The 287,445-nt window shown below is 48.4% G+C and overlaps 2 protein-coding genes, 1 long non-coding RNA gene and 1 pseudogene across 6 annotated transcripts; 3 read left to right on the top strand and 1 right to left on the bottom strand.

Moving 5' to 3' along the window:
- Positions 1–119,734: 119,734 nt before the first annotated feature.
- On the bottom strand, positions 119,735–190,774 carry LOC144138596 (uncharacterized). 2 transcript variants are annotated; one of them, XM_077670971.1, is made up of 6 exons: positions 190,475–190,774; positions 138,656–138,786; positions 131,788–131,953; positions 125,348–125,414; positions 121,136–121,383; positions 119,735–119,969 (listed from the first exon to the last, which is right to left on the bottom strand). In XM_077670971.1, exons 3-6 carry the CDS (start codon positions 131,935–131,937, stop codon positions 119,955–119,957), a joined length of 480 nt encoding a protein of 159 aa, XP_077527097.1. In that variant the 5' UTR covers positions 131,938–131,953; positions 138,656–138,786; positions 190,475–190,774; the 3' UTR covers positions 119,735–119,954. The 2 variants fall into 2 exon arrangements, with proteins under 2 accessions (XP_077527097.1, XP_077527106.1); XM_077670980.1 differs by lacking the exon at positions 138,656–138,786.
- On the top strand, positions 164,332–174,448 carry LOC144155449 (uncharacterized; annotated as a pseudogene).
- LOC144166939 (uncharacterized) lies at positions 183,422–187,684 on the top strand. The gene is made up of 3 exons (XR_013321792.1): positions 183,422–183,523; positions 184,034–184,093; positions 187,283–187,684. It is a non-coding gene; the product is annotated as an uncharacterized LOC144166939 (long non-coding RNA).
- Positions 190,775–190,782: 8 nt separating the features above from the next.
- LOC144138581 (peptidyl-prolyl cis-trans isomerase-like 3) lies at positions 190,783–276,568 on the top strand. 3 transcript variants are annotated; one of them, XM_077670949.1, is made up of 8 exons: positions 190,783–190,872; positions 190,970–191,044; positions 193,146–193,239; positions 196,607–196,674; positions 210,400–210,518; positions 219,882–220,004; positions 266,390–266,423; positions 269,206–276,561. In XM_077670949.1, the coding sequence occupies exons 1-8, from the start codon at positions 190,870–190,872 to the stop codon at positions 269,218–269,220; spliced, it is 531 nt and encodes a 176-aa protein (XP_077527075.1). In that variant the 5' UTR covers positions 190,783–190,869; the 3' UTR covers positions 269,221–276,561. The 3 variants fall into 3 exon arrangements, with proteins under 3 accessions (XP_077527075.1, XP_077527067.1, XP_077527084.1); XM_077670941.1 differs by having other exon boundaries at positions 266,390–276,566; XM_077670958.1 differs by having other exon boundaries at positions 190,842–190,913; positions 266,390–276,568.
- The last annotated feature ends 10,877 nt before the right edge of the window (positions 276,569–287,445 follow it).

The following is a 287,445-nucleotide window of genomic DNA, read 5'->3' as shown; positions in this document are numbered from 1 at the left end:
ACATATTGACAAACCAATTATCTGGAAAGTGCGTAGCACGCAACTACCACACACGAATTGGGGGGGGGGGGGGTGTCTAGTATACAGAAGAAAGGTACAGAACCAAGACTGACCGGTGAGTGAAATATTTGTTGCTTATGTACATCTTACCCAGTGGAGAACCAAAGAAAAAATACTTGGACCGTAGGAGTACTGCGAAAGTAAAGATCGTTTAGTTTCCATCCTCTAGTAAATTATGATGTAGGCGAACTGGTTTGCGTCCTTTAAATTACTACATGCAAACCAGAGAAGTGTTGAACTCGTGCGGAAAGTTTTTAGGGTTACTGATTTGCAACAACTTATACTGTATCGGGAGGAACAAGGTCTATTAATTCAAGCAAGCTGCCGTTTTTACCCCTTAATTTAGATTACGAAACCTTTTTGTTAACTGCGGTATCACGTTAGATCACAGTATATCCAGGGCAGAATTTTACAGTCCTCAACTCGCCCCTGAAACTGCCACAGTCGTGTTCATTGTACATCGGCCCTAGTGTGTGCGGGCATTGATCTTGTACACGGCTGTACGTGGGCGAGGGTAAAATCAACTCGCGAGTAAGACACCTCCTTCTTTGTATGCAGCGGCATGGCGCGAGCTGCGCCAGTTAGGCATCGCCACGAATATGTTATGCACCTTAAACGACCGACAGAAGTGCGCAATACCTCTCTTCGTTCAGCTAAAAAGTACAACGAATTGAAAACAGCGGTCTACGTGACGAGAATACGAAGAGGAAGCGCTGCCGCCGTACCGTCACGAGAAGAAACAACCCCGCATTTTCTGTGTCCTGCCGACGCCACTTTCCTTTCGTGAATAGGAAAGTCGCCGCCGAGTTTTTTCTTTTTTTCAGTTTTGTGAAAGTCTACTGGGGATACGCAGAAATAATTTACAAAATGGAAGGTTGCACAAATACTGAACTCTGTAATGAGGAGTTTCACAAGGTAAGCGACGCTCGTAGATATGGCCGGTTTCGATGAGCCAGGTCCTCGGTTACACAATTATCAAAGTTTCAGCGTGACATTTTTCTTGCGTTGGTCGGGATGTTTGCAATCCCGACGACGCTCCATCCACTCCCGTGCACAATATTTATTTTCTATGGAAATTCCTTCTAGTTCCGGGAAAATTCACTAATCTTCAGTGTGACATGGGTGCCTATACTACCTAGCCATACCGGTGCTAGAATACGGCCGAACAGTATGGTTTCCGCACACAGCAACTGACACTAACGTGAGAGCCTTCCAATTTGATTATAACAAGTATAATCGCCCTGAATCGCCATCTCGGTTATCTGCAGCCTTAACACAATATCAGAGCGACACTGATAAAGGTCATTTTCCTGTTACTAAGTAACAATAGGAAGCCCGCCACTTCTAAATATATCGACATTAAGGAATCAAGATTGACACGGCAGAAAGGCACTAACTTTGATTCAGTCTTCTTGCCCCAATGACACCTGCAAACTGGTTTTTTCTCTTTTAAGTGCGAATGCACTTTATAAGCGACCCCAAACCATCCACCGCCGGCGGCGGCGGCGGCGGCGTCCGCAGTGCTCCTCTATATTTAAAAAAGAAACAGCATCCGGCGCCAGGTTTCGATCCGAGGACTTTGCGGCCGCAGCGCGACGCTCTACCGACCAAGCCACTGACGCGACGGTGATATCAGTGTTAGTGACGCGCCTTATATCTTTAACGCATTCAAACTAAGTCGTCAGCGGCGTGCGTTGGCGACTCAGCGGCGTTATAGCGGCTTGATAACTGCGTGGTGTACACGTGATACTACAAACCCGATGGAAGAGATGGAAGAGAAGGCGGCGAGGCGGTGGGCTGCGGGGGCCGAGCGCAAGCGCCGCAAGCGGGCCGACAACCGTGCTTTCGCACTTTCACATTCTCCCCCTCGGGGAAATGCGGGGGAATTTTTTTTCTCTTGCAATATGAGAGTGCCGTAAATCAGACCACTCAATTCCAAAGATGGAGGGAAACTGTAACTTCGCATCGACGGTCGAGATTGAGGCCTCCTAACAGGATAATTAATACTATAGCTTCTCAAACGGCGCTGTAAAAAATACGTTCGACCAGTAGCTCGTGCATGCCTGAACATTAGGGGAAGAGTGCGCCCAATCTTATTTATTTGTATCATACAGTGTGCACAATTTCATTGTGCTATCGTTAGTTAAGCTATCGTTACATGCATTCCTTAAGGTTAAGCTTCTTCTCATTCTAGTTACCTCGTTCAGGGTCGATCACCGGTTTCATTTACGAGGGCGTAGAGGCCGGTATAAGACACGAAGGGCAGCCATCAATCTCTTTGCTTAGAATGATGCTGCTTCAAGAGGCAGCATAGCCACATGTCGCCGCGGGCGATCGATACCTCTCGTTTAAAAAGCATTCCCCTTGCATTCGAAAACTCTTCTGTAAAAATACCACAATTAAGCTCCCATTCTATTCCTTTCCGTACTGTCCCCATTCTATTCCGGGGTGGTGACAGGGCGGAGTAAGTATGGAGTCGTCCCAAATGCGGACTGCTTATTCTGCAACACCGCTATCAGGCGTGCGGCTTTTTACACGTGAAATTCGCGATTTAATCTGGGTAAAGAGCATGACGACAGCCGAATGTTCTTTTCGGTTTTTCTTCTGCCGTGTCTAAAATCGAAAGTCCACGCCGACACAAAAACGCGGGGAACGTGTTTGGAGATCTAAAGGTTGAGCTTCAAAGCCTATTAATGAGTAAAGGCTTCCACGACCGCGATCTCATCATTAAAATGCTCTCCATTCATTAGTGGCCGCCCTTATTGTGGCAGGAAAATAATTTTGTAGGTATGTGCGGACCAGGGCAACAGGAGATACGTCTAGTAGACTCCAAAATTGGGGTAAATGTCTCTGATGGGTTTGCATCAAAAGTTCCGGTGTGTTTTCAGCCAGTCAAAGGACGTCACGCAAGCGGATACGTCCGGACATTTGAAGTACAGCCAGGCAATATTCTCGTGAAAGTTCTACGATGTATGCGGCCTTCGCTTGCATGTAACCCCTGTGGTGATTAATAGGCCATACTGAAGGCCTCCAGTTTGGTCGTCGATTTTCAACACGCTCGACGATTTTCAACAACTGCCTCAAAATGCGAGCTTTTTCTGCCTAAAGCCTTGGAAAATGTTTAAACAGACCATGTTCATAAATTCGGCCCCAAAACTGACGCTAAATATTATAAGGCCGGCTAGAAAACTGCCTTTAAATACTACTTGCGGCCGATAACTCTTACTTTCAGTGTCTTCAAAGTTTGTTTTTCCATCCTAAACAGGCTGGTAGCTCCCTTCATTAGGACCCGATCATCCTCAATGAGCACAGATCGGTCGCAAGCAGCTCAACGACCACGAACACCGTTGGCTCTATCGACCATACGTCGACATCCAAAAAAAAGTCTATCTCGACGTGATTTACCGTGACGTCAGTTACGCATGCCTGAAGTTTGCCACGCTATGGTAATTCCAAATCTGACAGACGGCGTTCCTCAATCGCTTATTACAAAAGTGAAGGACTACTTTTCTGGTGCTTCAATGCTGGTTCTCATCTGTCGTTTACAGATTTTAAAAAATAATAGTCCTTGTCAGCTGTGTTCGTACAACAACATGCGTGCGAGTTTTTTCGATTGATTTCTGTCGGAATGTGCGGAAGCTTGGCATAGAGGTTCGAAATTTTCGTTGGCAATCTTAGACAAAACGTAAATAGGAATTTCTAGTGGTTCGCCGTGCAACAAATCAAGCGCCAACTCAGCAAATAATGTTTGTTCAAACACTACTAGCAACATCTCTACGATAAGGCGCTCGCGATTTGCATGTAACAATTTTAAGTCCTAGCATTAAACATTTTTAACACGTAACCCTTTGGGACTGCAGGGCCCTCCTATATACAGGAAGAAAGAAGAGGAAGTTAGAGCCGTCATCTTGGCAATCCCACTAGCGGAACTATCAAATAGAAGCGTAACATCATTACAGACTCTCAGAGAGCATTAGACTGTTGGCTGCACGCAGAATACCTAAACGCTTTGGTAAGATATTGCCATACACTGTGAAGAAACTTAACGACGTCAACAGGACACCCGGGCACAATGGTTTGAAGAGATCGAGGCAACGGCGAAGAGGCACGCGAACTCATACACCGTGCTCCTTGCAACCGCGACTACTGCAGTCCCCTCCCCCCAAATTTTAAAAATGTCTCGTAATTGTACGCCTAGGACCACGATCTTCCCCCTGCTACAAGGGGGTCTCCATGCCAAAAATTGGTGAACTCGGTGGAGGATAAGCCAACACAAGTTTCTCAAAATAGATGTTGGTGAAGATGTTGGGTGGGAGCATGATACATTAACTTAAAACTGTTCTAAATTCCGGGAAACATCCATCTTTTCAACGCAACCTAAGCATGTACAGGCGTATACTCATGGGCGAACAACTCAAACATTACATATTCCACTTCCATTGAAACATCGGAGGTAGCTGTAAGGTCCACTCATGAGGTCAGTGTCCAGGCGCCCCGGCCTCGCGTGTTATAGGATAGATCACCGCCATCCGGTCTAACTGCACAGCATTGCCGACACTACGCCGTGGTCGTCGTCAATTCGCTGCGGCGCGTTCGGGAGACAGCTTGTCTGGATGCCGAGAATGCCGCGGGGATAATCCCCTTTACGAAGGCAGACGGCACCGCCAAGTTCCCAGTATTGTGTGCGTAGCTAACAATGAAGGGGTAATTGTCGTCATCTGACCACGCGACAGCGGCAGCTTTTCCGCGAGGTCCCTTTGTCGCGTGTCACGGTGGGAGCGGCTGCTTTTCGGTAGCCGCCGCTTTTGCTCCCGACGTGCTTGCTCACCCGCGCACAGGCCTTTGACCCAAAGGTGGTGGCGCCTATTTGAATATTCGGAAAATGGCTGAGTGACAGCTGTCTACGTGAATTTGGGCCCTCCCTTAAGCGTGCACTAAAGCTAGAGGGGCGTTCCCGAGAGAGAGTAATACCGAGGTGTTAAAAGGCCGAACTTGGCCGTTAAACAGCGTTCTCGTCTGAGCTCTCAGCTGGGCGGTTCCCGGTGAGACAAGGAGTCTCGACCGCTGAAGCTAGGCTGGGATTTGTGAGCCCCTAAGCAAGAGATAGACTCGAGGATCGCGTCGTAAGTTTAGGGTACAGCTGTGTTCCGGGCAACTACACGGGTCCTGCGGCGCGAACAGAGTCCCGGCCGTCGTTTCTCGAGCGGTTTGTGTACGCTCCGAGCATAGCAGAGTTAAACGAAGTTAGAGGAGCTCGAGTGGCTTGTACGCACTTAGAGCTATCGTCTAACTGCATTTTGAACTCTTTCCGTTTTGTTACTCATGTATACAGTTACTCTAATGTAAATAATTGTATATTAGCTCTTCATTTCCCTCAATCGAATACAAACACCTCGAGTTCGTCAATTCGGCCGCCCTATCCGAGAACTTCAACACCATCTCCCTGCGGGACTCCTGCAAAATCAACCGGAGCCCGGGCGATTGCGTTCCTGATCAGCACCGGACTTCAGGAAAATGAACATCAACAACCTTTACTGCAGCTTTGACCAGCTCGTTACCTCAAGTTCAGCGCTATTTAGTTAGGAGGACAAGGGAAGGAGGTGCTACACCTATGGACCTATATTTCGAATTCCACCTTTGAGCTCTCTCTTTCTTCGCAAAAAAAAAAAGCAAAACCGTCCAATCTGGCACAGATATTAGATAATAAACACTTCGAAGCAATGAAACTGCCACCTTTTCGGTGAACTGACCAACTCCTTGCAGCCGCAACTTTTCACGCTCACATCTCAAGCCACCGAAGCGCAGAGGGCCCAGCCTCTCCTCGGCCGCGGCGATTGCTGCCTTACTGCCCTTGCTGCCAGTCTCTGTCTCTTTGCTCACCTTTAGTGCTCACGAAGCATACATCGTAAGTGCAGCAATTCCGTTCCAAAACTCTCCCTGGAAGTCGAAGTAACGTTTTCGCGTCGTACATCTTAAGACCCAAACGTAGATGTCATCTCCAACTTATTTTTATGATTTGTTTCATGGCAAAGTGTTATGTAAATAGTGGTATAAAGCGTTCTCTTCCTCTCATCGTATCAACCACATCTTGAACTCGTCGATTCGCGCCCATCTTCGATAACTTCCCCATCGCCCTTCTGAGCCCCGTGTCAAAACAACCGGTGCCTGGACCATTGCGTTACTGAACGCGACCGCACCTGGGCTACGGACCTACTACTTGGATCCACTTCGCTACTTCCTATGTTTGACACACAATTATAAGTTTCGTGCTCTGGCGCTCGCTGCAAAAGGCGCCCAATTTTTGTGTTCCGTCATGTTGCATTGGTTCCTACATATAAATGAGCGTAGCTCTCGCTGCCAGCGACAGAAAACGTAACTTCACATGGTACTGGCACCGCAGCATCTGTAATGACGACGACGTGTTTTTCGCTTCGTGCACTTGACCCCGCAGTCTATATCGATGGAAGGTTCGTATGTGTTCGTGTCCACTGGCTAGGATGCGTCGATGTGCGCTTAGGGCATGATACCCATGTTACGGATCGGGTCGTACGGGCTGCTCGAGCTGCGTGTTTTGGCTAAAACACTTTATTTTGCGAACGGAAAATACGTCCTTTTGCATTGATGCGGTGTATCTACGTGCGCGGTGTACGTGGGCAGTGTCCGCGCATAGTCGTCGACTAATTATTGGCGGAAAATTCCGTGGCTATTTTGACTTGAGCAACCCTCACATTTTACATTCTGTTCGTTAGCTCACTTGTCGTTGTGCATGGCACGTTTGCGGAGCTTACGCGCCCAGGTCTTCGAAGTATTTCGCGTGTTTTGTAACACGCAGATTGTCCTCAACGTGCGCGTTCTTGTTTTCTTCTGACTACGAGGGAATACAGAAGCACACCGGCGGATAGTACGACCCTGCGGGTGTTGCTCACGTTGTGTAAACTGGTTAATGCGGTTGGCGTTTATGGTGATCTGATAACGTAGTTGTGTCGCAAGGTAAGCGCACGTGCGTTTCAGTTGGGGAAATTCCGCGCACGCGTGTCCAAGCGAACAGCACCTTCTTGCATGTTTGTGTTTGGACAAAACAGCAGGGTGGTGGCTAATTTTGCACAAAGTTGCGACACTGCCTGGTGAAAAGAAAGTTGCGGAGGCATCTACGTTTGTATCCTAAGATGTCAGGCGCGATAGCGATACTTCGACTCTCACGGAGCGTGTTCGAACGCAGCTGCTGCATTTGCGATCTATGCTTCACGAGCACGAAAGGTTATCGAAAGGAGAAAGACCGGCAACGAGGGCATTTAATCACCGTGTCCCAAGAAAGCCAAAGCCTCTGTGCGCTTGTGTAGCCTAAAATGTGAGCGTGCAAGGTTGCATATGTGAGTTGTTGGTCAGTTTGAGCGAGGAGGAGTCAGTGTCAGTGTATAAAAACGTTTATTCTGTGTGATTTCAAGGGCTGGACAATTTTGCTTTTTTCAAAGAGAGCGAGAGGGAAGATCTTTGTTCAGCCTTGGTTTCTGGGGCCATTGAGTCGGCCCGATCAAGAGGCATCCTGGACTAGGGACGCTTCACCACCACCCTTTTCCCTTTCCCTTTTGCTCCAATAAACGTTTTCTACTTGATGATGATGATGATGATGATGGTTGGTGTTTCATGGCGCAAGGCCGAGGGCAAAGAGCGCCAGAAAAGAAGTTACATAATGAAGCGAAGTGATTACCACAAAAAGGTAGGTATAAAAACATGTAAATGGGAAATAGTAAAATCAATTAAAGGTAATGGTGATGGCTGGTGTATAGGGCCAGATTTGATTATGCGCGATATGAGATAAGGTTTAAAAACCTCACATCTGACAAATAATCAAACACACGTTTCATAGAAACACTGGCATCGTCACCTAGAAACAGCGATGGATGTAGTGGGATATGTTGTCTGTAGAGTTCTCTGAAGTGTTTGTGTCGTGTTGTGTGAAGTGCCTTGCATGTTATTAGTATGTGGACTACGGATAGGCCCTCCCCGCACCTGCTACACAGGGGTCTTGGAGATCCCGTGAGCAGGTGGGAATGTGTCGCATGCGTGTGGCCTATCCATAATCGAGCCAGGGTAACTTCGTTGTGTTTGTTGTATCAGTGGTGTATGCTCCCAAGAGTGGCTTTATAATGTGTAGTTTGTTGTCAGCCTGTTGATTCCAGTGCGCTTGCCATGTTGTGCGAAGGTGTTGTCTGATGTGTGATTTGAGGTCGGTGTAGGGTATTGTTATGTCAACAGTAGTTGTAAGAGCAGCAGCGGCCGCCATTCGGTCTGCGGTCTCATTACCTGGAATTCCAGAGTGCCCTGGCACCCAGCACACGGTCACCTCAAGGTTTAACGCATGCACAGACATAAGAGTACTAATGAGAGCATTGACCACATGGTTTTTAGACTTCTGTGAGGATAATGTACGCACAACACTTAAAGAATCAGTATAAATTACAGATTTCAGAATTTGACTTAGAACAATATGTTGAACTACAAGAAGTATGCCATAGGCCTCTGCCGTAAAGATACTTGTATTTCTATTCATAGTTCTACAGACATTAAAGGTGCCACCATGCGCAGCACAGGAAACAGTTGTGGCAGTTTTTGAAGCATCAGTGTAAAATTCAGCACACTTATATTTGTGCTGCAAGGACAAGAAATGTTGCACGATCGCGCTTCTAGGCACTCTGTTTTTCTCGACACTTATAAAAGATACATCACATGATATCGGGCGAAGCTGCCACGGTACTAGAAGTTCAGTAGCGGAGGTTTTGATGGTGTCTGAGAACATGACATCAAGTTGCGACGCTTCTTCTCTTACTCTGAAAGTGAAGGGAGCAGAGACTGATGGACGATTAGTAAGAAGTTGGGATATGGATGAATCATAAAAAACTGATGTAGAAGGATGGTGAGGCATTGATGAGATTTTAAAAGCATAAAGCAGGTCTGTGTAGGCTCGCTGACATTCTAGGCTCCATTTGTTGCACTCTACATACAGACTTTCGACTGGACTGGTCCGAAAGGCACCACATGACAAGCGGAGCCCTAGATGAAGCACAGGGTCCAGCATTCTGAGGGATGTTTTAGTGGCTGACCCATAGACAACGCTACCATAGTCCAGTCGTGAGCCTATCAAGCTGGTAAAAACACGTAAAAGAAGTTGTTTGTCAGCACTAAAAGAAATGTGCGACAGAACCTTCAGGATAGTCATTGTTTTTAAGCATTTATGTTTTAGTTGTTTTATGTGTGGGATAAATGTGAGCTTTTCGTCAAAGATTATACCTAAAAACTTGTGTTCTTTCTTGACAGGAATCGAGACACCATTGAGATGAATGTCTGGATCCGGCCGGATGCCACGCCTCTTGGAAAACAAGACACAAGTGCACTTCCCTGGATTAAATTTAAAACCGTTGCTGTCTGCCCAACCAGCTAGCTTGTTAACACCAAGCTGGACTTGGCGCTCGCAGACAGACAGGTTACAACACTTAAAGGACTACATAAATGGAGCAGGAAATCGATGGTGGTAGCGCCTTCCGAAGAGAATTCATTGTTACGATAAACAAAGTGCAACTCAAAACTCCACCTTGTGGCACGCCGTTTTCCTGCACATGAACCCTAGAAAGTGCAGTTCCAACTCGCACGCGAAACGTTCTTTCAGACAGGTAACTGGCAAGCGTGTTCATCATGTTACCCGACATGCCAAAGGACTTCAAGTCGCTAAGGATGCCGTACCGCCAAGCAGTATCGTACGCCTTTTCAAGATCAAAGAAGACTGTCATACAGTACTACTCGTGGAGGAAAGCATCTTTGATATAAGACTCTAACGCAACGAGTTGATCGTTGGTAGATCGCCCCGCCCTGAAGCCCGCCTGGCAGCTCTCGAGAAGACCATTGTACTCTAAGAAGTACACAAGTCTCCTGTTTATCATCTTCTCGAAGAGCTTACACAGGCAGCTTGTCAGGGCAATGGGGCGATAACTGGCAGGAGAGGAAGGGTCCTTCCCTTCCTTTAGGACAGCCACTACTATGGCCTCCCTCCAAGAGCGTGGAATGTGCCCCGAAAGCCATATTTTATTGTATAGGTGTAAGAGTGTTTCAAGAGTGTCTGGGTGTAAGTGCTGTATCATGGTGTATGTAATCTTATCTTCGCCTGGAGCTGAAGGTTTGCACGTGCTCAGGGCAGCCCTCAACTCATAGAGAGTGAATTCAGAGTTGTAAGAAGTTGTTGATTTGTCTTTGTCGTGTAAGGGCTTTTTTTGCAGATGTTTTGTGTTTCATGAAAGTGTTTGTGTAGTGTGCTGAACTAGACACGTGTTCGAAGTGTTGTGCAAGTGTGTTAGCCTGGTCTTCCAGTGTGTCCACTGTTGTGCTAACCAGGGGCAGGCTGTGTGTCTCTTGTCCTTTGAGCTTGCGTATACGTGTCCAGACTTTGTGTGTCTGTGTATGAATTAATGGATGTCAAGAAGGTGTGCCAACTCTCTCGTTTTGCCTCACGGTGCACACGTTTCCCAAACGCCTTGGCCCGTTTGAACAAAATAAGGTTACCCGACGTGGGGTACCGACGAAGGATACCCCACGCCTTGTTCTGGGCCTCGCGCGCCCGCCTGCAGTCCTCATTCCACCACGGCCTCCTCTGGTTGCGCGGGGCACCAGAGGCGTGGGGAATGTACTTTTCGGCGGCGTCGCGGATGTGCGCCGTGAGGAGTTGGGTGGCTTCTTCAACGTGTAGGTGTCCTATGGATGTGTGGTGTAGTTGCGATGTCTCTGTAAATGTGTTCCAGTTAGCTCGTGCTTCATTGAACCTATTATGGGAAGATGAACTGCTTGGGCCTTTACCTATATATGTTAGTGAAGTGGGGAAGTGGTCACTGCCATATGGGTCAGTGCCCACTCCCCACTCAAGACATGGAAAGAGAATTGCCGAACCAATAGCCACGTCAGGATTTGAGTATGTATTGTGTCCTATGTTATGGTATGTAGGCTGTTTCTTGTTGAAAAGGCATGCTCCAGAGGATGTTAAAAACTTCTCTATCAGGCGACCTCGGGCATCCGTGCGAGAAGAGCCCCAAAGAGAATTGTGTGCATTGAAGTCGCCGGTTAAGATGTACGGTTCAGGAAGCTGGTCGACCAGCGCCTCAAAGTCACAGCTCAGAAGTGCAAGATCAGGAGAGATGTAGATGGAGCATACCGTTATCAACCTATTAAAAATTATTGTGCCGACGGCTACAGCCTCAAGGACGGTGTTCAAGGTGACAGGGTGGCATGCTAAGGATTTGCGGGCAATTATGGCCACACCGCCAGAAGAGTGTGTGCAGCCATCCCTGTCTTTCCTGTATACCAGGTAACTATTCAAGAAATTTGTGTGTTTGGAATTCAGATGTGTTTCCTGGACACACATTAAACTTGGCTGGTTGGCATGCAGAATGTGATGCACGTCGTCAAGATTATTCAGAAGGCCTCTGCAGTTCCATTGAACTATGTTTTCTCTTCCCATTATGATGTGTTAGAGCTACTGGAGAGTGATTATTTATGTAGGGTCTTTCGGGGCTTGGACTCTTGGAAGGGGTTTTCTGGCCTTCTCTACTGACCTGGACGTCGCAGCCCGTTCCTTCCGTTGCGATGAAAGCCGGAAGGGCTCGACGTCCATGTCGTCATCTGATGGCAAGGGGGTGCCCAGCGGACTGGGCCCCCTTGACGTGGTACCCTTTCGGGCGTTCTTTGCCTGCGCTGCCAGTGCCGAAGGCGTGGGGAGCACGACAGATGGCACAGGCAGTGAGGCGGGGGAGGGGGTCGCTGCGACTGCCTCCATCTCCTCCGTGCCCTTGCGTGTGCTTTGGGCCGGTGGAGAGGAAGCAGTGGATGCAGCGGCATCCCCAACAGACGTTGTTGCCACCACAGCCGCTGCTGGGTGAGCGAGCAGTGCAGAGGCTGGTTGGGCTGCCTGAGGCAACCCTGGGGGGGGGGGGGCGTGGGCGGGACCAAGTCCGACTCGCGGTACTGGGTCCCCGCCGAAACCAGACGCCGCTCCGCCCCCCGGCGAGCCGCGTCGGCGTACCTCCCCAGGGGGAAAAAGGCGAACCTCTTCCGCGCCTCTGGGAAGGTGATGTTTTCTGTCACTTTTAGATGGATTATTTTCTTTTCCACTTGGAATTTCTCACACTTCCTGGAGTAGGCCACATGAGGGCCCCTGCAGTTTGCACATGTGAGGTTGTCAGAATTGCAAGTGTCAGTGGGGTGGTCCTGCGCTGCACATTTCGCACAGGTTGTTTTGCCCAGGCAAGAGGTTGTGCTGTGCCCGCACCGCTGGCACTTAAAGCAGCGGCGCGGGTGCGGTATGTACGGGCGAATAGAGCATCGGATGTAGCCTGCATTTATATATTGCGGAAGTGTCGAACGGTCGAAGGTCAGGATAGTGTGTTTGGTGGGGATTATCCTATCGTCCCTGCGCATCGTGATGCGGCGCACAGCTGTGACGCGCTGGGCCTTTAACCCTTCAAGAAGGTCGGAATCTGTTTCTGTAAGGAGATCCGACTCTGAAATCACACCCTGGGAGCTGTTCAGGTTCCGGTGGGGCGTGATCTTGATGTCCAGATCATGGATGCGAGTTTGGGCAAGAAGTGTGCGGGATTGTTTTTCATTGTTGAGTTCGACAAGGATTTCTCCTGTCCTGAGCTTTTTGGCTTCATACTTTTCACCTAATGTGCTTTGCAGAAATTTCGAGACAAGGAATACCGACAGTGAAGCGACGGGTCTCGTTGGGTCAGCTGACTCGATCACAAGAAAATGAGAATAGTTATTCATGTTTGTTGAAAGGACAGTTGTTGACAGAGGTGGGAATGAAACTTCGGTGCGGCCCCTTTTCGGGGGCCGATCACGTCTGGGGGGGGGGGGTTTAGAAAATGCCATATAACATAGTATAGAAGCAGGGGACGGGGGTACTTTCTTCTTTGACTTTACCCTGATGGTCAAAGAGGTCCCGGAGCTCCCTGCCTGGTGAACAGACAGGGAGCCCATCCGCCGGAGCTTGACCTGGGCTCCGACGGCCACCGTTCGTGGTTTCTAAGCCTCCACCTATAAACACATCGCCACGGTTGGATCCAGCTTATGTTTGGGGGCTCGGGGTCCGCGGTATTGCCAGTACCGTCACCAAGATTGCTCAAGGGGCCCCGTGCGGGGCGTTTTCTACTTAGCAAAATGGGGTAGAGAGATGGCAGGAAGCTCAAAGGTGGAACCTGAGGTATTGTACGGCAGCAGATGCAGCAGCTTCTCCCCTTCCCGCGAAATAAAAGGCGCCAGACACATTGCAGATGGAAATGATCAGTCCCAAAGAGTGATACCAGTGGTGGTTCCTTTCCTCGATCAGTTTTCGCATCGCCTCAAAAAGCTGGAAGGAAAATGCGGAGTGCCCCGGTTGTGTTTTCGGCTCCCCTCAAGTTGGCGAAAATATGGCCCAAAGTAAACAGCGAAATGAAAAGACCTGAGTTCTCGAAGAAGCACGCCACGCGCTTTGTGCCATGCAGTGCTGGTGAGGTTTATCGCATTCTGCTGGCCTGCCGTAAACGTTACATTGGCCAGACGGGGCGACGCATGAATGACAGACTTAGAGAGCATCGCTCAGCAGTATTCGCTCTAATGGGAAGGGGGCACTTGGCCGACCACTGCCGTAGATGCAAATGCACTCCAGCATTAAAAAATACAGGTATTGCACAGGTCACGCACCCAACGCGAACGTGAAATCTACGAGGCATATTGTATTGAATAAGAAGGCGACGCGTGTATCAGCACCCCTTCTGTGGCATTGTCCACTAAAGAAGTGAGGTTCTTTGAGCAAACATTAACCCACACACATGTTGATAAATAAGCGTCCCTTTTCTCTCTCCCTTTTTTTTTGGCGCGTGCGCCATTGGCATAGTGTGTATGTGTATTTTGTAATAAATTCAGTTGATGTCTAGCGTTCGTCCTGTGATTTTCTTACTCTTGGATGGATTGTAGGGTTTAACGCGCCGACGCAACGCAGGCGATGAGGCGCGCCGTAGTGGAGGGCTCCGGATTAATTTTGACCACCTGGGGATCTTTATCGTGCGCCGAAATCTCGTACACACGGGCGTTTTTGCTTTTCGCCTCCATCAGAAAAGCGGCCGCCGCAGCCGGGAATCGAACCCGCGACCTCGTGCTCAGCAGCGCAACGCCTTAGCCACTGAGCCACCGCGGCGGGTATTTTCTTACTCTTGTGGTCCGTCTTTGCACTAGTCAAATGTACCCAGTTTCTTCCCTTGACTTCTCAATCAGCTCGCGCTGATCTTGAGGTAACGAGTTGGTCAAATAGGCATACCATGCCTCGAAGAAGTGGAATATGTTATGTTTGAATTGTTCTCTCCTGGCTACCCTTGATGTTCCCCTCTTTTAGCAGCGTTCTAAGTTAATGTCTGATGTTCCCACCGAAATCCTGAACGCACAGGGATTTTCAGAAAACTGTGTTCGTTTTTCATCCACAGAGTTTGTGATTCTACAGCACTCAGACCTCGTTTAACCGAGGGAAAGGTTTATCTTACCAGGCATGGGATGATGATTCATTCTTAACGTTTTTGGAAGAGGGCAATCTGGTAGTCGTGATAAAAAGGAGCACGGTAGGCGAGTTCGTGCGCCTCTTGCATAGTGCATCGTTCGCTTACAGACCATTGGATCCGGCTGTCCAGGTAACGTTAACTGTCTGCATTATGGATAGGAATATATTACTCAAGCGCTTGGTATTCTGCCCCCAGAAAACTGAGTAACGTCCTTTGTGAGTCTGTAATGACGTTACGCTTCTATTTGATACTTCCGCTATTCGGATTGCCGAGAGGATGGCTCCAACTTCCTCTTCTTTCTTCTTGTATGTTAGAGGGTCATGCAGTCACAGATTGCCAGAGTAGTCAACTACGACAATTGGGGCATAGAGTTATCGCACATCCCGCAGTCTGTGTATTCTGTGGTATCATGATATTGAAACTTTTCCGAATGAACTTGAGCCTGCCAAACCGCCTCTTCTTGTGTAGGATTGCGTCGATACTTTTGGTAGAGGACAGTTTTTATGCGGGACGTCTCTGGATCGGTGCCATGTCTATCATGGCGTGCAGTGGTTTCCTTTCAAAGGGGCGGGGGCATGCCTGTCTTTTCTTTACAGTTTGGGGGTGCCTGTTTTCAAAGGGGGTATGATGACCCCTCCCAATTTTGTTTTTACATCCGCTTTCTTGTTGCTAGGAGAGTAGTTTCTAGGATACCTTCAAATACGTTAGGAAGACACAACTTGAGGGCCTATTCATCGTTATTATCACCGACATCCTATTCATGACGACTGCAGCGTGAAGGCCTCTCCCATTGACCTTCACCCGCTCCTGTCGTGCGCTTCCAGAGTCCATTCTTTGTTCCGAATATTGTTATTTCATCCCTCCATCGAGTAAATCGCCTTCCCCTTCTTCTAGACCCGTCTATTCATGTTCATTCTTTTAAGCTGGTGGTCCACCTTTTGTTAGTTCACCTCACGGTCAAAATTGCGAGGTTCAGAACTTCCTTATATGCTGTCGTAATAATGGTGTTTCGTTCACTTTCTTTGGTGCAGGTAAAATTTGGGGTACGGCAGGCTTTGCAATACACTCGTCGGGATCAGTGGTTGAATGAGTCATATCGTTTCTTTTCTCTTTTTCTTGCTCTTCTCTTGGTTGGACGTTTTGATTGATTGATTGATTGATTGATTGATTGATTGATTGATTGATTGATTGATTGATTGATTGATTGATTGTAGGGCTTCACGCGCCGACGCAACGCAGGCGATGAGGCGCGCTGTAGTGGAGGGCTCCGGGTTAATTTTGACCACCTGGGGATTCTTAACGTGCGCCGAAATCTCGTACACACGGGCGTTTTTCCTTTTCGCCTCCATCAGAAAAGCGGCCGCCGTGGCCGGGAATCCAACCCGCGTCCTTGGCGAGAAATATAGACGGCGAAAGATCAACCGACGAACGCTGGGAAAAGTGTCCTCGAAGGTCGAGCGATGCTTGGCTCCGCCTATACGCGGCCGGGCGAAGGTCGTTCCGGGCCCCTCGCTCCGGAGTTCTTTTGCTTGGTATTTTTCTTGCGAACGCCAACGGACCAAGCTCAAGCATAAACTTCTCCGCTGTTAAAACAGCGTATTCCCCACACAAGTTGCCATCGCTGGTTAGCAGCACAACGCCTTAGCCACTGAGCCACCGCGGCGGGCTGGTTGGACGTTTCGGGTTTGAGCAATAATTGGTTAAAGATGTTCTGTTTTGGCGATTGTGAGTTGGAAACTACCCGCTCGTCTAGAACCCCGCCGAGCATTCTTAGATGGCTGATCTCTTGGCGGATATTCGTACCTATTTTAGGGTGATTTTTAGCTTGGCGCGTGGCGCCATCTGTCGCTTGCCAAACCGAGTTTGCAGCGGAGACATAACCATGAGAATATTCAAAAGTATTTTGAAAACTAATGTGATTAGACGCTAGATAGTGCGCTTTATTTTAGCTACTTTCGGATTATAATATTGATTTCTGAGAGACTGGCGTTAATCCTTGGTCCCCTGTTTTAGTTAGGTCACCCACTGTTGGTGCCGGAATAAGTACCGTCGGAAAACACACCGCGGTGGCTCAGTGGGTAAGGCGTTGCGCTGCTGAGCTCTAAGACGCTGGTTCAATTCTCGGCCGCGGCGACCGTTTATCTGACAGTAGCAGAAAACAAAAGCGCGAGTCAGTACGTGGAGATTTCGGCACACGTTAAAGATGCTAAAGTCAAAATTCTTCCGGGGATCTACACTACGGCATGCGTCGTAGCCCACGAGTAGCTTCGGGGCATGAATTACCGGAAATTTATTTTTGATCCTCTGGTGGAAACACGCTTTGGTGTGGTGACTAAGTTGCGGGCACGGCTGGACACCGTGTCTGCCGAGCATATGCTACCACCGACTGGGCATAGCGCGAACTTCATTGCGCAGGCGCAATGAAATTTGTTTTTTCTTTCGCGTGTCCTTTCTTTCCTATCCGACGTTGTATCATTGTCCTACTTTCCAAAGTTCTGTTGCCGTAGCGCACATTACAGGTTCAGCAGAGCCCTCGACTATTGCTGCTTCAGTCGTAGCGTCCGGGTGGCCGCGGTGACGTATTTCCGTGGAAGCCTGATGAGCACGGCTGATAGCGGATGGCTAGGAGCCACGGGGGAATGAAAAAATGAGCCTAATAACGCTCTCGCGTTGATACTTCCCTATCCGAAAAGGAAGCGCGCTGGCGGCCAGCGACCAGCGCGCGCCTGATTTCCGGACCAGCACACGCGTTTTCCAGCGGCGCTGTCTGCTGAAAAACGCGTGCGCTGCCCGCTGGAAAACACTTGTGCTGACGCTGTTTTTCGCGTGTGCTGGCGCTGTTCTTCGCGTGCGCTGGAGCAGTTTTTTGCGTGTGCTGGCACTGTTTTTCTCGTGCGCTGGCGCTGCTTTGCGCGTGCGCTGCCGCTGGATTATGCTCCAGCAGGATATTTTGGAAATTTACATTCCCTTACATCGCCTCTTCATATCTCTACACAGGACATCTCTATGTTGCCAACTCTCGCGCGTTGATATGGAACTGTATTGTTCATGCACACAGGCTTCATTTTTATCATATCCATCGCAGCAGACGTATTCGAAGATCCCTTGCTGTGAGGCTGTCTTCACGACCATGCAGGATCCCAAAACCGGAGCCCATAAACCGCGTAGAGCTGTTGCTGCTTGCGATGTACGTTACTCCAGGCACGTCCCTTGTCTTCCTTTACCCCCAAGTTGCCATTGGCACCTAAAAAGAAAAACAAAACAAAACAAGGCAAAAATGAGATGTAGCTTTCTAGAAATACTGCAGGTGAAGAAAATTCAAGTGGTTACTTGCTATTTATGCCTGTAGATAGCACCACAAAAATGGTTTAGAAAAATGGCGCAATGTCTGAAGCTGGTGTTCAACGCATGCAATAATGGAAACCTGTGTGCCCTGATTCACTGTTAACGTGGAACGTTCCGAGGGTATTTGTTGAGCATTGCGTGCAGCTGAAGACCTAAAAAATGGAAAGGTCCATTAACCCTGATGTCCACTGGCCAACAGGTTGTTGGCCAAAGATCTCCAATAATGGCCTTCAGCCAATGTGTCCATTGTTTGTTTACCAACATGTTTGTTGGCCAATGATGTCGCTTGACCAACAAACCTTTGAAGCCCATCAGCCAACAGTCTGTATTAGCACGCTCTCACCCCGACTCGAAACTGTGCTAGCATGAACTCATCGCCATGAAATGGGCCGCATGAGCTCACCCAGCCAAAGCAGACGATGCCGTGCATGATCCGATTGCCTTTCAAGAAGAGCGCAGGTTGACATCCGGATCTGTCGCTTCATCACAGAGATACACCACATGAGCTATCGCTGTTCTTAGCTTGTACCCAAGTATAAAGTGTTTCACTGCAGCTATGAGATAGACGCATCACCACACTCACATATTGCCTTTATAGTTAGCTCTTTGAATGACACCCTATGGCCGTTAAGTACAAATTTACATTTATATTGCTAAAGAAAGCACCTGCTACAGCAGCAGGTAACATTGTAATGACGAAATTTCAAAAACGTTTGGTGTACCACCTCATAATTGTCTTGTAGAATCACGTGTGTTCATGACTGTGACTTGCTAAGGTGAAATTTCTTACTAACTGAGAGTTCAACATTACAGCAGGATTTCTAAATATTGCGTTGAACAAGCATAGTTTAGGCAAACAAGGATGAAGCAAACTGTCCTTTTCCATTTCATGACTGCAACCAGTGTCTTTTTACGTGACAGAGTGAAGGTGCTTGCATATCTTTATGTTCAATGCAGCGCAAGCAACCAAAAAATCATGCCTCCCATACGCAGAACACTCAATGTGGCTGATGTGCTGCATTTTGCCCCTTCCGTGGCATTCACAAGCATGGAACAGCATTTTTTTCTCCCACCTGCTGGAGCATTTAGGAGTTCTCGTCAAGGTTCATTTAGGTAAGCCTTCACATTCAATTTTAATTTTGAAAAAAACTTTGGTCGCATAGAAGAAAAGGCTATACAGCGGCAGTCTTTGAATTCTGTCTTGGGTCATGGCCAAAGCCGCAACTTCAGCCCGTCAATGGGCTGGAGCATTGTCAAAGGTGAAGACGGCTTCACCGTTGGGGTCATGTTCTAGGGCTCGCTGCAATGATTCTTCAAGGAATTCGTCGAAGACGGGCCAGTGTACCTCGCCGGTGATACTCCAGTGAATGACGCTGCTGGCCAATATTAAGAGCAGGATGTTCGTTTCCTCTTCGGTGTCCGTCACAAGTTTTACAGCTGGAGCACCCCTCTTCGCTCGGGCAAAACAAAACTTAATGTGCATCACACATTAAAATTGGTCTCATTAATGTAGTAGCATTACATCATCGTTCCCACCTTCAGCAAGAATTCTGCGAACTCACGGCGCTTCACTGTGACCAACTTCAGCGAACTGCCATGGCTGTCAAACAAGGGGTCAATGCAGGAGGAACTAATCTCAAGGCCTAGCATGGCTTTGTTGAGAGCAGACCGCATCGAAGCATGAAATATGGGTGGTTGTCAACAATTTCAGTCAGCACTTGCATGACAGCCACATCGAAAATCTGTTCAACAATAACGCTTTTTGGCGGTGCTGCGGTTCGTTGCTGCAAGAAATGTAGCCGTCTTGACGTTTATGCCAAGCATCTCGGGGAGAAGCTTCAAGCCGCCACCGCACCAATACACGTCAAGGATTCGGGCTGGGTTGACATTTGAAACGGAGTTATACTTCTCTCCACCAGGAGCTTTTTCAATGTTCCACGAAAACGTTTTTTAAATCCATTATCTATAAAATATCTGATGCGTAGAGAATACAGACATTCACTAACATGCAGCAACCAGAAGAGCTTTTAGTCGGTGCCTTGCATCTAAATCGTCTGCTCGCGTAACATTACAAAGTGAAGTTCCTTTGGTAAAACACAATTCTTAAATGCCTTTGTTATTGAGTTTTGAATCAATGTTTTTTCGCAGTGTTAGCTGTTGTTTTCTGATACTGGTCGAGAAAAAAGACAAAGTCAAAGCAAAGCACTTTGAGTAGGAAGAATCGCTGCAGACACCATCGTGCCCTTATGGTATGTATGTAGGCACATCTGTTATCACTGCAAACACCCAATAAAGTACTCGAAATATCCTTCAAGCAAAGCGCACTACAATATTGAGGGAGGGACACGGACACAGCGCTGCGTGCGCGTCCCTCGCTCGGTCCTGTTGTAGTGCGCTGTGTTTCAAGAATGTCAAAGTACCAACTAGATTATCAATCTACATTCTTCTACTCTAAATAACCGCTCAGTATTTCCCCCTTTTATTTGTGCTGGTTTTATGACTGCGCACCGCGGGCTTCCGCTTCTTCAGCGCTAAGTTTCTAGGCCTGCCACAAAAACAAGCTTGTTGTCAATGCACTCATTGGATATGAAATCTATCTTCTTGCCGGCGAATACAGCTGACCTTGGGGATGTCCTCAACGACGAGCTTGCACATGGTGCAACTCAAGATCACGCGCTGCTTGAAGTTTTTGAAGCAAATGGCATTACAGCTACAACTGCCGGCATTAAAATTCCTCACTTCAGGAATTCAAGCTTCAAATTCAGAAATAATGGGAAGGGCGAGTATAATGGGGATACACTTAGGCTGACCCCTGATATTTTTAATGCTCCCCCAGCGAGCTGGAATCGCACGTTCTTTGGTAGACCGTCAAGCTTGAGTTGCTGCCGAAGTGGCCGCCTACAAGGGCACTAGGGAAGGAGGAGATGGAGGAATAAATGTTTATTCCACGAGCGCTGGAGCTGCTGTTAGGGCACCAGCCCGGTGGGGGGCGGCCCTAGTACGGGATGCCTAGGGAGCCTACATGCGCCGCGCCTTCGTCGTTTAGGGTGGCGACAGCAGAGTCCAAGGTTTCCTAACGGTGGCTGTGGCGGCCGCCAAACTTGACGGGCCGCCATATTGTGCCCCTAGTGCCCGCCCGACCTAGGGAGCCGGCATGCGCCGCGCCTACGGAGGCGCGAAACAGGCTATCTGTAGCACGACCTGCTTCGAAACGATCGTGCGTGGTTAGTGGTTATCGCCAAGCAGCTTTCCAGAAACTTGCTGCTGCTGGGCACAGTTGAGATCGTGGGATCATTCGTTTAATGCGGCATTCACGTCCTTGGTAAAAACTTGCCCGTGCCTCCTTTAGAGGCACTAGCTGTGCGTAGAAGCGCGCGACTGTATACACGATTTTTCGTGCCTGGAGCTTCATGTGGCGCATAGCCGGTGTATCTTGTTTTAGGGGCGAAGCTCCTAAATCCATGAATCTGTCCATCCCTTGTGTCTCGTTGTACGTCACCGCCGCATGCTTTCGGAGATGTCGCAAAGTGGGCTGCGTTACACGCGCAAGAACCGGCTGCAACCGGCAGCGCAAACTCGGCACCGGGAGCGCGAGCTTGTCTGTGTTCGCCAACGGAGGCGCGAGCGCACGTGCACTGCGAGGGGGAGATCACGCAAGAGATCACGCCACGAACGCAGGCAGTCGTTCTCGGAGATCGAACGAGACGCAAGGACCTTTGCTCGTTTCCTCTCGTCTTGTTCGGGCACAAGTTCGCCCTAAATAAAAGTTCTTTCTTTACCGTTGTGTCCCATCCTACGTGAAAAATTGTGGTGGAGGTGCGGGGTAGTCCTCGATGGCGCGGGGTCTTTCACCAGGTCTGGGCCTGGGAGCATTGACTCCGAAAATAAAAGTTGATTTGTACAATGTACGCACACAGTATTACGTCTTTCTTAATGATGTAATGGGCGAACTTTCATGGGAGAGTTACGGTTACCGATGATCTCCCCCTCTCGAGCTTCGCCCCACTTATCATCATTCATTCCGTGGATATGGCGTGATTTTTTTCACATGCAGGATCGTGCTACGGTGCAATTATTTTCGCAGGTCAGTTCGGTGGCAAGCAGGAAATATATCTCAAAATTATCTACTAATACATAAGCATTCTTCCGCCGCTTGTTGCACCAACGTTTCATTTCCTTGGTGGCCTCAGATTTTTCAGTCCATCTTGTCGGTGCTGCTCGAAACTTGAATCTTCAAAATGTGCCTAGAAGAAAAAAGTCAATCTTAACAACAATATTTGAAAACCACATAATGCACTTGAATTACTCGCTCGCGAGGCAGAATGCTTGTTCTCGCCCGTTTTTTTACCTTTTGGAATGGAAATTGATTATGCCCTCTAACTATGCAGTACGGGAATTTTTATGGGACGGTTCGCCACAGAAATCTTTGCAGACTTTAGTGACCCCTCATACGCAGTTTGGCAGTGTTGCAAGAAAGAATCAATCATATATTCCACCCCCGTGCGGAATATAAGCACAAGCAACGCAGGGGACAATGTTTTGGCCGACCCGATGAATATTCAGCACACGGCAGCTTCAAAGTCGATTGCCGAACGCAGTTGAGTGATGAGAACATACTCTAAATTGCAGCGCGTTCAAAGATTGCGCAGTCGCCCAGCGATCGCTTTTGTCGCTTGGTATGGGATCGCCACCAGGTGGCCGACCGATGTGGGCGTGCTTCGCATCAGCTCTGCTAAGCACCGCTCGAAAGACTCGCCAACGGCCTCCAGAGCCACAAAACGTACACCAGCCGATAGACCTCGTCAACGCCATTACCGGGACACCAAATTTCCATCAGGCAAGCCCCTACATTTTATTGTACGACTCTGAGAGAATTCGAAGCGGCGACCGCCACGCTAGCCGTAAATGTAGGGTTAGCCGTGGTGACGGGGTGGCTTCCTCGGCAAGCTCGCTACATCGCTTCAGCTCGCCCACACCGACGCCACCGCAGCGACCGGTGCTGCGTTCGCAAGCCTGTTGGCGCGCGTTCACAGCAGCCTTGCCCTCCCGACCATGGCATCCACGGCGATGACCGTTGAAGTTGAAGGCACCGAAATACCCCCGGAATCGTACAACCCCTGCAAATGGACCCTTATACGAAGACGCCAGCAAGCCCACCAAGCGACGCCGGGGACCGGCCCCTCGCCTTCTTCTAGCCCGGTACATCAAAGCAACACCCGTGGGAAAACAAGACACGCCCGCAAACTACCGCCCCTAACTCCACTCCCGGAAACGGATATTAAAGTGGTTCTCCGACCTCGTGGAGGTCTTAATATCTCTGAGACCTCCGCGCTAACCATCGCCACCGCCATTCAACAACAAGCTGGCTTGGACATGAATGACACGGACCAGCTGCGACTTCACAAAAAAGCCAACTTCATGGTCATCAGCACCCCGTCTGAGGAGAGAGCAACACGGTACGCAGCCCTCCAAAGTCTTCAGCTGGGTGACTCCACCTACCCCTTGGCCACACACGTTCCGGCCCCATCAAACACATCCTCAGGTATCGTCTTTGAACTCCACACCCAAGAGACGTCCGAAAAGATCACAGAACAACTGATCCATTACAACCCCCACCTCAAGGTGCTAGATGCACGCCGCATGGGAACCACCTATTTTGTTCAGATCTTGTTCGATGGGCCCAGGGTACCGTACTGGGTCAGGTACAGAAGGACGACCCACCGATGCAAGCCACTGCGCCGGAAAGTGGAAACTTGTGCCCTGTGCTGGAGCGCGGGACACAGGCAGGATGTCTGCCCGCAGCGAAACCCCCCAAACCGATGCCCAACGTGCGGTACTCCTGACGCCACTGAGACACACGCATGTGCTCCCAAATGCATTGTCTGCGATGGAGCACACGTCACGGGCTCTCTGGGCTGTCCTCGACGTTTTCGTCCAAGACCCAAACCAACGTATGCACAGATGTTGCAACGGCAAACCCCGAAGAACCAACACCAGAAAGATCAACCCTCCTCGAGTCACCCTCAACATGCCAGGATCCCCGGGAACACCCATCGACAGCGCTCTCCGCCGAATCAACACCGCACCCAAACCAACCCTCAGGTGCAGCCAGAACCATCCATCTTAGAACCACGCTCCCACCTCTCCGCCTCAAACGGACCTATGATGCATCAACCAGGACCCTCTCGCCAGCCAGACAACCTCTCACAGGTGAGCGGCCCAAGGGCATTCAATCCAGTGGTCACTCAACAACCCCCCATCCCATCAGCAACCGCCTCCCAACTTCCCCCTGCTGTACTGCAAGAAATGCAGGCCATGCGCGCCGAGCTCACGGCAATGAGAGCTGAAAATGCCTCCCTACGTCAAACCCTGGCCCAACTTCGCACTCCCCAGCCCAATGCAGAACCCCTCCAAAGCGAAAGGCCCAATCGCCCCCTGAGCACGCTGCAAATACGACTCCCTGGGAAGAGAGGCTCACGCGTCTCGAGCAGCTTCATATAGAGCAAGCTCAACTTATCCAAAACCTCTTGCAGAGCCAAGCAACAATGCAATCTCACATGGAATCCATAAAACAAGAGGTGTTCATGCACTTCCGTGCAACAGCTGCACAGACGAATGCCCCTCCTCCTCCCACTGCTGCTACTTTTGACATAACTGATAATGGCTCGCCTTAAAGGGGTTTTGGTTTGGCAGTGGAACTGTCGTGGTTTCGGCAGAAAGAGAGCCCCCCTGGAATGCCTCCTCGAGTCCCAAAATGAACAACCCCACATTATCACCATACAAGACCCCGCCGGTCCAGTAAAGTGTCGTGGGTATACCACTTATCAACATACCAACGACACAGCCATTCTTGTACAGCGCAACATCTCAGCACAACGGGACAGCCTTGCTGACAGCCCTATCCCTCACGACTTCTTAACTATCTTCCCCGCCAACAGCACTCAACCACCAATTTACATACTCAACATCTACAGTAAACCCTCCGAACATCACCACAACTTCAAACCCCTCTTTTTAGCCGCCAAAGCCCATGCTGCGCAGCACCCCCTCATTATTACTGGGGACTTCAATGCTCCCCACACGGCCTGGGCCTATCCACGCGATACTAAGAAAGGAAGGCACCTCTGGGAGCTCCTCCAAACTCAGCATTTCACTCTAGAGACACCTCCTGATCAGCCAACACGAGAAGGAAATAGTGTCCAAAGAGACACTACACCGGACCTCACGATCACCTATCACACAGGGCCAACCACCTGGCAGCGTCTAGACCATACACTGGGCAGCGATCACCGCATTATACAGTTGCAATCTTCAAACCAGCCCCCTAACCCCCCGCGCAAACTCCAAACTCATATAACCGATTGAGCTGCCCTCCGGGAATTTCGTACCTCTGCTAACTCCAATGACCCAACACTTACACCCCTAGCACAGTGGACGCAACAACTTCTCCACGATGTCCACACGCACCAACATCCCCTAGACCCAGCCATACCATCTCCCCATGTAGACGCCAGACTACACCACATGTGGGAAGCTCTTGGCAGCCTTAAACGTCGCTGGCGTAAGCAACGTTTTAACAGGCGGCTCAAAACCCGCATTGCCCACCTTGTAAAGGCCACAGAAACCCACTCCCAAACACTAGTTCAGGCAGCATGGGACACTGTATGCGACAACATTCGAAACGGCCTCAGCATGAAGCGCACGTGGGCTCTCCTAAGACACCTGGTGGATCCCACTACTTCTCGAACTGTCCAATCTAATCGTGTAACGCAACTAGCCCGCCAATTAACCGACTCCAATCACACCTGGCCCCATGCACTAACCCAGCAGTACGTCCCAGTAGGCTTATCTGAGCCACTGCCTCAATACACCGGCCCCCCTAACGAACCCCTTGATCTACCAATCCTTGAAGCGGAAGTCAGAGCAGTTCTACATGACCTCCGACTGCAGTCAGCTCCCGGTGGTGACCGCATTACCAATAAAATGCTCCGTAATTTAGATGATCCTTCAATAAAATATCTCACCAATCTGTTTAACGCTTACTGGGAAGCAGGCAGCCTCCCCCCCGAGTTTACTCACGCAGAGGTCACTCTCATCCCTAAACCAGGGAAACCCCTCTCCCACATTAACCTTCGGCCTATATCGCTAACTTCCTGCTTGGGAAAACTAATGGAGCGAATAGTACTTGCCCGGCTCAATAGCTACATTGAGGACAAGCAGTTCCTTTCCCCACACATGTATGGATTCCGTGCAGGCCTTGCGGCTAATGACGTACACCTGCGCCTGTACACGGATCTCCTCCAGCAACCGCCCAAACACGACTATTCGGCCATCTTAGCCCTAGACTTACAAAAAGCATTTGATCAGGTAACTCATCAAGCCATACTTCGAGGCCTTGCCAGCATAGCTCCCGGGGATCGTACATATAATTATGTAAAGGCATACCTCTAAAATCGCAGGGCACGCTACAAATTCAGTGACCTCCAATCCCCCACCTACCAACTCCCGTCCATCGGCACTCCACAAGGTTCAGTCCTCTCCCCCCTCCTCTTTAATCTCGCTGTCGGGATCCCATCTTCCCCCATCCTGGACAATATCCCTCGGCTATGGTATAGTATGTACGCTGATGACATCACCCTTTGGGTAACTGGGGGCAGCGACGCGGATATAGAAGCAAAACTTCAAGCAGGAGTCTCAGCGGTACAACAGGCAGCCCAGGAAGCAGGTTTAACGTGCTCGCCATCAAAATCCGAACTCCTCATGCTATCCCCACACGCCACCACCCCTAAAACAGCACCCAGCGTGCATGTATATCTGGATAATGCTCGTATACCAACTGTGAATCGCATAAAAATACTCGGCCTAGTCATCCAGTCCAATCGCCGAAACACATCGGTCCTACACACCCTTTCCTCACACGTAACCCAAATCATAGGCCTCCTGAGGCGCGTAACTGCTAGGGGCCACGGCCCAACGGAGAAGGACCGCTGCCGATTTATCCAGGCATTTCAACTGAGCCGCATTACCTACTCCCTCCCATATCTGTCCCTTTCTACCACGGAGGTCACCAAAGTAGATGGACTCATCCGTAAGGCGTACAGGGCTGCTCTCGGCTTGCCTCGATCCTCACGCATCCACTGCCAAACTATGGGCCACCGGCACCTACAACTCCCTGGGCGAATTAATCGAAGCGCATCGTACGGGTCAGATACATCGCCTGGCTAAACACCCGCCTGGCCAACTCTTACTTAAGAAGGCACAAATACATACTCCTCTTACATCAACCCCCACGGCTCGCATTCCACCCGATTATAGAGATAACATCACAATCCGGCCACTCCCCCGTAATATGAACCCTATTCATCATACTGCCCGACGAGCTGCTCGTGCGCGTGCCCTCGTTTCCACTTTCCCCCCCTCGCCAAACACCTTCTACGTAGACGCTGCAGCACACAGGCACAAGCCGGCCTTCACTGTGGCTGTCGTCTCCTCGCCGACTACTACTCCTCTGACGTCTCTCACTATTCCCACCACAACCCCACATGTTGCGGAAGAGGTGGCCATAGCCCTGGCTCTCGCACACCGGCCTCCCCTGATCTAATATTATCTGATTCAAAAACGGCCATCAAAAATTTTGCTAGCGGTTGTATCTCCACGCTAGCCTGCAAAATTCTGCTCCAAAATTCAGCCCCCCAGCATCCCACGGAGCTCCTCTGGTTACCGGCACACACGGGACTAGACGGCGCGGAGTGGGCTCATAAGGCGGCACGAGCACTCGTCACCCGTGCGCCTGACGCGACCACTTCCCGTCAAGGAGTTTACTCCGCCAGGGACTCCCTCACCACTTACAGGGAGGTTACAGATTACTACCGCCTCTCCCGCAACACGTTGCCCCCGGCTCACCCATCTCTAACCCCCTCGGAGGAACGGCTGTGGCGCCTCCTCCAAACGGAATCGCTCCCCAACCGAGCCCTCCTTCATCACATTTATCCATCCGCCTACCCCTCTCCCTTCTGCCCACATTGTGGCGCTAAATCTACAGTGCAACACCACATGTGGGCCTGCCCCTCTGACCCCCCACCCCACCATAACTTCCCCTGACCTCTGGACGGAGGCCCTGGGCCGCTCGGACGAGGACTCCCAGCGCCCACTGGTCACCCGAGCACAAACCGTGGTGGCGGCCCCTTAGGCCAGTGGCGTCAATAAAAGTTTTTATCTCTCTCTCGCTTGGTATCAGCCAATTTCTGTCGCAGTGACGAGAATCGCGCCTTTCCTGTCGCAAGTGTGAACGCTCCGGGCCTTTCGGGGATGTTTTGAACATTCACGTTTCATGCATGGGTAATCCGGCATAATCGAGCCACCCAAACAATCCACTTGCGCGCACGCTGCATTCGCACGCTAAATTGGCGCTCGGCTACGTGCAGCCGTCGGTGAAAGCAATCAAAACAGGCCATGGCCTGCGCTACCGGCGCGCAACGGCGCTACGGCGACGGAGGAGACGTTGAGGACACGACGACGCTCGCTGAAAGCGTTGCAGGTGGAGAGCATCTAAATATTAGGATATAGCTGCAAGTACGCGTGCAAAAAAGATGAACCGAGGTGCAATACTCACAGCGCAAACACGAGAAGCAGCAGTGGGCTCCCAGGGGTCCCTTTTCACTTGAACGAGCCAGCGCTTTCTTCGGTTCGGGCTGGCCGGGAAGCGGAACATCCGTGTGCCTTTTCTGCAATGGTTCGTACATTGCGGAACGCAACAGCCGGGCATTTTTGGTACTCATACAACTCCCAACACGTTCACCGAGCTGGCATGGTAATGAAAAGCTTCCCGTGGTCAACAAAAGTCACCGCGAGTCACAGGCGGCAAAGACGCAGCCCTACGCACACGGCGGCAGTGAACCGACTGGGGAACAACACGGTGCCGTATCGGCCCCGTTGCTATGGCAACGTGTGCTGGCAACGCTGCCCGACGGCGGAAGGCGGCACGAGCTGTGTCAAAGAGTGGCACCACCCTAAACGACGAAGGCGCGGCGCATGTAGGCTCCTTAGGGCTGCCCTGGCCTTGGCTGGCAGTCCAGGCCCTCTTCACCAGTATGCGCTGGGTCCTAGAGTCCAGACTTTTCAGGCAGGGCACCCACTGCTCGTAAGAGGGGGAAGGGTTGGGGGGTAGGCCTGGGGTTTGTCCTCACTCCCATACTTAGTGGTATAGGGTGCCTGGCAAGGGGCAGAAATTACAGGTGGCCGGGTATATGGTGGAGTAGATGGCGGAAAGAAGGATGCGATGAGGATAGGAGTTGGTTTGTATTCTTCTTAGGCTGGTGGCTTCTTGTCTCAATAAGTGGGGATGTGGAGCCGGGAATATTCTTCTGCTTTGGCGATAGTGGGCCAGAATATCTCCATATTTTACGAGATGTTTTGTTTTGGGAGCAGCAGGCGATGCTCGTCCCTCCTAGATAATGGCCCGGTGTACGTGCGCGCGGGCAGCGGCATGGGCCGCCTCATTACCGGCACGGGATGTGTGTCCGGTTACCCAGACGATTTCTACTTTGGGTAGCTGACCCTTGGTTTCGAGGATGCGGAGGGCTGTTTTGGAGATGCGTCCCCGTATATAGCTGCGGCACGCTGCTTGCGAATCCATAAGCACTGTGATTGCGTCCTCGCTAGTCGTTGCGACTAGAGCAATAGCCACTTCATCTGCGGTTTCCGTCTGCGTTGTACGGACGGTGAGGCAGGTCATTTCTCGCCCTGTTGAATTGGTGACGCATACCACGTGGGCTGGCCGCTGAAAATAAGGAAACGCGTCAGTGTACCTTGTAGTCGGGTTTCGCCAATACTTTGTGTCCTTGAACCTGGCTCGTGCGATTCGGCTAGCTTGATTGTAAATTGGGTGCATGTGGCGTGGTAGTGGCGCTACCCTGATGTTTTGTCGAATAAGTAGGGGAATCCTAACCTTGTGGTCTTGTATTGGCGGCGTTGTATAGTGCAATCTTCTTAGGGTCCCGCGTCCTTTTGGCGTTAATGTGAGGCGTTCTATTTGAGAGGTATGATGGGCTTCCTCTGCAATCCAAGCTTAAGCAACTTCTTTGTCGATGTCTTGCAGGGCAATCTTATAGGCTAGGCTTGGCGGATAAAATTATTCAATCTTGCCTTCTCATTCTTTTTGTGAGCCAAGTACGGCACACCGTAAGCCATCCAGCTGACTAGTATTGCCTGCACCATGCGCAAGGTGTCCGACTCTTGCAATCCAAATCGGCGATTTGATACGCGGTGGATTAAGTGAGCCAATTGACTGAGCGTCGTTGGTAGTGGGGCTATGGTGTGGAGGCCTGATCCATTTTGGGCGATTGTAAGTCCAAAATGCGCAGATGGGATACCTTTGAGACTGGTTTGCCTGCTATGTGTATTTCCGGATCCGGGATGCACCGCTTCCTTCGTTCAGCCTTCCCACTACTGAGAGCAAGGAGTGCTGACTTTTGTGGTGCGCATTTGAGACCTCTAGCCCGCGGATAAAGATGCGCCTCTTCTATGGATGTTTTCATAGCATCTTGCTGCTCACCTATGGATTCTGTGTGGGTCTAGAGGGTGAGGTCATCTGAGTAGAGTGCGTGCCGGAGATGCGGGATGTCTTCCAGAAGAGGGGGAAGGTCCTTCATCGCTATGTTGAAAAGAAGCGGCGATATCACAGATCCTTGAGGGGTGCCCCTGGGTATTGTCCTGAATGTCGTCGAGCGAAGGTGACCGATTCCTATAGTTGCTGTGCGTCTGGTTAGGAAGCCTGCGACGTAGTCGTACATTCGTTGCCCACAGTTGATAGAAATTAGTCCTTGAAGGATGTCTTAGTGGCTGATATTATCAAAGGCGCCCTTGATGTCCATGGTCAGGATGCACCTCTTGTGTGTATTAGAAAACCGGTCAATTATCTCTTCCTTCAACTGCAAAAGGATGTCTTGTGTGGACAAGTGGGGGCGGAACCCGTACATGGTGTTGGGGAAGTGCCCATTATCTTCAATGTAGAGGGAGAGGCGATTTTGAACCATATGTTCTAGTACTTTTCCAACACAACAAGTGAGGGAAACAGGTCGCAGGTTAGCAGGGGTTAGCGGTTTTCCAGGTTTGGGTATCAAGGTAATATCTGCATGCTTCCACTGAGGAGGGATATTGCCGGTTGTCCAATGTTCATTAATGTAGTCGAGAAGGGTCTCTAACGCTGCGGCATCCAGATTTCGAAGCAACTTATGTTTGGAATCTTGTCTTTCTCTGGCGTAGTATTTCTCGTTAAACCTCGTACCGCTGCTTCAATTTCCACTAGGGTGAAAGGGCTGTCCATTTCAGGGTTTGGAGCACCGGTGTACGGCTAAAGAGGGAACGGGATCGGATTAGTTACTTCTTGCCATGGTTTCTTGATTTCCTCGAGGAGATCTCCTTCCGTGCCGTCGTAGTGGTGGATAAGACGTTTTAGTTGATGGGCGGTGGCTGATTTACTTTCCTTAGTTTCCATTAGGGATCGAAGGAGATGCCACATGCGTCGGGTGCCGAGTGTGCTTTGCAGTTTCGTGTAGAGAAATCAGATCAATTTTCTTCGCTAAGTTTACATGCGTAGTCTGCTGCTTCTTGCGTTAGTAGAGCTATTCTGAGCCGTAATTTTTTATTTGTTCTACGAGTTTTCGATCGTTTTGTTAGCCCTCGTCGGGCCTCCCAAAGGTGCAGTAGGTGGGAATCTACGGCGGGACAATCGTGGGTGAGCGGCAGTTCTTTAGTTTGCTTTTTTGCAGCTTCCAACATTTCTTCTGTCCACTTTTCAATGTCATCAAAGGGGTTCATTGGAGCTGTTTCTCGGAATTTTGGCTAATCGGTGACGCGGGCAGTACCTATTCTCTGTGGTGGGGTTTTGTGATGCAGAAGTTGCAGTTGAATGACATAATGGTCACTGCCGAGTGTTTCTTCTAGGCATTCCAAGATGATATCTTTAATGCCGTATGTTAGAGCAAGGTCAGGGGAAGTGTCTCTGGAGACACTATTCCCCATTCTCGTAGAAGTGTCGGTTGCGTTGCATAAATGCAGATTGTTGTTCAGGATGGCGTCAAGGAGTTGCTGGCCCTTTTTGTTATCACGCTGATAGCCCCAGGTGATGTGATGGGCATTGAAATCACCGACAATAATCAAAGCGTGTCCTTTCGTTCGTTGCTTCGCGATTTTAAAGACGCGATCGATGTCTCCGAGCGATGATGATGGCTTGCTGTAAAGGTTGAGAATAAACAGGCTGGTTTGCGTCTTCTTGTTGGGAATTAGCTCAACAAAAGTGTAGTCCATTGTAGTAGGGAAGGTGTGTGCCTGCGCTGTTTCACTTGCACGGAATAGGGTTGCCGTCTTCAAATTTGTCTCTGCAGAGTACGTGTTGTATCCCATCAGCGTTACTTTTTCGGTGCCTATTTCTTGGAGAGCGATTACTGTGGGCGTATGTAATGATGAAAAATGAGATAAGGAATTTCGCTTGCTTCTATACGATCGGCAATTCCACTGCCAAATCACTGTTGGTTTCATAGGGGAGCTTTTAGAGTTCCCCGCTTTCACATGGTTCGAAATCGTCGTCGGATGCTATTGTGCTAGGCGGGTTGCTGGGGCCTGGGGTCTTTTGTTTCCTACGATTCTTCCTCCTCATAGTTTCATTAGCTTCCTGTCGTTTTTCTATAGCAGTTATGCGACTTTACATTTGTTGTCCAATCTCGGATAAGTTTTTCTAGCCTTCCGATATCCGACGGTGTGGGTGGCACGCAAGGTTGCTGCATTACTGCTGAAGCAGGAGTAACTTGTGATGCGCTCTCTGTCGGTGCCGGCGTGATTTTTTTTGCAGATGAGTTAGCAGTTCTTCTATGCGGCGCTCGAGCTGTTCTGTGCGGGCTGCCTGGACTTCTAACTGTTTTCTGAGTTGCGCATTTTCTTGCTCTAATTGTTTTATGCGGGGGCTGTTGTCAGGCGCAGGGATTTTCAGTGAAGGCAATGGGGGGAAGTCTTGTGGGGCGACAAATTCGGGTACTACGACTAAAGGCCAGCTTACTTGTTGCGACGAGTGGTACTGGCGACGAGCGTTGTCCTGAACTTGGGTTGGAGGCGGCGGATGGGCGGCAGCAGCTGGTTGTTGGGGCTGTCGTTGGTAGGTTACCGTGGTCCTGGCTAGGTGTTCGCGGACATGCAGAAATGGCGGTGTCGGGTGAAGCTTCTTGCGGCACTCTTTGCTTGCCGTGAGATGTGCGAGGCCACATAGTTTGCACTTTGTGGTCCATGTGTGCTTGACCGAAGCGTCCCGCTCGTGACATTGGGCACAGACGGTCACCTCCGGTGTCAGGCATACATCCCGCCGGTGACCGATGTCGCCGCACACCGTACAACACTGTATGGAACGTCGGTAAGGCCTTCAGCGATTGTGAAGTCCGTGTGCTCTGATGAAAAACGGCACATGCGGGCCCTCGAAAGTCACTACTGCTGATGTTCACTGGCCAAATATTCTGGCCTGCACTATCCGTGGTCCTGACGATGCAAGTATGTAGGGCAGTTGTTCGGTGGTCGTTCCAGGGTTTAGTCCGCGGATCACACCCCGCACCGTACCCGGAAAACGTTTTAAATACGGCTGGAGATTGTATGTGGCGGCACACAGAATGATGGACGTGACCTTGCATAGCGCGACGGCACACTCCTCGTTGGAGTTCTGGTGACAATGAGGTTTTGGATAGCTTGCACTTGCACGGTTACCTGTTGGTTAAATGCTCTCTCTGGTATTTTGCTTGCCAGCTGTACCTCCGCCGTGATTTGGCGGTCGCTCCAGGATGCGAGGCGTAGCCCGTCTCGTGGTCGATAGATGACTTCAGATTCTGGGAGTGAGATTCTGGGAGTCTCGGGGAAAGCGGAACTCGAGAAGTCTTACTTGGTGCTTGTTCCATGATCGCTGAGTAGTCCTGCTGCTTCACTTGGCGTCGTTTGGCTAGCATTTCCTGCCACGGTCCGGGACTGGGGATAGTTCGTCCGCTAAGTTCGTCGTACTCTATTGTGGTGTCATGATGTTTTGGCTCCGTCATCGGTGAAATTGATCGCATGCCGGCTGTGCCAGCACGCCAGCTGCGGCCCCAGCCGTCGTGGCGCAAGGCCTGTGAGCGGGGTAACCCCAGTCTGCAGATGGTGATTCCCCGCTACTGGATGGTCTGATGTCGCTGAGACTTGTATGAAACTGTAGGGCGTGCCTTTAGAAAGCTGTTTGTACTGATCACAATGGCAAAAAACACGCCGAAAACGCAAAAAATGACCTTCAAGGCAAGAGCTCATACGAGCCCATGCTCACTGTGGTTCTGTCCTTTTTGGGGGCTGCCGAGGGGCGCGTAGAAGGTCTTGATGGACACTGCAAAATTCGACATTCTGGACGTGTTTTTGCGCGAAGAGCTTGGTAGTAAATCAATTCAGAAGCAATGTGATGTACGAGTTGCTTATACGAATCCTGCGAATCAAGTTTTCGCGTGGTTTCAACATAAAGGAACCTGACCCTCAAATGTGCCTAGCGGACAGTTAAGGAGAATATGCCAAAATTTGCCTCGCCGGGACACTATCCACTCTAGACAATTTTATGTGCACGCGAACTCACAGGACTTTATTTCTAACAGTCTATCTCAACACCCAAATCTTGAGCCCTTTATTTTGCTATAAGGTCTGTTTGAAAAGTGATGATACATTTTGCTTGCAATATCTGTAATGCCTAATTTGCCGTGCACATGTTGTGCCACGGGAAATGTGAGGGCACCTTTTCGCTTATTCGATTTCTGTTGTGGCGCTTTGTAATGGCTGCCCAAAGGTAACCGTGAACTTGCAGAGGGCCTACGTGTTGTGGATCCGTTCTTTTGACGCAGTTTATCCGGAGCGCAGCGAGGCGACACATACAACTTTAATTCAAGCTTTGCCTTCCAATTCCAGCTGCGTACCGCTCTTACCCGGTAACAGTGTAACCGGTACTGTCATTTACGGTAACAGCGGCGCGGAGCCGCTGTTACCCGTAAATAACAACCCTTCTCCGTGGCTTTGTTTTTCAAATTATATTCTGCTAGAAGTATTTTTCTTTTTGGGACTAGTGCAACGTAAATTCCTCTAGTGTTATGCATGAGCCCTTTTTGTGGTCAACCGTCCCTGCAATTTCAGGCTTCGTCAGTGGCGACAAAATCTGTCAATAATTCATGCTTTTCTGCATGTATTGTGAACTTTGTTGTTGTTTTGGCAAGGGCAATTGCTGTCACGTTTCCATTCGTCAGAAAACAGTAGATGAGCAGGATTTATTTTTTTCCACAATATCGCAAAGAGGGCCCCGTACCCTGGCCGGATTGAGTGCTTTTGTTTTTCTGTATTGTGAATGAGCCTAATACACAAGGCCTCCAATCATACCAAAAGGCTTAAAGGGCCCCTGAGATGGGTTTTTTGCGGGGGTCGATGGTATCGGAGCGCAACGGCTATTTCTTGAATTAATCGTGACGTAATAGTGCGCTTTTGATTTAATCAATTTTTCACGAGCGTAAAAACATCAGAAAGCTACAAAAAACATCTTTTGTGTGTGTGTGCGTTTACACAGTCGCACATATTTTTTTTATACCGGAGTGTAAAGCACTTGCACACCGGGCCAAACCGGGCTTGACGCTCCTCCGTTCTCGGCGGAAGGATACAGTGAGCGCGGGAGCAACGACGCTCGCAGCGTGATCGCTCAGCGCTCCGTGTTTGGTGTAAGAGTTTCATCAGTTTTCTTTGCATTTGTTTTTTGGATGCTGTACCCGAGAGGATTCTTTGCACCATCTGTGTTTCGAGCGTAGCCTCGACGTTGTTTCAGTTACGAGGTTGTAACGAACGGCGCGCCCAGGGAGCGCCGCGCCGACGACGAAGGCGGGAGCTCCTCACGCAGCGCTTGGACGACGCCGGGCACTGCTCGTGATCACGAGGCGCACGCTCAAGTTCGCTCAAGCGGGCTGAATAAATCAGTTCAAGTCCAAACGCTGTCGCAGCTGATTCTCTGCGCCGGTCGCGACAAAGGGAAGAGCATGCGCATCCCATAACGACAACTCCTGCCAAAGAGTTTCATTTCATTGCTTCCCATCAAGTCATGATCGCAGGAAAGTGTGGTTTGGTACGCCCGCCCTTCTGAATGAACCGTGTTGCCTAGTGTCCTTAGACATAGCCTGCTTTATACTTTATGCCTTAGCGCGCTTTACCGTTTACCATGTTAATTGAAGCAAGAGTAGCCGTTTGCCGCTGAAAATGAAAGGATCGCACTCTGCGGTTTCTTCATTCCGGCTTACCATCTAGGGTGCCTGGATGTTCCTCCTCGAGGAACATACAGGCACCCTATTACCGGCTGCAAAGTAGCGACATCTAGTAAATTCGTCTCAAAGCAAATGACACAAAAGTTGTCGTCCAGAACTGTTCGCTTACGCTTGAAATTGCTTGAATCTTGGACGCTTTAGATTAAACTCTCACAATACAATAATTTTCTTTCAAAAGAGCTGTATACTTCTGCTGTACAGCTTAAAAAATAGAAAACATGACGTTGACGCCGCCATCTAATGGGAACAATTAGCACCAAGTATTGCATTAACCAGAATTCACGCCTCCGCTAAATGTTTCGATATAAATGGAGTAAGATATATTGTAAGGATTCCGCAGTTACCTATATTACCGTGCCCAACATGATTCCAAAAGCATAAAAGAGCTATGCTATTTCATAAGCGCATCTGAACCATTGGAAGCGTGGGAGGCTGAAGTAGGGGCGGAGATTTTGCTCGCTCTTCTGAAAAAAAAAAGTCAATAATCGTACTCCTGATCATCATTTAGCAAGAATGTAATAAACATCAACTAAGATTGCTTGTATGAAGCGCCGAGCGCAGTGCATTTGCTCTGCTGTAAAGTTCCGAAAGAACACCCACCCAAAGTACAGTGATATCCAGTTAAAAAATACGAGATGGGCAAACTTTCGGGTCAGGTGCGAAAAACTACGAAAGGTGGCCAAACAAAACTCCGGAGATATCAAGAAAAAATTCCAGACGGGCGAACTTTCGGGTCAAGCGCGGAAAGGACGAATAATTAAGTGGCCACCTCTACACATGAAGACAGTTGATTGGGATTTATTGTTCACTCGTCGGGGCTAAAGCCATCGATTTTACGGCGTGGGCGCGTCTTTCAGTAAATTGAATATTTCACCCGTAAAAGGAGGTGGGCGATGTTTCGGGGGAGGGCGTACTTTGGAAACTTTACGGTAATCTAATCAAGACGCGAGCGTACATTTCGCCGGCGCAGGGGGCTCGCTACTACAGTCGCTAAAAATTCTAGCCTAGAAATTCTAGCAAGTTACAGTTCACAGAAACTCTCGCGCATGCAACGTCGACTTCCGCAATCACCAGTACCTCCTGCTCAAAGTCCGTAAGGACTGAAAAGGTAGCGTTAAAAAAAAGGGCGTCGTCGTCTCATGTGCGACCCACTCGCTGAAGTAACCATGGTAACGACGACGCTGTAAACCAACGCGGGTAGAACCGCCGCCGTCAAAAATCGCGGACATTCCGGCGGCCAACCAAGAAATGAGTGCTTCGCCTCGGACGAGGTCCGACTATTACGTCATCGCAAGCTGCCGAGCCAACAAATAGTTCTGTCTCGTCGGGGTAATAACTTTTGTTAGCGTGAGCTTACTATTTGTTAGCGTGAGCTTACTATTTTGTTAGCGTGAGCTTACTTACTATGCTTACTATTTTTGGAGTTGCTTCTACAAGAACTATAGAGTTGATTTCTGACACAAACAAAAACACTTTGAAATCCATCTCAGGGCCCCTTTAAAGGAAATTTTTCTTGAAATAGCTGCCTAGTGAACAACCCTCCATGACTTTCTCAGGTGTCGAGTTCCTTTGCTTTCCCGTTCAACTTTTTAGGACCTTCCTACCCAATGCGAAGTTTCTTCCCCATATGTCACTACAGGAAGAACGCACTGGTTATATACCAGCTTTTTCGGTGACAGAAAAAGCTTGCTATTCAGGATATCAAAATCTCTACCACAGGCAGCCCACCCCATGCTTATTGTACGGGTGGTTTTCTTTCTATGATTGGAATCTGCACTTACGAGTGGCCAAGATAGACATAATCGCTTACTGTTCGTCGATTTCGTTAGCTACCTTGCAGTTGGGTTCCTTGGTATATTTATTGAACTTAAACTTTGATTTCGTAGTGCTTATCTTTAGTTGTGCAACCAAACTTTTTGAGCACAATTATTCAAGCATGCTTTGCAATTTACGACTTGCTTGTCTTAACAAGACACTGTCGTCTGCAAAGCGGAGGTGGCTCAGATATTACCCATTTATTCGTACGCCTGTTTTACTCCACTTAAACGGACCCTGCAACACTTTTTTCAACGTTTTTTTGAAATCTTAAATGCTTGCAGAACATAGTCACCCAACACACCCAGTACTTAGATTAGGGGGCCACCAAGTACCTCAGCTAAAAAATTACTGCTCTATGCCCATCAGATGACTTGTAAACTCGCTCAAAACATTTTTCTCTCTTTCCCGGTCTTGGCGTTCTTCGACCGCTCGAATTACGTCACTGAGGCAATGTAGCGGCTGTTGGCCGGTTGTCCGTCAATTGCAGCAATGAAAGCTTTTCGATAGCAACTGTGAAGAAAAACCACAAAATAGAAGGCGTATCTGGTGCGACGAGCAAATCACGCAGTGCCGCTCCGTGCTGGCGATAATTGTAGCTTTCGCAGAGGTTTCAGACACGAAGGAAAGAGTGAAAGCGCTTACCGAAAGTGTTGCAGGGTCCTTTTAGGCTTTCTGAACACACCGTCTGGGCAGGCTATAAATTAATTCGGAGATAATGCGTCCCCTTTCCGGACGGCACCCTTTCGCATAGAAAACTTGTGACTTTTCTGATGGAACAGTGTAGTTCCAGACCAGTGCATCCAGCAGAGCATATACTGCTGACGTATTCAAGGAGGTGACAGCTTTCACGCCATGGATGGTGACGCCGCGAATTTCATTCAACTTGGTCAATTGCGCAGGTCGAGTCAATAGCTCAGCTTTACTCGTGCTCTTTCCGAGAGTCGCTAGAATGAGCTACATAATTGCATTTTCATTTTATTTGTGTCGCTAGCATTCCGACTGCACGCCTCCGTGTGTCAAAAAAAGTATCTTTCTGCTTGCAGCATTTGCAGCGACAGCAGGATTTCTCGTCTCTTACCATCGTATTATATATGCATGCACTAAGTCACCGCGTATATGACAAAATAGACTGCCACCGCAGGAAAAAACAACCCATTCCCTACCAGGAACAGGTGTGCACGCGCAGCTGGTCCAGCCCTGTGAAACCGTAAACCAATCCCTTCTGAATTCCTTGTAAAACCAAATGCCCAACCTCTTCAGCGGCCGCCGTTGCCGTTTCGCCTGGCTTTCCAAATGCCGAAGCTCAGGATTAGCTCGCCGAGCACATGCATGTTCATTGGACTGCCCCCGTTTTCGTTCTTTCAGGGCTGCCTGATCTTCGGCTGCCTGATCGATTGAACGCCCTTTTAGCTGCCGCGCTTCTCTCAACTTTCTTTAGGGAAGGATAGTAAATTTTCCTAATCTGCTGCAACTCTATAATGCGAGTGATGTGCTTTTCGGAGCATTTCAATGTCGTCAGAAATGTCATCTACGCTGCCAAAGGTACGAGACCCGTGCGCCTACCAACGAGTAATGTGCCGGAACCCGCACCATACAAAAAGGCTCGACACTAATTGCGAGGGTAGGAATCAAAGCCACGCTGGTACGCCACGCATGCGGCAGGGCCCTTGCAAAAGCGCCGCACACGGAAACGGAGCGATTATCTCAGCCTGAGAAACGGTAATTGCGGTGCACTGTGAATGTTAGAATTACAAATTCTCAATTGCCGCATGAAAACTCGGAAGGAACCTTCACCGGTAAAGGTGACATTGGTAAGCCGAAAAAGCGCGTGAAGTACGAAGCATCTCATATTCCAGAGGAACTCCAGTCCGTGCCACCGCCAATGCAAGAAAGAGAAAGAACTTTTTTTTGAGTAACCCGACAGTTTCCCCGAGGATCGGCGGCCGAGTCCAGAGGGGATCCGACGGCGGCGCCTGGTCAGCACACAAATCTAAGCGAGCAGTGCTACTCCAAAGGTGCCAGCAAAACAGTGAACCCGTGAAGCCAGGACATGGAGGAAAAAGTTTGTTCTTCCTCCATGAGCCAGGCAAAACGGTCGGCGGCCATGTTGCCAAGCACATATAGGGCACTGAGCTGGCAGAGACGCCGAAGCGCTTTCGTGTTTTTTTTTTTTTTTTTTGCTTTATATGAGTGAAAATCATAGCTGAGTTGGGTTTGTCGTTAAGTATATTTGAGGGCGGCCTCAATTCTGCCTTACGCGTAAACCGTTGGCGTAAAATATGATTCGAGCAGCCAGTTAGCGTTTGCATCTCTTATAGCGAATTCCATTGGGAGAATGGGAGAACAGGAGCAGTGCCGTCGCGCAGTGAGGAGTAGGGTGCAGAACACTTGGGAGCACGCAGGAGCAGGGCCACTGCACCTGCCATTGGAATGCGGCCCGCACCCGGAGAGCAGGTTGGAGAGTGAAAATCGACCTCGGAAAACACGTTCCCGAACCGACTTTCATGGCTTGTGTCGCCGAGATTGGCATGCACGATAGCGTTTATCAGGTTAATTAAATAAAGGCGATCCGTCTACATCACTTGTAGTAGTAGCAATATGGGGCCCGTCTGCAAGATCGACGAGTGAGTAACAGGCGGTACCAGTACGCAAGCCTCTCAACTATACAAAAAACAAGTAACAGCCAGCCGAATGTATGGAGGGCTTCGTTAAAAAGGCTATATTTTGCACATACGCGCCGTCTCTCGGCGTGGAATAGAGGTTAAAGTTCCGTCTTCTTGTTGTTGGAGTCGCTGGTTCGAATCTCAACGGGGCTATTCGGGTTTTTTTTCTTTTTTTTTTCTGCCTCCAGCGTTTTTGAGAACTGAGAACGAATATTGCAGTATAAGAAACGCCCCCGCCCCATGCAGAATCGTTAAATGACGTACAACTCAAGTGTTAAGCTCCTTCAATGGGTCCGTTTACTGAACCGCACCGTTGATTCTGGGCATGGAGGTCACTGAGGGCAACCCAGCGGCGACGCGGCGGCGCGCGCCGTGTCGTCGCTACATGTAGCTCAGCCCGACGAACATATGGCGTCCTGCCGCGGGAGATTTCCCGCCGCGTGAACTTCGTCGTGAAAGTTCGCTCCACGTATTCCGGCCTTTAAGCATCCCAGCAATCTCTGCGGGAAAGCATGTGTGAGCAATGCCGGGCAAAGCGCGTGTGGCGGTAGGAAGCACTCGCAGGCTCGTAGGGCTCGCTGCCCATTCCGCAAAGTTGCAAATGCATGATGGATACCGCTGCGCTCTCCGGGCCGCGCTCGCCAAGCAGCGAGAGCAAAACACACACGCACACACACACACACACACACACACACACACACACACACACACACACACACACACACACACACACACACTCCCGACTGCTCTCGGAGCAGCGAAAGTGATCTCGCTCTACAACTGGATGACAGTGCTCCTACTCCTGTTCGACCACTGAAACACGCCAGTTCAGGGAGAGCACTTTCAGAGTGCTTTCGAGAGCTCCTGCTCTCCCAATGGAATTCGCTATTAATGTGATGAGAGCCATCGCCACTGGAAAATGACTAGTGCAGGGCTGAAGACACCACCCCTGCCTTGATTTCAATAAACGTTTATTCCGTGCTTCTAAGGCGGCCTCGCACCGAGACGGCTAAGGTAGGTTACCTGTCTGATCGGGAAAAACCGAGCACCGCACACCTCACGCTCGCCGTCCGCCGCCGAAGCGCGTGCGACGTGTGTTGGGCAAAGAAAGTCACCCCTAAATAGCGTTAAACGCTGCATGCAGTCAGTTTTCCCCATGGAGGAAAGTATTCTTTCCACTGCGGCTTTGCCGCTTCAAGTGAAGCAAAAGACCAAAAGTCCGGGTAGCGAGCATGGAAGAACACGCACGCCTGCATCGAGGTCTCGACACCAGAAGTGCAACGTCCGAAGGAGCGACAATGCATATTGCCACCCGCTCGCGTTCCCTGGCTCACTTAGGCTGCGAGTGTCAACAAGTTAGTCAGACACTTCTGTAGTATTAAATGCCAATCCCAGAGCAGATCTCCGGGAGATCTACTCTGGCAGAGATCTGCTTGTGCAGATCTCTGCCAAGCAGCCCACCTGCGTCCAACCCATACGCCTTCCGAAGAAATTACATTTGTGTTCCTGAAATATAACTAGTGCAAGAACAATGCTACGTAAGAGCGAGTTGGAGTTCCACGTACGCGACTTTGAGCGGAGCTCACCGAGAGTGAGTTTAAGCGCCGCTCGAACTCGGAAAAGGGTACTGTCGCGCGGAGCACCCGTCGTGCGGGCTCGCATAGGTTTGATTTTGGGTTTGAGCTTCGTTGGCGCTCCGTGTAAGTATTGCCTCGGTGCTCGATTACGCCGTGTATTCAACTTCGTGCGTTTCTTTTCGAGTTAGATTCCAGTCATGAAGCTTTATGCTATGTTGCACTCATGCATTAGCAGCGCTCCGGCAGTTTCGTCCCAACAGCAACCTACGCCATGCTTCCACACGCCTTGTTGCTTCCACATGCTTGTTCCAACACATTGAATTTGTTTTGGGGCAAGAATTGCATTGCGTCTGTAGGTTCAGAATATTCCCCTTATTTTTTATGTGTGGGGCTTTGGAATTTGTTGGCGCAAATCGTAATTGGCCTCATCATGGGTTCAGCGGTCTGGATTCCTGTCCTGCAGCGTTTTACAGCGTTTTGGCAAGGCGCTCTGGTCATTTCCATCATTGAGTTCCGCGAGTTTGTGCGAAGCTCCGCAATGCAAATCGCTCGCTTGCGTCACATACGAGCGTCATAGCCGCGCGACTTTCACTTCATTCCGTAACTCTTTCCGGCGCTTTGGCATGCGTATTGCGCACTGGCTTCGCGTGTCGGTGTTATTTCTTCGGCGTTGATCATCGCTCCGCTGCTACGTGGGTAGCTTGCCAAAGTGCATTGCTGGCTCGCGTTCCGTACCGATGACGTACAGGGGTTATTAAAAGAAATACGAACAACGGAGCACACGGCCTCCGAAGCATGTTGCGCCGCCTGGTTGCACTGTCAGTAAACTGCGCGCATGCGTAGTTCTTTAAGAGCGTTTGAGAGTGTGGCCTACTGTTAGGGGAAATGCTTGATAAAGAACCGACGACGGTTATTTATTTTGAGGCTTCTTTATATGCTCTGTCGCCACTGAGCATCCTGCTATCTACTACATTCGGGAGCCAAGCGCGCAGCAGGCAGTTTGCGGCCAGCATGATGCCCCTCAACAATGACCCTGCTCAGGGCGGCGCAGCGTGAAAAGACGCCCCAAAATAAACGACCGGCGTCGCTTCTTGATCAAGCATTTCCCATAAATGTATAGGCCACACTCTCAAAAAAAGTGCGCATGCGCGCAGTTTACTGACTTTGCAGCCAGACGCTGCAGCATGCGTCGGAGGCTGTGCGCTCGATGTTCGTATTTCTTTTAATCCCCCCTGTCCATTCGGCGCCGAACATCGCGGTTCTGCTGCTATTTGAGGCGCCTTGTTACGAACTTTGTGGGACAGCGGTACACGTTCATCGCTATAGGTTGCTTCAGTGCCCTTGGGTATCGCTTTGCGTGCCTTTGGCCACACGCCTAATCCCTTAACCGCGATTTGTATACGCCGCTTACGATGGAGCATTATTCGCAGGTATCGTGCGAGTGTGTGGTATTTCTCCCGGCGTAGATGTTTCTTCCACTGCTATAGCCACTGTACGAAATGAACGTTCCTCGCTTGATTCGCGTATCTGTGACATCTTGGCATCCCAGATTTCCTTCACGGGCATTGGGCAGTGTTTCGCCAGGAGTGTAGCTGGCAAGATTTGTGCACGGATGGCGTTGTTTCTGTATCTTATATTATTGGCCCGGTACTGCCGGTTGTACCTGGCGCATGGAGGAAGGAAAACGTTAAAAAGAATGCCTCCGGGCAAATAATGCACGCAGATCACATGGCGCCTAATTCCGAAACACCTTGTGCCCGTGTGGGGTAATTTGTTAAAGGACACGTTTACACGTTTACTTTTTGAGACTTATTAAATTAGGTTAAAGCAATTTTGCAGTGTAAAAATATGAATGGTCATTTTTTAAAATGATCATTTTTTCTCTCTATCCTGGTCTTGGTGTTCTTAGACCACTCCAACTATTTAGTTTCCTGAGTATAGCGGTGATTGGCCGGCTTTCCTTCTGTTGCAGCAATGAACGCATTCGATACCAACTTTAAAAGGAAAGCTACAAAAGCAAAGCCGAAACGGAAGGCGTAACTGCTGCGACGAGCAAATCACGCAGTGCCGCTCCGTGCTGGCGATAACTATTGCTTTCGCAGTGCTCCATGACGCGAATAAAAGAGCGAAACAAGTGTTGCAGAGTCTCTTCAGATAGATAGCTGGGTCATTCCATGCCAAATATCCCAGCCGTAAAATCGACCATCACGGATTCGATTGATTGATTGATTGTAGGGTTTAACGCGCCGACGCAACGCAGGCGATGAGGCGCGCCGTAGTGGAGAGCTCCGGATTAATTTTGACCACCTGGGGATCTTTAACGTGCGCCGAAATCTCGTACACACGGGCGTTTTTGCTTTTCGCCTCCATCAGAAAAGCGGCCGCCGCGGCCGGGAATCGAACCCGCGACCTCGTGCTCAGCAGCGCAACGCCTTAGCCACTGAGCCACCGCGGCGGGTCATCGCAGATTTGCTCAGTAAAAATTGTGGGTCATCCTCGCATGGCGCACAATGCTCCCTGAAAGTGTTCTTGTCCAAAAAAAATTGTTCTTTTTTTAGCGGCCATTTTACATCCAGGGTTTGAAGCAAACTTATGTCTGTGAAAAAATTCATGAAAACGTAACTTCTCTTACAATGGCCACCATTTTTTGTGAACATCATTTTGAGGCCCTGGGCTGCTTTATGCCGCATTTTCAAAATATTTTTCCTTTTCTTTACTGTGATTACGTCATTCAGAAAATACAGGATGTCGAGCATTTTCAAACATTTCTATCAAATACGAGCACATTCTCTCAGCCAATGGAGCAGTTGTGCCTGTATCTCAGCATTGTGGAAAATTGGTGAAAACTATATTTACACTGAAAAAAGGTGAAATGTGCGAGAAAACGTTTGTCAAACTTGGAAAAATCTGCTTTCTGGCCCATATTTACCTTGAAATTGCGCATTGTTGTGCTCGTGGTAAAAATATCAAATACAAGCCATTCACTAGTACAAATGATCGCAGTTTATTTCAGAAAGTTTAATCAGAACAGTTTTTGTTTTAGCAGAGAAAAAAAATTTTCAATTTGTACAGCGACACTACTTCACTCTGTTGTTCCACAGAGCGTCTTCTCTGCAGAAAATGTCTGTGTAACACATCAACCCACACACGAACCACTCGATTAAGCAGGACAGCCGACTAAGCGCATTGAGCCATGTAATTTCGACATCTAAATCTCCCACCAGCACAACCGGCATTTCATCGGTAGCGGCATGAAGCCTAGCTCTGCGTGAACGTCCCCCTTTCTGCACCGGCAAACCGCGCACGCATAAACCGGTAGCCGGTGATGGCGCATAATTAGGCATGAAAAGAAAGACACCGGCGAAAATCTTGCCCGGGAGGCCTTCCAAGCTAAAAAAAGAAATATGGGCTCACGCCGTCGTTCAAACTGGGCAAGTTTCTATTCGACCGGGATGGATTCGCACCTACTCAGCAAAGTGGAATTTCAGCTCAAACGGCGATGGCGACTTTCGGTAGTTTTATGGGGCAGCCCTTTGGCAGCTGTTAACTGGGCTTCGCGGGAGCGGCGTCTGTTTATGTCCGCGTAACCGAGTAAGCGAACGCAACAGCGACGAAAGAAAACGGAGAGGAGCGTCTAGCGAAGGGTGAGATGGAATACGACACGTGCGACTACGGCGCATCTCTCTCACTGCCTTTCCCTCATATATGTCGCATGCGTTACCACCAAGGAGCGCCCCCCCCCCCCCCCCGCACCCCCCTGACACTTTCCCGAGACGCTGTTACATTCTCCGCTAATCTAAACCGCGTCACATTTGCGCGGGAGGTTCAAACACGATTTGCAACAACGCACTCGCTGCTCCCTTCTGCGGGGCTAATCGGAGCCACGTGACATTTGCACGGGAGGTTCAAACACGATTCGCAACATCCTGGCTGGCGGCAGCGGCACGCTGCGAGGTAGCAGAAGAGTATCCCACGCCGCCGGACGTTCGTTGATCATGCGAACACGTTCTAAGACGCAGCAAAACTTCGCGGTGACCGAAAAGACTGCAGCTCGCGCTGCGCACAAATTTCATTTAGGGAGTATAGTGATCTTCAGTGTATTTTTTACGCCCATTCGTGCTTATGTTTATTTTTCGCAATCATCTGGTAACCGCACTACCACCGTTAGCTGCCTACTGCGCAACTTGCCAAAGGGGCACTGGCGGAGGCGAGGGGAAAAATAGTTGTGAAAGAGGTATCAGCGGTGGCGAGGAGGAGCTCCGGAGCGGCGCCGAGTAAATCGATGACACCGGGGGGTTAGACATATACTGCTTTGCCGTAAAATGCGGCATAGAGCAGCCCAGGGCCTCAACATGATGTTCACAAAAAATGGTCGCCATTGTAAGAGAAGTTACTTTTTCATGAATTTTTTTCACAGACGTAAGTTTGCTTTAAGCCCTGGAGGTAAAAGGGCCGCTAGAAAAAGAACACATTGTTTTTTGGACAAGAACACTTTCAGGGAGCACTGTGGGACATGCGAGGATGACCCGCAATTTTTACTGAGCAAATCCGTGATGGTTGATTTTACGGCTTGGACGTTTGGCATTGAATGACCCAGTTGTTTTGCTAAACACTATCGATCTTACTCGCGCGCAACGCTATGGCGTCAGCGAACGGTGCATAAGTAGTCGGCGGTATACCTTCAGGGTGCTGTGCACTATTTTTGCACTTGATGTACAAAAAAGAGTTCCTGCGTTTCTGCACTCGCCACTTTCCATAGAGGCGCTTTCCCGTGGTAGCCGGGTGAACTTGCCAAGCGTTGTAGTCCCACACAAGGGCCGATCGCCAGGCGGGGAGTCTCTTGTACCTATTTTACCGGTATGTGCTCGGCGCCGCGAAGGCGCACGAATGCACATGGTGCCTTCCACAGCCACGGTGGACGCTGAACTCACAACCGCCTGTTGAAGGACATGCCGGCAAACTCTTTCACACCCGGCAATGGCGAAACGCGGCATGATGGCCTGGGGCCCCGCCAGATGGACAAGGGTCAGGGGCCCCTCGCAAGGGTAAAGGCAGCTTTCCAGACGTGGATAACCCTTTCAAGGGTACGCACTCGACCAGGGACACCTGTACCCATTAAAGAAACCAGCGGGTGCCCGGCAGTACGCGGATTCGATCCTGGTACATCCCCCGCATACGAGGCCAGTGCTGTACCAGCTGAGCTATCGCTGCGGTCGAATGCATCCGAGGTTGCAAAAAAAAGTTTTGTAACACTTATTAAATCTAAGCAATCTAATTTCTTTGAGAGCTGGCCCTTTTAGTTGACGCTATTAGCTAGCGCTGTTAGTGTATATATGTGTATGTGTACGTATATATGTGTGTATTTATTATTACTAAAAACAGCGCAGGGACGAGGACGGAAGAAGTGACAAACTAGAGCGCTCCAGTTTGTCACTTCTTCCGTCCTCGTCCCTGCGCTGTTTTAGTGTGAATAATGTGTACCCAACTAGCCCAACGTCAAGCCTTATTGTCACGTAGGCGACGCAGTTGTCTTGAAGGAAAAACAAGTTTATTAAAGCGAACTTCTGCTCCTCTAACAACTCAAAAAATACCTGGGCGCAAAGCAGCAGTCAACAAAGTGACGTGCGCAGGCGAGTGCCGGTAATGGTATGCCACGGCGCCTGGTCTGCGAGTATTTATCTGTCGGGGCGGCTGTTTCTCGAACCTTCGAATTACAATGAGAACACTGTAGATAAATGAAGACTATTCTCGGCTAGTGGCGTTAGGGCGACTCCCAATCAAATGAGATAATCCATGCTGCATAAGAAACAAAACAATGGAACATGCGCTCCACTCGGAACACAGATAACACAGCCCGACGCAGCGGGCCGGTAAAGGCAAAAACATAAACAAATACAACGCATGGTTCCGGCATTACCCCCCCCCCCCCACCGTCGGAGGTTGTAGCGTATCCACCAGCTGCTTGTCCGTTGTGCGAACTCGAGCGAGCTGGCGGGCCTCCTCCGCACGCTGAAGGTATCCCTGGATGTCGGCATTGAGGTCGTCGTCTTCTACGTGAGGTAGCATAGCGTCAAGCATTGTAGTCGGCCGTCTTCCGTAGACAAGCTCGAACGGTGTCATCTGTGTAGTTTATTGAATAGCCGTGTCTGTTTGCAATAGCCGTGACTGAATCTGTTTCAATGAAGAAGTTCAGACCACGGACATACTCCTCAAAATGAAGCACAGCGCAGCATGCGGCCAAAACCTCCTCCTGAGTCTGACTGTAGCGACTTACCGTTGGCGTGATCGACCGCAATGCAAAGGAGACTGGTCGACGCTCCCCAGAAGGTTGCTCCTGTAGCAGGACGGCACCAAGACCGAAGGAGCTGGCATCCGCTGATACTATCGCCTTGTATGCTGTGTTGTACCGAGCCATGCATATGTCAGAGCAGAGCATTTTCTTGTGCTTGGCAAAGGCAGGCTGTTGAGCGTGACCCCAAGTCCACTCAGACTCCTTCCTCAGCAATGCTCGTATCGGTGCCATGGTTTCTTATACACGAGGCAGAAAGCGTCTGATGTGGTTGACAAAGCCCAGGAGGCGACGAACACCTGACACGTCTTGTGGTGCTGGCATGTCTTTTATGGCTGCTACCTTGTCTGGATCAGGAGAGAGGCCCTCTGTACCTACAATGACATCGAGGAACTTGACGCTGCTGGTTCCGAAGGTGCACTTGTCGCGGTTGAGCGTGACCCGCGTTCGTTACTGCGAGTAAGAATTGCAAGCGACGGTCGTGCTCAGCGCGTGTCTTGCCGAAGACGAGAATATTGTAAATCCTGTTCACCACCCCCGTTTGGCTTTCCAGGATCCTGGACACCTGTTGCTGGAAGTACACCGGAGCTGTCGCGATCCCAAATGAAAGCCTGAGGAAACAGTAACGACCAAACGTGGTTATGGACTGGTGAATTTCTGTGATTCGGGCGACAGCCTGACCTGGTGAAAGCCCGACGTGGCGCCCAACTTGGAGAACACTGTGGCCGCCCCCAACAGGACATGGCATTTCTCAACTGCGGGTAATATGTGGCATTCCCTTGTTGGGGCAGGTTAGATCAACGCAAAACCTGTAGCCACCCGAAGCCTTCAGGACCGCGACCATTCCAGCGCACCAGGGTGTAGGTGTGTCACCGCGACGAATCGCCCCGTCCCGTTCTAGCTTGTCCAACTCCGCCTTGATCGGACCCCGAAGGTGCAGCGTCAGGCGTCTGGGTACGCTTAACGAGAACGGAGTCGCATCTGGTATGAGGCGGATAGTGTAGGCCTCGGGAAGAGTTCCAAGTCCTTGAAAAAGGTCTGGGTAGAGCCGTAGCTTACCGCAGGGTTTTGGAGCCTCATAAACATGGTCTAAATACTTGCAGACGCTCAGGGCTTGAATGGCCGGAAAAACAAGCAGAGGAATCGTATCTGCGCCCAGTACATGCAGCTGCTGTTTGACCGACTTGCCATGCCACGTCAAAGTAGCCTTATACAGGCGGGGACTTAATCTTCCAGACCACGGGAGCGCGTGGCAAAAGCCACCGATGCGTACTCTGGAGGCATGGCGCTGTTGCCGAGAACAGCGCGGCGCGCATGCGCGTCCCTTTTTACTCGCAGGCACGCTGACTTTTTCGCTTCCTGCAGCGGTGCTGTGAGGGTCACTGAAGCACTATGGAGCGACGCTTCTGTAGCATTTCTTTTATCCCGATGGAACATTTGCGGCCTATTATGACGATCGCGCCGGCTTTGGTGCAAGTGCTCGTCGAGTCCTGACCAATGTTTACGCGGATTGTTTGGTTAGGTATTTTGCTGTTTGTGCTTTATCGTGTGTACACGCTGAGCCTACCGGCTTGCGAACGGCGTCGTCAAATGAACCGTGTATGAAGTACAATCACAGGGTGCTCTTGCGCTATCGACAACGAAATGCCAGCTAGATGAATCATGAACCTTATTCAGTTTGTTTATTATGTATATGTATACCACTCAACCACTGAACTTGTTTTCAGCTCGCTTTCCGCTGCCGATAAAGTAGGAAATTTTCGAATGTATTAAAAGAAATTATCTCGGCTTTGTTTTTCGCTGTCTATTTCCTTACTTAAAAATGATCCAAAGACACACTCATTTAATTATCTGTTCGCTCTGCACGCCAGCATTCGTCAACATGGCATATCGGGTTCCAATAGCAGAACGTCCTAAAATTATTCGCTACTTTTGGAAGGCATTCCTCAAAGGTAAATTTGCGGGCTTACTAATAGGTCGAGTGATGCTGTTCCCCAGCAGTTCATGCCTACAGGGATTAAGAAGGCCGGCTTGCAGATGACCAGCACAGCTGAAGGACAAGGTCCAAAACAGAAGAGAAGGACAAGGTGATTGTTACTGCTGTGGTTGAAGGCCTTCTACTTAGGGCCAAATAAATTCGGGAGGCTCTATGCGAATAATCTGACGGCGTTCTTCGATGGGAACCCGCGGCGCCATTTTGACAAATACCGAAGGCCACAGCGAACAGAAAATGTATAGGAGTATATTTCTTTGGAACATTTCAAGCGAGGATGCAATAAAAAAAATTTGCTTTTACAAACCTTGCAAAATGACTACTTATGCGGCAGTGGAAGGCGTGCTGAAAGATAAGTTCAGTGGTCAAGTAGCTTACAAAATAAAGACTATGAATAAGCGCTCGCAGTTCATCACGCAGGCATTTCGTTGTAGATAGCACGGCACCATGAGATTCTGCTTCATACACGCTTCATTCGGTGACGCCGTTCGGAAGCCTCTGTAGTCTCGAAATGTATAGACCATAAGCACAAAAAAAAAAAAAAACATTCCGCGTAAGCATTTATCGGGATGCGAGCAGCGTTTGCGCCAAATTCGGCGCAATCGTCACATTAGGCCGCAAATGTGTCATCGTGATGAAAGAAATGCTACAAAGGCGGCGCTCTTCGGTGCTTCAGTGTAGGGTGCCTCGATGCCAGCACCGCCGTACGCGTGAATCAAGGCACCCTACTTCAGTGACTATCGCAGTACCGCTGCAGGAAGCGAGAAAATCAGCGCGCCTGCGAATAAAAAGGGACGCGCATGCGCGCCGCCAGGCCTCCAGAGTGCGCATCCGGGGCTTTTGCCACGCGCACGACGGGCGGGGCACTCCGTCAGCGGGTGCGATGCGCGCAGGCAGGGGCCCGGCCTATCGCCGGCGCTAGCTTCCCTTTCTGCACTCGCGTAGCGTCGACGGCGAGCAAAGGCGATTCTTCCGAGTTCCGATTTTTAAAGCAAAGCTTTTTACCTCTACCCCCCAAGGGTTCTTTCGCGACCGTTGGTGTCACCAGAAAACTCCAGCGAACAAAAAAAAGAATTTACTGGCACCGCCGGGAATCGAACCTGGAACTAATAGACTAACAAAGCGAGAGCCCGTCGTCTTACCGATTTAGCTATACGAGCTTTTTTTTTTTTTTCTTTATTGCCTGCTTTGGCACATACAGAACACAGACATTCATTCACAGACAGCCGTCAACCTGACTTTGGTTGACGTCATGTGTTTAAAAGTCCCTTAGGTGTACCAACGATTCCATGTCTGCAAGACATTCGGGCGGATTCGACACATATTTTTGATTTTCCACGTATTCACTCATTGCCTCTCTAAAATACTGTCTCGCGCTTCGCGCATCGATGTCAGAGTACCTTGCGGCCATTCTTGCTTTCCAAATAGAGCTCAATCCAACAAGCATGATCAGGTCGTAAGGCATACCATCCTCGTTTTCAACAGGCAAGTACCGTATGCCTTGGGCATCCACAGGCAGATCCTTTTTCAGAGTTCGTTGGAGCACATCCCACAGGAACACAGCATCCCAACAATCGATGAATACATGCTCAATAGTTTCAGCTTTTTTGCATATGTTACAGTCAATTCCCCATGGAACGAACAAGTTTTTTTCTGCCATCCACGTCTTAACAGAGAGGGTTCCAGTATGCAGTTTGAAGAAAAAAGTCTTTACGCTAGGGGGTACCTGCATACGCTTAACTCTTTTAAGCACATCTTTACTCCTACCTACTCTATAAATCAACCGGTACATTGGTTCAGGGAGGACTACATCACACACGTCTTTATACAACTTTTTCCTATTTACTTGACACAAGTATTCCCAAGAAAATCGAACAGCCAAGAAACGGCATGACAGTACAACTTCTCTCATAAAACCATGCAGGCCGCCAGGTATAACATTGGACGTGACTATAATATCCGGTAACGCTCTACCCAAGCGCAATTGACAGATAGTTCTTAACGTTGGGTCCTTAACATCGCGGAGAAACAAGAAACGGTTTACAATTTGACGTACAAACAAGTGTGCTAGTCCCAAACCTCCGTCCCTGACCCTACGAAACAGGTTTGTCCGGCTTGTCCGTTCCCAGTTTGACCCCCATATAAACACAGCGAATACACGATGCAGTCTTTGAACATTTGCTCGGGAACAGTGAAGAACCTGAAGGACATACCACAGTCTGTTTACAAAAAATAAGTTGCACACAGTCGTTCTTGAAAATATTGATAAGCTCCACCCTTTCCACTTTTCTGCCCTTCCTTTTATTACTTCGGCTTCCTTCCTCCAATACGGATCGCTGTCTTTATAAAATTCCAAAGGCACACCTAAGTACTTTGCCGGTGTGCTGACCCAATTCATGTTAGCGAAGATGCTAGGGGTTGATGGCCAATTTCCATGCCAGAACCCCAGGCATTTTTTCCAGTTTACGGCACTCCCATTCGCCGCACAGGATCGTTTGACGATTTCCACTACCGCATTGATGCTTTCGACATCTGAACAAAAAACAGCAATATCGTCCGCATAAGCTAAGAGTTTAACTTCTGCCCCATGCAGCCGAAATCCGTGTACGCTGTCGCTGCGTATAATACTTAAACAAAGTGATTCAATGTATAAACAAAAAAGTAACGGGCTAAGTGGGCATCCCTGGCGTACAGAGCGCTGTACTTCTATGCTTTCTCCCACAGCCTTATTTACTATTAACCGCGTCTTGCAACACCTGTACGTCATGGCCACACCTTCCCGAATAACAGAGCCAACATTCACATAGTCTAAAATGCACAGCAATATTTCATGGGGAACTCTGTCGAATGCTTTTTCTAAGTCTAGTTGAAGCATCGCTACGTTGGTTCCTGTTGCATCGCAGCATTCCAACACACAACGGGCTGTGTGGATATTCGTGGAGATTGTGCGTCCCCTAATACCACACGTTTGGTGTGGTCCCACAAGTTCTGTCATTACTGTTTGGAGCCTTTTAGCTAGTATCTTCATGAATATTTTATAGTCAACATTGGTTAAACTGATTGGCCTATATGATGTGGACTGACGCAGCATTGCGGGGTCCTCGGTTTTAGGAATAAGAACTGTGTGTGAAACGGCAAAAGACGTTGGCACAACATTAATATCGTAAGCCTCATTATACACATCTGTCAAAATTGGCGCTAATTCATTTCTTAAGGCCTTGTAAAAGGCTGCACTGAGGCCGTCAGGCCCAGGTGACTTTCCAGGGTTGAGATCTTTAATTGCATTCGTAACCTCCTCTATTGAAATTGGGAGTTCTAACAGTTCTTTTGTTTCATCCCTAAGTCTGGGCAAAAGATGAAGGTAATCATTTTTGAAGCGCTCAACATCAACTGGGCTATATGCGAACAATTTTTTGTAGTGTTGGAGAAAGCAGTTTTCTATTTCGTATTTATCACTTGTAACAACCCCTTGCCATTCCACTTCAGGAATGTGATTTCGACGCGCATGCCACTTTTCCGTGCCAAGCGCTCTCTTTGTCGGCGCTTCATCGGCGATAATTCTTTCGGCTCTTGCCCGTACCATCGCTCCGCGATAGCGCTCAGTCTCGAGTGCATCTAGCTTCTGTTTCACTGTTCGTATCTCGGCCGTGAACTCGCCTGGCATTCGGCACTCTTCCCGCGTTAATTTTTCTAGATTCTCGCGCAAAATAGTTTCTTTCTTTCTCTCCTCTCTTTTTATTGCTACCGATCGTTCTATCGCGTCGATTTTAGTTTGCTCTTTGAACATTTCCCATTTCACACCGGGCCTTATTTTGTTGTCAGCGTTATGTTTTTCTATACGCATCATTAAGTTGCTACTGAACACTTCATCCTCTAATAATTTAGAATTCATCTTCCACAGATCCCAATTAAATTTTTTGTCTTGCTTGTTCGAACCTTTTATCGAAAATACGACCAGACAATGGTCACTAAACGTGACCGGCCGCACACAATAATCCTGACACAACGGCACCAAATCGAGCGTGACGTACGCTCTGTCTAGTCTGGCATGACTGGCAGCCTGAAAATGCGTAAATGTGACCGCTCGCCCACCCTCGAGACACTCGGCAACGTCTTCTAACGCAAAGTCATTTACTATATCCCCAAGTGCTAAAGTGCTTGCGTCTCTGTAGGCTGTGGTGCTTGTTTTATCACCGGCGGCTAGCACGCAATTAAAATCCCCTAGCACGATGAGTACCTTGTCGCTGTCACAGTACTGGCGCATGCCCTCAAAGAATGTTTTTCTTTCGTTTACCGTGTTCGGCGCGTACACGCATATAATCCTCCATTCCAAACCCGACAGCGAGAAATCGCAAACCACAAGCCTCCCTGAATGGCAAGTCTCCACCTCATTGACCTGAACACCCACACTTTGGCGCACAAACAACACACAGCCCGCTGACACTCCGACTGCGCGGCTTACAACAGCATTGTATTGCGTCGTAAAGCGGCGCACCATACTGTCCGTCTGCTCCTCACCATCGACCTTAGTTTCTTGAACCGCCAATACGTCAAGGTCAAGTTCATTAGCGAGGCGGTATAGCTGGTTTTGCTTCTTTTTTGTGCTTAGCCCTCGCACGTTTAAAGTGGCAATTCGCAATGTTCTAATTAGCTTCGTGGTCGATTAGTGAAGAGAAGGCGACAGCGTGGCGCTTACCATTGCATTGCAGCGCGCCGTTCGTGCGACGGTACAGGGAGTCAAGTCCGTCGATTTCCGTTCACACTTCTTTCGGGAGGAACGCTTGGAGCAGGACGCAACAAAGACCGCCGTAAAGCAGGCGTCTTTGTGGGCGGCTCAGCGGCCACGCTGTCACCTGCTGCGGTGCTTCCGTCGCTCATTACGTCGTCGAGCGCACGCTTCACAACCACAGGGCTCGCGTTCCCGTCGTCGGCGCCTTCGCCGTCGGTGTTGGTGAGCGTCACCTCAGTTGGTTCGTCAGCTGCTCCCTGGTCTTCATCCATACTGTCACTGTCGGTGGAAAGAACCGGTGAAAGAGACTGCGTCGCGTCCCGAGGACGAGGTTCCTCGGGCAACGCGGCTGCCGCCGCGTCTGGCGACGCTGCCTTTGTCTCGCCCGGGTTGTTGTCCTTGACGCGCGTTCCCCCGGCAGTTTCCTCGGCTTCGGTCTCGTCCATCATGAGTTCCGCAATATCTTCGCCACTTGCCGGTGCGGCCACCTTCGCGTAGGTGCGAACACAGTTACCTTCTTCGTGGCCGAACTGACGACACAGCGCACACCTCGGCACCCTGCACTGGCGTCGCACGTGGCCCTTTTGCTGACACCGCAAGCATTGCGGCGCCCTTCCAGGCACCACCACCCCACACGAAGAGAGGGAAGACAGGTGGTGACTCACTAAGTACATCTACGGGTTTACCTCCTTCGTTCTCGCTGAATGCCACGTGAAAGCGTCACGCGACCACTCATGCCCGTCTAGCGGCCCTGTGCGCACCTTGCTCATGTGCTAAGAGTTACAAAAATTAAAGGAAGCTCACACCAATGCATGGCATCTCATTTCTAGTACGCCAATGTGCTAAAGCCTGTGGCCTCCAGTGTTTACGTAAAAAATCACAGCTCCTTGTCGTCCACCCTCACGCGAAATCAAGGAATACATTCAAATACTCCTTGATGGCCAGACCATCACTCCAAGCCCCAGCATCAAGATCCTGGGACTACATCTCGAGGCTGACACCAAGAGGGACGTCTCCTTGCATCGCCTCAAAAACAGCATTAATCAAATCATACACATGATCAGGCGACTTGTCACCAAGAAGCGAGGTCTAAAGGAATCCGGTACCTTTCGATTAATTGAAAATTTTGTCCTCTCGAGAGTCACTTGCGTCAACCCCATGCCTTCTTCTCGACAAGGAAGACATAGAGAGGCCTTATATAATGATTAGAAAGGCGGTCGAGCAGGCCATTGGTCTTCTCATGAGTGCGTCCACACAGAGGCTGCTTAGCACGGGACTCCACAACACGGTGGAAGAGCTGATAGAAGGCCATCTTTCAAACCAGAAGGTCCGACTCAGAACTGCGGTGGGTAACCGCATGCTTCACCAGATTGGCTGGGCAGCCCAGAATGTCACTCCGCTTGACGTACTCCCAGACTCTTGGCGACTAAAATTAAAAATGCTCCCTTTGCTTAGGAATATGAACCCCTCACATGACGAGGGTCACCGAAAAGCACGGGCTCAAGCGCTAAACACCGCCCTCGGTGGGGATCACGCAGTTTTTTACACAGACGCCTGCAAATATATAGGGTAGCAATACGCCATCATCGTGGCTACCTCCAGAACCAACCTCCTTGCGTGTACCTCGCTAAGGACCCAAGAAATGACGGCAGCAGAAGAGGCAGCCATCACTTTGGCTCTCACTCAACCAGGGGTTCGGAGCGTAGTCACCGATTTCCAGCAAGCCTACTGGAATTACCAGTCGGGTTGGGTGTCCTGACCTGCACTGCGCGTGCTAAAAAACCCCTCCCCAAATGGTTACATTCAGCTCATCTGGACACCCCCTCACGGTTCAATGGAGGGCAACAAATACGCCCACCCAACAAGCCTGCGCTTTTACCTCCCGTGCTATGGAGCTGCACGAGGACAGTCTCCCACTTGTCACGTTCAGGGAGATAGCCCAGCATTATCGCCTTCTGAGACAGACCGTACCTTCGCCTTACCGTGACCTTTCCAAAGAACAACAAACTATCCTACGACTCATGCAATCGGGGCTCCTTCCCACAGCCTACGGCTCTTCACTTAATGCATCCGAATCGCTACGACGCTGAATGTAATTTTTTCTCAGAAGTAGGAACACTCCGCCCCGTAATCGGGGTGTGCGACTTTAGCCCTAAGCACCCTCCTCTCTTTCTGTCAACTACCCAACAAGAGCAATGGGAGGTGCTGCTGTCCAGCCCCTCTCTACCTACCCAACTTCAGCGGGTGGACATAACACAGGCCGCGCGAAGTGCATATGGGCCCCACAGAAGAAGGAATCACTCCCCAGGGCTGCACTCTGGGCCGTTCAGAAATTTGAACAGAAGTATTTCTTCCTCCTCCACCTCCTTCTGTGCCGCAGATCTCGTCGCCTCCCTCCGCGGCGCAGGGACGGTGAAGTCAGATCGTCTAACACCGGGTTGGAGCATACTTTAATTTTATAAAAAAAGTTTCCACTCTTGTGCTACACCAATACAATTCAACCAAACAGCGTTCATGCATCGTGAATTGATTTCACCTTACCAAGAATATCTCTTTGAAGTAATAAATGGTGTGGCTAAGTGCATTTTCTCTCTGCTTTTACTATTTGTGGAGCGATGTGAGTAAATTAAAGTGACGTCGCATGGGTAATCGTTATGGGTGCCGTTTACAGCTTTGCTTTCCAACCACATTCACGGGGTGGATTGGCGCGATTTTTTACGTTCGTTATCTGCGTCTTCGTGCTGACCCGCATGAGTCAAGGCCTCCTGCAACTTAGGGCTCCGGAATAGCTGATCCGATAGCTTGCGGTCGAGCAACCCACCTACGAAGCGATCCCGAACGAGCCTATCTTCAACAGCAGGCGATGCGTAGTTGCAGGGGTTACCATGGTACGAAGCGCGGCTAAAAAAAGCATCGGCGGTCTCATCCGGTTGCTGTGTCCGCCGGTGGAAGCGAGCAGGCTCGTACAATTCGTGGACGAGGTGGACGAAAGGGTCGGTGAAGGCCTTCGTGACAGCCGACAAGTCCTTGGCATCGGCTTCTGACAGCGTTGTCGACGCAAGAACCGTTCTTGCTTGCGGCCCCATGCAGTAAAGCATGGACCGCGTTTTCACTTCCCGCTCCGCTGTAAGCAATTCCCGTTGAATAGCTGAAGTCCTCAAATTGCAGCAGCCACGCCGGCCAGGTACTTGGACTGTCGAAGTCGAACGGCGTCGGTGGGCGTAGCGCAGCCCCGAGCGTGGAATAAGCGGCGTCAGAGGCGGCGGCGGGGGTTGATTGATTGAAAATATCTTTATTCAAAAGAAAAGAGAAAGGAGGGAGGAAAGAAGGTGGCTATCCCAATTCCGGGATTCCACTGGCCTCCATCGCCGCTATGGCTCTCTCTACCAGCCATCGCTGGCAGGCAGGGTCATCGCTGCGCAGGGTGGCCTCCCCCTGCTCCCTTGACGTGTTTGTGAGTGGGTGTACTGTTGGTGTGTACTGGCATGCCCACACTGTGTGGTACGCGTCCACCCTCTCCCGGCAGTGCGGGCAAAAAGGTGAATATAACGTGGGGTACCAGCAGTGTAGTCTAGCCAGTGTGGGCAATGTGTCTGTAATCTCCTGAGACTGTGCTCTTCTTCTTTAGTGAGGGTTTTGTCCGGTGGTGGAAATGTTCTTCTGTTGAGTCTCAATGTGCTCAAATATTCGGTGAAGGTTACGCTCACCATGTTTAAGGACGGGGCTTGGTACAAGAGGGCCGGGATAAGAAGACCTCGGGCTGTGGCATCGGTGGCCTCATTCCCCTTGTGACCCGTGTGTCCTGGCGTCCATATAATGAGCACATTTTCCGGTGGGCGTTTACGCAGAATTTGGTGGGTGATTTTGAAGACATTGCCCTGTATAAAGTTTCTGCAGGCCTCTTGCGAATCAGGTAAAATTATTGCCCTGGGGTTGTAAGCGATAGCTAGGGCGATGGCTGCTTCTTCCCCCTGGGTGGCGATTTTTGTCTTTAGGGTAGCCGAATTAACAACTCTTCTATCCGGCGTCGTAACTGCCGCTACCATCTTGCCCTTTTGAGGTCCGGCGGCGTCCACGTATAAGGTGTTCCGGTTGCTGTCCCATAGCCCCAGGTACTCGGTCCTGGCTCTCCTGCTCTCAGCGTTATGTACACTCTTAGTCAATTCCTGGTTATACGATCCGCATGCAGGCGGGCCGCCGCATCAATTTAAAGCCATCTTATAAAGCGGCAGTTCAGGCGGCCTCGAGCACAAGCGGCCCGCAAAACACGCGGCCCACCGAACACGCGGCCCGGCGTTTAAGCGGCCATATTGAGGGCCGCCTAGCTAGAGGGCCACCTAAATCCTGGGCCATGTGTTCGGCGGGCCGCTAGCCGTAATTTTTCTACCGTAGCCGTAATTTTTCTATTAGCCCGTTATGCTAATATATTCCCGCTTACGAGCGGCCCCCAAATCATACGGCCCTCAAATAATCTGCCTTGTTGCTTTTCATCAAAAAAAAAAAAGAAAAACAATCAATGCACTCAGCCAGGATCGGTTCTATCCGTTTTTTTTTCGTCCGCATTGACAGGCCAACGCCAGCACCCCGTGGTGAATGCTCTAATATACGCTACGTTATACAAGACACACAAAGTACTCATAAGCACATTCACGTAACCCTACGGGGAATCGAACCTGGGTCTACTACAACACATCAAGGGGCGATCAAGAGGCGGACATCATAACCACTGCACCAAGACCCACGGGCTGCTGGGTAGTGCAAGCGTGGGCTTATAAGTATTCTGCATGCTGTTGCGCGTCAAGCATGAGTCTTAAATAACACATTCGGCGGCTGGTGGCTTTCTTTAGACCACCGTTTTTTAATCGCTCTACCAAAGTGGCATAATACTTATGGTTTGCGGGAATTTAAGTACACTGGTAGGAGCGGAAACCTTTTGTCATGCTGTGTGCCCGTTCCAACAGTATGATGCGCCGTGCGGGGATTTATTCAATCGATGCAAACGGAATTGATAGCAGGTATTCTGCCTGGTTACCGAAAGTATTCTTGGCCATTGGTGGAAAGTGTCCCATATGACAATGCTTGCAAATAACTAACACGTAAGGCGCACTGTTGTACTGCAAATAAGAGCTGTCTCGTCACGAGTGGCAATTATACCAAGCATGAAATGGTGTACTAAATTTTTTCTGCTCGTCGTAGCTCTTCTGATGGTGCGGTTACATGCTTTGACCTTTGTTTTTGTAATAGGGGTGCGGTAGTAAAATACGCATCTGGTAATGTAATGAAGCAATATTAAATCACCCACTCTACCTAACATTGTGTCGCGACGCCTGCAGAATTGCTGCGTCGACGCCCAGGTAAAGAGCCGTTGGGAGGCCATATACTGCGTTTTCTTTTATGGATCGTGAGCACACAACAAATATCTTAGCGTTTTCTCGCGCAGGCCAGATAAGCGCCCGGCCGTGTAACTTGTAACGCCCTGCATTTCCAGACAAATGCTGGTTTCACGGAAGTTTCACCTTTATTCATTATAATATCGCAAATGAAGATCATTGGTCAAACAAAATTTTGAGAAACTAAAAATTAGGAAAAATATAAAACAATGACGAAAAATGGCGACCGTATAACGATTTGCATTTCCACAATAATGCAGATTTAGCTGAAATTACGCTTTTAATAGTTATCATAGCGTAGATGGAGATAATTGGTCGAACAGAATTATGAAAAACTAAAGAACAAGGACAGTAAAAAATACGGAAATGCTGAGCCTTGTTACGCCCTTCATTTACAAAAAATGCAGATTTGGCGCAAGTAAGTGATTGATAGGGTAAATGGAGATAATTGGACGGACCGGGCTTTGAAAAACCAATAAAATTGGCTCTAACAGACTTACACTCAAGAGAAGCGGCATAAAAATGCGGCACATTAGCAGACAATTCTCGGAATTCGTGCAATTTTTTTAAGTGGCCTCGTTTCATTCGCGCTTCCGTTATTAACGAGTTATATTATTGTACGCCAAAGCGCAAGGTCGCGGTTCAGCATTTTCAATACTTTCAAGGCAGTTCACCAAAACCATAGCACTTGGGGATGAACGCACCCTAGAGCATCGAAAGTTTAGGCCGTATAAAACAATGCCACAAATAAATGGGTTGCAATGGCTGCAATTTCCCTAAATCATTTTTAATTTGTGCCCTTCTGGAACATCTTCATGACCTGTTTTTATGCAATGAGGTTTTACCTTCATAATCTCAGTATATTGCAACCTGATTTATCAGGCCTCAATGCGCATACCACGAAAAAAAAACTCCCTTTATTTATAATGCCATGTTACAAGCAAAGCTGTAAAGCAAGTATCTGTATACCTAAAACCTATCCGGATCTTGAACTGATAGTTTATACTCATACAAGCTTGGGACACGAACAGAGAACTGAGTTGGGTAGGTAAATGTTAAGTATTTTGTCATTCTCGAATTCATGAGCATGCACAAGTGTGAGATGAAAATTACAAAATGACACCATGTCGAAGTAGCGATGTTTTCTTTTTATTTGATATCCAAAATACAAATATGAACACAAACGACTTATACTGAAATAACAAATACAAATATTAGCAGATTGCCCTTATGGAACACACAAATGAAAATATTTTTGTGCAAGAGCAAATAACGGCCTGTCAAGATAAAATTATTGTTTTTATTTATAGAATTTTCAGCAGCTTGCTGTTTACAAAACAGGGAGGAAACTCGTCTTTTTGGCAGGCTACGGACTGTATAACGCCCAACGTTTGGCCTAAAGCTGACGGGTATCTCATGTCCTTCATGCAATATAATACAAAACAAATAAAAATTACATTCTCTGGGCTTCAATTATGGTCCAGGTACACCACTTCCGATGATGTAGATGGCCTTTGTAGAATCGCCCCAAGCAATCTTTGGGCCGGGAGCTGCTGCTTCTGGAATTTCGCACCACTGGAATCGAAACAGCGTTGTAAACATCTCAAAAACGTTGAGTCACGGGTAGCAATTTGTTGTGTTGGCACTGCGTGAAGAAACGGCAGGTGAATAAGTGACCAGGTACAAAAGGGTGGCGTTATTTATCGGTGGTAAAACAGTATAGCCTGAAGGGGCGCAGCAGAAGTATTACCAACGCGTTAGCAGATATGCGAAAATATAAATCAGGTAAGTGCATCGCTGTAGTTTAGGCAATTATTTCTTTCTTACTGCTTGTAGATTCAAACGCACTCCAAAAGGACGTTTTCTTCATATACATAGGAAGGCCGAGCGCTTTTTCAGTGCAAAGGCGTGCGAGAAAACGTTGCCATAATTTTATATGACGGAGACACGTCAATTGCACGTCGAAAAGAAAGTCTGTTCGCTGTTACATACGGAGGGTAATGTGCCCTAGTTTATTTTTATGAAACAATTGCCACCAATAGTATGGCGCAAAACATTTTATTGAAGATGGAAGAAAATTGCTAGCAATATCTTTTGATACAGCATAGGTAAACTGCGCGCACCGAGCAACAGCCAGCTCATCTGTAACAACATTAGAAGCCACAACTTCGAGCGACCTCCACGCCGGCGACGCGCCGCGTGTGCGCTGCCAATGCTATCATGTTTCTGCAAACAGCGAGTTGACACTCCAGACCGACGACAGCTGTGGCGAACACAACAAGATCGGTGCTGGTGTTACTCATACATGTTGCTTCATGTGAAAACTTTACCACTTAAACGCACCGTAATGAACTTTACAAATCGCCGCAGAAGCCAGACTACTCAACGCGCCAGAAAAGTCACGAGCCGAAACGATGACGCGAAAACCTAGTTATAAAAAAACGTTACATAACTTTTTGCTACGCCTACCGAAAATGGCAAGCAGTGGTCATGGAATATTGGAAAATACAAAATTCAAACTGGGTTTTATGTGCCTTGACCTGGACAATGAAACGCATGGAAAAATGCAATTTCTTTACGACACCACGGTACTCTTTACGGCAACGGAAGTGCATCACATGTGCAAGCGTTTTCATTTTTCGCCTGGATCCCAAAACGGCCGTCGCACAGGGAAACCAAGTCATCTCTATAAAGCCCTTCAAATTTACCGTACGGCCCCGGGTATCGGAGAACGGTTTTGGCGCGGGCTTCTTACGACGACGAAAAAGGCATAATTTCATGGCCTTTACTAATTGTCTGCAAACACCTATTTTTTACAGTCTGCGCCCCCCACCCCTCGGAAAAAAAAAACAAGAAGTCCAGGGATCTATCCTTTCGTGTTCAACCGGGCTATGGCCGCAATACACACACGAGCCGGCTTGAAATGTCGTCGTTGTTCGGCTTGCGTGACCGGTGGCCCTAATATTCCCATCGCATTTGCAGTTGTTTCCACTGTTGCACGAACCTCGAAGCACACATTCGATGTCAGCGGAAGCGAACGTGGTCAAGGAAGTGTGAACGCTCGGAACTAAGTATGAACTACACAGAGCAGGAGTCAAAGCGCGGGACCCCAACTTGCTCCGCGGTCAAATTCCTCGCACGTGCGCGATAGAGACAAATCTCCGTACGACAACTCGCCGCGCGCGAACTTTTTTCCACTCCTACTGCGCATGTGCGCGCGAGACATTTTTGAAGGTTTTTCGGCTTTCGCCGCGTCGTCGGGCGCGCGTCGTCGGCCACCGCAAAAGTAGCTCGTGGGCGATTGTGTGAGGAGGAATACGCGCATGCGCCGCAAGCCACACATATCGCTCGGAGCTTCACGATTGCCCCCCTTTTTTATTTTATTTCCGGCGTCAGGCTGTCTGCTAGTTTATAGCCGTGACACTGGCCGTTGGCGCAGCATATAAGCGTGATGCAACCACCTGAGGTTTTGTCACGGAAAAGAAACCTGTCAGGGCCTCTTATACCACGGTATTGAGACTGCCCACCGCATACAACTAGGACGCCATCCGGGACGCGACTAAGAGTGTATGGGATGCATATGCCTAGGTATTCGACTGATGGTAATTTTTGCTCTCATGTCTGGAGCAAGATCTTCTAGCGGCTCTGGATTCCCGCCGGGCGTGGCGATACGTAACTGCTCCAATAGCCACTTTTCATTGGATGTTTGGTTTAACCGCTTAATTTGGGCTATCTTCTGAGCTTCCCACAGTTCTTCCACTGTGTTATGTGCACCGAGCTCTAGAAGTCTGATGGTAGATGTCGAGTTTGGAATCCCCAGGGCCGTCTTGTATGCTATTCTAATTTGATTGCTTAGTTTTTATACCTTGCCCTTGGTGAGTCGGTGGTACGCCGTCCCATAGATGATACGCGATACAATAAAAGCTTGTACTAGCCGTGCAGCCTCCCGTTTACCAAGTCCGTGGCGTTTATTCCTAATTCTTCTTATCATCCTGAGGACTTTTTCTGTTGCTGCCCCGAGTTTTTTTAGTGTAGCCCCATTTTCTGTGCCTTGTGGAATGTGCTGTCCCAGTATTTTGATACAGTTGGGTCGAGCGACCAGCTCGCCATTGATATGAACTTCGATGTGATCGCTTGGTCCTCTTCTGGGGTTCTTCAAGATCAGTAGAGCAGACTTCTCCGGAGCGCATCGCAGACCCCTGCTTTTAGCGTAGGCATCAACTACATCGGCGGCCCTCTGCAAGCTCTCCTTCACTTCTGCGTCGCTCCCTGTTCTGCACCATACCATGATATCGTCTGCATATATGGCGTGACGAATCCCGGGAACGCTGTCTAGTGCAGTGGGGAGGTCTCTCATCGCCAGGTTGAAGAGAAGGGGTGAGAGAACCGCTCCTTGCCGAGTACCCCTGAAACCAAGAGTTATCGGCTCCGATTTGATGTTCCCCAGGGATATGGTAGCTTGTCGCTTTATGAGAAAGCTTCTGATGTAACGGTAAGTCTTCTGCCCGCATCCAATGTCCGTTAGTACCTTGAGTATACTGCTGTGAAGCACATTATCAAACGCTCCCATTAAGTCGAGAGCTAGCCTGGGCCCTCGTTGGCTTCTCCAGGAGATCCTGGTACAACCATCGTTCGTGGCAAAGAGCGACGGATTAGTCGCGGCGCGATCCAACTTCTGGACACCAAGTTTCGGGGCGTACATACTTCCATAAGCACGCGCCCGGCTAACCACGAACACGCGACGCCGGGTAACGGGCCACTGACCCTATTCGCCCCGAGCGCGCACACAGTCGGCCCCTGGCGGTGGCGGGACGAATTGCTCCTAGTGTGGATGGCGCTCTCGGGTCGTCTGCTTGACCACGTTGCGCGCGGCGCAAGACGCGTGCTGTACTCTACAAAACAACCAACATGTGTACTCGTTTGACAGCAAGCAATGACATAGTTACCTCTGCTTGCGCATTTCCTCTAGAAACGCAATAATCAGCGGCCGTTGCGGGTTAATGTGCTGGTTTATTTCCACGAAACATCTTCGCCGTGGTCACCGCTTGTGTGTGAAACGTTTTATAAACATTGCTTCCGCACATTGCACTTTTCGTATTGTTGAGTGCAGCCGTCTGCCGTTTCGGGAACGTTGAAGGGTGCTTTTTGAAGGTGGCGTGGTGATTATTTAAAGGGTAAAATTTTAGTACGCGAAACGGGTAAGAAGCGACAAGACCTGTGCATGCCCGTGCATTTGCCACACCCTTCTAAAATTACGCTGCTTCCTTATAGAAAGAAGAAACAAACAAAAACAATTACACTGCCCACGACCTGCGCGCTATCGCCCATACATTACCAAGGACGTATTTTACACCCGAAAGCGCCTGTGTGATCGTGTTCTTCCCGTACTTTTTCTAAAACAAATACCATTTTTGGACAGTCGTTGTTTATACTGAGTTGCTAATTTTACGTATTATTTAAAATACGTTTCTATGGATGCGCAAGAGTATTTAGGGGGGACTTCGCGGTAAAATTAAGCAGTTGTGAGTTTGCGACTGTCATGTGGCATTTCGTGTGTCATTTTCATTAAACATTTTCAAATCCCGACATCAACCACCTTGTCCAGAAATGTGCCTCGGTCAGCATAACTAAATGCCTAATATGGTCACGTCTTAACCTCTTAAGGTGGACCTGAGTTTGAAGAAAGAGGAAAAATCGCGTAATATAATGCACGTTGTTGCCCACATTGTGAGGGGTGTGTGCCATGGCTCGCTGTTTTTTTTCCCCCCACAATGCTTGCTTTGAATACAATTTTAAAAAAGGCGAGCCACAATTCCTGGACAATCTCGCACCAAAGGGCGGTTAATCAGTTTTGAAAATACGTGTTGAAGTAATGATTTTTCACCGCTACAGAACACGACGCCTTGCGTACTTTCGATTGTAAGTAATACTGAAAACCAACGTTTGGCTTTTCGCGTTACATGCGTTCTCTTCTCGCTGCTCTTGCAACGTTGGCAGACCCCCCCCCCCCCCCTCCCGAAAAAAAAAAACGAATCCTTGCATTTTTTTAACCAATCCTCAAGAATTAAATGCCAAGACAAAGCCGATGTTCAGTTTACAATACAAAGTAGTTACCGGGAACCCATTGCGCTGATTCGCAACGAGCAATAAAAAAGAAACGTTTTACTACATCTGCAACAGCGCAACTTTATTTGCCATCTTTAGGGTTCGTAAGCGACCTTATACGCAAGAATGCAAACACATCTCGCTGTTGCAGGCACCTGTTAGATTTTAAAATTAACGCAGGCACCTGTTAGACTTTAAAGGTACGCAAATGGTCAACAGAGCAGCCGTAACAGAAAATTTGTGCTCACTGTGAGGTCCCAGAAGCTTGGTTTGCACACTGTAAACCTTCTTGTCACTTTGCGAAAACCTAGCTAAACATAAGATGTTGCGTGTACTGCGTGCGTTGACAATTCAATTCGCAGGTTCATTTGGGACGAAAGCCGTAAATAAGTGATCCGACACCGTTATTCATCAAACCTTCCTTCAGAGTCGCTGAAATTTCATTTAAAAAGACCCGTTAGAGCGGTTACATTTATATCTCTGCGCTGATCAAAATTCAGTAATTTTATGTTACTTTTAGAACACACAAAAATATCGTAAGCTCTTAGAGAGAATGTCGGGGCAGGTAGGTGGTGTTACCATTTCAGGGCATCCCAGAAATGCAAGAATGCGCCATGCTACCAGTGAAAACGATTGAGATTGCCGTTGTAAACTGAATTTCAGAGATCGAGGCTTCATGATTTGTTTCTGCTTATGCTTTTATTGAAGGCTCAAAGCCATAGTCTGGAAAGATCGAGCTTGCGACGAGCCACGGCGTACAAGTTCATCGTCCCTATTACGGCCATTCTGAGATTCCCGATGGGTAGTCGCTTTTTTGGCATAGTAATGAAAACTTACTGCCGCTTCCATGCTATACATTGAACGTTGAGGAATCGAACTACAGCATACTACTCTTGTTTGCGCCTTTCGTGCGCACATACGACGGGAAAAAGGCACAAAGCGCGCCCACAGTGTGCATTCTTACGGGCCGCTCAGCGGAGCATCCACACTAGCAGCGCGACGCTGTCGCCACCTACATGCCGATCTCCCGGCGAATAGGCTTTCTTAACGCGATAGCGTTATTAGGCTCATTTTGCGATTTCCCCCTGCCTGCTAGCCGTCCGCTATCAGCCCAGGTCATCAAGCGTCCACGGAAATACGTCACCGCTGCCACCCGGACGCCACACAACTGAGGCAGCAAGATTCGAGGGCTCCGCCGAATTCTACTTTGCCGCAATGCAACTCAAGTTTGGAAAGGAGGGCAATGATACAACGCCGGATACGAAAGAAAAGACACGCGTTTTCAGCACGTGCCGCACCTGCGCGTTGAAGGTTTTTCTATGCCGATTCGGTGGTAGCTTGCTCGGCACAATCGCCAGCTGGGCCGGCAACTTACGTCATCACACCAAAGCGCGTTTGCACCAGAAGATCAAAAAATACATTACGCTAATTCATCCGCCAATGCTACACGTGGGATACGAGGCGCGCCGTAGTGAAAGTGTCCGTTTAGACCAACTGACGAACTCAAACGTGCGCTGTAAATGGCGCCTTTGTGAAAACTGGCACCGCGGCCGGGATTCGAACCCGCCTACGTGGGCTCAGCAGCGCAACGCCTTACCACTAAGCCACCGCGGCGTGTTTTCTACCGGATCTTATGCCGGCACCAATTATTGCGTGACGTAACTGAAACAGGGGGTAAAGGAATAACTCCAGTCTCTCAGGCATCAAGCAAGGCATATATTATAACCAGAAAAGAAGTAAAATAAAGCCCACTGTATAGAATCTAATAACATAAGTTTTCAAAATACTTTGCAATATTCTTGTGGTTCTGCCTCCGCTGCAAGCTCGGTTTGGCGAACGACAGATGGCGCCATGCGGCCGAGTTAAAAATCACCCTGGAAACAAGTATGGATGTCCTCCAGTTAAGAGAACAGTCACGTAAGAATGCTCAACGGGGCTCTGAAGACAAGCGGCAGTGCGAGACTCACAACCCCCCTCCCCCCCAAAAAAAAATTCCCTCGCACTTCCCGAGGGGGAGAGTGTGTAAGTGCGAATGCACGGTTGTTGATTGCGCGATTACGGTGGATATCGTGATCTTGGAGTGGAGAGGAGGCGCCCAACACCCGCAGTCACTGAGCGGAGAGAGGAGGAGGAGAGTAGCGCCCGCCGTTACGGCGAGGGCTACACGAGCGCCCTCACGCGTCGGAATGCCGAGCGCCCGCTACGCGAGCGAGAGCTCTCCCGCCCGAAGTGGAGAGGAGGCGCCCAACACCCGCAGTCACTGAGCGGAGAGAGGAGGAGGAGAGTAACGCGCGCCCATCTCCCCCCGTTGCTAGGGAAGACGAGGAGGAAGACGAGGAGCGCGCGCACCCGCAGCTGTTGCTATGCGGACTACGGCGGCGGACGATTCAGGCTCGCTTAAGAAGTGCATTCGCACTTAAAAATCTTTAACCAGTTATCCAATCTTCAACGAATCTTTAACCCGCAAACAAAATGCCCAACAAAGAGAAAAGCAAGAAAAAGAGAAGAAGAAGCGATAAGGCTCGTGCAGCTTCTGATAATGAGCCGAATATTGCAGACCCTACGGTACCCCAAATTTATCCGTACCAAAGTAAGTGATAGAAACAGTATCATCAGGACAGCATATGAGCACTCCTCAACCTCGAAGTTTGGACCGTAAGACAAGATAACAACGACTGGCCCACCAGGGTAGCAGAATGGCCATGCATAGACAGGTTTCGAAGAAGGGGAAGTCTAGAGTAGGGAAGTCCATAGGGATAAAATAACAATATTCAAGGCGAGGAAGGTACTCGGAAAGCCCAGGACAGGAGCGGTTGAAGGTGAATGGGAGGGACCCACACCCTGCAGTCTTCCTAAATAGGATGTTAGTGATAATGACGATGAATATGTCCTCAACTTGTGTCTTCCTAATGCATTTCAAGAAATCGGAGAAACCACTCTACGAACATCAAGACAGCGGATGGAGAAGCAAGGCCCCGTGTAGAAGACAGGCACCCCCCCCCCCCCCCCCCGCCATTTCCAAAGAAATTACTGCACACCAGGATAAACCTGCCACCAATCCAGCGACTACGCGTTAAAACTCTCCTGTACCAAAACTGTGGGCCCAATAGTACATAGGAAGAGGCGATATGGCAGGATGAAGTTCATTTGGGGAAAGTTTCAAAATCATGAGGCCGCAGCATACACCGACTCCAGGATGTACGAAAGCACGAGGCTGCATTTGTCGTTGTTGACTACTCTGGAAATCTTTGTGACTGCATGACCCTCCAATATAGAGGAAGAAAGAAGTGGAAGTTGGAGCCATCCTCTTGGCAGTCCAAATAGCGGAAGTATCAAATGAAAGCATAACATTATTACACACTCTCGAAGGACATTACTGTTTTCTGCTGGCATAATTCCTAAGCACTTCGGTAAGATATTCCCATCCACAATGCAAAAAGTCAACATCACCTGGGCTGGAAGTGAACGACGCACTGACCAAAAGGCAGACGAACTTACGTACCGTGCTCCTTGCGACCACGACTACCACACTGCCCTCCTCGAAAATGTTAAAAACGAATCCCCATCCTATGCCTGGTACCGTGATGGTTCGCCCTTGCACAACGATGTCGCAATGGAGAAGACCCGCACACTCTGTGGACGAAAATCCAACACAAGTATCTGAAGATTTATGTGCGTTAATGTGTGAGGTAGAAACATCATACGTTAACTCAAAACTCCGCTAAAATCGGAGTGTACGTTTTTACCTAACATCGATTTTGAAGCTTTTCTTTTTGTATCTTTTTTAAAGACGATAGTCTTTCTTGGGCTCCTTAAACCCAGAAATTTTGGTCTGTCTGTATGTCGGTATGTCTGTATGTCTGTCCGTCTGTCTGTCTGTGACTCGATTCAGCCACCCGGCCAAAGCAAAACAATGCCTGCCCATTAGTATTATATAGTCACAGCTAAATCTACCCGTCTATGTCCGGTGTAAGGTTCATACTTGTCGACATTGTTGAAGAAGAACAAGACATTACGCAAATATGAGACAGCAAATCAATACAGAAGTGATATTTGCAGTGTTCCTTTATAAAAAAAAATCAAACATGCTTGCTTTTGCGAAATTAAATACTTCATCAACTGCAGAAAAAGAATTCACTTCGCCGTCGCCTACTGTCGCCCGCGCCACTATAGCTTCTTGCGCCATTTTAAGAAATCAACCGGCAACAGTTACACAAGGTTCCACTAGATAGGTTCCACGTTCTGCTTGCAACGCACGTGGAGTAGGGAAACGCGGTTCTATAAACGTTGAAGTAGGGCGCCTCGATTAACGCGCGTCTCCGCCGTACAGCAGCGTTCGCATCGAGACACCCGGTTTGGGGCAGTGGAACGCGGGAAATTTAAAATGATTTAAGCAAACCTTTGGCGTCTTTGCCTTGGGAGGAGCGCGACGCAAGAGGAACAACATGAGAGGTGAGCGGCAAAGCGAAGGGAGGCATTTACTTCGGAATAGCCGATAAAGACTATCGTCTTTTTGGCTCTTGGACTATCTACTTAACTAATACCACGCACCTACTCCAAATCGGCCTCCACAATTGCCTGTCAACTTCTAGAAGCACAATAAGTCTGCAAGCTCGGTCACGTCTCCCTCACCTCCACTGGCCGCACCATCTTGACACATCGGGTGGGGTCGTTCCGTTCCTACTTCATTGTACGTACCACAACGCATGTCCCCCCAAATCCGCAACCCCATCAGTCTCACCTATTCCGCGCCATATGCACCCTGCTTAGAACGTTGGTCGAAGACACGCACGCATTCGTCTCCTAGAGAAACGGTACTCGAACAACCCCGACACCCGATACACGGACGTCGCAACCTACTCGCACCGAAAAGTCCATTCAATGGTTGTCCTGAATTCTCAAGGCTCCATCCTGACATCCGCCACCGTCACGGATACCCACAACACTATCGTCGAAGAAACAGCCATAGATCTCGCCGTCCCCACAGTCCTATGTAACCATTCTTACTGACCCGCAGCAGGGGGGGAAATCTTACTGCCGGCCTGCACGTGCCCCCCCCCCCCCCTGCCGGCGGACTGGGCTGTGTCGGTCGGTTTCGGCTGTCCTGCTTTGGTCCGCCGCAACGGCAGGAGTCAGTGGTGTGCCAGGCCCACTGTAGTGGGTATTCAAAGCCCATGGGAGCTTGAGCAACTCCCAGGCACTCTGAGTGCAAGTGCCTTCCAAGAACACCGATGCGTGATGCGGACGCAGGCCCGGACAGCCTGGGTGGCTACCGAGGTTGGTGCTTGGAATGGTAATTCGATCAAAATTTGCGGTCGCAAATTTCTGTGGATCAACTATGATTCTCTTTGGCCGGAGGCGGTAACGCGCTCCTGTAATCCAGTGTGGGTGGAGGCCGGGCGGTCAATGTTGCGAAGTGCAACTGCACCAAGCGGTACAGTTTGTGTTATAGTGGCGCACGGTTGCTGAAGCAATGTGAGCGCTACATATATATATATGAGGCCGGGGGAGTGGCGAGCCCCTGTAACCGCAGCTAGGAAGGGTCCTATAAACACAAACCGATCTGCTCGCCGAGGGAGGTGACGAGCCCTTGTAACCCAAGTCATAGGGGTACATGCGGTACAGTTCGTTTTATCGTGCCATGCTGAAGCATGGGTACACACAGTGAGGCCGGGGGTGTAGCGAACCTCTGTAACCGGAGCATGGAAGGGGCCTTTAATGCGAACTGGTCAGCTGACCGAGGGAACTTGATGAGCCCTTGTAGCCTTCAGTCTTGGGGGCGAGAGTGCAGAGCCACTGGGAGTTCCTCAGAGGATCCCTTGTATCCCGAAAGATGGTATTTGTGGAGCAACTATGACTCTCTTGGCTAGGGGAAGTAGCGAGCCCCTGTAATCCAGTGTGGCAGGAGGCCAAAGGCTGGGGGTGGCAACGCGCCCCTGTAATCCAGCGTGAGAGGAAGCCAGCGGGTCAATGTTGCGACGTAATTACTGCGCTCAAGCGGTACAGTTCGCACGTAGTGTTGGCGTACCATTGCTGAAGCAATGGGTAGACCACTACCGAGCCGGGGGCGTGCACACCCCTGTAACCATAGCTTGGGGCTCGTTCTGTTGAACTTGCGAACTGGTCTGCAGGCCGGGGGTTGTGACAAACCCTTGTAACCTAATGTCATAGGGGTCAGAGCGTGGAAGCACGGTAATTCCACGGGACCTCCTCGAGGAATCGGGGAGGCTGCACAATCCCTGCCCAGGGAGCGTGCAAAACGGCCGCCACTGCGGAGGTTCCTGGTCAACTGGAATCAGGTCCTACGCGGAGGTCGGGCGGTCGGATGTCAACCCGGCACTTGGCAATGCGATTGAAGCAGGAAAGCGTGTGGAGATCGATCAACTGTGACTTTCTTTGGCCGGGGGAAGTAACGCACCCCTGTAATCCAGCGTGGGAGGACGCCGCTGAGTCAAGTTGCGAAAGTAGCAAGTGCCGCAAGCGTACAGTCGTTTGTATTGGGAATACCGATTAAATTCGGGAAACCATTACGGGCCGGGGGACTGGCGACCCTTGTAACCGCAAGCCTTGGCGGGGCCAGCGACCTGATCGCAATAAGTCGGGGGGAGTGACATACCCCTGTAACCAAATGTCATGGGGGCCAGATGTTGTACAGTCCGTATGAGACCGGGGGGGGGGGGGGGGGTCGCGCCCCCCCGTAACCTTGCTGCGAGGGGCCTATAGACTGATCTTCTCTGGCTGCCACGGGACGTGCTACCACGAGCTACTTGGTGTTCCGCACGGGGAAAACGAGGAAAGGTGAGGTTAGTACACCGACCGGGGAAACTCTCCTGGCTTAGTAACGGCTAGCAGGCCCGGATCGATCTCCTCTGCCAGATGCAAGGCAATGCCAAGAGACTCTTGTTCCTATGAGCGACAGAGTAGGCAAAGAGGAGAACATAAGAATAGGTCCTTATATGCTGAGCGGACCTTGCGAACGGGCCGTTGAGGCACCGTTCGCATACAAACTTCCGGTGTCCGGAGACCGTGAAAAGCAGGTGCTGCAAGTACCCCTGTTTAGTGGAAAGCTTCACTGGTGATTCGTGAGTACCTGGTGCGGGACAGTTGATCGAGGACGTTAGTACGCATCGGCCGCAGAGCTGGGGGTCGGGGGGGGGGGGGGGGGCCGACCGTCGCCACTAAATAGGGTACTTCCTGTCTCCGACAGTTGGGGCCCATTTATCGGACCCTATGGGTGAGCGGTAACCCGTGGCAGGGACCGCATATTTGGCAATTGGCACTGTCTGATGCCCTCGCTGAGCAATCAGTCTTGGAAGAGAGTCAGGCAAAAGGATTGGAGCAAAATTGCTTCCCTCATTCCCACCCTTTTTCCCATAACCCATCCCGATGTCCAAGTTCCCGTTCCCAGCAACCCACCCTATCCGGCTTTTTCCTAGGGGGGACAAGAGGGGTCCCCCCGGGCTCGTCCCCCTGGCGGTGGGTCGCAAGAAAGCCTTTTCTCGTTAATTTCTCTCCACCTTCGGGTGGACAAAATTCTCTTTGCCGGTTGGCCCTTTTTTGTATGTTGCAATTGGGTATAACCGGTTGTACTACGGTGGTACCGGGGAGCTATTGAAAGCTCCATTTACTCGATGACCCGCAGCAAGATTGCCGGAACTTTCTGACGAGATGAATTTCACGTTCCGCCCTGAAGCTTCTCCAGAAAACCAAGACCCTGCCCCACATCTAAATCGTGTGGACCCCAGAGAAAGAGAAAGAGAGAAAGCACTTTATTAGATGAAAGCAGAGAGGTTTGCCGGCATGTTCCCGCCTACGTGCTACACAGCGGGGATGAGGAGAGAGTAAAGGCCCCAAAAGAAGTTGGGAGGAACAGGGACGGCGAAAAAGTAAGGGCAAAAAAAGTGAACACGAAGCTTTGCGTGGGTGGCTTCAAAGTCCACATGATCTCACAGGTGAGGATATGACGTTCTAAACTGACTCTGCAACGCCGATTTCGAGAAAATAATCAAATAAGGCTCATGCCTCACTCCCAGGGAACGAGACGGCTCACGCCGGTGCCCGCGATAGCCTGCTTGGGGCATTCCGATGGGGGGCGGGCGACTTGGGGTCACTCCTCTCCAACCTTCCCATTCACAGTCGGTACATCGATATACTGCGCCACTACTGTCAGCGCCGCAGCCATTACCCACCCCCTCACCCTTCCCTCAACACTTGCGACGCCCGACTATGGCGCAGATGCAAACATTTGCAAACACCCATGTCCTTCATCACAGATTCCTCACTACGTGCACTTAGAACTGCCCAACCTGCTATACTCTCAATACGACGTGCCATCTTGTGTGGGCATGCACCGACCACCCAAACCGCCTTTCTCCCCCCACACCGGAGCAGTGGGAGTGCGGCTGACCAGCTTTCAGCTCGAGAATCAGAAACACCTCATCTCCCGGGCAAGAGCAGCAGCGATCGCTCACGGCCCACCTTTATTTCGTTTTATTTTTGTCGGCTGAATAAAGTTTACTCCTCAATCTCCTCCTTTTCCTCCTCTCCGCTATCTTTTTACAAGTAATTTCACTTAAGAGATTGCGTGAGTGCCCCCTGAAGCCATTTTTGTTAGGTTACCGGCTCTGCCAGTAAAGTACATTGTTTACAGGGCAACAACACAACATAGTTCGCCCCAAGTGGACGTCAAACATTATCCTGGTGAGCATGCCTACGCAAGACGCTGCCAACGAGCTTAGAAACCTGGAGAGCCTATGCGTTGGATGCAAGAAGTATGACGTCGTGTCGTACGTCGCTTACTCAGAGCAGAGGTCAAGGGAGTCGTGCATGGCTTGGAGCCAGGTACCTCCTCGGCAGAATTATTAGCAGGACTGAGAGTGAGAACCCTGGATACCAAAATCGTTTTTGCACGCATGCTTGGGAAATCTACGACCGCTCTCATCACCTTCGAGAGAAATGCAGTGCCGAGGGCGGTGTATTTCTATGGCGGTGAGATGACGTGCTACTTGTATAAAGCTACCAGACTGGTTTGTCAAATATGTAGAAAGACCGGACATCGAGCGGACGTATGCCCCGAACCAGACATCAAAATTTGCGCACGCTACGGAGAAGAACGCCCCAACGAAGACCACAGCTGCTCGCCACGCTGCGCGTTGTGTAAAAGGGACATCTTACTGGCGCAAAAGAGTGCGAGCTGAAATTCAGAAACCCAAGAATACCCCCGGGCAACAGGAGCAAGCCTGCCAACCAACAGAAGCAACCCAGGTGGTTCTACGACGAATGGCCCGAACTCCAAGGACGCCAAATGCAAGAGGAAACACAACCAGCTGACCGCACCCCCCAAGCGAGGAAGGAGGATATCATATAGAAGAAGATAAGCAAGGAAGTTGTCAAACGGGTGAGCTGGACAGGTGTAGCCTCCCAGGACCTCAGGCAGTCTCTCCGAAAATCAATTCAAAATGATGAAATAACCCAACTGGAGAAACTCATCCTAGACATCAAGGCAGAAAATCCTATGCTAAGAGAGAAACTAGAAAAATACCAACGCGCACAACATAACACAGACTCTACCGCTACAGGCTTTCAGAATCCCAGAGAACAGCCCAGTGCAGACACGCCAATGTGGCAACGACTTCAAGATTTTAGAAACGAAATGAGAGCCGAAATCAGAAGTTTGATAGCGGAAATGGTAGTCTCCAGGACAAGCCCCCAAAAAAATCTAGCAAGAGGAAACTATCGAACACACAGGCTAGTAAGACCGTCAAGCACATCATAATGCAGGAAAATGCAAACATGACTACGGAGGAATCGCAAAGCGACGACGATATAGTCGAAGTGTACGGCACTAACCATGACGCCTAAATTCAAAAACACGCAAGAACAATTAGTGATATGGCAGTAGAACTGTAGGAGCATTAACAAGAAAACTAATCTCCTGGAAGCCTACATAGACAAGAAGGACGTCAAGCCCGGCATTGTGTGTATTCAAGAGGCAGGATTTAAGAGGCAGGATTTAAGAGGTTACAATAGAATTGATACATCTAAAGATACCAGGGTGTCTACGTACGCTAAAAAAGACATAACATGGATAGATACGATCTTTCTATGAAATCCCCATCTGCCGTGCTCGTCGAAGTAATACCCTATGCTAAGGAAATGTAACAACTTCTTTGTTCTCAACGTATACAGCCCACCGTCCAGCAACAAGGAGAACTTCTAACCGCTTTTTAGAGAAACAATGAATATAGTCGCAAATAATAACGTAATCCTTCTCGGGGATATGAACGCCCCGGAGAAAGAATGGAATTATAACTTTCACTCTGCCAAAGGAAAAAATCTTGTCAATACAATGGAGGCACGTAACCGGCACACGATAAACGACGCATACTTCCCCACTAGAACGGGTAACAACCGCAGTGTGGATACGTGCCCCGACCTAAGAATAGTTCCCGACATTGATGGCCTCACCACCTGTCTTAATACTAAAGAAAATCTCGGAAGCGATCATGACATCATCGAAGTGAAGACATGCTCAGACAACTACAGAAGAAGGCACAGAAAACAAAAGATGACAGAATGGAACGCTTTTCGCGAAAAGCTAGGGGCCCTCGATAACATAGAAGAAATAGGCGCCTGGTCCGGCGACATCAAGGAAGCATTTAATAAAGCAACCAAAGAGTACGGACAGGATAACGTATACTCGTGCGTTGACAGCTAGCTGATCAATCTGTGGGACAAAAAACAGAAACTGTTCAAACGATGGAAGAAGAAAAGACAGAATAAGAAGCTCAAGCTTCGAATCAGAAACTTAGACAAACGGGCCAGAGATCATGCCACCAAGCTCGCAAACCAAAACTGGAACGATTTTTGCGAATCGCTTAAAGGCACCCTGAACACCTCCAAAACAAGGGCATGTTGAACCCCGAAACAAGAAGAAAACAGACGAGTCACCAACTCAACAAAGTGGCTCGCAACTTCAAAGGTACTAACGACGATTTGATTTTGGCTACTAAAGAACGATTTGAACTGGACCGAAACATCCCACCGGTACGCAGGACCTATCAAGGTAGCCCCATGACTTACTTGATAGCGAAATCTCCAAGGAAGAGCTACAACAGGCTATATTGACCAGCAATAAGAAAGCGCACCCGGTGCGGATGGAATAACAAACAATATGCTAAGAAACTTAATCGATGCTCAGATGGAGGCCCTGGCCAAATACATGAACGATTTGTGGCTCGAAGATCGACTACCCCCTCAATGGAAACACTCAACGATAACAACTATACCCAAGCCGGGGAAATCCCTTGAAATAAAAAATCTAAGACCAATCTCTCTCACCTCGTGTATCGGCAAAATCTACGAAATAATAATTACGACAAGACTTCAAAAGTACATAAAAGAACAACAACTTTTTCCGGACTGCATGATCGGTTTCAGGCAAGTACTGTCCACCCAAGACGCCTTTGTACAGTTAAAACACGTTATTATGGACAACGATAACGACAAAGATCAAATCATCCTCGCACTGGACCTCAAAGGCGCCTTCGACAATGTATCGCACGATTCTATCCTTAAAGCCGCCGAGGAGACACAATGCGGGGAAAGAACATACAATTTCATCAGAAACTTCCTATCAGACAGAACAGCAACAATCGGCATAGGCAACACTCGATCCGACCCCTTTAAGGCACCAAACAGAGGCACGCCCCAGGGATCAATTATCTCGCCTCTTCTGTTCAATTTAACACTGATGAAAATTACTAAGCAACTGGAAGAACGGGACGAAATTGGAAAAGTCATATATGCCGACGACATTACTATCTGGACGAAAAGCGGAACTTTAGAATCTAAATTAGATCTGCTGCAGGATGTTACTGATTGATTGGTTGTGGGGTTTAACGCGCGAACGCAACGGAGGCAATGGGGCGCGCCGTAGTGGAGGACTCCGAATTAATTTCGACCACCTCGGGATCTTTAACGTGCGCCGAAATCTCGTACACACGGGCGTTTTTGCTTTTAGCCTCCATCAGAAAAGTGGCCGCCGCGGCCGGGAATCGAACCCGCGACCTCGTGCTCAGTAGCGTAACGCCTTAGCCACTGAGCCACCGCGGCGGGTACAGGATGTTATCAACGACCCCCAAGATCCCATCATAAAAAAAGGCTTAAAATGCGCCCCTGAAAAGTCTGAACTCATCAGGCTAAGACCTACGAGAAACAACATCACTCCAGGCAGCATTATACTGGATGAACAGAACATCCCTTTCCGCCCCGCAATAAGAATTTAAGGAAGACAATAAAGCCACAAATTAAAGAAGGCAATAAAGCCACAAATACTCTCAGCAAGCTTGGCAAGACGGCTCAACAGCTGGCCAGAGTAGTAAGAAGGATTACAAGAGCTAGGAAGGGCATAAGAGAGGAGGACACCCTCAGCCTTCTTCAAGCCCTCGTAATGAGCCGCATTGCATATAGCCTCCCCTTCCACCGGATGGATCACAAACAAGAGGAAAGGGACGATGCAATAATAAGAACAGCTCACAAGACCGCTGTAGGCCTACCAATTTACACATCCAACGAAAAATTCCTGAAGCTCGGCGTACACAACACCTTCAGAGAAATCAAGAACACGCTAGTAGATGCCCAGAAAGAACGCCTCCTCAAAACCAGAACGGGCAGAGAAATTCTCAGAAGATCTGGACAGGAGGTTCATGCAGCCTTCATTAATAGGATGGTCGATTTAACACCCGCTCAAAGACAGTGTATCCAGACCTCTCCAATACCCAAGAAAATGGGCCCCACTCACAATAAGGGCAGAAGATTGGCAAGAACTCGCTAAATTCGAAAAACATATTAGGACAATCCAAACGCAATCTACACCGATGCGGCCGTAAACAAGCAAGGCAATGCATCAGCCGTAGCTACTAACGAACATGGGAAGGTGCTGGATTTCATTATTACCAAACAACTAAATATTCAAGAAGCAGAAACTGCTGCCGTCATACTAGCAATCAGATGGGATGAATTCAAGAATAAGACTCAATAATTATCACTGACTCGACTAGGGCCATAAGGAACTTCATCTGTGGCATCGTCCCGAGGAGTGCTGAAAGACGTCTTCCAAAAATTCTAAAACAGAATCACACACTTGTCTGGACTCCCACCCACCAGGAGCTAGAGGGTAACCAGGCGGCCGATTCTCATGCGAGGACTACCCTACACTGCAGAGACCCGGAACATTCGTACGCCCTCCCTGCTTACTGTCAAGGCACAGACAAATTACATCCTATAGGCTTCATCGAAGATCAATGCCTACGCCACACCCCAGCCTAACTTCTGAAGAAGCGAAAAATCTTAGAAAAATACAGACGAACACCGACTTACATAAGTCCAGACTATCACTTATGTTCCAAGAAAAGTATAATGAGGACTGCAAGAAATGTCACCAGAAGGCCGATTTATTTCATACAGTCTGGAATTGCCCAATTACTTAGGACAAAAATAGCTGCCAAACCTCATTAGAGTCCTCAGAGGAAGCTCTGTCCATCTCGGACCCTGCTCAGCAGCTTGCGTCGCTTAGTAGGGCCAGGGATGGCGAAATAGCTTCTGGGGTCCTGGAATTTGGATCCCACCCTTCTCCACCTTTCCCTCACCCCTATTCACAAAATAAAGTTTACTACTACTACTACTACTACTACTACTACTACTACTACTACTACTACTACTACTACTGGGTAGACGAGACGATGATGATAATGACTACGATGTCTCAGTGACTTTGATAGGTGCAGCGATTTTAACCTCCTTGCGTGTATCCAGGGATGGCAACGAACCTTGGGGAAGAGGTACGGCACACCAGTTGGATCTGATAGCTGAAAGTTTAAGTTGGGCATAGGGTTTCTTATCGTCTTTTTTTTTTCACCCGATAAATTTTAAACCAACCCTGAGCGGGCGTACACCTGCTGCGTATACATATTTCCTTCTACGGCTACCAGCAGGCGGGGCATTGCGACTGTCAGGTGGCACAAGCATCTCGCTTTCTCAGACTATCGCGTGGCGAGCTAAGGTTACTTCCGGACGTCAGCGATCATCTACGCCGAATACAGCGCAACTGTGTAGTAAAACGTACGACCCGGAAAACCTGCAAATAAAACATTCAGTTGCAAATTCCGTGTTGCATCATATTTCTTTGTGAGCACACCAGCACAAAATGAAAATCGCAAAACTTCAAAGACAAATATTGGCACACGTCAAAGCAGAGCCAGTCCGCTCTCAAATAAACTTCTCCATCCTTAAGAATGCGTCTAGTAGCCAGAAAAGTGGGATTCAAAGAAGCCGTGCTGTGCAGTCGTATGAGACAGAACCAGACGTATGCTTTCCATCCGAAAGCGGTGGAAAGCCCCGAGTCCAGTGTCGGCGTCTGTAGCAGCAGAGCGGCTGTTTAAAATGGCTAGCAGCGCATTTCATTTAGAATGGAAGTAAAGTAAGTGAACTTTCAAAAGCAAAATTATGGTCATTCGGACCTATGGGCATGAAAGGAACAACCCCAGTGAATGCATGTCAATCCTGAATCCTGGAGTTCCCCACGGCTGCACAGCTCTATGGGCCTCGTACGCTCGTATGATGGCGCCACTGATGATGATGATGATGATTAGTGGCTTTCCCTTTGAATCGGGGCGTCGGTTGTCAGCAATCGACTTGCCTGTTTTATTACGTTTACATGCCCTACTCCCAGGTTAACCTATAGATTTGCTTCCTCCCTCCCATTTCTCCCTCTTTTCTGTTTTAAACTCCTCGCCCCCACCCCCCTTTTTTCTCCCCTCGCTGTTCTAAATTCTCGTCCGCATGATTACTCAACCTGCGTACCCATCCCTTCCCTGCTTTTCCTCCACCACCACTCCAGTCGCCTCTTCGCCACCTCTATGGCCTTGAAGTTGAGGTTCCCCCTCGCCCCAAATCCCAAAGCCTCCGCCAGCGTCGTTTCCCCCTCACCCCACGGTGGCCGTATCTCTGTGCAGCTCCTGACAATATGTTCTATAGTTTCTCGATCACTGCCGCAGCATGCACACGTTTCATCCTGCTGCCTGTAGCTACCCGTGTATGCCCGGGTTCTCAGGCACCCTGCCCGTGCCTCGAAGAGCAACGCACTGCCTCTCGTATTGCCATAGAATCCCTCCTTCTTAATTTCCCGTTTCTCTGTCCTATAAGTCTCCAGGGTTTTTTTCGCTTCCATTCTCTCTGCCCACTTCGTCGTCTCTGCTGCCTTTACCTGCTTTTTAACTGTTGTGTAAACCCCGCTTTCCCCTACCGACTTTCCGTACCGCTTGGTCAGCTGTCTGGTCCTCCGTCTCCACCGCGTGTCCACGCTCCTCAAATACAGGTACTTAAACACCCTCGCGGCCCATCTTTCGTCCTCCATGTCACGAAGTCGCTCCTCAAACTTTATCTTGCTCTGCGCCTCCCTCGCCTCGAAAGACGACCAGCCCATATCCCCTTGTACCGCTTCATTTGTAGTTTTACTGTGGGCCCCTAGGGCCAATCTGCCTACCGCCCTCTGATTTACTTCCAGGCCCGCTTGGGTCTCTGACTTCATGCACAGAACCGAATTAGCGAAAGTTAATCCTGGTACCATGACCCCTTTCCAGACTCCCCTTACCACCTCGTATTTGCTGTATCCCCAGAGGGCTCTATGCTTCATTATAGCCGCGTTCCGTCTTCCTTTCGTCTTAAGGTGAGCCTCATGCGCCTGCGTGTAATCTTCGCTGTTGTTCAGCCATACTCCTAAATATTTATACTCTTTCACCAATGGTATTTCTACTTGCTGCACTGATACTGTTTTGTGCTCCTCGCCGTCATTAAAGACCATGATCCCCGATTTTTCTCTGCTAAAGGATAGCCCTAGGTGCGTCGCTTCTTCACCGCATATATCCATCAAGCCCTGCATACTTATCCGGTTGTCCGCCATCAACAATATGTCGTCTGCATACATTAGTCCCGGAACCCGTTGTTCCACCACCTGCCCGTTTTTCATGTAGGATAAGTCGAACCCCATCGTGCTGACTTCTAGCTTCCTTTCTAACCCCGTCATGTAGATCATGAACAGCAGCGGAGAGAGAGGACATCCTTGTTTCAGACCCTTGTATGTGTATACAGGCCTATTGTATGTTACCCCCTCCCACACTATTTGCACTTGGTTCTCCCGGTATAGCTCCCTGAGTAAGCTAATGAATTCTGCCCCAACTCCCTCGTCCTCCAGGATACTCCAAAGCCGCTCCCTGTCTACATTATCATAAGCCGCTTTAATGTCCAGAAAGGCTAACCACAAAGGTCGGTTTTGCATTTTCGCCACCTCTATGCATTGGCTTACCACGAATAAGTTGTCGTCTAGTCTTCTGTCCTTTCGAAACCCATTTTGAAGCTCCCCTAATATCCTATTTTCTTCCACCCACTGCTCTAGTTCGAACTTCACTGCCTGCATTGCTAACCTGTACAGCACTGACGTGACGGTTACTGGCCTATACGAGCTTGGGTTTGTCCTGACTCCTTTGCCCTTGTACACTAAGTTCATCCTGCTCATTTGCCACGCGGCTGGTATTGCCTTTTCTTCTATCCTTGTTCTGATGGCTTGCAGTAGCTTTCCCTTGCTCTTTGGTCCTAACTGGTTAATCAACTCCATCGGTATCCCATCCGTGCCTGCCGCAGTATTCTTGGGGACCTTTTCCTCTGCTCTTTTCCATTTCAGCTTGTCCCCATCTATCTCCAGACCTTTCGGCCTACCCGCCGCGACATCTCTGTGTCGCTGCGGGGCCTCTTCATCCACCTTACCGAACTTCTCCGTGATGATTTTGTGCAGGTATGCTAATGCTTCCTCTCCCTTGAGCATCTGTCCCTGCTCGTTTTCTATAGTACCGCCTTCTGTGGGACTCGTACGTTTCCCTAATGCCTGCACATGGTTCCAAAACCTTCTCGGCGCGTCTCTACCCCTTCCTCGTATTTGCGTTACCCATCGCTCGCTGTCCCCCTTTATTTTCGCCTGCACTAATTGCTGCACTTCCTGTTTCATTTGCTTATACTGCTCCCATTTTAGGTCCACCTCCTCCTGATGTCTCCCCATCCTCTTGGCCTGCCTGTGCTCTCTAGACGCCTGTTTACGCCTCTCTATCGCCGCCTTTATTTCTTTGTTCCACCAGCTTTTGGGTGTTTTTTTTCCTCTCCATCGGTTGGACCCCTCTGCCTTGACTATTTTTTCCTGCATAGTCTTGATGAGCCTGTCATATTCCCACTCTTCTCCAGGATTTCTTTCTATGTCAGCCTCAATGCTTTTGGCTATATCCGCAATTTGTTTGCTGTTTAACTTTGTGCGCTGCTCCGGTCGACCCGTTTTTTCGCCCCCCAGTTTCCCAAAACTCAGGTTTATGCGCTTGTGGTCACTGCCCAGACTGTGGCCCCCTTCCTCATCTATGGTCATGCCATCCAACCATTCATAAAGTCCCTCTGAAATAAGGCAGTAGTCAATACTCGACTGTCTCCTACCACACTCCCACGTTATTTGACCCTCGCATTTTTGTTCCCTATTTACTATGATCAGCTTCTGGTACTCACACATATCTAGCATTAGATTTCCGTTGAAGTCGGTGTACCCGTCTAGATCTTCAATGTGGGCGTTCATGTCCCCTACCAATAGTACCTCCCCAGAACGCTTCAAATCTTCGATGTCCTTTTTCAGACACGCCACCAGTTTTTCGTTTTGTTCTTTGCTATCCTTACCCGTCCACAGGTAAGACACCCCTAAAGCCATCTCTCTACCCTCCACTATCCCTTTCATCCACACATGTTCTTTACAGTCTTCTTTCACTCTCTTCCAATTAGTCCCCTGCCGTACCAGCATACCTACTCCTCCGCCTTTTCTCAATCCAGCCGTCCTGTTACAACCTTCCCATACATACTCTCCGATTACCGGAGGTTCCTCCAAGTCCCTCAGGTGCGTCTCGGTCACAGCGTATACCTGGATATCTTCCTCTTCTAGCTGCTTAGTAATCTCCATCCACTTCTCTCTTTTCCTGCCACCCTGCATGTTTATGTACGCGATATTCAGTTTTCCCCCTCTCTTCTTTACACGCCGTCGTCGTCCCTTTCGTTTGTCTGCACCGATCTGCACCGGCCCCGCTATCTCCCTTTGCTCCTTGCATTTGTCTACGCCATCTTCGCAAAGGCCTGTGGGCCCCCTAAAAAAGCCACAGTTCGCGCCGCGTGTCGTCTTCCGATGGCTGCTCCCACCTGCCCGCTGAAATGCACTCCGTCACGCTGGAACGCCCTTTGCCGGCCCATCCATCGGACATCCCTGTTGATGTCTACGACAGCGAAACTCAGCTCCTTGCCCAGCTCCCGTATGTCTCGGTTTACCGCCACAACTTCCCTTTCCACATGTACCCCTCTCCCAATTATCTCTGGTACTGTGCTCACGACGACCTGCACATGTGGGCACAGCTCCCGAAGTTCCTTCACCCCCTTTTCTAGCTGCTTGCGCACTCCCGCACCCCTTCCCTGCAGAACGTCATTGGTTCCTCCTGCGATAATCACTAGGTTCTGCCCCTGCATATTTTCCCACATTTTATCCTTTGCTTTTTCTAACACTACCCTGACCGTCTGCCCCGGGAACACGCCAACCTGCACTCTCTCGTCCTCTCTCACCCGGCCTCTAATCTCCATTTCTGAGTACCGCATGTTGGAGTCCCCCGCCACTATCACCATGCGCCTTTCTTCCTTTTCCTGGCTGCCCCCCGGCGCGGCCACCTGCTCCGGCACCGGCTGAGTCAGCGCCAGTCCGGGATCGTCTTCCGGCGTGGCGTCTTTGTTCTCCTCCTTTCCCTTCTCGGGATCAAGCACTGCCGACGCATCTGCCTGGTGACCTGCTTCATCCTTTGTTTGGATGTCACCCTTCGTCGCCATTTTGACCTCCATTTGCGCCAACCTCGCTTCGAGTGCCTTCTTCTGCTCTTTTTCATCCTTCAACTCCTCCTGTAGCTCGCCTACCTGAACTCTGAGCTGCTCCTTTTCTTCCTCGAGCCGGTCGAGGCGCGACGCTAGCACACACACTCTGCACATGAAGTCCTGTCCTTCCGCGTCCTCGACCGACTCGAATCTCGTCTCCTCGAGCGGGTATTCGTGCTCGCATCCCGTGCACATCACACCCGGCTTCTTCCTCTGAGGCATGGTACTGTCCGTCCAAGGCGTGCCCAACTCTGGCTTACTTCAGTGCCGCGTTCTCGCGCGCTCCCTTCCAATCTAAAAGTAAGCCGCAACGTGCGATTCTCTCCTACAGCATCAATTCTTCTTTCACGAATTACCAACGCTTACAAACCGCCACGTGCAACAACCGCGCGACACCTCTGGTTCGGTCACTTCCCTACGCTAACTACCGGCCCTTTCAACTAGTCTAACCTACATCTCTCTCTAAAACATGGTCACTCTAAAAAAGGAATAATAAATTTGAAACACTTATCCGTTTTCGTCGTCGATGCCTCCGCCGCGCTCTGTACGTCCGCACACCTCGACAGCTCGAACTCGACGAGCTGTCGAGCTCGAACTCGACAGCTCGAACTCGAACTCGACACACTGATGGGCTGTGTTCAGCGCCATCTTGCGGACAACGGAGGCATAACTTCTGAAGTCCGTGAGCAGACGGCGTCCGGAGCATAGTATTCCGCGCAGTACGATTACTAGCGAGAGAAAGAAGAAATAACCACTATTCTGTTGCCATGCGATACGAACAGCCAAACGGTACTTTATTAAACAGAATATGGTTTGCAAAGGCGACAGGAAAGCGATTCATAACACAAAAACCAGTTTTATACAAGCGCCGGATTGTCTCCGCGCAGCGAGAGGTCACACGGCCATTTCGCAACGGCTTCTACAGAACACCAGTAGCGCCGCCCAAAAAAGAGATACAAATAAAAAGACGAAAATCCGCGATCTTACGAAGAGAACGAGAGGAGTGCAGGAGTGTGCGTCTGTGTGCGCGTCACCTCCCGGGAGCGATAATGTATGTGTGAGGGAAGGTGCGATCGCTCCACCAATGGAAAAACTTTTGTAGGGCCGCCGGCCCCCGAGGAGCATGAAATAACGGCGTAACGTCCCAACTCCGCCGGCAACACCTTGGTTGCTTTGGTCGCTTTGGTGGATTTGATTTATTCAGTTTTAGACCAGAACTGCTGGGTTAGAACTGCTGGCATAACCAAGCAGTTGACGGACAGCTTATTGTGAAAAGACCGACGACGCGACTTCATGGTGCTTGCAGAAGCGAATTTATACACTTCACTGTGCCTTGTATGTGCGTGTCAGGAAGTGATTTGATGTATTGTGTGTGTGAAATTGCGGCGAAAGGTTCGTGTGTATATTGCTACACCAAGGATATGCGGCTTCAAGAGCCCGAAGATTCAGGTTTGTAGAGGCAGATATTTGAAAATGCAGCTGCTTGGGTAAACTCTACCTCAAACTGCTGAAACTACGATGAGTTCGTTGGATGGGCTCAGAAAAACATCGCAATGCTTTTTAAAGTGCTTTCATGGGTTTATAAACGCGTACTTAACATGTGAATACTTTTGGACGTATATGCGCGAGACGAAGCTTTCATGAAAGCCTCTGAACGTTTATTTACCTTGCTGTTTATCGCTCGACATAGACACGGGCACAGATATGGTAGTTTGCACAACAGGAGCTTTAATTGTGCACAAATGGTTCCTCTGCCGATGAAAATATAAGACCATTTGGAATAATGGAAATGGTTTCAAGCTGACAGAGTTGTACGTGATGTTTGTGTAACTACATGTCAGCGTTAATAGCCCCCCTTGCACTCGTTTTTCACCGACTGCCGCAGAAACGCAAACTACAAGTTGTACAGGAACATTTGTTTGAGGTATTTGAGAGACATTTCAAAAAAAGTGTAGATGCGAGTCTCCGAATTGTGGCTGGTGTGTGTCCATCTGTTTACTGTTGTGTCGCTGTGTAGCGTAAGCATTTACGTTTTTGTTTTCATTTTAAAGCTTTATATTTTGCTGGTAAGAATACGTACAACTGAAGCATGCATATCCGTTGGATGTTCCATGTATTTTCTGACGCGTGCACAGATTATACTGACAGAAAAGGCTATTTGAGGCGCTACAGAAATGAGCACTCGTTCTGTTTTGTTGGATACACGGCATTTTTTCGCAGCAGTCTTACGCCAAGTAGCGTGCACATACGCAAATGCACCTATGGATCAGTTCTTTTTATTTCTTTTCGGGTACTATGTGCTTTGTGCACGTCGGCGTCGCAGGCAGCTGATCCGTGTACTGTCGTCTGCTTTTATTCGAGAAGGGGCGCTTTCCAAATTATTTCAGCTTCTATTCCCGCACAACTCACCAGCGGAGTATTTCTATTAATATAACAATTGTGAATTGAATTAAACGTGGTAATAGTTGCATAGTAATTTTCTGGTTGTTGTTCAAATTGAGCCCCGTAGCGAACTGCTCTTTGTTTATTTTGCTCTTCGGAAAAAATTCCGCCGCCGATCCCAGGTGGCGCCCCATGTTTACTTGAAACTGCAGTGCTCGAGGCCCATAGCTAAATAAAGGTAGACTCAGCGGATACGTTGGCGTTGTCGCCTAAGACAGGAGGAAAGGGGGGGAGGGGGGGGCAGGGACGCCTACAACCGCTACGAGCAGCTCGACGTTCGAGTTTGACGCTGCTTCGCACATCGTAAGGCTCAACATGCAAGTAACCACAGGTTAAGGCTGCATAATGTATAAGCGCAACAACATAGGCACTCATATGAATTGGCAAGTGAGGATGCGAGCTGATGTCAGAAGTTCACGGTTGTTTCAAAACTTCCCATTTGTCTGCAACGTAACTTACCCAACCACCACCCTCAAATACCTATTCAAAGGGCTTCAACAATGACAGCTATTCTGAGAACCTCGTGGCTGATTCACTAACTCCTAGTTGACTTCGACGTGAACGCAACCCACAAGAATTCTCACATGCCTAATGATGAGTTTGGAAAATGGTGACAGCCGCTACCGTCAGAGGTTCACGGCCTATTCGGGAATTCCAATTGGCTGCGACGTCAACGTGCAATAATGGCGCCGCATTCACAACTACATACCACAAGCTGTGTGCAGCACTGTGGAGGTACATGGTTGTCAACAGTCCTCCCTCTGAGGGCGCCTAACTCACAGCGAAGGAAAGCGACAGTAGGCGCCGGGGCCTTGCGGTTCCACCTGCGGAGAGGTATAGACTGAAAGGTCCTTTCGAATCCCCCATCACGGTGAGTTAGGCGCCCTCAGTGGGCGCTGTATTGACAACAATGTAGCCTCCACAGGGCTGCTTGCAGCTTGTGGTATGAACTATAGTAAGATCTTCGGTGTTCTCGCAGTTTTTTACCTGAGTTACTCCGCCACCAAGGCGGATATATTAGAAAGCAGGCGTTGGGGGACTGCGTGGCATACGCGCGCTAAAATATTTGTTTGGCGTGGCGCAAAAATCACACGCTGCAAGTCAGGATATACACTTTATTTATTGGAAAGCACACGATTAAATTAAATCTTCTGCGTCGTCCTCATGACGCGTCCCGAAAGAACAGCGCCCAGGCGTGAACTCTGGCCGCTGTCGCAGGGTCAGGGCGCGTCCTACGTCCTCGCCGCAATGAACGAACAGCGGTCGCCCTGGCTGTACCGCAAGACCGCCAGCCTGATCACCTCTGTTGGCCTGGGACTCCTGCAAGGGCTGCTTTCACAGCTGCAGGTGCGGCTGCTTGATGGACGGTCGGCAGCTGTGGAGAGATAGGCGGCTTCTTAGAGCACAGCAACGACATTAAACCGTTCTCCTCGCCTTGTTGGGGGCGGCGGTATACGAACCTTCGTCTGCGAGAAAGCTACAACAATAGAAATCGGCCTCCGTGCGGATGAGCACGCTCGCTAGTGCCCTGGAGCGTTTGATTTTTTTGCCGCCTGGCAACTAACGTCAGACCCGCCGCGGGTGTTTCTGGTCTGCCGCAGTCCAGTGGTGAGTGAGGCAGCGAGTTGCAAGTGGCGATCCCTTCGGCAGGGACAGTGCGGCGAGTGTAGCCATGCCGAAACCTATACGTACTGTTCGCCGTTTTCAATTTCACTTGGTAAATTTGGCGCACTTTTTTCGCAGCTCATTTCGGACGCATATTTTCGGTTCCTATCGGTGAATGTGTATTAAGCTAAACATGTCTGGTTTTTTTTTTTTTTTTTGGGGGGGGGGGGGGGGGGGATATGCATTCCCGCTTTCAGCATTGCTGCTCACATAAAATCGCATAAAATAGCGGGCATAAAAAACACGTTTGGTCAACAAGCTGGAACACGAATGAAGAAATGCGCACACAGAAACACAAGAACAAGAGATTCATACATTGAGTTCGCCCACAAACCGTACATTTAGCTTCCAATCAAGTCAAAGTGACTTTATTGTGTTTAAAATCTACAAACATGCGTCCGCAGATATTTTCTTCGTTATTACGCACCCTTTCCTTTCTGCAATTACCTCAAAGTTAGAGGATGCCTTTCAACATTTACACTAAAAAGGGGAGGGGAAGACGCAAAATGCTACGGCACCTAATGTAGCAAATCCATCAACTCCTGTGGACAAAAGGCAACCCGTACCCCGAATTCGAGCATACCGAACGGCAGATATTCCCACATGCAGGGCTGGCGGCAAGACTTGAGTCGTACTGTCACTTACGGAAAGCTTGAGTTATTTCTCGAATATGGAGAAACAGGTCCTGCACACTGAACGAGAATCCTTTCCATGCAACGGTGTACCCAACCTGAAACATAGCTCATAGATGACCAATGACCCCCTCCCTTACTCTTCGTGTGCACCCGGTGGTTAAATAAACCGAAGTTTTTTTTTATCTTAGACCTGAATTCAGCGCAAGAACTTCCACAAACTTCCATCTCTTTTTTCTTCAGTGTAAACCGAAGGCGCTGAACCTAATTCGTGGCCTCCGCTATTAGCTCCGTCGCCGCCGCGCCGTTGCAATGGCGTGCCGCCGCCTGATCGGGGAGCCCATGTCTAATTAAGGTTTCCTTTAAGCCGCCCGCTTCTATTCTTCGGCTTGGGTCTCACCTACCAAATCGGCCCCTCTCGTCCGCTGCGTGAGAGGGAAAGTCGATGGACAGAGTGCAGAAATGTGTCTCTCAATATTGCGTCGAAACAACCGCGGCCTAAGGAATCTCTGCCTAGAGACCCAGAGGGAGCCAAGAACATCGTTCCCCATAAACAGTTCTGCTGTGAAGAATGACACCCAGAATAAGCAGCTTTTGCAGCTACCATAACTAATGCCCTCACGCGTTCTGCGGTTGACGTGTTCTTTTAAAAGGCATATATCTTTGTGATGCAGAGGAGCACGGAGGGAGGGGAGATGGTAGGACATTAGTAAGAGGGAAAAAAGGCGGAGAAATGATGCGAAAGAGGAGAAAGCAATAGGATAAGCATGGGGGACGAGAAATAGAAGAAGAGGTGGGAGAGCATAGGGATGGGGAGAAGAGCTTTGGTTGGATATCAGGGGGGGGGGGGGATGAGAATAATAGGGGAGGTCTAAACCCTGCCGTTCTTCAAAGTTACTGCCAACGAAGCAAACAAATACGTGGCATTTTATTGTCGCAGTATCAATTTTGTACCGGTGCTTTTACAAGCGGGAATTATATTTTATAACTGTGGCCTGGAACCTTGCGTTATTTCTGCTAAGCAATGTCAAGCACGCGCCGTGACCGGTGCCAGGTTTCAAAGATGCATTGTGCGTGACACAACCCGTACTTGAGTACTTGAGTATTGGCTACTATCGCGAGCTTGAGTGCTGCTCGAGTATTTGCTACTGCCGCAAGCTTGAGTACTTGCAACAACCACCACGATCTGCGCCAGTGGCGGCTCCAGGCGGGCTCCCGCCCGACACCTTCAACGCTCACCGCAGCGGCGAGAAATGGACAAAATGGAGAAGTCGCAGCTACAAATGAAGAAAAGCGTTACTATATCCGGAGTGTTAAACCCGGTTGGGCGAAGAGCAGCGAGACGGGAGCCCGCCTTTCCGAACAGCTGCTGCTGCTGCTTCTTTCTATTTCACTACCTCTTCCCTTACACGGAGGTTTCCTATGTGCGCATTAATCTATGCTCGAGCCGGGCACTATCGACGTTGGATTATGGGACCTGACTATATCAAAGAACAGTGGCGTAGACTTCTTATTTTTCTGGGGGGGGGGGGGGGGGGCAGACCTGGAGTGCGCCTCGAAGCGGCTAAGGAAGGGGGAAGGAAGCGGTGGGGAGGTCCCAATGAGATGACCCGTCATCACCCCGCTACAAAGAGGCTACCACTAATCATTATCATCATCATCATAAGGGGCACCTGCAGCAGTGAGGGCCTTTTACATTGTGTCGGCTAACTACGAGGTGTCCCCAAATAAGACGTGCCGCAAATCTATGAACCGTGAACTTCAGCGGTTTGACGCATCCAGTAGAAATTTCTTTGCATACGTGTTTTACTGGTCACATTTATTCAAAAATATTGCATGACTGAACCATCAGCACAAAAGAACGAGTCGATTTGTTTTTCTTTTAATGGGCAGTTCGGGGGTAAAAAGAAAGGGACACAACAGGGGCGCTACGGGCTGCTATGTTCATTTCCTTTAAGAGCCCCCGAAACGGGTCTGACTTTGACCACTCATTTTTGTATCCGTGCGTGTGTTGTGCCAGAGCGCCCGACACAATTTCGCTGCACCTGGCGACGTGCCCATGGCGGGGTTGATTCGCGCCTAGGTCAAACCGCCCGCGTCAGACGTGCCGCGACTTGGCGGGAAAGGCGCCGCCGAGTCTGCTCTCCCTTTCCCACCACGACGGCTGGACCAAATCATGCCTGGGACGAACTAATCCCTGCAGACACGCAGCAAGTAGCGCCTGGAGACACCGCCGCAGAGTCGCCTTCCCTTTCTCGGTCGTGGCGGCTCGGCTGACGCAATCGCTTCGCCTCCATTCACCAGATTCATAATGCGGCCAGTGATAGCTCCGGCTGGAGGCATTGGAACTGCACGCCGCTGCAACCGAACCCTGGGGGTATAAAACCAGCCCGGAAGCAGCGGTGGTGCGGCGGCATCTCATCGAAGGCCCTGAGTTCAGAAGTGCTATCGCGCTCGTCTTAGCCATGTAAAGCTCCTGCTACCTTTGTATATATTGTATATAAATGCTGCTTCAAATAACCGTCAGCTCGGCTACTTCGTCGCTATGGTCTGCGCCGCGTCGATAGCGGACTGGGCAGGGCAACGTCGCAACAGTAGTGACTGAGCTGGGATGGCCCAGTCCCAACAGTGTATGTGTATGTATTTTGGAGGCTTCGAGCGAGTATCGCTCGCAGTCGATGGCCGCAGTGCACCCAGTTGCTGCCGGTGCTTGGCAGCCGTTACAGCACTGTCCAACTGCTCTGGCATGCTTTGTGACCTCGAAAACAAAGTTTGCAAACAGGCTTTTCTGAGGCGTGATAGCTTGCACTGACGTCACTGTATTCCCGTGTTGGTGCATTGGTTGCACAGTGGAAATCTGCAGCTCTTGGTTCGAGAAGCGCTGATGAAGCTGAGAGCTATCGATAAAAAAAAATCGCGCCAATCCACCCCGTGAATGTGGTTGGAAAGCAAAGCTGTAAACGGCACCCATAACGATTATCCATGTGACGTCACTTAAATTCACTCACATCGCTCTACAAATAGAAAAATTAGAGAGAAGTGAAATGCACTTAACCATACCATTTATAACTTCAAAGAGATATTCTTGCTATGGTTAAATCAATGCATGATGCATGAACGGTGTTTGGTTGAGTTGTATTGGTGTAGCACAAGAGTGGAAACTTTTTTTATAAAATTGAAGTAAGCTCCAACCCGATGTTAGACGATCTGACTTCTCCGTCTCTGCGCCGCGGACGGAGGCGACGAGATTTGCGGCAGAGAAGGAGGAGGAGGAAGAAATACTTTTCAGATTTCTGAACGGCCCAGAGTGCAGCCCTGGGGAATGATTCATTCTTCTGTGGGGCTCATCTGCAGTCCGCACGGCCTGAGTTCTGTGACTACTGTCAACCCTCTGAAGCTGGGTAGGTAGAGAGGGCCTGGACAGCAGCATCTCCCATTGCTCTTGTTGGGTAGTTGACGGAAAGAGAGAAGGGTGCTCACGGCTGAAGTCGCACACCCCGATTACGGGGCGGAGTGTTCCTACTTCTGAGCAAAATATACATTCAGCGTCGTAGCGATTAGGATGCATTAAGGGAAGACGCGTAGGCTGTTGGAAGGATCCCGGATTGTATGAGCCGTAAGGTAGTTTGTTGTTTTTTGGAAAGGTCAGGGTAAGGCGAAGGTAGGGTCTGTATCAGATGGCGATAATGCTTGGTTATCTCCCTGAACGTGACAAGCGGATGACTGTCCTTGTGCAGCTCATAGCACGGGAGGTAAAAGCGCAGGCTTGTTGGGTGGGTGTATTTCTTGCCCTCCATTGAAGGGTGTGTGTGTGTGGGGGGGGGGGGTGTACAGATGAGCTGAATGGAACCATTTGGGGAGTAGTTTTTTAGCACGCGCAGTGCAGGTCAGGACACCCAACCCGACTGGTAATTCCAGAAGACTTGCTGGGAATCGGTGACTACCCTCCGAACCCCTAGTTGTGTGAGAGCCAAGGTGATGGCTGCCTCTTCTGCTGCCGCCATTTCTTGGGTCCTGAGCGAGGTAACGCAAGGAGGTTAGTTCTGGAGGTACCCACGATGATGGAGTATTGCTGCCCACGATGTTTGGAGGCGTCTGTGTAGATAACTGCATGATCCCCACCGAGGGTGGTGTTTAGCGCTTGAGCCCGTGCTTTTCGGTGACCCTCGTCATGTGAGGGGTTCATATTTCTAAGCAAAGGGAGCATCTTTAGTTTTAGTCGCCACGAGTCTGGGAGTACGTCAAGCAGAGTGACATTCTGGGCTGCCGAGCCAATCTGGTGATGCATGTGGTTACCCACCGCAGTTCTGAGTCGGACCTTCTGGTTAGAAAGATGGCCTTCTATCAGCTCTTTCACCGTGTTGTGGAGCCCCGTGCCAAGCAGCTTCTGTGTGGACGCATTCATGAGAAGACCAATCCCCTGCTCGACCGCCTTTCTAACCATTATATAAAGCATCTCTATGTCTTCCTTGTCAAGAAGAAGACAGGGTGTTGACGTAAGTGGCTATTGAGAGGACAAAAGCTACAATTAATCGAAAGATACCGGATTCCTTTAGGCCTCGCTTCTTGGTGGCAACTCGCCTGATCATGTGTATTATTTGATTAATGCTGTTTTTAGGTGCTGCAATGAGTCGTCACTCTTGGTGTTATCCTCGAGATGTAGGTCCAGGATCTTGATGCTGGGGCTTGGAGTGATGGCCTGGCCATCAAGGAGTGTTTGAATGTATTCCTTGATTTGGCGTGAGGGCGGACGACAAGAAGCTGTGATTTTTTACGAGAAAACCGGAGGCCACAGGCTTTAGCCCATTGGCGTACTAGAAGTGAGATGCCATGCATTGGTGTGAGCTTCCTTTAATTTTTGTAACTCTTAGCACATGAGCAATGTGCGCACCAGGCCGCTAGACGGGCGTGAGTGGTCGCGTGACGCTTTCACGTGGCATTCAGCGAGAACGCAGGGGTAAACCCGTAGATGTGCTTGGTGAGTACACCACCTTTCCTCCCCAGATGAGCTGTCCAGATGAGCTGAATGGTACCGTTTGAGGAGTGGTTTTTTAGCACGCGCAGTGCAGATCAGGACACCCAACCAGACTAGTAATTCCAGTAGGCTTGTTGAGAATCGGTGACTACCCTCCGAACCCCTTGTTGAGTGGGAGCTAGGGTGATGGCGGCCTCTTCTGCTGCCGTCATTTCGTGGGTCCTAAGTGAGGTACACGCAAGGAGGTTAGTTCTGGAGGTAGCCACGATGATGGCGTATTGCTGCCCTCGATGTTTGGAGGTGTCTGTGTAGATAACTGCATGATCCCCACCGAGGGTGGTGTTTAGCGCTTGAGCCCGTGCCTTTCGGTGACCCTCTTTATGTGAGGGGTTCATATTTTTAAGCAAAGGGACCAACTTTAGTTTTAGTCGCCAAGAGTCTGGAGTACGTCAAGCGCAGTGACATTCTGGCCTGCCCAGCCAATCTGGTGAAGCATGTGGTTACCCACCGCAGTTCTGTGTCGGACCTTCTGGTTAGAAAGATGGCCTTCTATTAGCTCTTCTACCGTGTTGTGGAGCCCCTGTGCTAAGCAGCCTCTGTGTGGACGCACTCATGAGGAGACCGATGGCCTGCTCAACCGCCTTTCTGATCATTGTATAAAGCATCTCTATGTCTTCCTTGTTCAGAAGAAGACAGGGGGTTGACACAAGTGACTCTCGAGAGGACGAAATCTTCAATTAATCGAAAGGTACCGGATTCCGTTAGGCCTCGCTTCTTGGTGGCAACTCGCCTGATCATGTGTATGATTTGATCAATGCTGTTTTTGAGGCGCTGCAAGGAGACGTCACTCTTGGTCTTAGCCTCGAGATGTAGGCCCGAGATCTTGATGCTGGGGCTTGGAGTGATGGCCTGACCATCAAGGAGCATTGGAATGTATTCCTTGATTTGGCGTGAGGGCGGACGACAATGAGCTGTGATTTTTTACGTGAACACTGGAGGCCACAGGCTTTAGTACATTGGCGTACTAGAAGTGAGATGCCATACAATGGTGTGAGCTTCCTTTAATTTTTGTAACTCTTACCACATGAGCAAGGTGCGCACATGGCCGCTAAACGGGCGTGAGTGGTCGCGTGACGCTTTCACGTGGCATTCAGCGAGAACGCCGGTGGTAAACTCGTAGATGTGCTTGGTGGGTACACCACCTGTCTTCCCGTCTTCACGTGGGCTTGTAGCTAAATCGGTAAGACAATGGGCTCTCGCTTTGTTAGTTCATTAGTTCCAGGTTCGATTCCCGGCGGTGCCAGCAGATTCTTTTATTTGTTCTCCGGAGTTTTCTGGTGACACCAACGGTCGCGGAAGAACCCTTGTGGGGTAGAGGTAAAAAGCTTTGCTTTAAAAGGGCCAGTTTTCATATTTCAAAGGGCTCCGTATTTTCATAAGTCGGTTTGTACTGGCAATGTTTTGCTAGCAATGCAGTTTTGTTTAGTGGTGAAGCCCACCCTAAAGAGATCTGTGAAAGCTTGGTTTTTGTAGGCGCGCTTTTCTACATTGTGGCTTGCACAGTGAAGCATGGCCATCCACGAAGAGAGTATGATAATTGCCCCACTTTACCCTTTATTCCACCGCCACCGCCACTTCGACAACCCGTGTATGCTCCTGGCCAGGCGTGGCAATCTCTTACCTCTTACGTTGCGCAATGCCGTGGTCTCTGCGCCGGTTACCTGTGTGGCGCACTAGAGCCCACGCCGTAATTCGCACGGCCGCTCTATAATATAACTTCATTGTCTATAACCACCAGTCCTGTGTGTCTTTGTCTGTGACGTCGAGACCGCGTCACTCTCCTTATACTTAAACATAGCAAATCACCAATATAGCTAAACCCAAACATAGCAAATTCAATCAGACTGCCAGCTTCGCTGGACTTCCCGCTTCACAGGGTGAAAGCGAAGCTTGCTATTTCTCATTGATTCGTCCGTTAGCACCGAAAACGCACTGCAGGAAAGCCAACGTTCTCTGTCAATGATGGTGGTTGTGGAAGCGCCTCAAGGAAAAAAGCTGTGATCAGAATGTCACCTGGGTCCCTCGCGTTGTTATGCCGACGTCTATAGAGGCCGGGCAGCTGGACGGGTGGCGCCACCACTCGGCGCTCCGCTAGTTACTGGAAAGAGCCGGTGCATTGGACTACGCAGCCTCGCGTTGTTCTTGCCCTGCTTGCTTCGGAGCTTTGAATGTTTTGGTGGTGTTCTGAGCGGATATGTGCGGTGAAACGAAGTCTAGAACGATGTGTTGGGTTCTTAGAAGCAAAATGGCTACGTAAACTTGTCGGACGCTCCTAAATTTCTGTATGGGCTGCAATGACATCAGCGCTTTTTTTCAGCGATCTACGCTTGGCACCACCCGATGTGAGTATGAATAAAACTACTGTTAGTAGTATTATTCATTTCTTAAATACACTAACGGCTACGTAAACGTACTGGACGATTCTAAGGTTGGGAATGGGCTACATTGACATGAGCGCTTTTTGCAGCGCTCTGCGCCTGGCTCCACGCGATCTGAGTAGGAATAAAACTATTAATATTCTACCACTTCAAATTATCTTCTCTGGTTTCAATGACTATAATTTCCACGCCAGCCTTAACGATGGGATACCTCGATACGTGTCCTTTGAAGAGAAAGGCACTTACGTACGAGATCGATTACCGTGTGACCGTAGAAACATCGCAGCAGTTTACATCTTCTTTCTGTAAACGTGAGATTTGTGCCTTCGATTTTGGTGCGTGACAGTGAATGCATGGGAGCTTGAGACCCTAAGTGGAACTCCCGCGTTTGTAATGGTCATTTTATCAGGAGCCAAAGTTATTCAACCACCCAACACCCGAAGCTATATACAAATCATCCCCCCTCCGCTTCCAATTTTACCACCTGCGTAGAATAAAGGCTGGCACCGATAGTCAAAAGTTTCGCAGTGTTAACGTCAGCGTGTGGTTTTAATACTTAAGTATTCTTTGGCGAGTACCTAAAAATTGTGTAACGCCTTGTGAAGAAACCACAAACGCGCGTAGTTGCCTCAAACGGGGGTGCATCAGCCCGAGTCCTCCAGCACAGACGCATCTGCGACACGCTTGGAAGCAGTTAGGATTTCGAGAAAAGTGCATAGAAGTGCAAAATCAAACAGCAAAATCATCCAGCCCTCTATCTAACGACGAGGATAGTCGAAAGCCAAGCTTTCTTTATGCAAAATAGAATGGGAAAGGGTCAAAGTCAAAGACGCTGCGATCAAATGATCAAACTGCGTGCCGTTCAAATTCAAAGCTAAACTAGTCAAAGTTTAAATCCAGAAGGCAACCAAGGGAACCCACACGAGAAACCTTTGCGATAAACTATCATCGCGTCGTTAGACGGAGGAGTGCATGATTTTTCAAGCGTAGGTGGCAGCTTGTATATAAACCTCGACCGCAGCATTCAGCTGTGAAACGGAGGGCAGATTTTTGGCTCTCTCTTGTAACTCGTCCCTCACCTACTCAAGAATTGTTTTTTGAAAAATCATTCACCAACTACCCAGCAACTAAGTCTTGTAAAGCAATGCTTTTCGACGACAAGCAATAACGTTCTACTATCATGTGGTATTCATTGTGTAAGCGATTTCCGATGACTGTTGTAAGCGTATTTCTGTAAAATTAAACGTTGCTACCGACATTATTGAGGGTACGGAGCGTCGTTCATCACAATTTCTGTTTTTGGTATAAATATTACAAGGCACCCCCAACTTTGTCTTTCGCTTGTGCCCGACGCCGTTTCATCATCAACTGCCAAAAGCCAGCGCCGCAGAATTCCTGAATCGGTTGCACACACGGGCTTTGTAGGAGCATTTAGCTGCAATATATTAGTCGATACGCCAAACTGCATGCAGGCATGAAACTCTACACGAAGGAACGGATTTGCACTTCCAGCTTGACTTCCAGCTCGGCGCATTGAGCGTCGTCTGCTATTTGTAATTACTGAGTATGGGCGTAAATCCCACGAATGGCATGCCTCGTAAAGGTCGCCTCTGCTTTCAAGATTTAGCAATCTGCAAAACGTCCTTGTGATTACCTACGCTTTGCAAGCAGCCCCGCAACAGAACGACAGAAAGCCAAGCACAACTACCCTGCCGTGACCGCACCGGCATTCCATCGACGAGCGCTTCGCCACGGGCGGCGCTGTTCGCTGAAGCGACGGTGGTGCCATACAACAGCCGCCCGGTCCTTATACGACGGCGCACTGAAACACAGCCAAGCAAATCGGATTGGGAGAGGGGCGCATGGACGCGTAAAATTCGGCAGAAAAAGCATATACCCCTTTGTCTAACGACGACGATGCTTGAAGGCGAAGTCTCCTTCGCGCGAAATCAAATGGCGAAGGGTCAAAGGCAATGCCGCTGCGATCAAAAGTCCAACTGCATGCGAGTCGAAGTCAAAGCTCAACGAGTCAAAGTTCAAATCGTCTGCGAGCCAAAGTCCAAACTCAGACGACAACCAAGGAATTCCTCACGAGAAAGCTTTGCGTTCAACCGTCGCCGTTCTTAGACGGAGGGATGCATGATTTGCTTCTCCCTAGATGTTCAGAAATTCGTCACCGTTAGATGAATCAGTGCGTGTAACTCAAATAACGGAATGCGTACCCGTAAGAAGAGGTACGAGGCGAAAGCCCCGTCGAGGATAAAGTGCTCGATCGATGAACACGAATGCGTCCATCCTGAACCATGGCCCTCCACGACACCCATCAGGCAGAAGGAGTCTTGCCCCGCACGAGGGCCTGGATGCAGAGGGTGGTGAGCAGGCTCACTTCCAGGGGTAGCGTGTGGCACATCAGCTGGTCGTGCACCCAGCTCTCCACGTACTCTTTGCTCTTGCGGATGAAGTCGGGGATGACCTGTGGGAAGAGAAGGGCGGCGTGGGAACGTTGGCCAGTTCCATGACGCATGTTCCTGGGAAATATACTAGGTCACCGCCTGGGGCAGTACCTACCTTGGCGAGGGCGTTGCCCCACCACCGTCTGTTCACCGTATTGGGATTAAAAGCGTGTGAATAGTGAAAATGCAGCTTGAATCCAATTCACATGGAGTATTAACAAGCTACCGAAAATATTCAAATCTGTGCAGTAGAATGTTGACGACCAAATTGAATAGCCTTTCTCAGGAAAAAAAAATGCGAAACCAAAAATGTCTTCATACTTTCACACTGAAAGATTTCAAATATAAGAGTTCAACTCATTTCAACCAGGTATCTGTTTAAAATCTAAGTATCACCTGCCGCAATGGGCATTACGTGGATTGTCTAAAAAAATATGGACCCAGAATAATAGTGCGCACCAAAGAAATTCAATTTGTTTTAGAGCTACCAGGTTACGCCCACAAATACTAAGCGCAGGCTGCTCTAGATGCCGATATTTGAAGTTAGGCATCATTACGCGAAAGCATTATATGATTCGGTACATTTAAAATGTCTTTCCAGCAATGCATTTGTGTTTACAGCTGAAATCGACTTTAAAGAGATCGGTGCAAGCTTGGTCCTTGTAAGCTGGCTTTTCCACATTCAGTGCTGCACAGGGAAGTAAGCTAGCAGGTTGCGCCCACAAATACTAAGCGCAAGTTGCTAGAGGCACCGATATATGAAGTTAGGCATCATTATGCGAAAGCATTAGTTAATTCGGTACGTCGAAATTGTGTTCCCAGCAATCCGTTTGTGTAAGCGGTGAAGCTTTATGCAAAAGCATTGGTTAATTTGGAAAACAGAAAATCCGCTCCCCCACCCCCCCTGACAAACAGACGGTGCACAAAATGTCGGACGATGTGTGTAAGAAACAGAGAACTGGTTTTACTTCAGCCTGGAGTACGTTATTGCTGGAACCTAACTGACCAACCTAACGGTTCCATGGAGCCCGTTACAAACGCTTGCGCCACCAACTCCAATGTTTTGACATTTTGGTTGCGTTCTATAGCGCTACAGTTACGACCCTACCAGTGGCAAGTGGGTTCCCGTCGTTCCCCGTTCTCTTTAATAAAAATTGGCCGCGTATCTGCTACTTTCGTTGCAAATGCCGTTAAAAGACGATAGTCTTTATCGGCTTTTGCGAAGTAAATGCCTCCCTTTGCTTTCCCGCTCACCTCTCATGTTGTTCCTCTTGCGTCGCGCTCCTCCCAAAGTAAAGACGCCAAATGTTTGCTTAATCATTTTAAATTTCCCGCGTTCCACTGCTCCAAACCGGGTGTCTCGATGCGAACGCTCCCGTACGGCGAAGACGCGCGTTAATCGAGGCGCCCCACTTCAACGTTTATAGGACCGCGTTTCCCCACTCCACGTGCGTTGCAAGCAGAACGTGGAACCTATCTAGTGGAACCTTGCGTAACTGTTGCCGGTTGATTTCTTAAAATGGCGCCAGAAGCTATAGTGGCGCGGGCGACAGCAGGCGACGGCGGAGTGAATTCTTTTTCTGCAGTTGATGAAGTATTTAATTTTGCAAAAGTCAAGCATGTTTGATTTTTTATAAAGGAACACTGCAAATATCACTTCTGTATTGATTTGTTGTCTCATAGCGTAATGTATTGTTGTTCTTCAACAATGTTGACAAGTATGAACATTACAGCGGACATAGACGGGTAGATTTAGCTGTGACTGTATAAGACTATTGCGCAGACATTGTTTTGCTTTGGCCGGGTGGCCGAATCGAGTCATAGACAGACAGACGAACAGACAGACAGACAGACATAGATTTTAATGAGGCTCCAAAAAGGATTGTAAAATATACTGCCTCTGCCGGTACCACTTGCGTATAACCAGCCTTTGCAATTGTGAAATAAATGAATAGGCCAAACGGCAAGAGAGGTTTGAACCACCCGAAGGTGGAAATAAAATAAAGTGGAAAAATACTACTAAGCGACACCACAGCCAGGAGAGTGGGCCCGGGGAGACTCCCCTGATCTCCCCTGGGAACTAGCAGGAAGGGTTGGGATGAGGGAAAGAGAAATGGGAGAAGGGAAGGGGTTATGGGAAATAGAAAGGGATCGGGGACAGCGGTCTTTTGTTCTGATCCTTGATGTCCGACTCCTTTTCAGGACTGAGTTGACTCAGAGAGGGCATCAGACAGTGCCAATATTGCCAATCTTGCGGCCCCTCCACGGGGTAACCGCTACCTTTTGGGCTTGTGAGCTTTGCCCCGACCATCGGAGACAGGAAAGTCAGCCTAGCTGGGGGCTGGAAGCGTAGGTCCTCCCAAACCCCCGGATCTGCTGCCGGAGTTTACTCATGGTACACGGTCGATGGTCCTGAGAAGCAACTCTGCACTCTCGCCCCTACGACTTCAGGTCACGGCGGCTTGTCCAAGGCCGTCGGCTTAGCGCCCAACGGCCCCTGTTGCAATTGTTGGTTACAGGAGTTGCAATCCTCCCGGCCTCTGGCAGCTGTACCACTTCGCCCCTGAGACATTAGGTTACAAGGGTTCGTCAGTCCCTCGGCCAGCGACCAGTCCGCAGTTGGGCACCATATCGCTTTGTAGGTTACAGAGGTTGCGCAGCCCCCGGCCTCTGCTTACGGACTGTACGGTTGAATGCAGTATTTGCTGATGGTAACATTGAACTCCTGGCCTCCTCTCACGCTGGATTACAGGGGCGCGTTACTGCCCCCGGCCGTTGGGTCGTAATGGGGGAATTGGGTCGTCCCCGAGCCAACAGGAGTCATAGTTACCAGGACCGCCCATTGCTGGGACTGGTATAACTTTGCGCTCTCGCCCCGAGACTTCAGGTTACGAGGGGTCATCCATTTCCCTTGGCGTGACACACCGGCCCGCACATAGGCCCCCTCATGCGTTGTGGGTTACAGGAGTTGCGGCGCTCCCAGCCTCACATACAGACTGTACCGCCCGCCCCTGAGACTGCGGTTACAAGGGACCGTCTATCCCTCGGCCAGTGACCGGTTCGCATTTAGGCCCCCTCTCGCATTGTGGGTTACAGGGTTCGCTGCGCCCCAGCCTGTAGACGAACTGTACACGTGAGCGCAATAGTTAGCAACGTTGACCTTCTGGCCTCCTCCCACGTTGGATTACAGGGGCGCGTTACCACCCCCGGGCTTGGCTTCCTCTCACGCTGAATTACGGGGGCTCGTTACTTCCCCTAGCCAGAGAGAGTCATAGTTGATCGACGTGACCACTTTCACCCCCAACTGCTTCACCAAGAGAGTGTTTAGTACGCAGCCACCAACCCTTGCAAAGGACCTGATTCTCGTTGACCAGGAACCTCCGTGGCGGCAGCTAGGAGCACGATCCCCGTGCTGAAAGTGCGGTGCCCTCGAATTTCAGAGGACTCTTTCCTGCGGAACTCCCCGTCCTCCTGCGCTCTCGCCCCCAAGACGGGTTACAAGGGCCACAACCCACGGCCTGCAGACCAGTTTGCTTCAAGGCCCCTTCCAAGCACCGGTTACAGAGGTTCGCAACACCCCCGGCCCCATGCTGGTATACCCCTTGCTTCAGCAATGGTGCGCCCAGCATTGACGAACTGTACTGCTTGAACGCAGTCGGAGCTTCGCAACATAGGCCCCCGGGCCTCCTCCCACGCTGGATGACAGGGGCGCGTTACCACCCCCAGCCTTTGGCCTCCTCCCACACTGGATTACGGGGGCTCGCTACTTCCCCTAGCCAAAGAGAGTCCTAGTTGATCCGCAGGAATTTCAACCGCGAAATTTTTCCGAATTACCATTCACACAGACAGACCAAAATTTCTGGGTTTAAGTAGCCCAAGAAAGACTATCGTCTTTAAAAATGGCTGCGGCTTAGCTCGCCAAGGCCGGTTATGCAAGCGGAAGCAGCCGAAGCACTGTTGCAGGCTGAGTGATATGGCTAGTCGAACGTAGCGTACTGCGAGCACTCCCTACCATCGTTTCGTCAGTTTCCGAAGTCGTCGTAAGAGTCGAGGGCAAGGCGTCTATTGCAAGGATGAAGTCTAGGGCAAGGCCTCCCACAATAACACTGTACATTAAACACTCTAAACCTGATAATCTGCCCTTACCAAGATAGTAGCCAGAAATATTTGCAGTTTTCTGCTCGTGACAGAGCGGGACTATGTAAGAAAAGATGGCGTGCGTCGGTCTTTAATATTAGAGAGACTTAGCACTCGTCTTTTCCGCTTGTACCGTGTTGACCGGGATCTGACTGCGCCTGCGTGCGCGGGCACGGCGAGCAGGAAACACCCCACCGCAATGAATATGCGGGCATGGCGAGGGCCGGCCCGCGGAACTAATCCACCCTACCGCAACGAACACACAAGTGCCCAGTCGGGTCCCGGTCAGCACGGTACACAAGGAAGACACGGAGCATACGTAGTGCTAAGACTCTATTATGCCGCTAACGGACGCGGCGCAGTAACATTTAACGACCCGGGCATATTCGCGCATATTCACGCCCTTGATACGTTACAATAAAGCGTGATGATCATCATCATAACCACCGTCATCAACAGCTTATTCAGGTCCACTGCAGGACGAAGGCCTCTCCCACTGACCTTCAACCGCTCCTGTCCTGCGCTGCTGGAGTCCATGGTTTGCCCCCGAATTTCTTTATTTCATCCCTCCATCGGGTTAAAATGGCCTTCCCCTGCTCCTAGGCCATCTTGTGGTATCCACTATGTTAATGTTATTGTCCACCGGTTATCGGTTCGTCTCACGACATGGCTGAGCCCAAGTCCATTTCTTTTTCTTTACTTGCACTACGATATCATCTACTCGAGTTTGTTCCCTGATCCAGGCAGCTCGTTTCCTGTCTCTAAGTGTTACTCCTATCATTATTCGTTCCACGACCTGTTAGGCTTACCTACGTTGGCTTTCTAGTTGTTCAATAGGGTGTCAAGACTCAGCTCCGTATTTCGTCACCGGCAGCATGCACTGGTTGTATATTTTTCTTTTAAGTGCTAGAGGTAGCTTACTTTTCATTATTTGGGAGTGGTTGCCCAATGCCCTCCAACTTATACCTACTCTGCGGCGGATTTCCCTCTCGTGGTTGGGGTCAACACTAACCATCTGCACGAGGTAGTTATATTCTTTTATTCTTCTGGAGTGTTATTTTCCAAGCTGAAGAACGCCCTTTTGCAATACTTATCCCTCATTACTTTAGGGTTATTCATATTTATTTTTAACCACACAACCATGCTTTCTGATTGTAGTTCCTGAAGCATTTTTGGAAGGTGTTCTACAGTCTCATTCAGCAAGACTGTGTTGTCCGCAAACCTCAAATGGTTCAAGTATTCTCAGTTTATCCTTAATCCTGTGTTTTCCCAGTAAAGCTTTCAGAATACGTACCCTTCCAGACATGCTGTGAATAGGTTTGGCAGGATGGTACCTCCCTGTCGTACTCCCTTGCGAATCAGAAATGTTTCATTTTTCTTGCGAAGTGTTAGCCTGCCGGTACATCCTTTATATATGTCGTCTAAAAGTTTTATGTACCTAGGTCTTTTCTATTCCCTGGTTTTTAATGCTTTTAGCATGGGTGGAGTGGGTACTGAGTCAAACGCTTTCTCATAGTTTATTAATGCCATGACAAGGGGTTTAATGTATTCTGCGGATTTTTATATCACTTGATTAATGACATGGAAGTGATCCATGGTTGAGTATCCTTTTCTAAACCCAGCTGCTCTCTGTTGTGAATCCAGGCTGTTGCCTATGCGGTTAACTTTGGTAAACAGCATGTAAACAACTGATAGTAAGCTTGTGGGTCTGTAAATCTTAAGGTCCTTGGTATCTCCCTTTTTGTGACTCAGAAGAATGTTTACGTTTTTCCAGGCTATGAACACTTTCTGAAAACATGGCGGAAATAGTGCAGCAAGCTTTTCCAGTACAATATCTCCGCCCTTCTTCAAAAGCTCCTTGATTATGCCGTCGTGCCCAGTAGCTCTTCCTCTTTCCATGCCCTTGAGAGAACTTTCTATTTCCCTTTTTATTCACCAGGGGGAAATCGCGAGTTGAGCTTGTACTTACAAGTTTCCCCCTGGGGTAACGTCACTCGCATACAGTCTGGTGTACAATCGTTCTGCAACCTTTATTATCTTGTCCATGTACGTGATGCTACCCTGCCCATATGTGAGCACGTACATTCTGTCTTAACTTATGGCAGCTTCCTCTTAGTTGCTTTTAAGCTTCCTCCCATTTGCAGCGTTTCCCGATTCCAGCCATGTTATATACACGATTGCCATTTTTTTACTTCTGTTAATCAATTTAGACAGCGCTGCTTACTCAATTTGATCTACCGTACTTTACCTTTTCTGTTCTTACGTTTAGTAATTAGTTCCTTCTTTTTGAGTTCGCTTCCACTTTGTTCCTTACATGCTGCTGCCCCAACAGCTGCTGCTAATTCGGTGATTGCCGTTCGTCGGTTGTCATGTAGACTGTCTACACTATACTTGTTCTCCCCGTTTAGAAGCGCAAATTTGTTTTGAAGAGTTATTTTAACCTTCTCCGTCCTGGCTCTGAGTGATTCCATGCTGGGTTTCTTACTTTTCATGAGCTTCCTTCTTTCTCTTTTGAGATTCATCCCTACCTTGCATCTAACCATCCTATTATCGCTGCTCCCAGTCTTCATTAGCACCTCTACGTCCTGCCCAATACGTGGGTTTCCACTTAAAATAAAGTCAATTTAGTATTTTGTTGCATCATCGGGACATATTAATGTCAATTTCCTGTTCGTTCGTATGTAGAAGAGTGTGTTCATCAACGGCAGGTTATTCCTCTCAGCAAACCCCAGCGGTGTATGTCCTCGACTGTTGGCATTGTCTATTCCAATGTCTCCTACGGACCTCTCTCCCTTTTGCTTCTTACCGACTTTTGCGTCAAAGTCCCCCATCACAGTAGTGAACTGTGTTGTTCCCTTCATTGCTCATTTCACGTCCTCGTAGAAATTGCCCACGGCTTCATCATCGTAGCCAGTTGTTGGCGCATAGGGACGTACAATCTTTAACCTTTACCGCTTGTTTAGCTTGATTCTTCCACGTTCCCTGCTATTTCTCTGTGAGTTAAGAATCCAACGCCGTGTTGTTTCTTCTGTGGGAGACCTCCATAGCACAAAATATGCCCGCTAGTCAGTTGCATGGAGCTCTCTCCTGTTCTAACCTCGCTTAACCCTATGATATCCCACCTAATGTCCGAGCTTTTCTCTAGAACTACAGCTAAGCTTTCAACTCTAGACAGGGTTCGCGCGTTGAACGTTGCCGGGGTCAAGTTTAAAAGGCGGCCTGTCCGGACCCAGAGATTCTTAGCACCTCTATCGCTGGCCTGGCCGCCGCCGTGGACGGGTGCTCTACAGCTGCAGGGGACTGAGAACCGAAATTTGCATTGACAAGTCATAGGAGGCGTCGGCCAACTACTACACCAGGGTGGCCAGATCCTGTTCTGGTGAGGAGTGCTGTTTGTGTACCAAAAAGCCTTGCCAAGTTGGTTTAACCTATCTGGTTTGGCCTCTCAGGTATCCGGGATTATGGTTACTTTCGCAGCCGGCAGCCCTCTATACCTGCATCGATTGGGATCAGAGAGCGGTACGAAGAGAGAAGAAAGAGTAGAGAGAGAGAGAGGCATCCCGCATATGACGTCCCGCACAGAGGCAGTAAGACTGCTCCAGTACTTATTTGGCTATCTTTTTTATACGCGTGGTTCCCAGGGAATAAGCGGAGGCCATGGCTTACCTAGAAGAGATCCGCTGACGCCTGGCGGAAAACCGAGCCACTTCTATGCCAATAAAATGCTAAGCAAACGATTCAGACGCGTCCTGCGTATGACTGCGTGTGACGTTGAGTATGACATTGCGTATGACGTTGCGTATGACGTTGCACATTCGACATATCAATAAATGCACAAGGCATAACCACACATGAGGTAATGCGAGGCTGTGTTGTCCGGTGTGCATTGCACAGACTGCTGGCGCCGTTTCTCACGCGAACGGTGCGCATCCCGCCGCTCTCAATGCGTCTAGGAGGGGCGGTAATCGAACCTGCTTTGACGTATACCCTTACGGCGCAACTGGGCCGGTGTGAACGAGAAACTGCGCGTTCTAACGAACATCCGAAAAATAAATAAACGTTTGTGAAACCACCGACTTCTTATCAGTTAGGGTAACATTTGCTTAGTGTCCAATACATTTCGGCAGTTGACTTCACGCCATTATTCCGCCCTATGCCCTAGCTGACTTTTTTTTCGACAAATGTCTACTGTAAATATAAAAGGCACAGGGTAGGACCGACAGAGGGGATACAACCCGAACCATTTTGATACAGATAGGCAGGGGCCGCGAAACGATGCCACTGGGGAGAACTCACCTTGAGGAAGGCGTGGAACCTGGGCCGCTACTGGTCGCACTGGGTCATGGTGTCCTTGGCGCTTTCGAAGGAGTTGACGAAGGGCGGGTAGGTGCGGGCGAAGGGCTCGCAATGTGAAAGCACGGCCTAGCCCACCGAGTGCTCCTTGGACCAGGCGTGCAGCAGGCCCTACAGCTGCTGCTGCAGGCTCCGGTGCACCTCGTAGATGGCCGGCAGGTGGCCGAAGATCAGCCGCCCATCGGTAGAGTCCAGCAGGGGCTCCCCCGGTACACTGCCGGGGTCCTCCAGTAAAGAAGCGTTCTAGAATTACATTTTGTGATATTCAGTTGCGACATGCTCACATTTTCAATCACCTGCTGGAAAGCCTGCACCGCTGCACGTTTTCAGCCGGGAAAAGGGAAAAGATGCCACTGGGGAGAACGCACCTTGAGGAAGGCGTGGAAACTGGGCCACTGCTGGTCGCACTGGGCCATGGTGTCCGTGGCGCTTTCGAAGGAGTTGACGAAGGGCGGGTAGGTGCGGGCGAAGGGCTCGCAATGTGAAAGCACGGCCTAGCCCACCGAGTGCTCCTCGGACCAGGCGTGCAGCAGGCCCTACAGCTGCTGCTGCAGGCTCCGGTGCACCTCGTAGATGGCCGGCAGGTGGCCGAAGATCAGCCGCCCATCGGTAGAGTCCAGCAGGGGCTCCCCTGGTACACTGCCGGGGTCCTCCAGTAAAGAAGCGTTCTAGAATTACATTTTGTGATATTCAGTTGCGACATGCTCACATTTTCAATCACCTGCTGGAAAGCCTGCACCGCTGCGCGTTTTCAGCCGGGAAAAGGGAAAAGATGCCACTGGGGAGAACGCACCTTGAGGAAGGCGTGGAACCTGGGCCACTGCTGGTCGCACTGGGCCATGGTGTCCGTGGCGCTTTCGAAGGAGTTGACGAAGGGCGGGTAGGTGCGGGCGAAGGGCTCGCAATGTGAAAGCACGGCCTAGCCCACCGAGTGCTCCTCGGACCAGGCGTGCAGCAGGCCCTACAGCTGCTGCTGCAGGCTCCGGTGCACCTCGTAGATGGCCGGCAGGTGGCCGAAGATCAGCCGCCCATCGGTAGAGTCCAGCAGGGGCTCCCCCGGTACACTGCCGGGGTCCTCCAGTAAAGAAGCGTTCTAGAATTACATTTTGTGATATTCAGTTGCGACATGCTCACATTTTCAATCACCTGCTGGAAAGCCTGCACCGCTGCGCGTTTTCAGCCGGGAAAAGGGAAAAGATGCCACTGGGGAGAACGCACCTTGAGGAAGGCGTGGAACCTGGGCCACTGCTGGTCGCACTGGGCCATGGTGTCCGTGGCGCTTTCGAAGGAGTTGACGAAGGGCGGGTAGGTGCGGGCGAAGGGCTCGCAATGTGAAAGCACGGCCTAGCCCACCGAGTGCTCCTCGGACCAGGCGTGCAGCAGGCCCTACAGCTGCTGCTGCAGGCTCCGGTGCACCTCGTAGATGGCCGGCAGGTGGCCGAAGATCAGCCGCCCATCGGTAGAGTCCAGCAGGGGCTCCCCCGGTACACTGCCGGGGTCCTCCAGTAAAGAAGCGTTCTAGAATTACATTTTGTGATATTCAGTTGCGACATGCTCACATTTTCAATCACCTGCTGGAAAGCCTGCACCGCTGCGCGTTTTCAGCCGGGAAAAGGGAAAAGATGCCACTGGGGAGAACGCACCTTGAGGAAGGCGTGGAACCTGGGCCACTGCTGGTCGCACTGGGCCATGGTGTCCGTGGCGCTTTCGAAGGAGTTCACGAAGGGCGGGTAGGTGCGGGCGAAGGGCTCGCAATGTGAAAGCACGGCCTAGCCCACCGAGTGCTCCTCGGACCAGGCGTGCAGCAGGCCCTACAGCTGCTGCTGCAGGCTCCGGTGCACCTCGTAGATGGCCGGCAGGTGGCCGAAGATCAGCCGCCCATCGGTAGAGTCCAGCAGGGGCTCCCCCGGTACACTGCCGGGGTCCTCCAGTAAAGAAGCGTTCTAGAATTACATTTTGTGATATTCAGTTGCGACATGCTCACATTTTCAATCACCTGCTGGAAAGCCTGCACCGCTGCGCGTTTTCAGCCGGGAAAAGGGAAAAGATGCCACTGGGGAGAACGCACCTTGAGGAAGGCGTGGAACCTGGGCCACTGCTGGTCGCACTGGGCCATGGTGTCCGTGGCGCTTTCGAAGGAGTTGACGAAGGGCGGGTAGGTGCGGGCGAAGGGCTCGCAATGTGAAAGCACGGCCTAGCCCACCGAGTGCTCCTCGGACCAGGCGTGCAGCAGGCCCTACAGCTGCTGCTGCAGGCTCCGGTGCACCTCGTAGATGGCCGGCAGGTGGCCGAAGATCAGCCGCCCATCGGTAGAGTCCAGCAGGGGCTCCCCCGGTACACTGCCGGGGTCCTCCAGAGGGGGCCTTGAAAATAGTAAGTGTTGCAAAATTATTTTCTGTAATAATCAGTTGCGAGATGCTGATATTTCGAATAACCTGCTGGAAAGGCTGCACCCTGCGTATTTTCAACTGGGAAAAGCAACGGTCGAGCACCCCGGCAAAAATAGACCGCTGCATCGAGGGAGATTCTGCTTCAGTTTGCGTCACCGAGGCAAACGCCGTTTCTGTGGCACTCTTCCTCTCAAATGGCCTTCTGGGCGCCCATGCATTGGAGGTAATAGACGGAATGGGAATATGTGCGACTTCTTTCTGAAAATTTTTGGCAGGAGTCAGACAGACACGAGAGGGCAGGAAGAGAATGAGCTTTGTTGTTGAACCTTCCAATGTACCTTGTTTTCGCACCACATTTTCTGAAGTTACGGGCGCCAAAGCACAGAAAGAATTGCATGATGAAATTCCAGGAACTGCGGCAGTGATGTATAACCTTTGCTACTGCTGAACAATCCCCACTGCTCCCTGTTTGGACAAGAGCTGGGTGTTTTTACTTAACGATGTAACTAAAGCCACACCCGCTGGTCGGGCAATGATTTATTTCAAGAAAAACATGCTCTCAGGACTTTGGAGGAAGTGAAAAGAACTTGACAAAAACTTAGAGAACCCCGATATGAAAAGAAGCTTGAAGGGCTGGATGAAGATGACGAAGAAGTGAAGCAGAGTAAGCAATGTGCGAAGGGAGCAGGAAAACTAGGAGCGGGTTGGACGCTGAATTCTTGGTAATTGTTTTGGTTCTACGTAAATTTCATGCCTCACTTGTGTCCTTAGTTATAATTTCGGATTCGCTTTCATTGTGCTTAGCTCTTACTGCCCCTCAATATACCCCTCTCCAACGCACGTTCAAATCGCTCCTTCCAGCTCATCTGATTAAAATCGACCTTCTTCGGGCGCCTGGACAAACGGGGATCTCTTCAAATGAAACCGCTGACCCTAGCAAGAATAGCGCTATCTGGGCCCGTCGTAGATGTCATTCCACCAACAACTTTTATCACTAGTGCTAGGTATCGCAGGATCATAAAGCTACAAAGACAGCAGGAATCTGTTTTATTGTCCGTGAGAGATTTTTGCCACCTTCAGTTCTCCTGGAAATCCGAATGGAACCCTTGGCGCAGCCTAGAGGTCATAACGGCTATAGAGGTCATAAGTTCCCCAGCTAAACAAGTACCTTCACTGGTCTCGTCTGGCTCTTACACCTCCGTGTAGTTACTGCAATGATGAATCCGCCGACCATTACCTACTATCCTGTCGACGTTTTACTAGACTCAGGTACGAGCTCCTTGAGATGCTGTTGCGCAGCCTTGGGATTGCCATGTCAGTGCCCGTATTTCTTTAATTCAGGGCTACTGAAACGGGGTTCGGCCATCGGGATGTTTGCTCTGCCCTCCTAACCTTAACTAAAGTACTAAGCGATTCTCATTAAAAAATCCGTTATTTACTCTCGCTTTGAATTTTTCAGTTATTCTTTTTCCTAATTGATCAATCCAAAGTGCTTTTCAACTATGTAAATTATCTTAAACAGTACCCCGTAATTCGGCCAGAAACTTTTTTTCCTCTGCAACCTCTCATGTTTGCCCAATCCCTTGATTGGGTATGCGCGATTCCCGAAGGAACAACAACAACAACAACAACAGAGCGGTCGGTGTTTGAGATGACCTGGAAGGGCGGCACTCCCGGTATGGGAATCTCGCAAGGCACCGGCGGCCCTGCCCCGCTGGCCCCTTTGAGCAGCTCTCACGGGCGCACCCAAGCACCAGCGGCTTTGCCCCGCTAGCCCCACCACCACCTCTCACGCACATGCCCTCGGGCTCGACCGCCAGCGACCCTGCCAAACGACAGCCGCAACGATCCGGTAGCGTTGCAGCAAGACTTAGATTCCGGTAAGACAGTGGCATATAGTATACGAATGCCGATAGGGCACTAGGACATTGGTATTATCAGGACGGACTGTACATTCGAGGATTTTGTTATATTTTTCCCCGCTACTATTAGCTCTGTTTTATATTTTTTATACCTTTAACGTATGCTACAATAAAGTTGTTTTTTTTTTCTTTTCAAACGGTTGCAGCGCAGAACAAGGAGGACGAAGGAAGAATGTAATACGACGAGCGTTGTCCTGTTTCGTTCTTTCTTCATCCTTGTTGCTCTGCGCTGCAAACGTTTATCATGTTTGATGTTGACGTGCCTCTGAGGTTCATCCGTGATACATGACAGGTGCACTCCTCCCGAGAACAGAAAAATAACACATAGATAGCGCAACATTGTGGGTATTTTGAAGAAAACGAAATAAAGGTTAATCTCAAATGTGACAAAAGGCGCGGTACAGGCCGACTTACCCGCCCGTGTGGCATGGCAGCAGGCTTGGTAGGTGGGGCAGGAAAGGCAAATGTCGCCTCTGCCACAACTGCTGCCGTGGGTGAACTGGAACCCAAGGCGCCATCCGATGCGCTGCGAGGAGATTCCTCGTCACCGGCTGCTGCACGGTAGCCAAAAACCGGGTGCTGGCCCCTGGAGACGTCAAACGAACGTCGTCTTGGGTGTACCGGGGAGGTAGAAGCCGTCAGGAAGCTGTCCTCTCCTCCCGTCTCGGATGAACGTGGGTGCGGGTCCCTGACTTTGCACGCAGTTGTAAGGTCCGGCGAACTAGCAGCAGCGGCCGCATCGGCTTCGGCAGGTTTTCCAGCCTGGGCCACGATGAAGCTGAAACGCCCGTGCGAAGAAGTCATAAATGCAGTGGCCTCACTGCAGTGGCCCCCGACCTCCACCCTTCCAGCGTTCTACGACGCTGCTGACTCAAACTTTTTTCGCGCTTCCAGAGGTAGAAATTGTCGAAAATTCTATTTCATTATTTTATCTTTTTTGTTCTATTTTTGAAGTAAAACTTCCAAAGTTACGAACCACGGAGCCTATAGTTTTTTCTGCCTACGCAGTCCAGAGGAGTAGTTGCGAAGGGAGCCTAACATTGAACCAGTTAGGCTAATTAAAGACATGCGGTTTGACGCCCTGGAACCACGCTTCACAGAGAGGACCACGCTTCACAACTAAAGCACACCGCAGGGGTATTACACTACGGCATCACAGCCCAAGGCGCTTCATACAAAACTCAGTTATTAAAAGGCGGTCATCAGTGCGTGGCACCGAGCGCATAAAATGACTAATAGAAGGCCTTTGAAGCTTGTTTATTTCATAAAATTCAAATTCGTAATAATCAATAAACGATGGCAAACTAGTCCTCATAATCCTTACAAAATCGAAAAGTTGGCGGTGAAGGAACGAAGAAAGGTAGCGGTTCTTAAATCCCCACCCGAGCACTCAGAAAGTGCGATCAAGCTTCTGCTTGCAAGTTTCAGCATAAAAAATAGGTAGCGCCTGCAGTTTCTGTAGCACGCTTAATGAACACTAACAAAAAAAAGCACGAATAAAAGCCCACGACCGTCGCATGAAGGACTTATGCGATGAAAGCCCGAGTAGTGTACGCCGTACGACAGGCAGCACAGTGGTTAGCGCGGAATTGGGGCTCTCGCTCACCGCTCCCTGTAGTATCCAAGGCGGAGGGCCTTGAAGGTTTGCGTTGCCGGTAACCACTCCCGATTCTGGAACTGAATGAGATGATACGAGGGCGCGTCGTCTTGGAGAGCCGTCTATGCGGAAACGACCGCGAAGAGAAGGGCCACAGGTTCAACTTAAGCCTACACAGCCAGCTCCGGCGGTCTTGGGAATTGTGGCTCGCCCCGCAATAGCACGAGAACGCGAGATGCCCGTGCCACAAGGTGGTTGCAACGCACGGCACGCTGACAAGCACCGAGAGTCGAAGATAATATCAGAACTAGAGGTATTCCAGCTGAAAAGAGGCGTATATTTTAACGTGGGACAAAAATGCGATAACGAATGTCAAACCCATCTTTACATTTAATCTGCCAGCTTCAGACTGACAGTAGTAGACGTTTCACCCGTGGTAAATTCCCCTGTTGAATGTATCAATGGAGTCGTCGACATCATCATCAAGCCGTCTCTCGCCGCCTGTGTTGACAATCATGGGCTCGTTTGTAGTTGTTGTTGTTGTTGTTGTAGTAGTAGTAGTAGTAGTAGTAGTAGTAGTAGTAAGTGGTTGTGGTGGTAAAAGTAGCGGTAGTAGCAGATGAACTTAATTTTAGAAAATAGGGGGAGTGTGATCCGCTTATCACTGGGCCGAAGTAACTGGGCATGGGCAGAAGGCGCCAAAGAGGCGTGGCGGCATCTTTTACTGCGTTTTCAATTTCTGTGTTGCACGGGGGCATGTAAGTACCCAGCTGCCTGAATTTAATTTTTTTATTTACCCTCATTGCATTACATTGCTTATTTCTTTTTTATTTCACGGGCTTATGAGACATTTATGAAATTTTTCCTGCTTCACAGAAACGCTATCACACTAACAGACGAAGTAACCGCTAAACGAAGCACACCCCCTTCAAAATTTTGCTTCTTGGATCGTGTTGTCAAAACTCCACGATTTCATTTTGGATGAGACAATTTTTGGGACCAAACAAAAAATTATTAGCCCTATCCACGATGTCAAGGAGAACAACTAGCGAAACTGTTTCGCCCACGACGCATGGCTAAACAGAATTTCGAACACAGGTGCAAACTCATTTATTGTGAACAAGTGGTGGCAAGTAAATAGATCTTGGGGTAATGAAAGAGCCGTATTAGCGGCCCACTCTCATACAATTGTTCTTGAAAAAGTTTTGATAAAAGAAATGTAACATCTCCAGCAAGGTTGATCGAGCACATGAAAAAAAAAAAGAAACATTCCACTCTCTGAAGGCGCATGACGAGCGAAGCTGGGTGACTCAGAATTTTTTTTTATTGCGATAGTATGCCCGTTGGCATAAATACTACGTCACAGGTATAGATTAACCCCCGTTTCGCGAAGAAACGCAAGAAAGGACCGATGATGGGGTCCCCAAATCCACCGATGAAGGTCAGGTGGTCTGCCAGGGTGGAGGCCTGTGCCTCGGAGGTGTCTTGTTCTCGCCGCTTCCAATGAAGGGCAAGTCCATAGCAAATGTTCAGTGTCCGCGTCTACGGCAGGAGCCGTGCAAAAGGGGCAGTTCTGTGCGAACGGGGCATGGTAACGTGGTGGCCACTCCCGGGTAACAGCGGGAGAGAGGGCTACACCAACACGAAGTCTTCGCAGCAAGACCTCCTCCCAGCGAGCGAGTCTGCTAGGGAGGTCCGTTCCACACGGTGGAATTAGAGCTCGTGTGGCGCGAAGAAGATCGTCTTTCCTTTGGGGAAACTGTTCTGGGGTGTCTAGTGGCAGTAATGGCAATGGTCGTGGAGAACAAAGGTACGAATTCTTGATGGAAGTGGTACTGCGTCTATACGTTTCTTGACGCCATCCAGTCTTAGTAGAGGGTCTGGAATTTGGCGGTGGACGGTCCCTTTCGTAGTGGAGACTCGGCACGGCACCTTTAAGCAGACAGACAGTCGTTGCTCGTCCGACACATTTTGAAATTTCTGACGTCATCGGCGTAGGGATAGGTGACCGACAGACATGCCCTTTTTTTCTTTTTAGTAAGGAAATTAAGCAAACGGGTGCATTTAAAAACGTTTATTAGAGAGTAAAAAAGTAGGGGGAAGGGGAGCATAGGTGGAACCCGAGGTAACGGGCTCCAGATGCAACGTCTCCCGCCTTCGCCCTTTCGACCGGCGAGCGCTTATCATGAAGGATCGAGCTGGCCAAGGCCGCCTCCCATGTCGGTAAACATGCTCAACGGCGACGCCACTCACGGCAGGACCTCGCTTCTTCATTTTTGATCCCCTTAAGGGTTTTTCTTTTCTTTTTTTCCATTTCACAGCAGCCCCCCCAGGGGCAATTTAAGTGAAATAAAGACGTGAAACAACAGGAACGGAGGGCGCAAAAACACTCCGCACGCAAGCGCTTGGACGACGAAGAGGAGAGTGCGGTGCAAGCGTATGGGGCTTAATGGGGCTCGCCCAGCGGCAGGGCTTTGAGAAATCCTGCTTATATACCTGTGAGTCTGCTGATCCGGACAATGGTGGGTGTTGACAAATTATGCACTCAAAATGCATGCCCAAGTGATGCGACGTATACGTCTTTGCATAGAATGAAGCGGTTTTCGCCAAATAGGAGCTGACTTTTTGCTCACGTTTGCGTGCCCGAAAAATAAACGGGACCGTAGCCATAAGCATCATCGCTGCAAAATGCATAAAACCCTAGCCATAAAAACATTGTTTTTATGACACACGCCCAGCCTCATCGCTTGATGACACACGCACGGTCTCAGCATAAAGAAGACGTGCATCGCTGGCCGAGTCAGTATCAAAACGCAGCACGTTATTACGTGATGAGCATGAACCGTGAGGTGTAAAATCTGTGATATGCAAATATAAAGTGATCCGGCCCAGCGATTTGCAAGTTTCGTAACACAATCTTGGTGAGTTGACGTGGTGGGGTTGGGTTTAGGTTTTATACAATATTTTTGTTTCTTTTGTTCGCATTTGCTTTTCGGCGTCTTTGCCTTACAGAGCTCTGAGCAACCGCTGAGCAGTTCCCTTTCATTTCAATCCAATTCCGTCATTCCCTCGTCTTCCTCTTCCTACTTCTCTTTCCCCTCCAACCTCGTTCTCCCTCCCTCGTGGCGCTCTGGAATGGCGCGGTTATTTCGAATATCGCTCACCTTCGCCTTCTATCACTTCGCTATGTGGTTGCTGCTACATTCCGGTTATCGTCAATACCACCTCTTAAATTAGGTAGAGATCGTTTCAGAATAATTGATATGTAGCATTTACTGAAAGCAGTTTTGTGAATAATACATGTTTGCACAGGAGAGTCAAGAAATGCTCCTCCTAGCGAACTACCTACCGAGAAGACTATGTGTGCGCGCTAAACATCTCATAGCTGTACCCCAAGTTTTTTACACGAAAATTTAACAGATTTTCAAGGATTGTACAGGTGTCCATAGGCCTCTCGCTGTAGTCTTGTATTGTATTTCTTTCTCGTTGCCCTTCACTCGCTCCACTAGGGCGTCACTGCCCAAGGCCTTGCAACTCCAAGCAAATCATGAGAGTGTAGTTCAGCATTGGCATGTCCTACAACGACCCCACGGCAGCAAAGCTTTTGTAGGCTTTTATAGGGGAATGTATTTATGGGAAAGTTCATATAGCTCGGCATTTATAAAGGAAAGACTGCTGCGATAAATTTGCGCCACTAATAAATAACCAAAACCGCTTAAAATTTTAAATAAATTCTGCGTTTTGGAGGGAAAAAAGCACGCGCGAAGCATTTGTGGATTTTCCATACGCTGCCAAATTGAGCGGGCCCTCATGGATGTATTTAGACATTATTGCTGCGCCAGCGGACTATTTTCTTGCTTTTAATTAAAAATGACAAAAGTGTTATTTCGAGTGCCGTAATCTGAATTACGGGGGAAAGAAGCAAAAGAAATAATGAGAAAATTGCGTCGAGCGCAGGCGTTCCCCAGAGAACTCCTGTTGCAGCAAGTGCCTGGCGTTTTCTTTTTAGCTTTATATCATGAAATAAAGAAACAACACTATTTAGGGCAATAAATATAGATTAATTTTACAAACAATACTTTTGAAACCAACTGGTAAGCAGCGTTCGCCAGGGGAGCTACTTACAACAGGAGTTCCTAGCAGAAATTTTCATCGCAAAAGGGACCCCCCTCATCTGCCTCGAACGACACACCTCTCTCTTCTAGTGCACTGTAACCCGGTGGTCCCTGGGCAGGCAACTCGAACAACGGCGCTTTGTTGCCATAATTGGGCGCGTCCTTTCCAAGCGTCTTAAAGGCAGTCACGCTCCCCAAAATGTCATTGTTGCGGCGATCACGGAGGGGGGGTGGCAATGCGCGCATCTTCCCAGCGAGCGCCTTTTATCTCCCCGTCTCCCCCCCCCCCTCCTCCCCCCCTCGCCGGTATGACCCATGGCGTGAGCATCCCTACAACACCCACCCACAATTCTCACATACCGAAACAGTCACCAAAAGCTTACGGCCGCAACCATCCGCAGAAGCTTACGATGACCGTAGTCGTCAGAAGCATAAAACCGAAGAACCAATTCTTATTTGACTGTGAAGACTATTCCCAATGGCATCAACACCCATATACACACTCGAAGAAGCCCACTACATCATTGCATTGGGCATTGACGCTATCGCATCACGAGAAAGGCTCTGGTGACCTCTGACTTTTTCGTTATTACGTACCCCGCCACTGCGATGGTTGGATCGGCAGGAATAAAGTTGACCTCTAGGAACTTCGGATCATACTTACTGTGAATTTTCTTTTTGTGCGCGCTAGGCAAACTTCACACTCTGTGGTAAGGTTTTACACCTCTTTAATTGGAAGTAGGGGGTGGAAAAAAAAACTTCGTAAGTCGTCTTTATGACGAATCATAGCCGCACAGAACCGCGGCAAGGAGGCTTCGCCGCTGCCGACTTCGAAGGTGCAGGACGTCCTGTAGACGAATGTGCGAACGGCCGCCGTCCTCACTGGGCCCAAAGAATTAAGGCCGGCCTGGTCGCCTCAGTTGCTGTGCGGACACTGTAGGCACTCAACGTAGCTGCAGGCAGCCGTGCTAGGTGGACGGCAGCTGCACAGAGAAGATGAGATGTTGGTTATGCCCTTGTACGGGAAAATTTATGTACGCCCAGACTGTTGGTTTAACATTACACTGGAGCAGTCGTCCGACGGCAGGTACGAATGTCGCTCGCCGAATGATGACATCGGTAATGAGTGCATGCGTTAAATTTCCATGCCGCAATTCTCAAACAGATAACACCTAAATACAAACTGGAATGCAAGTGGTTATCGATGAAGTACGTCCAACCCGTCTTGACTGCTGACCTACCAAATCTGAAATTCTATTGGGAACTGCGAAAGGTAGCACTACATCTCTTCCCCATTTACAAAGGGTCATTGGCGACATCACTGTCCCGGTGCTGAATATCATATGGGTAGTACGTCTTGTAATCAACCGTAACAGGGCTAACGCTCAGCATACCTTGCAACTCATTTCGAATGTGAATCAGATCGGCCTAATTCGACGCATAACCACCGGGTCCAAGGAGCTTAAGTAGGATGAAAGAGGGCGACTGGTGCTAGCTTTTGGCATCAGCCGCATTCAATAATCCCTCCCCTGCCTCCTGCTCACTCTAAGTGAACTTTAATCGTCTCATTAGGAAAGTCTGCAAGGCCACACTGCACGTCCCCGCCGCGTGTACTTCCACTGCCCGACTTGATAGCTCGGTGTTCACAACCACTTACAAAGTGGTGATGGCCCATTGCATAGCCCAGCTCCAATGGCTTTCGGCCACTTCTAGTGGGCGGCACATTCTGGGCAGACCAGGCTCACGAGCTCAACTAATCACCGATTAGAAGCTTAAAATTCCCCACAATATTCACGCTAATATCCTAGTTCGCCTCCCTGGCACGCTATACATCCCACTTCAATATCCAACCAATCCAAGTGTTAGAGGCACGAATTTTTGGGACCACCTCCGCAACTTGAGGTCACTAAACGGGGTTGTCTCCCTAAGGGAATTCAACGAGGACGTGCAAAAATGATTCACGGTGCGCATAACGCTGATGGCGCTTGGAGCTTTTTTAAATACAAACCGCATACTACGTCGCCCTCGAAAAAGAGAAAAAGTACTATCCGATAGCTGAAACTTCATCATGCAGGCTTTTGTCGGTGGCCATGCACAGGGTATACCTTGGAGGAAGTGGTGCGCAGGACTCAAGTGACGTAATACTGACCTGTTTTAACTCGTGCGAAGCCTGGGGCGCGTCGAGGCGAAGAGCCCGGCTGAAGAACTCGTTGAAGTTTGCGTCAGCGCCATGGTGTCCCACAGCACTGTGAAAGTTCGACGCGTTTCCAAAGGGGTACAAGTCGGTACAACGCCTTGGTTGGGTGGGGTGGTGAGTCGGACCACCTCCAGGGGCACCGTGCAACCCACCAGCCGTTGAGGCCGCACCGTGCTCTTGCTGGAGAAGTTGGTAATCATCTGAGGGGAAAAGGAGACACTCGCCACGTCCATGACACTTGCTCGTGGAAATTAAACACGGCGATCACTTGTAGCAGCAAAAACAAAAAAACGAGTTTCGGCACCACGTTGTGTGGTGAGAACAGGTGTGGTAAAGTAAAGCTTGAATGAAATGGATTTCAATTACTGCCAAAATGTATTGAAAATATTTAATTATACTACAAGAAGAGACATTGTAGTATAATTCTGAAAAATAAATCCAAACTTAAAAATATCGGTGAGCTTGAATTTTTCTCTCAAGAGCTGCCAGAAATGACCGTATTTGTATTCCTTTTCATTCACAGCATTTTCGTGAAGTTGAAGTATTACGCGCCACAGTGGGTTTGTAAAATTCACAAAGTGAGTTAGCTTAAACAAGCAGGTTACACCCAGTCACAAAAAGCCGAAGTTCTTACAGGTAGCAATGTTTGAAGCTCAGCATTATTGGTAAAAATAAATATTCTGAATTGAATTTTCGAATTTAATTTCTGCAATACCCATTTTAGTTTGAAAGTTCCATATTCGGACGTGCCTACGTGCAATAAATGTAGCTGACCAGGCGGACACTGCAGTGGGCCAAACACTGCAGACGCAGCGCGCAGTGCGTCGCATCACTAATGACTGAGGAACTATAAAAAAAATTTAGGCCTCTGCATTAAATAAGAACCTGGCAGCCTGTGATAAAATAACGCCGTGAGCCCCTTAGAGATGCGAACGCTTAAGTTCGCAGCGCCAACACAAGCAGATTGGGGGGAACTGGGGGGGAATTGGGGGGAAACAAATGGGGGACACGGAAACAGTATTCTACACATGCGCACCAGTGCAAGTTCGCATGTCCTACGGTGGCGGATGAGAGTAGCTAATAATGCCATCTACCACATTTACTCCACACTCCAGCTCTTGTGCAAGAACATAACGCAAAAAACGAGACACAAAAAAAGTCATGTCCACAAGCGCTAACACCTGTTTATTTAATAAGAAAAGATCAGATATACAGCCAGAAAGGCTTGCCCTATAAGCTAGAGCAGGGTAAAAATGAAAACGTAGAAACAACAAAAAAATGAAGGAAGCTTACACTAAAGCGTAAGACTGGAAGGTAGCGAAGCTGTACGCAACCTTCACGACCATCACTACGGCTTAAGTCCACAATTGCAGCCACCGGTTTGCTTCTTCTTTCCTGCCGCAACCACCTTTATTCCATCATTGTTGCCATAAGTGTGAGATTCCTTCATTTTTTTTTTTTAAGTGATAATCATTGGACATCACCTTAGAGGGAGGGGGGGGGAAGTGTTGCCATGATTACGGCGAACGCTGGAGTTTGTTTTTTTGTTTCTTGGCCATTCTCCCAAAGTGGGTATGCTTGTCTTGACAAACGTCCACCGGGGACGCTGGGCAGTTGCCGCGAGGCACGCACACATTGGCGCTCGGCATTTTGGTCGCCCCAATCATGGCCAATCTCCCTAAGTGGGTGTGCTTGGCTGGACAAATGTGCGGAAGGTACGCTGGGTGGTCGCCGCGAGGAACACACACACCGGCGCTCGCATTTTCTTGGTTTTTTTAACTGCCGGGCGGTCGCCGCAAGGCACGCGCTCACGTACGCCTTGCGTTTTCTTGGTATTTTTATCTGCGGACACTAAACTCTACTGATTTGCTAAACAGCTTCGCTGTTAAAAACTAAAGCTGACAGATGTGGTTGTAAACATTGCGAAGAATTCTATCTGACTAAGTAGGCAAATTCTTTTTCAAACAGGGCCACTCAAGATGTGCTCACACCTGAGGTGCCTTAACTCTGAATGGCGAACGCTTCGCCAAGTTCACACAACATTTAAAGTGTAGTGCATACTTGCACTTCTTTATGTGGAGAGCGGTATTCATGGAGTTGGCGTGCTCTTGTAATCGATCCTTGACTCAGCGCCATATCTGGCCAACTTATGACTTGCCACAGGACAGGGCATGCCGATGGTTTCGTCACACTTCACATATATAAAGTTAGCGTGATTTGCCGTCTACGTCTGCGCAGAGCCCTCCAAGTTTGTTGGGAACAGTAGCAGTACAGTAGCTGCATACCCGAGCGTCCCACCATCTTTGTAAACCGATGATTGACCCTGGTATTGATAGCGGGGTCCATGAAGGACTCTGATGATAGGCGTCACAGCGTTTCTCTCGCAGCTTTTTTGCGAGGTTTCCCACGTTGCAGTTTCTGAACTCACTGCAGTTTTAATGCATTTATGAAGCGACACTCAGGCCGATTGCCTGACTTCTCGTTGCGGCTGTAATACGCAGTAGACTTAAGCAACATATTTGGTTGCATAAACTCCCAAGCCAAAAATGAATGACGAAAACGTGTACCTTTTTAACATCAGTCAACGTTTTTCAGGCACAGATTTTTCTCACTAGATTGACAAAAGCGTGTCGAGGAATATGAATTCATATGCAGTAAACCCTCCTTCAGATGAACTCGATTAAGACGAATTTCATGGTTAAGACGAACAACCGATTTGCTCTTGCGTAACGTGCACAATGCAAAAAACGTCTGCTTGTCACAAATTTCTGATAATACGAGCAAATTTTCACGGTCCCTTCGAGATCCTTTCAACCGCAGTTTATTCTGTGTAGCAAGTACAGCTCAACCAGGTTGGACAGGTTAACAATTAGACCTGAGCTTCAACGCTATAAAGAGTAAAGGGCTGCTCCGTTTACGGAGCTGGAAAAATAACCCTGGCCAAGCACTTGCGAGAAAACACAAACAATACCATTATCATAACATTTTTTATGACCAAATAATTACTGGATGGCCTATTTTAATCCTCAAAACACCTAATCAGAGACATCTAAGCGTTCCTTGTAATGGCTGTCATTCAATGTACGTCCTGAGACACATCAGTGTTCCGGGCGAAATTTCGGAACAGACGGTGGCGTAGGGCTAACCTCTAGGACGCATTTGTCTTACCAAAGTAAATTTTAGCTTTACTTGTATCCACTGGCCTAGTCTCAATTTGTGTACCCGAAGGAGCACTTAAACTATTTTGGGGTTTAATATCACTCATCTGCAAGCAACAAAATGTATAACGAATTATATCCGTATGTCCCTACTTACTGCTCCCCGCCAAACGGCCATCTGATTAACTGACGTAGTTTCCTTTCGGAACTTAGTGGCAGGTTAAAAAGCTAACCTATCAACAGTGCCCGATTGCGCGACGCGTGTGTACCATCCAAAGTTTTGCTGCTGGAGGAGTTTACTACACTGCAAAAGCTTTGTTATTGGCCTACACCGGATTAAATCTTTCACACGTTCATACCTGTAAAGTGACACATAACTTCGCTGAAATGAAATCAGTCACCGACAGAGAGGCACTTCATTAGGTAGGTTGAAAACACTCACTACTACTACCCAGTTTATGCAGTAATCATCATCATCGTCGTCGTCGTCGTCAGCCTATCTACGCCCACTGCAGGGCAAATGACTCTCCCATGGATCTCCAATTATTCCGGTCCTGCGCTAACTGCGACGAATTTATCCCCGCAAACTTCTTGATCTCATCTGCCCATCTAACTTTCTGCCGCCCCCTGCCAAGCTTGCCTTCTCTAGGGATCCACTCTGTTACCCTTAATGATCAACGGTTATCTTGCCTTCGCATTACATGCCCTGACCATGTCCATTTCTTCTTAATTTCTACTAATATGTCTTTACCACGCGTTTGTTCCCCGGCCCACTCCGCTCTCTTCTTATACAATAATACACAGCTATTAATAGAAAAATCTAGCTGTGGCTAGGCACCTGATTGGCAATAAGAAAGACGAGAGAGATGCAATAAGGAACAGAACAGGGGCGATGCTGATTGGTTAGCATGCGTGAATAAAGCATTGAGGTGTCTTCGTTCCCCCTCCTCTCTCGGATAATAACGATCCACCAATGGTGTGACGCGTGCCGCTCTCGCACTCTCACCTTGAAACTGCGCAGCTACAGAGTACCGTTGCCACGCCTTGGCGCCTGGTCCCAAGATGGGGTGCAGCTGCAAGAGGTTTGAGAGAAAAGCATGCATGGCCTGCCTCGTGGAGATGGTGCAGTGTCTCTTAGGGAGAAAGGCCCACCATTAGGATTAATGCACCGGCCCGTGTCTTGTCCCGCCAGCTCAAGGGCATTAGGAAGCCACGTCACTTCCCTGTTATTTGCCAGGCCGAAAACCGCAGAAAGCTGCACGTTGCCAGGGGTTACACAAAGCGGCTTGACTAAAGCAGACGCATTCCCAGATGCAAGCAAGGATGCCACCTCCTTGAATGCATCCAAGGTTCGTGCAGGCTCCTTTCCGTGGGCTGCATGGGCCTCTGCTTGTTTGACTAGAGTCTGTTCACCTTGGAGCCTAGATTCATAAACTTGGGTGCTGTTGAGCCCGAGAAGAAGTAACAGCTAGGCTAAAAACGGAATGCATATTCTCAGAAAAAAAAAAACGGAAAGTAGTTTAGCTTCATCCTCATCGATAAAAATCGAAAACATTCGTTCAAAAAAATTATAGCACGTCCACTTCTTGCAAAATTGGCGGATAACTATAATGAGTTGTGTACGTTGACTTACACGCATAATTTCTTTACAATAAATTCTAAGTTAATTCTCATGTAATTCCTTTCGGGACAGTTCCGAGAAAACAGTAGTTACAGCTGTTTTCTTCAATTATTAAGCTCCTTCCGTAGATGGCTACTTATTAGAGAGTTTTAGAAGCCCGTCTGTTCCATCGTGCACGTAGTTACCTTGTTGACCGGGACTCGTCGGAGCACTTGCGCATTCGTCGCGGAAGGGGGATTAGTTCCGCGGGCCGGCCTTCACCATGTCCGCACATTCGTCACGGTGGGGTGCGCCTCCTCGCCCTTCTTTTTCGCCCTTCCGCGTGCGCAGGCGCAGTCGGGTCCCGGTAAACACGGTAGCTATGTACGCGACGGAACAGACGGACTGCTAAAACTCTCTATTGACAACAGACGGCGTGTTTACAACATCACTGTGAATTAACTATGTACAAGTAACTGGAAGTCGGCGCAATGGTAGAGCCGTCTTGGCGGACAATATCGGTATATTTTTTCCAACATGCCTGTACTAAAGTGAGAGCTACAGTACATTTTACACAAGCGCTGGGGAGAACGCAAGCTGTTCGTTGCCGACGCGAGCTGATATAGGCGCACGCAATTTTGGACAGAACCTAACGCAAGACAGAAGAAAGTACACCGGGTTTAAAAACAAAAAGGCGGACCCCACTTGCAGGTGGGAATCAATGTAGAGCGAATCAGTGACGAGTGTGTCGAGAAATACGAGACGTAGCGATAAACGCTCGTTGTCGATTCCCTTGGCGAACACTGCACCCGGTTAATCGCGCCGACAGTTCTTGCAGCGGGCGGTGGTGGGCGAGTACGGTGACAGCTAAGAGGAAGCACGTCCCAGACCGGTAACCACCCGCTTGTCGGTTTTCGGAGGTCGACAGTAAAGTCTCCGGTAACAATCGCTGGCTGTTGCCGCTGACTGTGGTAACCACGAATCACAGACCCTGGTGCGTACCGAGCGAAGCGCGAGGTGACGCGAAGCCTTTAATTTGGGTTTGCGTTTATGCCGGACTAAGTTCAAGGGCGGCCAAACCGTTGTGCACTTCCGCAACGCCCCACCGTCACCGAGAATTAGCTCAGCCAGTCTTTCAGTGCCGGCAACATCTTAACTGCGCCGACTGCGAGATGTGTGGCAGTTTCTTGAAACGCTGTGGCCGCGGCGGCTGGAGTCTGCGATGGTACTAATGCCGATTATATTTAGCGATTTCCCCTTTGTAATAGGGTGGCGTTGCGCAGTGACATTAGTTGCGACGCGGCTGCCTGTTTAGCTCACCTTCAAAATTAAAGTTAAGAAAGGTTTACCCTTTATGGCACTTCAGTGCTGCATATAGGCTGATATTGTTCGGATCCCTTCCTGGCTCCTCATCCGCCTTTTCCTACCAACTTTGTAACTTCCTTTTAGCAACCTCTACTGCTTTCACTTTTCCGTTAAGCTTCCGCAAGCGCGATGCCTTCCTCACTGAGGACCAGTCGGATACCGTTACAATATGTCGCATCATTTCGAGTTCCCTTTCGCAACCTCCGCACGATTCTTCCTGTACCTGCTCGCGGTTAAGCGTCTTTGTTTACAAGGAACCCACCCGGGCTTCAAAAAGAAATTCAATCTTCTTAGAATCTTGCTTCCTAATTCTGTAGATACCTGACGCTTCCATCCTTTTCTCCCACTTCGTTGTCTCCTATTCGCTCACTCTGTTTTTCAGTGTCTTACGCATTTCCCCTGTGCTTCCACGTTTCATATACTTCGTCCTAAGCCTCCTGGTTCTTGTTCTCTACTGTGGATACACGCTTTTCATGTAACAACGCCGTATCGCTTTGGGCGCCCATCTCTGGTCACCAGTGTTTTAAAGCCGTAATCGGAAAAATAGTTTGCTCTGCCCGCCTCTCTCTTCAAGGGAGGCCCATTCATAGTATCCCTGCGCTGCCTCATTAGTTGTTTGACTGTGGACTCCTAACTTTACTCGAGTTACCGGCCTTTGGTTGCTTCTAGACCTGATAGAAACTGATCTGACACACACTGCGTTTGAAAAAGTGACGGTCGGTACCATTACACTATTCCAGATTCCGCTAACTACTTTGCACTTTTTGCGCCCCCAAGTGCTCCGAGTTTCATTATACAGGTGTTTGTTTTTACTTTCATTCTTGAAGGAGTACTGATACGAAATTTTTGTGTTACGTTTTTTTCGCTGTTGTAGGTGGTACCAGCCCAGAAATCATAGAATGGCACTTTAGATGGTTGACAGCAGCGTAAATAATTTTTTTGCGGCCTCGTTTCTTCGTGTCACTTTCGGTTTCGCGAAACGAACACCGAGGCCCCCGCTATGACAGGACGGCACTCTTTACGTTACGGTTCTCGTTGCACCACGGCTGGTCTGGACACGTGCGCCCAGGCGGCATGACGTCACCCTCAAAACTGACGTGTACACAAGACGGACCAGCGTACGCCCACAGCAGCCAGCGTCTTGGTTACGTTGCGGAAGCCCTGACGTCGAGTTGGGGGAGAGGCGCATGGCGCGGCCACCAACGCGTCATGCTCACACCGATGTCGAAAGGATGTCCGGTCGGAGCATTCTGCGGTGTGCAAATACTAAAATTGATTCAAAATATGTTATACTAAACGGTTCCTCCTGAAACTTCTTGGGAGATGTCTCCATACACAAAGGAAGCTTTTCAAATAGTTACGTAAGCTTTGAAATTGCGTGTCATTACTCCTTTAAATGCTCCTCGTGCGTTTTTAGATAGGCATGACATTTTTAAATCCACATGCGCATATATTTGTATTTCGTTAACTGCTGTATTGTTGGTTGTTGAACATATACCGATTTATTACTGGCATCATTAAAAACAAGAACTCCTGATATTTCTGGGCTGGATTCCACTCGCAAATCAGTGGCTTCTTCCTCGCACATGTCCGTGAGCTGTTACAGACTATGTTCGTTATAGACTATGTCATCCGCATACATCAGTCCCGGGATATGTTGTTTCACTTCCTGTCCGTTGCGGATATACCATAGATTCAAGTGTATTTTACCAGTCCTCATTCTTTCGTTCTAAGCTTTCGTTCATAACGCGATACCTCAGGCACCTAAAATTACTAGGGGCATTAGCGAAACCAAGAATCTAGCTCCATTTGGCGGTGTTGTACAAAACCTGCGTCGGAGGAACACGACAACAGAAGCAGCAGCGCCAGGACAGCCAGGAGGAGACAAAAAAATATTCTCCACTCTAAAACCCCGAAACTGACGGTGTACAATCGGAACATGCGGACAAACGCATTCTATAAGCTCGCCTAGCCAACGCATTTACCCATTTACGCATTGTTCAGGTAGTTTCCGGCGCTTAGCTGCGTTGTGCACTGGACCTTTTCACAGCGAAACTTCGAATCCCCAGTAAACCCCGGGGGAAAGAGAGGGCGCGTTTCAGGGCTTTTTTTTTTTTTAAAGACGAATGTCTTTCTCGGGCTACTCAAGGGCCAAAAATTCGGTCTGTCTCTAGCTCTGCAAGCGAGTAAAGCTGGTGACATGCCTTATGCTTGTGAACATGGTTCTACAGAAGGAAAACTCTAAGCATATTTGAGGCAAGAAATCATCACATATATGAGAGTAACTAGCGCTGTTTCAATTAAAAATATACGCGGAATCGGTTAAATATAGCAAATAAAGCAGCGCGTTAAAATGGTGTTGCAGAGAAGGGAGTAAAAAGCAAATACTAAAACAAAAGAAATTGGCTCCCACAGTTTCGGAAACGACGGAGGCAAGAACCAACAGATTGCGTGAGGGCAGTCACAAAGCGGCAAAGTTGAATTGAGCAAATCCACACTGCTCTCATCACAGGAGGACTGCAAGGGAACACGAAGAGCGGGAGGTGCGGGAAGGGGGTGGAGAGTGTTACGAGTGACGCAGTAAAGGAAGGCTGTCGTGACGTAGTTGGAGGGTCAATCCACGCCAAACGTCCCAGAGAGTTTGCTCGAGCATCTCCGATTACACTATGAAAATTCATGGCAGATCACTTCCTCACACTATTAATTCTCCTTGCCGATTTTCGCGGGAAAACTTTTTTCTGTCTTTTACAGCCATTTCAAAACTGCGACGGGGACGAATACTTACATTGAGAAAAATATTCCAAGAATATTGTACGGATCACAGCGAAATTATTCCAGGTGATAGAAAACGAAGCGCTCTTCCTTTATATGATGCATTTACAGTTGCTAATGTGTTTCAAAATGGGCTTTGCGGGGAAGCAAAGTGGCGTTTCTGAGCAATTTTTACTCATTTTTTCCGGCTATTGAAATTCTTGCAGAGACAAAGCAGCTGCATACTGTGTTATATTGTTGACGGTAAGTGCGGAAAAAAAATATAATGATAGCTTGGAAACAGGTAGTTTCAGCGTGATAAAGATATGAACTTCGAAAAATTTGCGAAATTGTCCATGTTCAGACGCTCATCGCGCTGTGGGCCGTCCGTGTAAAAATACAGGCTTAGGCTCATGTGATAGGGTGTACAAAGGGAATTTATTTCAGAAAGTTTAATCGGAGTTCTTTTTGTTTTAAGCAAGAAAATATTTTTTTTTTTATATTGAGCACCCACCCCGGCCCCAGACGGCGGGGCGTAAGTCCGCTTCACTGCAACGACGCTTCCTGCGCTGCAGCGGAGAGGTGGGGCGTCAGAGCAGGTAGATCCATCGCATGTTTCGTAGATTTCTTGCAATGCTGCCGGTTGGTAAATGTGACTCTACATGCATTCTCAGGCTTTCCGCGGTGCCGGAAACGAATGGTATTGTTAGTCTTTCGTAGTTCTTTCACTTCTTTGAATTACGAGCGTAAGGATAACTTGCTTTGGTATACTTTTTTTGCAAACGATCTACGACTTGGCTGCACGCTTCGGAGCGACAGGCGCGCGAAGTTATACGGATTAGAAGCAAGGACGGGGTTCTTGGCGCACCTAACAAAAAGCAAGACTCCCAATCAGCGAAGAAGCGAAAACAGTACGCAGCTGCTTTGTCTCTGCAAGAATTTCAATAGCCGGAAAAAATGAGTAAAAATTGCTCGGAAACGCCACTTTGCTTCCCCGCAAAGCCCATTTTGAAACACATTAACAACTGTAAATGCATCATATAAAGGAAGAGCGCTTCGTTTTCTATCACCTGGAATAATTTCACTGCGATCCGTTCATTATGTTAGGTATTTTTTTTTCTCAACGTAGGTTTTCGTCCCCGCCGCGGTTTTGAAATGGCTGCAAAAGACAGCAAAATTTTTTCCCGCAAAAATCGGCTAGGAGAATTAATAGTGCGAGGAAGTGATAAACCACGAATTTTTATGGTGTAATCGGAGATGGTCGCGCGACCTCTCTGGAACGCTTGGCGTGGAATGACCCTGGAACGAACCTCCGTCCCTTTCCTCCGGCGCTTGCTTCCTTGTCTACACGGGCGCCCTGATGCGTCCTCGCCGATGTACCGGACAGGGAACTTACCCTTGCCCTGAGAACGCCTATTGCGGCTAAGGCGGGTCGCGCATTTGCAAAGAAGGAAAACGCCAGCAGTGCACTTGTATGCTTCCTCATCCGTAATAGGGAGCCCGCATGAGGGCTCCGCTAAGCAGCTCAACTAACCTGCATTCAAAGTCCCTAGTTTAGCTGCTGACTGCTTCGTGCCCGAGCAGGAGAGAAACGTTTCGGTTTACTATGCGAGCAATTTCTTCCCGCTGTCAGCCACTTTCTCCTGTTGCCTGCGCGTGTGTAACACAGAGCGTGCACGTTCTCTCCAGTCCAAGGCAAGAGAGAATGCCTAACGCGCCCTCCAGCTTACCTGGTGCTGCTGTTGGAGGTAGTCGATTTGGGCCTGACGCCGCTGCAGCGAGCCCTTCGGCGGCTGGGCTGCCTGCTGTTCTTGCGAGTCACCTTGACGAAGCCCGAAGGTCGCCGGATCATCTTTCCAGGTAGGGTTTTCCCAGCTCATGATGACAGCGAATCACCTGCGCGTGCATTAGCAAGAGATGGACATCAAGTTTACACAGTGTTATAAAATACGAGGTTGCGATCAAATCGCACAGTGTCCATGCATTCCACTACTCCTTCGCCCACTGCCTCGCTGTCGCCCTTTTCGCAATACGCATCAGTGCTGTGCTCAATGCGGCGAACTTGGTCACCGTCAAGACATCTGCCCCGATCCCCACAGGAGCATTTTGCTCGCAGCGCGACGCCCCCAACCCCGCTCCCACCCATGACTGTATGCCGTGCTGCAAACTCTGTGGGCTTACCCACACTACCGCCAGCAAAGAGTGAAAAAGCAAGTTGAAGCCATCACCCCCACCTGCTTTCCCAAACGTCGTCCCCCAACCCCTACCTACACCCACGGCGTATAGCCGCCGCTTTTCACCCCCCCTTCAGAGGCATGTGTTGTATTCGCCGCCTCGCGCTTGCTCGCTCGCGCGCCGGCTTTTGACTCGAAGGTGGTGGCGCCTATTTGAAAAATCCGAAGATAGCTGAGTGACAGCTGGCTACGTGAATTCCGGACCTCCCTTACGCGTGTACGAAAGGTAGAGGGGCGTTCCCAAGAGGGAGTAATAACGAGGTGTTATAAAGTCGAACTTGGCGTTAGAAATCGTTCTTGTCGGAGCTCTCAGCTGGGCAGTTCCCGGCGAGACAACGAGTCTCGACCGCTAAAGCTTGTTTGGGATTTGTGAGCCCCCTCAGCGAGAGGTAGACTTTAGGATCGCGTCGGAAGTTTAGGGTGCAGCTCTGTACCGGGCAACTAGACGGGTCCTGCGGCGAAAACAGAGCCCCGGCCGTTGTTTCTCGAGCGGTTTGTGTACGCTCCGAGGATAGGAGAGTTAGACGGAGCTGGAAAGCTCGAGTGACTTGTGCACACTTGGAGCTATACGCCTCGAGCGCTGCCTGTAGGGGCGCCACTGAAATCCCCCTAGCGGCCCGTTTCGAAAGCAGTCGCGGGAGTCGCCGGCTCGCTCACCCCTGTGTCCGTTGCTTTTGCGGCACGTTCGAGACTGATATTTTCCGTTTGTATGCGTTGGAAATACGCATTTATGTGGAGCAGCCACTCTGTTCGCAAATGTGGTGTATTTACGAAAGTGTAAATGTTTCTGACGCGATCTTAATGTGGTACATTCGGTCCGCATAAGCGCCAGGTGAGTCACAAGCCGGCGTCACGAAACCGGCATATATGCATAGAGATTATTGCAATTCCACTGCCCTGAAATTTACTAACAGTACCCCCGTAAGCAGCGTTCGTTCAGATGCTCATGCTACGGCTATACACTGCGATGTAAATCGGTTTCGTGTGCTTTCATAATCTAGCGGAGCACTCATTACTGACAGCCCGCCAGTTACGCTTCATATCTCGAATATTGATCACTACCCTGAACAAGCCAAGGTGGCATAAATTCCATGGATATTCAACGCAATAAGTACGATAGATAATGCAAAATTACATGTGGGAGTCAGCCCAAAGAATTTACGGCTGGGTCGTCTTGTCGCGAGGTGAGCGTGAGCTCTCCCAAACAGTCATCGGATACATATATCCTCCGCTTATATCCGCGGCCGTGACTAAACGCTTCTCATTATATGACACAGGGAGCCTGCAGAATTTAGCACAAAAGTGAAATCAGAGGGCCTTATCAGATACCACACTCTTCCAACGACACATTTTATCGCTTGTGAACTGCATGCTTCCTTACTGTATGCTTCAAAAAAAAAAAAAAATCTGTCCGCCGAGTGATCAGCTGTCAAAGTCGAAAAACAAAATAAAGGTGAGCGCGCAGCCTGTGCGTGATTACTAAAACGGTCATTTCATGATTTCGCTCTGCATTTGTACCCAACGATAGTTATGCGGCTTCCTCCTCCACCTCCCTTCCTTGGAAAATATCAGTGCATTTCGCATCTAGTTGGTCTAGTGAGTTCAACCTTGCTTGTAAGACGAACGTCTCTGGGATTACCAAAACTACACTGTTTTTTTTTTCATTCCAGCACGAGCTATTACATTGCTTCCGGACTTGGCAGACCATTAATTTTTCCGTGGTTTCATTACTCTCCTTGGTCTATGCTATCAGGCGGGAGTGGGCACATATTTAACGACCCACAGACTTGGAATATACTTAACATGTTCGCGTGGTCTCTATTTCTATAAAATGCACAAGTTATTGTCAGGTATTAGGTAATCACCTCTCCTAATAATATTTTTCTACGACGTGTACATTCAAAACAAGGCCGAATTCGTTGTCCGCGCAGCAAAACGAAACCAACCTCTCATTGTGCCAGTATTAGGTCTAAAGGAGGCGTCAATAGAATTAACTTGCGCCTGAAATATTCGGAGGTGACAGTGGTGATATGCCGCTGCCGTCGCCGACGCCCGTAAGAGCGGCGCAGAAGCGCGCAGTACCGCGTCCCCGGTTAGCTCTTGTTGGCGTTCGAGCACTCTAATCAGGACGAAGCTGTTTTTGAAGTGCCCTAAACGTACTATTTGCTTACAGACATCACCATAACCAGATACTGAGGGCGCTAAAGGCAAAAAGAAGAGAAAGAGAACCGAAACACTGCATAAGCCGCTATCAGCTGCGCAGCGGAGATCCCGTAAGCGCCGCGGAGAAGTGGCGGCAGGCAGCGCAGCGATCGCGAAGCTCGAGGCGTATAGCGTCTAACTGAAGTTTGAAGTTTTTTTCTTTTATTACTCATGTACCCAGTTATCCTCTACTGTAAATAGCTGTATATAAACTCTTAGTTTACCTTCATCAACTACAAACGCCTCGACTTCGTCAATTCGGTCACCATCTCCGAGAACTTCAACACCATCGCCCTGGGAGCCTCCTGCCAAATCAACCGGAGCCCTAGCGATTGGGTTCCTGATCGGCACCGGACTTCGGGGAAACGAACATCGATAATCTTTACTGCGTGGAAATGATAAAACACAGAACCAGGATTTGTCTTAATAAATATAATAGCGGAAATATTTCACTCAAAAGAGATCTCTTTATCCGTGAAAATGCGAGTCGACAGGCTTCACCACAGCGCAGCTGAATCAGCAGTTCTTCAATCAAAGGATGCCAGTGGCGGGGGCCAACGTAAGCTTAGAAGCGAAAAAAACTTGGGATGAGTTGTGAGATTACGAACTCAAAGCATAACAACGAGTACTGCCTGATGTCACAGTACCGTTCCCATTTTACAGAAAAATTGCGAGCCTGTCCTCGTGACTCGTCAAACTTTACTAAGGGAGCCACGATTGGTCATTCCGGTGCACTGCGGCAGAGCTGATCCCACCAAAATTTGCGGCTGTGCTTTTAAAAACGATAGTCTTATGGGCTGTCTGTCACTACACGCAACCGCCCGGCTAGAAAACATTTGAAAAAATCTGTGCCCTTCAATTCGGTGAAGATGGATGACCTGCGAAGCTGGACGCGGTCGACGGAGTGCACGAAACAAACCACGTTTGTTAGTAGTTTTCGATTGAGCATACTTCCCAGCGATTCAGCTGAATGAAACATGGAAGGACTCGAGCTTTATTCTAGCGAACTAAACGCGGGCTGGCTGATAGCCTCCCGCGTTGTAGGCATCTCACTGTCTGTGTAACACACAACCCAATCTTCTCGACCAGTGAAGACACCATACAGGTCGCACTCGGCTGTTTGACGTTCACGTTTAAGCCTCCTGCCAGCGTATGGAACATGTCATTAGCGAGGGCATGAAACCTATAGACCATTCCAACGGGGGTGCCGCCATCTTGCGTGCGCAGCGCCCTCTAGTAGCTGGCCGATTTGCTGGCTTCGGCGTTTGCCCCGCGGCGTATTGGCGCCAGCTGCGTCTCGGCGAAGTTTTCGTTGTAGCGCGTTGTACGTCCGCTTCCGTAATATATTTTAAGAGAAAAAGCTGTTGCATAGGACCTATTTAAGTGATCTGGCGTAAATTGGCGGATTTTTGGGCCGCGGGGGAGCTGAAATTCGCCTCGAGGAAGCGTGCTCCACGGTGGGTAAACGACGCCGTGTTGAACATATATCTGCAATATTTCGTCAATTTTTTTTTTGCTTGTGTGTGTGCTTAGGATCGCGTATAGAGGGTATTTTGATCGTTTTGCTGCATAAACGGATGTTTGCAAAAAAACGATCTCGATATGCTCGGCGCCCATGGGCAGTAAGCAGAAGCGCGTGTCAGTGTAACAGACTGCTGGTTTCAAACCCCTTGTGTGTGTATTACAGGTTGTTTGGGGGGAACTTAGTAAGGATTTGGCACAATATATAGTTTGTACTAAACCTTATCAGTATATCAACACCTCACCCTCAGCCACCACTGTCGCCAACTATAAACAAAACTTCCTCTCTCTAGAATTCCAAGCTGCTCTGCAGAAGAATTTAGCCGTGCAACTAATGCACAACATCAATAAAATAAACAAAACGGCTCCCGGAGAGCGTTTTATAAGGAGTTATTAGCGTCCCCCTTTCTGCAGCCAGACAAGCGTTCGCTTTTGCGTTGCTTAGTTTTATGTTGCCGACAAAGGGGCATCCCAATTTTGGCAGCAGACTGAACTCTTGGCTGGAGTGAGTGAGCGAACAACTTTATTTTGCCCTAGTCGGGGACAGGGGAAGAAGGGGGGCGGAATCCTCTTCGTAGATCCCCCCCCCCCCCTTCTCAGATTGGCTGGAGAAAAGTACATCCTAGGGATGTAGTAGTCACTGTGAAAATCGTAAAGGCCAGCTCACGTAATACTTCAAGCTGGGTAGGACGCAATGTGACTGCAGCAACGGTGGAGATGGAACTAATACCACCCGCGGCGCAGGCAAGTTTCAGTGACCCATTTCAGTTTGGAAAGAATGTACGTATAAAGGCAGAAAACCACCGTTATTTTCTATTCACGTGCGGCTAGGTGCCAACCGCAACAAGCTTCTGAGCACATCTACTAAGATGGTGGCTGTAATCTGAAGAGATATTAGAGTTGACTAGCTTTATTTACTTTACCCTTCTTCTCTACCCCATTGTGACGTCAACCTGTGGCAAAGAATTCTGATGTCCCAGGCACAGACACCATTACATTTTCCTCGAATTTCTGCCACTACTCCGAAGTCGGTGTACAGAAAGAGTTCAGCAGAACAAAATTTCCAAATACATTGTGTGCTTTAAAGAGCGCAACTCACAAGCTACCAGTCTGGCTCGTTTATTAGCAACATTTCATAAAACAATGCGTAAATTAGTGGCAAACTCGCCCGCGCGATGCCTACAGGCTACAAAACGCAGTCAAGGCAAAGGAGCGACCTCGAGCGGCCGCGCCAGGCGCGCCGTGATCGACCATTTTATCGCCGTGCACAGTACAGAGAGGGGGAAAGGCGACCCGCGCTCCGCGACCGCTGAGTACGAGGGTACCTCCTCGCCCGATCACTGGCTTGCCTCCTCTATCTCCCTCCACTCCCCGCACGTGCGCGAATAAACCGGCAATCGCTTATGTGCGCGTGCTTCAACATGAATGACACCGGCAAATAAGGCAAACAACAGTTCTGGAAGAGGGGTAGGCGGTGGCGAAAAGAAACTCCGGATCGGCGCCGAGTGAAGCGGCTTCACCGGAATGAAAACTGGTGTTTTTACTGCTTAGCAGTAAAAACACTTGAACCCAAGGTGTTTAAAAGTGTGGTGATGACAAGCGAGTCCTCCGCTGGCTTGCCATTGCCACTTGCCGGTGCCCTCACCATCTCCCGACGCTGCGTCGCCTCTTCTCACAGCCCTCGTCTCAATCTGCGGTTACCTCGCCTAGCGCGCGATCCCGGGCTCCCACTCCGTGGCTTACACCCTTTCCTGGCGCACGATCGCCCACTCACGTTCCCCGGCTCGCGCCTACCTACACCTTATTTCGGGCCGCCTGTTTTCTGAACTCGCTTAACGCGCCATCTTGAAACCTTGAGATTCAGTAGACCTTCCCCTTAAAATGATGCCTAGAACAGCGCTTGGTTGACTTATTTCAGGAAATTCGTCCTTGTGAATAATCAACCGCTAGACAACTCCAACACCACTCTAAAACCTCGGGAAAGATCAGGGGCGGTATTCTCGTAACTGTCTCTTTTGAAAACGTCCCTTTTGCGTCCCTTTCATCCTGACGTACTTCCGGTTAAGCAGTGGGCCTTGGATTCAAATAGTGTAACTGTTCTTGCAAACGCATTTTAAATAACTGAAACCGTATCAGAGTATCTTTTGTGTGTTTATTGTTCCGCGAGCGAACCAACAATAAGGCGACGAAAAATCGTCTGCTCCAAATCGTCTGCTCCGAGTAGCCACGGCTCATAGCTCCGCCGTGCTTGCATGGCGTCACATCCGGGCGTTCGCTTTTAGCCAATCAGGGCTCGCTCAAAAGGGACACTTTTTAAAGGGACACAAAGGGGACAAAGCACGGGAATACCGCCCCAGTACTGGTGTAGGAACGTGTGGCGGCAGAGAATGTCGTGTTGCATGGCTTTGAGTACTCTCATTCCTTACCCCGTCCCCCCTAGAATTCTAACAAGCTTTCTAATTGACTCGTTCTTTTCTTGAATTTAGTGCCAATTTGGCGTTATTCGCTCTCTCCAACGCCCGTTTCTCGCCGCCGCAAGAAGACGCCAGCGGCCGCCAGACGCGAGCAAAACGCTCCGTGTGGTTGCCGCTTTACGGGGGGCATCTGGGTCTGCGCGCCCAGTACAGGTGCTCTCACTCACCGCTTCCTTGCGAAACCCAAACGGGGAGCTTGACGTGGATGTATCTAGCAGCCCGTCGCGCCCGCAGAATGGCCGCAGACAGCCCAAGGTCGTAACGCTCTCGGTCGGTGCGGGTGGGTGGTGTGGAGGAACTGCAGGCCGGCACGTCGACCATATGGACACGTCAGGCGTTCAGAGCAAATCAGGCCCCGCCACGGTATAGCACGAGAGCGCCAGACGTTCGCGCCACCAAGAGGTGTTTTCGCTCCAAAATTTGTGGAACATACCCACGTGGGGGATTGTTCAGGAAATGTGGTAGCCTCTTTAGCGCTAATCGTCTTCTTGTAAGACTATATAATGAATTTGTAGTAATAGAAGCGAAGAAACGACCCACTAATTACACGATAAAAGTGGAAAAGAGTAGATTGCCATCCTAGGTTAGGAGAATAGAGAAGAATGTAATTTTTATAAAACTAAACCGTACAGAAAAACAAACCCATGAAAGGGCGCTTAGTCTCAGAAATATGCGCGTGTATGACCCCACCTCTGTGGCAGATGTAGCCCCGAAGGACCACTGTACAGGTACATAAAGCGTAAGGCCGAGGCGTTCGACCGGAGTGGTTAGGAAACGTTTACTTCCAAAGAAAAACCGCAGAAATGTAGAAAAAAAAACGACCAATAATTTCGCTTTTACAGCAAAGAGCTCAAACACCGGAGCGGGTGAGATCATCCCGATGGAAATAAAATTTAAGCTGGAGTATTTTACAGGGAATGTAACTTCGCACTGGCCGGATTCACAAAACCATGTATGTATGTATGTATGTATGTATGTATGTATGTATGTATGTATGTATGTATGTATGTATGTATGTATGTATGTATGTGTGTGTGTATGTATGTATGTATGTATGTATGTATGTATGTATGTATGTAAGGGTTGGCAGTCAAGAAAACCTCGGAAAGCAAAGTGGAGAATGTGGTAGGTCATTGAAACAGATAAAAAATTTGGAAAGACAGAAAGAAAGCGGAGAAAAAATGCCAAAAATCAAAATTCTTTATCAGTTTCAATGACCACTTAGGCCGTAGGTCTGCATTTCTGGTAATAGCTGCCGCATGTCTTTCAAAAGTGATGATTTCTTTGAGCTGCCTTTAAGCTGGGGACTCTGATAAAATTAAACAAAAAGCAAGTTATCGTTCTTAAGGCAATTTTAAAAACAAACATACAACTTTTTCTTTACTGCTTCAGCCATAGAATCAATTTTTACCGTTGCTTGGCCTGGCATTGGACGGCCCGGCCCGTGTTGCCGTTCACGATTTATCGAGCACCTGTTTTAGCGCTTGCATCACCGAAAATCTGCTTCTCCAAACAACATTTTGTGCATAATTGTGCATGAAATTTCGTTTACACTGAAATTTCGACAAACTGGACTTCGTTACACAGAGGGTGAAAATACAGGGTGTGCATACGCTAGAAGTTAAAAAAAAATCCGTGGCTCGTCACATCGGGGGTTTCGTTAAATTGGAGTTCGTTACATCGAAGTTTGGCTGTACTCCGAGGCTACATGCAAACATGCTTCACCCATGCAGTAAAGGTGGGTATTTGTTGGTAAAGACCAAATTACATTTGGTCAGATTGAGTGCAATTCCCCACGACTGGCACCAAGAAAAAAAAATGTGTTCCAATCCACCCTGTGAAGGTAGTTGGAAAGCGAAGACGTAAACGGCACTCACAACGATAACCCATGCGATGTCACTCGAATTCACACAGGTGGCTCAACAAACAGCGAAACCAGAGACAAGTGAAATGCACTTAACCACACCCTTTATTACTGCAAAGAGATATTATTTGATAAGGTCAAATCAATGCATGATTCATGAACGGTGGTTGCTTGAGTTGTATTGGTGAAGCACATGAGTGGAAACTCTTTTTTTTATAAAATTAAAGGAATCTCAAACCCGGTGTTATCTCACTTCTCCATCTCTGCCGCCGCCGGTGGAGGCTACTGACGGAGAAGTGAGATGTCATGTGTTGGTGTGAGCTTCCTTTAACTCCTAGCGCATGCGCAAGGTGTGCACACGGCTACTATACGTGCCGTGGGTGGAGCGCACAGCAGCTCTAGAGGTCGCGTGACGCTATCACGTGGCATTCAGCGAGAATGCAGGGGGTAAACCCGCAGACATGCTCGGTGAGTGCACCGTCTGTCTCCCCCGTCTCCACGTGGGCTCGTATAATCGGTAAGACAACGGGCTCTCGTTCCGTTTCTCTATCCGTTCCAGGTTCGATTCCTGGCGGTGTCGGTAACTTTTATTTGTTCGCGTGACTTTTCTGTTGACACCAATGGTCGCGACAGAACCCTTGGGGGGGTAGAGGTAAAAAGTTTCGCTTTCAAACAGAGGTAAGATTGTGTTGCGAGTTGCGATACGTTGGTTTCTGCTATATTACTGATGTTCCAATAGATATAGCAGTCATCAGCGTATAATCTAGTATGACCGAACTATCCAAAAAGGAAGTGGGCCTAAAATGAAGCCATGCGGGACAGTGGACAACCGAGAAATACTCGAAGAACTTGGGCCTTCAAGCACAATACACTGTTTCCTTCCAAATAGAGGCATCGTGCCACTTCAGCAGTTAACTCAGCATGTTGAGAACAAATAGCTTCCACTGTAACAAGGAATGCAAAACAGAATTGAATGCTTTGCGAAAACTGACAAATATACAATCAAACTGAGTGCCGGCATTTATTGAAGTTGCGATGTCATGCCCAAGTTCAATAAGCTGCGTATTGCATGAGAAACCCACCCTAACTACTGCCGGTGGGATAGGCCTGTAGTTAGAAAACTTTTGTTTGTCACCACTTTTAATTAAGTACTGCATTTAAATTTACATTCTTCCAGTCAGTTGACAGTACACCGAGTCAAAGTGATGCTTGAAACATAAAGATTAGAAAAGGAGCTATAGACAGTTGCACAGTGCTTCCAGAGAAAGTTTGATATGCTGTCTGGTCCAGAAGCTGAATGCACAACCAATTTTTCCAAAACACAGACGATGCCGGTTTCGGATACTACTATGCCTTGCATTTGCGTATACCCATTAAAATTTTCAAGCATAGTATCTGGGCAAGTTTGCTGATTGAACACATACTGGAAGTAGACGTTAAAGCTTTCGGCTTTTGCATAGTTAATGCCACCCATTACATCAGGAATACTAGCTTTTGTGCTTTTTGCCATATTTCCACATGCATTTGGGGTTGCTTTTAAGTTTTTCGCCAAGAGAGCCTAAGTAAGTTTCATACGCTTTGTGCATTCCTTTCGTCACTCTCTTGCTCATCTCTTTGATCTTCAACCATAGCTTGGGCTGAGGCAAGTTGCAATGCTTTCTAAACAACCAATTCTTTTTGTTAATGAAAGATCAAAGTTCTCTGTCGAGCCATGGTTTATCAGGGCAATGTTTTGCTGAGATTATGCGTGAAGGGATGACCGTTTCTGTCAGAAACAGGATCTTTGTTTTGAACCAATTCCATTGATCGTTCATACTGAGAGGTAAACTATGCAGCTGAAATTCGGGAACGAATGCATCTACTGCACGCGAGCGCAAGTTGTAGTTCTCTTTTTTTAGGAGAACCCTTTGCGTGGCTCTGTAGGACGATGGCTCTTGACGGTGCAGGTTACGTTAGTGATAACAATACCAATTGATTGCTGATACCAGAATCTTGAAGACAGACGTACGAATACGAGGCCAGAGTCACCGAAAAAGCATAAATCAAGTAAATTCACGCTGCTAGCACAAATTCATGTTGGCGTTTCTACACATTGAAATAACGAGTGTGCATTGATTATTCCGCAACAAGCAGAGTACAAGTGAGATGTATTGGGCAGTACCGACCTGGTAGGCTGCCATTCTACATCAGGCAAATCAAAGTCTCTTCCGAGAATAACATTACTTGTTTGCAAACTTAATAACATTCTACTCATTGAAACAGAGGTCGAGGGGTTCATAAGCCAGGTCGTTTGTAAAAGGAACCTACGGAAACTGAGACACTATTTTTGAGCAATGTCTTGACTAGGCAGTTTCACATCATACTGTCTCGATGTTCACAGGTTGGGTTACTATGCTGTCATGAACAAGGATGAAAACGCCACCACACTGAGAATTACGGTCTCTTCTATACACAGAATAATTGGAAAGGAACATTTTGCTGTCATGCATGGTGCTGTCGAGCCAGGATTTCGTTCCAATAACTATGTGTGGTTTTGCATTTTCCATTTGTGAGCTGAACTCTGTTCTTTTATTCTTGAGGCTACCGCAGTTGACAAGAATACACACAAGGACATGTTTCCCCGATGACCCTCTCTCCGAGGAATGAATTTTCTGTAGTGGCTATGAACTACAGAGGGTCACAGCATCTGCTACGCTGTTATAAACAGAAGTTTCTTTGCCTATTTTACGGTTATTAAACTGTAGTTTGTTAGTTTCTCATCGTTTTAGGGCAAAGTGAGGCAGCTTCTGCATTTCCAGCTTAGGCTTAGCCGAAAAGTCTTTGCTCATCGCGAAATTCGTTCCTTTAGGTTTACCAGGTGCCGTAAGCACTTTTTGTTTGCTTTAGTAAGAGAGGAACTGCCCAATAAGAGGCCATTAAGTTGTAAGAGTGGAGCGTCCTAGTCGGTGAGCCCTTCCTATACCAGCAGAATTTGCTGAAATATTTATTCCCTTGGAGAAGAATGCAATAACACAGGCATCTGCCTCGTTTCATGTTTCCTTTGCATCATCTTCAAGTCCATAAAAATTAAGTTATTCTGTCTGAACCTATTCTCTAGATGATCATGGCAGTTTTCTACCTTGAACATGCAACAAAAAGACTGCTAGTTAGGGAAACAAGTCACACTACGCCCTCTTTCACCGGTAATACTGATAACACGTTATTAGATGCGAACGCATCTCGTTCACTCGCTTTGTCCCTGCATCCATCCGGCGTTGTCGGCGTTGTCGGCGTCCACCCCTCGCCCATTCTCCTAGCCGCGCCAGCTGCGCTCTCCGCCGCTCACCCCCTCTCCTCTCCGATAGCGAACACTCTCTCGCGAGGGGCATTGGATTGGGTTCGATTGGATTGGCTTGGCTTGGCTTGGCTTGGCTTGGATTGGATTGGATTGTATTAAAGTGGATTGTGTTGGATTGTGTTGCGTCATAGCCGCGGCAGACGCACTGGCACAGGCGCGTCCCCTCACCGTTATGCGCGCTATAAAACGCGGTGCCTGCGCCGCTCCGCTCCATCGTTCCAGCGCCGTTCCTCCGCTGTCCAACGCTGCAACGTGAACCCCCTATGCGTCGCATCTACACAGGGGTTCCCGGCCGGGAGGGGAGGTGGGAGTTTTTTTAAACTACCTTGACCTTCTAGTTAGCTCAGATAACTTCTTTTCAAGAGTTTGTTGCTCTAGTCAAATGGAATGAGCTTCGTAAGGAATTTCGGGCTGCATTAATTGCATTGACAGTACCTGCAGGATTTACCACTTTATTCAAAACGGCTGCTAATTTTCAGGATCGAAAATGATTCCCCAATGGCAAATGAAGCTTTGTTACCTCGTTATGGGACACAATGTTGTAGCCATCATACCAATATGTTATCGAGGTGAAAACTGTGGTGGCCACACTAAAGCACCGCCAACATTATGCTTTGTGAACTGCTTCAGTAGCATGTTCTCTTAAGGATTTTTCCCATGGTGGTTGCCATCAATGTTTATATTTGATGCAAGAGATAAGTATGCTGGTAAAGTTCGGGCCAAACTATTTCTTTCATGCTCCAGTGAAAACAAAAACTCTCCAAAACTTGAAACAAACAAAACGCACTGTCTGCCAAACAATCGAGGCTGCCTAGGAATGTTACTCTGTACATATAATAATAACTGCCGCGGATATCGGCTGCTACGGCAAACAAAGTTAAGAAAACCATGACACTCACTCCACCCCCAGTTGTATAAAAATAGTGACAACCGACGCGCGCCGTTTGCACCTCTGCTAAGACGTAGAACGCTCTCATTCGGACAGCATAATGGCCCAGTAAAAAAGTACTCAGCTGGCTGGTTTCGGGGCACAGCACGGGCACATTTTACTCTTCCGATCTCGCGGACGTAAACGGGACGGCGCTCCGGGAAAGCCTCGGGAATTTGCAGGGCACTCGATATGACTGGCTCCGGAAAGGGTTGAGCTCATAGTCACCAAGTCGAAAAGGCTTCTTGCAAACAGCTGCAGTCGCTGGAACTCGACCCTCTACTTCCCTCAAGCGCACAGCGTTCACCCACTGGCTGCGTCGAGGTTTGTCCGCCGGCAGCTTGCGAAAATACACTTCGGCGGTCACCGCTGTTAGCATTCGACGATATTCTGTTGCGGCTGTTCGGGCAGCCAACAAGAAAAGGTGGCCCTGGCATCTTGTTCCAGCATGCGGGTGGTTTTAGGCGCGCGCAATGCGTAGATGAGCGGAAAGGACCGCGAAGTTTCGCTTTTGGAGATAACGGCAATTACCATCGCAACCGCCAGCGGCGCCGCGGCTTGGCAGCTTGCGGATGCCGGAACCACTTCAATTATACCTGTACCGTTGTAATTTTGAGGAAATATTTTACGTGTTTCTTTGAGAGTTTGTATGCGTGCTTCTCGTTCTGTTGTTTGTCACGTGACTCTTGGCGGATCCGGTCAGTCGCCGTCTATGTCGCCTAAGCTGGGCGACGGGCAGCTTCACTTTTTGATTATCGTTTACGCGATTATTTTAAGGCTACTCGTTCGTATTCGTTTTCCGGGGACGTCAATGTATCCATTTAAAAAAACTTCGGTTTTGCCTTCAGTGTCCCCTTAAATAAATATAAACATATTTAACAAACATGAAAAAAAAAACACGAAAGCAACGAAATAGTTCATCTAAAATTGACAAAGCACGGAGCGGGCATTATAAACGTCAAACGAACGAAACAAAGAACTTGCTGATGGACGTTTTATTTTATTGTAGCTTTCTCGTCCTAGAATTTTTTTTGCACTCATGCGACAGTTAGGGACACGTCTTAACTCCTCTGCCTTTTATGCCAATATATTGCGTAGGAGCAGCTTGTCAACCGTCACGTACTGCGGATAACTGGACCAAAATGTATCACAAAAATACGTCAAAATGTAGAGTTGTAGTGAAAAAATCGAGAATATAGTTTGATCAGGGCAACAAAAGAGTCACTGGCAAGAAAGTACATATTTATACCGAAAGCCTGCTCTGCATGGCCCGAATTTACCTGCGAATTCGCCGCTGCGCCGCCGCTGGTGCGGTAAAACGATCTATTGCCACAGCTAGAAAAATCGGTGGTTTTGCAGGTAAATTTGTAAAGCGTGGAAGGGGGGGGGGATAAAGTCAAAGTTTATTATGGCACTGGTTTCCAGTGGTGGCCCAGCTGTTACATGGCGGTACTGAAGCCGCGACGCCTGCGGACGCCCATCTCCCTATAGTTTGTTCTGAGCAGCCACTCTCTGTCGCATCGGGCAGCGCCAGCTCGCAGAACACCCATGTGGATGAAGGCTTACCACAAGAAGGCATAGCATAAGGCCTAGCCACGAGGAAAACGGGCTATCAAGGGAGAGTAGATGCGCTTTCCGGACAGGATTCCTGGGGTTCTAGACAAAATCCTAGGATGGTTTCCGACGCAGGTGGTTGTCTCGGTCGCCGTGTATGACAGCGCAACCAAATTTCGGAAGGGGGGGTGGGGTGACTGAAGCGCCATAAGCCCCCCTCCCTACGCCCCTGATTTATACGTCCCTTACACGCACCCGTTTCTTTAAGTAAAGTTTGTTTTATTGATTGGTTGATTGATTGATTGATTGATTGATTGATTGATTGATTGATTGATTGATTGATTGATTGATTGATTGATTGATTGATTGATTGATTGATTTGTCGCTATTGCCGAGAAGAGGCGAGGCGGGACACGTCCGAGCGAGCCCGCCTGCACCGCCAGGGCCGCCGATCATTGCCAACTTGCACCAACTGCCGAGAGCCCGAAACGCTGTAACACCTGCTGCGCTACTGCCCCAAGAACGACGCCGGAAAGACTGCACTCCGGCCCGCACTCCAACGTCATGGAGTCCCAAACCACACGCTGTAGGGCATCCTTTTTCCCAGCGTACCGGACGCCATCTGACGGCGGGTCTTCCAGCACCTGCTCGACTTCCTCGTGAAGTAGGTCTCAAGTAGCGGCTGTAGCCTCAGAAACACAGCCTTGACGAACAAGATGTGACCATCCCCCTCACTCCTTTTTCTTTTTCTGACTTCTTTTTTTTTTCTGTACTCCCATCTCTCCTTCCTATCCTGTCGCGGAATTCCCTCTGGCGCTAGTAAAAACCATATCACTCAACATAACGGCAACACAATGGAACCACACGGAACCGCCACGATGCTTCTCATCCTCATCAGGGTTCCCCACGGGAAGATGGTGTAATTTTTCTCTTCGTTTCCTTCTCAACCCAAACACCCCCCCCCCCCCCCTAACCCCTTCATGACGTGAACCCAAACTGGGGTCCCGTTTATTTCTTGCTCGTGGCTGCGCCGGACTACCGACGCGTGGCCACCACTCCTCAATGGCGCCGCGAATTAACGCTCCTAACCGCCGGTATAGGTATTGAACATATCACCATATTTTCATGGGACCACTCCGGACACAATGCTCAATTCCAGTGGCTTGTATTACAAAGATGCGTAATCTATCAGTCTCCACTCAAAAATCAGACCATGAAATCGTGAAATGAAGAAGTGTATTTCTGAGCCGCAGCCACATACAAAAACAACACGACAGTGGCGCAGTGCTTCCGGCCAACGTCCGGCCGGGCTACTTTAGCTGCATGCCACTATCACAACCATTCGCGCTATCTGGCTCATTCACACCATCTTGTTGAAGGCACATTCGATTAAGGTCCCCGAAGAAGTTACCGCGAGGTGTCACTTAGGCTGCAATTAACCGCCATCACCAGGCATTACGAGTTTGAGTCTGTTTAAATAATTACCCTCTTCATAAGTTTAAATGACCAATGCTTTGAGACATGTTTCGACACCAGGTCCGGTGGATGCAAGAAGTACATAATGCAGTCATGAACCTGGTCAAGCAAACATTTCCTATGGGGGTGATGGCTGGCCGCCGTGATCCCAGAAAGGAAATCTGCTGCGCATCCCCTGAAGGCCGACGGCCGTAGACAGCGCTTGCTACTTGCTGTGATGCTGCTTATGGCGGCTGTTTATGCGATGCCGTCTGCCGGTGCCAGAGCTTTTGGGGCTTGTACTTTCCCGCATGCGGGAATGGCTTCGCGCTGAGGCCTGTTGACCGGGCCCGGAGTACAGGCAGAGCGACCTGACGTATGGACTCCGCCGGAGCTCAGGAGGCTTGTCTGACAGGTCATGGCGGATGCAAGGGAACTCGTGGGCAGCCGAGACCACGGACTTGGGTGCCGGGGGGCGTTCACCCAGGGACACCAACTTGAACGGAGACCAGGTTGATCTTTTGTGCTGTCGCGCAAGGGATTGCCTCTCGGCGATTCCAGTGTCACGCAACTGCTGGCCAATGGTCTGCGAGCTCCTTCGGGCCTCCCTGCGCTTCTTGCTCCTACTGATAGTGTCTCGTAGGGCAATCATCCAGCCGTAGAGGTCGCCGCTGGTCCGCAGGAGCAGCTGTTTCTTGGTTCCCAGTCGCAGAACGATCAGTCCGTGACGTTTTTTGTCCCCCCAGTGCACGGCCTCCACATCCGCGAGATTCACTTTGCGAAGAAGTCTCCCCATCTTAGGGGTGCCGATCTTTGAATCCTTCTTAAAGCACGCCAAGTAGTCCTTCGTCAGCACAAAGAAGCGCTCCTCCCAGCGGCTGAAGAACGTGTCCCGCTTCTGCCACATCAGATCTTTCTTAACGATGGTGGGCTCTGCACGGGGATCATTCGTAGTGGCTGTAGCCGAGACGTCTCGGCTCCTGCGGGCAATAAAGCTTTCCCTGCAGGCAAGCTCATTGTTTGTCCAACGAATGCGAGTCTTGTTCAGGACAGCTTTGCGGGGACCCACATTGCCGAAGCTGCTTATGACGTCGTGCCTCACCGGTGGTTGCGTGTGGCGCAAGGAAGTCCTGCGCGCACCAGGGACTGGCCACGGCGCCCTCCCTGGTGAAGCGCTGCCGGAGCAGGAAGCTGCAAGAGCTGCCGCCATCAATGCCGAACCTCGGGGGACGCAGTACTTGCAGAGATAGCTACAGCAGCTCAGGCAGCTGGCACCGGAACGTTCCAAGACGAAGGCGATGACTATGGTGCTACTAAAGACGAATATGACACGGGGACGAACATACGGGGATTGGCCAATATACTGATTCTTTTAGAAAGAACGTTTATGTGCCGATATGGAAAGCTTTTTTTAATCCTCCTTGCGTCATCGAAAACTATACGCTCATCCGCGCTTCACCCTCCTCGCAAGGACAACCCCTGGCTCATCAGTGCACCTACGCATTAATGATAGGAATGATTGGTCAAGAATTCTTAAAATGTTCATGCAGCAGGAACGCTGGCTTCATCTGGTTGAAACTCTTCCGACTCGAACTGAACAAACCACATCTATGACTTTTTTACGCATTCAATTGAATCCTCCGACGGAAATACAGCTCGTGGACCATACCCACTTATCGAGCATACAGAAGTGGGGACTGGACAGAAATTAGCAAAGGCTCCATGCACTATTCAGGGAATACGGAATTCTCAAGACTCAAGCCAAAACTCTTCCAACATAAACGGGATGAACCCTTTCTTATCTATTTTAGAGGCCTCCACGCACAGGTTACTAGCGACTGTCACCGGAGTTTGTTGATCCCATTTCAGCCAGGCAAAGTGCATGCGCACGATGTTCTCTATGTTAGCTTCGGGAGCGCGCGGGGCACATTTGAGATTCTGCTGTGTGTGCATTAGATACATCCACTACATCCACTCAAGTGTAATATGGATTTCTGGGCAAGTTGGTGCGGAAATTCATAGCGTATACACCACGTACAGAGGAGAGAATGGACACCACACAGCGCCAACTTCCATCTGGTTTTATATGACAAACGCGTTATTGCACTCTCTCCTCACTTTCACTTCCAATTCCAACGTGCTGAAGCCCTGCGCATAATTGTTGACTCTTCATCTGTCAAAAACAATGATTTTACACTCACGCACGACGTGGCACTTTTTTTTTACTGCACGACCCTCCTACATATAGGAAAGGATGAAGAGGAAACTGGTGTCATCCTCATGTAATTACCACACGTTCAGACTAGACAGACTTTCACGAGGGGGAGGCGTTTTGATTCTAGTTTCAACAAAATTCGCTCATAAGACCAAAGTATCCTTCCAGCTTCGAAGATCAGATTGTGAAATTTTGGTATTGGAGATCAGACTCCCTGGCTGTCTTCCTTTCTCTTTGGCGAACGTTTACTTTCCACTTGGGGTTATTGATTCGGAACCCCTAGATCTCGCTCTTGCTGCGGCTGTACCTCCCGTCGTTGTTGCGGGAGACTTTAATTCCCATCATATTTCTTGGGGCTACCGAACGGATTCCTGCGGTCTTCGCTTGTTAGATTGGATTACGGACAACAATTTGGCATGTATAAATTCAGGTTCTCCTACTTACATACAGGGAATAACTCGATCTGTTTTAGATTTAACTATTTGTTCTAGGGGTGTTAAAGTTTCTTCATGGTCTACTGTTGACAGCGGTACTAGCAGTGACCACATTCCAATATTGTTTGAGATTCAGTGCCCTGTTCGCTCTCTCGTCCGGCGAAGTTGCACTTTTGTAGATTATAAGAAATTCCAAATCTCTCTGAAGGAGGCCGTATCTTCTCTGCCTGCAGAAGACACAACTGAACGGGCGACGGGTCTTTGTGCTGCCCTAACCACTTCGGCGCAGTCCTCGTTATTTGAAGTACGGTCTAAGCGAGCTGTGTCACCTAGCCCCTGGTGGAATGAAGAATGTACACGCAACTTTAGACGCAGGAAGGCAGCCTGGAAGAAGCTTTGCTATAACCATTGCCCGCTGAACTGGAGCAATTATAAGTATCATTCCGCGATGTTCAAACGAGCAGTTTCTAATGCCAAACAGGCCTATGACTGTCACCGCTGCTCAATGCTTTCTGAACCCACTAATAAGCGGGCCCTTTTTCGATTTCTTCGGTCTAGGAAAGCGGTTCCCCAATCTGATAATTTAGACTCTATAGTGTTATCTTCCAATGAAATCTCCGAGTCTCTAGAGTTGATTGCTAGGGGTCTGCAAATTCGTTTTTCGTCTGCTCTAGCTACCTCGCCTCCTCCACCTATAGTGGTAGAGGACTTCACAGAAATTACGCATGCAGAGCTTTTTGATGCTATGTCAAAAATGCCAGCAGCTGCCCCTGGTCCGGATCACATTACTACTGAAATGTTAAAACTACTATACGATCATGCACCGGATGACATGCTGAGTATGATTAATTATTCTCTCAGGAATGCATGGATTCCCGATGTGTGGCGGATAGCTAAAATACTTCCTATACCGAAGACTGTTGGTCAGGGCCTCGCTATTGATAATATCAGGCCCATCTCTCTGACTTCGAACGTAGTAAAACTAATTGAGCGGATTTTACTTCACCGAATTATGGAATTTTTGTCTGAGTATAATATCCTCAGCCCAAGTCAAATTGGATTTCGCCCAGGTTGTTCTATTTGGAGTGCCCACATCGACCTTGAAAGTCGTATAAAACTTGCCCGTCGATATAAACAGGTTGCGGCTCTAGTGACCTTGGATATAGCAAAAGCATACGACAGCGTGGAGTACCCTGTGTTAATGTCTCGCTTGCAGAAATTAAATTTCCCTAGATACATTATAGCATGGCTGCGTGAATTCCTAAAGGACAGGCAGTTCTGGTGTGTGAGGGGTAACATTTGTTCCTCTCGGCACTCACAGAAAAGAGGTGTACCACAGGGAGCTGTCCTTTCGCCGGTTCTTTTTAATATCCTGTTAAGCTCGGTCCCTGTGGTTTCCGGTGTCCAGACTTATGTTTATGCCGACGATATCGCGTTTTTCGCGTCAGCTTCTGACATACACGAACTGTATGTATTAATGCAGTCATATCTGAATTCTTTAGATTCCTGGTTAGATAGCATCTCTCTCACAATAAATGCCAGCAAATGCTCTGTGCTAGCTTTTCAGTCCACTTTTTCCTTTAATATCACTCTCTGTTACCGTCAGCACATCATACCCCAGGTTGATTCTTTAAAATACCTTGGGGTAGTATACACCAGCCAACTTGACTGGAGTCCACATATAGAGCGTATAGCTACTAAAGGAGCACGTGCTGTTGGCATGTTGAGGCGCCTCAGCCATAGAAAAAGGGGAATGCGCCGTGAATCTCTTCTGATGATATACCGTATGTACGTGCGGCCTATTTTAGAGTTCGGGTGTGTTCTATTCTCGGGTGCTGCTACGTATAAGCTCCATCGCCTAGTTCTCCTGGAACGCCAGGCTCTTCGCTGCTGTTTAGGGCTACCTAAAAATGCATCTAATGCGTTGCTTTATTTGGAAGCCCGAGTTCCTCCTCTGATACACCGATTTAGAATACTCACTGTGGATACTTTCCTGAGAGCCTATGGCGCGGGGGTTAACAGGGCACAATTTATCTTTGTAGATGAACCAGCTGTGTTTTTGGCGGCCCAGTGGCCCAGGTCCTATCGACCGCAAGTTACTCTAGCACAAAGCTTGGTGTCTCCATTAGGGGTTGCGCTCAATAACGTACTTCCATCTCTTGATAGGGGTCATACGATAACGGTCAACTTCCGGAACATCTTTCCCCAAAATGCTAAAATGCTACCTGCCAGACTGCTCAATAGTATCCTACAAGATCATTTGGCCTCAATTCAGCAAGGTACTATCATATATACAGATGCTTCTCAACGAGAGGAAAAATCCGGAATAGGTATAGTTTCCCCTTCCTTAAATTGGTACTTTTCGGTTCGTCTGGTGGATTTTATCCCTATATTCTATGCGGAATTCCTGGCAATTGTCTTGGCAATACGAAAGCTTGACATATCGGTGTCGTCTCCACTTATAATTACAGATTCCCTATCCGTAGGTTTAGCCCTTTCTTCTCCGAAAGACTCACCTCTTCTACGGACGTTTCGATCCCTTCTACCACCTCATATTACTGAAATTGACCTTCTTTGGGTCCCTGGGCACGCGGGAATCACCTTTAATGAAACCGCAGATTCACTGGCAAGGGTAGCACTCTCCGGGCCTGTTGTCGATGTCATTGAGACAACGCCTTTATTAGCCGCTGTAAGATTCCGTAGATTGTTGAAGCTGCAAGGGCAGCACGAATCAGTCTTATTGTCAATGCGAGATTTTTCTCATCTAAAATTCTCCTGGAATCCGAATTGGTGCCCCTCACGCGACCTGGAGGCGATTGTAACGAGCCTTCGATGTCGTGTGCCCCAGTTGAACAGATACCTCCACAGGTCTCGTCTGGCGCAGACTGCCATGTGCAGTTACTGTAATGAAGAAGAGTCTGTCGACCATTTCCTTTTGTCATGTCGGCGATTTTCAAGCCTCAGACGTCAGCTCCTTGAAGTGCCGCTTCATCGCCTGGGGTTGGTACTATCAGTGCCGGCTCTTTTATCATTTGGGGCTTCAGAAACGGGATATTGCCGCCGGGATGTTTGTTCTGCTCTTCTGCGCTTCATTGAAAATTCCAAAAGATTTACAACCTAATTCGTATCTTGTTCTGGATCCTCACCTGAGCCCTCCAAAAGCATCCATTTCTGAATTTTTTTTTTTTCCTCCTCTCCCTCCTTCTTCTTCTTCCTCTTCTTATTTTTCTTTATTTAATTATTTATTTACTTATTTCCTTTTTTTTTGTTTCAATATTAACCAAATTCCAAACTCAATTCCTCCAACACAAGAAAAAGAAAAGCTTCCAAATTTTTCTAATTTTCTTTGAATCATTCTAATTTTCTAATTTTCTTTGAATCTCATTCGAATTAACGACTGATGTTTGGCCGATCCCCTGATTGGGTATGCGCCAATATTCAAAGGAACAACAACAACAACAACAACAACCTCGTGGCAATCTTCCTAGCAGGGCTACCGAATAGAAGCTTCAACCGTATTACACACTGTTCTGAAGGGCATTAAATTGTTACCTGCAGGCAAAATACCTAAACGCTTCATATTCTCCCATCCACGATGAACTGAGCTCGCATCATGTGGACACCTGTACACAAAGACATGGAAGAGAATGAGGCAGCCGACCAAGAAGCACGCAAACTCGCATACCGTACTTCTTGATCTTTCCGTAAAAACATGCAGATAGTCTCATCTCACGCCGAGGAACACTGTCCTCCCCCGTTCAATACGCGTATTTCAACGCCTAAGAATCGCAAACTCTGTGCAGGAAACAAACCAGCACTTATTTCCCTAGTTTAACAGGACGAAGATGTGTGATAGATGACGTCATACATTAACTTTAAACTGGAATAAATTATTGTTTAATAATGTGTTCTTATGGGGTTTGCAACGCCAGCTGCAGTTTTTAGCAGTACTATAGTATTTTTTTCTGATTTACGGTTTCTGGGTTCTACTGCACATGATTTGTTATAGTATGTGTTTTGATGCCATAATAGAGTCTAGATGTATTTTGTTTTCGTCATGCCAGTGTATAGTGATTGTAATAAATATTTCATATCTTTTTCACGATTCTCTGGATATGTACTTTAATTGACTGACATTTTTCTGACGTGTTTGCGGTAGGATACATACCACCACTTGTCTCCGTGTAAGGTTCCAAATAAGGGACATTCGTATGCTTGGAAACACCTTGAATGCGTTTTTTAAACACCGAAACTTATGCTATACAGCCACATATTGTTGCAAGGCATTTGGGGCCTTTTTAAGTTTTCAATCTGCGAACTGGTCGCAATTGTACAAACTGATCATCAGGCTTTCCTTTTTCCTATTTGGCGCCTTTTCCCCTTTTTTTCTGTTGCCTGTATTAAACTTTCTGTTTCGTCCCTGTATTTGTTTTCCCCTTCATTTACGTGTTACGCTGTCTCTCTATACAAGGCGATTCCCGTTTACCTTGTAGGCACTCATGAATCTCGCTTTCGCTTTTAGTTTATCCCCAATGGCGTTTTGGAGCCCGTGTCACTCCATTTGGCATATTTACTGGAACTGATCCTTCCTTCGTGTTGCTTTAGCGCGAAAACGCGTAATGATATGCACGCCTAGCGCGCACGTGGGTAGTGAAGAGTGTATTTGGGGCTTGGCGAAAGCTGTTACCACTTGTGCGAGAGTGGTTGAAGCGACGTGCAGGGTTGTGAATTTTTTACCCTCTGGAGGCCGGTGCTGCCGACGGCAGTTACCACTGACCGGACCTACGATACACACAATTATCTGTCACCTATGACATTGCGAGAGGACTCACGATCCGAGCGGGCCCCAGCCACTTCCCCTACCATAGGGCCAGATCCGCCAGGGATATACTGAGAACGTTCCACCATGTCGCCACCTATTACCGCCTCCCCCCGCACATCCAGAACTCACCCATTCACAACAACGTACACACCTGGCGACTTCTGCAAACCCACACTCTCCCTTTTCAGGGCGGTACTTACCACATTCATCCCTCCTGTAGTTTTCGCTTAACTGCCTCGTGTGTAATAGCCGTGCTACAGTCCCCCACTCTATGTGGGTCTGCCGTCTTGACCCTTTCCCTTTAATAACCTCCGACGAGCAGTGGGAGGGCGCGCTCGGTAGCTCTGACCAGGGAGTCCAAATAAAAGTTTATAAGTTTATATATATATATATATATATATATATATATATATATATATATATATATATATATATATGTATATATATATATATATATATATATGTATATATATATATATATATATATATATATATAATGTAACGTGGCGGCAGAGCCAATGACTCGAAGGATGGTTGAAGGATGAGCAACAATCTATTTACAGAATTCGGAATGCGGCCATAACAGCGCGCACTGCGAGCCAGCCACTTCTTAGTCGTCCTCGTCGTCTTCTGAGATGAGCCATGATGGGGCATTGGCCGCCTAGGTGTCCCGTGACATTACCCCCCCGGTAGAGGGCGACCGTCCCGGTCGAAGCTGCAGCGCGGTGACGATAGGGACGCAGATGAGCAATGTGAGGACCAAGCATGCCAGGCAGCATGCCCCACAAAGCTTCGTCGTCGCCGCAGATGCTTGTTCGTGACGCCACATTGTTCGAGAAGCTTGTTCGTGACGCCACGTCTTTGATGGCGCAAAATGCCCCTTTCCTTGAAGGCGACCGTCCCGGTCGAGGCCGCGGTAGCATGATGAGCTCGGTGAAGGTGAACGATGTGATGAGAATATACAGTGAAGCTCTTGCCACCAGGCATGTAAGGGATGGTGAGCTCTTGCCACCAGGCATGTTTGGTGAGCTCCGGCGCACAGCAGCGACGCTCCCACAAAGGAATGACGAACCGGTGAGGGCTTGCTACCACGTCGGACCACAGGGCTGGGGACACGTCGTCGTCGTCGTCAAGTCAAACGTCGTCGTCGGATCGGCTCGTCACGGACTGGGGACACGGGGCGGGGGGACATCGTCGAGTTCTTGTAGCGGTGGGGCTGGGGCTGCCCGAAGCGGTTCACGCACCCTCGATGACTACAGCGATGCCGATGAGGTGCGAAGCTTGGCCCAGGACGGGGATGACGACCCGCACTCTCCCCCAAATGTAACGTGGCGGCCGAGCCAATGGCTCGAACGATGGTTGAAGGATGAGCAACAATCTATTTACACACACACACACACACACACACATATATATATATATATATATATATATATATATATATATATATATATATATATATATATGTGTGTGTGTGTGTGTGTGTGTGTGTAGCATATATATATATATATATATATATATATATATATATATATATATATGTGTGTGTGTGTGTGTAGCGAATCAGAATAGGAAATGAGGGGCTCGTTGAAATAAGACAGAACTAAGAATTGGCAGTCAAGAAAACCTCGGAAAGCAAAGGGAAGAATGTAGTTAGTTAAGATAAAGAATTTGGAAAATAAGAAAGTGGGAAACAAAAACACCTGAACATAAATACCCCAGAAAGTGGAGGCTAAAGTAGCCCCGCCGATAGCGTAGTGGTTATCGCACCAGACCGGTATTCTGGAGGTCGTGGGTTCGGATCCCACCTGGCGGGCATTTGTTCTCCACTTCCTTTCTTTCTTTCCAAATTCGTTATCTATTTCAATAACTTCCCACAACCTCCCCTTTGCTTTCCGAGGTTTTCTTGACTGCCAACTATTATTTCTGTCTTATTTTCAACGAGCCCCTCATTTCCTATTCTGATTCGCTATATGCATAGCGAGGGCCTCTGTTCTGGCAGTCTTTGTGCCATAGGAAGCTTTAGAGGGTTCAACGCTGGTCGACCACTCTTGACATGTCGTAGACACTCGAGTCACGGCCCGGGGGTTAAAAAGAAGGTCCCCTTCACCCCGAGTAGTCCGAGTGGCGCTGGCTACCACCCCCAAGCACAGGAAACAAAAAAATACCTTAACTTAAATACCCCAGAAAGTGGAGGGGAAAATCGCCCCGCCGGTAGCGTAGTGGTTATCGCACCAGACCGGTATTCTGGAGGTCGTGGGTTCGGATCCCACGTGGCGGGCATTTTTTCTCCACTTCCTTTCTTTCTTTCAAATTCGTTATCTATTTCAATAACTTACCGCAACCTCCCCTTTGCTTCCCGAGGTTTTCTTGACTGCCAACTCTTATTTCTGTCTTATTTTCAACGAGCCCCTCATTTTCTATTTCTATTCTATTCATTTTCTACATGGTGTATTGGAAATATTGTTCAGGGGTGTGCCATTGAAGACGGGGCATTGCAGGTGGCCCAATTCTAGAAGCCTTGTAACCTTTGTGAACAAAGTAAGGCAAAGTGTGCGGTTTGCGGACATTCGTGTGTACACCTCATATAAATAATAAGCTTCAATCCTTGCAAATATGAGGGACTTGCGTTAGCCGGTTGCATCACATATATGTAGGAGACTTGCACTGGAAACGTTTATTGCTCTGCATCCAGTGAAACGCTGCGAGCTGCAGCGAGTTCCTCGGCGCGGGCCATTGCGTCTTCAGCTCGGCCTCCGCCACCTCCGCCACCGAGGGCCATTCCCGGCGTTGCGAAGAAGGCTGTTAGGAGAGGTGAAAAAAGCAGTTCGTTGGGCGCAAACTCTCGATTATGGAAAATTAAAAACAGACAGTTCGCTCGTTTTGCATAGGTTTCTTATCACTGTTCAGTAACATTTATGAAATCAAGAGCTAGGTGATTCCACGAGAGATATAACATACATGTTTACTCCCAGTCTTTGCTACTTTTAAACTTTTCAGGGTTCTTGGGGACGCTCGTCAGTAATTAAAACATTGGCTACAATCCACGCTGCGAAGGTAGTTGGAAAGCAAAGATTTAAACAACACCCACAACAATTGCCCATGCGACGTCACTTGAATTCACACACGGGGCTCCAAAAAAAGTGAAGGCAGAGATTCTGGCAGCCGTTACCCGGAATTCGTGGGTGCGGCGTCCCGAACGCAGCAGAAACGTCGGCCACGGCCAGGCTACAGAGGCAGATGCCGCCGCTGTAGCCCGGCCGTGTGTCGGCAGAAAGAAAACGGATAGGAGAGCTTTTTGAAGGTTGAGACAGCGGAGCCGAGCCATCCTGATGTGCTAGCTCGGGGCTACACCAGCGCGCGACACAAGCGCAGACACCGAAACAATTCGGCATGTGAGCTTAGAGATTGCAATTTATGCCGATTAAAACTAGTTCGTGTCGTAAGTTTGAGAATTGCGAGAAAGCTGAGGGAACTTTTATAATCGCTATTTATCAGAATCACTTGCTCCTTTCGCCTTTTGTAATACCCCTTAAAACACAACCGAATTGGTATTCATCAATTTAGAAAACGGAGTACCATTCGTGGCAAGCAGTGAGCAAAAGTTAGCGTTTCTCTATCTGACAGATATCTGTATGTGCTCTCTACATTTCGTTTTCCGCACTGAAAACCAAACCTTAACGTATCTTTGCCGTTCGACCACTTAATTCCGTCGGGGGCCGGTTACGCAGGAGGAGCTGTCGAACAAGTTAATCAAGCCGTTCGAAGGAAGCGCGCAACGGACTCGAAGCTGCGCCAAAACAGGCCCAAAGCATCCTCCGATAAAGCAGACGAAAAAGCCGCATTGCCGACGCGCCGCCGACGAGCCTCCGCGCGGGGAACTTTGGGTAAATTCGCTGCGCGCCATCTACAGTGTGCTCCGTAAGTGAAACCCTCCGCCGCGTAACAGGATGGTGGGCTATGACACTATGAGGCATTGTCCGCCATGTCCTGTGACAATATAAGAAAGAATAAACTTTATTCAGTTTTCCAACTGTGTTGCTTAGTCGTCGGCCGTTAACCCTTGTGCTCTGGCAGCGTCCTCAGCCAGCTGGACAGCCCAGAGTTGATCTTCCGGGCAGAAGCTGAGCAGCACGGTCTCCGACTGCTCACTATTAGTGTTTGTGCTGCCATTTGTGATCGCCTGCGGATATTGCCATAACATGTGCGCCAGGTCCGCTCGTTCCTGACATCTATGACACTCGGGGGGAGTAGCGCCCTGGGTAGCAATAGCTATACACACGTGGGTTTAGATACGAGTGGGTCTGTAGGAGTCGCCAGATCACTGAATGCTGCTTACTGAGTGATGGGTGTGGGGGTGGGAAGCGGGCCCGGCCTAAACAATAATGGCCGCCAATGTCACTGCATGATAATAGCCTGTCCCTGCCTGACATGGGGACGAGCTCCGCATCGGAGATGCCGTCCGCTCGGTCGGTAAAGCCTCCAGCGGCTTCGCGCGCAAACTCGTTCCCTGCAAGGCCGGAGTGGGCGGGGGTCCAAATAAAGTTGACCTTGCCTGTCCGGTATTTGAGGTGGCAATAATTAGGAATGCGGACGCCTCTTTGATATGCGTCCTCGTGAGAAATTTATAATCGCTGATTTGGAGTCGATGATGGTTGTCTTGATTTTTCTGGAAGCAACCATTGCTAGAGCAATGGCTGCTTCTTCTCCAACCACCGAGTCTTTCGTGCGGATAGAGCAGGAGGCAATGGTGTTACCCTGGTTGTTGACCACCGCTATGGCCATTGCTTCGCAACCAGCGTAATCAGCCGCGTCCGCGTAGGCAACGTGCTCGACTTTCGCAAAGCGTCTTTGCAGGGCACGGTCTCTGGCTTCTCGCCGATCCTTGTTATGTATAGGATGCATGTTACGCGGGAACGGGTAGACTTGAATGTTTTCCTTTATTGTTGACGGGATCGTGAAACTAGTAGGCGCGCTGTGGGGGTGAGATATATCCAGCGAGTCGAGTATATGGCGCCCCGTTGTGGTGTAGGAAAGCCGTACGAGTTGTCCTAGCCGTTGAGCCTCGATGAGCTCATCCAAACTATTTGTAATTCTCAGGGCCTCAAAGCACTCGGTGGACGTGCTTAGTGGGAGACCGATGGCCCTCGTGTAGGCCCTGTGGAGGAGAGCGTCTATTTTAATTGCCTATGCCCGCTATAGCCGGAGGTGCGGAGTGGCGTACGTCACCCGACTTATTACAAAGGCCTGTACGATGCGTAGGAGGTTAGATTCTTTCATGCCGTGGTTGCGACTAGCTATCCTGGATATTAGCCTGGTTGTTTGGTGCACAATTTTTCGAGCGCTAGCAAGGTTGCGGAAATATGTCCATTCGCTTGTATTCGAAGTCCCAGAACGAGAATACTCGAGACGATGGGAATGCGGTGCGAACCAGCGGCAAAAAGTTGGACTGAAGGGGGATTGGAAGTAGATTTCCTCCCTCTACTGGTGGGACGGTACATAAGAAGTTCTGATTTTTCAGGTGAGCAGCTGAGGCCCCGGGGTGCAACGTATTTTTCGACCGTGTTTATGGCTTGCTGGAGAGTGTCCTCAATGTCACCGTAACTACCGCCGCAAACCCACAGTGTTACATCGTCGGCGTAAAGACTATGCTGGAGCTCTTCTGTGCTATTGAGGAGATGGGCTGACCGATCCTTGCCAAGTAAAAAGGAAGGGGGAAAGAACCGAGCCCTTTGGGGTTCCCCTACTGCCTAGGTGAATTTTGAATGATTTAAGTCCGCAAATCGCGGTAGTTGCTGGTCGATCGGTGAGAAAGTCGCGAATGTAGTTGTAGACCCTATTCCCGTCCCCCATACTGTTGATATTCTTTAGGATTACCGAATGTTTGACGTTATCGAAACAGGTATCTGTTGACGTGGAGCGCGCTCCACCAATAACGTCGTGTTTCAGCCGAAGCCTAACATCTTGTGTGGAGAGTTTGGGGCGGAAACCAATCATGGTGTGGGGATATAAAGAATATTTTCCGTGTAAGCGTTGATCCTATTTAGGATGACATGTTCCAGGAGTTTTCCTACACACGAGGGGAGGGAAATTGGATGAAGGTACTTATTTTGGAGCTTTTTGCCTGGTTTAGGGATGGTGGTGACGCTGGCCGCTTTCCATTGAACGGGAATGTGGCCCGAGTACCAACAAACATTAAAGTAGCGCGTGAAATTCTCGATAGAGTCATTTAGGTTGCGGAGTATCTCATTTATTGTGCCGTCAGCTTCCGGCGCTGAGCCGATATGGAGGGCCGCAATGGCGTCCCATAGCTCGGTTGAGGTGATGGAGCTGTCGAGGGAGGTGTTGTCCCTGCCCGAGTGAGGGGGGAGCGTTTCGGTGCCCGAAGGGGCAATGTAGCGATCCCGAGGGGCCTGGAGAAGTTGTTTGTTGGTTCCGTTAAATTTGTGGAGAAGAAAGTTTAGACTGTGTCGTTGCGTGGTCTTATTTTGTCAGGGTCTATTAGACAACGCATGATTCGCCATGTCTAACCATTCCGATCTCTCTCTCCATGCGATCACAAGCCACGTGCCAATTTTGTTGCAAGAGTTGCTGAGTATAGTCTTCCATTTCCCTGTCAAGCCGGGCAGCCGACGACGCAAGTTGTGATTTAGTTTATATTTGCGGAGTCGCTGTCGTAGACTGTTCTTGGCCTCCCACATGCGAAGAAGCCGTGCGTCTGCTTGAAACAGGTCTGCCTCTGCGGGTAGCTGTGTCGGCATCTCAACGTAGTTGCTCCGCCCATGTCTTAATATCGACTAGACTATCTCTGCCACTCACGGGTCGATTTCTCTATCTCTGCCGCTCCCGGGTAGATTTTTCTATCTTTGCCGCTCCCGGGTCGTATTTTCTGAGTCAGACTGAAAGGCGCGTTCTGCTGCGTTCTGTCCTAGTCGACCAGTGGAAGCACTTTGCCAGGTTTACACGTGACGCCTCCGGAAACGCTCGTGATGGCTACGATGTAATGGTGGCTACCAAGATTTTCTAGCGTGTTAAGCCACATGGAGTCTCTCCGCATGTTTTTAGTGAAGCATTGGTCAGGCGTCGTTTCTCCACTCACACTATTGCCGATATGGGTTGGGTACAATGGCTCTGTAACAAGGCTGAGACCTTTTTGTTGGGCCTCTAGACAAAGTTTACGCCCCTTAACGGTGTCCCGTTTGTATCCCCACTCGGTATGGGGGGGGCATTAAAGTGGCCTACAAGAACAGTTTTTTTTTTAAATATACGCAGTAATTAGGTGGTTGGAGTGTACTTCTACAACTCACAATTTTAAAAATAAAATATCAACGTCATCTTAAATCTTGATTGTTTAATTCATAACAACCATCACATTGCAGAGGCTCTGCATTGCTATAGTCTGAAGAGCACCTGCAAAAGTATAAATGTTTCACCTGTGTAATGACGCCCTTACGCAATTCTTTGAAGTATTTGCGAATTACTATACCTTCTAAGAAGTTCTTTTAATATGTAGTTGGATCTTGTCAGCACCTTGAGCGCAGAAAATGCCTTTCTTTCATTTATACGTCATATTTTCGTGTGTATTTCCGCCCATGTACGCTTGTAAAAAATTAAGAATCCGTGGCATTGAGAGCGATAGACATCACCAGTTGAGAAGTGTAGTATCGATACCGCGGTATATGTGAAAAACATAGGCTACTCACCTGTGTAGTATATGCATCTATGTACCGAAAACCCCTGTGCCCAATGGACGCTTAAGTCGTTCAGTTGTTGCAAATGATAGGTCACCTCAAACGCATACGTAAGTAGTTAAGCCTGCTGCGTTGTTGAGAAAGAAAGGGCTGTATAACTCACCGGGTGCGTTGTGAAAACCGCCGTGCGTTTTTGATTTATGAATCCCCATTTTGTCATTACAACTACTCGCTCACAACATTTTTATAGGCTAGAACTAATGCTCCATTATTCGGACACTTTGTATTACTAACGATGCACGCTGCTCAGTGAAATAAAATGTGACCACAAATGAATTTTTCTAGTTTTGTAAACCAGAGGTCTCCTGATCTATATATATATATATATATATATATATATATATATATATATATATATATATATATATATTTCGCATTAGGTTATAGAACTGTACAAAACACAAAAGTGGCGTAAAAAACCAGCGCCATAGTGCGCATATTTCTCCGATAAAACAATTACAAAGCTTTACCCAGTACGGCAGCGACGACAAGCAGAAGAAAAAGTCCAAAGAAGCGAACCATGGTGCGTCTTCTGTTGCAAAATACCAATGTTCCAAGAAAATGTAAAACAGTTTTAGGACTCCTGTTTCTTGGCTCCAAGTAATTTCTAAAACTACATCACGTGTTCTGGCTTTCTGGCTGCTAGCGCAATACCAACACCTGTGCAGCATCAGCTTGGAACCGGAGAGAAATTGCAAAAATCGAATTAAAGAGAGTTATTTTTGGCAGTCCACGGCCATTTCTTCCCTGTCCCGCCGATTATGTACGTAGAATGCAAAAATTTATAAACACCAGAATTTCAGAATATTTATATCCTCACTGTACAATTCTTCAGACAGTTCTTCTCCGTACAATTCTTCAGATAGCATGAAGAAAAATGTTAATGTTCTTGTATTCTGTGCAGCCAATGTAATACCACTAAACATGCCGCATTGAACGCACATAATTCCCGCACCGATAATTTCAACTCTACAAGTCAAGAATGCCGGCTACGACCGTCAAAAACTGGTAACGATTTACACCACACCGAACGATATTCTTTGGCTAAGCTCAAGCGAAAGACTTATTCAATGGTGAATGAAGTGTGCAGCTTGGCATGGCTTTTTATGTTCGGCTGCCATACTGCAAGTCACGATCACGCCACATGCGTGAACCTTTTGTTCAAGGATGTGAAAGACAGAAAAAAATGGCGATACTGCGAAAATAAAAAAAAGCTAAAGTGTTCAGTGACAGGGTACATTTTCTAGTGCAACGCACGTGGGCAAGAATTTTCAGGAAAGAGCCTAATTGGATGCGAGAAAATTGGTCTACCTCGCGAGCACGTTGAAAAGTGGGAATAATGAGGGCAAATAAATTGGGCGAGGAATATACAACGAAATAAAATCCGTTCCACGTAAATTATGGAGGTTTAACTCAAAGAAGTGAGTTCTCCCTTCCGGATGCCAGTCCGAAAGCTGTCATTAGACATTGCTAAAATATCCCAATGCGCCAGGTGAGCCACACCGACGGAGAAAGCGTTTTCTGAATAATAGCCTACACTGCGACCACCACAATGACTTGATTGAGGTTACGATAAAAGAGAAATAAATACGGAGTGTAAGGAAAAACATCCAAGTGTCAAGCCAACTTTTGCTGAACATCGTCGGTGGTGTTCGGTATTATCACTAATGGTGCGTCCGCATGGAGGACAATGCCAGAAATGAACAAAAAAGAATATTACTAGCAAGAGAAAACTATCTACTGCAAAATTACACCTGGATCAATCACATATAGCTTGGGAATAAGCAGACTCAATATTACCAGTACTGCTCTTCATTAGGTGCAGTCATTATTCTGAGACAGAAGTGACATAAGACGTACCCTCATATGATACGCATCTCATGTCAATAAAAAAAAAGAAAAAAACGAGACATGGCATATTGTGTTTAAATAGGACGAAATCTGTCTAAATCCCGTTCGGTTTTTCTTAAGTATTGGTAAAGCTGTAAAATAATTTCTTATGCGATTACTGGCATTTCCAAATCTCAGAGCGTAGCAAACACCACCCACAAAAAATTCCGGGCAATCTCTCTCCACCAACGTGAGACCTGGGAAGGCTGCAAAGCATGCCATGTATAAGTGTATTCTTGGCGCCTTGGCGTTCTTGTCAACGTTGGGGGCAGAGGTATACAGGTTTGCTGTAAATGTCTCACGTCTTTGAAGCACGAAACGTTCTAGCGCGATACGTAAACGAGTGTCCCGGTGTTTTTTTCAATGCGCGTTATGAAGCGTCCCAGCGCGAGGCGTGAACGAGTGTCCCGGTGTATTTTTTAGTACGCGTTACGTTCTAGCGCGAGGCGTAAACGAGCGCCCCGGAGTTTTAGTACCGTGGCTACATGAGACGATGGTTACGACGAAGACATTAGACGACGACAGCCCGAGCCCATAGTTGTTCGTTTTTTCTCTAAATGTCAAGAAATGTACATTTCTTTAAATGTATCTGAGGAATGAAGTAATCAAGAGAGGATGTTTCACACGAAGAAACACGCAGCACAGCTGAGGACTTCTTACGAGAGCATTACTGCAACTGAACAGCGGTGAGCACACCTTGGAGTGTTGCGTTACGAGCAATGTTCTGTTTTCCTGTGGGGGTATTCATGACCTTCAAGGTCACTTTTCTGAACTGCAATGCGGAAACAGTCGGCGTGGATGCTTGAGATAGCATTGCTGCGCGGTATGTACAGTCGGCCGCAAAAGTTTGCGGGATCTGAAGAGCGTGACGTGCTGGCGCATAATTGCATTGCTACGCAATCTGCCGCCACAGATCGCCATTGAGGCTCACGACACTTGCGCGCCACGAGCGCTTGTGCATGCCTGTCTTTACTTCGTTGTCAGACATCTCTGGGCACTATCTTTTTCATGACGTGCTTTCTGTATTCGGGCAGCCGCTGCTGTGGCACTGTGTGACCGTCTCATGCGTGACCGCGAATCTGCTCCCACTGTTGCAACAAAAGACGTAGCTCGCGGCCGCCTTCTGCGTGGGGCGCAACATTTTCTGAATATATGCCCTTTACGATGTGATGTGCTGGTTGACCAGTGAAGTCATTACAGCGGAGCTGGTATGGGGTAGGTCTGCACGAAAACTGTGTGCGCCGACAGGGTGTGTAGAAGTAGTCACGCCGACAAAATGGAATATTGTGATAATATCTCAGAACTTCTGATTACCGATGGGATATTTCTTTAACGGATCCATTACTAAACAATAGGCTAAGGATGCAGACACGCGTGCGCGTATTATGTGAAAATAAACAGGGGACAATAAGAGCAAACCAATCACGAGGCAAAGTCATGAAGAATGAATGACTTAAACAGAGTGCGTTAAAATTGACAAGGGACGACAGGCTTTAACAGAAACGGTGGAACGGGATCTGAGAGCTGCCGTTTCAGCTGTCCGTATCCTTTATTGTGTGGCCGTCTTTTGTCAATTTCAGCGCCCTCTGTTTAAAAAAGCACCGATGCCAATCCGCCCAACACCAAGCTCGACTCAATGACTATACCTTAGCTGCGGTCAAGGCAAAGATTTATTCTGTAGTGGATGAAGGGCGGAGCTGGGCTTTTGTCTTTATGGGCTGCTGTCCTACTACAAAAAATGGTACCGCACAACCGCAACAACTTGACATATCTGAAAGAAAGACATAAGGGACCAGGTTAAAAAAACAAGAAATCTAAACCTGGAAGTATAGGTGGACATTCTGAGGAACATCGCACATGAACAACATTTGTCCCACAAGAGCATAATTGCATGAGGAGAAAATGTATCTACCACGCCAAGACGCGGACAAGCGCGAAGGGTAAACCCTGGTACATTGAGGGACGATACTCCTTTTACAAATTCATGTGCTTCACGTTTAATATTGGGGATGAACTGACCGGAGTAAGTATCAGTTTCCTGAGGCCAGGGCGAAATCCCGCGTTAGACGTTCAAATATCCTAATGAATTTGTTCAAGTACACCGATGGAGGAAGTGTATTTAGAATAATAAACGACATCGCGACCGCCACAGTGACTGAACGATGTTCCGATGTAGAAGTAAACAGAAAATCCAACAGAAAGTTTAAGTGGAAAGCCAATTTCTGCTCAACTTAATCAGGCGTATCTGATATTTCTACAAAGAGTTTGTCCGCACAGAGGTCAAAACCAGCAGCGTCCAGAAATGAATAATTGTACCAAGTAAAAAATGCGTGCAAAATTACATCCGATAATCCAAATTGTCTATAGCACGCGAATATTTGTTGTTCTTGAATACGTCTTAATGAAATGCTTATGCAATATTCTCTTATTTACCTCTGTTCGAAAAATGGTGCGTCTCATGTGAGCGGTGTTGTTGCTGTCCGGCTTGCAGCTGAGCGAACGAGAGAGTGCGGGTTTCTCGCTTCGCTTGTGCGTCGTCTCCGTACAGGGCTTGTGTACAGCCCTCTCCGATTTTCACTGAAGGCTGAGGTCTCTTATCAACTAACTTGCTAGCCAAGAAGAGCAGCCGTATTCGCAGACGTGAAGTGTATACACTTAATTGGCGTCCTGTTGCTCACGCAAGCAGGAAGCGAAGACCCGGCTCTCCTATCTGGATTCGACGGCGCACCACTTCCCAGCCACCAAGCGCATCATGTGCGCATTGCGCACTTGGAATCTACGTTTGGCGATTTGCCGGGAAACAGGCATGCTTCGGTGACTTCATGCGCTGACGCAGATCGCCACAACGTGAAGACGGCGCTGCTGGCAGATTGGAGTGGTATAAAGACTGGACACCCCTCAACATACTTGAAACCAAGGTCTCCTCATGCCAGGAACAGATTGCTTCCTTGTCTACTACAATTCAAACCCTTGAGAACAAGCTAGACGACCTCGAGAATCGTAGCAGAAGGTCTAACCTTATCATTTACAGACTCCCTGAAGCTGAGGACGTAAGTAGCGACACGCTGGAGCATACTGTAAACCAAAAGATAGTCAAAGGCATTCTTGATTTGGATCCAGTGGGTATAGAGCGCATTCATAGGCTGGGAAGGCCATCGCCCGGAAAAGTAAGGCCAGTAATTTTGAAGCTGCTGGATTCAAGGGACAAAGTTGCCATTTTGAAAAAAGGAATCAAATTAAAAGGCACCAATTATTCGATAGGCGAGGATTTTTCAAAAAGACTGAGAGAGTTGAGAAGGAAGCTCTGGCAAAGTTCAAAGGAAAACCGCGATAACGGAGACAAAACTTCGCTCATTTTTGATAAATTATACATAAACAAAAAAATCGCGCCAATCCAGCCCGTGAATGTGGTTGGAAAGCAAAGCTGTAAACGGCACCCATAACGATTGCTCATGCGACGTCACTTAATATCACTCACATCGCTCTACAAATAGTACAACCAAAGAGAGAAGTGAAATACACTTAACCACACCATTTATTACTTCAAAGAGATATTCTTGGTAAGGTTAAATCAATGCATGATGCATGAACGGTGTTTGTTTGAGTTGTATTGGTGTAGCAAGAGTTGAAACTTTTTTTTTATAAAATCAAAGTAAGCTCCAACCCGGTGTTAGACGATCTGACTTCTCTGTCTCTGCGCCGCGGACGGAGGCGACGAGACTTGCGGCTGAGAAGGAGGAGGAAGCAATACTTCTGTTCAGATTTCTGAACGGCCCAGAGTGTAGTCTTGGGGAGTAATTCCTTCTTCTGTGCGGCCCATATGCAGTCCGCGCGGCCTGTGTTCTGTCCACCCGCTGAAGCTGGGTAGGTAGAGAGGGCCTGGACCGCAGCATCTCCCATTGCTCTTGTTGGGTAGTTGACGGAAAGAGAGGAGGGTGCTCAGGGCTCAAGTCGCACACCCCGATTACGGGGCGGAGTATTCCTACTTCTGAGAAAAATTCACATTCAGCGTCGTAGCGATTCGGATGCATTACGTGAAGACGCATAGGCTGTGGGAAGGAGCCCGGATTGTATGAGCCGTAGGGTAGTTTGTTGTTCTCTGGAAAGGTCAGGGTAAGGAGAAGGTACGGTCTGTGTCAGAAGGCGATAATGCTGGATTATCTTCCTGGACGTGACAAGCGGGTGACTGTCCTCGTGCAGCTCCATAGCACGGGAGGTAAAAGCGCAGGCTTGTTGGGTGGGCGTATTGGTTGCCCTCCATTGAAGCGTGAGGCGGTGTCCAGATGAGCTGAACGGAACCGTTTGGGAAGTGGTTTTTTAGCACGCACAGTGCAGGTCAGGACACCACCCCGACTGGTAATTCCAGTAGGCTTGCTGGGAATCGGTGACTACCCTCCGAACCCCTCGTTGAGTGAGAGCCAAGGTGATGGCTGCCTCTTCTGCTGCCGTCATTTGTTGGGTCCTAAGCGAGGTACACGCAAGGAGGTTGGTTCTGGAGGTAGCCACGATGATTGCGTGTTGCTGCCCTCGATGTTAGAAGAAGTCTGTGTAGATAACTGCATAAGCCCCACCGAGGGTGGTGTTTAGCGCTTGAGCCCGTGCTTTTCGGTGACCCTCGTCATGTGAGGGGTTCATATTTCTAAGCAAAGGGAGCATCTTTAGTTTTAGTCGCCAAGAGTCTGGGAGTACGTCAAGCGGAGTGACATTCTGGGCTGCCCAGCCAATCTGGTGAAGCATGCGGTTACTCACCGCAGTTCTGAGTCGGATCTTCTGGTTAGAAAGATGGCCTTCTATCAGCTCATCCACCGTGTTGTGGAGCCCGTGCTAAGCAGCCTCAGTGTGGACGCACTCGTGAGAAACCAATGGCCTGCTCAACCGCCTTTGTAATCATTATATAAAGCATCTCTATGTCTTCCTCGTCGAGAAGAAGATAGGGGTTTGTCGTAAGTAACTCTCGAGAGGACAAAAGCTTCAATTAATCGAAAGGTACCGGATTCTTTTAGGCCTCGCTTCTTGGTGGCAACTCGCCTGATCATGTGTATGATTAGAATAATGTTCTTTTTGAGGCGCTGCAAGGAGACGTCACTGTTGGTGTTGGCCTGGAAATGTAGGCTCAGGATCTTGATGCTGGGGTTTGGAGTGATGGCCTGGTCATCAAGGAGTATTTGAATGTATTCCTTGATTTGGCGTGAGGGCGGACGACAAGGAGCTGTGATTTTTTACGTGAACACTGGAGGCCACAGGCTTTAGCACATTGGTGTACTAAAAGTGAGATTCCATGGATTGTTGTGAGCTTCCTTTAATTTTTGTAACTCTTAGCACATGAGCAAGGTGCGCACAGGGCCGCTAGACGGGCGTGAGTGGCCGTGTGACGCTCTCACGTGGCATTCAGCGAGAAGGCAGGGGGCAAACCCGTAGATGTGCTTGGTGAGTACACCATTTGTTTTCCCGTGTTAGCGTGGGCTCGTAGCTGAATCGGTAAGACAACGGGCTCTCGCTTTGTTAGTCTATTAGTTCCAGGCTCGATTCCCGGCGGTGCCAGCAAATTCTTTTATTTGTTCTCTGGAGTTTTCTGGTGACACCAACGGTCGCGAAAGAGCCCTTGGGGGGTAGAGGTAGAAAGCTTTGCTTTAAAAGGCCTATGTCTGGGATGACGAGAAAAACGACAAAGTTCCTGTCCAAAAAAACGAAATCGCAGAGTCAAGCCGCCCAAATACGGGAAGCCAAGGGCAATTACAGAGCTAATTGAAAGGCATGCCAGTGTCTCAACTGTACGCTCCGCCGATTCACTCACTGCGAGGATCACATCGTCTTGCTCAAACATAAAAAATGTGGTGAATGAAAAACAACTAAGGCTACTAAATATAAATGCACGTAGTGTCATTAATAAGATGGAGTCACTGGAAATTCAATTATTGCAACATGATCCGCACATAGCCGTAATAACTGAAACTTGGTTGAGAAGCGAAATTGGTGATGAAGTTTTCCCGCCCCATTACAACGTATTTCGCAAAGACAGGGCCACCAGAGGAGGGGGCGTAGCCGTCCTAGTAAAGCCGCCATTAGAGGCTAAGATTCTAGCCAATATAAGCAATCTTGAATGTTCATGCCTACAGATTACGTGCTGGGGCCATAGGTTTATTTTGTACGTGTGCTACAGGCCTCCAGACTCAGCTACAGATTATCTAATCACGTTGCAAGAACATATGTCCCTGTATCTTAATAAAAAAATATTTTTGATAGGTGATTTCAATTTGCCCACCATCGACTGGGAACGGTTGCAAAGTTGTACGCAGCCTAGCAAAAATGAGAATACTATTTTTAACATCATGCTCACACACGACCTAATTCAACTAGTTAAACAACCTACTCGTGTACAAGGACAGTCGAGCTTGGTGTTTGTGAATCGCGACTTTTCTGAGCATACTGTATTGATAGAACAAGGGTTATCGGATCATAGCCTTGTCAGCGTATCTATTCCGCTACTGAAATTCGTTTGTTATAAAAAAACGTCCGTTCAAACTTTTAAAGATTATTCTAGAGCAAACAATGCTTGCGTGATTGAACATATGGAAGCGGCCTTAGTTGACTTCAGCGATGATGTCAATGACTCATGCGCTCTTTGGGATCGCTTTTTGGAAGTATGCGATTCTGTATCACCAACTTTGTACCGAACAAACGTAAAAAAACGAACAAACGCACACCTTGGATGACGCGCAGTATCATCCATCTAAAGCGGAAAATTAAACGATTGAAAAAGAGGCATGCCCAGCGAAATGTGATCCAAAAGCTACAAAGAAGCCTGGCAAGTGAAGTGCAACAATCCAAAGACTATTACTTTAAAACGTTAATGCCAAACTTCATTAAAAGTGACCCAACAAAGTTCTGGAGTTATCTATCCGATAACAAAAAGCCAGTGATGTCAATTTCTGTCAAAGGGCGCACGGTTACAAATCGCAGTGACATCGCAAATCACTTCAACATTTATTTTCAGAGCGTGTTTGCCAATTCAGCAATGTGTGTGCCAGAAACGTTTTTGTTTGAACCGTGTGAAGCGAATTTCATTTCTTATTCTGGTTTGGTTTCAATGCTTTTAAACTTGAAAGCAAAAAAATGCTCCGGTCCTGATGACCTTCCGAATGTGTTTCTTCGGCGTTATGCCGAATGCATCGCCAAATTTGTTGTTGTAATATTCCAAGCGTCCTTGTTAACTGTAACACTACCACGTGACTGGAGGATAGCTAGAGTCATCCCTATCTTTAAGAAAGGGGAACGATTAATTCCGGATAATTACCGTCCTATATCTTTAACTTCAACATGCTGCAAATTAATTGAACATATCATAGCCAACCGTATTCTTGAATTCCTAAAAAGACACTCGATTCTAACAAGCTTCCAACATGGTTTTAGGAAAGGCTATTCGACTGTGACTCAACTGGTCACCGTCACAGACGAGTTTGCAAAGGCCCTTGATAATAATGTTCAGGTAGACACAATTTTTCTTAATCTTAGCAAAGCATTTGACAAAGTTCCTCATGACAAATTAATTCAAAAATTAAAAAATATAAATCTTCCGGAAATTTTGGTAGCGTGGGTGTCTAGGTATTTGATGAATAGAGAGCAGTATGTTTTGATTGATGGTCATGCCTCGAGCTGTCTTCCTGTCACATCCGGAGTGCCTCAAGGTAGTGTTCTGGGGCCGTTGCTTTTCCTTTTATACATCAATGATATCGTCACTGTAGTTACACCCACCACTCATGTCCGGCTGTTTGCAGATGACTGTATTTTATTCCGTGAAATCTCCAGCATGCAAGATCAAATAGAACTTAACACAAACCTGGACAATATATACAGTTTGTGCAGGGAATGGGGCATGATTGTCAACGCAGAGAAAACTGTTTCCCTCCGCATAACGCGTAAAAAATCTCCATTCGAATTTCAGTACACACTGGGATCGTGCGCGGTGAACCAAGTCAACAGCTTCAAATACTTAGGCGTAACGTTCACTAATAATCTTTCCTGGAACTTGCACATAGACAACATCTGCCCCTCCGCTTTTCGAAAACTGTGTTTCTTGAGACACAAACTTCGTAATTCGCCTCCAAGTGTTAAACTTCTTTGCTACCATTCATACGTTAGACCAAAACTTGAGTATGCTGCTGTAGTATGGGACCCGTATACCAAAAATAACATTGATAAATTGGAAAAGATTCAGAGGAAAGCTGTTAGGTTCATTTTTCAAAATTTCGTCGAATGGATTCTCCCTCTGAATTAATGATTGCCAATAACATTCCCACGCTTCAGTTAAGAAGACAAAAACTTCGTCTTGATTTCCTCTGCTCACTTATTAACCATGAATTGGCTATCGACCCCTCTCTGTATACATCCGCCCTGACCACAAGACACACGCGGCACCATCACCCTAGATCGCTAACACCATACCGAGCGCATACTGATACTTACAAATTTTCTTTTTCCCGCGTACCGTGGCTGAATGGAATTCCATTGCTGAGCCATACTTATTAGATACTGTATAGCCCCGCTTTTTGTTATTGTTGTTGTTTGTGTCTTGCATTGACAATGCAATGTCCGCCGTTTCATTTTTTTTTTGTCCCTTTTGCTCTTTTTGTATTGTGCTATTCAAGTGCTCGTCCTGCCAGGACCACAACTGTGGTCTGCAGTATGTATTAAATAAAAATAAATAAATAAATAAACTCAAGCCACAGGGCACGGCAGCACTGCCAGGATGCAACGTCTCAACCCGTTTGTTTATCTGCCGCAGGTGAGCAAGCGTTATGGCAAATGTATTCGTTCAAATTACCTATGCCTAATACTGCTGCCATGCCCTAGCCAGATGTGTGCTGTGCACAATTGAGTGACATGTGTGCCTGTATTAAGGAATTACTGTTTCTCAGTGGTGACATTGAAACAAACCCGGGACCCGATATCACCAAGATCATGAAACAGCTTCAAGTAATTGCAGATGACATAAAAGAAATAAAAAAAGAACGGTTGAAATCTATTGAGGCCAAACTAGAACAAGTAACGTTACTGGAAAACAAGATCACGTCCTGTGTCTCCCAAGTAACCAATCTTCAAAAAACCGTTCACTACTTGGAGTTAAAAATAGACGACTTAGAAAACCGGCCTAGAAGGTCAAATTTAGTTGTGTACGGTGTACCGGAGGAGGCAGACGAACACCCCGAAACCCTCGAAAAAACTATAAGTGAGCAGATACTTAAACCATACTGAAGATAAAACCCGTTCCAATAGAAAGAATTCACAGGATAGGAAAACAAGACGCTCAAAAAACTAGACCAGTCATACTAAAACTCCTCGACTTCCGAGACAAAGCAACCATTCTTAGAAACTGCACGAAACTAAAAGGAACCGCTTTCTCTGTTGGAGAGGACTTCTCAAATAGAGTAAGAGACATCAGAAAAAAGCTTTGGCAAGTTGCGAAAACAAGAAAAGAAGCTGGAGACAAAGTATTTCTGGTCTATGACAAGTAAAAGTGAACGACGATCTGTACCGAAGGGATGAGGAAACAAATGATATTGCGCTCATAACCGCTGGCCGTCACAGCATCAACCACGAAAAAAACGACGAAGCGGAAGCACCAGGCGAGCCACAACGCCGCAGCCAACGAAAGAAGTAACATTTCTTAACATTAACACCCGCATCATGCTTCAAAAATTAGTACCGCTTGAATCCTTACTTCTTGGAATTGAACCAGACTTCGTAGCTTTGACACAAACGTGGCTGACAAATGAGATAAAGGATTTTGATGTAACACCCCCCAACTACGTTATCATTCGTAAAGATAGGCCGACACGTGGGGGAGGCGTGGCCATCTTAATAAAAAAAGACCTTTCCTTTGAAATACTTCCTGAGGTTATCGGAGTCGAGGCAATATTTTGCAAGCTTCTCTTCACTTCTCGCCCAGTATTTGTTGGTTGCGTTTATCGCAGCCCATCTTCAGACAAGGATAGCTTGCAAGCATTGCACACGTATATGCATCGCCATGTAGTCGAAGCCAGGCTAATCTTGCTCGGCGATTTTAATTTACCCGATATAAACTTGCAAACAATGCAACACCACAGCGCATGCTCGGATGTGCTCATTGATACCATGTTGACATTTAATCTCTCCCAAATTGTAACCCAGCCTATGTTCAAGGGTGCTGTTAAAATGTACTCGACTTGGTGTTTTCAAGTGATCATTTTCCTGCAGATCAAGCACAGTTCGAAATTCTTGAAGGCATATCGAACCAAAAAGTTATTCAAGGCTCTGTTTCTATATTTGACATCCCAATACCGTTCAACTCCTTTACTGCATATCTTGACTTTAACCACGCCGATGACACCAGCATACTTGATCATCTTTTCCATTACCTTGCTTCGTTTGAACTACTTTGGAATGATTCAGACACAAATATAGAAATCCTATGGGTAAGGTTCAAAGCGGTCGTAACACACTGCGTTCTTAACTATGTGCCGTCTAAAACGAAGAAAACAAGAAAACATAATCCCTGGATAACGCCTGAAATTATTCATTCCAAGCGTAAAGTAAAACGCCTCAGAGAAACTTTGAAGGCAAAACCTACGCCACAAATTCGGAACAAGTTGAATCAAGCTATTAGTAACATGAAATCCCAAATATAAATGTCCAAAGCAAACTAATTTACAAGTACGCTACCCAACTTTATGAAAACGTCTCCCCAGAAGTTCTGGAACTACCTCAATTCCAAAAACCGTATTAGGCCCGCGGCCCCGGAAGAAAGCAAAGATAAAGCAAACTCGCTAAATAACTATTTTCAATCAGTTTTCACGATTGATGATGGAAATGTGCCTGATGTTGGCATTTGCAACCACCGACATATTGAACCACTTGTTGTGACAGGGTCCGGAGTGATTCATTTGTTGTTAAAATTAGTTACTAAAAAGGGTGCCGGTCCGGGCAACTTGCCGAACGAATTTCTTAGGAGATATGGGTAGCCAAATACTTGTGTATACTTTTCAATAAGTCCCTATCAACCTGTTCCCTCCCCCAAGAATGGAAAATGGCAAAGGTGGCCCCTGTTCATAAATCTGGTAGCGAAGCTGACCCATCAAACTTTAGACCCATCTCACTAACCAGCACAACCTGCAGACTACTGGAACACATAATTCTTAAACATCTAACGTTGTACCTTGACCAGAATCACATCTTATCGCCATTACAACACGGTTTTTGCAAAGGACTATCCACAGTTACCCAACTGGTTGAACTAATTCACACCTCCCTCAATGTAGACTGCGGAAAACAAACCGATTTAATTCTACTGGATTTCTCAAAGGCTTTTGATCGGGTGCCACACAAAAAACTTGTAAGAAAATTAGAAGCAACAATAGGCACAGGTCCACTTACTGACTGGATAGAGGAGGAGGGAGGAGGAATGCCTTTAATGAATGAATTCAGCCTGGCAGCGAGCTTGGCTTGCTACTCCACATGAACAAGAAATGTGCGAAAGTGAAGGGAAACAAAGACACAAAAACTCGTACAGACACTACAAAAGCAAATAAGCACACAAACTGACAAATGCAGGATCACGCACACGGCGCACAAACAGAAGTGAAGTTAAGGCAAACATTCACAGAGTTTCGTTCAGGCCGGAGTCACGGAGAAATGACACCAAAGCCCGTGTACTCCGTGTTGCCGCGGCAGTTGAGTTCCAAGGACCAATGGCGTCACAAAGCTTCAATGGTGCATCAGCACTCAGTCCCAAAGTTGTCTTCCAGGTTAGCCGCGGGGTGTCATAACGGGGACACACACACAGTACATGTTCTATATCATCACGGACACTGCAGACTTGACAGTGAGGGGAGGCAACTCGGTGCGTCTTGTGCAAGTAGTGGCTGGTAAAAGCGACGTTGAGGCGAATGCGGTGAACGCCTGCTTCGTCTGCAGGCCACACGGCATTCGAAAAGTGCAGGCGGGATCAATTCTGTATAATGGCTGATAATTTTTTGTCCCGTCCGTCCATATCGAGAGTTGTGACTGCCGCGCCAAGGAGTACGCAAGTGTCGCGGCGTCACGTCTAGAGAAAGGAATCGGGATGATGACACTAGATTGGGTGTGGGCCGCGCAAGCTGTTTCGTCGGCCACCACATTCCCATTCACCCCACAATGTCCAGATAGACAATTACCTGAGTAACCGAACGCAGTACGTGCAAGTCAATCGCGAAAGTTCTACCATAGCCAATGTTACGTCAGGTGTACCACAGGGCAGTGTTTTGGCGCCCATTTTATTCCTGATCTTCATTAATGATTTACCTGCTGGCATTGGTGTTAATGTGAGGCTTTTCGCCGATGACTGTATACTTTACCAAGAAATTAACGCCCCAGAAGATCATGTAAAATTGAACAATGCCTTGCAGTACATATCTAGCTGGTGTGCTCTCTGGCAAATGACCCTGAATGTTAAAAAATCTGCTCTCTTGAGGATAACCAGAAAAAAGCATGTATCTGAATTCGTTTACGCTATAAATAACTCTCCACTTCCGGTAATGACTGAACACAAATAACTAGGTTTAACTTGAACGCAAGATTTTAGATGGGATATCCACGTTAGGCATGTCACATCAGCTGCATTAAAACGACTGTTTTTCCTTCGTAGAAGTCACGGTTCTGCGCCACATGAAACGAAACTTCTCGCCTACAAAGCATTCGTCAGACCCGTCTTAGAATATGCAAACGTCGCGTGGTTTCCCTTTACAAACAATCTCATAAATGCCCTAGAACGCATACAACGAAAAGCGATAAGATTTGTTTATAACAAGTACAGAATAACAGACTCACCCACAGAACTTTAAAAAAAAAGCAGGTCTCTTAACAATAAAAAACCGCGCTAAAGTGGCACGTCAGAAATTCTTGTATCAATTAGTTCACGAACAGCTAAACATAGACAGTTCAAAGTACATGGCATACGCAGAAACAGGGCCAACACGACAAAAGCGTTCACAGACACTGAATGAATATCAGTGCCGTACTGACTGTCTGAAATATTCTTTTTTTTCCACTAGCAATTAGAGAGTGGAATAATTTGCCAATCAGTATAACAAACAGTCAATCATTGGAAAGTTTTTCATCCCTGCTTGAATGTTACTTATTGTCTTTGGAATGACGAACAGAGTTTTTTTGTGCACTGTTTGAAGTGCTCACTATTCTTTTTTTCAGTACTAGTTGGTATTGATGTCCTATGGTATTGATGTAGTTATACTTGTACTGATGTAGTCATAAAATGTATTGCTATCGGTTTTGTCTCACTCGTATTGCAATATTTCAGTGAGTACCCTTTGTATAAATCTTGCACTTTCACAATGCATGTGCCCTTCCTGCAATAAACCCTAATTGGGATTGGCAGTATGTGTAAAACTAAATAAATAAATAAATCAATAAATGAATAAATAAATAAACTGTGTGTTATACCGTAAAAACTGCTGTGCCGAGTCCATGCAGGCGTAACATTCTTCAATAGTGTTACGTGCGGAACATGTAAACTTGGGCCAGCGCAAATAAAACTTATTAATTATTTTTGTAACTATTCTGTCTACCAAATACCTTGGTGGTAACTCAACTAAGCTCGCATTTGAATTTTTTTTCCCAGGCCTTTATTATTGCTGTGCTCTGCAATCATACATTCCCAGCTGAAACACGCCTGCTGAATTTAGGTCAGAAAACATTCATTGCTATTTCACGATTGCAGCTGTCAGAAATGTTCCTGTTTAGGTTTTACCAACGATTTTCAACAGGCCACTTAAGTAGTGTCAAACCCATTTTATACCTTTGCATTGGTCCATCCGAGCTTGCGACGGGAATCGGGCCGCGGTAATCTTGAAAAGTAATTTGCAAATTCATCTATTTAGACGTTATTTACCGAGGTCAATTTTTAACTGGGACACACCTGAGTTCGTTCCTGTTCATGGTGTTGGCCTTCCAATAACGTTTTTTTCCCCAAAAAATTGTGTTAATTTTCTGCCACTTTGCCAAAGTTGACAATGCCATTGAGAGGCCCGGCTTGGCGAAACGAGACAACTAATAACGGCAGCGCAGGAGAGTGTTTCCGGTTCCGAAAGGGCTACCCGACGTCACCCAGAACCGACCGCTGCCCAGGGTACTGTGAACGAGAATAGAAGCTTCCAGGCCGCGGTATGTCTTTCGTCTTCACTCACCTTCACCTTCACATTGATCATCTCCAACGAGGCCCACCATGACTTACTGATCGCCAACTCCTCCTCCTGTTCTCTTCTTTGTCTTCCTCAACTGCGGCCATGTGGCCTTCCTCATCTCAATAAATGTTACTTCAATTCAATTTCGTCATGCCTATGGTGATTTTGCTGGCGCTGGCAATCCCAGGCAACTTGCGGTCGGGCCGATGAAAATTGATTTTCGATGTGTTCTTTGGCGCGGCTGGCTGCAAAAGGCGCTGGACGGCATCTTCCACATCTACTTAGGTCAACTATACCAATTTTAGGATTCTGGATTTGGTGTCAGTATTTCTTTGTAGGACGTTGCTGTTGGCGTACAAGTGCTTGTGCTAGACCGTAGGCACGTTAATATATGCGTTTATTTGGTACCGAGAATGCCGTAACTGAAACATTTTAATCATGGGGTGAAGCCATGCAAAGTCAATTGATTACCTCCTCAATATAGTTATTGTAGTAAGTTTTGTAACATTCATTATGACCAAACCGCGTGCACATTTTGCGCTACACGTAGATCAAGACGGGAAATAGTGGATGTTTACTGTAAACAAATCATCTCACATTCGTCACCCAACTTGGTACAAAATAGATGGTGAATGGATGATATATTTGTTGAAGTTAGGAATATAATTCGGTAGCGTCCATGCTATATCCATCAGAATCACATTGAAGAGGCCCTAAATTACATTCCCTGTCAGCTGAGGTACATTCCCTGCAAGGTGGTTATTCCGACGGGCCTTTGCAACATAAGTAGTGTGAAAATTTTAAACTGGGTCCTGGAGCCCCTATCACATGCTCCTGCAGGAGACAGGGGGAAGAGCCACAGCTCCTCCCTTTCCACCCCCCCCCCCCTCCTCCCCAGTAGGCAACAAAAATCTCGCATCGACGCATGCATGAACCGTATTCTTGTGTAAGTGATCTTTTATCAACGTCGAGACCAGCACACGCACATCAGTTCCAGCCACGTGACCAGAACACGGCCCTGTTTCAACGTAAGGAAAGTCGTTGAACATTACCTGAACGAACCTTTCAAGCCCAGTGATGCAGTGCCCAGTGCTAACGGGAATCCACCTTCACCTCTCAATTTATCGCATCGCGGAAACAAACATTGAGCGACGTTACACAGGAGGTGGTGGTGTTTGAAAGTAAAGGGTGACAGCTCATCCCCATAACAAGGCACCTTGTGTATCCAGGCGGGAAACTGCGGAAAAAAATTACGTAAGCGTGCGGTAGTAGGATTTCACTCTACTTTCTTCGCTTCATCCCTGCGTTCACTATTCGATTGCTCAGTCGCCAGATTCACCTTCGCCCCTCAAAAACTTCCAGCCATTCTGAGGAAAAACTCCACATAACAGTTTTCGTGTGGTGCTCTGCGAGTCATTAACTTCTGCAGTGCTAACAATTCCAGCAAAAATATTACACAGCTTTGGGAACTACTTCAGAAAAGTCTGACGTAATTCAGGCAGCAAATTTCTTGACTTTGAAAGGCATAAGTCATGTCTCCATTTCAGCCATGAACTCGTGCTGACCTCGATGTAAAAGATGTGTTGTCGATTTTGCGTCTGAACAGAGATTACATAAGCTGCAAAGCAGTACACGTAATACGAAGCTTGATTTTGTCGCATGCTACACGCAATTTCAATAGCAACATGTAATTTTAAAGCAAAGCTTTTTACTTCTGCCCCCCAAGGGTTCTTTCGCGACCGTTGGTGTCACCAGAAAACTCCCGGAAACAAATAAAAGAATTTTTACTGCACCACCAGGAATCGAACCTGGAACTAACAGAGTAACAAAGCAAGAGCCCGTAGTCTTATCGATTTAGCTACGAGCCTACGCGCAGACGGGGAAGACAAGTGGTGTACTGACCAAGCACATCTACGGGTTTAACCCCGCATTCTCGCTAAATGCTACGCAATGGCGATTAAATGAAGCTCACACTAACCCATGGCATCTCACTTCTAGTACACCAATGGGACTGTGCCTTCTAGTGTTCCCGCAATAAAATATCAGTTCCTTGTCGTCCTCCCTCACGCCAGACGATACCTCAAGAAACACATTCTAATACTCCTTAATGGCCAGGCCATCACTCCAAGCCCCAGAATCAAAATCCTGGGCCTACATCTTCAGGCCAACACCAAGAGTAACGTATTCTTGCAGTGCGTCAAACACAACATCAAAAAATCATACACATGATCCGGCGAGTTGAAACCAAGAAGCGAGGCCTCAATGAATCCGTCACCTTTCGATTAGCTTTCGTCCTCTCCAGAATCACTTACATCAACCCCCTGTCTTCTTATCGGCAAGGAGGACACAAAGATGCTTTATATAATGATTAGAAAGGCGGTTGAGGAAGCCATTTGTCTTCCCATAAGTGCGCCCAGAGAGGCTGCTTAGCACGGGGCTCTTAAAAGCTGAGAGAGGGTCATCTTTTTATCCAGAAGCTCCGAACGAGCAGAACTGCGGCGGGTTGCCGAATCCTTCACCAGATCGGCTGGGAAGCACAGACTATCACTCCGCTTGATGTACTCCTGGGCTTTTGGCGACAAGAAATAAATATGCTCCCTTTGCTTAGAAATTTGAACCCCTCAGACGACGAGGGTCGCCGACAAGCACGGGCTCAAGCGCTCAACACCACCCTCGGTGGGGATCATGCAGTTATCTACACAGATGCCTCCACATATCGAGGGCAGCAATACGCCATCATCGCGGCTACCTCCAGAATCAACCTTTTAGCTTGTGCCTCACTCAAGACTGAAGACATGATGGCAGCAGAAGAGGCAGCCATCGCCTTGGCTCTCAACCAGGGGTTCGTAAAGTAGTCACCAATTCCCAACAAGCCTACCCGAACTACCTGTCGGGTTTGGTGTCTCGACCTTCACTGCGTGTGCAAAAAAACCACTCCCCAAATGGTTCCATTCAGCTCATTTGGACACCTGCTCACGCTTCCATGGAAGGCAACGAATACGCCCACCAAGCCTGCACTTTCACCCCCGGTGCTATGGAGCTGCACGAGGACAGTCACCCGCTTGTCTCGTTCAGGGACATAAACCAGAATTATCGCCTTCTGAGGAAGTCTATACCTTCGCCTTACCCTGGCCTTGCCATAGAACAACAAACTACCCTACGGCTCATACAATCCGGCTCCTTCCCACACCGGACGCGTGTTCACTTAATGCACCCGAATCACTACGACGCTGCGTGTAAATTTTGCTCATGAGTAGGAACACTCTGCCACATAATCTGGGTGTGCGACTTTAGCCCTGAGCACCATCCTCTCCTTCTGTCAACTACCTAACAAGAGCAATGGAAGATGCTGCTGTCCAGCCCCTCTCTACCTACCCAGCTTCAGCTGGTGGACAGGGCACAGGCGGCGTGGACTGAATATGGGCTACAGTGAAGAAGGAACCACTCCCCTGGGCCGCACTCTGGGCCGTTCAGAAATCTGAATAGAAGTGTTTCCTCCTCCTGCTCCGCCACCTCCTCCTCCATCGTCTCTGCCACCGATCTCATCGCCTCCGTCCGCGACGGCAGAGACGGAGAAGTGAGATCGTCTGACACCGGGTTTGAGGTTCCTTTAATTTTGTAAAAAAAGAGTTTCCACTCACGTGCTACACCAATCCAGCTCAACCAACCACCGTTCATGCCTCATGCAATAATTTAACCAGAGGAAGAATATCTCTTTGAAGTAATACAGGGTGTGGTTAAGTACATTTCACTTCTCTCTTGTTTCACGATTTGTAGAGCGACGTGAGTGAATTTATGTGATGTCGCATGGGTAATCGTTATGGGTGCCGTTTACAGCTTTGCTTTCCAACCACATTCACCGAGTGGATTGGCGCCAATTTTTTTCCACAACTGCTCACTTGTTACTAATATTCGACTCCTCTGTGGAAGAAAGGGTGGTGAAAATATCGGGTTCGTTTGGTCAGGCTCAGCGAAGATTAGCTTGACACCTAGAGTTGCTTCATAGAATCCTCTATTTACTTCGAAATCGTATCGTCAATCAGGTCACTATGGTGGTCGCGATGTCAGTTTTTCTTCTTTGGGCACTTCCTGTGTCGGGGCCGGGGAACCTCACTGGATGCATTAAAATACTTGTAGAATGTCTGATGAGTGCTTTCGGCCGGTCATCCGGAAACTAATACTTATTCTGTCAGTTAACCATCGATAATACACGTGCGACGGATGAGCTGTTGACGAAATTATGGCCGTCCATTGAACTAGAGGTAGCCGTTCAGGGCTTGTCTGCGTCCTGGTGATGTATACACGCCAGTGGATGAGAGGAAACTCTCATCCAATTATGTTCTTTCGGGAAAAAGTGTGCCACACGCATTTCCCTCCAACATATACCCAATGACCTCTCACGTTCAAAATTTTTTGTTATGTATGGACATTGTTCTGTCTTTTGCAGCTGTCAGCGTTTGATCGGCATTGCCATTTTTATGGCAGGACAGCCGTATATAAAGACTAATGTGAAGCTCCACACTATATTCACCTTTGAATAACTCTGCGTTGTGCATTGCTAAGGAATCTCTTCAGGTAAACATTGCCCTCAAATTTATATTATTCAACATGCATTGTCTTTTATTAGTTTGCAAATTCTCTTTGGCCGACGTTCTGGCGTTGCAGGCATCATCTTTAGTGTTATATATGACAGCTAATCTGAGAAAATAATAGTTCATTTTATCCTCCTATTATAAAAATTTTGACACGACAGTTTGAGGTGAGACTTTAAAATATTCCAAAATTCTAGGGTTTCGTAATTTATTCTTTTGTGACTACTGAAGAGGCAGATGAACAGAATTACTGAGAGTGCAGTGTCAGGAACAATTCGGTTGAAACATTCTTGGATACGCCTTACACAAATTATATGCCAATGCCAAGTTGATCATCCATGAATGTTGGAAATACTTTTGTGTCTTGGAAAAGAGGAATATTCAATGTACAGCGCAGTAATTATTTGAGGTGAAGAAAAAATGTTCTAAAATAAGTTGCCAAATTTCTCGCTTTCTTTTTAAAAATCTGCATTACGTTTCTTTTTTACCATAGGACGCAGCATGGTTCGCTTCTTTGGACTCCCTCTTCTGCTTCTCGTCGCTGTGATCCTGGGTATAAGGGTTTCTAAGCGTTATTTCGTGCAACTGTCCCCTACGGGGATTAATTTTTATCATGTTACATAGCACTCGGTTCCCTTATTTTACGTGTGATATGAAATCAGTAGCCGGACCTGCTTTTCTGATTTTTCGGAACTGGAGGGGAACGAAGAATTGTCCGAATAAGACAGCAGTCCGAAAAATCCGCGAGTCAAAAAAACGAACTTCGTTTCATTTAAATAGGACTGAAGACGCCGCCTGTCGTTCCGTGCCTTAAATTCCTGCTTCATGTTGGAACGTCTGCTTGCATCTCTGCAAGCATAAGGTTTTCTTCCTAAGCATTGGACAACAACACCAAAGCGTTTGCAATGTCTTGCGTTGACAGTTTCGGGCGGTCGAGAGTGTCTTCGTCGGAGTCTGAGTCGCTGTGCGCCAGCGGGGTCCCTTGGCGCACGATCTCGTCGTTCGTTAGCTTCGCGGGACGACACAAGACAAACCTGTGATGAGATTGCTTATATTCAGCGTCACCTGGTACCTAAAAAAGTGGCGTCTAAAAAAAAACTGGTCACGTATGACCCATTTCAGGCTTTAAAGATTGCTTCAGCCGCAGTCTACATGCACCATATTGGCTACCAAGACAAAATTTTGTTACACCGTCGGTAATCAAGCCAATCCAGATCCAATCCGAAGTTAGCCTAATGGCTTAGGATTCAAAATAGCGTCGTCCTGGAGTCGCACCGTGGCTTTGTCGCGGGAAAATTTTATCCGGAAAAATGAAACTTTTGGCTTTATTTCGTCCGAAATATCCGTTTTTCATATCCATTACTCTTATGGGGACAACTGGCGATTCCTCGGGAAAGTCCGGAATAACCAGCAAGTCCGAATTTTCTGAGTCCGAAAAAACGGTCGGCTACTGTAGAGTCAGATCAGCATCAGACCATTAATTTTAGAAAACGAGCATAGCTTTTCGAGCACATCACGCAGGACAGCCTGCCTCATTAAGAAATAGCGAATTTGCCCGCAGCGGAGCATAGTTCAAATCCCTGAAATAGTTCGCAGCTATTTTGTCATGAGAGAAAGGAGGGGCTTCGCGTAACACATACGCGTTGCATTTTTGGAAGTATAATGAATGACCTACACAGTACAACGTTAATCACCAACATGAGTTCCTTAAAATTTTCCGTACAGGTATACGGTAACAAATTATTACAATTACAAGAAGAAACCATTCTTCCATAGATTGGTTTATGGCGTATCAGAGTGCAGTCTACAAACGTAAACAGGGGTATGTTTTGTGTCAACATAATACGGCTCAAACGACACTTTTCATTTGGCAATGCGCCCACCGCGCTGGCTCAGTGGTTATGACGTTGTGCTGCTGAGTCCAAGGACGCGGGTTTGATTCCCGGCCGCGGCGGCGGCTAAAAGCTAAAACGCCCGTGTGGTCGAGATTTCGGCGCCCGTAGAGATCCCCATCCTGAGCCCTCCACTACGGTGCGCCTTATCGCCTGTGTAGCGTGCGCGCGTTAACCCCATGATAAAAAAAGATAATTGCAGCGCTCCCTACCTTGTATTTAATGCGTTTACATCTGTTACCCAGTTTGATTGGACACGTCAACGAAAATAAGCAGAGAAATGTCACATGGCTGCCAAAGAAACAACGGAGCATTTAAGCTAAAAGAACTCAAAAGGTCTTACTATAACCGAACTTACCTTTCAGTCGCTGTATTTAACGAAGCCTGAAATAAATAGCTGTGATGGCTACATTTGTCCTATATCAGTTATACATATACTCGCATTTCTGAACAGACTGTTGTGGTGTACGAGGAGACTCAAAGCACTTTTGTACAGTGTACGGTTTCAGGCAGTATGTGTTTCCGAAAATATTACAAAAAGCTTACATTTAAGCTTGGTGTCCAGCCTACGCAAGGTTAGTGCGTAGATTACAATGCTCTAAAAGCATGGACTACATCTGCTCAGCTTTAAGACAGAAAAACTCAACTTGAAATTAGGAAGTAACCCACAAATATAACATAATACCGAAAACTAAATTTGTTATAAAATCTGCTGGTTTGCTGCAAAATCAGCTGTCTAACGGGATACTATAAATGTCTTTCTTCCGTTGGTGCCTGCTCACCAGCGGCGCGTCGGCGGTACGGCTTTGTCGTCTGCTTTATCGGCGGATGCTTTGGGCCTGTTTTGGAGCAGCTTCGCGTCCATTGCGCGCTTCCTTCGCACGGCTTGATTAACTTGTTCGACAGCTCCTCCTGGGTAACCCCCCCCCCCCCCCCCCGACAGAATTAAGTGGTCGTACGGCAAAGATACGTTAATGATTGGTTTGCAGGGCGGAAAACGAAGTATACAGAGCACATCCAGACATCTGGCAGATAGAGAAACGCTAACTTTTGCGCACTGCTTGCCACGAATGGGACTCCGTTTTCTAAATTGATGGATACCAATTCGGTTGTGTTTTAAGAGATATTACAAAAGGCGGAAGGAGCAAGTGGTTCTGATAAATAGCGATTATAAAAGTTTCCTCAGCTTTCTCGCAATTCTCAAACTTACTAAACTAACTAGTTTTAATCGGCATAAATGGGAATCTCTAAGCTCACATGCCGAATTGTTGTGGTGTCTGCGCTTGTGTCGCGCGCTGGTGTAGCCCCGAGCTAGCACATCAAGATGGCTAGGTTCCGCTGTCTCACCCTTCAAAAAGCGCTCCTCTCCGTTTTCTTACTGCCGACACACGGCCGGGCTACAGCGGCGGCGTCCGCCGCTCTAGCCCGGCAGTGGCCGACGTTGCTGCTACGTTCGGGACACCGCACCCGCGAATTCCAGGTAACTGCTGGCAGAATCTCTGGCTTCACTCTTTTTAGATCCCCCTGTGTGAATTCAAGTGACGTCGCATGGGAAATTCGTGTGGGTGTCATTTAAATCTTTGCTTTCCAACCACCTTCGCAGCGTGGATTGGAGCCAATGTTTTTATTACGGACTAGCGTCCCCAAGAGCACTGAAAAGTTTAAAAGCAGCAAAAACTGGGAGTAAACATGCATGTTATATCTCTCGTGGAATTGCCTAGCTGTTGATTTCATAAATGTTCCTGAACAGTGATAAGAAACCTATACAAAACGAGCGAACTGTCTGTTTTTAGTTTTTCCTAATCGAGAGTTTTCGTCCAACGAAATGCTTTTTCCCCCTTTCCTAACAGCCCTCTTCGCAACGCCGGGCATGACCCTCGGTGGCGGAGTTGGCGGAGGCCGAGCTGAAGACGCAATGGCCCGCGCCGAGGAACTCGCTGCAGCTCGCAGCGTTTCACTGGATGCAGAGCAATAACCGTTTCCAGCGCGAGTCTCCTTCATATTTGTGATGGAACCGGCTGATGCAACTCCCTCATATTTCCAAGGATTGAAGCTTCTTATTTAAATGATGTGTACACACGAATGTCCGCAAGCCGCACACTTTGCCTTACTTTGTTCACAAAGGTTACAAGGCTTCTTGAATTGGGCCACCTCTAATGCCCCGTCTTCAATGACACACCCCTGAACAATATTTCTAATACACCATGTGGGCTTGCACGGAATAAAATCGGGGAAATCAGATATACAGGAGACTTCGTTGGTTACGTGACATTTTTCAGAGCACGGTTTGGAATTTAGATAAAAACAAGGACGCAGAAGGTTCATGTTAGACAGTTGAAACTGCGCAATTTGGAACTATATATATATATATATATATATATATATATATACTTAAGATGAAGACTGGCCCTCCAATCGAACCGTCAGTAAACCGCTGCTTTTGTTTTTAATCGTGCGTAGGTTCTTCTACTGCGTATATACATACATACATATATGTATGTATGTCTTATTTTGAAGGGCTCCTTCAAAATAAGACAGAAATAATGGTTGGCAGTGGAAGTCAAGAAAACCTCGGTAAGCAAACGGGAGGATGTGGTAGGTCATTGAAACATTAAGAATTTTGAACGACAGAAAGAAAGTGGAGAGAAAATGCCCGGCGAGTGGGGCCCGAACCCACGATTTCGAGAATACCGGTCTGGTGCGATGACCACTACGCTATCGGCGGGGCTATTTTCCCCTCCACTTTCTGGGGTATTTATGTGATGTAACTTTTTGTTTCCTACGCTTGGGGTGGTAGCCAGCGCCACTCCGACTACTCGGGGTGAAGGACCTTCTTTTAAAGCAAAGCTCTTTACCTCTACCCCCCAAGGGTTCTTTCGCGACCGTTGGTGTCACCAGAAAACTCCAGCGAACAAATAAAAGAATGTACTGGCACCGCCGGGAATCGAACCTGGAACCAATAAACCAACAAAGCGAGAGCCCGTTGTCCTACCGATTTAGCTACGAGCCCACGCAAAGACAGGGAAGACAGATGGTGGCCTCACCAAGCACATCTACGGGTTTACCCTCTGCATTATCGCTGAATGCCACGTGAAAGCGTCACACGACCACTCACGCCCATCTAGCGGCCCTGTGCGCACCTTGCTCATGTGCTAAGAGTTACAAAAATTAAAGGAAGCTCACACCAATGCATGGCGTCTCACTTCTAGTACGCCAATGTGCTAAAGCCTGTGGCATCCAGTGTTCACGTAAGAAATCACCGCTCCTTCTCGTCCGCCCTCACGCCAAATCAAGGAATACATTCAAATACTCCTTGAAGGCCAGGCCATCACTCCAAGCCCCAGCATCAAGATCCTGGGCCTACATCTCGAGGCCAACACCAAGAAGGACGTTTCCTTGCAGCGCCTCAAAAACAGCATTAATCAAATTATACACATGATCAGGCGAGTTGCCAACAAAAAGCGAGGCCTAAAGGAATCCGGTACCTTTCAATTAATTGAAGCTTTTGTCCTCTCGGGTCACTTACGTCAACCCCATGTCTTCTTCTCGACAAGGAAGACATAGAGATGCTTTATATAATGATTAGAAAGGCGGTCGAGCAGGCCATTGGTATTCTCGTGAGTGCGTCCACACAGAGGCTGCTTAGCACGGAGCTCCACAACACGGTGGAAGAGCTGATAGAAGGCCATCTTTCTAACCAGAAGGTCCGACTCAGAGCTGCAGTGGGCAACCGCATGCTTGATCAGATTGGCTGGGCAGCCCAGAATGTCACTCCGCTTGATGTACTCCCAGACTCTTGGTGACTAAAACTAAAGATGCTCCCTTTGCTACGAAATATGAACCCCTCACATGACGAGGTTCACCGAAAAGCACGGGCTCAAGCGCTGAACACCACCCTCGGTGGGGATCGTGCAGTTATCTACACAGATGCCTCCACATATCGAGGGCAGCAATACGCCATCATCGTGGCTACCTCCAGAACCAACCTCCTTGCGTGTACCTCGCTTAGGACCCAAGAAATGACGGCAGCAGTAGAGGCAGCCATCACCTTGGCTCTCACTCAACTAGGGGTTCGGAGGGTAGTCACCGATTTCCAGCAAGCCTACTCGAATTACCAGTCGGGTTGGGTGTCCTGCCCTGCACTGCGCGTGCTCAGAAACGACTCCCAAAACGGTTCCATTCAGCTCATCTGGTCACCCCCCCACGCTTCAATGGAGGGCAACAAATACGCCCACCCAACAAACCTGCGCTTTATTGCCCTCCTCTCTATCCAAGCGAAGGAATATGCCTACACGCTTCATCGGCAGAACTGGTTCTCGCTATGCGCCCAACTCAAAGGCACGCTAAGCTCTAAAAGTACCTGGCACCTACTTCGCCACCTACTTGACAGCACCACCTCCCGTACCAAAAGTAACCACCAAATACAGAGGCTTATTCGAAACAGCTCTCTTCACCCGAGAGATTTGCTCCATGCAGCTCAGACGAACCTCTTCGGCGCGCCCGCAACCTACCCCTCTCCCCCCACCCAGATTTACACCGGCCATCCCAACCCTGCACTCGACGCCCCGTTCACCATGGAAGAATTACAGGCCATATTAACTAATCTGAAACGTAATACCACACCTGGCAAAGATCGCATTACAAACCGCCTCCTTCGTAACCTCGACATCCTTGACCTCGACTCCCTCTTGCAACTGTTCAACACTCACTGGGCGAAGGGCACTCTTCCAGAGCAGTGGCGGCATTCGGAAATTAATTTATTCCCAAAACCCCACAAACCTGTTTCGCTAACATCTCTACGTCCGATCGCCCTTACCTCATGCATTGGCAAACTGTTCGAGCGACTTGTACATCACCGCCTCACCGACTACCTCGAAGAAAAGCATTTATATCCACTGACAATGTTTGGTTTTCGCGCCAAACTGTCAACGCAGGACATTCTTTTACAACTTAAGGAGCAGGTGCTAGACCATCTCAGCCGCACCACGCCTCGCACCATCCTTGCGCTGGATGCAAAAGGCGCATTTGACAACGTTACTCACCAAGCGATTCTAGACAACCTCAACGCCACCCACTGCGGGTCTCGCACCTTCAACTACGTTGCAGCGTTTCTCCGAGAGCGCACGGCTACTATCAAGCTCGGAAGTCTCTAACCTCGGCCATCATCAGAACACCCCCTAAAGGGACACCGCAAGGATCTGTAATTGGCGGAAGGCAAACCGCTCCCTCATGAACCAAAGCTCCCGATGGTTTTGTGCCTTTTTTGGTACATTGTGTTTTGGTTTTGTGTGTGTGTGTGTTGTTAGTTTTTATTGTTTTTTTTACATGTGAACATTGGCCCGTTGAAAAGGGTAGAGCCAGGTGGAGGTAGAGCCGCATCCACATCCACATCCATCCACATCCATCATCGTTGCGGTGGCGAAGCGCGGGACGAACGATGGTGCGTGAATTGGGCGTCGCTTCTGGTGTTTTCTGGAGCGGGTAAATGACCATCGCTTGCAGGATGCACTTTCAGACCATGGCGTTTTATTTTTCAGTCGGTGACACTGCACACGGACGTTGGCGACATAAAGGTCGAGCTGTTTTGTGAGTCATGCCCGAAAACGGCCGAGGTAAGTTGTGCTGTTGTACTCTTGCTATATAAAAAAGTTTAGACCGTTCAAATGATTCCAATTGAACTACTAAAACGCTCTGTGATGATTATCTCATAATCATTGAATTGCCTAGGTGACAGTGGGCCTCCTCGATTATCAGTCCCGGATCGTCCGCGTGCTGCCCGAGACGCGATCCGGCGTTCGATTTTCCCATGTATTCCTATGAGGCTTCCAGTCCGAACGCAGTCCTCAAACTGCCCGCGGATCGTCCAGGACTGGTAAATCGAGGATGCCCATTGTAGCGCCGAGGTGACACTGAACATGACAGAGGGGCTTGTGGGCCCTTGCGGCCCTTTAGGTTTTATTAAGTTGCGTTGCAGCACTATGCATTGTCCATTCAGCTAACTTGCTTTCTATTGTCCATTCAACTAACCATTCAGACTTGCTTGTCATCGAGTACAGCTACCAGCAAAGTTTCTGCTAGCAGTTGTAGAATTCTACTGTTGACATTGCGTGCGGTTGCACAGCGTTAACTTAGACGACAAAAATGTTCTTTTGTACGATTAGTACGGTTTACATTTTGCCTTGCATCGTACTGAAAAGCGCTAACCACATGGAGCGATTTTTCCAGCGACGCGACGAGCGACGCGAGTAGGATCCGCAGTCACCGAACCGAAGTCGCTCGCCGAGGCAACCACATGACAGCGACGGCTCGAGCGACTGAGGATGGCGATTTCAATGTTGCCGCACTGCGCTTAGTAACGCGCTTGTACGCTGGTTGTTTGCAAACATTTTTTTTGTTCATTTGTCATAAAAAGCATGACTAAAAAGTATTACGCCTTTCTACCTTGCTTTTTGCACTTCATTGCATCTCTAAAACTGGTTTGGGTTAGCGATAGCGCACGCTTTTCCTTCTGCGCCCCGTCTCTCGGCTCCAACATGAACGCCGTGAAGAATTCGCTTTCTTGACGTCGTTTTTCCCACACGGGTCTCACCCAGTGTGTGCGGCAGCCTTCTTGCTTCTGCTTCAGCGTGTACACAAGCTTTGCCACGCAAAGCTTTCTTTACCGCTGCAGCGTAAACGCTGTCTGCGTGGATTTGCAAAATCTTCCCCCCATTCTCTTCCAAAACCGGAGGTTGCGTGCTTACGTAGGGGCTCTCCTATTGGCTAGTCGCTGAGGCCACTTCCGGGAGGCGAGCGACTGTTTCTGGCGACCCAGAACCGAGCGATTCGATGAGTGACTTGGTCCGCGGCGAAAAGTAGTTCGTCGCTAGTCGCGTCGCTCCCCAAGTCGCTGCAAAATCGCTCCGTGTGGTTGGGGCTTAAGCGACTTAATATTTGGCGAAGACCAAATTTTTCGCGTACGTATTTCGCGAATCCCCTTAACATCTTGAAAATTTTAACCGCAACAGCTGTGCTTATGGAGACTATTGGCTGGCACTTTTTCCCTTGAAAATTATCAAATGTAAAAAGGCGCTCGCGTTTAAGGTCGTCACGTGGTTACTGTGCAGTGCTTGGAACCGTGTTAGGTAGAGAGTGCAGGAATTCAAAATCTTAAAAAAGACACACTTGTGTAAGAAGCCCTAATTCTCTCTGTCGGGCAGCATTGCTGTACAAAGTTGCACCATATCGTGCCCTTTGTTATGTGCAGGCAGAGTAGCTGCTTCTTTTTTCTGCAAACGGCCCTTCCTGTGCACATGCAGGTATAGTAATGAGGCCGATAAAGATGCAGCACAATAGAGCCCGATGGACCTTTTGGGGGGCATTTGTCATTTCTCGTGGCCCCTATCTTGCAACATACTGCGAAATTTCAGCTTTGGTCGCCATTCTGAAACGCCAAGCTTTCAGGTGCGATGTTGTTTACAGTAGTTAAAGCGGCTCACAGTGCAAACAGAATAAGTGGGTATCTTAGTAGTTTTACAAGTTGTAGCCGGCCCAGTGGCCAAGTGGGTGCCTTGATGACCGATTTTCATGAAGGCACCCTTAGTCCGGGTCCAGACAGTTGCAGCTGTGATTTCATCCTTGTTTCATCGGGCTGCATGCACCTTTGTGCAAGCCCGTGTGCAGCCACTGCAAAGATGCCTGAGTGTTTCCTCGTCTGCCACTCTCATCTCGCAGAATTTCATGGCCCTCTGTGCTTCAGACTACTACAATGGCTGCCTCTTCCATCGCAACATCAAAGGCTTCATGGTCCAGACAGGCGACCCTACAGGTGAATTTTGAGTGATTTCAGTAGTGCATTGGGAGTGGGCAGCACCACATTAGTAGGGCCAGTTGGCATAACTGATACCTGTAGATTGAGTGTATACACTTCACACTCTTGGGGCATGCTTCGGTACTGCATCTTTGCTCAGTTCAGCTTGCTTGCAGTTTTCCTGTGCGGCTCCTTGTTTCGGTGCGGTTGCTGCTCGCCAAATGAGGGAAGGGTCTGTTCTTTTTTATTTATGAAAATTTAAGTCTGCCAGCACGGTCATTCCGTGCCAAATGTCTCAGACGTGCTCAGCCATTCCTGATTGTAGTTGAATTGTGGATTTTTATAGGCACATGTTTGATCGTCCCTTAAAATATTTGACACAAAAAATCTGTTCTGTTTAGCATGCACACATCTTGAACATTAAAAAAATGTGGGGAATTAGGTGTGACTAAACAATAATAAAGAATCAGATTTGTTATGCAACACTTCAGGCATATCTGTGGGTGGTCGATGCTTTGATTTCTTGTGTCTCTGCCACCACGATCATGCTTCTTTAGATACGTTTGAAATCGTAAAAATTGCAGCAACGGTAAAATTTGTTTCTGAACTTCCTTTTAACCATTGTGGTTTCTAAAAATGTTTTCATACTGGGCAATCGTCTAGCTTTAGCTGGAAAAAAAACACTGAATTAGCAAGAAAAATTGCAAAAGCAAATGTACAATAACTAAAAATGGCATCCCTTTGTATATTGTCATGACGATGGCAGTGGCAACCTGGGATCAGCTGAGAGTAGCTTCTGAATTTTTGTATGCCTTATTTGCACATGTATAACCAGCATGAATAATTTAAAAATGCTACGTAACATTAGCTCCCCTTTCACGAGGGCGGGTGCATCACAGGTTCAGCAGCTTGCACACCCACTTCCTGGTTGAAGTGTCTGTTCTGTGCTGTGGTGCTCTTATCTTTGTGTTGGTGCTTGCATGTTATACGCCCTGGTGGCAGGCTTTCGGGCCAGCCACTTGAAGCTTTCACAGGGACGCATTCTAGGTGAAAAAAAAGAAACAGACGGGTTTTTCGGGCAGCACACTTTTGTCGTGCCAACTTCGGGAGGCACTTACGGAGCACAAGCTGCTGGGGCCTAGAAAGTAATGCACGGCAACATGTAACTACGCTTCCTTCAGCATTGAAGGTGTTGGGGGCTCTATCAGTGCTGGCAGGTTCGAATACTGGGCAGTTGCAGAAGGCAAGGTATAAATGGAAATCTATAGATGGAAGGTGGAAAGAGAAACTGTCACTTGAAGCACAGCTGGCGACGACATGGGTGGGATGACACTTTTGAGGGTTACATTGACGTGCTCTCTCATTTGGCTTGCTCCACTCAGTATGTTGTGTTATGTGCTCTCGTTCAGCACACTGTGATTGATGTTTGTTTTATTGCATGTGCACATTTCTTTTTTTAATGGGGGCCTTGCTATAATGTGTGAATTTATTGTTTCCCGTTTGTGTCAACTGATGGGAAGTGTAGTACTAGAAGCTTTGAGATGGCTTGACCGCAGGTGGAAGGAAGGGTCTGCCAGTGTGCCTTCCAGTATGTGTCGTTCGGCGCATGATATCTTCCCACAAAAGTAAGGGGAGGTGATGAGCTTGAATTTTCGGAAGCATGGCATGCAGGGAAAGAGTGCAGTCTTTTATCGCAGGGTTTCTGCTGTCCTTAGAAGTCCTTAGAAGTTCTTAGGTTTCCAAAAGGATTTTGTTCCATCCTTGAAACTCCAAGTATTTAGGCACCGGCCTTGTATTGGTTAAAATTTGTCCAAGAACCCCTGCAGAGCAGTCTACAAAGAAAATGTTATGTCGGAACGCTTTTCAATGATTGCACAGGACAATTTTGGGCCTTGGAAGGGGCCTGCTTTTATCTTTAGCAAATGTGGTTCCATTGCTTCGCAACCTATGCAGGTCTAGGCAGTGAGTGTGCCTTTTTATTGAATGTTCACGTCAGCATTGACCCTGTAAATTCATAATTATTTTGTGGTTGTGATTGAGCTGAAGACAGTGCCAGGGGCAACTTGGGAGTGTAGCTCTCCCTTATTAAAGGAGCCATGAAGACAAAACACAAGTTTGTGTTATTCGAAAGATTTAATGTTTTATAGTGCCCCCAGCGCTTGTCCGAATGCAAACAATGCTTTCTTTACTAAGAAATTAATTTAAGTTAAAATGTTGATTTTCCCGCTAAATCGTCCGTTTTCGTCGTCTGCAATGATATCACAGGGCTGTGTTTACCGTTAGTGAATCTAGATGACGCCACCATGGCGAGCCGTTTTCTGCCTTTGGTTTGTTTGTGAACGTATTTGTACCTAGCTTGTTTTGCTCATGGAGGCAATCGTTTCGTGAAACATGGTGCTCGCTCGACAAATACGGTCACATAAGACATCGTCGCTTGCGTCAATTGGCCAGTGTCGTCTGAAACAACCCCAAAGCCCCGCAGTCCTGTGGAGCTAAACGAAGCATAGTGCACGCAGTACCAACAGCAGTACGCATTGGTACTTCTATATTTACGTGTGCTTTCGTAACTTCCACTGTTTGTCCCACCATTCTTAGGGCTTTGTAAAGAATGTGCCCTAAATTTAAGCGCAAATCGCTCGTTCGGCAAGCTTATAAGCTCTGCCTAATTTGCGTTTGCTTTTGCCACCCTCCGCCAATCGCAGAGCTGTCTGGTATGACATGTAGGTTCTGTTGTGGGAAATGAGCTAGTGGGTCGCATGGCCATTCCCTTTTTTCCTAATTATGTAGCTTATTTTAGGGAAGTTTACGTTAAAAGTGCTGTCAGCATGATTCTAACGAGTCAATCTTTTGAATGAACCAAACTTGTGTTTTCTCTTCATGGCTCCTTTAAAGGGACACAGAAGTGAAATGTCAAGCTCCTGTTTTTGCCTGAATTGCGAGACTGTTTCAATTAAACAAATTTTTCGTTTATCCAATTGATAAGGCGGTATTTATTTTATAAAGCCCAAAAGAAGAAAAACAACCATACGCGGTTTGCGGTGGCCGCACCAACTAACAGCAGTGACGTCAGTAAAAGCTGCTATGTGATTGGACAATGTCGGAGATTAGAATTCAAACTAGTTTCGGTTTCAGTTCTGTGAAGCAACATGCTTGGCATCCGATGCTATTGTTGGCTGGGCATTCTCGATATCTCAGTAATCGGTGTACTGCGCTTCTGCCATATTGTCGGCTGTAAAATGCGTCAGCTGTAAAGACTGGTCATTGTGGGCAAGCCTTAGTTTGGAGGAAAGCAGACTCTGGCATGCTGCGAGTGCTATGGAAAAAGTTGTGGGGGGCTTGTTGCCCACGTGGCAGTGGAGGCTGAGACGCTGCTCCTCTCTTCCAGGCACGGGCAAGGGAGGCGAGAGCATCTGGGGTGGCAAGTTTGCTGATGAGCTTCATGATGACCTGAAGGTGAGAGCACTTCCCACTTGGTTGTGTTCATTCCCCTTTGCTGTGCTGTGAATTTAGCATTCCAAGTTGAGGTGGACAAACATTTGAGACTTCTGCTGCGGCGCTGACAGCATTAGCGGTTTGATTTGATTTGCAGCACACTTGTACTCTTCTGCACATGGGATTTTTTAAAAAATAAAGAATAATAAAAGCATAGAACTTGACTTGGCAACAAGGCACACTCAATACACTGCACAGCACGTGTTTTTTTGTGTGCATGCACGTGCATGACGGGGAGGACAGCTTTCCTGCATAACACTGCAGCTGCGCAAAGAAGACTAACGTGTGAGCTTTGTGTACAAAAAGGGATACGCTTCACACCACTGGGTACATTAGCCGAAGGGGAACGCTTCTTGCGCATATATTTCAAAAACTGAAAACAAGTATTCTTGTTTATAGGTGTTGCTGCGCATTGGCCGTCTTTGCAACAAGCTATACTGCCTGATGAGACCAGTCATTGTTAGCATGCCTGGCTAGGTTCATTATGATGGAACAGCGCAAACTTCACGGAATGAGAGAACACAACATGAGTGCTTACTAACTACTAAAGTTTTATTTAAAAAATCCCAGGCCCTCTCCTCTAACGTGAAACCTGGGGAGGGGCAAAGCATGCAGTGTAAAAGTGTATTCTTGGTGCCTTGGCGTTTTTGTCCACGGAGATGAAATGCTGGGGGGCAGAGGTATACAGCTTTGCTGCAAGTCTCGTGTCTTTGAAGCATGAAGCGTTCTAGCACGAGGCGTTGGGAAACGAGTGTCCTGGTGTGTTCCTTTAGTATGTTTTTCCCACGGAGATGAAACGTAGTGCGAGGCGGTAGAAAACAAGTGTCCCGGTATTTTAATACCGGGACTACATGATACTACGATGACATGAGACGCCGACAGCCCGAGCCCCTAAGGGGCTTTGCCCCTAAAAGCAGAAAGCACACAAAGAAGCACCTGCGCACCAACCACAGCTGTGACAGGTAACTTGCCCCACACACTCACCCACACACAAAACCCAAGCTCAAGTGCTGTCAAGATAGGCAACTTCACACTGAAGGAAGGACACGGAGGGGGAACTGATACACATATTGGAATTCTTTTTTTTATAAAAAAAAGGCATCTGAAATTTCCCTCCTGTGTATGTCTTTTTGTGTAAAAAGAACACTTGTACAATTAAACTTGGGATAGCAATCATACCCACAGCAATGGGCTGAGAAGTAGAATGTGTTTGTTGCAATGTTCATGCAGGTGTACAATGATGCACCGTCTGTCCAATGTACGCGCCAGAGGGAGGCAGTATACTGTGTTGTTCTTGCAGTCAACAAACTGTGACTGGTGCTTTACGCTACAACCCCTCCTTTGGAAAGCAATTTTTTTTTTCTAACTTCCTGTCTACTGTATTACACCATCGTGTGCTAAAATGTTTATGGAAGTGGCCAGTTTCATTTGTTTTCGGGAGCACTGTTTTGAACAGGCAAGGACAGTTTTCTGCTTAGCTAGTATGATTGTGCTTACTTTGGATGAGGCATTCTTTGATGCCCTGCTTGTAGATTATAGGCATTTTCCATTTGCACGGACTGGCCAGTGATGACGATACTTATCTTCCTGTTCTCAGTGTTTTCTAGCTTATTTTTGGAAATTCTGTGCACCAGGGTGGTAGTACATTCTTTTGCTCAGTGAGCTACTCTGTTGATCTAGCGCAGCTTGTCTTTGGTCCTCAGGGGTTTTTATTTTGTACATTTTTATTTCTGCACATAACAGGTTAAAACCATTGCGGCAGAAATAAGGTGGGTTAAGGTGGCGGAGGAGGGGTACTGGTGTCCGCTTCTCTGAGACGGGGTGGTCCCGAGGCCGGCTCTGCGAAGGAAGGGCCAGGTCCTTGTTCTTCCTTAGAGGTGTAGTGACACCAAATTTGTGTATTTCGGTTTTTTTGGGTCCGATGTGTTTGTACTACGTTATAAAACATAGCGCACGACGAGTTAAGAGTAGCCAAAGGGCTGCCGATTATGAATTACAGCGCCATTCATGGCACCAGTTTTGGTTTCGGCTGCTGAGAGCCCGGGATCAAGTGTGGGGGGCTCAATGGCGGCCGTGACGTCACATTTTCTGTTCAAGCCAAGGCAACCTTTCGCGACGACGCTTCCCCCTTATCTCTTTTAAACATTAGTTCCACCACATTCAGCCGGCCTGAAACTGCCCAGAGTTGCAGCCGGCGGAGGCGAAACAAGACAAAAGACACCACAACCCCACCAAAATGTTTGCTTTGTGTTGTTATCGGTTTCGTTCTAATTAATATGCATGTCGCTCACTGAGAGGGAAGGGACAGACCACTCCGAGTTAGACCGGCAGGATGCTTCTACATCACACCCCGCCACCGGCGGTACTTACGTCACAGAGCGGCTGAGCCGGGTGTTTCCAGGTCTCTCAAAGCCGTGGCAATAATATCCATTTAAAATTTATTACATGGGATGTTCGACGCCCATAACCATAGGAAAGCAACTTGGCAGCTTTATGAAGCGAACCATATCAGTTTTTAGAAAACGAACTTTGGTGTCAGTACTCCTTCAAAGTACTGAAGAAAGGCCTGCCAGAGCCGAAGTGCATCCGATGGGCCTATGTGCGATGGCAGATCGATCCACTCTCTGAAGGTGCGAGGTCGATGTCGGCCAAGGGACTGAAGTGCTGTTTCCCAAAGCGTTGTAAAAGCAGGGCAACTCCACAGGAGATGCTCGGTCATGTCTCTTGCAAGGCATGATGGGCACTGTGGGGTCATGTATGATCATGGGCTAATGAGGTGCAACCATCAGGGTTCTCACAGGTCCTTGAAAACCTTGAAAACCCTTGAATTTAGAAGTGTAAATTTCAAGGCCTGGAAAGACCTGGAATTTTTTAATGGTCCTTGAAAACCCTTGATTTTTCTGGAGAAAACCAATGGCCCTGTCTTTTTACAAGAATTTAAAGTGTTTGTCATAGATTTTAGGTGTTAACAAATGTAAAGAAACATTGTAACAATCAAGTTTCTGTGTATTCCGTGAAATTACAAGTTCGGTGGATTTTCATTATTACGAGACAACATTGGGAGCAGGCACTTCTCAATCCAATCAATGTCATAATGCAATCCAGTGAAAGTCGGCTTCTGTTCTCTATCTTGCATCTTCCATCTAGTCTGTGGACGCTCGCTCATTGTATGTGCTCTGTGCCTTATATGCTCCACCTGCGTTTGCTCTTACGTGCAAATGGTGGACGTGTGCTTTGTTCATCCTGCCTTGCAGCAACACTTGCTGATTTAATTTCGGGTGGTACTTTTGCCAACAAAGCAGGCAACATTAAATAAGTTTCGAAATCAAACAGCCTGAGAAAAACACCAAGAAAAAAGAAAAACCTCTAAATACCAACCATGAAATAAAAAATAAAGCTGGGGGAGCATTCACAAACCTGTTAGCGCCTATCTAAATGTGCACTAGTGTGCTTAGGTATTGTGCAATAAAAATTTTTTTGCATTGTGTGGAAAAAGTTATAAATAATCCCAGATAAAACATTAGATGGGGACATTGAAAACGTGTTTTCTGGTCCTTGAAAGTCCTTGAAAACACTTGAATTTTTGCTTTTGAAGCCTGTACAAACCCTGAACCATGCTGTTGAGAGAAAGTTGACCAGTCTGGGCTCGATGAAGAAGTACCGCCTCTCTCTACTAGAGCACTGCACGGGCCCGGGCCGGCCCGAAAGCCCGGGCCTGGCCCGGCCCTCGGGCTGGGTCGGGCCGGGTAACTAATTGTTCTATCGGGCCAGGGCCGGGTTCGGGCCAGGGCCGGGCTCGGGCCTGAGTCAGGCCCGCATCAGGCCCAGGTCTCATACATGTGGGTAATGGCGCGTGTATGCTAATTTTTGTCTTTATTGGTTCGTATGTTCGCTCGAACACAAAACTACAAGACACGCAACCCAGGCAACGAATTCTAAAAGACCGCGAAGACAGACTGAGAGGTGGCGCCGCGCCACACCGCGCCCATCTCTGTCGGTGGGCCACGGCGCCGCAAAGACGCCGAACGGCGAACGCGTGATATGCATGGAGGAAGAAAAATTTTATGAGGGACCATGAAGTCAGGCGGCCCAACTTCGGCAAGCCAACCTCCTCTGATGCCGCATTCTCCTCTCGTCCGGCTCCTCCCGCGCAATGCATCCTGGAAGATGCACCTCTTTCAGGCCCCCGGTAGCATGTAGTGACTCCGGCTGGCTGCCGGTCTCAGCTACTCAGCCTGGCGTAATCCCGCCAGGAGCAGTTACAGCGCGTTTTTTTTTCTCTCTCGTTGCATTGCGCAATAAACGAAGTTTGCAGGAGAATTTTCTGCTGTTGTTACTCAACAGTCCCAGCTTGTCAGCAACTAATGTAAACACAACTATAAATGTCCACCGTTTTTCCACTTAATGGGGGCGTTGTATGTTGTAGTCATTCCTGTAAATGCAATAAGAACATTGTGTGGTTAGCACTGCGTGCATGAGACAGCCACTTATGCCTCCACTTATAATATTGCTCTGCAATTATTTCGCAAAAAGTGTTACGGGTGTAATTAACCGAAGGTTTACACAGTGCCACTGAAAATCGTGACACTGTCTCAAGTTCTCACAGCACTCTCCAAAAAATATCTTGTATACTGCTGGTATCTTCACAATAACTGAGGATTGGACAGTGCCTCGTTTATGCTCACGGCATAATTGGCTGAAACGGGCTGGGCCGAGCTGGGCCCAAACCTTTCGGGCCCGGGCCAGGTACGGGCCATATTTGAAAACACCAGGCCGGTCTCGGGCGGGCCGGAGGATGGCGCTTTCGGGCCGGGCCGGGCCCGGGCTGGAAAAAATCGGCCCATGTACTGGGCCGATTTTCGACTCTCTACCCTCCGGAGTGTACTGGGCGGACAGTGATATCGTTCCTCAGGGTTAGCAAAGTGCCGAAGAACACTGCGGAGATATCTTCGTGCACGATGCCATGTTTTGGCCCTATCCATAGGAGGCTACGGGGGATGTGACACGTCGGCGGGGTCCCAAGAAGTAGAGACAACAGCGCATTCAGGCAAAGGTGTGAAAAAGAGCTGCAGCGCGCGCTGCTTGGTGTGCCTTCATGTGCAGGAATCCATTTTATGACAGCTTGATAGCCCTCTTCTGGCAGACGATGGACTTCTTTCCAAATAATGTTAATAACAGTGTAGTCTGTTCCCCCTGCACGGCAAGCGATGTATGCCACTTGTGAGTCAGTGTAAACATAGTAGGTGCAAGGCGGGTCTCGTCTTTCTCCTATCCGACTGATGACGGGGTGTATGGCAATGAGCTCAAGGTTAGTGACAGTGGGCTCCTTGGAAAGCTGTTGAACTAGGGTGATGTTGGACTCAGTATCATGACAAAGTATGGTGGTGCCACATTGAAACTGAGGGGCATCTGTGTACAGTTGGATGACCCCATCTTGGGCTATCTTGTATGACATCTTTCTGTGATGCCTAGTGGCAGATTTGCGCCATTATGGATTAGGTGAACTCCTGTTCTTTGGTAATGGCACGCCATCCACTAAGTTGACAAGTTTCCATGGTGAGGCTGGAGACCAGAGCGGCTCTAGGTTGTTAATGTCGTAGCCTAATGCCCGTAGGATATGGCGGCCAGCCACCGTTGTGGAGAGGCGGACTTGCTGGGCTTGATATTGCTGCTCGGCCACATCCTGCAGGGCATTGATTTTGCTGCACATGTGTAGATCTGCTACTGGGCAGTACTGTGGTAAACCAATAATCAAGTGCATTGCTTTGCAGTTGATTCGCTCAAGCTGAAGGCTTTGAGTCGCGTTAAGGAGCATATTGTCAGGTTCTTAACAATAATAATTACAAGAAACTTGGTGAATGAGGCTTTGTTTAGATTATACCCAAAACCCAAAAAATACACACACAATGCACAAAGGAACTAATGAACACCAAGGAACCATAAACAGCTAGAGAACACTAGAGAAACTAGCGAGAATGCGGTATAGAAAACCGAAACTAGTTCAAACAGACGAGGAAAAGTCACAGTCCGGGAAAGAAGCGAGAGGACACAGTATGTGGTTGTTACTGACACAGGTCTGTGGCAGCGTTAAAATGTCCAGGCGTCGTGTCGTAGCCATGGTGGTATAGCGCGCACTGAGCTCCCGTTGCACAGTTGAGGCGAACGCAGCTCTCTTAAAGCGTCGCTGTCTCCTACTGACGTCCGGCCACTCGACTCGCTTGTGGAGAAGACCTCCTGGAGGTTGCAGTTGTGGAGGACCTCTTGGGGCACAGCATGGGTTCGGTAGCCCGACCGCCGTGCATCCCGGTCACGCCCCACCCTCCCACTCCCTCTCGGTGTTCTTCACGGGATCGCTTCATTTTCGGTTTTCTGTGCTGGCACCTTGCGATTAGCGTGCTTGTGTGTGTGGGGTGAGTGAGCCCGCAAGACGATGATGATGGTGCTCTCGGAGTGTTTGGAACGTACCCCGAAGAGCGCGTCTTGATTATCGTCGTTGTCTTCTTGGTTCACTTCACTTCCTGACAATATACAGTCGAGTCCATTATAACGATACCGTTTATAACGAGACAGTAGAATCTCGATGATACGAATCTCGCGAAACCGCGAAAAATATTCGTATCATCCGAAATTCGTATGAACCAACAGAGCCCAAAAAATTTGACACTAAAAAAAGGTTTCATTTATTTCTCCTTTTACTTTCGCGTGAAGAAATCCGTGATGTTTTTCTGCTTTTTTTAACCTCCATGTCTCCGAGCAGTCCTTTCTGGAGAGTGTAAAACTTCACACTCGTCTCCTCACTCGCAGCGCCCAAGCTCACTGCACACCACAACAGTCAAGGGCATGCACGGTTTCGCTTCCCGTCTCATCCGCGTTAACGTGCCGTGCTTCGTACTCCGATGGAAGCGCCGGCAGAGTTTCGGCCTTCCAGTCGCTCACCACTGAATCGTCCACCTTCTTCTCTTTGCCGCACACGGCTTTGTATTCAAGACCATGCCACTGCTTGAAACAGTGAACCCACCCGCTGGAGGCCTGAAAGCTTTGAATTCCAAGCGAAAGGGCGATGAAAGCTTTCTCCCGGAGCACTTTTGCGTCAACCCCTAACAGGGCACCTTGAGTATTCATCCTGATGGTACTGGTGACCCCGCGGACCCCGAGCCCCCATACTCACGCTGAACCAACCGTGGTAATGAGTTTTAAGGTGGAGGGTAAGGAACCACAAACGGTGGCCGTCGGAGTCGTGGTCAAGTTCCGGCGGATGGGCTGCTTGTCTGTTTACCAGGCAGGGAGCTCCGAGACCTCTTCAGCTAGCAGGGTAAGGCTGTAGAAGAAAGTACCTCCGTCCCCTGCTTTTAAGCGTTTAAGCCTACAAACCATAATCTAGGACACAACACTTACTCACACCTTGACTTGGCTATTGGCTCTGCAGCACTCTTTCCATCTCTTGAGCGGGATGTTGGAACTAACTCATATGGTAGTGACCACTTTCCTACCTCACTAACATATACAGGTAGAGGCCCAAGCAGTCCATCTTCCCATAACAGGTTTAATGAATCAAAAGCCAACTGGAATACATTTACAGAGACATCTAAACTACACCAGACATCCATAACACACCTACATGTAGAGGAAGCAATCCAACTCGTCACGGCGCTCATACTCGACGCCGCCCAAAAGTCTATTCCCCACGCCTCCACTGGCTCGCGCGACACAAGGAGGTCCTGGTGAAATGAGGACTGCGGGCGGGCACGAGAGGTCAAGAACAAAGCTTGGGGTGTTCTTTGCCGGTACCCCAGGTCGGATAAGCTCGTGTCGTTTAAAGGGGCCCTAAATAGGCTTCCGAAGGTCGCCATTTCAATAGCGCAATCTCTAGAGTACCCCTTCATGACAATGTATACCAAATATTACTCCTCTGCATAAAGCAGGAGCCGCACAAACACGCAACAAAGATCCTTTCTTTCTTTCCTTGCTCACCTACCGCTTCCTTGCCGCTACACTGTCGCGCTCTGACGTGCGACAGACTGCTTGTGATGCACCCTGTGACGCACGAAGCTCTGAACAGTACGGCTGCGCTATTGGTGGGCCCCGTTAAATGCTGTAGCCAATCAGCGTTCCCGGCTCTGGGGGAAACGCGGTCGCGCGCGGCGCTCCTGCACCGGCAGCACGGCGTATTCGTCCTGCACCGGTGGCACAGACGAATGTAGATCGTCGCCATCCGTTACACGAGCTTAGCTGAGTTTGTAGATATATAGCGCGTCGTTTACGAGGTATGAATAACGCTGAAAAATACGGAGTGTCTCTGCGGGCACAAACGCCCGCTACACGCGCAACCGCGGCAAGCATCTGCCTGTACGGTCGACAAGCAGCCCACTGTGCGGTGTGTGCACGATACGGCATACACAGCAGCAGCTAAAACTTGCCACCGCCCGCCAGAGTGGGACTATTGCTGAAAATCAGTTTGAAAATACGTGAAAGGGGGTGATAGTGCAGTGAAGGATTGCCGTCGTCGCAGCCTCGCAAAGCTGTGTCTGGATAACTGCGGCGATGCTAAACCTTTTCCCAGACCTCAGTGGGACCAGTTCACCGCGACAGCGCCGCATGCCGAAATGCTAGCGAGCCGCTATAGTCGTCGGTGGCAATCTTCAATTATTGTCGTTAGCGAGCATGTTGTGTTTGGAAGCCCCCTATCTGGCCTTCAAACGCTCGTTTCCGCTATTATAAAACTGACGTGCCGACGCAGGCACGGCCGGCGCGAGGAGCCGTTCCATGCGGGCAGCCGCTGAGCGGTAGCAGATGTAGTAGGCGGAGCTTGGCCGTCGTCTGCTAAAAAAAAGAACCGTGATGTACCGCTGAGCAGAGCCAATAGCTGCACGCATCTTGAACCAACCCTGTTTCTCTAGGTGGTCTTGCGCCTGGTCGGTAACGTCACCGCTTCCACAGTGCTTTGGAGGCGCGGTGAAAGAGGAAATGCGTCATGCCTTGTTGTGGGTTCTTTTTAATGAACGATAACTCGGCTAATACTGAACGCTTTGAAACCATTTTTCCGTCAAGACGTTCTTTGAATGGTACTCCAACGATTGCGCATGTAAAATCGCAACCTTTGGAACCCTGTTTAGGGCCCGTTTAAAACACGCAAAGCCTTTTGGAAAGCGTGTGCACCGTGAGGCAAAAAGGGAGAGTTGGCGCACTTTCTTGACATCCATAAACTCTTAAACCGACACACACAAAGTCTGAACATGTATATGAAAACTCAAAGGACAGCAGACACAGCCTGCCCCTGGTTAGTACAACAGCGGACAAACTTGAAGAACAGGCTAACGCACTTGCACAACACTTCCAACACGTGTCCAATTCAGCACACTACACTACCGCTTTTATGCAACACAAAACATCCTGTGAAAAGGAGTCTTTGCATGATAATGATAATCGAACACCTCGTATAACTCCCCTTTTTCACTTCATGAGTCGAAGATAGCTCTTGCCACTTGTAAGCCTTCAGCTCCAGGCGCTGACATTACATACACAATGATACAACACCTACATGCAGAGACACTCCTCTACAACAAAATATGGCTTTCGGGGCACATTCCAAAATCTTGGAGGGAGGCCATAGTAGTGGCTTTTCTAAAGGAGGGGAAGGACCCAACCTCTCCTCCCAGTTATCGACCCATTGCCTTCACAAGCTGCCTGTGCAAGTTCCTCGAGACGACGATAAACAGGAGACTCGTCTACTTCTTAGAGTACAACAGTCTTCTCGAAGGCTGCCAGGCAGGCTTCAGGGGGCGCGGTGTTCCAACAATAAACTCGTTGCATTAGAGGCATATATCAAAGATGCTTTCCTCCGCAAGCAATATTGTGTGATGGTATTCTTTTATTTGGAGAAAGTGTACGATACTGTTGGGCAGTATGGCATGCTCAGTGACCTCAAGTCCTTTGGCATGTCGAGTAACATGATAAGCACGCTTGCCAGTTACATGTCTGAGAGAACCTTTCGTGTTCTCTCTCTAGGGTTCATGTACAAGAAAATGACGTGCCACAAGGTGGAGTCTTGAGTTGCGCTTTGTTTATGGTGAAAATGAATTCACTCAGGAAGGCATTCCCACCATCAATCTCTTGTTCGATGTATGTGGACGATGTACAAATATCTTTTAAATCATGTAGTATGTCCATATGTGAAAAACAGGTCCAGCTTGGGGTAAACAACCTTGCTTGCTGGGCAGATCAAAATGGTTTTAAACTTAATCCTGGGAAAAGTACCGTAATTACCCGATTCTAACGCGCACCCTATTTTCCAGGCAAAAAACCGAAAAAACTTGCACCTCCGATTGTAACGCGCAAGGAACTTTGTGAGCAAGAAAAACGAATGCGAGAGAAACGGGCGATTTATTTCCCGAAGTAATCTCACTCATCTCACTCCTCGTCGCTCTCCGAGAGCTCCTTCTCGCCTTCCGCTGACCGCAACATCTCGTCATCGATGTCGTCAAGCGCGTTCGCGATGCCACACTTCTGAACGAACGTTCAACCATGTTCGATGGGATCGTGGCCCACGCCTTGCACGCCCATCCCGCGAGCTTCTCCAGAGGCGTACGCTTCAGCCAACCGCTCGTTGTGAACGCGTGGGAGCCGCTCGTAAGCCACGGAAGCGGCGCACCTTCGTTGCCGCTGCTGCCATTGCTGTTATCAAGCGCGCAAGTGGAATAATTTGACGATTTGTGTTACCGCCGACAGAAAATCCTAGGCACCTAGATCCGAAAAGTTGTTGCTAAAAGCTTTGGCGCCATCTTGAGATGGAGATGGTGATGGGTGGAAAGAAATTTCAGCTGTTTCGGCAGTTTCGGTTTTGTATCCAATTCTAACGCGCATGCGATTTTTCGGCCTATTTTTGCGGAAAAAAGGTGCGCGTTAGAATCGGGTAAGTACGGTACCTGAACCGTCTTTCCAAAGAGACACGGTATCAAGCCCGTTCCTGACATTAAACTGAATGGTGACATGATTCCTGTAAAAAAGGAACACAAGTTTTTAGGCATCGTTTTAGACGAAAAACTCATTCATTCCTCACATTAAACAACTCAAACATAAATGCCTTAAAACAATAAACATTCTAAAGGTCCTTTTACACCAACCCTACGGTGCGGACAAGCAGCTCCTTTTAGTTGTCTTTACAAGCTTGGTGGGGTTCTGCTTCGACTGTGAAAGTGTGGTGTATGGTTTGGCGACAAAAACAGCCAGTGCTGCACTTGGGGACAGACGTAATCCCAAAAATCCATAGATCGTGATCCTGGCCCAGGATGTTGGTGCTCTATGGTATGGAAGGGATGCAGTAAGGTTTGTACCCTATTATGTAGATTGGGCCTATTAATGCCAGCCTCCTGACACAAGACAGCGAGAGGAAGAATAGGTGTGATAGACAGTCTCCTTTGAAGGTCCACTTGTTTGCGGCGGATTCCCCTGCACTTCCACTGCAGGAACCAGACAGGTGAATCCGACGCGAAAATATCATGTGGGTTTCCGCTATTGCCCGCCATTATGAATCTCGAAGGTGTGCAAAAATGTAGATAATGGATTCCCGAGTCTTGACTTTTGGTTCAGAGAAACTTGTGGCATTTCTAAGAGTGATAGTTTGTGTTTGATTATTTCAGAAGTAACCAGTTCGACAGTGGTCTTCACCTAGGTGCGCCGAGCGCGAGCGATCTGTCAAAGATGTGCTTGTGCACCCTCCCTGTCGCGAACCATGCAGTGCGTCAGCATAGGGCTGACGTATGCGTGACTGCTTTGGTCCCGTTATATGTTGCTCCAATGATCTCTGCAGTGATGGAGGAATGGCATTTCTTTGATCTGTGCTCCCAGATTGCATAAAATGTTTCCGCGTATCGCGCCGTTTTGCTTTGTCTTTGCTGCCTCCTGTCTATGGAGTTTCCTGACTTAATATAGGAGGGAAGTCCTCAGGGGCACTCACAAAGGGTTCCAGGGCTGATGGTTGGGCACTGGCAAGGATCTTGTGCGCAGTCTCAGTCAAAGTTTGGCTTTCACGATGAAGCTCAGCTTTTTGTTTGCATTCCCTTCGTCGCGATACTCGCACACGGCGAGCAATGCCATTTCTCAAGGTTTTGGCGGCCTGTCGGCGAGCAGGGTACTTGGCGTCTGTGGTTGCATGGTTACCTCTGCTGACAAGGCTCAAGGTTTCCATGTGCTAGGCAACCTCAGAACGAGCACCGGTGTTTGTCTTCCTGGGGACAAGAGTTTGCCCTGTGTCCAATTTTATGACAAGTATCGCATACAAGAGCTTTCTGGAGGTAAGGCACCACCGGTGATGATGGATGCCCAAGTATGGACGCAAGGTTCAGAGAAACTTGCGGCATTTCCAATAGTGGTACTGGTATACGTTTGATTACCTCAGAAGTAATCAGTTCGACAGTGGTCTTTCACCTAAGTGCGCCGAGCGCGAGCGATCTGTCGAAGGATATGTACAGAGGGATTTTTCTTGGTAGTTTGGAGCTCTCAAACGTGATGAGAGCTGCTCCGTTTTTGCCTATGGGCCTGGCGTTGATTTTTTGCACGAGTAGCAAATGAGGTTAGCCATCATTTGATCGCCTGTTAGGCCGTTTGCATGGTATAGGACTCCACATATCTGGCTAGGGTGAATGGTTTAATAGGCCTGTACAGGAGTCTCCTTACTGGAAAAAATGAGGGACCATAGTCATACAAGTTGGCCCCGGGCATGCGTATGCAATATGTCAACTGCGAACTGGTTGCTTCGTTCCAGACGTCGCACCTGAAATCCTGAGTGAAAATGAATTTTCTTGAGCTCATTGGCAATAGCTCCGTGCAGCCAGTGTGCGGGGAGTGTGCCTAATTCTCCCGGTGCCGTAAGCTCAATGATGACCGTGTGTTTGACACTAATTGGATCAGTGGCAGCAGTTATTTTTGTTCGCCTGCCAGGTTACCAATCCTCCTTTTCACAATGGTCATTATCAGCCACATGATCGATTTTGCCCCTTGAGGGGATGGAGGATGTCAAGGCCAAGCCCTGCGTTCGAAAATGTGTGTACGCGAAGCGATCGCTGAAAGGTGCCTGTGACATTCCCATTCTAGGTTGCTTGGCAAATTTTGAAGATGGAAAAGCGCAAGCTCCTACCTGAGGATTATTTCCAGGCGTGTTTTCCGTGGAAAGAACTGACAAGGGATTAGAAACAGCTACCAACCACTTAGGCAGATTCGTCATCCGTCATGCTGCTTTCGTAATCAAGCACAACTGCCCTAGAAAACCATTCAGATGGTTTTCTAAGGTAGTTGCCAGCGGGGCGCCGTTGAAAACCTTGCCCACGGGTGATGAAAGGCATGATGGTGGTGGCCCATTCATTTTTTTGGTGTCTAGCCCAAAAACGTCCGGGCCCAAAGCTTCAGAAAAATGGAGAGATGCGAACGTGTGTCTCGTCGAGAGGGCTACTTGCAGTGCCGTCCTCCTGAGTGTTCCCGTGACTATAAAATGGTTCTGATGTCCTGACAGCAGCCTTGAGGAGAATGAACATATAGCGAGCAAAGAGGAAGGCAACTAGGAAACCTGATCTAGCTTGTATTGCTGAATGAAGCATGGGTTTTCTGCACTAGAAGTGCTGAGTCTCTGCGCGAGTTGAGTGTGAGACAACTGCAGCATACGACTCGGCTGACTGGTGGCGGGATGCTTTGCAGCACAACGTGCGGGGCGTGGTCTCCATGGCAAACAATGGGCCCAACACCAATGCCTCGCAGTTCTTCATCACGTACGCCAAGCAGCCGCACCTGGACCTCAAGTACACGGTGTTCGGAAAGTATGCACCCCACTTTAGGTTGTGACTGTGATTTTCACCAGGCTGGTTTACGACTGGCGGCACTGACTTGTGCGTGCATTTCCCAATCGGTAGTTCAATCTTGAGGAGGGCATGTGTCTTCCACTTTCTTGTTTTCTCTAAATGAGCATGCACTTAAAAAGAGCCACAAATTACCACTATACTCGGGGACAACTTTTTGTGGCAATAGGAAGCTATGGGGAGAAGGGGTAGGGGGAGCTAACTGCTCTGTGTTGCTGTGCCAAAGTAGTTCCTAATAAACTGGTTTTGGTTTGAGTTTTGGCATCGCAGATGCGCATTTGATACAGTTTATTTCTTCGCATGAGCTCCGTAGTTGAGTGCGCTGAACCGCGATCACCGAGCATGCAGGCATATTGGAGTCTCCTTCCCCATGCTTCATTTGTTTGTAATGACAAGGTAACGCTTGGACTGGAGAACACAGACCAACCGTGGGCTATACTGCCCAGCTGTGTATCGTTCACAAGTGAAGTGAATTTTGTTAGCGCTGCAGTTTTGACCGCATGCATTGATTTGTAAACTCTTCTGGTGTTTGAAATGGGCACTCGAAATGGTTCCTTGCCACTGGTGCGACCAAGGTTTAATGAGCTGTAAAATTAGTTCCAAGCGGTGCATCAAAAAACTGCTTCGATTATTGCGCTCACCAGGGTTCATAGTATTGGAAAATATAAAGATTAGTTTTATGACCACCACTGTTTTGTCTATTGTTTGACTAAAAATGACTAGTTATCTCTAATTATCTTGGGAACTAATTGACCAACTGAATAAATAATGGAATATTTGAGGAGGAGGAGGAATAACTTTATTTTATGCTGGTTAGGAAAGGGTGTAGTTTGCTTGAGGAATATTTGAAATCAGTGGGAAAAAAAAACAGCAAGACTGACAAGTTTCACAAAGTTTACTTGAAAATTAAAGGAAGTTGTTTTAAGACCCTTAAAGGCCAACTGCACTCGAATTTTCGACAACGTAAAAATAATGTCACCTAATAGTACACATAAAAAGAGTGCGAAATGCAAAATACTATGTTTCAAACATGAGCGTGCGCGACGCAAACGGCTCACGACATTAGCGTTTTCGGAACTGAAAGTGAATAGAACTGAACTGAAACCGCGATAGAACCGGTGGCCACTCAGAGCCGCCTTCAAATGCGTGTGGTAGCGTCGCGTTTCGCACTGTCGTTTACACAAACGAACTCCCATTAACGTTTACCCAAGATAATGGAGTTCGGCTAATTCCGACATCGCGTTGCTATCAATTGAAATGAAGTAGACCGTACCAAAGTTATTTTTCCATCAGAATAACTGCCGTTGTAGCAATCCTTGGCATTGTGAGTAAAAAAGCGGCCCCTGATTTACAAAGCTAGTTTCTCGTACGATATCCAAAAGCAGCTTCGGTTAGCCGGCGCCTCGGCTATCACATCGCTCTCTTTGAAGGGAATAAACCGCACGCGGGCGGAGATCAATCACTATTTTTACTATGCATTACGTGCAAACCATTTCGCAAATATCAGCTTTCGCCTTCCTGCACATCAAGAATCGAAATATAGAAGGGATCTGAAACTATAAGCCAGCTTTCACAGCTAAATGATGCACTGAAACACGAAAAAAGTTACCTATCTGCCACTTTTTTTTTTTACTTTTGCCAGAGACGTGGGCTGTTGAAGACATTTTATTTTCAAGTAAACTAAATCTAGTGCTATACAAAAGTAAATGCTTCATTTGGGAATTGAAAAAAATCAAGTTTGTTTAGGAGAGGAGCAGTTTCGTTAGCTTTTGCACTTGGTGAAGACGATGGCCGATATTTATGTGGATGTATCTGTTACCATGAGCAAGGCTGATTTTGGTTTACTTAGTGAGTGAGGCAAAAGTCGCAGAAATGTCTATACCCGCACGTACAACTCTAATTAAATCGCAAAATTTCGGACAAGTCTAAGGGATGGAGGTGGCATTGGCTCAGCCCAAATATGGCAGATATTGGACGCGGAAGTGGGAGTGGTCAAGAAGCTATAGAAGATCCTTTTTTTATCTGCAATAGTTCAAATAGTAATGACAAATGTAAGCCAAGTGTGCACGTCGCGCTAGTTTTTTCAGCAGAAATAATATTTTCAAGTACAAAAAAGTTTAGCTAACTCCAGAATGTTCGCAAGCGTGTGAATTGTTTGTAGACTTCTAATCTCTTTTATTGCACTGAAAAAAAGGAGGATATTGCTACATATGTGGTTAGTTTTAAACATGTGATGGCGACGGCGGTACAGCACTGTGGTGTAGCGGAGAAACCCCGGGCGAACGCGTCCCTGCGCCTGGCAAAGCAGCGTGCAAGTCGCCGGAGAAGCGCAACCTCCACGGGACAGGTTTCCCAACCTCCGCCACAGGCCGCTCGGAACTTGTTTTGGTGACTCTCCGCCAGGTGCAAACGTCGTCTGCACGGAGCTACTTTGAACGACGATACCTGGTGTGCTGTGCGCTTACGAAGCTTTGGATTTAGCCAAGGTGATTTTAAGAGCTTAGACTACTTATTTGGATCAAATTAGGGCAAAAAAAAATTTGGGTGCAGTTGGCCTTTAACTGTTCATTACGTCTTCTTCTCCCACACTTTATATTATGTACAAGCCTCCTTAACCCACATACATTTTAATTTGAGGCGCGCACGAGGTTTCAGTTGGCTGTAAATGTAGTGCAAATGTATTTTGTATATCTACCAACATCTTTTGTTTTGTATATGTGCAATGTATATTCTTTAAGTGCCCATGTTCTTCTTTTGTAGTCGGTGTATAAGCCTTCCTGGACTGTATATATGTATGTGTATATTTATGTTTATGTATATATATGTGTATATATGTATGTATATATGTGTGTGTATATATATATATATATATATATATATATATATATATATATATATATATATATATATACACACACACACTTGATGTTTGCTGAACATTTTAATTAGGAAGCTACGATTTGATGCGACCGAAGTGCCATTGTATTTTGTTTGTGGACCCTAAAACTAGCTTTTGGCCATTGGGTCCAACACTGTTTTTGCGTATGTTGTTCTGCAAAAAATGAATAAAGCTTCAATCAATCAATCACTCAATCAATCAACATGTCTAGTATTGCACATGTGCCAAATAACAGTTTTGAGGAGACAAAAAAGTTTCAGAATATGTGAAGAAAATGAAGGAAAACTGTCTAGATTGCAGCAGGGGCATTGTGACAAAAACAGTGCGTGTAAAAGACTAAATAGATGTGCTCTTTGGCATAGTTCTCAAGGTGAAATAAGGCATTTAAATGCAAAATGTAATTTGTCAGAAAAAAATTTTTGGGAATCTTCCGAAGAAAGGTGCCGGATATGTCTTTATCTTAAGTACAAATATTTAAGAACATTTTGCACGTGCAAAGTCCTTTTGCATGGATTACCAATATCCTTAGTAAAAGTTAATGTTTTAGATTTAAAGGGACACTGAAGTCAAAATACAAGTTGCTCTAGATCGATAGGTTAGCTCACCGAGAACACGAATATACAACTATTATGCATATCTTATTCAAACATAAGGCAGAAAATTGCGAAAACGGGAAGACAGGTGCCACCGCCACTGGCTATGCCGTGTAACTTGCACCAGAAGTGGTCAAAACGTCTGGCAAGCGCAACGTCTTTCCAGGGTGCTGCTGGATGGCGCAACTCGTCTCTGCTTGAAGCAGTGGTACCGCTTTATGAGGAAGCGTATGGTTGGTTCGACGCCAACACTTGCGGGACCTCAAAAAGGACAACATGTTATTCTTCAGCAAAGCGTCAATGCTGATCACGGGTCCCATGAAGGAACGTTTTGCTCAGTGGTCTGGAGCTACAAAGGACGTGGGAGTTCGGGAAAGTGCGAATGATTTGTCCGAAACTGACAGAACTGCTCGGTATGTGGTAGCATTGTATTCGGCTGCTTCTATGCCGCTATACATCACCGCTGCCTCGCTTGCATCCAGTTTATCGTGACGCAAACAGCAGCTGCAGTCGCCATTTGCAGCACATCTGATTAGCGATTTCTCAGCCATAAGGCATTTTTCGGCACCAAATATACGCTAATATGGGGTGGTCAGACTTTCGTTGGAAACCAACTTGCTCGTTGCCATCAGTGTCCCTTTAAAGGAGTTTGCCAGCTGCAACAAAAATTACGTCCTTTCCAAACCCTGAGAAATTTTTATGGGGGTTCTAGTAAAATTTTTTAATGCAACATCTTTGGTGCTGTAAAATGTACAGACACATGTAATTGAAGTTAAGTTCGAGCCACCTTTGAATGACACAGTTTTTGAGGCAAACTGGGGTGTGAAAAGGCACAATTTCATTTGTCAAACGCAAATGTTTCGGCAAGCTTTGAATTCAAGTCCAAGCTTCTTGGCGAGAGTTTCATTCTCCGGAGCACGAAAATCCATGACAAGTGCACTAGAAATTACTAGTAGTTTTAATGGCGGCAACCTCAATTAATGTTCCTGTAATTTGAATTGCAGGGTTAATATGCTCCAGTGAGTCAACGTACTGCCTGTTTTACATACCTCCTGTTACGTCATTGCTGTTGTCACAAAGCATGCGGTGCGGCTGGGAAAAGAATTGAAATTTTGTTTTTAATTGTTAAATTTGTTATAAATTATTAGCATGTGTGAGGAGGTGCTTTGAAGAACCAGCAGTCGGCGAAAGAAAAGTGAAGAGGGCGAAGCTCTTGTGCCGGTGGCGACGAGGTGTGCGTGCGGAGGTCGGCGAAAGATGGAAAAAAGAGGAGAAGGAAGAGGTTGCGAGCGCTCGAGGCAGGAAGGAGGAGAGGGTTCCAGAAGCTTTCGTATGGGCAAGAACGCCTAGGAGATCTTCACTATGGAGCCGCACCTTCCTCCTGGAAGCTCTTGGCTGGGTGTGAACGTCCAGGAGATCTTCGCTCCGACCCACACCTCTTTCGCGGTCTCAAGACTGGTGAAGGCTCGGCAGCGTTGGAAACGCGGCGGGCTTCAATCAACCAGAGAGCAACGAGGCCGTCCCGTCACTGCCCGACTACAGCAGCGCTACCAACCAGTGCCCTGCGCCAGCACACCTCTCCAGCTGACGGACATCGCACCTGGGCCACGTGAGCGTGAACCATTTTTAGAGGGAGTTTTTTTCATGGGACTAATTTTTTCCGTAGGACGGTTCTTATTAGGTTAGTCTGATTCTCATTTGTGCATTTGGAATGTAATTTGTCCCGTCAAAATATTTGTTTTGTGTTCGTAGCCAAATCATCTCGACTCCTCTCCGCCTGATAAAATTGACCTCCTCATCACTAAAACAATCTGCATCACAAAAATGCGTGTCCCCATCGAAGAAGTGTTTTGGGGAGAAACACTTCCGGTGAGAAGTTCTCTCCGTGGTAACCCTGGTTGGTCGTAACGGTCAATGCACACGCACGCACCGCACCACCAAATACCATTATCACCACCACTGTTCCACGCCATATAGCACTTCAAAAACAGTATATAAACAATGAACATAAAAAGCACACAAAACATGACAATAACAGCCACTTGAGGGTACACACACTTGGTTCCTTTTAACTGTGTCGTACAAAACATACCACCTAACCCTTGAAACAAATTATGTCTTAACACAGCTCGGCGCGAAAATAAGGTTTCTCATTTGGGTTTACGAACACCGAAATCACAACTTCTCTCAGCAGTCTTCTCATTGAAATTATTTCTTACAATCCAACGTTTCACGGGATATATCCATCGAACTTCCTACAGACAAACGCAACTCCTAAACCATTTTTACTCAGTCTCTATTCCTTACATCGTCCCATCCTAAGTCAAGTCCACGACTTCAATTCCATTTGTTCCCATCTACCTTCATCTTTACCTTTTTGCGGCGCTTCCACTCCGCACCCTTAGTGATGCCGTCAGTGTTGTTCCGGAAGCCAGCTGTGCTCTCATTGCTGGTGCGCCTAAGGTATGAAGCCTAGCCCAACGGTTCCACTAGAAACTGACGCCTTACGAACTTATCTGCTACCTTGTGCTTGGAGCGATTTTTCGAGCCCATTTGTGAGCTCACAAGTGGCGGTACACGTCAGGTAGTAGTTCACCAGTTTGCGTTTTTTGATTTCTCCGACTGTGCTCATAAATATTAGTTCTTCCAATCTGGAACCGTCGCCTGCCCGTCTGTTTCGTTCGGTGCATTACTTTCTTGAATCCTTCATTTGGCCTTTATTCAAATTCAGGTCGACTCTTCCCTGTGTCAATGCAATTAGGCTTTGACCACTGGGACTCCCTCTTAGGTACCTGCAGGTTTTCTAGAGGGTGAATGCTTTCGCTTAAAACAGTTTGTTAAAGCTAGGTCACTCTCGGTTAGCAGAAGCTGTTTGCCCGGGACCACAAGCTCTTGGAAGGGATCCTTGCACAAATCATTTATTCACACCTCACGGTCGACAGCACATCGCTCTGTCTGAGAGCACGGCCCCAACTGTTCAGACAGCTCAGAACCCGGCTGCACACCACTGCTCTCACTTGGCGCATTCAGAGTAGGCGTGTCTGCACGTGGCTCGTCTGCCACACTCGGCACGTGCACAACTTCATGCCTGGAACATGCCTTTCACCTCCATTTGTGGCTGTTCAAAATGTTTCCTGTTTTCTTCTGTTCCACACGCGGCCTCATCACTGGCAGGGACCCGCATGCCTTCTCTCCCACGTGTGGGGGGTTCGACACTCTTTTTGCATTCTCTTGCGGTGACGCGGCGCACTCTCTCTGCAATTTTGAGATCTGAATCTGTAGTCACGCGCTTGTTTACTTGGAGCTATAGCTCACGGTCTAGCTCGTCGCATTCAATTTCGAGCTTGTGAATTTCAGCCACTCTCGCGAGAGCTCTAGATGTCTGGCGGCATTTGCTTCGGTTTCTAACCATTTTTTGAGATCTCTGCTCGTCAGACCTCTCGCTTTCCCGACTGCCAGCAATATTTCTAAGTCCACATCGGCCACCAAGTGCTTGCCTCTCCGCCGCAAATACAACCTCCTTAGCTCTCTCTGAATTATTGTGAGCCCTGCCGTGGACGCCATTTTTGTTATGCAAATTGTTTCCGTGATGAGGAGGTCAATTTTATCAGGCGGAGAGGAGTCGAGATGATTTGGCTTTGGACACAAAACAAATATATTGACGAGACAAATTACATTCCAAATGCACAAATGAGAATCAGACTAACCTAATAAGAACCATCCTACGGAAACAACTAGTCCCATGAAAAAAAGTCCCTCTAAAAATAGTTCACGCTCACGTGGCCCAGGTGCTATGTCTGTCAGCTGGAGCAGTGTGCTGGCGCGGGGCACTGGTCGATAGCGCTGCTGTAGTTGGGCAATGACGGGACGGCCTCGTTGCTCTCTGGTTGATTGAAGCCCGCTGCGTTTCCGAAGCTGCCGAGCCTTCACCAGTCTTGAGACTGCGAAAGAGGTGCGGTTCGGAGCGAAGATCTTCACGACGTTCATGCCCAGCCAAGAGCTTCCAGGAGGAAGGTGTGGCTCGATAGTGAAGATTCCTAGGATTTCTTGCCCATCCAAAAGCTTCTGGAACCCTCTCCTCCTTCCTGCCTCGAGTGCTCGCAACCTCTTCCTTCTCTTCTTTTTTCCATCTTTCGCCGACCTCCGCACGCACACCTCGTCGCCACCGGCACAAGAGCTTCGCCCTGTTCACTTTTCTTGCGCCGACTGCTGGTTCTTCAAAGCGCCTCCTCACGGCATGATTTGCTACCAGGCAAGCTCTGAGGGTGATTTAAAACATCAAATCTTCATGGACCCATGGAGGGAACTGTCGTTTGCTAGGATTTATGACAAGGCTCGAGCACTTTCTGTCGCAAAATAATGTGTGATGAAACTTGTATTGAATTAGTGGATTAACTTAAAATTCTACTTATTGTACCTTTACTGGAAGAACCTGCATTTTTCCTTGAGTTGAGATCACTGCTGCTTCAATAAGCCCCAACTGCTTGCGGGTTAGTGTGGCGATGCTATATGTACCAACATGGATCAAACATCGTTGCAAGTTTATGTCTAAATGAGAGTAAGTTGGTGTAATTATGCCGTGTGCATTACAGTGTGGGTAGAAAAAAAATCTCGATGTGAAGTTTTCACATGCTGTCACACTCGGCAACGTTTATCATGGTTGCACTTCCAGTGATAAATTGCATTTCATTGAATCTTATTTACTTGGCTCGAGAGTTCTGGAGGTGGTCCCCATGCACAAGTCATGGATACGCATTGCAGTACAGAACATGTTTCCAAGTGCAAAGTCTCCGCTTTCGTCATGGGACTGTTTTTGTTTTGCAACACTCGTAAATTTTGGCATCTGTGAAGAATTCTGCTCACTCAGTCACAGTTTTCTACAGGCATTCCAGTTTTTCTTTACTGCACCCTAATCGAAATTTAAGGCAAACATTGGGAATTTTGTCCTGCTTTGTATGACAGGCATTTTTGGCCATGCTGTGTAGTAACCATGCTGGTAATGGCAATGTAGTGTTACGTAGGACCTCTCCCAACCTAAAGTATGGCTTAAACATGGTGAAGTCACGGGCTACTCTTAATTCTGCCAAAGATCATTTGGTGCTCACACAGTGCCGGCCATCTTCTTGATTATGAAAAGAATGTGTTGCAGGTGTCAGTCGAGGTCGGCTGCACAGTGACCCCAGCAGTTTTGCAAGAGATGGAAAAGCAGTTGGAAGGGTTAATCCAGGGCTTGGCTAGGGGAGGGTGGCCCGAGTGTGCGTCCTCTGCTGTGTCGTGCTGTTTTGAAACTTGCTGTCTCCAAACCATGGCCACTTCAAAATATATGTCGTGTAAAATGTATGGCTTCCAAGATGGAAGGTTGACTTTTTCAATAGGTATCGCATGCAGAAAGGAGTTTTAATAAAAAAAGAAAACACTAAAGTGTTTCACAGACATGTGCATCTCGGAGAGGCAAGGCACCAGATGACTGCTTGTGCAGTTCCATTAGTTTCCTGACCTGGCTCCTTGCGCGGTGTTTATACTCTTAAGCCACCCATTTGGGGAAGAGAGGTGGAAGGGGGGCTTCATGTGTTTCCAATAAGGCAGTTTTTACGATATTAGATGGTTTTAAAGTATAATTCATTCATATGCAAAATTACTTTACCAGAAGATTCATTGTTACAAGTTGGGGATAAAACTAATGAAAAATACTGTATTTTTATGTCTGCCATGTCTCATTCAATGCTGTTTCAGTCATCTCAACTTCGGTGTTAACATTGGGCTTATTGTCGATTTTTTTTTTTTGCATCCTGTGTTTAACATTTGTCTTGTCTCTGGTTTTCTCGTCCGCAGGGTCATTGATGGCATGGACACGCTCGACGAACTTGAAAAGGTTCCTGTCAACCCAAAGAACTTCCGTCCCCTTCGGGACATCAGACTCAACGCTGTCACTATCCACGCCAACCCTTTTGCAACGTGAGCTTTTGCACTTTTCATTTTGGAAAACGCTGCTGTGCAAATGCTTCTTAAATAAAAAACAAAAACACCAACACCCAAAAGTAACAGTGGATGTTTTCTAAAGATCAGCTTCAGTATTTTCAACATAAATACTGTTTCATCAGTTGAATGCTAGTGTGAAACTGTTTTATGCAGTGGAGTACGAGTAAAAACAATAATTACGCAAAGAATGGAAACATTTGTGTCGAGATTTCCTCTAACATTAAAGATCCCGAATTCCCAAGTCATCAAAATTAATCTGGAGGGAGCCCTTTTTTAGTGCTTGCCTCATAGCACTGGTGTAGCTTTGGCACAAACCCCCCCCCACCCCCGTTTCCTTGGAGGAAAAAAAGATGAATTGAATTAATCTATGGACAGTACACGCCATCGTCATACCAGCTTAAGTCTACCGCTGGGCAAATGCCTCGCCCATAGACCTGCAGCTGCCCCTATCCTGCACTCTTAGCCACCAAATTTCCTTACGTCATCTTCCCATAAAGCTATCGGCTGCGTCCACGTCTGTCTCTTGGTATCTACTTGTTACCCTGACGGTTTACCGCTCGTCAGCTCTTCGGATGAAATGCCCGGCCCAACTCCATTTACTTCTCTTCATTTCAGTCACCAGAGTTTTCTCCTTAATCCAGCGTGCTCGTTTCCTATCCCTAAGTGTTAATCTTACCATCCTTTTTTCCTTGCTCGTTTGGCCCCCACTCCGCGCTTGAGGCGTTATGCCTGGCTCGTATCAAGTCAAGCCAAGTTACCGTAAAACCCCGCGTATAATACGAGGTTTTTTTCCAAATTTTACCATGTAAAATTTGCGCCTCGTATTATATGTGGATCCCAAAGTTTTCAGCCAAAAATTTGCACTTTCGGTTTCAGCGGAGGGTGTGCCATCTTGCGGTGGCGTTAGCTGGCTGCTGCTTCTCTCAACGGCGCCATTTTGATTGTTTTGACCACGCGAAGGATCTCGGCACGTTCACCGCAAGTCTATCACGATGTCGGGTGCACGAAAACAGTATTCAGCTACAATCAAAGAGAAAAGTTATTTGTGAAAAGTTACTTTATGTGCCGAGACCATCAGGAATTGCGCCGCAGGACGGCAGTTCGGCGTCACCGAAGGCAGCATTCGTGGGTGGAGAAAGCAACTGGTGCTTGACTGGATAAAGTCTGTGTGGTGTCGCCGGCCTGGAGCACTGTTGGGAATTCCCGTCAGTGCTCGTGTTGGACGCCTTTCGCTGCCACCTGGCCGATTCCGTGAAGAAGTTGTTACGCGAACCCCGCACCGAACTCATTGTCATGCCAGAAGGAATGACATCCCAGCTGCAACCGCTAGACGTTTGCATCAACAAGCCTTTCAAAGACTGCATCAGGTCCTGCTACCAAGAGTGGATGAGGTCAGGAGACCCGTAAGTGACAGCTACCGAATGGCTGACGCGGGTTTCTCCAGCGGTGCTTTGTGGCTGGATCGCGGATGCATGGGCCAGCATCCCAGAGGAGCTCGCCAGTCGCTCTTTCAAGAAAGCGGCATCTCGAATGCCCTTGATAGCACTGAGGACCACTTTCTGTGGAAAGACATTCCCGACAAGGCGACTTCAGCAGACAGCGGCAGCGAACCTGACGATGACTGAACGGACGTCGGGAGGCAGTGCCAGCGAAAACTCACAATGACTGGACGGTATTTTGTGTGCTCTTTACCTCGCATTATATGCGGATGAAAACTTTTTTTTCTGATTTTGCTGTCCCCGAATTACACCTCGTATTATACGCGGGTCCGTATTATACGCGGGTTTTTACGGTACTCATAAGCAAGAATGCACCGAACGGTTATCCACCCGAAATATCCAGCAAACATGGGCCAAAACCCTCCCAAAAGTTGGCATAACTTCACACTTAACCCTTTGAGTGAGTGAGTGAGTGAGTGAGTGAGTGAGTGAGTGAGTGAGTGAGTGAGTGAGTGAGTGAGTGAGTGAGTGAGTGAGTGAGTGAGTGAGTGAGTGAGTGAGTGAGTGAGTGAGTGAGTGAGTGAGTGAGTGAGTGAGTGAGTGAGTGAGTGAGTGAGTGAGTGAGTGAGTGAGTGAGTGAGTGAGTGAGTGAGTGAGTGAGTGAGTGAGTGAGTGAGTGAGTGAGTGAGTGAGTGAGTGAGTGAGTGAGTGAGTGAGTGAGTGAGTGAGTGAGTGAGTGAGTGAGTGAGTGAGTGAGTGAGTGAGTGAGTGAGTGAGTGAGTGAGTGAGTGAGTGAGTGAGTGAGTGAGTGAGTGAGTGAGTGAGTGAGTGAGTGAGTGAGTGAGTGAGTGAGTGAGTGAGTGAGTGAGTGAGTGAGTGAGTGAGTGAGTGAGTGAGTGAGTGAGTGAGTGAGTGAGTGAGTGAGTGAGTGAGTGAGTGAGTGAGTGAGTGAGTGAGTGAGTGAGTGAGTGAGTGAGTGAGTGAGTGAGTGAGTGAGTGAGTGAGTGAGTGAGTGAGTGAGTGAGTGAGTGAGTGAGTGAGTGAGTGAGTGAGTGAGTGAGTGAGTGAGTGAGTGAGTGAGTGAGTGAGTGAGTGAGTGAGTGAGTGAGTGAGTGAGTGAGTGAGTGAGTGAGTGAGTGAGTGAGTGAGTGAGTGAGTGAGTGAGTGAGTGAGTGAGTGAGTGAGTGAGTGAGTGAGTGAGTGAGTGAGTGAGTGAGTGAGTGAGTGAGTGAGTGAGTGAGTGAGTGAGTGAGTGAGTGAGTGAGTGAGTGAGTGAGTGAGTGAGTGAGAGAGAGAGAGAGAGAGAGAGAGAGAGAGAGAGAGAGAGAGAGAGAACTTCTTCATTGATTCTTGAATTCACAGCACACACAACAAACAAGAACGATGGGGAGAGCGAGACACAGGTTTAGCTCTCCCTGTTGTCCTTGTTTGTTGTGACCGTTGTGAATTCAGGAATGTGGAACACCAACTCGCCCGAGCATCAATGTTTCCGTATTGAGCTAGGTGTAAATGGGGTGGGCAGGGGGTGAAGTGCTGCTCCATTTGCTCCGCACTGCTCCAATGGCTTTTCTTGCTACATCCTGCTCCAAAAGGCAGAATTGCGCCGAAACTGCTCCAAAGCGGTGCCGCAAGATGTGAGGCAACTGGGAGGTGAAGTTCAATGCCAGTCACGCTGAGCACGGAGTAGTAGGCACTCATTCGTTTCACCGCATGGCGCGCTTGGGCAGACTCCGTAAAGGACTAACGTTCGGTGCTCGGAGTCTCTCGTCACAAATTCCCATTCTCTAAGTGGTGGTGCATCTTCACGGGACTTGAGAGTGACCTTAGGGTGCGGGTGATGAGCAAAGTTTGACCCGAAATGCAGCCTTCACCGCACAGCGTGCTGCGCTGTGATGCGTGCATCGGCACTAGCCATCATTGCAATCTTTCCACTTAGTGTGAAAAGCAAAAATTAAAGTAGTTTTAATTCTTCAGTCGGACCCTCGCTATTCTACCTTATCAAGAGGTTGCTTGCCTTTGCAAAGGTTAGGTGCCACTGAGCGTTGCCCACCAGTATGAGATAACAGGTGATGCCCTGGCACAAGCGAGAGGGGAGGTTCTGTTAATGTTGCAACTATCTGCAAGTAATCATCTGTGTAGGTGTCTTCCCATCAATTCCCATCTTTGAGATTTTTTGCAGCAATTCTCTCAATGTTTTTGCCTGTCTTTTTCTCGGCTGCTGGAAAATCGCTCGTGAACAGGGCGGCACTATGTAGATCCCAGTTGTCATCGACATAGTGAGCAGTGGCAGTCAAATAAGATACTTTTTTGTAATTGTCTGTCCACATCTCAAAGGCCATCACACAGCGAGCTTCCTTCACTGCAGCAGTTCATTTCTTGTAGAGGGCTTGCCACCTCGGCGACCCTTCGAGATACTGTTGTCGGGTGCTTCCTTATGCTGCCATGTCTTGCACCCGCGGCAATCAGGTGATCTGCAAGCTTCAAAAAGCCGTCATCTGATGCGAATGTTTCTTGCACACCAACGAGCACAAGCACTTGTCATAGTTTCCTTGACACTAACAGGAACAGCTGACTTCTTTTCCAAGAAGAAAGATTCGATACTTCTGCAATCAGCTGTCAGTTGGCATTTGTGTCAAATTAGATGCGGTCTCCCTGTTTTACTGGCATTGTAACAAAAGAAGCTCTCGCAGCTTTTGCAGTGCACATATCCTGAAGGTCAAAAGGTGCTGGCGTCTGTGACTTCACAAAATCTATTCCAAACATCACTTTTCTTTGCTTTTTTGGCGATGATCTACAGCAATGATCTACATGGTCTACAGCAATGTCATTTTTCAGACGTGTTGTGTCCATCGTGAGCAGCAAGAGATGTGTTATTTATACGATTACCTTGATGTAATTACAGCTATAAAATTGCAGTGCACATATCAAACTGCTTCACATTCCCAAACTGCCCATCCCGTGGCAAGCTGCACACCCTCTGCCAACGTCCAGCTGACCCCCACCTTCCCCTCCCATCTCCCTCCTCCTGGGTTCATCACCCCCCGAGGTATCTTAGTCGTGGACGCTACATGTGCCTCATATCAGTAATAATAGTGTTTATTGATTCCATAAACAGAACACATTTGCGGGCCTGCCAAAGCCGCCAGGGCTTGAAGGGCAGTTCCCGGCAGCGACCAACATGTTGTAAACCAACAGATAATTGTCATTTTCATGACGCAAATCTTTACAGGCATACAACACTTTTTACAGGCATACAACAGGACTTTTTAAACCTTGTGGCACTATTTGGGCATGGCACTATTTGGGCACTATTGTTAGCTATTATTCTCAAACCAAAACAAGAAACCAAGTCACACGCCAATTAGCCAAATCAACATCATGGCTTAATTTAACCAGAGAAGTCCATGTACCCGCTTTCTAAAAAAGGTCCATCAGTGGTTCACACTTTCTAGGTCATACACTGTCTTTCTGCGGTTTGGAGTGCTTACGGCCTACAGCGGCAGGTGGACAACGGGCCTCCTTGGGCGAGCACCAGCCTCATGCTTTTCCCCTCTGCTGCCAGCAGGACGGGAACCAGGATATGCAGATATTCTTTGCCGTGCTCGAGCCCTGGGTAGGCGCACTAGATCTGGGAGAAAAGAGAACACTGCTCGGTACCGACTTTTCGGAGGAAAAATTCTGCAAACCGAGAGAAAAAGACCTGTATATTTCAAAAATGATACTTATCAAAGTGCATTTATTGGCACTTTTTCGGTCCCAAAGAACCGTGTGTCCCCTTAACCAGAGAAGTGTGTGTATCCGCTTTCTAAAAAAAGGTCCCTCAGTGGTTCACATTTTCCAGGTCGTATGCTGTCTCCGTTCTCCTGCGGCATGGAGCTCCTACTGCTCCTACAGTGCTCTTACGGCCTACAGTGGTCGGTGGGCAAGGGGCCTGCTCGGGCGAGCACCAGCCTCGTGCATTTCCCCAGGTGATGAGGGCTATCTGTCTTTCAGGCCATGGGTGGGATAACCAATTGCCCAACATGCAGTGCCCACTTACCACTGCGATTAGGCACACTGCCTAACAGCGTTTCTGGAGTTTGCTAGAATGATATTGAGGGCGAATATATCATAATAACAATAATAATCTTTATTGCACTAGAAACGAAGGGAAAGGGGTGAAGAAGTACAGAGAAAGAGGGACCGCCCTAGGTGGCGTGCTAGGCATGGCAGATCGGTGCAAACCCGCACGTGGAGCGCCTTGCAGCCATCAAGATTTTTAGGTACGCTGAAAACAGACTTTAGAAACGGGCTCCTTTGCGGGCGGCCCAGTCCTGGTCCTCCCAGTCCTGGGCGTCCTTGTCCCAGCACTCGTCTGGCTCGGGAAGGTTCTTCGACTGCCTGATGGGGTAGAGGGCATCCACCTCCGCTGCCCCCGCTGACTGGTGGTTGGCCTGGCCGGCGCCGCAGCGGTCGAGGCAGGAGGCCAAGTGCTGGTGCAGGGCGTCTCCTGGTGCCAGGTGGCTGGCCATGTAGTGACAGTTCACCGGCGTGCATCTAGAAAGGTGGATGTCGAGGCGTCCTTTTCTGACCTTGTGGTCGTTGATATTAGCCAGCGGGCGACCTAGTCCTGGTCCTCCCAGTCCTGGGCGTCCTTGTCCCAGCACTCGTCTGGCTCGGGAAGGTTCTTCGACTGCCTGATGGGGTAGAGGGCATCTGCCTCCGCTGCCCCCGCTGACTGGTGGTTGGCCTGGCCGGAGCTGCAGCGGTCAAGGCAGGAGGCCAAGTGCTGGTGCAGGGCGTCTCCTGGTGCCAGGTGGCTGGCCATGTAGTGACAGTTCACCGGCGTGCACCTAGAAAGGTGGATGTCGAGGCGTCCTTTTCTGACCTTGTGGTCGTTGATATTGGCCAGCGGGCGACCTAGTCCTGGTCCTCCCAGTCCTGGGCGTCCTTGTCCCAGCACTCGTCTGGCTCGGGAAGGTTCTTCGACTGCCTGATGGGGTAGAGGGCATCTGCCTCCGCTGCCCCCGCTGACTGGTGGTTGGCCTGGCCGGAGCTGCAGCGGTCAAGGCAGGAGGCCAAGTGCTGGTGCAGGGCGTCTCCTGGTGCCAGGTGGCTGGCCATGTAGTGACAGTTCACCGGTGTGCATCTAGAAAGGTGGATGTCGAGGCGTCCTTTTCTGACCTTGTGGTCGTTGATATTGGCCAGCGGGCGACCTAGTCCTGGTCCTCCCAGTCCTGGGCGTCCTTGTCCCAGCACTCGTCTGGCTCGGGAAGGTTCTTCGACTGCCTGATGGGGTAGAGGGCATCCACCTCCGCTGCCCCCGCTGACTGGTGGTTGGCCTGGCCGGCGCCACAGCGGTCGAGGCGGGAAGCCAAGTGCTGGTGCAGGGCGTCTCCTGGTGCCAGGTGGCTGGCCATGTAGTGACAGTTCACTGGTGTGCATCTAGAAAGGTGGATGTCGAGGCGTCCTTTTCTGACCTTGTGGTCGTTGATATTGGCCAGCGGGCGACCTAGTCCTGGTCCTCCCAGTCCTGGGCGTCCTTGTCCCAGCACTCGTCTGGCTCGGGAAGGTTCTTCGACTGCCTGATGGGGTAGAGGGCATCCACCTCCGCTGCCCCCGCTGACTGGTGGTTGTCCTGGCCGGCGCTGCAGCGGTCAAGGCAGGAGGCCAAGTGCTGGTGCAGGGCGTCTCCTGGTGCCAGGTGGCTGGCCATGTAGTGACAGTTCACCGGTGTGCATCTAGAAAGGTGGATGTCGAAGCGTCCTTTTCCGACCTTGTGGTCGTTGATATTGGCCAGCGGGCGACCTAGTCCTGGTCCTCCCAGTCCTGGGCATCCTTGTCCCAGCACTCGTCTGGCTCGGGAAGGTTCTTCGACTGCCTGATGGGGTAGAGGGCATCCACCTCCGCTGCCCCCGCTGACTGGTGGTTGGCCTGGCCGGCGCCGCAGCGGTCGAGGCAGGAGGCCAAGTGCTGGTGCAGGGCGTCTCCTGGTGCCAGGTGGCTGGCCATGTAGTGACAGTTCACCGGTGTGCATCTAGAAAGGTGGATGTCGAGGCGCCCTTTTCTGACCTTGTGGTCGTTGATATTGGCCAGCGGGCGACCTAGTCCTGGTCCTCCCAGTCCTGGGCATCCTTGTCCCAGCACTCGTCTGGCTCGGGAAGGTTCTTCGACTGCCTGATGGGGTAGAGGGCATCCACCTCCGCTGCCCCCGCTGACTGGTGGTTGGCCTGGCCGGCGCCGCAGCGGTCGAGGCAGGAGGCCAAGTGCTGGTGCAGGGCGTTTCCTGGTGCCAGGTGGCTGGCCATGTAGTGACAGTTCACCGGTGTGCATCTACAAAGGTGGATGTCGAGGCGTCCTTTTCTGACCTTGTGGTCAGGGTTGAATTGGCAAACTACGAGGGGGTCCTCGCAATGTAAGAAAGCCCAGGGCTTCATTGAGTGTACCATGTGGCCGTGAGGTACTGCCGTCGAAGGAACTGCTGCCTACAGTGTCCTGGCCGGGCACCTAGCTTTCGTTGCGGCTGGCTGTAGTCTTTGCGGAGCGACTTAACCAATGAAACGCTCGAGCACGGCACCTCAGGGTTGGCGGTGAGATCTGTGAGTGGCGCGCCCCCCCTAGCTGGCCCATGGTGTCAGCTGTCGGACTCGCGCCGTTGTCGTCGTCTGCTAGACGCCGATTGCCTGGCTGCATTTTCTCTGCTCGCACTCATTTGTTTGGGTGCTTCAGTGCACTGAAAAGCTATTTTGGCTTCTTTAAGGTTTATTATAAACTTTTTGCGCCTCCATGAACACGTCGAGCTTTGTTACTGAACAAATAATTCAACATGCGTCAAGATAGCCTCACTTTACTAAAATTATTTCCCAAGTTTCTTCACGAAGGACTGCATTTTAGGCTTTATATTGTCACGTAGACGAAGAGGAATAGGCTTAAGCAAACCGGTTTATTTGGGACGCACTTGGCCCCGCAGAGAAGGTAAAAAATTCAGGGAAGCTTGTACTTGCGCGCTAGACTGGAATAGCCAGGCTGTTGTAGGTGATCATTGACAGACACAAAGTTGAGTTTTAGTATCATTGTAATGTTGTGGTTTACATCGGCGGCATGGCATTTCAATGGCGTTATGTTGAGCAGGGCCACAGTGAGCTGGCCGTTTCAGTAGCCGTTTTCATACACCACTATGCAAGCGCGACTTGTCATCTACAGCGGATCCTTGGCACGCCGGGTCTCTCGAAGGATGGCCTCTCCCTCGGCTGTGCGAACTATCCACGGCTGGGACATGGGGAGTCAATGATCACACCTACAGCAGCTTCGACATTCAAGTCTTCCGTGGTTACTTCTTCCAAACAACGGTAACATGTTTGCCTAGTAATTCATGCCTAATAGGCTCGTGGGCATTTATACATGTTTATTGCACTGTTTTACAAAAATAAGATGTCCCCAACAACAAATATTCAGTAAATCATACACCATCAAATGAACAAGCCTGGTTCTTTTAGAGTTTTAGGAAACTTGTCCAGTCACAAGTGTTGATGCAGTTTCCTGAGGTTGTGTGTTCTGTTCTCCTTTTCTTTGTTCTGCTTACAATGCTGCCTCATACGAAGTTCCACATAATAATGCAATATCTTGCCTGTTACTTCATCTTTGTGGGTAACGCAGGGAAATGACAGCCAGCTAGTCATTATCCAATACATGATCAATGGTCAAATCGTAGGCATTCCTTTGCTTACAGTTTTTTTTTTGAAACTCCACCTCTGCTGCACGAAGTACCTAATACAAATATGTAGCCGTAATATGAATGAGCTTTCTAAGGGTCTTGAAGTTTACCAGGGCTGCCGCAGACTTCTGTGAGTGATTAACAGGTCTCGCAAGGCCAAGTTTCCATGTGTCGCACATTGTGTCGTTTAGCAACTTCTGATACGCGAACCCTGTAACATAGTACCCTGTGCAGTCCTCAACTTCAGCCAAGGCTTAGGGATGGTCATAAACTGCTTCCCTCTCTAGCTCCTAGCTAATAAAACCATCTAGTTTCTTCCCGAGCTCTTGGAACTTGCTTTCCGCCTGAGACTCATCTTTGAAGGCTGAAGTGAGATCTGCTAGTGTCAAGCATGGAGCCTCTTCCCCAAGCTCAGTTTGACAGTTGCCAAACTTTGGGGTTTTGAGTAAACTCTATATACTCTGAGCATATTGTAAAGCTGTGAAAAATGTGCTTTGTAGGGTGCTCATTTTGACCTCCAGCTTGCCAAATGATGCCAAAAAATCTCTCAAGTACATCGTGATTCATTTTTTTTTATTTGAATTTTGAATTTGAATTTATTTCATTATGTGTGACAATAAGAATGTGTACAATACAAGATTTCAGAAGGAGGTCCCAGAGTCAGAGACTGTAGGGGGACCTCATGTCAAAAAAAAAAATCTTTCCATTAAGCACATATGTAAAACTGCACTCATTTAACAGGTAGTTTGAAAGACCAAGAGCAGATTAGATGGTTACGCAGAAACCGTCAGCTGTCGACTTGTCACGAAGCTAGTGTTGAGTATTTTGCCATCAGTACCGGTTGCTCCCACTTATTCACTTTTTCCCCATCGCTTCTATATGGTCGCACACACCTCATATAAGTTCACAGGTTCAACTAAAACTTTCAGAGATTGCGGATAGTTTCGCAAAAACAATAACACTGTCATTCTGACCTTCTGGCCGGGGTTGAATGGGCAAACTACAAGGGGATCCTCGCTGTGCGGGTTCGTGCATGTCGCCGTAAGGTTCTACTAGTGATGAACAGCTGCCTACAGGTTCCTGGTCTGTTTTGATGCAGTTTCCTGAGGTTGTGTGTTTTGTTCTCCTTTTCTTTGTTCTGTTTACAATGCTGCCTCATACGAAGTTCCACATAATAATGCAATATCGTGCCAGTTACTTCATCTTTGTGGGTAACGCAGGGAGATGACAGCCAGCTGTTACCAAATCAATATCAATGGTCAAATCGTAAGCATTCCTTTGCTTACAGTGGCGCCCTGCAGATTTACGCATCGCCTATGGCTCTCATGGCCATGATACTCCAGCGCCCTCTGGTAGAAAGAAGGTGAACCAGAACAAATTTTCTGTGCAACTGCTCCGCTGCGCCTCTGAGGCAATCAGTCACCTCTCCTTCCTATACAGCGCCTTGCCAGCTGTGCTGATAGACAGGTGCTCAGAGAGTTTCATTTCGTCGACCACTAAGCCCCCCTGACACTTGAACGGGGGTCCACTTTAGAGGTTTTCTTTCTCGAGGTTTTCAGCATTTTCTCATTAAAACCAAAATCGGCCATGTAGCTTGACATGTATTGTAGCGTGCTGCTACGTGTCACGTAGACGGCGACGAAGTTGCTTCAGCATACAAGCCGTGTAAGTGCAGTTTTCGGAATTAGTGGGGACAAGACTGAATGCCAGTTATGCGCTGTCTCATTCCTGTCTTGCCAAGCAGGTCATGTAAAAATATATTTGTGGACACCAGCTATTGCCTGCTGTCCGGTTCTTCTGTGCCTCTTACTTTATGATTTTTGGCTTTCCCGGAAACAGCAAGATATTCTGCCTCCAGATGTAGCCATGTAGTGTTGTGGGCTCCATCTTTTGAGATGTGTGCACTCCAGCATCCACTATCTGTTATATGTCATGCCTCTTGCGCTTTTTTTAAACGCACATGAAACCACTAGTTCGGAGTATGCATCGGAGGCGCTGGCAGGTACAGTGGGACACACAAATCGAAAACAAACTGCACATTATAAAACCACACATAGGGAAATACAACACAGAGAAACGGAACAGGTTCACAGAAATATCAATATGCAGATTAAGAATAGGTCACACACACGCTACACACTCATATCTTTTAAACGGAACCCCACCACCATCTTGTGAGAAATGCGGACGAAGACTTACAGTCCTCCATGTATTGATTGAATGCTTAGCATACCATGACGCAAGGAAACGACACTTCCCAGAACTATACACCTACACGATACCCTTACACACATCCTTGTTTTTATCTGATCAACCGCCGATTAGAAGTGAACGCCTTTTAGCCTATCTCGCTGACATTGGATTTTCAGCACTCATCTCATACCATGTGTGACATCAGGGCCACCCAATGCAAATAGTGAGGGTGGTTCTGAGCGTTTTCATAACGTGCCAGGGACATCACCGCCATCCCTGTTATGTTATGGCGCTCCCAGCACACACATTAACATCGTCACTGTTACCTCTCATCTTATTCATCTTCGCTTCTTAGAATAAGGGCCCTTTACACCCATATATACACTATTTTTATCAAGTACATCACAATCATCGCCATGGCATTTTAACAACTGTGACAAAACAAATATTGTCTTGGCGCTCTTTGGCCTCAGACGCCCTTGCGCCAATAAAATATACATAGTAGTAGTAGTAGTAGTAGTTTTTTTAAACGGCTTCAAAGCACATTCTGACAGCAATTTGCTGCTTTGGGATCAGTTTTTCAGCTTCTCTAAAATATCCTCAGCTCTCGCTGCTGTTGCATTTGTCATTTTGGCAAGGCTTTCGCTCAAGCTTTCCTCCTTTTATGCCAGCCTCCTGGCCCTTTTTGTAACAGCTCGGAGCGTGCTTGTCATGCTGCGGGCTGTTTTCAAGGCTCATCTCATCAGGCGAGATTTCCTCGTTTGCATAGCTTTATGCAGGTATTTGCATGACATGCGAGGGAAACGTGCGAGATGATATAAAAATAATTACGTATATACTCTAACACCACGTTTATGCCCTACGCAACTCATAAGAAAAAATGAAAAGCACAATACGCTGCACTGGACAGCATGATTCTATTTTATAACAGTTAGTAAACATATTGAGAGGACAAGGTTCACTGGAGAGATCGATGTTTAGGGCGACCATTTATTTGGAAGCTCGAGCGAGCAATCCACGCGCACGCACGCACCACGCGCACGTTCGTGCTTATCAGGCACCAGGCAAGCCGTCTCCCAGCGAAGAATGATCATCGGTTTATTGTGAGCTCGTTCTTTATACAGTGCAACACAGATAGGGAAACAGATAGCGTGCGCAGTGGACTTCCTGCGTACGCGCGCTTGCTCAGACGCGCTTAAACATGATACATCCCCCTTTCTCTGAAGGAAAAATAAAACATTAATAGGGAAAATGTAACTATAGAATTTGTACAAAATTTTCATCATAGCCTAGTCGATGGGGTGCTCTCCTATCTCGGGTTGATCTTCTTGAGGAGACGGTGGCACCATCTCGACACGGGCATACTTCTGCAGCTTAGGCATGTGCGCGGCTACTGTCAGCGGCCGGCTCGCGCGTCACCCGCTGGGTCTAAGACGCGGTTGTCTACCACGGCCACGGTTCTGACATGTTCCCACGTGCAGCGCTTGCCGTCAATGCACCTTCCCTGCAGGTGGAACCTGCAGATGACGTCCATTTTGTTTAGTGTAGAATCGTGCTTGTGAATATGCACGCTTCACCACGGGGGGAGCATTTGTCATTTAAAATGCTCGGCAGGCGATGGCCCCGGGCCGGGACCTCCTGAGCGCGTTAGGGTTGCTGACACTCGGCTCGTGCTCTCCACTACTCGCCATATTCAGTGACTGCAATCTTTGTACACGCTGTGCTCGCACCGCTCGTACCACACTCAACTTCTGGTCCACGAATGTGGGCGTGGGTTCGTATCCCACTTCTGACACCATGTTTCGTTCGTGCTTATCAGGCACTGAGGCAAGCCATCTCCCAGCGAAGAATGATCATCGGGTTATTGTGTGCTCATTCTTTATGCAGTGAAACACAGAGAGGGAAATAGATAGTGTGCGCAGTGGACTGCCTGCGCACGCGCGCTTGCTCAGGCGCGCTTAAACATGATACAGTCGATGTTTAGGGCGACCGTTTATTCGGAAGCTCGAGCCAGGAGTCCGCGCTCACGCACCATGATGATGAGTATCTACAGTGGATGAGGACAAAGTGCTGGGGGCGTCAGCTACCGTATAAACCGGATTATAGGTCGACCCGGTATATAGGTCGACCCCCTACCTTGAGGTTGGAAAAGTTGACAAAAAAAAATAATTCGGCACAGAAGCGCACACACAATGTCTACATTTATTTTCGACGCCCGTCCGTCACTGCCACTCACTATGCCTGCCGAAGTCACTCGTCCGAGCTCTCAGAGTCGTCTGAGGATGACTGCTTCGCACTGTCATCTTCCATGCCATCAGGCGCGTTGCTGATGGAGCACTTCCTGAACGCTCGTGTAACCATGTCGTTGGGCAGCGACTTCCCAGAGAAGACACCCAGCTTGACCCGTATAGGTCTTTTTGTTGTCGCCGGCTATCCACTCATTGTACAGTTCACGGAGCCGGTCCGCGCATGGCCTCCAGAGCGATCGTGAGCGAAGTTCCCGGACGAAGTCTGCCACTTTGTTCTCCAACTCGGGGTGCACCGCTTGACGTCCACGGAACGATCGGTTTCGGGGGTTGCACGTGCACAGCTTAAACGCCGCGGTGAACTGGCGTCGACTGCCGCCACGCATTTCGGAACAGAGACGTACAGAAATGTACGCACGCAGGCACAATAGACGAGTAAAAGACGAAAAACTAGAGAAAAGCGAAATCAAATAAAGGCCTGATAGTGCGAGAGAGCAGTCCGACACGAATGGCGATGGCGACGGACATGGAGGAACCATGGCGACGGACTACGCTTGCATATTGTTGCCAGACAACGATTTACATTCCGCCAATGACTGCTATATAAGACGAGGGGTGACTTTTGTGCGGATTTTTTTGGAAAAAAACTCGACCTATATTCCGGTTTATACGGTAGGCAACTTTCAACCTTATCGGTCACGTTCATGTCCAGTTGTGCAGCCTGGTGTATAACAGTGGTTTGGGCGCTGCTTTGTAGCCATCAGACTTCTCGAATCGGATGTACGACGCTAGTTTGCAGCAGCCATGCCAACAATGCCAACAGCATAAGCAGAATAGGAAGATTAGGCGGTGACAGCACCACTGCTATTTTTCCCACAGGCTGGGACATATCAAAACAAGGAAAGGCAGCCCCGGTCCTGCTACAGGAAAGCTTGTAGTTCACTAGTTTTCCTATACTACTGAGATGGATATGAACAACTCCAATTAGCACAGTTTCCCCCTCTTTTTTGAGGCTTCCACTGAGCTTAAGTGTTATTATATAAAATGTGTTCGTTTTAAACAGGCCCTAGCTGGTTTTGAAAGCCCTCAACGGGAAGTACTATTAGTTTTAGGGTTATAATCACAAATGCCCAAGGAATCGGTATTACTCCAGGAGGAAGTATGGTGGCAGTGGGTCATAGAAAGGCTCCTGTAGCTCCGTTGCTGTCACATTGAGGAGCTATTTCACCCGCTCAGCATCAGCTGTCACCTCTTTTAAAGAGTGTGCAGTCTACCATGGATGTCTACCGCAAGCTCGAGATGCTTTCTTTGTTCATTAATACCCAGTTATGTTTAGCTCAGCCATGGCCTGACACAGTGTACTTTTTTTTTCTGTACTTCAATACCTTTCTTGTGGTTGTGAGCTTGTGCACAAACATGTTCTGCATAGAAAATTCCCCCTTGTTCATGTAGGGAGCTCTCGTCTTGTGCACGTACTCCTCTCCTCTCTTTGTACTCCTCTTCTCTGACTCCTCTTTGTAGATCTTTCTTCAAGGCCAGGATTCTCCCACAAGAGACAGGGAAGCTTTCTGACGGGCACATCTCCCAGTGACTTGTGCTCTCAGTGCCTTTGTACTTTCGATCTGGTCAAAATGGGTCGGTTTTCACTGAAAAATTGAGTGTAACAAAAATTATATCACGTAAGTCTTAATTCTAAGAGCTATGTAGTACACTAAAAGCATTTGATATGCGTACAGTGAAACACAAATAGCCAAAAAACAGCAAAAATGCTAACTCTACTAACTCCAAGCACACTATCACCTCGTCTTGCATCTAGTACCTGCACAATCTTTTGGGCTCTTGGTCACTCATAACAGTGAACGTCTGAAATTGTAATTCCATTTGGCCATGGACTCGGGAACAATTTCGGAACGTGGAGTTCCACGCAACTCAAAGGCATTGAAGGCAATCTACTGAAAAAGTATGCGATTTTTACATACGATGTTCTCTAGTTTTATCACAGGATGCCCCTGTGAGCAAGGGATGCTTGCTCACAGGGGCATCTCGTCACCATCACATCTGAACTTCACGAAGGAACATTTTCAACAACATCCATTTCTACTTGTAGGAACTATTCTTTTTAATAGCAATTTCTATTCTATTTAATAACAATCCTATATCAAAAGCAGGTATTGGCACAAATGGCCGTCCCGAAGCAATCATTGCACGTGTCTACCTGGGCATCCACTGTCCACCCACAATCCGTAGTAGGTGTTGACTTGTAAATATTCGCTTACAGATGGGGGCAAGTTCTTGCTGAACTTTTTAGTTTTTGGCAATGAATTTTTACTTTCGAACCTCATTGCGCATTGGTAACGCAATGGACCGAACACCCTGATTTGCTCAGTCATGCGAACAAGCACATGTAGCTTCAGAACGAAGGTGCTGCTACCATGGCACTTTACAAAAAGCTCATTGTGTTCAGCAATAAGTGCTTGTAGGCTCTCTAAAAGTATCAGCATGACAAAGTCCAATTTGGGGCACAGCACAGAGCCTCAAAAGCTCAAAATTTATGTGGATCTTGTCCTAGTAGGACAGATTTTTCAACAATTAAGGGTAAATGCAGAAGCAGCACCAGTGCAGCGCTTGCTGGCATTATTAGGAGTTCACTGTGAAAACTAAACTCAAATGCTGGTATTTAGTTCATCAAGAGTCAACCATTTTGCTTTGCATACCATGAAATTCAGGAAGTGATCCATTTCCTTTGGTACAGCTCCTTCTAAAAGAACATGCGTTGGGTCATACAATAGATCAGATATCAATGAAAAGTGGCTGACGTCTGGCAGAACAGGCCTCACTGTGCATACGACTCCCTGCGTTCCTTTTTGTTTTGGTGCTATCGAGCCATATCAGCTGGCAGGCAATGCCTGAAGTTTATTACGCAGACACTCCCTTTATAAACACGCTATGAACAGATAAAACCGTACAAAAACATAAAACGAACAACAAAAAGGGAAAGAACAAAAAAGTGGTCACATGAGATATTTTCAAGCTCAGGCACACTTCGTGACTTGTCGTCAACCCATGCGCTAGCAAACCCAAGAAATTCTATTTCTTTGACCGATAGGTGCAAAGATGGCATGCTGATGCACCTATCTTGCTCACTCTGAATATTTGCTGCTATCTCTCTAGCGGGCTGGTCCCTCGATTTGAACACAAGCAGGGTCGACTTGAACTTGGTCTCCTGTGAACACGACCGAAATCCTTTTCTTGTGACAGTTTCACGGCCTTCTGTCAAATTTTTCTCAGTGGAAACTAAATCATTGAGCAGCTCACATTTTGCTCCGCTTGATTTTAGAGCTTTTGCATGACCCACTGCTAGAAGAAAAATGTTAACTTTGTACCTTTCCAAATGGGGACATTAGCAAATTTAACATAAAACATGGGCTTTCCCCATGAGCCACACTTCATTTGAGAAGGATTTTCTATCTCATGATCATCACATTAAAGCAGGACAGCGATCGTGCTGCTCCCACGCTTTTGAATTACTGGGTGTGACTGGAACCGTAAGCCATCGTTAATATCTCTTGGCACTCCATGCACGGATGTTGTCAAAGGCTTTTCAAAATATTCCAAGATATTCCAACAGGTGTTTAAATATCTTGTTTGAAATATCTTGAATATCTTGAACAGGTGTTTGAAATATTCCAACAGGTGTTTGAGCATAGCCATAAATGGGACATAATAAAGATTATCACCTGACACTAAGGTCAACTCTTCCGGCTTTATGTAGGTTCCTTGAGTCTCGTACAAGTCCTTTCTTGACTGTTGCTGTGTAATGAAGAGGCATCACCATCAGAAATCAAAATCTTTACTATCCCAAATACCCTCCACTGCTGTGTTTACTATGTTCTGCAAGCATATGAGATGATTAGAGACCGGATGGTTAGGAATAGGAAAAAAAAAACGTTTTAGGCGCCTATTACAGGTGCTCAAAATTGAAATTTAGGTATACATAGGCACTAAGTGCTACCATTGAGGCATACATAGGCTCAAATAACATTTGAATTTCATTACAAATTTCCAACGTTTACTGAACACCAGGAAACAAGCACTGTGATTTGGTAAATTTTTTTCTCCATGAAACGTAGTCAAGTATTGCCATTTCAAAATATTTACTGCAATCTAGGGTGTCTCGACAACATGAGAAAGGGTATGGAAGCTGTGGCAAACAAGTGCCATCTCAAGGTTTTCAGGCTTGAAGTTGTGCCTCCTTTCAGTCAATGTTTGCTTGTGTGCAGAAGAAGACCGCTCCGTGTCCTTTTGAATTCCGTTAGCAGAATGTACTTGTAGTACTTCAGCACGTGCGGTGGCTATTTCCATCTGGAACTGCAGTATGTTCCAGACTGCAGTAGGAATGTAGTAGTTCCTTCAAGGAGTTCCGTATGGAGGGCAGTAATTGAGTCATGCATTGTCTGGGTGGTTACGATGGTTTGGTGGAGGTTTAGGTACTCTCATCATTGTGCCTCAAAAGTTTGTGCTAGATGGACAAGGATTGTGGCTGATTCGTCGTGTCCCTCGTCTGACGAGGCGGCTTTGCGTTTGGCAGGTGGAGTTTTGGTGAAGATGGTGGTGGGGTCGAGGGTGTGCCGGGGGTGGGGGGGTGGCTGTGTTGCTGCTGGCAGAGTAGTGTGTTTTCTTGTCGAAGGCGGGAGGCCTTTGCTTGAAGTGACTGGAAGTGGCTGAGCAAAACTCATTGGTACTGTCGCGTTCCGTACAATAAGAGGGAAGAGCAGACGGTTGGGGCCAGTGAGCGTCTGCCATGACGTTGGCTGCGACTCTCGTCGGTAGAGGTGCGTTTTCTCGGGATGTGGTAGTAGCAGACGAGGCAGGCTGTGGTTGGTGAGCATCTGCGATGACGCCAGTTGCAAGTTTTGTCGCTGAAGGTGCGGCTGCCGTGCTGTGGGTTGAGACCAAGGTGTCGGTGGGAGAGAACGTCGCCATGCTGTGTGGCACAGAGGGTACTGTTTTCGGCGGCGTAGCGTGTGCAAGCCGTGCGGGTACCTCGTGTACTGCAAGAAGAGGCGGCTCGGCCCTGATGCCGTAATGTGCCAGCACGGCAGCGCACAGGTCATCGTAGGGGGTGGTGCTGGGCGGTGGTAGGGCGAGGACGCAGCGGAGCTCTATTGGAATCGTCTCCCAGAGGATGGAGTGCTTCAGAGGCTGTATGCTGACGTGGTTGAGCCTCGAGCTTGAAGAACCAACCTCTGAGGTTGCGTGGCTCGAGCGCCGGCATCGGTGGGTCCCCCCATGTCGGTGTGCCGCCGGCCAGGTATAAGGCACGGAACTTCCGGGTCACCACTTGCAGGAAAGGAGCTGTGGACTCGGTGAGCAGTGGCCTCCTACATTTATCGAGGGTGCGTAAGTCCCAGCCGGAACTGGGAGATCGGTGATGGCATGCGACCGCCCAAGTGCGCAGTCGTATTCGAACTGTGTGGCGCGTGGCACTGCTGACGCTGGAAGCCAACATCGCTGATGATGATGGTAGGATGCTGTTTAGGATGATGATAGTGGCATTGCTAGTGAATGAGGTGCACACCACTACACCACAAACAGGAGAAACAAGGGAGCACTTCTCAAGTTTTGTACATGCAAAAAAAAAGGATGGGGCAGGGTGCATAGGGCAACCTTAGACAAAGGGGAAGGAGGGGTGGGAGGGCATGCTTTGCAAAAACCTAAGATTCAGGAACCAATTCATGCCTGTTTCCAGTGATTCAAGTTTACAGACATTCTTGCAAGCCCAAAACTCATCTAAGGCGTCTCTCACCCCACATTACCAAGATTGGTGCTTGAAAGCATGGTAGTAAAGCAGGCGGAGAGCAAAGGTTCCTTGTGCAAGCAGTCGCTTTCAAGAAAGCCACCCTGGAAGCCAAGTAAATTGAGATTTAAGAATCACTGAAGGAATTGTGTTTATACCATCAGATGAAATGCACGTTTCATGTTGTTTAATGTCTCAGGTTTAATCTGCCAATCGTTAAAAAAGAAACGGTCAAGGATTTTATGCAGAGACTTTCTCCTGTGTGATAGACTGTGGTCTTTTCTAGGGGCCCGGTGTAGTCAGTTGGCACGTGCATGGCGAAAGTCTGGGTGGTCAGCCGTGCAGTTACTTCCCTTTTGTAAATATTGGTTGAAAGTCCTTAAATGCTTACAAAAGTAAATTTTTCTGCTCAACCCTGCTAGAACAATTACTGATTATTACATTTTTTTTTTGTGGCACTTCATTATTGTTATATGTAATTGGGCTTGACTGTAAAAGCACATATACAACGTGGTGTCATCTGCGGTGGAGTAATGAGACCTTTATTGCAACCTTGCCCTAACTTGCAGCCAATCAGTTATTAGGTTACAAACTGACCTGCACAAAGGAGTTTTTTCCTTCTCTCTGATTTCTGTATGCAACAGAGCAGCCAGTCTTCAGAAAATGTGTCGTTTTCATTCAGAGAAACAACACACATTGTTGACACGAGTGTGACTCGACTGATTCACCAGTAAATTGAGGCATTAAAGTATAGTCTTCTGTCGGAGTCTCGTGGATATCAGGCAGCACATTCATGGTTAGTGATCCAGTTCTTGAAAATAAGCGAGCTAAGATCCCAGTTGAATGGCAGCGTCGACCGGAGTTTGGCTCCCTCACCTGCATCAATGTGCAATGGTTTGAAGCCATAACAAGTGATCATTAAGGTTCTAAGCATGTTGCTGGATTCCGATTCCCGGCCGCGGCGGCCGCTTTTCTGATGGAGGCGAAAAGCAAAAACGCCCGTGTGTACGAGATTTCGGCGCACGTTAAAGATCCCCAGGTGGTCAAAATTAATCCGGAGCCCTCCACTACGGCGCGCCTCATCGCCTGCGTTGCGTCGGCACGTTAAACCCTACAATCGATCGAAGTTGCTGGATTCAAGAGCCTTTAGGATGCTGGTGGGGAAGTGACCGTTCGCCCAGTACAAAACTCTGCGGGCATTGCACTTTTGTTCAGGAGATCGCAAACTACTGCCGCTTTTTCCTTGTCGCATTCCCGGTTAGGCAGTTTCGCTCCGGAGTCTCCATTGTCTACAGCCTGCATCCGTCATATAAAGGTCCTACGATGTCTTTGTGCAGCCGTGCAAGGGTTTTCAGCCCTGGCGAGTCTATATTGACATCGAAGCCTGACTCCCTGTGTTTTTCAGATGCCGTTCATGAGAATGCCCGAAGCACTGGAATCGATTGTAATGTTAAACGGTGTAACTGATTTTATGCAGCACACATTGGTCCGGACAGCTTATTGAGCTTCCAGGCCAAGCTTTCGCTCACTGTGAGGTTCATGAGGCGGAGCTCCTCGAGGTGTTCCGTGGCACCCAGGGAGTCCAGAACCTGTGCCCAAATCTATGGAAGCATCCCCACATTCTGTCCCACTAAGGCAGTTATGATGGAGGTTTGTAGGAGATGTGGCAATGAAGTCAGGGATGGCAGCCACACCGATATGTGGGTGGCCCTCCCTGAAGTCCCTGGATGCCCTCCCTGGATGCAGTGATGTTCTTGCGGCAGCCACATGGTGAAGAATGCTGCATTGTTGGTGCAGGGCATCTCAGTCACGAAAATTTATGGTCTTCCTTGTGGAAGGCAGATAATTTTCTCCTTGTTTGTCTGCGTGTAGATTTAATCGGAAGACATCAAGAGCGTCACTCCAACCTCAGAGATTCTGGCAGCGCCAAGAGCTGCCCTTGGATGTGAGCGCTGAGCCGTCACACTGCAGGTCGAGCCGTGACAATGTTGCTCTCCAATGTAGCTCTACGATGTTGGTTCTGCATGCCCAAGCTTGGTAGGGCTGTCCTTCAGATGGGCCGGTGTGATATCAAGGGATTCTCCGTGGCATCCAGAAATGTGGATGTTGAGGCGTTTTTTCCCAACCTTGTGGTCGGGGTTGAATGGGCAAACAACAAGGGTGTCCTCACCGGGCATAAAAGCCCGGGGCTGCGTCGAGTGCGCCATGTCGCCGTGAGGTTCTACTAGTGATGGAACTGCTGCCTACAGGTTCCTGACCGGGCGTCCAGCTCTCGTGGCGGCTGGCTACAGTCTTTCCAGAGCGATGGAACCAATGAAACGCTAGAGCGCGGCACCTCAGGATTGGCATTGGGATCTTTGAGTGGCGCCCCCTAGCTGGCCCATGACGTCAGCTGTTGGACTCGTGCCGTTGAAAGTAACATCCTAGTGATTGTTCAGATTGCTACAGATCAGACAAGTACATCTGCACATAATTACAAGAGCATAGCGTGCTTCCTTGCAACTTTCACTTTCACGTTTGTGTCTTTTGCCATGGGAACCTTGCATAAATGCGTGTAATGGAATAAAACTTCACAATGCGTACAGAAAGCTTTCCAGGATGAATACATCCAACCTGTACAAGGCTTCTTTCTGCCCTGTGTCAAGTCTTCCACAATACACTAAAACAAGTCCCCAAACACTATGTTGGTCTTCGTTGTTTCAGTTGTGGTGCTCTCAATGCGTGTAAGCAGTGATGTCAAAGCTTTTAAGGGGGGACGCGGCTTTCAACTTCGGAAAAATGACCAAAACATCGTTTTTTTGAAACCCGCATATTCGGCTTCTATGTTTCCTATTCTATGCGTCTGCAAAGTTTTTACGCTGAAAAGCGTCGCAAAGTGGCATAAAAAAATACTTTTGTCAGGCGCGGTGACAAACTATCAGCGCAAAAGGGCGAAAAAACGGCAATTTTCGGAGCGCTCTATCTCCGCAACGGTGCCACCGGGCGCGGCCATTTTGATATGGTTAGATCGGCCGAGCGATCGTCTTTCCGGTTCCGCTCGTCTCTTTTATCTTCGTTCATTCACAAACGCACAAACGGCAGAAAAGAAACGACGCACAAACGAAGCTGGAAATAGATGCTGAAGCGCTATTGGTCCTCCGGTCGGGGCGCAGAACGACGACCCTCCTGATTGGATGTCACGGGCGCAACGCAAGATGGCGGCCGCCTGAGCTGCGTCATAGAGTTTCTTACAGTATACACTAGAGAGGAATCTGGCGCTAGCGTCTATGCGGCTCAAATCAAGGTCGTCTGTGTCGTCATGGACCGCCATTATACATCGCGCTCGCCTTAGTTTCATCATTGGCTTGGATTGAAACGTTTTAGTGACCGCAAATTTAAAGAAAGTGCCACAAAAACGAGAAGAATAGTATTCAATTATGTAAGTGGAAAATAAAAACAGGCTGTTTTAAAACTAAGAAAAAAAGAAGTAAAGCGAATTTTTGGCGGAACGGTTGTGCCCGCTATTCCGCAGGCCAAGGTTGTAGTTACGAACAATGTTATTATTTGCAGAGTTACTGGATAGAGACAGTTGCGAAACTCCCCATAGGCCCCATGTATCGAAAGCCGGTCTTCGGTTGCCCCCCTGCGCCGGGGCAAGCACGGGGCAAGTTGACTAGCCTGTCGTCTGTCGGCAGGACGTTGAAGCAGTACTCAAGTGCTTGCGGCTGCTGCCGTAAGTCATAAAAAGAAAAGCCGCAAAAACACAAGTAAATTTTACGTAATGATTGTGTTTTAATTTAAAAAGCAATCTTTATTTTACAGAAAAATTTTGAATAATAATAGTTTAGCGAAGTTCCGTTTTTATCTCCTAGGTGCCGCGCGCGTCGACTTGCCCCTCAGCTTCCACGGAGTGGGGGGCTAGCGCCGCCCGGATTCTGAAGCGGAGTTTCGCAACTGTCTATATTGAGTAACTCTGATTATTTGGGGGGTAACTCATTAGAGACTGTGATTTTATTATTTTACCATTATTTCAAAAAATAAGTTGTTTGAAGAGTTTCGAAAGTTTTTTGAGCGTGCCTATGAAGACGTTGCCTTCGTGGTGAACCGGTGCACCGCGACCGCCAGCTTGTTTAACAAGAAAAATGACAACGTGGCGTTAAACAGTCGTGGACGATGACAAGATAGGACGCATACAAGCGCCCGTATCTGCCGTATCTTGTCTTCGTCGAGGTACGTTTTGTTTCTTCTTTTCGTCGGCTACAAATTTCGCGGCGGCATATTACCCGCTCAGTCATACGTCCTTAATTCGACTGCGGCATGAGCAACGTCAGGTGCGATCACGCATTGCCTGTTGTTTCACTGAACACGGCTACCACCGAAATGGGAGGATTTCGGTAATTTCGGCTTCCTTGTAGCTCGTAAACGTGTGAATGCATAGTGAAGAAAGCAAATCCCCAATACCGCTTAAGAATCCAGTTGTCATGCCAAGCCCAAGCCAAAAAGGATGTCTTTCCATGAACCCCCACGACGACATGGCTTACGAGGCGCAGTTTCCTCTCTAGTATACTTACTAAGAAACTCTATGAGCTGCGTAGCGAGCGGTTCGAGTTCATTTTCGCCGCTTCGCTCGGCCGAGTTTCTGTTCAATCTATGGTATTCAACACGGACGTTATCGCGGTGGGAATGCCAGAGATAACGAGCCAGATTACGGGAAGTTGTGTGGCTCGAAAGGAGGAGGTCATCGAACGCTTCGTGGTGCGCGTGACTCTACCGTCGCCAGACCCCGGAGGGTGATGCGGTGTGCGCGCTTGCGATAGCGGTTCGTGAAGTGAACTTTTAGTCTTGTTTGCGATGTTTACACGCTTAGTTATTGCTGTGTTTTGACTGTGGGCTCGCTAGCCTTGAGAAAGAAACGGTCGACGCGTCAAACGCTGCGGCGCGCGCGGCATAGCCGACGCGCATTGGAGCAGCACATGACAAGGCAACCGGTTACGATTGAACGCCAGTAGTTGTAATTAAAGCCTGCGACGTTAGATTTAATCTTAAAAGCGACCTGACCAGGCATATCAGGTATAATTAAAGTTAAATATGTCGCGGTAAGCGTGCGCTGCGATGCGCGCGAGCCATATCGCCTTTATTGCGCAACGTTTCCCGTGCACTTGTAATTTTCATGCAAACAGGTTTGAGTTAGTAATATAGGAATAAAAATATGTTCTCTGCATTAAAAATGTACGTTACTGTCGCAGCATTTAACAGTGATTTTTTAGGGAAATTATTGATACCATTGCTTAGGGCATACTGGCTTTGCTTCTAGAAATATTGGATGCCTTGAATGTCAAAAGTAGTAAAAAAATATGCTCTTGCATTGAAGTTGGGAGTTATGCAGAATACTCTACCAAGCTTCAAAGTAGCTCATTTTCATCCTTGTGGTATGCAAACTTTTGGCAATGAACACCTGCACGTATGAGTACTAAGTTGCGTGCCAGGCAAGATGATAAAACATTAAAAAAAGCCAAAAATGTTCAAATTTAAGTAAAAAAAATGCTCAACTTGTTGCCATGGTGACAACACTGCAAAAGGAGGCTGTTCAGTGCGATACAGCCAACCAGCTAACCTACTTTGCATTGAAAGCCCATTGAAACCCATCTCCCCCTTCGTTTAGTCTGCAAAGTGGGGTATGTACTCTTCACGGAGGAGCTGAAAATGATGTTTTCTGGAAAGAAAAAGGCTGTAAAAGGCACTCCAATTTCAAGGCAAGGCATTCCAGAAGTCCCATGTTCAAAAGGACATGAAAGGCTTCAGCCGTGACGACTTTTGATAAGTGAAACCTATGTTGCAACTTCGGAAGCCGTTTTCTCAAAACAGTTTTTTTTGCCACCTCCGTCGCTTGTACCAGGGATTTTTTTGTGACCGCTGGGTCTATTTTGATTTCGTTTCTTGCATTACATTCCTTGATGAACTGTTCAGGTCGTGACACTCTTGCTTTTCCAGATTTGTTTTTTGTGATTTTTTTTATTCAAATAATCGTTCACAGTCGACATGCCTATTGCACATTAACCTCTAAAAAAATTAAAACTAAAAAACATTGTGTTGTAAAAAAAAAATTCTAAAACTGTCACGACCTCGTCCATTCATTTGGGAATGCAAAGCACTTCGAACAAGTTTTCTATCGTGTTTTATAAGCCGCTCAAGCTCGGTACAAGCGGAACAGAAAGAAAATTTAATACATAAAAAAGTTTTCAAAATATTAGTTTGAAATTTTTATGGTGTTATCACGGAAGCATTTCCAGAGTGGCCTTACAGTCATGGCAACTTGAACAATTTGCATATTTCTTTGCTATGTATCCTGCTAGGTAGTACAGAGCAGCATCATTGGCAGTGGGCTGTCCGTAATTGTGCTGGTTTGAGTCCTCTCCTGGCAGCTTGTATAATACTATGTTGTGCATGAGCTCCCCGAGCTTGTCCTCTCGTTCCTTCTTTTGCTGGAGAACTTCAAGCCATTCGAGCTCGGGCTCTTCTCCATGGTGACAAGAACAGTTTCTGCACTGTCACTGCAGTTTCCTTTCGTTGGCATCCTTAAGGGAGGAGCGTAGAGGATCAAAAGCCTGAATACTTGGCCAGAGTGTCCTATCGTGGGGTGATCTTCATCACCCCCAAATGACCTCACGACTCCAAATCCAAAAAGGCATTGGGAAGGGAAAAACATGTGTAAGTGTAAAGTGCAAAATAGGGCAGGTAAAAACTACGTCAAAATGAATCCTAAGAAAGTACCTACTTCCAATGGGTCCAGGTTGAGTTTTGCAGTGGGCACATATCTCATGTCCTTGTCAAGGAGCAGGTTGATTACCGTATTTATTCGATTATAAGGCGGTCTCTAATATAAGGCGAGGGTGCAGTTTGGAGAGTAAGAAGAAACTGCCGTAAAATATACTGAGCTTCGAATATAAGGCGGGGTATGACTTTGAGAATACAAATTTTGGAAAAAAACCTCGCCTTATATTCGAATAAATACGGTATGTCTGGCATTGACATCAATGTCACTCGGAGGTATTCTGTCGCCAAATGGGATTCAGAGGTTTGGGTTTTTCTTCATGGTGTCCTTTTCAGTCTTGTTCAGCACGACCGAAAAGTTTTCTGTCACCTGCAGTATGGCTAACAAATGCACCCTTGAATGTATTTGGCTCACAGTATAACACAATGAGCAGTAATAAGCATAAGGGCGCCGTTTACTTTGATTTTGGCGCGCTCTTACAGGTGCCGATAGTGGGGTTCTTGGTGTAGAGAACATCAAACAGTTAATGAACCTGCATCGGGAATTTTTTGGGCCCTTCACTGTCCCCAAAGCCTGGTTCACGCTGCACCCCGTAAAACTTCAGCCCCGTGGTATGTTTGCAGTTAGGAAAATTTCACAATAAAAACTAGACACACGACAGTGGTTAGGTACCTGTGTTGCCAGTCTAAGTTTCATCCTTTCCAGCTTGCTTGGCTTGACATGGGAGGACATGAACTTTGGAATGTTCTTCAGGTGCCTAATTTTTTCTGCTTCGTACAGGTGCACATAGTGTTCAAAATCGATGCAGTTGTAGCCAACCTGGTAAAAAAAGCAGCAGCAAAAAAGGCATAAGTAAGTTTCAAGCGGGCTATTGTATATACTCGTCTAAGGGCCGCACTTTTTTTTTGAAATTTTTGCTTGGTGCGGCCCATACACGAATCAGGCCGATGACAGCTCACCCAAAGTCTGTACTGTTTCCTCAACAGTAGCGGAGTACAAGAGAGTCGCAAATGACATTCCAGGAATGTTTTTATTACAATTCCATCTCGCTATCGCTCTCCTCGTTCTCGGAAGAGCTCACCTGGGCGTCGGCGTCCTCCCAGAGACGATCATCTTCAGTATTGTTCATGCAGTTCGAAATTCCAGTCACCTTGAAGCTTTTCGCGACTACTTCAAACGGACACGGCACTCCATGCGCTCAAAATCCACTCACACACTTGTTGGAGCGATGCCCGCTTCAGCCGTCCTGTAGGGGTCTTCTCACGATGGCCTCCAGCCATCCATTCCGAGTAGCATCGGCGAAATTCCGCTTTGAACGGACGGTTGACGCAGACGTCGAGCGGCTGCAGCACACTCGTCAGTCCTCCAGGAATAACGGCCAAGTCCGTATGAGTCGTGGCGAGTCGTTCTTGACGCGGTCCGTCAAGTGGCCCCGGAAACTATCCAGAACAAGGAGGGCTTTCCGTTGTAACAGGCCTCCAGGTCTGTTTGCCCAGGTGGTCTTGATCCAGTCGGCGACCAGTTCCTCGCACATCCAATCCTTTTCCTGGGCTCGTATGATGATTCCCTGAGGAAACTTCTCTTTTGGGAGAGTCTTTCTCTTAAATACAACGTACGGCAGAAGTTTTCTGCCATCTGCCGTGATGCACAGCATCACAGTACATCTTTGACGTTCTGCGTTGGTCGTGCGCACAGACACACTTTTCGCGCCTTTCAAATCCACTGTGGTGCTTTCTGGTGCGTCGAACCACACAGGAGTCTGGTCCGCATTCCCAATTTGGGAGAGGTCGTACTGATGCTCCCTCCTCAGACCATTCACAAAGCGACGGAACTTAATCACATGGCTTTCGTACTCGCTTGGAAGCTTTTGACAAAGCGTCGTACGGCGGCGGATAGAGAGCTAGTTACAGTTCATAAACCGCGTAACCCACCCCCGACTTGCTTTGAATTGTGCCTGGGGTATTTCCATGTGGCGAGCGATGTTCAGGGCTTTCAGGCGTATCATGTCAGTTGATACGGCATAGCCGTCCCTTCGAGTGTGGACGACATATTTGAGAAGTTCACCTTCGAGTTCCGGGTATTTGCACTTCTTGCCGCGAAACGCCTTTCGGCTCCTGTTGGTAGCGACGAGAGCATCTTTCTGTTTTATCCAGTAACGCACGCGCTTCTCATCAACGTCAAACTTGCGTCCAGCTTCCCGCTTTCCGTGCTCCTCCGCATATTCAATCACTTGCAGTTTAAGTGCTGCGGTGAACGATCTCAAACGCCGGCCCATCGTCCCTCACCTGCGCTGGCTCAAACAGGGCTCACTACTACAGACGACACCAATCAGAAGAAACAACACAACACTAACCATGCGCCACACCATCGGCCACACTAAGGAAATTTGGCGCCGTAAGTTAAATTTCGCCTCTCCATCTTCTTGGCGAACCGATGGAGGCGAAATAGTGATGTTCTTTTGATGCGCGAGCCGAGAGGACGATCTCGACTCGCTCCGATGACCGACGACCGATGCTTGGAGCGGGTGAGGGATGAGGACTGCCTTCCTTGCTAGATATTAGGTTTATTTACATTATTTACAAAACTCCAACTTTACATCAGGTCAGAGTGACGGTTACATTGTCACTCTGACAGCAGCAGCCTGTTCGGCCGAGATCTATACTAAACTAGATCCCCTCTCGACCGACCTCCCACAAAACCCAACACTCCGGTTTTGATAGCAAAAACCCCGCCTCCAAAAAGGGGGCGTTCAAGAAAGAGAGAAAAACCTTTCAAAACAATTATTACAAACCATTGATTGGCCACAGTAACCAGCCAATCACACACATGTCCTCACCTGCGGTCACGTGACCTAACACTCTCTCTTACACACTCATAGTGCGTTTCCTACGCACGCTGTTGCACCCGGCCAGAAAATACAGGCCATCTGCGGCCTAAAGTGAACCATCCATTACGTTCAGACGGGCGGCATCTGCACAAACAACAGCCAAGCCGAGGGCCCGGAGCGGTCCCCGCGCGGCTGACCTCCCTCCGCGCGACGCCTCCCACGACGTGGGGCGTCTGCACGCGCGGCGTGACAATGAGGATTGCTAATTCCCTCCCAGACTAAAGGGGCGCCGCCGGCCACCTGAACAGACCACGGGGAGAGACGCTGCCAGCCGAGGCGACCATCGTCGAGGCGAACGACCCCTCGACGAAGAGCGCCCGCCGCCGGAGTCGAAGATTTTCCAAACTTACACCGCGCGCGCTTTCAACACTAAGAGATACGATCATCTGGCCGCCCGTCAGCCTGTTATGCCGAATGACCCTGCCACCCTCGACGCGACAGAGGCACTCAGGCTAATCGCCCCCATCCTTTGACACACAAAAGGACGGGCACAACAGCTCTCCGTGGCTCCGAACTTGGCGTCCGCGCGGCTACATGAAAGGGGCACGGGAAAGTAGCCACCAGCGGAGGCGACGCCAATACATGGGCCACCGGCGGCCTTTATTAGTTACATGCGGAGCCCGAACTTAACACCGTCCATTGTCGGCGGAAGCTGATGATGATGATGATGATATTGCGGTTGTACCCTTTGCAGCGGGCGGGTGAGAGGTCTCGACCCTAACCAAAAACAAAAAAAAAAAAAAAAAAAAATAACACTACGCACGCACTCTATATACAAGAGCTCAGGGCCCGTGAAGGCCCAGTGGCCGAAGAACCCAAACCCACCGTCCGAGTCCTACGCCACACTACGACCCATACTACTGTGCGCCAAGGGTCGCCCTCTTCCACATTTCAAGGCGGCACTTTGTCCGCGCCACAGCGCGCATGTCCACTGAGCCACCCTCCTCAAACCCAAGAGCAACATGCAGAGGAGTGTTGCCATCGCTCCCCACGCCCTTGCGGTCTGGTCCAAGCTGATCACACTGGAGGACCACATGTTCCATCGTTTCCTCCTCATGCACACACGCACGACACAGGACATCCTCCACTGAATCGTCCAGCCTCTTCTGTCGAACTCGCGTACGAAGTGCCCCCGCTCGAGCCTCAAAAAGGAGCGTGCTGCCCAGGCTGTTGTCATACAGCCGGACCGAGCTGATCGCACGTTTGTGGGCTCTGTAGAGGGCCAAAGGGAAAAGCTGGCAACGCCATCTAGCCGCAATTGAACTAACTACATCTTTGTGGCGGGACTTTTTGAATTTTTTTTTGAAATTTCCCCCTCCAAAGTAGGGGTGCGGCCCTTACACGAGGGCGGCCCTTACACGAGTATATACGGTATTTACAAAGTTATTCATATGGCAGCTGTGTGCAAGCATGTTTCAATTCCCTACCTTTGCATATGTGTGCGTCAGATGGTTTCTCACACGCTTTATGATGTGGGGCACTTTGCACAGGAAGTGAAGAAAGCGTCTATCTTCAAGTTTAGGGTGAGGGTTCTTGTTCACAGGCTGGGGCAACTTCCTTGTGTTATATCGCGGCGGAAGCCGCAGAAGGACGACGAAGCTACCACTGTCGTAGATGGTCACAAAACAAAACTGAACTTTTATTTGGAGATATGCATATATATACAGACGTCACCTGGCGACAAATAAAGACAACATAAACCGAATCGAAACCGAAACTGAAACACTACATATTCCCCTCCTTAAAAGAACAATGTTAGTAATTGTTAGTGGATTAGTATTAGTACGGAAATACACAATACAAATATTTACAACCACACATGGCATGTGTGCTTCACAATAATGCCTGATGTACAACTATGCAGCATACATTCGACCACTGCTACATAACGAACCAATTCAGGAACCAAAAAACACTTGCAGAACCACTGAAACGTCTGCACAAAGTCCAGGTAGCACTCACGTTGTGTCACTGCACCAGTCTACACACAAACACACCAGCTACACACGGTCCCCGTATCGATCCGGAGGTCTTCTGTTCCTCGGTGGCTGGACCCGACGTTGAGGTACCGGGCGCTTCGACGCAGCTGGCGCTGAAGCTTGTAGCGTGGGCGTAGCTGGTGAAGCTTCGGACTGCGCTATTGAGGAGCGATCCTCGGGTTGCTCAGGCGCCGAAGGCGGGGTTGCAGGTTCGGAGGCAGCGTTATGGTGCGGATTCCACGCGGCTGATGGTGCAGGTACCTTAGATAACCTTGAAGCATTCCAAGTTCGTCCATCGTCAAGCCGGAATGTTGATGGGCCTTGTTGGTGGACAACCTTCTGTGGGTGGCTAAACGCGAGGTCGCCCTTAGCGGATATTCCGGGTTTCTTAATTCGCACAAAATCACCAACTGACACTGTTGTCTTCTTCGCGGCCCTGCGACGGTCTGTGTACTTTTTGCTGTACCCTTGTTTGCTCTTCACGCGTTGGCGTAGACGATAGAGTTCGGAAGCAGGATCGCTGAAGAAGGTTGGTGAGGGGTGGCCCACAACATCAAGACGTGTTCTCGGTAGCTGCCCATGTAGGAGAACGGATGGTGCAACCCCCGTAGTGGCATGTGGCGTGCAGCGATATATAGCCAAGTAGTCTGTTACCGCTTGACGAAGCGGACGCTGCTCTAACATTGCAACCTGCACGAAATCCTTGAAGACACGGTTGAACCGCTCTACAAGTCCGTTCGCTTGGGGGTAGTAAACGGAAGAGTGCACGAGGCGGATGGCGCGATCATTGAGAAACTTTGTGAACTCCACAGAGGCGAACTGGGGCCCATTGTCGCATACTATCACGTCCGGGTAGCCCTCATGGGAGAACCGCGAAAGCAAAAAAGTTTATGATGGTGCGGGATGACACTTCACTGCAGAATTGAACTTCTGGCCATTTCGAAAAGTAGTTGATGAGTGTAATGGCGTATCTGATCTGCAGTCGTGCGGTGCTCTCTGTAGGGGGCCGACGATGTCAACGGCCAGCTTCTCCCAAGGGCGTTCTGGCAAGGGTACTGGCTGCAAGGGAGTAGCAGCAGTCGTCGCACTTTTGTCAGCCATCTGACATATTCTGCAGCTCTGGATGGAAAGTTCCACCTGTCTATCCATGCCTGGCCACCAGAATCGTTCTCTTAGTTGAGCTTTTGTCCGAGCTATACCCGGATGAGCTTCGTGGGCAGCAGCTTTACTTGCGGCGTGAGAGACAAAGGAACGACGATTCATTCTCCGCGCAGGAGCAAATTGTCAATGACCGACAATTCTCCGCGCACCAAGAAGAAAGGCTGAAGTTCACTTGAGAGCGTCTTATGTGCAGGCCAAGATGTGGCGACATAAATCGCAACTTGCTCCAACATGCAGTCTTCGCGAACGGCCTGTTGAAACTGCTCCTTGGTGAGGCAAGGTAATTCAACAAAGGACACAACCTCCTCGAATGAAGCATCTTCCTGCGGAGACGGAACTGGAAGGCAGTAAAGGGCATCCGCCACCTGGTTTTCGGATCCTTTCCGATACTCTGCAGTATAGTTGTAGCGAAGCAGCCATTCCGACCAGCGTGCGATGCGAAGGGGGCGGCGGCCAGTGCTTTGCGAAGAGAGGAGAGAGACCAAGGCTTGGTTGTTTGTGCGCAACGTGAAATGCAAGCGCTTCACGCTCTCCCACTCCATATTTCCTCTCCGCAGGTGAAAGCATTCGCGAAGCAAAGGAAACGGTTCGCAACCTGTGGCCATCGACCTGCTGGAGAACAGCACCCAGTCCGCAGTCGGACGCATCAGTGGACACTACGACCGGAAGGGACGCATCGAACATCTGCAGAACTTGGCTGGACGAGAGCAGCAACTTTATTTTGGCGAAACTGGCGTCTACCGCATCAGTCCAAATGAATGGTTGGTTCTTTCGGAGAAGAGCTCGCATAGGTTCTACCACATCAGCAAGACTGGGAACAAACTTGGCGTAATACTCGACCAGACCAAGAAAGGAACGGAGACTAGTCGCATCAGTTGGCGCAGGAGTATTTATAATGGAAGCAATTTTTTTCAGCAGTGGAGAAATGCCTTGCGCTGTGATCTTGTGCCCCGAGAAGAAGAGTTCCTGTACGCCGAATACGCACTTGTCGTTTAACTTGAGCCCGGCTTCCTTAATACGCCGTAGTACGGCGATCAGGTTGCTCAAGTGTTCCTTTTCGTTTTTCCCAAACACAATGATGTCATCGATATAGAAGAGAACACCAGAGCATCCTTGAAGGATTTTAGGCATTATTTGTTGGAATGCAGCGGGGGCGGACGCCAACCCGAAGCACACGCGTTTAAAGCGAAAGAGGCCATCGTGAGTAATGAAAGCGGTCAAATCACGGCTTTCACGATCGAGCAAAACCTGTTGGTAGGCTGATGCGAGGTCAAGCTTCGAAAAATGAGTTGCCCCAACGAGACTGTGGAGGAGTTCTTCGGTGTGTGGAAGAGGAAAGCTATCCGTCACTACGGCCTTATTAGGCTCCCGTAAGTCGACACAGAGACGAATGCCTCCATCCTTCTTTTGAACAACAACAATTGGAGAGACCCATTCTGACGCATTAATGCGCTTTATCACATCCAACTGCTCGAGCCAACGAAGTTCTTCCGATACCCGAGCTCGGAGTGAAAGGGGAAGGCGGCGAAGTTTTGCTACAGTAGACGGAACTGAGAGAGCCGAACTTTGACACGATTCACAAAACCTTTGGTTAGGCCGAGGCTGGAATCGAAAAGGCACGCAAACTCATTGTGCAACTCTGCTGGAAGGCATGCAGTTGAAACTAGTTCCTGGCTTGGGGCTTGTACGTTGGTAGCACTGGTAGTTGATGCAGTAGTCTCAAGGCAGCGGAGGGACGAGCCGTCAATCTGGAACTCGAGGGCCTTAATGGCGTCAATACCTAGCAGTGATGTGCCTTGCGAGACAACGTAGAACAGAATGGACGCTTCGCGTTCCTTGTATACGACCTTCGATAGAAAGCATCCTCACACGGGGATAGGCTGTTTCGAGTAATCTAGCAGCTTCACACGGGGCGCGAGCAGTAGCGCATGCCCGGCAAAATGCCTATCGAAAAGATCACCCACCAGAATGGAAACCGAAGATCCCGAGTCGATAAGGAATGCTAACGGCGCATGCCCAACTGTTACCTCGACATGAATGCTGGCGCGGCTGGATGCGGTCCGACAGAATGCTCACAGCTTCGTTGGGCAAATTCTGGTCGCTCAGCTCACGGACAGGAACGTCCTGTTGCTTCTTTTTGCATACTGAACTAAAGTGCCCAATGAGCCCATAATTATAACAATGCTGACCTTGCGCTGGGCAGCGGGAGGACGCGGCACGATGCTGGCGTGAACCACAACGGTAGCAGTAAGAGGACAAGGTGGGTGGGCGCGCACAGGAAGCAGGTTGGTGGGTGTCGGGATGCGGGCGCGTTTCGGTACGAGGTGCAGGCAGAAGCGTGTCGCTACGCGAAGGACGGGGGCAGTTTTCATTTCGACTGCGGTCGTGCGGCGTTGAGCGAGAGCTTCTTGATATACGCTGCACGGTGCCTGAAGCAATTTCTCGAAGGTCCTCACTAGCCTGTTCAATTTGTGACGCTAATTGTATTGCTCGGAAGAACGAGAGGGTGGAGCCCTCAAGAAGGAGGCGTTCACGAATGTGCTGGGACGAGACCCCTTCCACGAACTGGTCAAGAAGCGAGTCTTCAGGGGAAGCAAAAGAACATGCAGCGGCGAGCGCACGTAGTGCGGCAACGTGCTCCTGAACAGACTCCCCTGGTTGCTGATTGCGATGGTGAAAGCGGTGCCTTTCTACGACGACATTACTTGAGCTTGTGAAATGTTGCTTTAAAGTCACTACAGCTTCGTCGTAAACAGAAGGCTGAATGGCGGCGGCCTTGCTAGCTTCAGTAAGTTTGTCGGCGGCGGTTGACTCAGCGGTCTGAGAGGCATCCGTTGGAAACGGTATAGAGAAGACACGTTGACCCTCAACGCTGAGGCTGTGTAACAGCAGGGCCTTGCAACGTTCGGGCGGAAAGTCGGATGCTCCGGATGCCAGTAGGTAGTTTTCGAAAATTTGGTGCCATTGCGTCCACGGAACAGGAGGGCGGCTGGGTTCAGGTAGGAAAGGGGGCGGCGGAGCAAGCCGGATGCAGCTCATGGCGTCGAAAATGTGCAGACGTGGTTACGCCCCCCGAAAAAGACGCATCCTCGTCGCCATTGTTATATGGACGAGGAAGCTACCACTGTCGTAGACGGTCACAGAACAAAACTGAACTTTTATTCGGAGATATGCATATATATACAGACGTCACCTGGCGGCAAATAAAGACAACATAAACCGCATTGAAACCGAAACTGAAGCACTACACCCTGGTATACCAACATGTGTCCACATCGATCGGTTGTTGCCTCACCATCACCAGCTACAGCCAGAACTGCTGCGCCTCTAGTTGTTAAACTCGCAATGAACTGAACTCAATTGTGAAATAATAAGATGAACATCTGCACAAGGGTGTAGTCAGCTGACATAACCTTGCCCATAGGACGACAGTCGCTGATGTGTGCTATCATACCAGTCATGCTGTGCCATTTTTAAATGAATACGTTGCTGTTTTCGCAAGTAAGGGGTTGCCGAGTAGAGTTTTGTGAGATTGAGGGTGTGGAGCGGTGAAAGTATAGTGGTGTTTGAAGGTGGGACATGCTGAGGCCAAGTGGGAAAGGTCGGCTGGGAAATTTGGGTGGCGATAAGGGCATCAGGGATGAAGGTGAGACTTTATAATGTACAAATTGTTTGTGATGTAAAGGCAGTGTTTGGGATAAATTTGATGGGGAAAAATACCTCGAGCATTTGCAGTTAGCATGCTTGCACAATACACCTGAAAATCTGCTTGTACTTTGGTAGAGGAATCAAGTTTGTCTTGTGTATCACATTGTAAGCGTTGGGACTTGAAATGTGAAGGAGAAGGCAGTTCAGCACACATCTCCTGGTGTATCGTACACCCTGTGGTCCCTTTGCTTCCATTTGTTTCAAAGACATCTTGAATGCTAGCTGTAGAAGAGGAGGAAGTGACATTAGATGTTTGCTAATTGATGAAGATATTTTGCTTTTCAGCCTCCCTTTTAGTACAGCCATATGCTTCATGAATGCCACTCCCACAGCTGCTGCCCTGAGGCTTTCCTCCTAAGATTCTTCACCTTTTTATTGTGCACACGAGCCTTTTTTGCTTTTGAGAAGTTTTTTTTTTTTCAAAAGCCTGTTATTTTCATTGGGTCACAAAGAAGATGTTTGCTGCTTTGATAGTGCCTGACATCTGAGTGAAATGCGTTTGCTGCTTTGCACATCGTATCCAGAACATGCTTGAAGGTTGTGCACATTATCATGTCATAAAAATCTAGCAAGGTCTTAATGTTTTCTCTCAGGAAAGCTTTCGCCTTGTGGCCTCTCTCACTTGTGGTCGTCATTCTGTCACTGCCTACAGCGACGCTTAATGGCCTCTACCAGCTCTTACACAGTTCGGTCGTTATGCCGATTCAAAGTTACAGTTTCTTTGAACACAGCATGATAGCCACACTTTTTTCGATGCACAGGAAGGTTGGTGCTAGTGGAATTCCTTATATAAAAAAAAACATGTTTCGCAAACGAACGTTTAGACACCGTCTAGTCTGGCCCAAGTGCACCAACTTGCATGACAAAGGCATTGTGTCGACAACGATCGCACAACGAACTAAGAGCTGCGCATGGTTCATGCTGAACTTGTTCTTTCCTTTCCTCAGATGACCTCTATTGTTGACAATGTGGAAAAGATTTCCCGCTTTGTTTTCGCAGAAAACACCTTCACACCGTACCATGACCCCCTCGTTCTTGAACCCGTACGCCATTTTATGAGCATATGGGATTACAGCCACTTTCTTGTCGTGCCCATCCTTTCCTGCTTTTGTTTTGTTGCTCCTAATATGGCGCACCAGGCTCGCACATTGCTGACGACACAGACTGAAGGAATTTGGCTGTTTTAAGGGGCTCCAAAAGACTCCGACCTGCTCCAGAAGAATGTCTCTTGCCAAATGCTCGCGGGAGACTTCAAGCTTTAGCTCAAGGTGATGCTCAGCCATAGCCTCCTTTATAACGCCTTGTGCCTGCTCAGTGCCAGAAATTCCGCCGTTCTCTCTGGTGGCGCCCTAATCCCAGGTTCTCCTGTGTTGGCGAGGGCACGATCAACATTTGTCTGCACAACTGGCAACAATGAGTGGTTTAAAAAAGTTGTCAAGGCCCTTTGCAAATAAAAAATACGTATTGTATAAAGACGATTCTGGCTCTAGCACTGACGGGCAACTTCTGTTTGAACAAAAAAGGCATAGAAATTGACGAGGCCACAAATAAAACCATCTAACTAGGGTGACGCTAGAACTTAACAGTGTCATTACAAAAGAGATAGTCTTTCTCGGGCTACCTTGTTCGTTCGTGAATAATTTAACGCAAAAGATTTTTTTTGCGTTTCCCTCGATTTGGCCAGAAATGTTACGGGTGAGTTTACTAGTGGGTTTGTGACCCACTGGGAATTGATCGGTTATTAGGTATGTGATAGGTGAGGGAAGACTGAATGTACTGGGGAGAAGTAGCGAGAGAAACACAAGGCAGTTTTAGCATATCGTTACCGTGTTTGCGTTACCGTTTACCGTGTTACCGGAAGCCGCTGGCGACGCCGAAGCCTGTATCGGTAAGTTACCGTACGCGGTAGCTCTCGCGCTGCGTAATCGACTCCCGCAAACACAGTAAACGGTAGCGTAAACACGGTAACGATATGCTAAAACTCTACACTTGTGGTTCCCTCGTGGAGTTTATCGCAACGTTGTTATCGCCGCAGCTTTCCCGGAAGGCTGTCACCAGCATGAGTAAAAGTACTTTGAACAGTTGTCTAGTGATATAACTTGAGGCATGGCCTCTGGAATTTGCAGCTGCTCGAAGTAAGACGAACGACGCCTTCGCACATCCTTCGCATCAGTAGTTTTTTTTTTTTTTTGTTATTATTATTGCGCGAGTACGCAGTTACTGTGGTGATTGAAGTCTAATTTTTCGGGACCTGCACGAACCGAGAACTGCGAAGCCGCTGCGCGGGTGGGCTATTGTACGATACTGAGCGCATGCGCACGACGACGCGAGCTTCCGCGCGAAGGGCTCTTCTACGATACTGAGCGCATGCGCACGCTCCTCTAGAGTGTTGCGGCGGCCGCTATCACTTGCCTTCCCGCTGTCGATTTCGACAGCTGCGCGACATGTGCGCGTTAGCGTTCCTCGGTGGGAGTTTTCAGCGCGCATGAACCCCGAACTTACGGCCAGTAACAACAGCTCCGCTGTAAATAACGGCCCTTTTGCATCAGAAGTTCGTTTGAAGCCGAATTTTTCGCGCTTCTTTAATTAAAGAAGTGGTGTGGAGCTAAAACAGTTGCGTGCAGCGCGCCACACAGCTGCCGTACTCGTTCGCGCGCCGACGAGGCCCGACTCGACCGCGAAAGCGGGCGTCTTGATGGGATGCCGTGCCCGCTTTCGCCTTCGCGTCTACCACAAAATGAGGCGTCGTGAAATCGCCGTCTTTGTTCGCTGCCTGCCTTTGCCTTCCTATGATGCCTGCCTTCTGGGTCGACGCGGCGGCGGCAGCTTGCTGCGAATACGGCATCATATTGTACGGCGCCCGTCTTCGTGTTGGGGCGGCGGCCTATCGGTGGGAGACGACGCGCGCTCGGCGAGCGCCGCGCGGGTAGGGCACGTTCACGACTCCTGATTTCATGGTTGCGGCGGCAGCGGGGCGGCGCACTGCACGGGATTGTTTTAGCTCGAAACTACTTTACCAAAAAATTAAAAAAAGGTAGCATAGTGTTGATTATTATAGAAATAAAAGCCAAAAAGTCGCTACATTTACAGGAATTGTAAAAAGCAGGTTTCAGTCCCGAGTAAAGGGTAATATCAAGGTGCCAGCTCCTATTCGATTTATTGCGCACCTTCTAAATAATTCTGACCAATTCTATTTTTCATGCAGTTTTTGGATTAGTTGCTCTTAAAAGTGCACTCAGCCGCGTTATTCAAGGCCGTCAGTGTGCTCCAAAAGTGCTCCGAAATAGCCCCTAAATTGCTCCAAAGCTGCTCCAAAATAAGACTTCTGCTGCTCCCGTGCCTGCTCCAAAAAGCTAGACCCTGCTTCCACCCGTAATACCAACAAGAGTGATGCTGCGAGAGGTCAAGTTTTGAATTCAGAAACTGTAGGTAGCCTTCAAATGATTGCCCAAATGTGAATCTCAAGCCCATTCCCCATTGTTTGAAAGTATTCAAGATATCATGCATGTTCAACTTTTACTCTTCACCGCACACCATGACCAAGTAATCATCCACGTATCTGTAGAGGCCGCACATACTGTCCTGAAGGCACAGCATTCTGTGCACGCGCTGTTTACGCATGGGTGCCACGAGACGGTGCTTCTGCGCCTGCTCATGCTGCTGCGGTGAAGTGCCGCTCGTGCACTCCGCTGGGCTTCACATTTAGCCGAGCATTTTTCATCTGTTGCTTTGTGTTCTTTTCTGCTCGCTTTCTAATATGCGTGCAATTCAATTATCTGCTTCATCGTGGTACAATTCTTTACTCAAAATATGGACGTACAGTGGCAGGGTCCCAGAGAAAGAGAGCGCTCTTTCCTCCCTTCACGTCCCGTCTATCCTCCTTGGCACAGCAAAGCCTACCATTGTGAATACTCTCCAACTAGCTTAACTGTCATTGCTTCTGTTTTAGCCTCTTATTGTTTTACGAGTGTGTTGCCAAAGTATTGAGAACGGGAACATGCAGGTATGTACGCAGTTTCTAGCAAGGTGCTGGCCAAATGTAAAAAAAAAAAAAGTCAAAGTACTCAAAATGGAACTTCAGCCGGAAACTTGACCTCATTAACCTGACACAACTTTGTGTGGAACTTTGTCTTCAATCGCTGCGTGGAAAATACACACAGCCTAAATTTCACAATCAGCGAAAAGGCAGTGTGCTGTGAAACCAGGACAGTTGCTGAGTTCTGCTACAACGAAATAAGAGAGGTGACATTGCTGTTTTTTTATTCACACACAAGAAAAAAAATAAACAAGTGCTCCAAATGGACTCGCCACCAGGGGACGAACGAGAGCGGTAGCGTTCTATGACGGCTCCCGCAACCAGTGCAGTTTTCATTGGTCCAAAAACCCCAGCCTCCTAAAAGACCACCAGTGAAGAGGCAGCAAGTTTTCAGCTTCCCAGGCAGATCAACGTCACCACGGTGAGAAGAACTTAATTGATCAGCGCAAGGCACATTCCCACCTGGTGTGACTGATGGCTAACCCTAACGGCGAGAACGGCCACCGGCGTAGCATCATGCGCGTGCCAAACCGTGCACGTGACACGCATGCTCGTGGCCACGTGCCCCCACCACGCTGTCACCGAGGCACCTGGGCAAGCTACTGGAGCATTGCACCACACTTGCCATGGATGCAACGAAGGCAAACAAAGACCTCAGTGAGGAAAACAGTGCACACCCAAACGACCTATAGCTTCGATAAAAACAGCGGGCGCATTGTGGTGACCAGTGAACCGTGGCGCAAGGCTCTCGACAAGTGCAAAGCTCGCAAGCAAGGACTCACTAGTGCTGAAATTTCTGCTACTAAAACGACCGCAAGCCACACCATCGCCAACCAATGGGCATCAACAAATCCTCGGCAACGATGTCCCTTGCCAGGGGATCATTACAAGGTGACTTACCGGCCCAAACCAGGTACGAAACTCTCCACTTTCCGCGAAGAGGAAATCTCTGCAATCCTAGCGCAAGCATGTCGCATGAACTTCCCAGAATTCTGCAAGAAAGTCTTTACTCAGACTCAATGGCATCAAAACCTCATCGAACAAGCACGGACAGCGAAGACCTGACCATCGCACTATCTTAAATAACGCAACTAACGATCCGCAATCAAACGCATGATCAGTAACCCCTTATATATAAAGCCCCTACCTGGAACTGTTCAGGGAGTGATACATGGCCTCACTCCCAGTACACCGAGCCACCGCCTTATGGAACTACTAGCGGCCAACAAACAGTGTTAAATTCTTCACACCCAGTTGTTGGGAAACTGCAGGTACATCCGCCGTACTCACATTCCAGGGACTAATGTTCGACTAACCAGTGCATACAGTCTTTGCAAGCCCTACCGACGCACAGTCCAATACTGCAAAACGTGTGGTGCATTTGGCCATCGCAAGGACATAGCCCGAACGCGGAGAATAAGAGCTGTACTCGCTGTGGAGCCACAAACATCAAGGAAGAACACACACACGTTGGATCAAGTGCAAACTCTGCAAATTGCCTCATGAAACTGCGAGCAAGGATTGCAAAGACAAGCTTTCCCCAAACCCAAAAAACAAGCGGCCACCTCCACCGCCACCACTGTATGCCGACCAGCTGCATGATACCGTACCACCAGCGAGCTCCAACCCGCCGGCAAACCAGCCCAACCCTCCACGCGGTCGTTCTCAGTCCTAAAACCGCAATAACGGCAGCCTAGTGCAAGCAAACAACTAAGTCAGCTGGAAAGACATGGTCTCTGGCGCTCTTTGCCCTTAGTCGGCCTTGCGCCATAAAAACCCAACCATCATCATCATGGAAAGACATGGTCAACAACACCACCAAGGCCAACTCCCTGTCTTCACCGCAGCATTCTAAGTACTCCGAAAGCATTGAAGCCTTCAGGCAGCAGAATGCATCACTGCAACAACTAGATGACCCACAATACCAAGCACAGGCACAACAGGAAGAACACCGCCTCCAGCAAGAATCTCTACAACGGCAACTTCGTGAGCAAGCCCAGCAGGCTTAAAAGCACCGAGAGCTTTAACATAAGTTGGATATTCTCCTTGTTTAAATACAGCAACGTAACCAGGTGCCCACGACTGAAACAATAGCTGATCCACAATTGCTAGCCTAGCTGTGGAACAACGCCTGGTTAACACCTTGGAAAGCATGTTCCATGCTGCACCGTCGGAGGTGATGAAATCAACCCTCAAACTAACTTTTTCCGCAAGAATGACAGCTTCAGCCATGATTTCAGTCAGCTGGCTTCCCTTCATATTTCCACATGTGAATGCGGCAAGCACTTGCTTCAACTTCCTCATGAAAGGCACAAATGTATTCAGCATGCCGTGTTTGCAGACTGCGTGTTTATCCTTGGCCGGCATGAAAGTCCTGCACTGGTTAGAGAGAAATGCGCCAAGAGCTCTATTTCATCCACAATGAGTCCTCCATGGTGAGAAAATTCGTCCATTGTCGAACCACTCTGACCTGTCACATCCAGAACTTTTTCTCTGAATCTAAACCCAGTTTTCAATGCTGTTAAAAGAGGCAATACATGTCCATTTTCCTACGCGACCACCAAAGGCAGAGAGATCTCTGATCTCTGCAGCTGCCACACAGTGGAGGAGGCAGAAACTCTCGCCAGAGCCCTCACAGTAGCTCATCAGTCTGACCCTACTATAATCACCAATACGTGCACTGATTCTAAAAAAGCTTGTATTCTCTTGGGCCGAAGCGCCACTCATCCAGGCGCATTACCCCTTTTTTCTGCCATTAAAGGACAAGTTAAGGTGCACTGGATTCCTGGGCACACTGGCATGTCGTGGAAAGAAGGAGCTGGCCTGCTCGTCCTTGAAACATTTCTTGGGCGCCCGACATCAGTGACCAAGTCCAGAACCCTAATCCTCCTATTCTCACATTCAAATTTATCCGATAAGCAGCTTCTGCCATCACTTCACCCCAGTGTGACGTTGCAAAAACGGCTAACCCTTCAGCCATCTCCACTTCACCTTTAATGAACCAATATAGATACCCCTCCCAAACTGTGCACGTGTTGCAGTACTGCAGGATCAAACCCACATCCTTTGGGACTGCCCAAACACACAGCTGTTTCTTTTCTTTCTTCGGGCGGTCTGGGAGGGGTGGACACTGCTTTTCTGGAAGTTAAAAAAAAAGATGTGGAGCAAAAAATGCAGGTGCATAGCAGAAATTCACTCAGTACAAATCAACTATTGTTATGGCAAAAAGTGGAAAATAAAATACCTCAGAGGGATTTCGTATTCAGTTCTGCCGTATCCCAGAGTGCCATTACTAGGCTTTTCACAAATATTGTGTCTTTTTTGCTGCTCCTTCACATAGGCCCATGAGTCCGCGGACACCTGCAGCCCCTTCCCTATATCAACCTAGAGGGAAAGAGCAAAGTGAATGAATGCAAACTTACCTAGGGCAGGTGCTGCAGACAGGTTTATCCGGGATTTTGAGCACTGTGTGGGGCTTGTGGGAGAGGATGTGAATTTTTCCCCTGTGCTGAGGCACTGTTGCTTGTTCTCAACAATGAAATACTGTTACCTAAATGAATTGGTCCAGATATTTTAATGTTAGCTAACATTTTATGACTGTACGAAGTACTTGCACAATTCTAAATGCTGAGCTGTGGGAGAAATGCAGAGGACAATGTACTATGCAGGCTCAGCTCAGCTGATACCCATACCTCCCCAGCCTTACCTTTGGCAAATAGCCACAAACAGGAGAAACAACGGCGCACTTCTCAGGTTTTGCACGTGCCAAAAGGGGTGCATAAGGCAACCTTAGACAAAGGGGAAGGAGGGGTGGGAGGGCATGCTTTGCAAAAACCTAAGATTCAGGAACCAATTCATGCCTGTTTCCAGTGATTCAAGTTTACAGACAATTTCTGGTTATTACAATGGCTTTCTTGGGGCACTTCAATATTGTTATAAGTGGGCTAGACCGTAATGCACATATACAACGAGGTGTCATGTGCAGCTGACTGCACATAGAGGTTATAAATAACTGGGTAAGGTGGAGTAATGATACCGTTATTGCAACCTTGCCCTAGCTTGCAGCCAATCAGTTATTAGGTTACAAACTGGTCTGCACAACTGGTCTGGATGCAACAGAGCAGCAAATCTTCAGAAAACACGTGTTGTTTTCATTCAGAGAACCACACGTATTGTAGACGCAAGTGTGACTCAACTAACCGTAAATTGAGGCATTAAATTATAGTGTTCTGTTGCAGTCTCATGTATATCAGGGGAGCACGTTCATGGTTAGGGATCCAGTTCTTTAATATAAGTGAGCCAACATCCTGGTTGACTGACAGCATCAACCAGAGTTCGGCTCCCTCAACTGCATCAGTTTGCAATGGTTCGGAGCCATAACAAGGGAGTATTAAGGTCCCAAGCATGTCGCTGGATTCAAGAGCCTTTAGGATGCTGGTGATGAAGTGACCGTTCACCCAGTACAAAACTCTGGGCACTGCACTTTTGCTCAGGAGATCACAAACTACTGCCACTTCTTCCATGTCGCATTCCCGGTTAAGCAGTTTCGCTCTAAGGTCCTACGGTCCTATAAAGGTCCTACGATGTCTTTGTGCAGCCGTGCGAGGGTTTTCAGCCCTGGCGAGTCTATATTGACATCGAAGCCTGACTCCCTGTGTTTTTCAGATGCCGCTCATGAGAATGCCCGAAGCACTGGAATCGATTGTAATGGTAAACGGTGTAACTGATTTTATGCAGCACGCATTGGTCCGGACAGCTTATTGAGCTTCCAGGCCAAGCTTTCGCTCACTGTGAAGTTCATGAGGCGGAGCTCCCCGAGGTGTTCCGTGGCACCCAGGGAGTCCAGATCCTGTGCCCAAGTCTATGGAAGCATCCCCACATTCTGTCCCACTAAGGCAGTTATGATGGAGGTTTGTAGGAGATGTGGCAATGAAGTCAGGGATGGCAGCGTCTCAGATACGTTGGTGGCCCTGCCTGAATCCTCGTGCCTGGATGCAGTGATGTTTTTGCAGCAGCCACATGGTGAAGAATGCTGCATTGTTGGGGGAGGCATCTCAGTCATGAAAATTTATGGTCTTCCTTGTGGAAGGCAGATAATTTTCTCCTTGTTTGTCTTCGTGTAGATTTAATCGGAAGACACCAAGAGCGTCACTCCAACCTCAGAGATTCTGGCAGCGCCAAGAGCTGTCCTTGGATGTGAGCGCTGAGCAGTCACACTGCAGGTCGAGGCGTGACAATGTTGCTCTCCAATGTAGCTCTACGATGTTGGTTCTGCATGCCCAAGCTGGGCAGGGCTGTCCTTCAGATGGGCCTGTGTGATTTGAAGGGAAAAAAAAACAACCAGCTGAGGTAGACCCCTCCATCGGTTGATGAACTGGTTAGGTAGCAGCACCACATTGGCCAACATGGGGAGAGTATCGGCCATGAGTATTTTTTACTTGTCTCTGTCCAAATAAAATGAGTCTTTTGCGCACCTGCACCACTGAATCGGCTAGGTGCTACGCATTGAATTTAGTGTTCAAACCATAAGCCAATAGCAAAATGTGATATCACAAACAGGTGGTGGTACGGACATCAGCAGTGATGACCTGGGTGTGGGCAAAAGGGTGGGACCTTTAGATTAGAGGGAGGTGTGAGTGGGTGTCATTGTTATAGCTGCCAAGTTGCCAGTTTTAATGAGCCGAGACATTCAAAATAGCAATAAAGCCTCTACTTGATAACAGGGCTAAAAGCAACTAATAGAATGGTGAAGTGGTCTTTTAAGCAACAACGTTTTTGAAGAGTTAGCATACATAGCGAGTTGCACGTTATATTGGTGTAATGAGATATAGAGTTTTTAATCACTAGTGAATTCAGGTGAGGCTGTGGACCGTGTCAAGGACTGTTATAGTTGTGGTTTGTTCTTTCAGCTTCCCTTCAAAACTTTGAAATGGGTAATGCAGTCTTGAGGAGATTGGTTGAAATATTTAAAGGCTCGTTTCTTGTTGGGGCTGGACGTGGACCCTGAGGCAGGTAACTGCCTGTTTGAGTAGCTGTAGTTTGTGGAGGATGAGATCAGGAGGGTTGGTAGGTGAGGAAGGCTGGTAGGAGGCGGGAGGGGCAAGCAGTTGCCAAAGTCTCCGCTGGCGCCATGATTGCCCATGTCACCATTTTCACTTCGGCTCACAGGTGGCAGGGTTGTCCCAGTGAGATCCAGCTTCATTGCTACTGGACCTGCTGGGCTCTAGACAGCCACTCAATGGGGTTATTTTGTTTACATGTAACCAGGTGTAAACTCCAAACTCGTCACTGCAACGTATCATAGCCACTGGCGCTGCTTTTATGTTTGTCTCAAAACATAAGCGCAGCAGGCTTTTCAGTAATGAGTCCAAAGCTGCCGGTACCAGCTGTCGTTGCACGTTGCATGCATTGTTTTACCATTTTCGCATATCGCACTGCTTTTTGTAAACTATGTTTGGTTTATCTATACAGATTCCAACAGAAGGGAAATAACTATTCCTTGCTTGTAAGTAGTTTCTATACCCTCATAAAAGTAGTTTATATACCATCATAAAAAGAATCCAATAAACATTTTGTTAACGTTTTATAGAATATTTCTCTCGAGTTTGCCACCTAGTTTTAATTGAAAGTCTATAGAGCCGAGTCAGTAGACCTTACCGGTTTTTAATATAGTTTGTTATGAATTTCTTGTAGTTTGCAATATTTTTTTAATGAGCTTTCTATGCAATTCTTGTTGCACCCAGTTGCAATATGCACTTGCATATGATCAGAGTTTTTATCAAGTTTTCCTGATAACCTGCAATTACTGGTCTCCATAAGGTTTTAATTCTACAAAACCTTCAGTATGAATTGGCTTAATTTAAGTCCATTTCAGTTAATGCAGTTCATTTTGGAAATTTCAGTACACTGTATGGTATTAAGGAGCCTATGGAGAACTGTCTTTTTGCTCCATCCATGTAATACAAAAGTCAGATTCAGGAAACTACTTTTTATTGCGCATTGAAGTTAACCACAAGAGCGTGGTTGATGGTGCTCACGTTATTGCACATTGACATTGACCGCGAGAGTTAGGTCAGTAGTGCTTACAGATCCCGGGACAGCATTGTCGACAGCAACGTTTTCACGCGCCTAATGTCGGCCCTACATTTTGCAACCGTGTAGTCTGTACAATGCAAATAAACCATTTTTAGTAGTGACGAACACGTTGGAACGCACCTAGTCTTTCAGGAAAGGTATCTCGAAGACTTTTACGCAGTACTGGTGCCACTAAATATGCAAACTACTGCATCATGCAGATTTCTGCTAAGCTAAACGCTATGTAACAAAGCCCACATCTCTATACAGGCACACCAATTGCGTGGCTGATCCCAAACATAAGTACTAAACCATTAAAAACTTGCACCAAAACAAATGAAGCAACACAGTGCAAACCTTTGCCTTCGAATGCAGTTTTTCATCAAAGCTTGCTTGTCAGCATAATAAAAAGGGGCCAGAACTCTTTCTCAATATCCTTTCTTCCGTCGTTTAAAGCAGTTGTAGTCAGACATAAAATTTAAATGGTCTTTGCTTTTTGTAGCTGTATGACAAACAGCCAACATTTTTATAGCAGTCACAAGCATTCCAGCCTGTCATTGTAAATCAGTAGCTCTGTTTAATGCAAAATTAAATCCTGGCTACTGCCTATATTCCTTTTCTGCAAAAACTCACAGCGTTATCCCGCAGTAAAGTATCCTGAGGCTACAAATATCACTCAGTCAAAACAGCAACTGCTAAAACAAGTAAAAACCAACTCTCCAATCACAGCCTGCACCAAGGTGTGGTCAAGAGCATCTTAGGGTGCGATATCTTTTCGCACATTGCATTGTTTTACATAGAACGACTTGCCCTTGAGCTCCTCTTTGAGAAAACGTTCTTGAGCAGCACTCTTCCAAATTTTGTAGGGTTGCCGGAGCAGGATTTCTTTATTGTCTATTGCTTGCCATTGCCAATGTCAACCTGCAAAATGAGAGCACACTGTAGTTATGTGATTGGCAAAAGTCTTTTTGAAGCATACAATAAAGGGCAAATTGGAGCAACAAAATGGGCTTTTGGAGCAACGAGCAACATACCTACCTTGGAGCAGTAACACTGCTTTTGGCATAGGAAAAGAAACCACACGAATACCAAAACATGTTTTCCAAACCAGCCATAAACCTGTCCACAAGTCTGTTCGTTGCATTTGCATATCCGTTCTGTCATACCTCAGAAAATTTGCTCGGCCTGATGTACGGCTAAATGCAAATGTATCAGCTGCTGCGACATAAGCTGAAGTTTCCTTTTTTTTCAAGGCGACTAACTGCCGAGCACTACAATAAGCAGAAAACTCGCGAATCACACTATTTACAAAAGTAAATTTCGATAACTCACATTAGGGGAAATATTGACTTTGGTGCCTCTCTGCAGAGTCGGTTGAGTAAATGCATGTTGGTAGAACTAGAAGACTAAGACGTTTCTTTTTTTCCTTTTCTGAGCAGCTTACTCTTCAGACCACATGGACATCCTTAAAGAAGCGATTGTAAATAGGTTGTGCAGTAAAACAACTTAAACAGGCTTCACGATTGAGAAAACATCATCTTTTAGTTTGGGGGATTTGTATGCCAAAGCTACACCTTCACTTTGAGGCACGCCATATTGGAGGGCTCCAAATAAATATTGACCATTGGGGCATCTGTAACATGCTCCGAAATTTTGACACTCAGGCATTTGTATTGATCGCCTCCATTAGAAAAAGGGCCACCACAGCCAGTATAAAAATCACATTCTTGGGCTCAGAAGCACAAACAAAAAGTTCATTCACTTCCTTATAGCTTCAGTCCTAAAGTATGAGCTTTTATTGACTTTTTATTACCTCTATAGAACCTCAATACAAAGTTTATTAAAACCCAAAGTTCATTTCCATGAGGGTTGTGCAAGAAAGGCAACATTCACTCACCAGGCAAAGAAATTGAAGCCATGGACATCTCGACAACAAAATGCTGAGTGTCTTGTAATGTGCTTCCATCAAGCAGCAACACCACAAGAGTGCATGCTATATTCAATAGATTGAGTTAGTGACCTGTAAGCGATGGCACGAGCATTAGCGAATGGGACGTACGTGTTCCGCTGTTCAGCAAAGTGTTAAAATCGTTGACTCATCTGCCATGTTTCATTTCATCTTCATCCTGCCGTCGCGTAATGTTGCACATCAAAAGAAAGGGAAGAATCTCTTGGGGGAGGGGAGGGGAATTAATTATTTTCTTTTTTACCAGGAAAAGCATCCTTAACAGTCTTCCAGATTGTCCTCGAAACATATAACCAGGACTCCGGATGCGAACTGCTCGAGCTCCAGGACATTGTCCTGTGTCAAGGGCAAACCCCTAAAAGGGGATGGGCTAAAACCCCCTGCAAAGAAAACAAAGCACGGGACTTTGAACGACGCACCAAGACTGCACCAATCAGCGCCAGAGACCGTACGGAATCATGACCAAAAATGGTAGCGAGCCGGAGAGCCAATCCGAGGGTACCGGGCAGGAGACAAGCAGCGTGGTTACCAAATATGGAAAAAAAAAAAGACTGACAACCAGTTAGAGAGTGCTGTGATGGAGGCCAGAGGGTTTATAAGCGGGGAGAACTAGGAAAAGAGGAGGAGGCAAGGAACCAGGAGGCGGAAGGAGCACGTGAGCTTCAAGGAACGAGCCAGGAGGGTGCGGCCAGGCCGGCCAGCCACCAAGCCTGGGCAAGAGTGCGCCAACTTCGCATCGGCTGTGGCGTTCTAGTCACAGCACAAATCTGCCTGCATATTCGTAGCCCCAGCAGCAACGGTCGGGCACCTGTGGCCAGCGTCCACGCACTGCCGATGTTTGCTGCGGCGGCACCGAAAGGCTACGTTTGTGATCCTCCTGGGGACCTTCAGTGGCAGCGGTTACCACGGGGATAGCCTCCAAGGAACTACTTTGGGACACGCCGTGCCAACGCCGTCCTCAGGACAACTGACCGCAGCGACGCCGGCATCACAACGAGAGACGACGGCTACCACCGTGTCGCGGTCACGCAAGGGTGCGACACGTCAGCACCGACCGGGGTAGGCCAGTCCGTTAGGGACACACGTCGTAGGACACAACTAGATAGTAGTTGTTGGAAAGAATTTGCTTTGGATAGTGTATTGGTTACTAGTGGGTGTATTTGAACTAATTGTGTAGAAACTTTGTTGTAGAGACTTTCGGGTTTTGGTTTGAATTGCATCTTGGGATATTTAGTTAGAAGTGAGATTGCTTATTGGTTGTGTGCAATTGATTTCTTGAGTGCTTTGCGTTAGGTTATTTCAAGTGTGTAAAATAAATGTTTTGTTAAACCCGTCAACAACTTTTCTGCATCCATCTCTCTAAGCTGGTCAAAACACCTCACCGTCTCACGTGAACAAAAATTGTCTAGCCTGCAGGGTAGATCCGCACCCAGGATATTTTTATGAAGACCAGTCACGTGTCTTACCAGCTGGGAGAATGGATTTGGAAAGATTGGTGACGGTAGCAACCCGCGGTTTGAACAAAGAGCAGGTGTTTCAGTTTATCGATGAAGAGAGCCAAAGTGCACGAGAGGTTGGATGCCCAGCTAAAAGATGTTCAATGAGAAAATGCAGCGGCGCCTCGAGGAAAAGGGACATAAACGGAACGAATATACCGCATGTGAGACAGAAGGCTCGTGGGTCAACGACCTCAATAGGCATGCTAGACAAAGCCCGCACATCGCCGATGGCAAAGAAACGTGCGGTTGGAAGAACGCGGTTCACACACCGCTATGGTTTCAGTGAAAAAAAAATAAAAGGAAAAGGGTTCTCGCAAAAGACCGCGGAGGTGAAAGGCACATTCAAAGCTTTAGCGGGTGAACGTGCTGTGGGTCTCACGGCAGCGGGCGAGGCGCATAGAAATGAGCGCTATGAGAATAAGTTCTCCCAGTAATTATGATGGTTTGTGTTTGTCCAGTTGCTCTGAGCGAGCATTGATTGAGGATGAGGTGTCTACCCGCCGCGGTGGCTCAGTGGCTAAGGCGTTGCGCTGCTGAGCACGAGGTCGCGGGTTCGATTCCCGGCCGCGGCGGCCGCTTTTCTGATGGAGGCGAAAAGCAAAAACGCCCGTGTGTACGAGATTTCGGCGCACGATAAAGATCCCCAGGTGGTCAAAATTAATCCGGAGCCCTCCACTACGGCGCGCCTCATCGCCTGCGTTGCGTCGGCGCGTTAAACCCCACGATCAATCAATCAAGGATGAGGTGTCTGCTCAATCGTGCCCTGGTAGGGATAGCTTCAGGCGAGAAGGCTGTAGTCCTCGGCCGTTGGAAATGCCTATGGGTAGTGTGAGTAGCCCCATCCCCGAAAAGGCTTGGGCAAAATGTTTAGACAGTGAAGCAGGGAGCTCAGCGTCTGAGATTGTTAACGCGGTAACTAGGACGCAGCAGAGTACCAATATATCAGACCAACGAGGATAGCAACCTTGGACAGAGATCTTTGCTGTTGATGAAGAGCCAGAACTCGAGCTAGGTGACAGGGATGCAGTGCAAGCGCTAGTGATCCCAGATAAAAAGAACTTGAAAGCTCTGAGTATGCAAGTCAAGTCTGCACGAAACCAGAATAGAGGGGAGCACAGGATTGCTATCGTTCAGCGGTAGTCTGAGCACAAAATGCATGAAGGATAGCAAAATAAAATTCTGTCAGCCTGAAAAAAAAATGCTCAGTTCAGACACAGAGTCGGACTAATGAGCAGACGACGGGCCAAGCTGAGGCAGGGTATTAAGAAAGCCCAGAGTAAGCACAGCAAGCAGGGCAGCTCACAACAAAGATGTGGCTCGCTAAGTGGCTTGCGAGCTAGAAGCGAGCAAATAAACGCGGGCTACTGCGCTGTGGGAGCTTAAATCACAAAGTTTTGGTTCCTGTGACGACCATTCGCCCAGGCTACGTGTCACCGTCACGCGAGCGGTGCGACCTAAGTCTGTTGTCAGAGTGAAGCTAAAGTTTGATGAATGGAAAAAGCGGAACTAGGTGAAGATGAAGGCAAAGGTCAACAAACCTGATGGAAAACACGGAGTTGACTTGGGCAGGAGTAGGACCCATAACGGTGACAAATAAGTTTGTGTATTGCGGTAAAACAAATATTTGAGTAAAGTGAGATAACAAGGGTGATGGAAATGTACCGTATTTACGCGCGTACTGAACCCACACGCATAATGAACCCCTCCACGCTTCTTCTTGAGAATTTACTTTCTTGTCATCTTGCATAAAAAATGGAGCGGGAATGTGTTTTTATCTCAGCATGGTTGCTGATGTCGTAGACGATGGCAGTAACTTATCACGCCACAGAACGCACAGAAAGACTAATGGCGTATTCGGATGGGCGTTTACGAGCGCTCTGGAGTGCTCTGAAAAGCATCCGCGCCTTCGGTTGGTAGAATTCGAGCGCTCGAACTACCTTTGGTTGGTACTTTCGGAGCATCAGCCTCCGACTCGGAGCGCTCCCGACTGCTCTGACTTCGAAGTGAGAGCGTGGCGCGATCTGGCCGGGAGGACGGGTTACGTGACACAAAACGCTGCGGTTGCTGGCAGGTGACAGCAGTGACAGCGCCAGCGTGCATTTCAGAGGGGACAACAACAACGACATTGCCTACTTTGTGCATGTGTGATGTTCATGGCGTTTCTGAGCGTTTGTGTGTCGAGTTCATGTCTACAAAGCCATAAATGCACCATGTCAAAAAGGAGACGGCTACTGGAGGCGGAGGAAACGTCAATGCTGTTGTTCCAGCAGATCGCAGACGAATGCCTTGAAGCTAGCAGCTCGGACGACGACGATCGCCAGATTTATGCTAACAAGTTCGCAGAGTTCGCCAAGCCTCTTGATGTTCCAAAAGAAGCAGTCCTTTCGAACTCCATTTTTTGTTTACTAAACTGAAAACAATATAACAGAAGGTACTGCTTATTCTTGGATTACACATATAAACAAAATAGAATCAGCATGACATGGCTTGGCTGATCAGGCCCAATTGCGGTTAGCATTTTTCTGAGAGTGCGGTTGCGCGAAAGGGTCATTTTTGGTGCTTTGAGGGGGTGTACTACTGAATGTCGAAGAGGTGCGCGCTCGCAAACGATGCAGTGCCGTTGACTTTACCGTTGGTATACAGCCCCCCAAGCTACTCCGTACAAGCAGCGGCAAAAGAAAGCGGCCGCTGCCGGAACAACGCCCCGACATACAAGGAAAGTAGGCAGTTTGTGAAATGGATTAAACTGACGGCGAGTACGCTGATAATTCTTGGTCGTAAATGGCGTTACACAACTGGGGTAAGTCCATGCACGAAGCAGCGGAGACAAATCTATGTTGTCAAACTCACTGCCGGTGTCCAATGTTCTGAGGAGGTGCGCGCGCGTCTTAATGAACCTATGACGCCCTAAATCTCGCAGCTGTTTAAACAATGCAATAAATTACGCGTTAAGATCGCGTGCCGCTGGTGCCTGCGAACCACCTAGCTTCGGACAGTCGTTGTTCAAGTCACTTGAAGCCTCGGTCGCTTCGAAGCTTAGTTAAGAGTTCTGCCACCAGATGTCCTTTTAATCAAAGGTCCACGCGTGGCGCCACGGTGCCACCAACTCTATTTGACGCACTTTTGTGCTTCTGTGTCCACACCTAAAAGTATATCTTACACCGTGGCCTGGACAGTGATGACACAAGTGTGGAGGACCTGTGGACTGAAGACAAGAGAGAAGAAATAAGACAACATGCACTACTACAGATCATAGAAAAGCGCGCTAAGCTGGATCAAAACAGGCAGCCGCAGACTGACCGTGAAAGTGTGCTGCGCCGTCTAGGCGAACTGAAAAGAGACACTTTGATGCGGCAACTATAGGGAGTGATGGGAGCACTAACCGAGGAAAGTTGGTATAATAGCGAAAGAAGTTTTATTGTACATGTATGTTGACACACATAGGCAGGCATATGTGCAGGGTATGCTATGTCTTCATGTGTCTGCTTTTACTGCAAGGTCTTTCAGTGCATCAATGTGCTCCCTGTGCAATTTAACCAGCTCCAGATGACATTCCTCTCTCCTTTTTTCTCTTTCATCCTTTTTGGCTCCTCGTTCTTGATGCAGGTTCTCCATTCGTTCAAAAAAATAATCCATGTGCCTCATTCAGCGAGCGTTGGGGCGACCAGTTTCATCTTTGTTCCTTCTTTTTCGTTGTTGATTGCCTGCATTCTCAGTAGCCTCACTTGTGGAATCATCCAGAGGTTCGGAGCTACTGTGGTCAGTACCACGGAGCAAGATATAAAGAGGAGCGCCGACTGTGGCCCAGGAAAAATCTTGTGCTCGGGCAGATAATGTCCACGCGCCGCCGGCCGCCCAGCTTTCCCTTTGCTCTCTTCCTCCTCCGTTCGCCCTCTCGTCGCTGTGCCTCGTACATGGCTCTTCCCTTCTTCGCTCTCCCCAGAGGCATCTTTTCTTGCGCAGCGACGTCTGTCTTATGCCTGTCCTACTATGCAGGAGGCATGCGTGCACGCGCGGAATTTAAACACCCGTGCGCGGCCGCAATAGACGGCGCAGATAAGCGCACGCCGCCGCATACATGGCGATCGCTTATTCCCGGAACGTTTAGTCTGGCATTATGAATATCCACTAAAAATATTGTACTAACCCAGCACATGTAAGACGCAACTGAACGACGACGACTTCAGAAGCACCAAAGAATGAGCAAGAGTAATATGGAACGCCACAACATAGTCTAGCGTGATTCTGCTTACGACGAATCGATGCAGCGCAAAGGTTACCCTCTGTTGTTATCCCGCTCTCCGGCCGCGTGCTTAATTATTTATGCTGCTTCTGCGCACGAACAACGCTTACAAGGGTCGCCCGGAGTCTCCATCGGCAAACGGCAATGAGACACATTTCTGTGCCAATGACTGAATTGGACGGCTGCCCTGTTGTATCAACTGTACAAAAACACTGTCAGCTTCATAAGGAACCCAAGAATATCAAACGCATACTTCATTTTAACTCATGCCGCAACTTACCGCCCGATGTTCACTGTCGCTCTACGGTCGTGTTATCTCGTCGATAACACCGCGGTCTCCAAATAAAATGCTGCGATTTGTATGGCTGCAATTTTTTGGCTTACCAGGGTTCCCGGCGTTTTTTTTTTTTCGTTAAGCGACTGACCAGCAAAACAACCGGCTCGTTAAACCTTTTATTTCGGCGAGTTATCGCGAAATGAAGGCTTGTGAAAAGACCGCACTGTCAGGGACTTGATCTTGAGCAGATTGCTACGTCGCGGGCAGTCGCGGGTGATGTTATCGCATTTCTGTTCTTTTCCGATGAGCGTGTAAGTGCCGGCCCGTGTTTGGCCCGGCCCGTGTTGCCGGCCCGACTCTGTTTTGGACGCAAGTTGCAGAACTGCGAGAAAGCTGAGGGAACTTTTATAATCGCCAGTGATCAGAACCAGTTACTCCTTTCGCCTTTTGTAAAACCTGTTAAAACAGAGCCAAATTGGTATTCCCAAATTTACAAAACGAAGCCACATTTTCGGCAAGCACCGCGCAAAAGGTAGTGTTTGTATAGCAGCCATATGTTTGTATGTGGTCTCTATATTTTGTTTTCCCGCCATGGAAACCAATCCTTAACGTATCTTTGCCGTACGGCCACTCAATTCCTTCGGGTCCGGGTTACCCGGAAGGTGCTGTCGAACAAGTTAATCAACTGTGCGAAGGAGGCGCGCAATGAACGCGAAGCGGCGCCAAAGCAGGCCCAAAGCAGTCCGTGCCCAAAACTACCGTCGCCGTAGCAGACGACAGAGCCGACGGAATGCGTTCCGCCAACTCGCCCGCCGGCGCACGGGGAACGCCGGCCGCTTAGCCGCCGCCGGCTAAGGCCCCTTTCGCTGCGCCATCTACATTGTGCTCCGCGAGTTATGGACATTAAGAGCCCGCCGGCGAGAGCGAAGTCGGCGCTCCTGTTTATCTTGCTCCGTGGTCAGTACTTTCAGAGGGTGCAGTTGTGCTGGTAGATGTGCTGGCTTCCTCAGTTGGCTTAGGTGCACTCTTATATGTCACTGAGTGGACACCACGAAGAACTTCGGGCTCAATACTGTCATCTGCTGCCCTTATCTGCGCAAATTCTTCGTACGACATCTGGCAGCGAGTCTAGCCTGATGTCCTGTTGTTGGTGCCTTCATTTTTCTTCCTTTTGGCTATTGTTTTGAAGCGTGACTCGCATTGTGTTCGGTAGATTCCGAGTATTTGGTGTATTTCCTTGGAAATGTGCTCGTAGATAACTCGCTTGCTACGAAATGTTTTCATAGGGCCGACCTTGCTTGAATATTGTGCCTTGTTTCTCCTTCCTCCCATGGTCCTGTTTACATCACAGAAAAATAAATGCTTGGTTATAGCACAAGTGACATTCTGCAAATTCACAGATTTTGTGTACTACCTAGAAAAACTACTGTTTCGAATCGCCCCGCAATTTTTTGTGTGGTCACTGTAGCCTTATAGTCAGCAAAGGAAAAGTGTACATGCAAGACTGCAGTTAACATTGAACAGGGTGTCTAGCGACCGGGAAAAGACAGGGAATTTTGCGCCACCGGGAAAAGTCAGGAAATTGTCAGGGAATTTTTCAATCAAGTAGTACCAGTCAGGGAAAACCACTTCGGGGAACCAGTTTTGGGGGGCCCCCAAGAAGTTACCGAACGCAACACGTTCGCGCGCGACGAAAGCGTGAACCGCATGAAACGTTTTCTCGTTTTTCTGCAAGCAAAAACGCGCCGCGCACGAGGCGCGCTGACGCCGCCGCGAAAACCACCTGCACGGTGCGTGCCGAGCGGCAGGCGCCGGCAACATGGCGGCTGCACCGGCCGCGGAGTAGTGCGGTAGCTCCAACGACCGCTTCTAACCGCTCTTTAAAATGATACTCAAGGCACAAACGCACTTGCTTGTGCAGGAAAGAAGCCACCGGAGGCACGAAATCGTCGACGCGGCCGTGAAAATACCGCGCACGAATCGCGTGCCGAAACTCGCCGTGCGGCTCACGCAGCTCGCAGCTGGCTTAGGTTGCTGGTTGCACTTGCGCAGAGGGTCGATGTAGGTCTGTGTAGGTGGTGCCCAAATCGCACGCACAACGCGCTTTTTTTTTTCAGCGAATTTTAAAAGTAAGCGCTTTTTTGGAGCTAATCTTGATTTGGGATGCTTTTTTTCTTTTTGGGGGGCTAATTTTGAAAGAACTTCCTTATCCTCTTCAGTCCGTAGGTACCCGTTTGGGTACATTTGAAAAACCCGCGCTGCGCGGCTTTAAATGAAGACTGCAGCGCGCGAACGGCAATTTCTGCTTCAGGAAGGACCAGTTAACAAACTCCCCGCGAGGTGTCGCCGTAAGTCCAATTGCGCGCTCGCAGTAAACACAGGGATGGCGGCAACACGCACGAAAAGCGCGCGCCGGCGACCAGGTGAGTTTAACTTCTTCTTACTTCCCAATATGCTGCATATAATAGATAAAATGCGAAGCTGAACAATCAGGAGACATTAGAAAAGGGGCACGAAAAGTTTGAGCTAGTTGCAGTGCTTCGTCTCAGATACAGGGCAACTTAATCACAATTGTACCCAATTGGGTACTTCAGGTCATTACGCTAAAAAAATATTATCGTTCGTTCCGTCTTGCAGCCAAGTTCCTAAGCGACGAGGAAATACAAGAGCTACTCTTTCAAAGTGATATCGACTTGTCTGATGAAGACGACGATCTGGATGACTTAGACGACAGCAGTGAATGCTCAGACAGCAGCACTGATGGTGATGAAAATGAAGATGATGACACACAAAGCAGCCGCGAATTTCAGGCCCGTGGCCCCATTTGGAAAGTGGCAGAGTAAGTGTTTCGTTTCTGTAATTTGTTTCGATGCTAAGGCTGTTATTCGAAAGAAACTTTTCAATTCAAGATTTGACTAACAGGTTTTTTTTTCTTTTTTCACAGCTTCTCTCCCAGGTGCACATTGGACACCACACCACCACAAGTACACTCAAAATCGCCTCTGTCTCCGTTTGCCTACTTCACCAAGTACTTTCCCGAAACCTTTTGGAAGCTATGCGCGGAGGAAACAAACCTCTATTCGGTTCAGACGCGTGCCCACAGATCTGTGCGCACGTCCGCATCAGAGATGAAAAAACTCGCTGGAATCCATTTGTTAATGGGCCTTCTTGCGCTTCCTCGAGCTAGATTATACTGGTCCCGTATATCCGCTATACCTCTTGTTGCGGAAAACATGACACGGGACCGATTTTTCGAGTTACGTGGCATGCTGCACTTCGTCGACATCACCCAAACAGCATCACAAACTGAGAACAGGTTGTTCAGAGTGGAGCCTATCATCGACTCATTTCGAAAGGCATGTCTCGAACTGCCGCGCCCGGAAGTACTATCTGTCGATGAGCAGATGATTCCATTCAGCGGACGTTGTCCTGCCCGGCAATACGTACCAAGCAAGCCAAATCCTGTTGGCCTCAAAAACTTTGTCTTGGCAAGTAGTGATGGACTTGTGCTAGATTTCTTGATCTACACAGGCAAAGGAACGGTTCCGGATGCCGACATGAAGGATCTTGGTCTTGGCGGCGCAGTTGTAAAGCGGCTTCTCGAAACAGTGCCAATGGACGAGCCTGTCCATGTGTTTACCGACCGTTTTTTTACGGGAATAAAGTTGGCAGAATTCCTTCTCAAACGAAATGCATATCTTACCGGCACAATTGTGGCAAACCGAACTGGAGGCGCGGCTTCCAAGCTTCCAAACGAAAACAACATGATCCGCGGAGAATCGTGTTCCGTTGTCCGCAGTGATGGAGAAATGTGCGTCACCAAGTGGAAGGATCGAAAATCAGTCATGATTCTTTCGACCGCTTTCGGCATTAACCCTGAAGGAACGTGTAGAAGGTGGTCAAAGGAGCAAAAACAGAAAGTGGATATACCGCAACCATATTGCGTAAAAGCCTATAACAAGAACATGGGTGGCGTGGACCTTGTGGACAGGTACGTGTCCTATTACAGGACGAAGATCCGTACAAAGAAGTGGACCGTACGGGTGTTTGCCCATTTTCTCGATCTAGCGGTCGCAAACTCCTGGATCGAATACAGGAATGACTGCAAGCTCATGGATGTTGCTGCAAAAGACATGCTGGACCAATTCGAGTTCAAGAACAGGATTGCCGAAACACGTATCCGCACCCACGTCAAGGAAATTCCAGAAGTCGCAGATGAAGCAGAGCTTGAAGTTGAAAATGGCGAAAGTGTTGCAGTGCCTAAGCGCACAAAGGTGACCGCGATACCACCAAATGAGGTGCGCTTGGATATGCATGGGCACTTTCCAGAGCATGTGCCCCTGAAGTCTCAAATGAGGTGCCGCAACCAAGGTTGCAGCGGAAAAACCCGCATCAGATGCACAAAATGTGATCTCTTTCTTTGCCTTCTCAACAGAAACTGCTTTGTTGATTTTCACTCAGCTTAGGCCTGATGTACCCAAATGGGTACCGCCATTTCCTCCTCCAAAATTACAGTTTTCGGTTCCTGCGCTTCAAAGAAGTGTTTATTACCCCTAACATGTTCCCAATAAAGAGTTAAAACGAGTTTGCCGTGTCTATAATTTTCTCGGGTCTGAAGAGGTTATGACATCAGGAGCCAGAATTACCTAATCAAAAAGGAACATGACATGGTTTAGCGTGAACCGCGTGGGGCGTTTTCTGCTCGCGAAAATGCGCCGCGCATGTCACAGACGCTCTGACGCTGCCGCAGAACCGCCTGCACGCTGCGCGCGGTGCTGCCGGCAGCGGAAACATGGCGGCGGCTTCGACCGCGACCTGGTGACGGGAGCTCGAACGACCGCTTTTAAGCGCTCTCTAAAATGCCACACAAGGCACGCACGAAGTTGCTTGTGAGGTAAAGAAGCTTATAATGTTGGCGAAAAACATAATCCGCGCCGTTAGTGAAAGCGCCCATGCAATACCTGCCAGGGTGGTAAGCCTAAACATTTCGAGAGCTTCGAAACTGCCGCTGCTGCCGCTGCTGCCGCCATGAGGCGTGCGACTCTGCATTGGCGCAAGTCGGCAGGCTCCTCCCACTGCCTCGCGCGACGCGCGTCATTTTCTGAGCGAGGCAGAAGCTGCCGCGCGCGCGAATCGTCGACGCGGGCGTCAAAAAATCGCACGCGCAACGCCGACGCGCCCGAATCGCGTGCAAAAACGCACCATGCGGTTCACGTTGCATGTCGAGCCAGGACAATAAAAAAAAGCAAAAGGTGCTTGCTGAAGCGCACTTGAAGCTTCTATCCCGCAAGATGAAATAAACTCTCTTAAGCCGTAACAGAAGGCAAGCAAACTTCAAACTGAACAAACTGAAGTGAATGTGTTTTTGTATATGCTTTTTATATGCTTCACGGACCATTTACACAGAATGGCGCCTGTTGTATAGGTCAGGGAATTTCGTTTAAAAATGGTCATGGAAAACATGGAAAAGTCAGGGAAAATGAATTAGGCAATTTGCTAGACACCCTGTTGAAGTAAAGGTCAAACAAATACAAGGTTAAAATACAGGCGAAATTTCTACAAATTTTCAGATTTTGTGCAATAGCATGAAAAACCAGTGTTTTGAATGGCCACGAAATGATAATTTTGTTGTCACTGCAGTAAGAAAAAGCAGTAAACGCTGAAGTCAAGGCCCGCCTGTTTGAGAACAGTCTACCACAATGACAACAGAAAGAAACATTGCAGCGAGGCTTATGCTTACCAGAGCAAGGAGTATCCCAGCTGTCTGCAGTGCCTGTGGCCACAGGCGAGACGGGGCTTGGCTTGTTACCTACGAGAAACAGTAAATTTCAGTGACACGGCGTTTACAGATATCACGAGGGGTTACCATATATATGCAAAAGCGTATTGCTGCACAGGAAGCGTTCAGCGGTCCGTATGCAGGCTGGAAGGGTGGGTTGATCAATCACGCATATGACGAAGTTGAATTCCAGCTGGAGCGATTTATTTACCCGATGAAACGATGCAGCAGTTGCAATGCGTATGTACGTACGAAAATGCCGGGATTCAGAATACAGAATGGATGAACCGCTCTAGCAAGCTAAAGGAATGCTAAAAATCATGGCAAGCAGCAGATGACCACACGGCGGCTGTTTGGTGTACAGCAATTACACGCTGACTTTGAGCAAATATTGTTGGCCCCTACTAATATAACCAAGTCTCCATTAGGTGTTTGCAAAACATGCCTGTGTGTAAAAATGACGGTGCTGGTACAGGGGTTAACTCAACTTCTTGAGCAACACGCGCGAAGGGGCTGCATTACAGTTCGAGCGGTTTGCAAAAAGTAAGTTCTTTCGCAAGTTTTTTTTCGTGAACTTACCGTCATACATTGTCAGCAAGACGGACTGTGCTGGGCTCAGTGGGCTGTAGCTGAGTCCAGACATGTCGGAGATGGCCACTTAACTGATCGGCGCCATTTGACGATGCAGTGCAGGAATGTTTACCCGGCGGCTGGCTGCACGGTGGCGCTACAGGCGCACTGCTCCGAGATCGCTGATGCATTCGGTTGGTACACTACCTCTTACGCTCTGATTGCGAGCCGCCTTGGCATCTGGCGACTCCGAGGAAGAGGACTGGAGCGGCCAACTGAATACACCATAAGAAAAGTATTTTAACAAAAATAAATCTCAAGATAGCCAAAGACATGAGCACGGATGCCGTGGCTCACAATTCGAAAATTGTGCGCTTACGGAGCACCACCTGCTGAACACAAAACGAAGCCTCAAACGGTGCGGTGTGGGAACAAAGTGCCAAGCGTACTCCGCACTGCTTCCCTGCTTTGTGCTGTTCTGGCAGCATACAAACAAAGCCCAAAACATACTCCGCACTCCTTTCCTGCTCTGCGGACTGCGAGCTTGCCATTACGCTTCGTGATTTTGTTCAGCTGTGGTCCTACCTTTTTTTCTGCTCCTGGTGCACGGCGTAGGATGGGCCAGTACATGAGCTACACAGCCAGTTTTAAACTGAAGGTTGTGGAGCATCCGTTGATGCATGTGGAAACCGCGCGTCTTGGCGGCACTTCAGTGTTGACCCAGTGTGTACACGCTGCTGGTGATGGACAGGGATCGCCATGTGTTTGCTGGGTCCAAAGAAGGGAAGTTTCCCGTTGTGGGAAAAGAAGTTTTGGAGTACCTTGGCACCACGGAAGACGATGCCCTGTGGGCCGACGACAAATGTTAAGCGGCAAGCAACTTCGGTGAGGATAGCTTCGTGGCAAGTGGGGGACGATGGCGAGTAGGGGGCCACTAACATGTTGTGCATAAAAAAGAAATTTGATTACATAATTACGTACGTGTTTTTATTAAAAAAGGTAAGGCTTTGACAGCACTTATCTTGGCATCTTTTTTGTATGAAATTTCAACTTTAAGAAAATCTGTGGCAACTTGTCCCCACACAATAAACCCTCCCATGAATTTATGGCTAATTTTCTGAAAAAAGTAGTTTTATTACGCGAGTAAATACGGTATATAATGGAGATATGAATGAGTTAGTGACAAAGTTCAGATTGAGAAGTAGTGGTGTCGAATATTAGTCATTATGTGTTAGAGTAGACTGTATGAGTAGGTTCGTGTAAGCGCATGAAATGCAGGTATACATGAGGTAGTCGTGAAATGTGGATTAATAGTGTTTTTAAATTTGAGATGTAAAAAAAACCACTATTACTTTTTTCTTTTTTTTTTAATTTGAGATGTAGTCCGGCCGTTCCTGCCTGCAACGCAGCGCAAGGAGCGTCCACCGACTTCCAAGCCTACAGACAGGCCCAAAAAGCCCAATCCCACAGTAACAGCCCCGAAAGACGACACATGAACACACACACTCCATTCATTCTTAAACGTAAATAATGGGAACAGAAAACATCATTCAATGGAACTGCAGAGGCCTCCTTAAAAAGCTTGATGATGTGTATGATATCCTGCATGCCAATCAGCCAAGTCTCATGTGTCTCCAAGAGACACACCTCAATTCCAAACAGACAAATTTCTTAAGTAGCTACATGCTATTCAGAAAGGACAGGGTTGGCTGCACACACTCTTCGGGGGGTGTGGCCATAATCGCCCGAAAATCCTTAGCATGCCACCCTGTCACTTTGAACACCGTCCTTGAGGCTGTAGCAATTCGCACAATAATATTCAATAGATTGATAACGGTGTGCTCCATATACATTTCTCCTGATCATGCACTTACGAGCTCTGACTTCGAGGCACTGGTCGACCAGTTGCCCGAACCATACATCCTAACAGGCGACCTTAATGCGCACAACTCTCTTTGGGGCTCCTCCAGAACGGATGCCCGAGGTCGCCTGATAGAGAAATTTCTTACATCTTCAGGAGCATGCCTTTTCAACAAAAAACAGCCTACATACCATAACTTAGGACCTAATGCGTACTCACATCTCGACTTGGCTATTGGTTCTGCAATTCTCTTTCCATGTCTTGAGTGGGGCGTGGGCACGGACCCATATGGTAGTGACCACTTCCCTAACATACATAGGTAAAGGCCCATGCAGTCCATCTTCCCATAACAGGTTTATTGAATCAAAAGCAAACGAGTACATTCACAGAAACATTTAACTACACCACACAAGCATAAAACACCTACATGTTGAGGAAGCAGCCCAACTCATCACGCCGCACATACTCGACGCTGCCGAAAAGTCCATTCCCCAGGCCTCCAGTGCGTCCCGCAACCCGAGGAGGCCCTGGTGGAACGAGGACTGTAGGCGGGCGCGAGAGGCCCAGAACAAGGCGTGGGGTGTCCTTCGCCGGTACCCCACGTCAGATAATCTAATTTCCTTTAAACCGGCAAAAGCTCTTGGGAAGCGTGTGCGTCGTGAGGCGAAAAGGGAGAGTTGGCGCGCCTTCCTCACTTCCATCAACTCATACACCGACACTCACAAAGTCTGGACACGAATACGCAAATTAAAAGGACAACAGACACACAGCTTGCCCCTGGTTAGCACAACAGGGGACACACTCGAAGACCAGGCCAACACGCTTGCACAACACTTCGAACACGTGTCCAGTTCAGCACACTACACAAACACTTTCATGAAACACAAAACATCTGCGGAAAAGAAGTCACTGCGTGATAGCAACAAGTCGCACACTGCTTACAATTCGCCTTTTTCAATTTATGAGCTGAAGGTCGCACTCGTTACTTGTAAACCTTCAGCTCCAGGTGCAGACAGGATTTCATACACAATGATACAACACTTACATGCAGACACACTTGAAACGCCCGCACGGGGCACCTTGATTATTCATGGTGACGGTGAGCAGCGACACCGCGGACCCCGAGCTCCCAACATAAGCCGTGTCCAACCGTGGCGAGGTGTTTAAAGGTGAAGGGTAGAAGCCGTAAACGGTGGCCGTCGGAGCCTTGGTCAAGCTCCGGCCGATGGGCTCCCTGCCTGTCTACCAGGCAGGGAGCCCCGGGACCTCTTTGACTACCAGGGTAAGGTCAAAGGAGAAAGTACCCCCGTCTCCCTGCTTTTCAATGTATCACATGGCATTTTCCAAACCCCCCCCCCCAGACGTGATCGGCCCCCCCAAAGGGGCCGCACCGAAGTATCTTTTCCTCCTTTGCAATCGATCTCTCTCCTAAAGCCCGATAATTTTTCGCTCTTTCTGATCATGGAATCTCTTGACAAGACAAAACCAATCACTTCGCAGTCCGTGTTTCTAATCTCCAAGTATCTTGAAAGCCTTCTCGGAAAGTCCTACAAGGCTAAGAAACTCACGACGGGAGAAGTTTTGATAGAAGTAGAAAACAAACAGCAATCGTCTAACCTCCTCAAGCAAACGCGCATTGTAGATGTCGACATCAAGATCACGCCCCATCGCAGTCTCAATAGCTGCCAGCGCGTGATCTCTGATCGGGATCTAATGAATGAGACTGAAGCAGATCTGCTCGAGGGCCTCCGAGATCGGGGCGTGACAGCAGTGAGACGAATCACCATACGCCGAAATGATGAAATAATTCCTACCAAGCACATTATCTTGACACTTGACCGTTCAAACCTTCCTGAGTCGGTGAACGCAGGTTTCTTGAGATGTCCAATCCGACCCTACGTGCCGAACCCACGCCGCTCTTTCAAGTGTCAGCGGTTTGGGCACGGCACAACGTCTTGTCGTGGTAAATTGACGTGCGCAAAATGTGCAGCACATGATCATCTAACTGACAATTGTAAATCCGAGAACTTCACCTGTGCGAACTGCCAGGGACCACATGCTGCCTATTCTAGGAGCTGTGAAAAGTTCAAACAGGAGAAACAGATCATTGCCTTGAAAGTCAATGAGAACATCACCTTCCCAGAGGCGCGAAAGAGGTTCGCCTCCCTCCCTCTGGGCAGGTACGCCGACGCAGCTCGCCGGGGGGCGGAGCGGCGTCTGGTTTCGGCGGGGACCCAGTACCGCGAGTCGGACTTGGTCCCGCCCCCGCCCCCCCCCTGGGTTGCCTATGGCAGCCCAACCCGCCTCTACACCGCTCGCTCACCTAGCAGCGGCTGTGGTGGCAACAACGTCTGTTGGGGATGCCGCTGCATCCACTGCTTCCTCTCCACCGGCCCAAAGCACACGCACCCCGCACGGGGCACCTTGAGTATTCATGGTGACGGTGTTGGCGAGACCGCGGACCCCGAGCTCCCAACATAAACTGTAACCTACCGTGGTGATGTGTTTAAAGGTGAAGGGTAGAAGCCTCAAACGGTGGCCGTCGGAGCCCAGGTCAAGCTCCGGCAGATGGGCTCCCTGTCTGTTTACCAGGCAGGGACCCCCGCACGGGGCACCTTGAGCAATCTTGGTGACGGTACTGGCGATACCGCGGACCCCGAGCCCCCAAACATACGCTGGATCCAACCGTGGCAATGTGTTTATAGGTGGAGGGTTAGAAACCACGAACGGTGGCCGTCGGAGCCCAGGTCAAGCTCCGGCGGATGGGCTCCCTGTCTGTTTACCAGGCAGGGAGCTCCGGGACCTCCTCAGCTATCAGGGTAAGGTTGTGGAAGAAAGTACCCCCGTCCCCTGCTTCTATACATGCTGTATGGTATTATCAAACCCCCCCTCCAAACGTGATCGGTCCCTGAAAAGGGGCCGCACCGAAGTATCATTTCCGTCCTTACCAACGATCTCAACCCCAAAGCCAGCCAACTATCCCCGCTTCCTGATCATTCAATCCGTTGAAAAAGAAAAGCCTGTTGCCTCTCTATCCGTCTTCTTGGTCACAAAGTTCATTGAAGGTATAATAGGAAAATCCTACAAAGCAAAGAAACAGAGAACGGGAGAACTGTTGGTCGAAGTCAATAACCAGCAGCAGGCAACAAATCTCCTGAGCCAGACACGCATTGCAGATCTTGACATCACGGTCACGCCCCACCGAAGCCTTAACAGCTCACAGGGCGTGATCTCAGATCCTGACCTCATGACTGAAACTGAAACCGATCTGCTGGAGGGCCTGAAAAGTCAGGGCGTAACAGCAGTGAGGCGCATAACGATACGCAGAGAAGACAAAGAAATTCCTACTAAACATCTCATCTTAACATTTGATCGATCAACATTACCAGAATTCATTAACGCAGGATACATTCGATGTTCGGTTCGGCCATACATTCCTAACCCCCGCCGCTGCTTTAAGTGCCAGCGGTTCGGGCACAGCACCAACTCTTGCCGCGGCTGTCTGACCTGCGCAAAGTGCTCCCAGCATGATCACCCATCGGACAATTGTCCATCATCAACCCTCACCTGCGCCAACTGCCAGGGACCCCATGCCGCCTACTCTCGAAAATGTGAAAAGTTTCAACTAGAAAAGAAAATCATCAACATCAAAGTCACTGAAAACATCACCTTCCCAGAGGCGCGAAAGAGGTTCGCCTCTTTCCCCCTGGGGAGGTACGCCGACGCGGCTCGCCGGGGGGCGGAGCGGCGTCTGGTGTCCACAGGGACCCAGTTCAGCGAGTCTGATCTGGTCCCTCCGCTGCCCCCCCCTGGGGTGCCTCAAACATCCCAATCCGTTGCCACGCCGCTTGCTGAGGCAGCAGCGGTTGTGGTGACAACCTCTTCTGTGGGGACCGGTGCCGCTCCCGCCTCTGCCTCCCCGTCCTCCAGTGCGTTGGAGGTTGCCGACCGGATGGACACCGGGGGCCCCGCATCGGCTCCCGCCGCCACCGCCCCTCCCGTACCACCTCTGGTGCCTCGGACGCCCTCGGCGGTGGCGGCTCAAACGAAGGGCTCCCGAAAGGGGGCCAAGTCCGGGGGGCCTGGTCCGCCGGGCACCCTTCTGGCATCCGACGATGAGATGGATGTCACGCTGTTCCTGCCTGCTACGCAGCGCAAGGAGCGGCCTCCGATGTCCAAGCCGACAGAAAAGCCTAAAAATCCTAGAATAACAGCCCCGAAAGACGACACATGAACAAACACACACACACACACACTC

Source organism: Haemaphysalis longicornis, unplaced genomic scaffold (assembly GCF_048455015.1).
Source record: "Haemaphysalis longicornis isolate Haplotype H1 unplaced genomic scaffold, Haemaphysalis longicornis Haplotype H1 scaffold_1, whole genome shotgun sequence".
Lineage (NCBI taxonomy): Eukaryota > Metazoa > Arthropoda > Arachnida > Ixodida > Ixodidae > Haemaphysalis > Haemaphysalis longicornis.
The sequence above is the reverse complement of the archived record's forward strand: the minus strand, read 5'-3'. Positions and strand labels throughout refer to the sequence as shown.

Bases quoted from the DNA above. Each gene is read 5' to 3' on its own strand.
- LOC144138581 (XM_077670941.1), top strand. The intron at 196,675-210,399 runs GTGAGAGCACTT...GATGCTTTGCAG, and splicing joins AGCTTCATGATGACCTGAAG to CACAACGTGCGGGGCGTGGT. The intron at 220,005-266,389 runs GTGAGCTTTTGC...TTATCTATACAG, and splicing joins CACGCCAACCCTTTTGCAAC to ATTCCAACAGAAGGGAAATA.
- LOC144138596 (XM_077670971.1), bottom strand. From the start codon at position 131,937: ATGAGCTGGGAAAACCCTACCTGGAAAGATGATCCGGCGACCTTCGGG. The intron at 125,415-131,787 runs GTAAGCTGGAGG...AACCTCTTGCAG, and splicing joins ACCTCCAACAGCAGCACCAG to CTGCACCCCATCTTGGGACC. The intron at 121,384-125,347 runs GTGAGAGTGCGA...TTTTCCCCTCAG, and splicing joins TGTAGCTGCGCAGTTTCAAG to ATGATTACCAACTTCTCCAG.